The sequence below is a fragment of the Polypterus senegalus genome, chromosome 4 (assembly GCF_016835505.1).
Source record: "Polypterus senegalus isolate Bchr_013 chromosome 4, ASM1683550v1, whole genome shotgun sequence".
NCBI classification, from domain to species: Eukaryota; Metazoa; Chordata; class Cladistia; order Polypteriformes; family Polypteridae; genus Polypterus; species Polypterus senegalus.
This window is the reverse complement of record NC_053157.1, coordinates 57,577,868-57,866,225: the sequence shown is the minus strand read 5'-3', so window position 1 is coordinate 57,866,225 and position 288,358 is coordinate 57,577,868. Positions and strand designations below refer to the sequence as shown.

Sequence of the window (288,358 nt, the reverse complement as noted above, 5' to 3'; positions counted from 1 at the left end):
AATAGCCCAGAAGTTTCATTGACTTGATGCTATACTCGGATTAAAAAGTGTTCCTTTAATTCTTTTGAGCAGTATATTTTGATAAGATAACTGTCCAACTATGTCTTGTCAAGATTTTGATGAGTTTTCCATAAAACATGTAACTGTATTCAGGTTGCCTGGGTCAGTCAGACAGATGTAAACAATCCTCATATCTGGTGGTAAAACTCTTGTTTCTATTTAAATATGTGTTAAATTATTTTCCCTTTCCTTTCTCTCTTGCTGTGTTTTGAGTTGCCCATTAAGCACTGTGACTTTAAAATGCTTTTCACTGTGTCCATGGCTGCTGAAATGAGCCTCTACACTGGAACATCCCTATTATCATGCTTAACATGGAACCTGTGTAAATTCATTCTCCACTACAGTGGAGTGTTTCTCCAGTTTTTCCCACATAGAGTGCAGGGCTGGGACATTTCCTACACAGAATTAGGTAGACCACATTAGATGATCTGAAGGAAAACGATCCCTTTATGCATTGTTCTTCTCAGCAATGTGGTATAACTGCACAATCTGTATTATAATTATAAGCACACATTTTATATGTTTTCTGTAGACAAGGAGATGTACCATTATCTGTTCGTTCACTCAGGGAGCTTTGGACAATTAGTTGCTGCAGGCTTGGTGATTGTCTGTATGTAATTATATTCATTAGTATGTAATTATATTCATTATGAAAATGGAGGAGGTCCTTCTCACTGGAAGTCCAGACATGAAGATGTCATCTGTATAACGAAGATACAACAATGGTTTTAAGACGTATATTGACATAAAATCCTCCTCCAATTTCATCTTAATTAGGTTTGCATAGTGAGGTGCAAACCAACAGCCCATTGCAGTCCCCATTTGTTGCAAGTAGAAGTCCTGTACAAATGAGAATAAATTCTGTGTCAGAGTGAATTTAATTATTTGTATAACTACTTCCATGGGTAAATCATGTTGTTTTAGGTATGTTTCACATGCGAATATGCCATCATCATGGGGGATGTTTGTGTAAAGTGCCGCAACATCCATTGTGGCAAGTAAGGTTCCCTCAGGTATGGGGCTTATAGCAGACATTTTTTTAGGAAATCAGTGATGTCTTGGATGTAGCTGGTTGTAATTTGGACAAGGGATTTAAGGATGAGCTCCACCTATCCTGAAACATTTTCTATAAGTGAAACAGTTCATGAGACCTTCCCGAGTTTCATTCTTTGTGGACCTTAGGAAACATGTAAAAGTAACAATTTTGGGGTTTTCAGGAATTAAACTGGTTACATGATTCCTAATGTCAAGTTGAAAGCAATTTGCTATCCTTCTTGTAGAGATCTGTGGGGTCTTCCTGTAGTTTGTAATAATGCGTAGTATTGGACAATTGCCTTTGTGCCTCCTGTTTATAGTCAGATGTGTTTTGATAACTAAGGCACCCCCTTTGTTTGCTGGCTTAATAATGATTTTTGTAGAAGAAGTTTTAGTTTCTTCGTGCCAAGGAGGTGAAGCAACTCAGAAAAAATCAGTACTTTAAGTTCTGGGTCAGGTATTTCACAGGTTTGCTTCTTGGGTACTACTGGGACATCAAAGTCTAAACAGGTACCGTTTTGTTTTTTAAAGGCAGGCAATGCTGTGATTGTGTAAACGTTCTTCTTTAAGAAGATGTATATTTTTTACTTTACCTAACATTATTATTATTAATAATCTAACGTAATTTGTTTAAAAGCAATTTTTATTCAAAATTGTTATTAGGTATAATTAATTTTAGTTTTAGATAAAAGGATACAATTTTCAATCACAATCATTTCATCATCTTCATTTGCAGTGTACAATTTATTATTTTCCTCTGCTGCTTTTCTATTTCTATCAGCTGCTACAGAACTTGAGATTTCATCAAGGTTTGCTGTAGAAGCCTACTTGCCACATAGACAGTTCACTGAAAAACAAATCTCTTCATGTAATAAGGTGTTTTAAAAAGGGTACAAAGCAAAGAAGGAAGGGGTTCTGAGCTCATTAGAAAGCTGCAGGAGTGTTGGTAATGATTCCCCTGGCAACTGCCATACAAACATGCTAAATGTCTACAGCCAATGTGTGATAATGGCAGCCTGTAGTGCTGATTTTTTTTAGTAAGTAGTCACTTAAAAATTAGAAACATATTTTTCAAAGAGTATGAGATGATTTTAATACAAAGCAATTGGCATAATATTATTAAATATGGTAATATGGTATGGTCTGGAGTCATTAGTATTTATAATATTAATATAATATTGTATTTGATAATGTGCCTTCTGAAAAATATTCTCATAGACATAAATATTTAGGTTGAGCATTCCTAATCTAAAATGACTGGTACCAGAAGTATTTTGTATTATTTGCATATTTTGCATATTTGCATCATCTTAAAACACCTACAATCAATTCCTCCAGTCTGGGCACTTTAAATCGTCGGGGTTTCAGGGAAAGAACTAAAGAAAGAGACTGTGAGAAAATAAAAAAGCTAAAATTGCTGTTATCCATTCAGGATCTAAGTAGCACAAAGTAACTGGATCTTGATGATGAATTTGTGCATCATAATGAGAATGGCAACAGAAGAAACAGACACACATGTAGACCACTGCAGCTACTTGGCTCCACACGTTTGAGAAGTGCTTCTGCTTCCTACAATATCTTTCTGCCATTGACTATTGTATCACACTCTCTGGCACATCAGTAGTGAATAGAGTTTAGATAAGCATTGTGGTCTATGGATATACTGCTTGTTAAACTATTGCAGCTATGTTCCGGCATGGCATGCTGGCATTTCCAATTAGACCTTTCCAGTTCCTTTTCACTACCTTTTGACAGTCTTTGACACATTGTTAACTTCAAACGTCTATTTTACAATTCATATTTTCACGAAAATTCTTTCAACCTTACATCAACTCCTACACAATCATCGAAACTGTAGATCAGAGAGCACACACAACACCTGCAAAAACGTATTATTCATGTTTACCATTAGTCCATTGATGTCTTCATATGTAAATATATAATCTGATTTTACAGAATTGTTTTTGCATTGCTACAGGTTATGTTTATATTTAACACATGCAATGTGCCCTCTGCACACCCAACAAATATTTATATGTTTATGTATGTATTATTGTGATGAAGCAGGTCAGCTCCTTGCTCCTTCTTTTGTAATGGGAGCATCTTGAACCCAACACCGTCGGTACTGTAACCAAGAGAAGCATAACAGATGAGGACAAAACACACTTAGCAAGGGGATGGTGAAAAGTGCAAATGCTTTTATTATAAAAAAAATCCACAAAATAAGTGTCCCAAAGTACAATGCTCAAAAGGTTCGATAAATAAATAATTAATAAAGAAAAATGAACAGAGGTTAAAATCAATAAATAAAAAAAATCAGTTAAAAACTAGGTTAAAACAGCACAGTGCAACTCATTAAAAATCCGCAAGCCCTGGTGCCTTCCTATAAAACGGATGTCTCAACGGCTTATCCTATTCGGATCTCACAGCCCGGAGAGAAATCAACAAGCAGGTACAGACTCTCATCTCATTCAGCTTGTGTCCCCTGTCACCAATCCCACAGCATCCACAGGCAACCATCGAGCCTTGCTCCACCCAAACCACTGTCAATGCAGACTCCACCTGGCGTGGGCTTTCTATACTCCCACTACAGCAGTCTCATCAGCTACTCTCGGCAAAAGACCCCTGAACATGATAGTCACTTCTGCTCCCAAAACGCTCAACAAGAGCAACCCACAGCCCCCTCCTAAGCGATGGCCATTAACTCCGCCATTTCTCCTACCTGCTTCTTCTCCCCTCTTTTAATCAACACTCTCTTTTCTTCACTCTTTCCTTTTCCTTTACCCTCTTCCTTTTTTTTAACGAGCGCTCCCCTTTTATATGCTGGGGAGTTGTTGCAGGTGCGATCATCTGTTTGTCACCCTGAAATGATAATAAGGCAATCAGACTGCCCGCATGTGCCAGCAAGGCAACACATAGACAGCTGACCGCCTCACACCAAACAAAAACATCTTCACCCTTGCACCTGTTCCCACTCCCAGGCATGAGCTCATTCATTATTTATTTATTAAAACTGCCACTCTTTTTGAGCCACATTCCCGCTATACCACAATTATACATTTGACTTAGCAAGACTAGTGTGAATTATGCATTTGTGACATCACAGCATCTTGGATATATAGTACCAATGACAGCTTTTCATGGGTTTGTGTTTTGATGGCAAAGAGGAAATAACTCTGAAAAATACTCTTACCAGACTGTAAATCCTGATTGTTATGTTTCAGCCAGGATCTATTCCATGACTTAAGCATATTTTGTGTTATTTTCATTTCTGTTGTTTTTAAATTATTTTTCTTTTATTCTTTGAAATTTTGCAACTTTTGTTGACATTGCTTTGTTTAAATATTATTTAGTATTCACATTTTGAGCATATTTTTTTCATATTTATCAAAGTCTTCATGATGTTACTGCTGTTGTACTACCTCCATAGTGATATTGAGGGTTTTGTTGTAGTATTTGGCTCCTCATTATAAGTTGTGTTTGATTTTTTTTTTTTTCTGCTTCTGAGGTTAAATCCTAGTCTGATATTTGTTCATTTTATGGTATGTTCACTCTTGGTTTGTCCTTTTTGTGTCAGACGGCACAAACAACAATAAACGAGTTTTTAATTTATTTTTATTTTAAAAGTGAATGTTTTCAAATACAGAATTTCTTAAGACCATCCCTTATCATAACAGTAGTAGTACTACTAGTAATATAAGTCATAATAGTAGTCTTGTCATGTGTATAGAGTATCAGGAATTGTTACTCGCATGTCTGACCGATATTCAATGTGTTGCCATTCTCCAGCACCATGATTAACAAGAATAATTGTTTAGAAGTGTTTTTAAATTGACAATTCTAAATATAACATACTTACTTTATAAACTGCCTATCATATAAGTTATGTCCCTGGTGTAACAGCCTTAACAATTAAAGAGGTTACACTGAGCATTACAGAGACATGGCCAGTCCACTGCACAAAGGAAACTGATGTTACCCCTCACAACATGAACTATATGGTGGCTTGTTTTGTTACAGTCTAGCTGGTTAAATAACTTTTTTTGACTACTAAACATTTTTTTCTTCTTGGGTGACAGTGGATTAATAATCCACACAAAAAAAGTCATGGTCAAAAGTATTCTTTATAGGTCAAGACAAACAGAAAAACCCAATTCTTATCTAGTGGAACACTAAATATTTATTTTAAATAAAGCATATGAGTTATGAATGCTCCAGCTTCATAAACAGAAATGTTACTATATAGATCTTTTCTAAACACTAGCTTCAGTTTCTTTTAATCCCCCAAATAAATTGTTCCTGTAGGTATGCTATCTAAATTAAATGTTACTTTTTAAGAAACAGAAATTCATTTTTCTCTTCTAAGCCTAGGTTTTTCTTTTTGCCCAAAACACACCCAAGCTTCTGCATGTAATATACAACTGAGTTTCTTTGTGCTGTAAATTGTTTTCCTTTAACTGTAACTTAATGTCCTTTCTGTACACAAGGCTCTTTGCAATCAGACTGCCAGTTGTTACCTTGGTTATTTTCCTTGCCATATTCATATTTATATTTTAACCCTTTTTTCTACTGAACAGTTTAAAGCAGAATTTCCTGTTTCCTTCACTAAAGGCTTTTCATCCATTTAAAGACATATATGTGACTAAACCTTTTTCCTTTACTATTTCTTCTCCATAAACATTTTTCCATTATGTTACTTTAATGAAAATTGTTTCCCTTTTGTTTTTACATGGCAAAAGCAGAATCAGTATTCATTGTTTGTTAATGTAACAACAATACTTATTTGTATGGTACATTTTCATACATGAAAGAAGCTTAAACTGCTTTACAATAATAATAGCTAATTACAAAAGGAAAGTAAAAACTATAAAGCAGTTGTTTATAACAGTGGAGAATCATAAAGCCAGACTTAGTTAAAAACCATGGTCAGATGGTCAGGGAGGACAGGAAAATCAAAACTTGAGTTGGTGAGATGTTGGAGAAAATAAACCTGTGGGGTTCCAAGACCAAAAGACCCCCAGGTATTCTACAATCCATGAATAAATTGCCATTAACAGGATATTCTTTTGGAGCTATCTTCATATTCCAGGCATCTCAGGTGGCTGCAGCATATTTAGGCTAGTGGTCAGTGATACATTGCACTATTATAGACTACTAGAAAAAAAGAAAACACACAAAGGTAGCGATTAGCAACCAGATTATAAATCATCAAATAGAAATGAATTTAGGATCAATTTTCACCACCCTTCAGTATGAATGCTAGTGATGGTAATTTCGTAAGTGATGAAGACAGCCAGATTAAAGAAGTGGGTGGTTAGTACTTTTTTGAACTACACTGAGTCAGCACAGTTGAATAGCATCTCTAGTGGTAAAGAATTCAGGATTTGTGCTGCATAGAAACAGAAGGCTGCCTCACCAGTTCTTTTATGCTTCATTCTGAAAATTCCAAGCCAGCCAGTGTTAGAGGATTTAACACTGTACTCTACTGTACACTAATGTACTGTGTTATATGCCCAAATGAATGCTCAATGCTAAAGATATCCCTCTGAAATATAAACAAAAACAAAAAAGAAAACACAAAAGGATAAAGAAAACCAAAAAAAAGAACATGAACAACAATGCAAAAACATACTGAAAAAATTATTAATAATTTATTTCCAAATTGAAGATGAGCTGCTGCCACCCTTAGGTTCAAGTCTAAGTGGGTGTTGGGTAAACCTGCTGAATGCTCGGGGAACTGAGCTCAGTAATCTTATTTTCATAACCTAGACATGTCCTTTATTTTAAAACTTAAATTCAGGCTTCATATTTAAAAATGCTTGATTTTTCCAAGCAACCTAAAAACTAACTAATATAGTACAAGCTAATATAAGATGCTCATGAACATCTGCATACCCTTACCTAAGAAGTCAAACTTTATAATCTTCATTTATAAAATAATTTTCTTTTTAAGCAGCTATATATTTAATTAGTACACCCATAAATATCAACATTCGCCATTAGCATATACAGTGCATGCAGGTGCCATCTATTTGTTTATACAGATTAATATAGCTTTGGTCACACAACCGAGAATGGAATACACAGCTGGCTTCACTGTTGTGGGAGATGTTATGGATTGGTCTGTCTTTAACTGTTGCTGGGTATTAATGGAGCTCTCTATTTCAGCCCATGAGTGATTAATGAGATGAGAGAATAGAATACTCCACCTGCTGCAAATAGAAGGAAAACTGAATTAATGAGCTCATGAATTGACTTGTACTGTTTGAAAGAGTTTAGACTACCGACTAATCAGATGTTTGTTTACTGATGTGATACAATCCTGTTATTCAGAGATTAATTTTTCAAACCTTTATTTTTGTCTGAAGAGAATAATGAGGAATCAAAACAAGGCAATGCTTGTATATTGCAACGACATACCACAAGCAGCTCAAGATCCTCGATCCAATTTATCAAGTTTCTTTCACATTTCATTCTTTTCTTTAAAGCTAGTGTGGATCACCATTACTGACTCATGTGAGGGAAATAAAAGTAATAACTGAGCACTATCAAAACAACAGTAACTGAGAATCTCTGCTCAGTACATGTGGACTAATTTTGACAGTAATATATTGTCTAAGCGGTGGGGTATCTACCTAATTGTTCAAAGGAGGTATACTAATAGTTCCTTAAATAAAAGACAAACATCCCACTGCACCTGAATATTTAGCCAGTGATCTGTGTTCCTTTCATGTAAAGGTTAAATTTCTGTTTATGAAAAGCTTTCAGAACACTAAGACATGGTCTCACCACCACAGCAGTAACACCATCATACTTCAAACACATACAGGATGTTTAAAGGAAAAAGAGCAGGCGTTGACCTGTTATCCGTAAACATTTTTTAATGACAAACTATAGAAAGCTCTTCTCAAAAAGAGACCATGTCTGGGTCGCCAAATTCTGGTCATGCCATCTTTTACAATGTGTAAAAAAGTTTGAATTACCTTCAGCAGTTCAACATGAAAACTGAATCTTGCACACTAAACAGGAAAAGGTGTTGGACATGGAGTACTAAAGTTTACCTTTTGGGTGAAGCAGAAAAGATAGTAGTGCCACAGGTCTTAAAGTCCTACATCAGGTCTGGAACAACATTGAATATCTGCACAAAATAGGAATCAGGTGATTTTAGGGCTTGTTATATTTTCAGAGGTTTGGGTGCTGTATAACATTTTAATAATGCTGTTGAGTCTGGGAAAAATCAATATAATTACAATGTAGTACCATTTTCCTTTCTTCTCTCTGACACTGCAGAATCTAAGTTTTAGTTAATGTTGCACATCATGCGCAGGCTCTAACAGAGGCCACAGACTGAAAAGAACATCATTTACATATTTGGCCAGGCACTCTCATCATTCTTATAAAAACATACTACTTGATGCTGCAAAGACAAAATTAGCTAAAGGGAAACAGTGATAATCTATCCTGAATTAAGTCAAGTGTGTGAGAACAGGTTAGTGTCATTGCAGACTGATAAATAACATGTTTTGCAAAAGTAATGAGTTCAAAAGCATACACACCTAATGATAGAGAGCTTAACATGATAAACATTTCTTTTAATCTTGTTAAAGTAATTCATATTTATATAGTTTAAAATTCCTTGCACTGTACCTTCATATTTGATATTGGCCTAGTGAATACCTTTAAAATGGATGTCTGATAATTAGCAAAAAGTCAGAATCATGTCATACTTGAAAAGCATTACAGAATATCACAGCTAAAATCATCTAAGAGTATCTTGTTTTTCCATCCTGAATGATATCAAGAAAAGGGATGACTGTGACATAAAAAGGATAGGATCATTTATAAATAAAATGGGGTAGATTATGGTAGCAGGGTAAAAGTGTTTATGCAGAGGAAAGACAGAAATCTTAAAAGATGTGAAAGGTAAAGCAAGTGGAGCAAAGCAGAAAAGAAAGGTAAAGGACAGGGCAAATTAATTTCTTGAACGGAGAGTCCTAGGGATGGCAAAGAACAGTCAGTTAAAGCTGAAGTAGAATGTATGGAGATTGAGTCTAAAATGCCACATTTTCAGTATCGGTGAAGCAAGGACGAGACTGTCACAAGACAGTTGTTTTATCAATAAACTAAGATTATTTCAACATATTTATGTTGTATTTATGTACAACAACTGTTTATGTTAAGATCATGGTGACCTTTTATGGTGTTCTGTATATATAATTATGAATAGCTCACATAAAACAACAATTTTAGATATGTTAAAGGTAAGGATCTACTTTGTCATGTGTACATTGTACAATGAAATTCTTCATTAGGCATTTCTCATATTAACAATAAATTCAACAGCAGGAATAAAAAAGCTAATGCATGGATAAAAGATTGACAGAACTTGGTAAACCTAACATCTATTCTATTTTAATATATAGGCAGAGGATCATTTTACTTTGGTGTCACTCATCTGTCTTCTTGAATGCTGATGGTGAATAACTGTTAAGTTCTTTAGCATATTGTTTATGATAATTTGTTACCATTAATTTACAAATTGCAGTTATGATACTCAGTCATATGCACTCATTTGTAGTGTCACACATGCACGATTAGGAAGCAGTCAACAAGTCCTCAGGTGAGCAAAATAACAAATAAGAAGGGTTTGTTTCATGATACTAATGCCTCTCTCTGACCTTATAGAACTAAAGAAGACAATTGAACCAATTCACAGTATAAACAATAAGTCAGAGAACGAACCTTCCATCACTTCCTCATTCACTTCACTTCCGGCTCCTGGAGACGACATCACTTCCGGTCCCCCTCTGATGACGTCACTTCCATTTTCATCATTTCCTGCAGCCATTTTGTCTTCCCTATAAAAACCACCAGTTCACCATCTTTTGTTGTCTGATATTTGGATGTTTTTTTCATTTAATTGGACCAACCTTTGCTGTTAAGCAATATACAGGGCCATTCCCCAACACTTTTTGAATTGTTCTCGAATTGTTTATTACAGTAGGTAAATGTTGGGGATCTCTGTGTTATCTTACATCCAAACACCAGGGGCCTCATATATAAACGGTGCGTATGCACAAAAATGTTGTATACTCCCGTTTCCATGCTCACATCACAATGTATACAAACTAAACTTGTCATAATGCCACACACTATTTCACACCAGCTCAAACCCTGTCTTATGCAAGTTCTCCGCTCAGTTTTGGAAACTGGCGGCACCCAGCATCAAAGCAGTGCTATTGTTCCTGTGTGGTTTCCCTTTATTTTTTAGATTCACATCCTGGACGCTGCTTTATCAAATAACTGAAATTAACCGCATATTGTTTAGTAGTGTAAGGCATCTGATTGTAATCAACCCGTAACCATATAATGGTGCACAGAATGGCCAAACTATTCCATATACTATAGCTGCTTTAGCGTTGTCACTGTCAATGCACCACTCAGAGTATTTAACCCACTGTATCTGAGTGTGGAATCATAGTTGTACAGCAGATAATCAGATTATCAGGATATACTATCTAGCACATGTTGTTTCAGCCACGTGCACAGTCTATTTGAACTTCGCCGATATAGTTTAACTTGCACTGCATTTTTATCAATATTTAATTAATATTGTTTATATCTGTATGCTGCTGCTGGAATATGTGAATTTCCCCTTGGGGATTAATAAAGTATCTCTCTATCTATCTATCTAGTACGGCAAATGCTTCAGAGCCTTTCCTGTAGAGTCCTCGCACTTCAGAAACCGTTTCATCCCAAGAGTTCTAAACACACTCAATCATGCCTTCAAGTGTTCTTGGTAGAACTGTTTGTACTTATAAGTACAGTCACCTCACTGTAAACTTGCACTACAATATTGCACAATCTGAGCCACTTTATAAAGTGCGTATTTATGTATGATGACCACTGGCTTCTAAGTCGACTTAGATTTCCAAACGCTATCTCCTTGGAACTCTTGATATCATTTTTAAGATAAAATGCAGTAAAGCATGTTTATTACATTATACAGATAAGTTTTAAACTTCATTAAAATAATGTATATTGTTACTAATTAAACATGTGAGGACACAGTGAACAGCGGTAGCGACGAGCTGGTGCCCCATTCAGTGATTGTTCCTGCCTTGCGTGGTATGCTTGCTGGGATTGTCGCGACCCTGGATCGCTAAATAGATGGAATAATTAAACATGTACTATGAAGATATTTCAATGTTCCATAAAAGTTTTGAAGAATCAGTGTTCTAAGCTTACAGATGGCTTGGCATCTATTACAGAGCTGATCGTGTAGTGATTGGTTACTTGGAGAAAGAAAAGGAAGGACAGGAATTGGGGGTTAGCATGTCTGAGAGACATGCTTTAATTCCTATTATTATGAAAATCGCATCAAGTATACATCTTAATATTTAAATTGTTCAGAGAGCTGTAATATTATGAATGTAATATATTCTGTGTCCTGTTGGAAGAGAAAGCCCATTTAAGAAGCACGCAGTGATTCACACACGTAGACTGCATAGAAGAACATATACAATACGAAGCATTTAACCTGCTACTTTAGTTACGATGGGATTTGAGAAACTAGTAAATTAAACAATTTTAAGATGAAGTTTATGATGTTCTACTTTAATGACAAAATAAACTATGTAATTAAAGTGGAAATTTCGAGATTAAAGTTGACATTTGGACCTTTTTTTCAGCTATGTCCCTATTTTGTTTTTCTTTCCTCTGTACCCTAACACGCTTCCATATGACACTCAGACGGTGGGCTATGACGTGCTTTTTCACTGCAACTTTGATATCCACTTCTTATTTATTTTGGGCGCTTTGCAACTTTCTGAACTTGAACTTTCGAGTTTCTCTGCCACTCTGTTACTCGATCATCTTCCTTTTGTTGTTTATATCATCTCATAAACCAACAAATAGTATGTTTTTCCTTGCCTCCACTTGGTAATCGCTGAAATTCTTATTTTTCTCCTGTGTTTTTGCCATTTTCTATTCACAGAACACAAAACATAAGGGGCTATTTATAATGATTTGCATATTTAAAGAGTTATAATTCTGGGAGGAGTCTGGGAGGGGTGGCAGGCACGTGCATGAGCATTACCTTTCATTCAGACTGGGATTTGTGAAGCAGAAGAAAGTGGAAGTTGGCATGCGCACAGATTTATGCATCTGGATTTTTTTTGTGCATATGCACATTTCCGCTTTTGTTCGTATTCCATTTTATAGTGTGAATTTTACGCATGGAGTTATGCATAAGGCCCCAGGACTATGAAAAGATCTACTAAGCTCATAAATTGGTGACAGTCCATATTAAACAGCTTTCACTGTCTCTGTTTATGGTTTGAACATTGTGATAGACAATTTTTCAACTTACACGCTTTCTCTGATGTACACAAGTATATAGAGAGAAATATGTATTTAGGTATATAGAAAAAGGACAAAAACAAGCAAAACAAAACATAAATTTACACTTGTTTAGTTTTAACTTTTTTCTCTTATAGAAAAAGTCCCGTAACCTATGAATTCTGATCTTTCACTTACTAAAGATGGTTTGTTCTTTAGCTAGTTATTAAGTAGTCCCTACACTGTGATAACAATATTGATTTTAACATAATTAGTTAACCATTTCCCACAAACAGTGTGTGTGAGTGTATACGTGTGTAAAGCATAATTTCATAAGTGAAACATATAACAGCTAAAAACTTCACAAAAGGTTATTACCTTCAGTTGCAGTGATACTAAAAACCAGAACATATTAACTGGCTTTGTCCTAATTACTAGTTACATTTAATAGTTCTTTCAGTCAAAGTAGGTGTACTTATGGTTTGGTTCTTGTTGAGCCAGGGTGTAGTGGATGCTTTGTTCCAATCCTTTTGGGTTGACTTTCTCCAGAACACATAGAAAGTAATTCATACTTTTCCTCTCCTTTTTAAGAAGCTATTCTGCTTCTTAATTCTGGTTACACCTTGTGATTGTGGGTGGTACTACAATTGTCTTCAACGATTCACACACTGTGGTCCTCATTTTCTAGCTTAAAATTTATGTCTGCTTGGTTGTCAGTGTTTTGTCCACTCCTGCCTTTAGTAAAACAGAGCGGTGACTTTATGAGTGGTTTTCCTTGCTCATGCACTTTGCCTAGCTTAAGCCAGTTTTGGACTAGTTGCACTCTTATCTAACACCATTACAGAGAGTCTTCCAATTTTTCAGTCTAGCACCAGGTAGCCTTTCAGAGTAAAATGCAGCCACACTCCAGCCAACAGGAGTCCTGCTATGGAACAGAGTTACAGCCAGGTCAAGAGCACTGAGAATATAGAAAGCACAGATCTAGTGCATGTAATAGGTTCTAAAGAAAGGAGAGAATGTTTGCCAGTGGTTTCCTGGCTGCATTGTTTTCTACATCAATGTTGCCAGCCATTGAGTTATGGCTCTTTGTTCACTGACCTAGCATTTAAATGGTGCATTGTAGACCCATCTCTGGATGTCATTTTGCCTTATCTTATAAGATCCAGAAACTCCATTCAAAATAGGCCCTGTGAGGAGAGAAATGACACCTGAGCTGATGTTAAAAGGGTCTGGTAGCTACTTCTTAAGCAATTATCTTGTGCTCCAAAGTAAAGCAAAATTGTGTAATGTCAATCTATCCTATACATTCTAAATTATCAAAGTGTGTGTGTTTGGATCAGTTGGTGGTTATAAAACAAGTAGGTCAGTTCAGACTGCATAATCAATAAACATTTATTTGTTAATCTGAAGATAAGTCATTAATTTACAAATGTTTGGAGTGTTTCCTAAAAGCCATCGTAATTAAAGTAGTATATTAAGCTCTTCTTAACTTACATGCTCCCTGACCCACTATTCTATCACTAAGTAATTCTTAAACTGGCCTCCTTGTAGTGACAAACAGACATTAAATTCTCATCATTACAGTTCCCTGGTTTTATGTTGAAACTAGAGTTTTATCCCAAGCTTAGGTATGTTTATATATTTAATCTTTTTCTTGTTTTTTAAATAGTTTTTTTTTTAGTATTATTGATTTTGTTTGTGTTTCATATTTTATGTAGAATGTTTTGAAGAGGGGTGGCACGGTGGCGCAGTGGGTAGCGCTGCCGCCTTGCAGTTAGGAGACCCGAGTTTGCATGTTCTCCCCGTGTTAGGTGTATTGGTGATCCTAAATTGTCCCTAGTGTGTGCTTGGTGTGTGGGAGTGTGTGTGTGTGTGCCCTGTGCTGGGTTGGCACACTGCCCGGGGTTTGTTTCCTGCCTTGCGCCCTGGGATTGGCTCTGGCAGACTCCCGTGACCCTGTAGTTAGGATATAGCGGGTTGGATAATCGATGGATGGATGTTTTGATGAATATTATTTAGTTTATTGATAATTTTGTGTGTAGAAATGATGTTTGTTGTATAGTGCCTTGTTTCTTGCATTTTATATGTTGAGACAAGGGGGTGGGGCAAGCTGATGCTACATTTGGAGAACTGCCCACACTGCTATTTAAAAGAAGAGGCCAATAATATCAGCAGTTTATTCCTTTCTTTTGGTTTGTGCTTTATATTCTGAGTTTGGATTCCCTGATTTTAACCCCAGGATTTCAACTAAATGTATTGTTTCTGCTTTTTGATCTTTGGATTTATTCCCTATTTTGTCTTTGTTTTTTTTTTTTTGTGCCTTCTTTTGTTTTTTGTGCATTTCTTTTGAATCTTTCAAAAAATATTAAATGGCCTTTGATTTATTTTTGGGCCAGAGTTTTTTCACTGTTTTTCTTTTCTCCCTTTGAAGTCATTTTTTGTGTTTTTAAGATTTGCTCCAGTATATGTAGGCTGTAAGCCTGTATCTTGACTTTGGAGCCAGGCTGTCTGAGGTGGTGAACTTTTATGGCCTTTTATGTTCAAACCTGTGTGAATTGTCTGTCTGACTTGTGATTTTTCAAGCCTGCACCGTTTTTGTAGTTTGAAAGCTGGAAGGATCATAACATCTGGAAATTTTGAATTTATCCTTGACTAGCCATTCCCTGTGGCTTCACCCGCGTAGAAGTGAAACAGGACAGCAAGGAGGGCCCTGTCGGGCTCCTGACTCCTGACGTCACGTTTCCCCTTCCCCTTGGCTTGCAGCCTCCGCCTCAGATTAGCACGAATATATCGTTCTATATCATATAGAATGAGAGAAGTTGCAAAATCAACCAGAATGTTCAAGCAAATTCTACAAAAAAGTCTGATCTAAATCCGTTAAGTAGTTTTCTCATTCACTAGTTAAACAGATGTAAGATACGCCCCAAGGCTGGCGCATGATTAAGGAAGGCCCCAGCCCCCCTCCCCTCTGCCCGCTGCGTCTCTCTCTAGGATTCGCAGAAATAAATTGGTACCGCAAACAAACTATGATACATAGCGTGATGAGAGAGGCTGCAAAATTAACTGGAATGTTTAAGCAAATTATAGAAAAAAACCCGATCTAAATCCGTTAAGTTCTCTCGTGGAAAGTGTACAGACATACAGACAGAGAGACATTGGCTTTTATATATATAGAGACTAGATGATATCCTTTTCATGCATGCTTGTTGACACATGCCTAAACCCAAGATAGTGGCCTATGAACAATATGATTCAGCACACTAGCAAATCCACACTGCGGTGGATTGAAAATATATGTTTATGGAAAATTCTGTTCCACTGTCTTATCAGGTAGCATTGTATTTTCACCTCAGCTGTGTTGTGCTATTGAAAATTGAGGATGAGGAAGAAAGGATGGAGGTTGAAAATGTGATAATTCATGGTCTAAGAGCAGAGAGAATATACCAAGCTAGTGTGCAGGCTAGGTAGGTCATCGTCAGTACTGTTTTTGCATAATTATTTTGTTTTGTTCATTTGTTTGAAATAAATTTTTTGAGTTTCATTATACTTGAGTTATTCCCTGTATTCCTTCTCTGGGGAAAGAGCAATGTTGCTATCTGCACAGCTCTAGACTTGGCCCTGTTTTCCTTTTAATTCTGCCATTTTCTTTGACAAGACGTTTGTCTTCTCGTTTTATTTCACACATCAGTGCCTGACCTAGATTATGATGTGCAGGCACTGAATCTCTTCACCGTCTCATCCCACGTTTGTTTGTACTCATTATTGGAAAGGCTGCAACATACCTTAGTAGACAGCAATACTCTACTGTAAAATTCATCTAAAAGAACAAGCTTGTCCTTAAAAGGTGTTGTTTATCATGTCTTTAAAATGCATCTTAAAAACAATAGGTGTCCAATTTTGTGCCAGTTTATGCACTTTTGATTAACTGGTTTTTAAAATATGATGTCATTTTTACTTCACACTACTTTTCAGAATTTTATTTTATTCCAAACCGAAGTCCAAACATGTACCACATAATGAAGTTATTGGTTGGTTTTCAATTGGCTTGTGGTGCTTTTTCCCTAATGGATTTTAGGGGCTAGATTAACTAAGAAGTACTTTATACTTACTAGCATGTAGTACATTCTTTATGTACATAAAGTGTAATGTTGGTTATAAATCTGTGCAAAATCATATTTTTTGCAAACCTATGCTGGCTTTTTGTGGCTGGTAAGGGTTGGATGTAATTCTTTAGGAAGAGACCACTTCTTATACTCTACTGGTGGGATCCTGCATCATCCCAGGAACAACAAAAATATCCTCCAAACATATCTTCTCTGCAGTGGTAGCATGTAAGGTTTCTGGACTCTGTGAATAAGGGCAGTCTGCTCATAGGACGATTTGAAAGCTTCACAGTACAAAATAAAATGGTTAATTGTAATGAATAAATTACATCCAGTGGATCGGAGGAGTTGCTCTCCAATTTAGAATATTCTGAATTTCAGCATCAATTGTAAAGTTAATTCTCACTTGAGTATTAAATTCTGTAAACACAGTTTTAATTGGGGGGGTGAAAACAATGTTTATTTTGCTGGTTGAATTTTTAATCTTTTTTTTTTTCAATTTTATTATTAATTTATTATTTTAATAAATGTCTCCCATATTTACTGAGTTCAGCTGCATCGAGGAACTTTTTGGGTTTTTTTGACAGTGCTATTTAAAGTATATTGAAGGTGTATGTGTGTGCATGTAATTGTTTGTGACATTCTATGTGGAATCTATTTAAGAGCACACAGGCCTTCAATTCCAAATCTAATTGGAATTATACTTGTGTTTTTGTTTCTTTTTTATTGTCCTGTTTTATTTGTTTGTAGGTCATATTTCTATTCACATATCTAAGTTGAAAGTTGCTGTTTTAAGGGGAATTGCAGAGTATAGGGAATATATTTCCTCTAATGCAGTTAAACTTTGCAGTTTATGCAATTGTGAATGAGTTGTCTGACTTATTTTTTGATCAAACCAGCATGTGTTTGTATTTTTAAGTGTTTTATTTGTTTCCCCTTTTAATGTTATTTATGATTCATTTCCTTTTTCTTGCACCTTAAATTTATGGTTAGTGGACCACCAAGCCACACACAGCCACCCTAACCCAACACAGACAGACAGAATACACAAGTGCAGCACACGACACACTTTTATTTTCATGAGGAATCATTTTTCTACGCTCACCACAGCAGCACAGTAAAATTAAGCAAAAGACAAATAGATACTCTTAGATACTCTTAGTGCGGATGAACTGGACAAACCTCTGGCGCTATCAGAATTACTAGATGCTATAAAGTCACTTCAATGCAGAAAAGCAGCAGACCCTGATGTCTACCCTGCAGAATTTTATAAGAAATTCTCCGCTCAGCTAGCTCCCCTCCTATTAGCAACATTTACAGAAGCTAGAGACAATCAAACTCTTCCTCACACTTTTCGCCAAGCATTAATCACTGCCTTTCCTAAACAAAATAAGGATTTATTACAATGTACATCATACAGACCAATTTCACTTCTAAATAATGATGTTAAGATACTTTCAAAAATCATATCTAGAAGGATGGAGAAAGTGCTCCCTTCGGTAATATCACAAGATCAAACTGGATTTATCAGGGGTCGATACTTATCTTCCAATCTTCGACGCCTGTTTAATGTAATATACTCACCAACAAAGTCAAACACCCCAGAAATATTATTAACATTGGATGCAGAAAAACCATTTGACATGATTGAATGGAAATACCTTTTCACTACATTACAGAAATTTGGGTTTGGCCCGAACATTTGTGCATGGATCAAACTACTGTATACCAATCCAGAAGCTTCAGTTTGTATCAACAACATTTGTTTAGACTATTTTAAACTAGAACGAGGTACCAGACAGGGATGCCCCTTGTCACCGCTGCTATTTGCAATCGCCATTGAACCACTGGCGGTTCACTGTCGAAATGCTGATCAGATAAAGGGGATTATCAGAGAAGGACTGGAACAGAAAATTTCTCTATATGCAGATGATATGGTACTGTATATATCAGACCCACAAAATTCTGTGCCTGCAGTCTTAAAAGCACTTACAGAATTTCAAAAGATCTCTGGTCTCAGAATTAATCTGAATAAAAGTGTACTCTTTCCAGTGAATTCTCAAGCATATAATATTAGATTAGACACCCTACCTTTTATCATTGCAGAACAGTTTAAATACCTAGGGGTAAACATCACAAGTAAACATAAAGCTCTTTATCAACAAAATTTTGCTGTCTGCTTGGAAAAAATTAAGCAAGACTTGCATAGATGGTCAACCCTTCATTTCACTCTAGCTGGAAGAATTAACATTGTTAAGAGGAATATTCTTCCTAAGCTTCTTTTTTATTTCAAAACATTCCAATATACATTAATAAATATTTTTTAAGCAATTAGATTGAACATAAACCTAATTTATTTGGAATCTCAAAACATCCATGTTTCCAAAGAGCGACCCAAAAACCAAAGGCAGAAAGCCCTACCCAACTTTCAGTTTTATTACTGGGCAGCAAACATACAAGCTAGAAAAACCTGGACACAAATAGATGAACATACACAGGCCTGGTCCGCAATAGAAGTAAAATCCTGCAGTACTTCTTTATATTCCCTGCTTTGTGCCCCAATAAATGCAAGTTATCGGCAATATACTGAAAACCCAATTGTGCTTCACTCACTTAGAATATGGAACCAATGTAGAAAGCATTTTAAGATGGAGAAGTTTTTATCTGTGGCTCCTCTGGAAGAGAACCACCTCTTTCAACCTTCGCAAACATATGCTGTTTTTAGTATCTGGAAAAAATTTGGGATTAACTTGCTTAGAGATCTTTATATAGACAACATCTTTGCATCCTATGAACAATTACATTCCAAATTTAACATTCCAGCTACACATTTCTTTCACTATCTTCAAATTAGGAACTTTGCTAAACAGAACCTGCCCAATTTTCCTCATCTTACGCCCTTGTCCATGCTGGAAAAAATATTGCTCAGTTTCAAGGACTTAGACACCATCTCTGCAATATATAAAATTATTTTACAGTCCCTCCCATTCAAAGATCCAAGAGGACACTGGGAAAAAGATCTCTTAATCGATATATCTAAAAAGGAGTGGAAAATAGCAATGCAGAGAATTCACTCGAACTCCATATGCGCAAAGCATACAATTATTCAACTCAAAATTATATATCGGGCACATCTGTCTCGGCTAAAACTCTCCAAAATGTTTCCAGGGCAGGATCCAACCTGCGAACGCTGCAATCAAGTCCCAACCTCACTGGGTCACATGTTTTGGTCCTGCACTAAATTAACATCATTCTGGACCAACATTTTTAATTACCTTTCAGACAGCCTTGGTGTCACAATCCCTACTAACCCATTAACAGCTGTGTTTGTGGTTCTTCCAGATGGGTTTAAAGTGGAGAAGGACAAACAAACTGTGATGCATTCACTACACTTTTGACACGCAGCCTTATTTTTCTAAACTGGAAGAGTCCTCCAGAAACTCCAGAACTCTCCTCTTTTAAGTCAGAGGGAAACCGATGTTTTATACTATCTGAAATTGAAGAAAATCAAATACCCAGTTAGAGGATCTGTACAGATTTTTTTCAAAACATGGCAGGATCTAATCAATAATATTTTAGAATAAGCTTTTAAAGCACCAAGGAAGCAATTATTTCCGCATTTCTTTTTATTCTCCATTCATCTCCATTGCTTATCAAACTCATCAATTTAGGTATGTTTACAAGTCTTGAGTTTTACCCCATTGGTCATGCTCTCTCTTTCAGGGGTGGGGGTTGACTTGTACTCAATTTTTCTTTTTGTAAAAATTGATTGATTTGTATGGAATGATTAAAATAAAATTAATAATAAAAAAAAAAAAACAAAAGCACAAAAGCACTCTCCTTTTCTTCTCTCCCTCTCTCTGCCTCCACTCCTCTCTCAGCAAGCTTTGGCCATCTCCTCCTGACTCTTGCTCTTTGAATGGAGTGAGGCAACCCCTTTTTATGTTGCTCCTGGGACTGCTTCAGGTGGCTTATTAATGTTACCTGGAATCACTCCCAGATGTGATGGAAGTTCAAGCCAAGGCTGTGCAGCTACCCCCGGCTGCCTCCACAGAACTGAACAGGGCTGCACTAAACTCCAACTCCCAGCATGCCCTACAGGAATCCGTGGTGCCACAACTGCCCAGGAGAGCGACCTTCTAGAGTCTCAGGGGAGGCAGTGCCTCACAGATGCTCTCTCCCCTGGTCCTTCCATCCAGCTGGCATCCCGGCCTGATTAAGACAGCGCTTCCACGGATGGCCCCCATGGTGGCTCTCATCGCAGTGTCGCTCCGATCTTCGTATCCACACCCTGTGGACATGGAAGCAGCGCAGGAAGTCCTGGTCCGTCTCACACCCAACTGAGGTCGGCTCATCACTCTGTCCCCGTGGACAGCAGCCCTCCACCACGCATCAGCACACAGGCTCACGTGTTACACTGTTTAGAGACCCAGTCTTCCTTTTCCGGGTCTTCCTTCAACTCTGGGGTGCCACAGTCTGGGTCTCTCTATGGCATACAGGGAGACCCCGTGCTGTCTGTACCTTTTTTTACTTGCTTCAGACCATTGCCAGTATTTGAGGCAGGGTGCTCTGGCCACCAGCACATACAAGCTTGTCCCACTCGTGTGCTGTTTCTGCCCGCACCGCACAATCGGTCATCACAGACTGATCAACAGTCAGACACCCTGCTACTCGACTTCGTTCAGATCCCAGGTCAATTTGCTAGAGGTTCCGTATTTATTTACTCACCTGTACCGCTGCATCTATCATGGGTGGAGAGTCCCATGGCAAGCTTCTTCTTCATTTTCTCCAGCATCTCTACTGCCTGCCTCAGCAGACCGATCACCTATAAAAAAGAATGTACGGGTTAGAACACGATTTCCAGCTACCATAGAGCCGACGCCAATTTATATATTTTTCTTCTCTCTTTCTCCGCCTCCATGCCTCTCCCAGGAAGCTTTGTCCACCTCCTCCCGACTCTGGCACCTTGAATGGAGTGAGGCGGACCCCTTTTATGTTGCTCCTGGGAGTGCTCCAGGTGGCTCATTAGCATTACCTGGACTCACTCCCAGGTGTGATGGAAGTTCAAAGTAAGGCACTGCACAGAGGTGTGACCAGAACATCATGTGTGGGTGGGCATTTGGCTTGTCTGGGGGGCAAAAAATATCCATCCATCCATCCCCATTTTTGTAGGGGGGTCAAATAATAATAACAACATAGTTTTATATAACATATAAAAGCATAAATTGTGGCATAAATCATAACCTATTGTTCAATAAAATTAACAGAGGCAATGGAACTTGTATTATTTTCTGTGAACAAATATAGAACTACATATACAAGGTAAATATCAATAAAGTCAAATGTGTACAACATTTGAGAGCAAGAACAGAAACGTGGTGCATTGTAGTCATTAGGGAGGCTATAGGATATTAGTTTCCAATGTTTAACCTGAAAATTATCTACAGGACCGGTCTGCAGTTACTCTTGGAAAATTCTGAAATAAATTCATTCATGTCTAGATTTTCTGTGATGTTTTTCTCATGTGCCAGAATGACTAAATTTCTCTTCCTTGAATGCAGCATTGTTCGGCGGAGTGGAGTGAGAATGCAGTTCAAAATAGAGAAAGAGCTTTTGCATGCAGTTGAAGACACACCAATGATGAGTGCTGTGACATATAGCGAATGCAACATAGGGAAGGCCTCTTTGAAATGCTGAATGCATTTGCACGCTTCAGAGAGATTAGCATCAGCTGGCAGTTTATTGATCAACATTGCTTTTGCCACAGCAATTTCATTTTGCAAGCTCATGCTGTTTTGCTCTGTGCCTGCAAGTGCCTGAAGTGGTTTCAGGAGAGAATGATCTAGAAATAATTCTGATTTTGGCAGGAGAAGCGATGTGGCCCTCAATAATTCAACATTTCTCTGAGAGAATCTTGTCTCCATTTCCACAATAACCCTATCAAGAATGCTGAACAAAGCCCTTTTAAAAGTCTGATTAGCAGCAACTTGTTCACCATGCCCAAGCGTAGAAACGACAATACTATCATCAATCTGTGAATTAACTTTCCGTTTCCTTTTGAGCGAATTGGTAGGCCTACTTTCACACTGAGAGAAATGCTCCTTCCAGAATGAGACGCATCTCATCTCCTTCAGTGTGGCCAGTGAAGCTGTCACCACCTCCCCAGCAGTGCAAAAATCCACTGCATGTGCTTGTAGAATTGCATTGGCTGGTTTCAGCAAACCAAGCACATGAAGGAGGAACTTTCCTGTATTGAAGAAATTCTGCAATTTTAATTGGGTCAAAAGACCACATGCCTCTATGTAAATGTCAAAAGGGGTAGTGTCAGCCTCTGCTACCTATGAGAGAAGCCCCCTTATAGCTTCCTCATTGTTGACAATGGACTTTGTGACATCATAATGACTGGTCCATCATATTTCTAGAAGTCTTGCCAGTCTGGGTATATTGTATGTGTGTGAAACATAATGTCTGTGACAAAATGTGTTCAATGAATTTGACCAGTCAAAGAACTTCTTAGCCAGAGGTTCTGATTCCATTGCATGTATCACTGGTAAATGGAGGTGGTGGTTGTAGCAGTGTACATATGGAATATACTTACCAACTTTGTTTTGTAACAAAGCCTGGACACCACCCCTTGCCCCAGACATGACAGAGGTACCATCAAAACACTGACACACTAAATTGTCTGGGCTGTAACCTAACTCAGAGAGATGTGACAGAATTTGGTTACAAATATATTCAGCATCAAGCTGATTCAGTTGAATTAAGCCAATCAGGTTTTCTTCAGGGATGGAGTTCTGGACAAATCTAATCACTACAGAAAAATTCTCAATGTTACAGCGATCCCTGGTACCATCACTTTTAATGCAAAATCCTGGAGAGTCAGCTTTTTCATATTTGGTCCTGATATCTTTTACCACCATTTTGGCAAGGGTCTCAATTATTTCATTTTGAATTACATTGGATGTGTATTTTGCGTTGTCTGGGATGTATTTTACAATTGTTTGGCATCTTTTTTGCATGTGTAATCAAAGAACTTAAGGAAAGGTCCCTCCTCCCCACCTTCGTGATTGTGACCACGCAAAGCCAGTTCATTGACTGCAAGGAACTGAACGGCCTCTCCAATGCTTTTCACATAATATCTATTCTTTTGTATCTGGGTTGGACCCAGTAGTTGAACTATGCTTTCACCCGTCTCTGCCCAGCGCCGATACTCTTGCGATGCAGACATAGCTCTGACATGTGGGATACTAGACACGTGTTTGTGGAAGCCGCCACCGTCTTTTTCTAGAGCTTTTTTCCAATCAGTGTAGCCGTGTTTGGTGAATATGTCCTCGCGGTCCGAATTGGAAACACTAGATTTGCGGCAGGCAAATCAAAGGCTGGCATCATGGACAACAGAATATTCAAGCCATGGTCGAGAATGATACCAGCTTGCACTAAAACATCTGAGTGTCTTTCCGAATGCGCGCTTAGGATAATTAATTAAAATGGGCTGGAATGGGCTATCCATATTTAAGTCAGGCAGACTGGACTGTATATTTTGTTGAAGGCAGAGGTTTGGAGTACCTGACACGGGCACTGAGCTGGAGGATTGTGTAGGCTTATCTACATCTTTTGGAGTTTCAGTTCCCGACGTGGGAGTGCTGTGTTGCGTGTTGGTAGCAGCAGTGCTGGGCTCAACCGTGGAGCCAGCAGCTTGCGGAGGGACAGAGGTTGAAGATGTCTGCTTTTTAATAAGCCACCTATGCATAGCCTTTGGTGTTACCAACCAGAAAATAAAAGAAGAATGAAACGTATATGCTGTTTTAATTAAAGAATGCGGTCAACAGGTTCAAAACGTCTTGCAAAATGTGCGGTGAAGTGAACTGTGAATATCAAATGTTATTCTTCTTCAGAGTTTTCATTGGACAGACAGAGCATTTTGCAGGGTGGGCACGGCTTGTCTCTGTATTAATTGTCCTTTATTGTATTTTGGTCTTAACCTTTACTGTATTGCTTTATATGTCTGCGGTTGCCTTGCTCCCTGTGTTGGCTGGGATTGGCTCCAGCAGACCCCTTTGACCCTGTAGTTAGGATATAGCAGGTTGGATAATGGATGGATGGAAGCTTCATATGTATATCTCTTCTTTTGTTTTTATATTTTTATATCCATCCATCTATTATTTTCTGAGTCCATTTTATCTGTGACAGATTTGGATAAATTGATATATTCTGAGCTGGAAGAACTACGGCGTGTTTCAATTCAGTACTGTCAGGTCAGAGTTGCCTGCCTTTCTATGGATAGCACAATGTCTTTTCAAAAGCACATGTCATCATTTTGAATAAAGAATGTTTTATTTCAGTAAAATTAAGGTTCAGAGCAAAAATATGTGATTCATTAGTAATGAATAACTGTCTTACAAAAATAATCAGGAAATTACAATAAAATGAAAACATGAAAAAATGCATACACTTAAAAATTATCTGTGAAGATTTTTTTTTCAAGCATTAAACTTTTTTTTGGCTTAAACTATAAAAAGGCTAAAGTTTAATAGACATTTTTACCACTTTTTTCAAGGTGACACAGTAAAGCTCCTTCAGGACTGTCTTTCAATTCTTTTTGGATTGAAATTATGATGAAGTAATTTTTTTCAGAAATTGCCTGTGTCACTTGTGAAATCACTCTGTAATGTTCTCAAGTGGCTTTTGTTCCTCCTTGGGATAGTCACAGACACCTTGACAATGTCAGTTTTACAATTTTCAAAGTTGTACCTTACTGTCTAAAATGAAATGCATTGTCAGAGTGCACCATATTACTGCATTTTTACTAAGGTAATTTAAATATATATATAGTGCATCTTTTTATTTAGTGATTCAGAACATTTATGCTGGAGTTTAACTGAAATATTCAAATGACTATTTCAATAAAAAACAAATGCTTTTACAACGCTAGGTTATCTATTAATGCATAATTAGAATTTGACTTAGCCAGCACTATTGTAAGGTCTTCACTGTGATCATCACTGACATCATGTAACAATGTACAGCTTCATTTACTATAGCATAAAAAATACCTTTACAGTTATTAACCAACAAGTGACTGATACCTGACTAGAAAGACTATATAAAATGTTACTAATTTAAGCAAATAATCTCAAATAATGTGGCTGCAACATTAAAACCAAACCTGGTTTGAGTTTGCAATCAACTATGAATTTTCTGCCTCACTCCACACTGTCTTGTACAATATGGCCGTAGAGAGCTTGCACAACTCGGTACATCCACATAAAAAACAACAAGCGTTGACAAAGCTATCTTGAAGGCTTTTACTGGACGTACTTCGTTGTAAACTGAAATATATACAAAAGAAACATACAGGCATTTACATGTGTACAATCAAAGACAATAAAGAATGATTTACAAAGCAATACATAGCAGAAAGTGTACATTAAACAATAAAGTTTAAAAAGACACTTACAAGGCGAGTGATTTCCACGGTTGGATCAAGACGAAAAGAAGCGTGTAGACGGAGGTTCAAATTGCTGTGTACCACAACTAATCAGACACAGGGGTTAATATACCCTAAGGATACGTTTTGGACGTGACCGAAACAAGAGATAAAGGGGTGCCTACGTGAGACACATGGGGTATATTGTATTCAAATGTTTATTATGGGACCTATGTGCTTTACGTGAGTTTCATAGACATTTATAGTACACTGTGAGTGTGGGACATGACTGACTGGTGTGTTAAATGACAAGATGAAGGGGGAGCACAGTTCAACAAATAACAGTCTCAACTAACAAGATGTGGGGCAGAACAATGAATTTTACAGATGAATGTGCCAATTTATTCTTGAAAATGGGTCTACAAAATTCCACCAACAAATCCCTGATTGGTTCAAATTCTGTTTTTTACATGTTTTAATTTAGACTAAAGAGACATTTTTCATATCTTCAGGTCTGAGCAGCTTGGAAGCTATTATGTTATACCCAGGGTATGCTCCCTGGCTTATGTTTATTTTCTTTTTTATGCCTTCTTATTTATTTTAAAGTATTATTTTTCAAATGTCTATTGCAATTATGTATTTTGACAATATTGCTCTGTTTATTTATTATGTAGTATTCTAGGTATTGTGCTTTTGTTTTCTCTTATGTTTCTTGGCAGGAAAAATAAACAAAGCACCCTGTTAAAAAAAATAAGAAGAATGTTTGCTTTTAACATCGGCAGATTTCAAGATTATATTTTTGGTGCACTCAATTGATTGACCCTTTCTAATTTTTAGACTAAATTTTGAAAAATGTTTTCATATCTCTGCTAACAAAGAAACAACTGAGGTTTTCACACTGTAAAGAAGTTCTCTAGGGTCACACAAGCGAGATGGCCCCAGGCCCGAATGTATGAAGATTCTTTACTTGTTTGTATTTGGTTCCTCATGTGCCTGAGCACTTTTTGCTGTGGTCTGGTGTAGTTTGTTTTTTTTCTTTTATATTGTTTGGCGATCTTACATTGCCATGGGGCGTGTTTACGTAATGTGAAGGGAATGGAAACATGAGTCTATGTGTGCCATCATTTTTGCTACATTTTGAAGAATTTTATTTATTTGTGCTGAGTATCTTTACAGATTTGTTTTCATTTTTAGCTCAATTTTTATTTCTACCCACAACTCTGATAAGTGGCTTTGACAAGTGGAGCATCACTGTTTCTGTTAACAGTTTATCCTTTACACATTACATTGCAAAACATTTTGAAATACTTTCACTTTGGTGCAGAGACTTTCCCAGCATCCATGCCACGGGGTACCATATTTATTCACCATTGAGAGGAATTCCCACTAAAAGTTCCCCCAATTCAGAATTTTGTATGTTTTTAAACTTACTCCATGAAAACACCATCTGATAGGCCTCATCCTGATCTGCTTTGTTATTTATGTCTCCCTGGTAGACCTGGCACTTTGCTTTACATCTTCTAGCGTTGCTATTCTGTCTTTTTATTGGATCTGAAGATGACAAATGCTAGCCATAAATAGAGCTTCTCAGAGTTCCTTCACCTTCTAACTCTGCACAGTAAATTTGGGCACCTGTTTGTATAAACTAACTCCTGAGTTAATAATAAAAAAATGAAACTAAAACTACAGTGCAAAAAATGTTAAAAAAATGAACAACTTTGTAAAGAAAATATAGCACACAACAACAAAACATGCTCAAAAACTTGAAAAACAATTAGCATAAATAATAGCACAAATAAGAAAAAAATGCATAAAACTGCTTAAAAATAAAACAATGGAAAAGTCTGACAACTTCAACAAATATCAGACGAGTTATCGGTCACACCGTTATTCTAGAACAAAATAGCCTTTATGAAATCACAGGCAGATGCACATGACCACAGCCACCACTTTGTATATACAGTACATGCGCTCTAGAATGAATTCCTATAACAATAATTAAAATGATGAGTAGATGATATAAATACAGCAAATAGGTCAAAATGTAATCAACGGCCTGTATTACCTGACACTAACAAAGAAAGACTAACACAGAACCTACCAATCAAAGCCAAACAAACTACTTTGTCTTCCACACACCAGTTTCCTTTTGCTTGTCTTACTTACAGTACGTTTGCCTATACTGCACTGACCAAATTTCCCAGTTAAGTCTCAGCATGTTATTTCACCAACAAATCCTATATTTCCTTTTTGTTCATTCACAATTATACATTCAATTATCCCAATGTTTTGTCTTCCATCAAGGGACTGATTTTCCTTTATTCTATCATTCTCCCTAGCAATGTTTTGTGAATCTTTTGTTTTTTATTTCCATTCTTTTACAGCATTGTGATTCTTTTGTTCTCTTTAGGAAATATTTTGTACATACAGGCACTTACTGCAGATGTATGTGGGTGAATCAAATATTTGATTGTTAGATTTTTTTTTATCTGGTGAGTTCTGTGAACTATTCTTTTCACTTAGTACCATATAAGGTCCCCCTGTCTCTTTATCTAGCAAAGTACAAAATGTAATGCTTTATGTTAGAGGTTTCCTAGGTCCTTGTATTAGTCAGTTACCAGTGCATAAAGACCTTAACAAATGCTTGACTTTGTCTTAATAAAGCTTATTTCTGATTTGTAAGCTTTATTAAGACGTTACACTTGCTGTATTCAAAACGGCCTTAGCAAAAGCTTTGTGTGCTACACAGCATCAGTTAACTAATAGATAGACTACATCAAACCCTTATAGCCTCTGCTGTAAAGTGTTAACAGATAAAAACTTATGTTTTGGGTTATCTGTTTTGAATGGAGTTTGGGTAACCCGTTAGTTAAGCCATCTTAAAATCACAAGTTCACAACAATTCCAGACATGAAAACATTAGAAGATTAAAATCTTCACACGCAATTTATAAGCCCTGAAGACCAAAACCTTACTTTTTGTTTTAGTACAGCATGGATCCTCAATCATTGCCCCAGGTGAGAGCTACCTGCCTTTAAATATTCTGTTACTAAAAATGGAAAATAAAATTGCATTATTGCATTATTTTGTTGCTTATTCTTTGTTCATATCTGTGAGCATCTCACACATGCTTTATACCATATATAATAGTGACAGTGATGTTACGTCTTTGTGCATATACAATTGCATGGCTCTAACACCTATGGCATTGTTCTGTAGTATTAGCAGTTTTTCACCAGGAAGCATCAGCATGAGTCAGAAAAATAGCTCATTAATTTCCCAATGGACCATTTAGACAAGCTAGTGCAAGTCAGGAAACAGTAGAGATCATAAAGGACATATGATATATGTATAGCACAAAAGTAGGGGGTGCCAATGTAACTCATAACATTATTCTCTGGGCCACAACTCTACTACTGCACTTCAAAAACAACTTTTCCCAAATCAATTGGTGTTAACATTTAATGCTATAGCATCATGGGAACTCTGTCCATAATGCTATAACATCATGGGAAGCCTGTTATCAATGGCCAATGAAGAAAAAGAGGAATGTGACAGTTACAACAGTGGAAAAGCAACTATTATGTTTAGCATGCAGATGATCATTTATTTGTAAATTTGTGCATTTATTTTGTTTCATTGGAAGGGATTCAAAGATGGCTGCATACAGTTACAGTTGTGTGACATTGTGACAGCCATTTTCCTTACACAAAGAGGCCTGATTGTCATATCTTACAGTCCACTTTGGAAAATTCAGCTGTGCTCATTGTTACATTATTTGCTTCTTTTAATTGACTGTCGTGCACATTTGTGTATTCTATTTTGTTCTCTATTTCTTCCTAAGCTCAGTGGCACATTGTATTCATCAGGTGATATACAGTAAAGGAAGATTTGACTAATTTGTCTAACGCTTACCATACAGATGCAGTTAACTATACCCTAGCAGGACAATGCTAGTATAAGGGCTTTCAGGAATTTTTAGTACAATACACTGAAGAGTTGTTTGCCTCAGTAGTATATACAGTACAGGCCAAAGGTTTGGACACACCTCCTCATTCAATGTGTTTTCTTTATTTTCATGACCATTTACAGCACTCCATCACTCTCCTTCTTGGTCAAATAGCCCTTACACAGCCTGGAGGTGTGTTTGGGGTCATTGTCCTGTTGAAAAATAAATGATCGTCCAACTAACCTGACTTCTGCACAACACAACTGCTGGTCCCAACCCCATTGATAAAGCAAGAAATTCCACTAAATAACCCTGATAAGGCACACCTGTGAAGTGAAAACCATTTCAGGTGACTACCTGTTGAAGCTCATTGAGTGAATGCCCAGAGTGTGCAAAGCAGTAATCAGAGAAAAGGGTGGCTATTATGAAGAAACTAGAATATAAAACATGTTTTCAGTTATTTCACCTTTTTTTGTTAAGTACATAACTCCACATGTGTTCATTCATAGTTTTGATGCCTTCAGTGAGAATCTACCAATGTAAATGGTCATGAAAATAAAGAAAACACATTGAATGAGGAGGTGTGTCCAAACTTTTGGCCTGTACTGTACATTCTTCGGACCTTCTTTTAGGGTTACTGGAGTCAGTGCCTATCCCATCAGTATCAGGTATAAAAGAAATTAAACCTAGACAGAGTCACAGTCTATCACCTGGCTTACTAACACTCAAACACACACATTCACACTCGTAAAGTGCCAATTTAGCACCACTCATTAACCTTGATTGCACATCTTTGGGATGCAGAAAAAAACATTATTTAGTAAAAAACCTACATAAACAGAGAACATGGAAATACCACACAATGACTAGAAATGAGGATAAAACCTGGGACATTGGACCTTGCAGGCAACAATGTTGACCATATCTGTACATTTAAAATAATATATATTTAAATAGTTTACCAAAATCATTCAATGTTTTTAGATTAAAGCAGAATGATCAACCATGTCAGAAACAGCATTGAAAATTAAGAAAAAAACTAGAGAGCATTTCCAAAAATCTGTTTTTTAAAATTGTTAATTTACATCCATGAGAGGTGTTTCTGTGCTGTGATAAGTCTAGAATCCTGAGAGAAATGATACAAAAATATTACATTTCGTAACAGTACTGTAAAAAGAAAGCTTTGAGTTGTTTAAAATGGGTAAAATTACATGTTAAGTAGTGCAGTATAGCTCAGTTACAATGAGGTTAAACAGGTTCTTGTTACGTACTAGAAGTTGTTAAAAGTTAGGAGCTACAACTCCAGTAATACAGTATTTTAAAAAGCCTTACAATTAAAACATCTAAGAAACAGATAGATTAATGTCAGGGGCAGTCTGCAGCAGTTCCCTCATTAAAAGGTTTGCGGTGACAGAATCAAACCAGCAGTGGCAGCAGAAATCGAAAGTATAAAATTTTATTTTATTGATTCTTTCATTTCAAGAAAAAAGAACAAACTTTTTTTAGAAACAATTAGATAAAGCTTCAGGAAGAAGAGAAGGTTTTATAATATTTACTAGACATTAAACCCATTACAATAACGGGTGCTAGAACAGTATTGTATAAACATTAGTAGGAACAGTCTATATTAAATGGGAAGGGACCTTGACCTCGTTCTGTTTCTTGTCTTAATTTTTTTTTTGTCAAAAATATTTTCGCAGGGCGGCACGGTGGCGCAGTGGTAGCGCTGCTGCCAGATTAGGAGACCCGGGTTCACTTCCCGGGTCCTCCCTGCTTGGAGTTTGCATGTCTCCCCGTGTCTGCGTCGGTTTCCTCCCACAGTCCAAAGACATGCTGGTTAGTTGGATTGGTGATTCTAAATTGGGCTTGGTGTGTGTGTGTCCTGCGGTGGGTTGGCACCCTGCCCGGGATTGGTTCCTGCCTTGTTGGCTGGGATTGGCTCCAGCAGACCCCCGTGACCCTGTGTTCGGATTCAGCGGGTTGGAAAATGGATGGATGGAATATTTTTGCAAGAAGCCTAAAGTAAAATAATAATAAAAATAAAATAGAAATGTATATGACAACACAGTAAGTATAATTAATATTGTCTTAGTGTAAAACTTTGTAACAATCTGTAAGACACAATATCTGAAGAAGATATTTAGGAAAAAAATTCTATTTTTTTATCTCATGAAATGTTTCTATAAAATTTCATTACAGACAACATTTCCTGTAAATAAACTGAGTTTGGCAACAGTTTCCCTTGTTCAGGACCATCTACAACCTTGACAACAACATCTGAAAAACTTCTAACTCTTGATAATGCAACATATAACTGACCGTGGCTGAATACTGGTTCTGGCAAGTAAATGCCAGCTTTTTGTAAGGTTTGCTCTTCTGAGTTGTTCTCTTTTAGCGTTTTTCTGACGCTCATTTTCTTTTTCTTCAATCAATCTATTTGCTCGTATTTTTCTTTGTCTTTTAGCCTTTCTTTTGTTGATGTTTACTTGTTGAACTGACCGTTCTTCCAGGAGATGTTGCTTATATAGGATTTGATTGTTTGTTTCTTTTGTCCTACTTGACGTGTCCTTTTTTTTTTTGGGTGGCATGTCGTTAGTAGATATGTCCATAATATTTTTTTGTTTTAATACTTTATTTTACTCTGTAGCACTTTGAGATCATTCATATATATAATATATAAATAAAATTTATTATTATTATTATTAATATTTTCTCTTACAGTAATACTCTCTTGTATGTGGCTGTAATATGCGTCAGTGTATTGTGTGCCTTTAATTTTTTCTTGCAGTAATACTGGTTTATATTTCCACAAAATGCCTGTAATTTTCTCTGACAGGAATTCTGGCTTTGATGTCCGTAATATGACTTTAATTTTCTGTCACAACAGTAGGCAATCAGCAGAGTGTCCCAAGTAACTGATGTAATGTGTGGCATGCAGTTGATAATTGTGACTGTGTCGTCTCCCCAGCAAGTACTGTGTAGTTTCCCAGCAAGTATTTTAATCTGTGCTGGCGTGTAGCTGATTATTGTATGTATGGCGTCTCCCCAGCATTGGATTTTATGTGCGCGGCAGTGACTACCTAATCAGCTCTCTCCCCAGCAATGATATCTATTATTTGCTTATCATGCTCTGCCACGGATAGGCCATTCACTGTGTGCCCAGCTTCCAGTGTGTGTGCTTTATTTGCTTATCATGCGCAACCGCGGTTAGGCCATTCACTGTGTGCCCAGCTTCCAGTGTGTGTGTGTCCAAGGTGCCGTGCCGTCACCAGAAGACACACACGGACACCTGGACGCACACAGGGCTTTTATTAAAGAGGATGATAATACTAGAAAATTCAAAGAGGGTGGGTCTGGATAACCACCTGACTGGCATGTGATTACAATGATAAGCTGGCTACCTCAGCTTCAAAACCTTAGCATGGGCCAGAAACACACTCCTGCTGGGTCTCTTATAATCTTCATCATTTGATACAGCTACACTTCAAGCTACCATAGCAAAGGTCAAGAGCCACTTCAAGAGTTGCACTCCTGCTAGGATTTTTGGGTGGCACTCCACTCCCAGATAGTTACCTTTGAAAGGGCTGCACAAACAGTCTTAACAAAGGCCAAGACAAAAATCTACTACTGAACACCTATATCCCTTAGCTTCTAGAACGCTATCTCTGAAAGAGTTGAAGAAATAACAAGGAACTTGAATGAATACAGCTTTCTATATTACATTCATCACTTGGAGCAGATGATTTCAATAAACAAGGCAGTTTCGGTGAGATAATATTCAAATGTTAATGTAACCATTATTTATAGTTATTTGCAGAGAAACCAGGCATCAAACACTAGAAATCCAGAAGTAGAAGAAAGCATACAACCTGAATGATTTAAATCAAGGTTGGTCCAGCCAGCATTGCTTCAGTATGACCAAGAGAGAGATTTCCATGAAAAGAGTCCATTCTTAATCCACCCAAAGCATTCTTTAAAAGTATGTGTTATCATGACACGGCCTTTCTCCTCTTTTCAATTGGGGACATTTTCTTTTTGTAGGTGGTGCTGTGCTTTCATTAATTGGCAGCATGTTTCAGTGCATGGTCGGGACTACCTACGACCCCTCTCTTTCTCTTACCAAACACTGAATGTCACATTTAAGATATTAAAATGTATGTGTCATCTCTTTATCTTAAAAGCCATCTGCCTCTCTCACAAGCCGTATAGCAAATGCGTTAACCCATTAGAGGTGCTTTCTCTTATGCCTTGGCTGCTTTTAGTAAGTGATATCAGGCAAAAACCACAGAACTGAGAAATTTTCCTTGTTTTTTTTCTGTCAGAGAAGTTATTTAAAGCTAATTATGACATATAACTAACTTAATCAAGTTCCCAAGCTCATATATTACATTTTGTTACAAGTGTTTACACACTGGTTAGTTTATATAAGCTTAAGCTTATACATTCTAGTAAATAAATAACACCCACATTTTCGGTTGAATTTATTTCTGTTGAGTGTATGCTTTTTCCAGGCTTATTTCTGTTTGCATAAATATATCTGGAATTCAATGCACTGTTAAAACACATTGCTATTCCCATTCATTTTTTTAGCTGATATTTCAAAAAAAGAACACATCTAATACGTAATTTTCCTAGACTTTTCTCAACTTTGTCCCACAATGTTTTCTAAAATGTTACCTCTTTCACTGGACTCTTGCACCTTATCTTCATTGACAGCACCTCCTCAAATTAGTTTCAGCAGCTTTTCACTCACTAACTCAAGATCATCTGTTGACAGTATGATGCCTTATGAGTCATTAGTGTTACACCTAGATTTTGTTTCTCCTGACCTTCTGCTAAACTCATGTTTAAATACACACAATTAAAAATAATGATAGTTTTTTTCCCCTTATGAGCTCTGTAGCATACAGTAGTTATAGCCATGGAAGCTACATCTTATTTAAATAATAAAAACACCCAAACTAAATAGTGTGAGTCTTATTTAATGTTATACTCATAACATCAGGAAAAAGGCCTATAATAAGACCATAATATATAAAACAACCAATGCAGCAAAAAGGAATAAAAAAAGTTATGTGAGGCAGAACTGTAATTTAGGATAAGGTCACATGTTACAGTGTTTTGGGGTTTTTTTTCTATATAACTATTCACACCATGAACAGAGTGCATCCCGATGAGTAAAGGGGAGTGGGATACTAAATTAGGAAAAGACAACGCTTGTCTATGGAGACTAAGGCACCTGCTTAAAGGTACAGTGGTTGCCAGAGATTGGTGGATCTGAAGTAAAAGGCAGATGTTAAGCTCCTACTGCTTGAAAGTTACCAGGACAGGGAATGATAAACAGAAATACTTTGTCATGTCTGTAAAAACTGAATTACCCACATAAGATGAATTCATAGTGTAAGTGCTCAGCTGCTGAAATTGAGATAAGAAACATTTTTGTGCTTTCTATCATCCTGCAAGAGAAAAAGAAAATAAATAAATCTGAAATTAGTATTACAAAACTAAGCATGCTACTTCGTGATCAAAAGCAAATTTCCAAAAGTGAAATGGGGACAACATAAGTGCAATTGCTTTATTATTTAAATAAAGGAATAGCAAAACTACCTTCAAACACAACTGGACAAGTCTACCTTAGAAGACTCATTATACATGTGAGTTCTGTAGCATTTTCTGTAACACAATTTTAATAACAATTGTGCATTTTACAAGGTTTGGTCTTTTAACAAATTATGTGAAGTCTGACATAATTAGACATAGATGAAGGGCTCACTGCAAAAATCTTGGATGAGCTGTATATTATAATCAGACAAATTTGACACTTAATATTCATGAACATGGTTTGTTGCCAGTGTATATTTCAGGAATGTGCTGCCTCAAATTTTTGTTTTTAAAGTAGACTGCTGGAGAGCATGATAGATTATAGATCAAATGAAACCAATAAATTAGCAGATAGTCAAAAACAGAAATACGAGGTCAATATGTGGAACAAGTTTCATGGTTAAAAAGCATTAGGACTATGTTTGTTGTCATGAAATCAAACTAAAAACTTGCAAAAAAGGTTTTAAGAATATCCACAATCTTGGACAATAATCTACATACAGCTTTATATGTTTTTGCGCTGATGACATGAGGAGATTTCTCGGTCAACACCCCCAGCCACTGTTCTTGTGCCATAGCTACAATTTCATAAAATGGCAATGCCTACAAGAATATATAATTGCATCATGGTAATTTAAAATATAAATAGCAAAATAAAATCACAAGTACAAAACATTAAAGTATAAAATGAAAGTAAAAGTTAACTCACCACATTGAAAAACATAGTAGAAAATAAGAACATTTCCAGAAAAATTACAGAGCAGGCAAAAAATGAAATAAAAACAGTTGACATAACAGGGTAAGTGTCTTAACATTTTATAGAAAGGGGCATTCCCTTCCTGGTCTATGCAAAACAGGCATATTTGGCATACCACAGCAAAGAAAAAAAAGGCATTATTTATGACTGTTGTAATTGTTATGAATTTTATAATGTTTAGTTTGGATCAATGTCAGGGCAAATTCTTTTTACCTGCTATTTCTGCTGATTATGTCGAATTAAGTGGATTTTAATATAGTGACCTTAGGAAACATGTTCCTTTTGATTCAGTGTTTCTTTTTGACACTTCTGAGCTTTGCTTTACCTTAGTGTGCAACAAATTAGTATATGTGCCACAGTGTTATATTATCACCAACAGCTGGCAGAGAAACTAAATCCATTTGTGTCACTATAATGATTGTTATCAAAATTATTTGTGCGTAAGCTCTTTTACCATAATAAACCTCTAGATACACATAAACCTCTTGTTCTTGCATTATTTTTGAGAAACATTTCTCCATATAAGATTAAATATGATATAAGTAATCAAAAACTAGGAGACGTACATTTTCATTTAGAGGAATTGATTCAATGTCTGGAATGTCCCAGTCATCATTTTGACTTTTGACAAATCTTAAGACCTTTGCCCTTTCTCCGGTTTATTTTTCAATTTCCTATAGATCTAGGGAGATTCCTTTAAAGGTCCATATCCTATCAATTTGAAGAGAAAATTAGATAAATTAGATTTGTCCATCCATTTTTGAATTTCTGGTTCACTGGGTGTGAGAACTGTATCCTGACTGTATGAAGCTTAGATCAGCAACAATCCTGGTGAGGATGATGAGTTATTGCAGGCTGTACACATGCCCACAGACATACTGATTCATAGATGGTCAATTTAGAATCACTAGTCAAAGAAACTCACATATCTTTAGGATGTGGATCAAAAGATGAGCAACAGGAGAAACAACATCAGGGGATGGTAGCTGTCTGTGGAGTTGAGTGGTATTAGGGTTATTCATAGCTTCACTGTTACACCACTAAATATATTATTGAAAAGTGTCTTTAAGAAGGTGGTAATACACTCATACATTACAAAATGTGTCTTCACCAGATAAATGAATGATTTTTTTTTTGTATGGTTCGAATCAGAAATACTTTCTGATTTTAAGGATCTATCCCTGAATGTGGCAGTAACAGTTAAAGACTGAGTGACTTTCTGCTCAAGGGGAAAGTGTAAAATAAGGTTTAGACCACACTAATAAAATACATTTGAATATGCCAGTTATCAAATCATTGTGTAAAGTTTGTCATTAGCATTGAAACAGCAAAAATGTATAAATCTTCACTACTGGGTTTGCACAGGTTGTTAGATACCTTTATTGTCACTGTACAATACAATTAAATATCCTTGGGAGCAAGCCTATAAATGCCTGAAATAAAAGAATAGATAATAAGCTAAGTAAACATTAAACTATGAGAAGCACAGTTACTATTAACAGTTCCAAATAAACACAGAGTAAAAGTAAAGATAAACATGTAAGCAGGTGGCTGGGGTGGCGACCCGCCAGGGACGCCCAGGAGGACCAGAGGAGGGCTTGCACCTTCCCCAGACCATCTAGTGGCGACCACCTTGGTTCCTTTGGGGGCTTTGAATCTCCATCTTGTAGAGGCCCGTGGTCACCGCCACGGGGCGCCCCCATGCCTTTGGAGCCCTGGACCTTAGCACTTCCGCCACACCAGGAGGGGCTGGGGGGAAGAGGAGCAAGGACACCCGGAGTGCTTCCGGGGATACAGCCGGCATTTCCGCCACACGGGGAAGCACCTGGAGCACATCCGGGTGTGAATAAAAGTGGCCGCCTCCCTTCATTCGTGACTGGAGTCTGGAGAGAAGTGGAAGGACAAGGTCTCTAGAGGAGACAAGGAGGCGGCCTGAAGGAAAGAGGCAGTGTGAGGCCAGGACTTTGGGAAGTTTTGGGGGTTTGTGCACTTGTGACTGTAAATAGTAGTATTGTAAATAAACGTTTGGTGGTGTTAACAACATGTCTACCTGTCTGTGTCCGAGGCTTAGTCCACAATATATAAAATCCTAAGCTTGAAAGTGCAACAATTTTGTGCAACGATTTTATATGACATTTTTATGTCACTTTTTAAATTGGGCTTATTTTAAAACATACATATATATGTTTGGTGTCATTCTTTTCGGAATTTATCAAACTTTAATGTGATGTTGTTAGATTTTCAGATTCTTATTCTGTTTTTAAATTATAAACTAAAATATCAAGAAAGTTGTGGTTTTTATTTTTGATTGAGTAAACTTTCTTTCACAGGAACAAACTATTAAAAAAAATGATCTACTCATAACACCAATGTTTGTATTTAGGTGATTTAGTTAGCTGAAGGTCGAGATATGATGACCCAATGCATACCACTTTAGTTTCCATGTGATTTTTCCTGTTATTTAAATGAGTCATTGTTTAAGAAAAGTTTTTTTTATCTATAAGAATGTCAGTTAAAATGAATGGATCATTTTTTTAGTTTCTTATAAATACTCATTGAGCAAAGTGGACCTCAGTTTAACGGAAATACTCCAGTCGGTAAGAGAGTAAATATTTCATTCTCATTTCATGATTTTTACTCCGTTAAATAATAATTAATTTTTCTTTTACATATTTATAGAATTTTGTGATTTTGACTCCAATAAATAATAATGTTTCTTTTCTACATTTACAGATTTTACTAATGTTCTGGCCACAACTGGGGGTTGGGCACCGAAGGTGCCAGGGGGGCTTGCCCCCCTAGTTGATAAATAATAAACAAAGTCACAAATGAAATGTAATGATCATGAGTTCCACATGGGTCATGTACAGTATAAGTGTGTGACTATGTGTGGTTGATGCAGATATTCAGTTCAATTAGTGGTGGTTTCTGTTATAGGACTTGGCAGTGATCGCTGTGTATTTAATAGGCTAATTGCTTTGGGGTAAAAGCTGGTACTGCGAGCATGTAGGGCTCTCAAGCACCTGCCAAATGCCAGAGAAGTTAAAATGCTATGCTTGGGGTGGGTTGGATCTCTACAATTGTTCTTTGCTTTTCTGCTGCAGTGGGTATTGAAAATATATTCCAGTGATGGTAGCTGAGTGCCAGTAATTCTCTTAGCCGTGTTGATGATACGCTGGCGGGTCTTCCTGTTCTCAGAGGTGAGCCAGAGTACCACGCTGTAATGCAGTAAGTGATGACGGACTCTATGGTGCACCTGTAGAAGTTAACCAACAGCTGTTGTGGAAGTTCTGCTTACTTCAGGCTCCTCAGAAAGTGAAGCCTCTGAAGAACTTTCTTGTCCATTGCTGTCGTGTTTGTTGTCCATGAGTACAGGTTTTGGCTGGTGTGGACTTCCAGGAATCTGAAAATCTGGACTGTCTCCACCCTCTCGCTGCTAATGCTTATGGGGTAGTGACCACTGTAGTTCAGTCTCCTGAAGTCCAGAATCAGTTCCTTTGTTTTCTTGGAATTGAGTGCAAGGTTTGTTGTTTTTGCTCCAATACTCCAGATTGTTGACCTCTTCTGTATAGGCAGCTTCATCATTATTGAAGATAAGGCTTATCACGGTGGTGTTGTCTGCAATCTTTATTATGATGTTAGTATCATGAGTAGGTTTGCAGTCATTTGTAAAGAGGGAGTAAAAGAGAGGGCTCAGTATACAGCCCTGCTGTACCCTAATGTTTAGTGTTACTGATGAAGAGAAGTGCTTATCCTTGTGGTCTGTTAGTGAAAAAAATCTAGAATCCAGTTACATAGGTGTGAGATGAGAGTCAAGTTGTTTAGTTTGTTTATGGGGGATAGTGTTGCAGGCAGAGCTGCATTTTTGTGCAAACACAAACTAAGTCAAAATGCCACAAAGAAAAATGCATGAGGAAGACAAAGGGCACCTGAAAGAAAAAAAAAACATTAAATCTGATTTCTTTGTAGACAAAAATGGACAAATACTTTTAAATGCTAGAAATGATTATAAGGTAGCCAAAGCAGTGAAAAAGATGGACTGGGTGTCCTGAAAAAAATATAACAAAATTCAAGTGTTTCAGGTTACAGTATGGGTCACAAAAAATGGTGAAATTAGGAAATGACTATCTTCACAGTAATAGATATTCATACACTGCCTCTAAGGCCTGAAATCTTTGTATGCTTGTCACCATGGGTGAAGGCAGTGAAGTGTAGTGGTCAGTTGTCTGTTCATCAGCAACTCCGTGGGGCTCTTTCCTGCGGAAGAGTTTAGCATGGTGTGCTGAGCTAGTAAAAATCTGGCAAGCCATGTTTGCTGGTTAAAATTATGATTTTCGTTAGAACATCCGTTATCATCTGAACCATGCACTCTGCTTGTCCATTTGAGAATGGATCACAAGGGGCCGTTGTCACATGCCATATCCTGCTTATTTTAGTGAACTCTTGAAATTTATCAGATGTAAATGCTGTGCCATTGTCCGAGACAATAACATCAGGCAATCCATGTGTAGAGAAAATAAGGTGCAAGGTGTCAATGGCAACATTACCAGACATGGTACATGCAGAAGAAACTAACCTCTGGCTATTTGGATTGGGGGTCCATCAAAATAAAGAATGCCTTTCCTTGAAATAGTCCAGCTAAATCAATGTAGATCAAAGACCAAGCCTTAGCTTGCCTCCCATTACAACATGAAGTTCTGCCCATGATGGTGCATGCTGTAACTGCTGACATTATAGGATTTGTTATCTGTCCATCCATTCCTGGCTACTATACATAATTTCTCTCCAGAGCCTTCATTTGGAATATGCCAGGGTGGGAGTCATGAACTAGATTAAGTACATACTTCCATGCTAGAATAGTTGCTACAACAAGGCTACCCCAAAAAAAACACAACCCTTGTCAGGTGATAATTTATTACATTTATTTGCAAAAGATGTAAAATCAGTACCTGGGACTTCATTTGGCCATTCATGCAACAGCCAGCATAGCACACAAGGCAGACCTGGATCCTTCTAAGTAAGTGCAACAATTTGATTAGCATGCAAAAGTGCATTAGGCTCTGATTCCAAGAGCAGGACCTCAAAGGGAGGCGGGGTATCACCAACAAGGTATGCCAGAGGCCGAGATCACCCTATTGCATTTTCATTTAAAAATGCATACATTCGTCAACACTTTCAATGTTTGTCCAGGCTTTCCCATAACCCCTGAAAATGAAGACTTTTAAAAACACTCTCCAGAGATGTACTGTATACTGTATGTCATAAAACATAGCATTAATGTTTCAGTGTGGATGGAAACAAACGTGTTTTTTATAAAACAATAATCTAATCGCAATGTGATTGGTTCATGCTTATTTTGTGTCCCTTCCCTGACTGGATCCTGCTCATTATAACAGCTCATTTTCTGACTGTCTTCCTTCAAAGAAGAAAAACACTTACCAACAAAACGGGCGAAAAAGAGTTGCTTTCCATAGCACTTGTTGTGCTGTCTACTTGTATGCATTTAAATTGTGTTCTGTAAAGTCTGAATACATGCATAAAAAGAAAATTACTTACCAGTCGTTACAGTTTTGTGATGAATCTCATGGCCGGTAATGTTGCCATTGCAGTGAAAGTAACTTGGTTGACATCCTCTAATCAATAATTATTACTTAAACTTAATCTGTTTGGAAGCACATTCCTCAGCAAAATTAATAACAATGTGCTTAACTAACTGAATCAATGTAGAAAGTAGTCAAGCTCAATCTATTACAGAACAAAGAGAGACAAGAAAGCAAAATGCACTAAAGTGACAATATAAACACACTTTGTCTATTTATTTATTTATTGGGTTTTATAAATGCTCTTTGGTACAAGATGAGCTTTGATTGTTATGGAGTACTTATAATCAATCGAGAATGAACCTAGAGCTATCTACTTTCTTCTGTTATGTGCCACTTTAACATTTGCTTTGTTTTTATTTAATGTTTTCTTTAATTTTATTTAATGACAAGTTCTGTTACTTTCAACTGTAATCAGAGCATTAATATGCCAATGCACGCATTCTCCATTGTAGGCAAAAGACACCATAGTTCCAGAACAGTGGCCCTGTTTGGAAGAACACAGCTGTAAAAATTCAACAGTCTCAGGGATGTCTAAAGCTATGTCTTGTTGCAGGGAGTGGGTGCATTCTTAATCACTTTAGCCTTTTCGCGGGTAGGACTGATGCCCTCTATATCAACTCTGAACCTGAGAAACTCCACCTCAGTAGCTGCAAAAACACATTATTTTACTTTGGAGTCTAAGCCCAATATCTGAGATTCAACATACCTCTGCCTCCAAACGTGTCATGCTCCTCTGGAGTTTTCCCACTGATTAAAATGTCATCCAGGTGCAGCTGTACACATAGAATAACCTCCGCAGGGGACTGTACTTTCTCCGGTCCTGTTCAATCTATATACATGTGAATTTCCCCTTGGGATTAATAAAGTATCTATCTATCTATCTATCTATCTATCTATCTATCTATCTATCTATCTATCTATCTATCTATCTATAAAACTCTGGAAATTAGCAACAGCTGTAGAAACAACAAATCTTCTGCCACTGGGCATGGTATGTCCTCCTGTTTTGTGTTGTTACCAGTGCAGCTGAGGGTACATCAAGATCTAACTGCTGGTAGGCTTGTTTAAGGTCTAATTTAATGTAGAGAACAGCTCTGTGACAATTGCCAATCAGGGGCCCTAATGTATAACAGTGTGTGTAGAAGTCACAGTAAAACATGGTGTATGGACAAAAGTGGAAATTCAGATGCACAAAACTATACATAAGCCACCTTCCATCCACTCCACTCCATAAATCCTGGTCAGTGTGAAATGTAATGCATATGCACGTGCCTGCCGCCTCACCCCGACTCCTCTCAGAATTGAACCCCTTTAAATATGCAAATCAATATAAATAGCCCCTTACGTTCAGCAATTTGTGGAAAGACAATGGCAAAAGCATAGGGGGAAAAAAACTTCAGCGAATGAGAAGTGGAGGTCCTAATTAGTGGAAGCAAAGAAAAACGTACTTTTTGGTGGCTTAAGCAGTAGTATGAGCAACAAAAGGAAACTGATGGAATGACACTCAAAAGTTCAAGTTCAGAAAGTCGTACGGTGCTGATATAAAAAAAGAGGTGATCAGATGTCAAAGAAAATGCGAGTCATAGACCACTTTCATATGGAAGTGTATTAGGGCACAGAGTAAAGAAAAAAAACAGGGACACAGTGAAGAAAAAAAGGTGGAAATGTAAACTTTAATCTAGAAATTTCTACTATAATCTCATAGTTCATTTTGTTATTAAAGCAGAACTCATAAACTTCACATTAATATCAAAGTTTAATTTACTAGAGTTTCTCAGATCCCATCGTAACTAAAGTAGCATGTTAAATGCTTCGTATTCTATGTGTTCCGTGTGTGAATCATTATGTGCTTCTTATACAGTCTTTCTCTTTCGAAGACAGGAGCGCGCAGGCAATGATTGCCATGCAGAATACATTACATTCATGATATTACAGCTCTCTGAACATTTTAGAATACTAATATGTATGCTTGATATCATTTTCATGATGAAATGCATTAAAGCATTTATTAAACATGGGGGCACAGTGTCAGAGGGATAGCAAAGTGGTACAGGGGAGCCAGCTCTTTGTTACTGCTGTGCCACTACGCCCCCACATGTTCAATTATTAACAGTATACGTTATTTAAATGAAGTTAACAATTTATCTGCAAAATGTAATATACATACTTTAATGCATTCCATCATAAAAATGATGTCAAGTATACATTCTAGTATTCTAGCAGAAATCTAAATCAGCTTAGAAGCCAGTCATCATCATATGTAATATGCACTCTCTACTATTGAATTGAAATTAATTTGTCTATTTTCATTGTATGGTACAATCAGATTCAATATGCCATTCATCCATAAACTTACTTTCTTAATAATAAAAATAATAATAACAGAAAATTTTCTCTAGCAAGAAAAGTTTTGAACTTAAAAATTTTTCTTTCTGTGTGTGCCTTTAGTTAAATAATAAATAACACTTATTTACCAAAAGCACATTTTTGGTTTCTTTGTTATAAATCTGTTACCACACCCAATCCAAATTGGAGAATTCAAATTTCTCAGCAAGTGATTGGTAAATGAAAGAGTATCTTCATGTATACTTGGCTATGATTATCGTCTGTATATAAAATATTGCATCTTCACTGTTGTGATTTGTTAAAAAAATACATTTGTTGTACAGTCTGCTTTTGTGATCTTATCATATTAGCAAACAAAGACACTATTGTTACTGGTAAATAATTACTTTCTGCACTGAAATGCAAAGGATTTGAACACATATATGTTTTGTAAAATGAATGCTTATTTTAGAAGTGATTTAGGTAGGTAGAAGGGCATAGTTGTCAAGTGCAATAAGACTTCAGAATTGTATTCTCTGAGCAAAACCTCCTGAATTTGATCTGTGACTGTTTGAGAATGTTTTTTCCATGTTTTTGATGTTTTCACGCATTTATTCTCCTTCTTGTTTGCTTGTTGGTGGTCATGGCAGTGATGTCTGATTGCTGCTGCTGTTTGCTGATGTTTGCTTTCATTTAGTGTCAGAACTTTGAATTGTGCAGGAAAAGATTCACTTTCATTTTTTTGCTGTCAAAGGAAAAAAGAGAAACAAAATGTTCTAAAGAATTATTGTATACTTTACTGACAAATATAAGGTATATTTTTGGCAAAATGCACCCAGAAACCATGGCTTTAGTGCTTAACCTTATTTTGTTTTAACTTTGATATACTTTAACTATTACAAGGAAGCACTACAATATTTCAACTTTAAAGAAATTTCCTAGAAACATGCCTTGTTCTTGATTTTGAAAAATGTTGTTCATGCTGAAATGATTGTATTTATTTCCAGATATTTAATATTCAATCACTGAAGAACAGAATAAAAGGCTCAAAAAACTCTTTCAGAATTTAATTAGAAGACATTTTCCTGTTCCATCACATTATATTATTGAAATGAATTATTGTACCTTTTGGTATTTCAGGATTTTATTTGACCACAAGTTTGTACTTCTTTCAACCAATATTTTAGTGATCCATTATTCATTTTAAATTAATTTTCAATTTACTGTTGCACGAACAATGGGCATAGTGCAGTGAAACTGTGGGATACTTTAAGAAACTCTTGATAATAGCATTGAAAATATCTGTTGTGGATAGTGAACAGTGAATAGATTGGACTCAATAACTAGATCTAGATATGATAATTAAAATAAATAAAGAATTAGGAAAGATCAATGTAAAGTTATCGACTTTGTTTAATGTGAGCATAGAAATATTTAGCAGAACCCCAGAAGCATCCAGGAGTCCTGATAAGAAATTACTGCTCTGGATTTATTATTGTAATAAACAATTATATGTTTGTTAGATCTGCTGCTAAAAATGTTCATGTTGCTTTCTAATAACAGTAGTTTTCAGTAAAACTGTTGGCTTCTTCTTTTCTCAGTACCTGTTATGATTTTTACCAAACAGGAAAGCCAAATCCCCAGAAATGTCCCTTCCTGTTCCAAATTTTAATATTAACTATTAAAGATATAAAATCAAAATTCAACATGTAAGATTAAAAAGAAGCTACCACAATCAAACAGGAAATCCAAAAAGGAAAATCCAAGGAAAGTAAAAATACAAAACTAATAACAGATCAATAAAAATAAATCTCCTAAGAGAAAATCTAACAAAATGTTTACATAATTGTAACACAGAATTCCAAATGTTTTAATATAGAGTGCAAGGGGGTCAAATAGTCGTCTCATGACCTTTTGAACCTAAGGTCTTAATTCACTTTTTAAGGACCTAACTATATAAAAAAAATACACAACCAATGGCCACGGAACAGGGAAAAATGGAAACACTAACAAAAGAAAGTGAAGGCAAAGGTAAAAGATCAGTGAATAAACACACACACACAAAGCATAATTTAAAAGGTGAGGCACTGTTGCAACTCTAATAGTATCCTTCAATAGCACTGCCATTTTGATCAAGTTGCTGTGTTCCTTAGACAAAATCTGTCTTTTTGTAATAATTTTATTCCTTAATGTTCCCTCTGTAGTCGTTAATTAACTCTTTGAGGGCTGAATATTTTTTTCCAAAAAACATAGTTTCTGAAAAACAATCGTTTCACACAGAAATCAACATAAAATGTCTGTTGCTGCATGCAGCGGCTGCCAGTTTGCCAAGAATGGGCGTCAGGCTTGCTGCCAGGCTGCATGGCTGGGGCAGCAGCAGTCACGGTTGCAGTCCATTGCCATCTGGTTTCCACATCTTATCATTGTTAAGTGGCAGTCCTCCTGGCGAACATTGCCATAGACGTGTCAGCTCCATGATTAGCTGGGGACCAGTCAGCTGAAGCTGGAACCTCACATTCGTTTTTCGATCACTTGTATCAAAATCGGAGTCCGGCAAGTCATAGTCCTGTTCAGAGATAAAAGGCAAAACTTCATCCATGGAGTATTTTGCTTTACGCATTCGTTTTGATCTCTCGCCATTATGTCAGTGCCATTTTTGCTCTTGTTTGTGCCTTACTACTCACACGAGCACAGGAAATCTCGGTCAAACTAATGAAGCTAACTTTCCTTCTACCAACGAGAGTCCAACTAAATCATAACGGTTGGTTTTGTCACACTTTACAGTTGATTACCATCATCAACTCCTCCTTTTGACAAAAGTCGACATCAGCCCTGAAAGAGTTAAAGTTGGTAAGAGTTGCACTTAGGGTCAGTCAATTACTACATGCCTAGCCTACAGCCTATGCTTATTTTTATACTTTGCATAACTTTTATATCATACTAGATACTACATACTATCAGACCACTAATAGTTTGCTGTCCTGTTTCTTTCTATGCGACTGCTTGATCAAGTAGCAGCAGTGCACCAAATTGTTTTCTTATTTTAAGTAGAAAAGTACCTGCTCCTGACCATGGCAACTTTTTCTGGAAGATTTTGATTTGGTGCCAGGTTTAGATTTTTACTTGACACTCAGTTTTGGTTTTGTACTTGGATGTGATAAAAGATTTCTAGCTTTATTTCCTAACCACAGTTTTGCTCATCCTGTAATCTTGAACACAAACAGATAACACATGTGCACCACTGAACATCAGGGGAAAAAATATTGTTTTGTTTCTCTTTAATTTTTAAGGCTTTCCTTGCATAAAAACAATAAAAACAGTGGGTAGACACTTATCACTTCATACACATTCAGATCATTGCTTCACTATGCTATGCTTTTCATATCATATCTTTTGCATGCTTCCTTTAAGACTACAAAAAGTAGTAACTGGCAGTATAATTAAAATCACTTAAAAATATAAATCTGCTTCAATGCCTGTTCACTATATGTCATGGTAGAAGCTGAGAATAGAAACAGGATTCCTTTGGACTGTTAAAAAGTTGTAAGATAAATTCTCAAAATTTAAGGTACAAATTGTGTGACAATATAGTCAAAAAATAAGATAAGAAGTATTCAGTTTTGAATAGCGATTACTCAGTTACATCAATTTCTGTTCTCCCTCCCAACATCTGCCCTGCATGAATTATGCAGCAGCCCTGAGGAAGCTCACTGGAAGGCCAAGGACAATGATTTAAATATCTTTAATATCATACTACCGTTTTTTTTTTTTTTATTTTCTGGCCAGTTTGGTCATAACTCTTACTGCCTTGAATTAATGTTAATGACTTATACTGTATACCAAGAAAATTATAGAATACCAATTTTTGATTTATACCTCACAGAAAAGGATTGACCACAATATTTTTATCAACACAGCATTATATTAATGGACACAATATAACTCTGTTTACTCCAGTTTTCATCCTAAGGACTTGCACGTTTGATTAATTGGTGATTCTATATTGAGCCAATGTTAGTCTGGGTTTGTAGGCATATACACATGTAAGTGTGTGCTTATGCATGCATACGATACACTGCATGGACACACTTTCATTTGCACATAATTTGCACATCTCCTTAATAATTACACTATTTAGCAACTGCTTATAATGTTTGTTATTTTATCTTATGTAATTTATGTTACATGTATGTCATATTGTGTTCTATTATAAGCAGCTCCAAAGCTATTAAGATAATTTCTGTACATTAAGTACAGTGGAACCTCGATTATCCGTCAGGTGTCGGGACCGAGGCTGTGACGGATAAGAGAAAAGACAGATAACAGAACAGCTACTTTAAAATGATATACTGTGAAAAGTAATTTATTTACAAAACAAAATATAATATATATATTAAGAAAATAAATTATTTTAAATAATATTGTAATGACCAGTGCAATAAGGAAACACAACTCAGAGGTCTAGTGTATTCTATGTTTTACTTGGAGTGTTTGTTTTGTAATAAACGGTGTCCTGTCTTGTATTCCGTTATTTGGGTTAAAGAGCACACCGCCAATACAACAATCAGTTTATCTTCTGCCACTCACATTCCTTTTTTTCTCTATATAGCAAACACTTCTGCTTATTGCCTCCTGGTTCTGTGCTCAAAATTTCCTTCCGCCACACCTTCCTTTTTCTCCTAACTTCATGAAGAGTCATGTCAGCCCCTTACAGAACAGAAGTCCTTCACCCAGTCCCATTACTTACAACATTCATTACACACTTTCTGCTCCCCAATGGTACATCACAAGCTGCTTGCACATCACAATATATTAACAAAACATAATGTAACAGAATTTAAAAAGAAAATTACGACACAGGAGAACATTAACATTAATACCGAATAACCTTACCGTCACTGGTTTCCATTTTTAACACATTTTTCAATCTTGTCGTCATCACACTTTATATTGTTCACTGTTGTTCTTCCTACTCCATAAATTGAAGCATTACTTGCAGCACTTGTGCCGTTTTGTAAACGTTTAATAATTTCAGTTTTTTGTGACAATTCCAACACACAGCCATAACAACGTAGATTAGTTATAACAAAAGGGAAAACCTGCAAAATGCTATTAACACGTAGCTGATGCTGTGATTTCAAAATGCTACCTGAAATGTGGTGCTGGGGAAGATCACTACACGCTAGCATGAGGGAGAGTTGTTCCGATGTACACAGCTTTCAGCATATTGCATGGCAGTAGTAGTACAATAATCAGTAGGCACTGACATGCACATTTTTTTTTTCTTTTTTGGCCCTGACGGTTAAAAGAAACTGATGGTTAATCGAGTGATGGATAATCAAAGTTTTACTGTAATGGTGAATAAAAGTGATTCTTGAATGGGCTATGTGATGGACTATGTGTTTTTGGTTGGTTCCTTCTTACATTTGACAGTGTCAAGAGAGACATTAGAATCCCTGATCTCAAAATATTTTTTAATCTTACTTTTACATTCTTAGTTATTTTTGGCTTTGTGTGCGGTGTTAGAGGGCTTTCAGAATCCTTGGGATCCACTGCTTCCTCAAACCCTACTGTGGTCACAAAAGGAAGGACCTGTGCTTCCTGTCAAAGAACAGAAGCCTAAAAGGAACAGATGACATGTCCCTTTAATACTGTAACTAGTAGGGTTGAGGAGTACAAAGAATTTACAGAGGGAACACTGAGAGTAAGCTACTGGACTTGTTGGGGGGTATTTTGCCCCCTAAAAGTATTATTCTGGAATTGTAGGGATTTGCCTTTTACCTAGGACTTTTTCTATGCAGGCAGAGAAGGCCTGTCCTGGCTTGTAAAGCCTTCAGGGTGCCTCACACACATATGTTTGTTATTTCTGTTGATTTTGTTTATTATCGATTTTATTCTTAAATTTACTTTAGGCTGTTTAATTTAATTGTTAATTTACAGTAGGCTGTTTTCTTTTAATTTTTTTGAATTCCTATGAGGTTTAAGTATGTGTTGTACAAAATAAAAACATGAGGTTTTAGACCCCAAGGATTATTATTTTCTTGTTCATTTTTTAATTATGCAATATTTACAGAGTTTAATTTTGATGCCATCTTCTCACAATGCAGTGTCAAGGGTTGGCACAGTGATCTCCCAGAATCACCTGGGAGAATGTGATATGTGGCGTCATTTGGAGCGCTGGCATAAAGACCAATACTTTCCATTACAGAGTATCTGATACTAGGATTCCTGTGTTGGTGTACATTGTGTTATTATGCTTTGGTTATTCCTTTTCTACTGCTTTATTTTGCTTAGCACTTTCTTTAGCACTCCATTGACTGTGCGTAAATAGGTAATGGTGATGCACAGAAGTGCCTTTTACCACAATGAATGTAGGGTTTATAGGGTCATTCTCATCACATGTGCAGGGTACAGTGGAGTTCTTATTTGCATGTGCTGATCAACATGCAACACGTTGCCATACTGTATATACCTGTACTGTAAGGAACACAAATAAAAAATAAGACTATTTATTATGTATTTACTCCTTATAGGCTTTTTCACTTATGTCATGTACTTTTTTGTTCCACCTACTTATGTTACATCATAATTAAAAATCTGTTCATTCATATTCTTGTTGAAGAGAAATAGGTCACTGGCAATAGGCTGCAGGCCAAACATGTAGCCAAATGTGTTTTTTTGCTCTTTTTATACATTAATGTGCTACAGCACTTTATCAAATTTTCATTAATTACTCCACTAAGTGTAAACAAAACAGGTTTCTTTTATGCTTATACTGTACATGAATACATACATTTTTACAAGAAGTTGATTTTTAATAACAAGGAAAGATATGACTTAAAAAAATCAGTCAAAATTAATTTCAGATTTTGTAATATATTTGATGATGATAAAAGTTTATCTAATTTACTCTAATCGAATACAGTCATAATACAATGACACATTTAAAAAAAGAGTACAGGTTTTGACATCAGCTATTCATTTATACCTCAGTGAGTTACAGTGATACATGCAATGCTTATTATATGTGCTAAGATATTCAAAAGCAATAGTATAACTATTTCCATACCTTAATACAAAAACATGAGGTAACACCAACTGACTGTTCATATCAAACTCATTATTTTTACTTAGTCAAATACAATTAATGGCTTTTGATGACCATTCCTCTGGCAGACTGGATTTTCAGTTAATCCAATTGGAGTATTTGTCCTGTGTATAATAGGGTTCATAATAATTTTAAAGTCCAAGTAGTATACTGTCCACTGGTTGTCAGCACTGTTGTGGGTTAAGTTACAATACCTTTCCTTAACCAATTTTGAAAATTTCACATGTGAAATTATAATGAAATGATCTGTCTCAAGACAGTGAAGGTTTTTAATGATAAGGATCAGTAGATGAAATCTTGTCAATGAACAATAGATCAGAACCAAAAATCAAGTCAACAGTCATCAAGTTTAAATCGTTAACCAAAAATCAAGGTATCAAAAACAATAACAGAGTTCTAAAGCTAGGAAGTTAATTATCACCAAAAGATGTGCACACTACAACAGGGATTACCTGCAAACTCATATGAGAATATGGTCACTAGTTCTGATCTTTAAACCCATCCCATTAACAATGTCAAATGTCACTACCTCCATGACCATCCTCTCCAGCAACTGGGAGCTGTGTCTCTCCAGCAATAAGACTCACAAAATGATGGCACCCATACACAAGATTGTCAAAACAAGATTGTCTTGCAGCTTAATGCTATAAAATATTTAACTTTCTCAAAACATCTTGTAGGAGGAAATAAATGTTATTTTCACAATCCTTGTGTTTCAAAACCACAAAAAAGATGTATACTTAAAACAGTTCTGGGGACTCCTATAGCAAGCCACCATTTATAGATATCTTAAAATGCAATGCAGATATCTTAAACACGTTTTAAGATATTTCAAATATACAGTATATAAAGACGTGACCCTGTATTCGGATTCAGCGGGTTAGAAAATGGATGGATGGAGTATATAAAGATAATCCTGAAAGCATAATCTGTTCATTTTAAGATATCTGAAATGAATTTCATGTTATCCTTTAAGTGATAAGCCCATTTAGTTTTGTGCAATAGCAAATTTTGCATAAAGGCTTGCATATTATTTTGAGGTTTTCTATGCCCCTTTGCCATAAAGCAGAAGTAATTCCAGACATCACTCTGACTTTCCTCTTTCTCAAGCGTGCTAGTGAAGGCTTCGAAGCCACTGAAGTTGCCATAACATCTGTCAGTGGGTGAAAACGGGTCTGCAAAATGCTATTAATCAATACTTAGTGATATTTCAATATTTTTTAATCAATGGTCATTTTAAAATTTTAGCCTGACTGACACTAATTTACTCATTCATATACTTTTGTCTTAGGACCTGTCAGTGAATACTATCTTGCTTTAGGAAGGAGTGCACCAAGTACCTGTACGGTAGCCATTGCAATGATTTTTCTTTTCTACACTTCCTGATGTGCTTCTTAACTGCAAAAAAACTGGTGGTCAATGGACTAGGGCCTTCTTCTCTTTGAACTTTATCAAGGTAGTATTTCTGGAAAGTTCCTGCAAATCTCTAAATCAACTTTTTTGTCATTTAATAGGTGATTATGGTGCATGAAGCAGTAGTAGAAAAGAATGATTCTGGAATCTGGTGTTTCAATGAACAAAAATAAAATTATCTGTATGTGTAGAAGTCCATTCACCATATCAATTAGAGAAATCATGTTTTCTATAATTTCTTTACCAATATAGCCACCATCAACAGGTTGTATTTTGATTTTGTATTTGTTAGAGAACACATCTATCTGTAATTGTTTGAATAGGAAGGAGCTAGTACAGATGTCACCTGTCCCTGAGTGTACTAATGCATGTACATGAAGTCTTTGTGACACAAACATTAGACCTAAACATCTATTAGAGGTTTGGGGCTGGAAACAGTTGCTAATACTATAAATTCCCGCTAATGTTCCCAGTAAAATTTGGCAGTTATTAAACCAAATTGCTCTAGTCTCCATCCTTGCTTTCCTAAACTAATTACAAACCTGCCCAACTCCATGGGTGTGTCTGATTATTTCAGTTCAGGTGGGATTCTTGCTTGTACATATTTAATTTAGTTCTTTTCGTTTGAACACTCAGCTAAGGAATCACCTACTTTAAAGACCAGAATGATATCCTACTCCAACAATTCTTCAAACAAGCCATTCCTAAATGCAGAATTCAAAGCTACAGTAAGTCTGTTCACCTCAAGTGTGCTACATGTGTTTTAAAGGTTCTGGGGACTCCTATAGCAAGCCACCATTTATAGATATCTTATAAATATCTTATAGATATCTTATGTATTCCTCAGTCGATTTAGTGCCCTATCTGAGATTCAGTAACTTTCTGGATGTGACAGATTTCCTCTCCAGTACATTAAACACAGCTCATAACTCCAGGATGAAACTCTCTAGACTTATCACAGTAGGCATTGTTGGCATCTCAACCCAAGTTTCCCACACAAACAGCTTTCCTAATAGAAATGAGATGATAAATGCTATTTTTGTATTTTTCTCATGCAAAACTGCTAAGCTGAAATGCGAGTATTTATTTATATTGGTTGAAAAATTCACAAGACGATACCTGAATTTCTAAATTTGTAGTCATAATTTCAGATGTGTTATTATGTTTTTGCAAGTGTTTATTTCATTTTTATTGTTTGTTTTCATATTGGTCTGCATGAATGACAATCTGCATAGTGATTTTACCATGACAGACAGTTTATCCAAAGATTTAAAACCATTTTCTACTACAGTGGGATGCAAAAGTTTGGGCAACCTTGTTAATAGTCATTATTTTCCTGTATAAATCGTTGGTTGTTACGATAAAAATGTCAGTTAAATATATCATATAGGAGACACACAGTGATATTTGAGAAGTGAAATGAAGTTTATTGGATTTACAGAAAGTGTGCAATAATTGTTCAAACAAAATCAGGCAGGTGCATAAATTTGGGCACCGTTGTCATTTTATTGATTCCAAAACTTTTAGAACTAATTATTGGAACTCAAATTGGCTTGGTAAGCTCAGTGACCCCTGACCTACATACACAGGTGAATCCTATAATGAGAAAGAGTATTTAAGGGGGTCAATTGTAAGTTTCCTCCTCCTTTAATTTTCTCTGAAGAGTAGCAACATGGGGGTCACAAAACAACTCTCAAATGACCTGAAGACAAAGATTGTTCACCATCATGGTTTAGGGGAAGGATACAGAAAGCTGTCCCAGAGATTTAAGCTGTCTGTTTCCACACTTAGGAACATACTGAGGAAATGGAAGACCACAGGCTCAGTTCAAGTTAAGGCTCGAAGTGGCAGACCAAGAAAGATTTCGGATAGACAGAAGTGACGAATGGTGAGAACAGTCAGAGTCAACCCACAGACCAGCACCAAAGACCTACAACATCATCTTGCAGCAGATGGAGTCACTGTGCATCGTTCAACCATTCGAGCACTTTACACAAGGAGATGCTGTATGCGAGAATGATGCAGAGGAAGCCTTTCTCTGCCCACAGCACAAACAGAGCCGCTTGAGGTATGCTCAAGCACATTTGGACAAGCCAGCTTCATTTTGGAATAAGGTGCTGTGGACTGATGAAACTAAAATTGAGTTATTTGGGCATAACAAGGGGTGTTATGCATGGAGGAAAAAGAACACAGCATTCCAAGAAAAACACCTGCTACCTACAGTAAAATATGGTGGTGGTTCCATCATGCTGTGGGCTGTGTGGCCAGTGCAGGGACTGGGAATCTTGTCAAAGTTGAGGGACGCATGGATTCCACTCAGTATCAGCAGATTCTGGAGACCAATGTCCAGGAATCAGTGACAAAGCTGAAGCTGCGCCGGGGCTGGATGTTTCAACAAGACAACGACCCAAAACACTGCTCAAAATCCACTAAGGCATTCATGCAGAGGAACAAGTACAACGTTCTGGAATGGCCATCTCAGTCCCCAGACCTGAATATAATTGAAAATCTGTGGTGTGAGTTAAAGAGAGTTGTCCATGCTCAGAACCAATCAAACCTGAATGAACTAGAGATGTTTTGTAAAGAGGAATGGTCCAAAATACCTTCAACCACAATCCAGACTCTCATTGGAACCTACAGGAAGTGTTTCGAGGCTGTAATTTCTGCAAAAGGCGGATCTACTAAATATTGATTTCATTTCTTTTTTGTGGTGCCCAAATTTATGCACCTGCCTGATTTTGTTCGAACAATTATTGCACACTTTCTGTAAATCCAATAAACTTCATTTCACTTCTCAAATATCACTGTGTGTGTCTCCTATATGATATATTTAACTGACATTTTTTATTGTAACAACCAACGATTTATACAGGAAAATAATGACTATTAACAAGGTTGCCAAAACTTTTGCATCCCACTGTAAATGGTTAGAATTAACTAGCTAGTCTTTCCACTCATATATATTTTCTCATTGGTACTGTAAAAATAAATATATTCTGAGAGAATTACAATTACTCAAAGAGCCAACATAATTTAGAAATAAATAAACAGTTTTTCAGCAATTAAATGACTATTTAAATAAATTTAAATAAACATTCTATTCTTGATAAGTTTCAATCAGGTTTTACAAAAAAATATAGCAACTGCACTGGTTAAAGTAGTAAATGACTTGTGAGCATTCAATGCCACAGACAACAGTATTCGTATAAATCAGCTTAGTCAATGGGTGGGCCTCTCTGGCAGTGCCTTAAATTGGCTTCAGTCCTATTTAACAGGTAGAATTTTTTTGTTAGTCTTGGTTATTGGTGTACCACAGAGATATATTCTGGGCTCAGTGTTATTTTCAATCTAAATGCTCATTTTAGATCAAATTATATTGAAACACAAGGTGAACTACACAGTTTTGCAGATGGCACATAGCTTTATTTATCTATAGCATCTGATGACCCAGAAGCTCTCTGTCCTCTGATCCATTGTCTTACTTGCAATTCAGAATGAATGTGTAGTAATTTTCTCAAGCTAAACAAGGAATACATAGAAATCTTGTTTGTTAGCAAAAATGGAAACCGTGAGGATCTTAGAAATAAACTTCATCACTTGTCATTAAAAGTCAAGATGACGTTTTAGTGTAATCATGGACTCTAATCTAAACTTTAAATCATATATTTACCATATATTTGGACTGCATTTGTCCATTTAAGGAACATTGCCTAAGTTACACCTCTTATAACACTGCAAGATATTGAGAAATTAATTCATGGCTTTGTTTTTAGTTGACTAGATTATAATTGGTTGCAGTTAGTTCAGAATACAGCAGCAAGAATCTTAATCAGCAAAAGAAAATCTGAGCATATTTCACCCGTTTTAAGGTTACATTTCTACCCATCTTCAATAGGTAGAACAGTTGATAATAAATATTTTTGTCACATTTTCATTAAAAATGCAAATAAAAAATCAGATAAATATAAAATACCTGTACTCCAATAAGAAATCACATTACTTTTTTCATGGTCATTGGTTAATTTTGGAAATATATCTTCTTAGTAAATTAGTTACTGATTAGAATATGTCCCTGGGCCTCCCCACATTGATATAATTAATATAGACAATTATTGTTTGTTTTTTAGCCTTAAATACTAATTACTGCCAAAAGCATTTACTAAACGTATAAATTACTTAATTGCTGAAAAGCATTTATGACAATAAATTTAAACAGTTCTGTAGGAGGTATCATTTGATCATATTTTCCCCAGAAAATTAGTTCTTTTTTTTATTGCTCAAAGGATTCAATAACTTACATTTGTAGCATTACTCAATCTAAAATATTGTTGCTAAATATGACATGAGATATAATTATCCTTCAGAAATGAAAATGAATTTGTTAGTATGTATTGTTATTGCTGGGGAAAATGACTAAGATCAGAAGAATATGGGCCTGACAGAAATCTTGTTGTGCCTATGTATTAATGCAATGAACAGTTTTTCGCAGCTAATAACATTTCTGAAGACAATTATGTAGCCATCCTAGATAGATAGATAGATAGATAGATAGATAGATAGATAGATAGATAGATAGATAGATAGATAGATAGATAGATACTTTATTAATCCCAAGGGGAAATTCACATAATCCAGCAGCAGTATACTGATACAAAAAACAATATTAAATTAAAGATAATAAAAATGAAAAAAAATTACTCCCCCGGGTGGAATTGAAGAGTCGCATAGTGTGGGGGAGGAACGATCTCCTCAGTCTGTCAGTGGAGCAGGACAGTGACAAAAGTCTGTCACTGAAGCTACTCCTCTGCCTGGAGATGACACTGTTAAGTGGATGCAGTGGATTATTCATGATTGACAGGAGTTTGCTTAGTGCCCGTCGCTCTGCCACAGATGTTAAACTGTCCAACTTTAATCCTACAATGGAGCCTGCCTTCTTAACAAGTTTGTCCAGGCGTGAGGCGTCTTTCATCTTTATGCTGCCACCCCAGCACACCACGCGTAGAAGAGGGCACTCGCCACAACCGTCTGGTAGAACATCTGCAGCATCTTACTGCAGATGTTGAAGGATGCCAACCTTCTCAGAAAGTATAGTCTGCTCTGACCTTTCTTACATAGAGCATCAGTATTGGCAGTCCAGTCCAATTTGTCATCCAGCTGCACTCCCAGATATTTAAGGTCTGCACCCTCTGCACACAGTCACCTCTGATGATCACAGGGTCCATGAGGGGCCTGGGCCTCCTAAAATCCACCACCAGCTCCTTGGTCTTGCTGGTGTTAAGGTGTAAGTGGTTTGAGTCGCACCATTTAACAAAGTCTTTGATTAACTTTCTGTACTCCTCCTCCTGCCCACTCCTGATGCAGCCCACAATAGCAGTGTCATCAGCGAACTTTTGCACGTGGCAGGACTCGAGTCATATTGGAAGTCTGATGTATATAGATTGAACAGGACCGAGAAAGTACAGTCCCTGCGGCGCCCTGTATTGCTGCACACAATGTCAGACCTGCAGTTCCCAAGACGCACATATTGAGGTCTGTCTGTAAGATAGTCCACAATCCATGCCACAGGTGTGAATCTACTCCCATCTCAGTCAGCTTATCCCTAAGGAGCAGAGGTTGGATGGTGTTGAAGGCGCTAGAGAAATCCAAAAACATAATTCTTACAGCACCACTGCCTCTGTCCAGGTGGGAGAGGGATCGATGAAGCATATAGATGATGGCATCCTCCGCTCCCACCTTCTCCTGGTATGCGAACTGCAGAGGGTCGAGGGCGTGGCGGACCTGTGGCCTCAGGTGGTGAAGCAGCAGCCGCTCCATGGTCTTCATCAGATGTGACGTCAGAGCAACAGGCCGGAAGTCATTCAGCTCACTAGGACGTGATACCTTTGGGACAGGAGTGATACAAGATGTTTTCCAAAGCCTTGGGACTCTCCCCTGTTCCAGGCTCAGGTTGAAGATGCGCTGTAGAGGACTCCCCAGTTCCAACGCACAGGCCTTCAGCAATCGTGGCGATACACCATCTGGACCCGCTGCTTTGCTGGCACAAAGTCTTTTCAGCTCTCTGCTCACCTGGGCTGCTGTAATTGTGGGTGGGGATGTCTCACCTATGCTGGTATCAGCAGAAGGATGGTTGGAGGATGCAGTACTCGAGGTGAGAGTGGGTTACTGTGATCAAACCTATTAAAGAAGTTGTTCATTTGGTTTGCTCTCTCCACGCCTGTCTCGAGGGTGGCACCCGCTTCGAGCTGCAGCCAGTGATAATCTTCATCCCATCCCACACTTCCTTCATGCTGTTGTTCTGCAACTTCTGCTCCAGCTTTCTCCTGTACTGCTCTTTCGCCGCCCTGAGCTGGACTCGGAGTTCCTTCTGCACGCACTTGAGCTCATGCTTATCACCACCTTTAAAAGCCCTTTTCTTCTGGTTCAAAAGGCCCTTGATGTCACTTGTAATCCATGGCTTGTTGTTAGCATAGCAGCATACTGTTCTTACTGGAACTACAATGTCCATACAGAAGTTGATGTAATCAGTTGTGCATTCAACAGCCTCTTCAATGTTCTCACTATGTGACCCAAGCAATATATCCCAGTCTGTAGTTCCAAAGCAGTCTCTCAGAGCCTGCTCTGCCTCAGGGGACCACTTCCTGAATGAGCGTGTAGTTGTAGGTAGCGCCCTCACTCTTGGTTTGTATTGAGGCTGAAGCAGAACCAGGTTATGATCTGCTTTCCCAAACGCAGGCAGCGGTGTGGCTGTATGCGTCTTTAACGCTTGCATATAGTAGGTCAATAGTCCTGTTTCCCCGAGTGCTACAATCCACATACTGGGAGAAGGCAGGTAATGTTTTGTCCAGTGTTACATGGTTAGCGATTAGCACAAGAGCCTCAGGGTGCTGCGTTTGTAACTTAGCAACTTTAGAATGGATGATGTCACTCGCCATCTCCGCATTCGCTTGAGGGGGGATGTAAACAATAACAGCAATCACGTGTCCAAACTCTCTGGGCAAGTAATAGGGGCGCAGACTTACGGCCAACAGTTCGATGTCCCTGCAGCAAGTGGAGATTTTAACGTTTACATGTCCTGAGTTGCACCACTTTGTATTGACATAGAGAGCGAGTCCTCCTCCTTTCTTCTTTCCACAGGTACTTGCGTCTCTGTCCGCTCTAACTGTGCTAAACCCGGGTAGCTCCACGTTAGCATCTGGGATGATAGACGTTAGCCACGTTTCACTAAAACACAGCAAGCTGCATTCTCTGTAGGTTCTGACATTTTTCACCAGCACAGCCAGTTCGTCGATCTTATTTGGTAGTGAGTTTACATTTCCCAGGATCACAGAAGGCACCGACGGTTTATAACGCCATTTTCTCTCAAGTTGTCTTGATTTAATCTTATCTTTTATCTTTGCACCGGCTCGGCTGCCCCGATATCGTCTTCTTACCTCGTCAGGTAAATAAGGAACCACACCGCCATAAGCATTTCTTCTCAGTGCTTTAAGCTGACTACTTGAATAGGCGATTCCTGGAGTGTAAAAATCCATGTTAAATAGTCAAATAGTTAAAAGTGTCCAGGGAGCAATTCCACATAATGTACCAGCTAACTGATAACCTCTTACCTGTGTTACTATCTGTATTATACACCGCATATTGAACCCTAGGGATGTCCAATGACAGACTGCTTGCTGACCTGGGCAGTCTTTTAGTCCCAAACCTTTCATTCAAGACAGTTCTTCAACCAATGGAGAGATCCACCTCAGTATGCTCAAGTGCCCTTGAGAGATTGTAGCTAGACAAGGAATGGATAATCTAGTTTCTTGTCTGAAATTACACAAAGTCATTGATTTTTAAGCTTTTTCTTGTAAATTATTTTTATTTGCATTAAAGCCAATAACAACAGATAATATATATGGAGATAAATAACATCATACAATCTGGGTGCTTTAATTCTCCATTCTGTCTGAGCAGAAGTACTAAAGAAGTACTACGATGCTGATGATCATTCCACCCCCAGTTTTTAAAACAACCAATAGCATCATCTTTCTTTGTATATTTTGCAACTTTGTAGAATTTAAAAATTATAACATTGATTATCACTGCTATACTGACGACACCCAAATCTATCTTCCTTTAAAATCTGGAGACAAGGTGTCAATAACTTGTCTTTTTAAATACTTGATGGCTTCAAATTTTCTCTAACCAAATGAATCCAAGATGGATATTATTCTTTTTAGTTCTTCCAAATCTACCAGTATAACTGCAAAAAATCTGGGACCATTGACTCGATATATTAGGTCATATGTAAGAAATCTACTTGTGATCTTTGACTCCGAAATTAAATTTGACAAACAAATTTACAAATGTTGCTGTAAAGAACTGTTTTTTTCAACTTCCAGTTATTACTAAAGTTGAGCCTTTTTTATTGAATGACTTGCAAAAGCCTATTCATGCTTTTGTCTCCTCGTGCCTGGATTACTGCAATTCTCTTTGTGCTGGTTGTCTGTATCTCGCCTCCAGTTAGTTCTGGAGGTGGCTGCAAGGGTGTTGACTGGAACCAAAAAGAGGGACCATATCTCACCTGTGATGGCTTCCCTGCACTGGCTTCTGGTATAGTATACGGTGAATTTCAAGATTTTATTATTTGTGTATAAGGCACTGCATGGGTCTGTTCCTTCATATCTTGATGAGCTTCTTACCCCATATCTGCCTCCCATGGCTCTTAAGTCCTCAGAAAAGTTGTTATTTTGCATTCTATGGACACCTCAGAAGCTAATGGGTGACCATGCTTTTGCAGCATTGGCCCTGAGGCTTTGAAACACTTTACCTTATGAAATTAGGGCTTCTCCCTCAATTTATAGTTTTAAATCTAAACTGAAAGCATGTTCTTATTCACTCGCTTTTTGTCCAAAGTATGGGCTATATTCTTAAAATGTGTCTAGACTTATGTTCAAATGCTGTGTATAGCTTTTTAATTATTTACTTATTTGTATTTATGTTATTTTATTCATTTTTTCCTGTGAACTGAATTTTTACTGGATATATATATATATACAGTGATCCCTTGCTGTATCGCGCTTTGACTTTCGCGGTTTTGCTCTATCGCGGATTTTATATGTAAGCATATGTAAATGTATATTGCGGATTTTTCGCTGATTCTGGATTTCTATGGACAATGGGTCTTTTAATTTATGGTACATGCTTCCTCAGTTTGTTTGCCAAGTTGATTTCATACAAGGGACGCTATTGGCGGATGGCTTAGAAGCTACCCAATCAGAGCACGCATTACATATTAACTAAAACTCCTCAATGCTATAAGATATGCCTCCTGCGCGGTGTCTCTGCCTCTATCTCACCCTCTCTGACATTCTCTGCGCCTGACGGAGGGGGTGTGTGCTGAGGTGTTGTTTGCACAGAAGCTGTTTGCCTAGTGGATACGGACGCTCCTCTAAGAAATGCCGCTTTATCGAGGTGCGTCCAAAAGCTCACTTATTGATTTTTTGATTGTTTGCTTTAATCTCGCTCTCTCTCTCTCTGACGTTCTCTGCGCTTGACGGAGGAGATGTGAGCAGAGGGCTTTTGCACAGAGGCTGTTTGCTTAGAAGATAGGGACGCTCCTGTAAAAAATGCTGAAAGGCTACCTTCGCATTGATCCCTTCATTGCCGCTGCTTTATCGCGGTGCTTGCATACTTAAAAGCGCAACAGCCCTATTGATTTTTCATTGTTTACTTTACTCTCTTTCTCTGACATTCTCCGCTCCTTACGCGCACTTTGAAGAGGAAGATATGTTTGCATTCTTTTAATTGTGAGAAAGAACTGTCATCTCTGTCTTATCATGGAGCACAGTTTAAACTTTTGACTAAAGAGTGTTATTTCGTGTCTAGAGGGCTCTAATAATGTTAAAAAACGTATTTAGAAGGTCGTAAACAGGTTTTCTATGCTCTAACTGCGAAAATATTAGATTTATAAATAAAGAATCCTACTTCGTGGAAATTCATTTATCTGTCTGGAGCGGATTAACCATGATAAACAAGGGTTTACTGTATAACTGTGCAGAGAATATTTATAAACAGTGTGGGAGAGTTTCTAAGGGCTTAAAATATATAAAAATAATCATACAAACATATGGTTTCTACTTCGCGGATTTTCACATATCGCGGGGGTTCTGGAACGCAATCCCCGCGATCGAGGAGGGATTACTGTATTTTTTTTATTGTAAAGCACTGTGACCAAGCTGTAGTTGTGTTAAATGTGCTATATAAATAAAGCTAACTTGACTGAAAGTGTTACCCAATATTTATTTGTGTTGCACACTACATAGCATTCTATAACTTAACCCTAACTTTAAACAAGGAATACAATCATTCAAAACACTGTTAGGATTTTAATATAGAAAATGTATAATAGAAAGGTGATCAAAGGGAGAACAAAAATGTTTCGAATAAAGTGAAAGTGAACAAATTAAGGCATTTATGCTAGGTTTCACTATACAAGTTTGTCCATAAGTGCGAGAGCAGCCCATTTGCTCAATAGGCAAAATTACAGTGGCACAAGTGCCAAAAGCTTTTTCCACTCACATCTTTAAAATTCAACCTGGAGTTACTTCTGAGGCACTCCCATATGAAAATCACCTGACCTTTTAGATATGCTCCATGTCTTTTCTGCTCATCAGTACCCAAGGACAATTACTTAAGCACCACTGTTCCGAACAATTTCAAGGCTTACTACTCCCTACTGGCCATTTATCCACATTGGAACTTGGAGGAAATATCCACTTATCAGTGTTGGCTCCTATTTTGCAAACAAAATCCTTACTGGGCTTGTCTCCTGTTGTGTCACATTATACTGTATACTCTTAGTGAGGAACTGCTGAAGATGAAGTTGACCATATTGGAAAAAAGAGTATAAAGAATATAAGAAATTTGACAAAGAAGAACAAGCTGGTAACATACTCAAAATGAAGAACAATCATTTGAATGTAAGGTTGAATATTAGCTTGTGTGTTTTTGACAATGTTTAATGTATTGTTTTCTAATTACAGTAATTGCTGGTAATTGGAAATTTGGCAATAAGAAAAATGTTAAAGTGGTACCGTTTCTGACAAGGGTCAAATTAACTATGGACAATATAAAAGTTGTAATTCTTCTTAGTGTGCAAGCTTTTTTCCAATTAAAATAGATTACTAAAATCCAATATATAACCCTTTTCCAGAAATGTTTGTTTTTATATATTTTAGGCAGAATAATAAAATATTATGATTGGGTTAACCAAACAAGCTTGATGGGCTTTGTCAAATCTTTATATGTAATACGCTACCGTTGCTGTCCATTTTTCTGTCCAGGATTTTAAATTACCTGTAGCTTGCAAACCGTTTGACCAATTGACCTGAAATTTGGTACACATATACTACGTGACATCTACTATCTACTATCTTTTTTATTTTTATTTTATTGTAGAATCAGCTCTCGGCAGCAGTCAGCAGGGTGGCTGTGCGGTGCATGCTTATGGGAAACGTTCTCATCTCTACTATCTTCACTGCCACTTCCCCTACCTCTTCATATCTTAAATCATTCTTGAGGCAGATTAAAGACTTAAGTGTCAGCTTAAGTGAAAAATTAAGGAAAACGTACTAAGTAATTGCAACACAAACACTGACTTAACTCTTTCAAGGCTGACAATGGTAATCAACTGTAAACTGTGACAAAGCCAACCGTTATGTTCTAGTTGGACTCTCGTTGCTAGAAGGAATGTTAGCTTCATTGGTTTGACCGAGATTTCCTGCACTTGTGTCAGTAGTAAGGCACAAACAAGAGCAAAAATGGCACTGACATAATAGCGAGAGATCAAAGCAAAATACCCCATGGATGACGTTTTGCCTGTTATCTCAGAACTGGACTATGACTTGTCGGACTCCGATTTTGATACAAGTGATCGAAAATGAATGTGAGGTTCCAGCTTCAGCTGAATGGTCCCCAGCTAATCACGGTGCTGAACAGGTTCATGTAGCTGACATGCCTAGAGCAATGTTCGCCAGGAGGACTGCCACTTAACAATGATAAGAGGTAGAAACCAGATTGCAATGCCATGACCGCCGCCGCTGCTGCTGCCCCAGCCACACGAAGACAGCCTGGCAGCAAGCCTGCCGCGCATTCTTGGCAAAGTGTCAGCCACAGCATGTAGCAACAGACATTTTATATTGATTTCTGTGTGAAACTATTGTTTTTCAGAAACTATGTTTTTTGGAAAGAATATTCAGCCCCCAAAGAGTTAATCAGTTTTAACGTGAAAAGATACCAACGAAAGAAGTGAAGAAGCAGGCCACAAGGGTGGAGAAAAAAAGAGCTGCTCAGGAAGCATCAAGCGCATCAACCTCTGAGCAAATGAATGCTAAACGTACACAGAAAGAGGATGAAAACTATGAATGCTCAAGTCCAGTGTATGCACTGCACATTATCGTGCAGTGCGCAATTACTGGTTTATTAGATTTCTTATGTTCTTATTATGGTAAATTACTTGTTTTTCTTATGCATGTAAGAAAATACACATCATATGCAATAAATTTATGCTCTCTGGGGCAGAAAAATAGCTTGTTCCATTCTGAGATGCAAAAGTTTGATTTTAGACTATTAACAACAGATAATTTATTAAGGAAAGACATAGAGCTAAAAATTAAGCATCTTTGAGGTCAAAAGTAACATTTTTTTACCATTCAACACACTGATTTAAGGTTAGAACTAAAACAAATTAACTTGGATAAGCAAACGTAATGTGAATGAGCTGTTTTTTTATCATACAAGCTTTCCCAAACAATATATCAAAATGTTACTGTTTCATTTTTGCCATAATGAGTAGTTCACATTACCCCTCTTTCTAGATTTCCTTAGTGCTTAACAAACCTGAGTATCCATGCATTACATACAGCATATTCTCCTGTGCTTTTAACACCCATTGTGCATTACACACCCAAGCCTCCTTGGGCACTTTACATTACAAGTGCTTTTTGAACCCAATCTTTCATGTTAAGCACAGTTGTTACTTTGTTTAATCCCCAAATACTGTTATTTTACTTTGCTATTTTTTTCAATGAACAGTTTTTCTTTGTTTGTTTTAACAAAACTAAGATGCTAATTTAAGTAGTTGGGTTCATACTTATAACTACTTTTTTTATTTTAAATTAGGCTACCTGATGAAGATAAGGATCATTTGAAAGCTGTGTGTTTGCCATATGAAATGGCACTTGTGACCTCTTCTGTTGGAGTGTGTGTTAACAGTAACAGTGTTAACAGTTTGCACAGTAACTACACCTATGCTATATCAGATGACATCACCAACATGTGACTTCACAAGCACTAAAACATAACCAAAGCAAAAGCATTAAAACACATGGGAGAAATAACAAAAAAAATATCTGTTAAATAGCACCAGAGATTTGCTCTATTTCATCTGCAAATTGGCACTCCCAGTCCATCCAGTTAAAACTGTTTGCACAGAAATGAGGCAGTAAAGCAATGCTTGTCTCTTCTTGCTCTCACAGTCTCCTAATTTTAAATGGAACTCCTCAAAAGACGCAACCTTTTTATTCATTTGACAATAGATCATAATTATGCAATTCTTCTATCTAATTAGAATGGTGAATACATTTTCCAGTTACAGAAACAGTGGAAACAATGAACATTTAAAACCAATTACTTATTTATTGCCAATATCTACCTTGATCCATTCTTTAATTTGCATTATTACAATTAATGGTTCTTCAGTTGCTCTTTGAACAAAACTGCCTCCTAATCCATTACAGTACTTGTTGGCAATGACACTGTCATAAGCTCATATAAATGTACTGAACATACACAAAAAGAGGCAAAAGGCCCACTTTTAGGTAAATGCAAGATTCAACAACAACAACATTTATTTATATAGTACATTTTTATACAAATAATGTAGCTCAAAGTGCTTTACATGATGAAGAAAGAAAAAAAAAAGAAAATAAATAAGAATAAAAATAAGGGAACACTAATTAACATAGAGTAAAATTAATATATTAATATAGAAAATCGATGTGGTAAAAGAGGTTTTTATCAAATTTGAACTGAAAATAAAGTGATGATAGAAAAGTTAACTTAAATGACCTGTTTGCATTTTTTTTCTAATATGGATCACAGTATTTGCTGGTATTCTCTCTCTGGACACTTTGTAATGATTATTTTGGAACTGAATAAACTTCTCAGTATACAGTAGCACAATTTTTTTAGACATTGTTTTTTTGTGTAGTCATCTACTGTATATATATAATTCACTAAGGCAAGACGACCATGGAAAGCACGCTGGAAGGGGCGTGGATTCACTAAGCCGCCGACAAGTGAGACACCGATGGCGCACGCAGGAAGGAGCCACGCCCACCAACTTCAAGACCATTGGATACAACGACAACTCGCAGGGCCACGCCCACCAACTTGGACGCGACGACACAGAAAAAAATGACGTCATTTATGTTCGTCTGTCATAGAGGCCACATGCAGTGCTAGTCAGGTTAATGTCATGTACCTCCGAGCTACGTTGACTGTTCATAGAGGCATGTTTCTCGCGGAGGTGAATCGCCATATGCAGCGTGTGAAGCGGTTTGCGAGGGGTATCCCATGGGATCCTTAAAACAATCCTTTAAAACTGAGGTTAAAGCACAATGAAGGAATCAGTCTTTAAAAACCAATAAGCCCTGTGCCTCTGTTTCATTACCGTCTCACCTACTTCTCCAATACAGGCCCTGCAACAGTCGAGATGCTCTGTCAGCAGCTGACCTTCTCTGTGCCTGACCGGTTCACACAGAGGCAGCGCAAGAGAAAGCCGCGCCAGAGAAAGACAGAGGCACACACACAGGCAGCTGGTGGGTGGATCTCCGTGAGTTTCTCTTGCGAGCGGGCACATGAGCAGGCAGTGTGTATGCTTCGAGTGTGAGGGTGAATGCGACAGGACCATCTAGGAAAAATCATGTCACGGATGTGATTCGCTGTATGCAGTGTGTAAAACAGTTTGTCGCAGAATCGCTGTATGCGGCGTGTAGCCTACAACAGTTTGCGAGGGGTGTCCCTGTATCTTTCCAGAAGTGTTCAACCATCAATAAATAATTATGCGGCGTTTGTTATGCCGCGGGTTCACTATTGTCTTGTATTTTGCTCTCTCCGGAGTTCATCTTTTCATTCACTTACTGTTGTATTCTCACACCAGACAACCGTGTCTTTCCAGAAGTGTTTACCATTCAATAAATAATTATGCATGAGATCGAGCGTGGGTAAGCCGTTGAACCCCATTCGGGCTGCAAATGTGCGACTCATACGCTCCCACTGTTTTCGTCCCTACCCTTTGTACACACCCCCCTCCCACACGTTGACTGTTGATAGAGGCATGTTTCTCATGAAGGTGAATCGCCATATGCAGCGTGTAAAACTGTTTGCGAGGGGTATCCCATGGGATCCTTAAAACATTCCTTTACAACTCATGTTAAAACACAATGAAGTGACCAGTCTTTAAAAAACGAGTTTTCGGTTACGACACACAACCGCGTGCAGCATAGAAAAGTGTTTTACACGCTACATACAGCAATTCGCATCCGCGACAAACATGCGTCTTCTTAGATGCTCCTGCACTTTGTACACACCCACCTCGCTACCTGTGCCTCTGTTTCATTACCGTCTCACCTGCTTCACCAATGCAGGCCCTGCAACAGTCGAGACGCTCTCTCAGCATCTGAACTTCTCTGTGCCCGACCGGTTCACACAGAGGCACCACACGACACGGCAGGACTATCTAAGAAGAGGCATTTTTGTCGCGGATATGAATCGTTGTATGCAGCGTGTGAAACAGTTTCCGAGGGGTTTCCCATGGTCTTAGACCCATCGAAGAAAAATCATGTCGCAGCTTTGAGTCACTGAATGCAGTGTGTAAAACACTTTGTTTGTCGCAGATGTGAATCATTGTATGCGTCATGTAGAGCAGTTTGCGAGGGGTATTCCATTGTCTTACAGTTGGTGGGCAAGTCTCTGTTAGTTGCTGTTGTGAGCGGGCACATGACCACGCAGTGTGTGTGCTTCGAAAGCATGGGTGGACGCGACAGCACCATCTAAGAAGATTCACATTTGTCGCGGATGTGAATCGCTGTGTGCCGCGTGTACAACGCTGTATTGTATGTTACCCTCTCCAGAGTTATATCTTTTCATTCACCTACAGTTGTATACACAATGAAGTAAGCAGTCTTTAAAAACCGAGTTTCCGGTTATGGCGCACGAGCGCGTGACCATAGCAAACTGTTTTAAACGCTACATACAGCAATTTGCATCCACGACAAACATGCGTCTTCTTAGATGCTCCTGCACTTTGTACACACCCCCCTCCCACCTCGCTACTACCATGGTTGGGTGTCTTTGTGGATTATATATAGAAAGGCAGCCAAAACCGCACAGAGCAATGAAAAGTCTACGTCGTGAGTCACAGGTGCATCTGGACTGTACAAAGACAATGAGCGGGCAGTGCATACTGGACGAGAAATCAGCAGACTACCATGATGGAGGGAGCGGGGTGGATGTCCTTCTCCTCTCTTCCCGTTCCACCCTCCACGCCTGAGCGCCGCACGGACGATTGTGTGTTGGTTTGTTCCGTGCATTGTTACAATGTTGCTTTTCTTGCTGATTTATTACATTACCAATTTTTCAAATGTTAATTTTCTCCCTGTGCTTAAAAATCATTAAAAAAACGGCCTGATTATGCGGCGTATGGCTAGTTTCTCTATAATTCAGTGGACTTACTTTTAATAATGCACATGTGTCTCAGTGAAATTTTAGTGAAGGAAAACTTGTCTTCATTCATTTTTATTTTTTTCATATTCATTTAATTTTCAAGTAAGAGTCTTTACATTTTGGGATATGACCACAATTTTTCTTTGGCTGAGCAGAGAAGAAAAAACTCAGCATAAGGACTGAAATTCAGAGTCAGAATTGAAGAGCCAGTTTGGAAAGATCTTTCAGATGATAGATGGACAAAAAAAAAAAACTAACGTTACACCTAAATAAAGATTAGTACACCAAATATTCAAATATTTTAAATGGAGTAGAAAAAGAGTTTTGCTTACATTTAAAAAAATTATGCGAAAATGATGAAGGAAAATGCGAACAAGAATAAAGGTAAAAGGCAAGAGATGCAATAGAGAACCTCCAGCAAGCTTGAAGTGACAGATGATTAACTGCTGTCAATAGGCAAAGTGTGTGTGGCAATGGACAAGGCTGAGTTGTAGGCATCACACACATCCCAAATAAAGAGCAACAAATAGTTTGATTGGTTAATGCAAATTACCATACAAATATCTAATTACACCACAGACTATTCCACATGGGGTTATACTATTACATAATTTATCTATCCATTCATTTACTAATTCATATATATTAAGATTGCAAATAATTAAAATATTTATTTTTAAAATAAATATACTTTATACAAAACCAAGAAATTACACTAATGGCATTTAGAAAAAAAGTGATTGTTTTCATTGTCCAGTCTGCTGAATCACTACACTCATCAGATTTTTATAACCTGCATGTTTAGTACATCATGCATGTCATCAGTTCAGTTGTTTTGACTTTCCGTATTTCAGTATACACATTTAAATTTTATGAAATCTTCCTAACCCAATTACAAAGAATGTTTTATGGTGTCATTCATATATAATTATAAGACACAACTTTGAACATTGCTAATGAATGTTTGTGTCAAAATCCATTTGGAGAAGGGTCTGCTATAAACAAAAATAAGACCACAGCAATTAACCAGACACAGGCAAGATTATTATAAATACTAGTTACGCTACTTGTCTAAAATGGGTTGAGATATAAGTAATCAACCTAGACTTTGGTGTTAACATTTGCAATGTACCATCTCTTGGAATGCATTTCATTTGCAATTTAAAAGATGTCAGATCGCAAACATTTGTCATAATGAAATGCATCACTACAAATGTTTGTGATGCACCACCTGTTGAAATGACAAATGCATATGCCTCTGTTATATGACATTTGATATAGGATTCGTAAAGGAATTGTTAATGTTTGTTAATCTATCTCTCTATCTATCCTGAAGGTATGGATACTCTGTAATGACGTTTTTTCTATCTATCTATCTATCTATCTATCTATCTATCTATCTATCTATCTATCTATCTATCTATCTATCTATCTATCTAGTAAAAACTATTAATTATTAACCTGTTAATGAGATTAGCATTGTATTTTTGCTATTTGTTAATATAGACTTGATTTAATGAAATAAGTAAATACTATAAGCATATATTTTAGGATTGTTCTGGTCATTTTTATGCTACTTTCACATTTACTTTTTATTGGTTCTAAAAAATAATTTTTGCTAGAATATTTAAAAACAGTGCATGGAACACTTTAAAAAATGAGGCATGGAGTGTGATACAGGGCTGTGTAAAATTCTTAGGGGACCCAAGAAAAAGATATTTAAAGGTAATTATCTGGGCAGTGTTTATTTACTCATGAAAATGCTATATAATATTACAATAAATACAAATAAACATGAATGCATAGTAATAACAAATGATTGTTTTTTCCGGAAATGTATTGATGTCTTATAAACAACATGGGTTGTTCCTTAGGCCTCTCACTGAGGTACCCTTGCCATTCCATGCATTTATTGAACTTGCCCAACAGAACACCTAAATGACATTAATAAGGTAATAGCTATCTAAACAAGGTGTGCTAGTGGTGCAGCTTATCACATGTGTTTAACATGGCTGTGATAGATGGTAGCTACTAATGTTCAGTGAGTTGAAGCTTGGAAATGGTTAAGCTGATGCATTTTGACTAACATTAAATCATAATTTTGGATCAACCAAATTATTGGCAGTGAGCAATGGCACAACGAACTGTATGTTCAAGATAAGGTGATCAAGATGGCATATAGAAATTTAAAGAAACTGGGCAAATTGAAGACAGAAAATGCATATGAAGATCCATCAGTCTGCATCTGAAGAACAGCACTTAAAAATAATTTCCTTAAGGAACAAAATTAAATCAAATGACATTCTTGCTTAGCATCAAGCAGAATCTCTTGGTACCAAAGTATATACTCTTTGATCGTGCAGAAAAATTTTAACAGAAGTAGGGGATGTATTTCAATAAACCTCTCTCGCAGAAAGGCAACAAGTACAGAATGCAGTAAGTGAAAGATAGAATAGCAAATAGTTACAGATGAGTGGGTGGGTGATGAGTCTATATTTTAGTTTCACCTGCCAGATGCCAATATATGTGAAAAAGATTTGACAAGAAGTATATTGCTGCCTTGTTTGTAGCCTTCTATGAAGTACCGTGGTATGTGATCTCTATGGCAGCATGCTTTCTTACCATCCAATTTCTTCTTTTAGTTGGACTAGAACCTTACTTCCCAGGTTTAGTCTTTTTTGTATCAATGACAATTTTAAACTGATTATGGTAAATTATGTTAGATGGGAAGAATTCATTCTTTTCATTGTTCTGGTTATTTAGTTCGCCATTTAATAATAAGAAATAATGAACTAAACAGGAAAGTTTCAACTTTGACATACAGTGCAATTTTGTTAAACTGACACAAATATTCATTTTGAATTTGAGTTGATTTCTGAATTTCGAAATCTGAAACCCAATAAAAAACAGAGTATTTTGGAGATTCTAAACTTTTTTGGGTTGAAAATAAGGAATATTTCCCCCTAAAGCCCCAAGCAGACCTCCGTGTTTACTTGTGTTCTCTTCTGCAGTTGCATAATGCAATATAATCAATTCTCTTTATCTTGTTCAGTGCATTTTTGAAAAATATGACATATTTCATATTTTCCTTACTTAGACACACTGAAATGCACAACAATGCACGTTATTGTGCGCTGTGAGCGTTAAAGTTTTTTTTTTCTGTCTCTGATAGGCCTCTTTAGGAACGCAGTTATCAAGATCATACTACCAAAACACATCTTGCACTTCAACAAAATATCTACGTTTTTTCACTAGAGATCTTTTTTTAAGTCTTAAATGACAGACATGTGCATGTAAATGCTTCCATAGCGGAACTAAAAACCCTTTTTTCTCTAGTCAATTGCAAATTTCTTTATGAAGTGAAGGTTTGCGTGAATCTTTTCACTCATCACAATTAATAAGCACACAAGATGGGAACAATGCGGTAGCTGCCGTTTAGCATTTTGGATTATTTGCAATATTCTCTTATCTGCTTATCATTAACTATCAGTATTTGGATACAATAAAAGAGCAACTACTACAGGAAAAGTTGAATAAAAAGACTGAATTTGAGAATCGCTTGCGTAGAAGATCTGGTCAGAATCGATGAATTGATGACTGCTGAGGAATATAACCAGGTATTGAACCTCAAGAAAGCAAGTAACTGATAAATGCTTAATTTTGAAAATTCTGAGTTACAACCTCAAGGTTAGCAAACACAAAAAGATATAACATAAAGACTAGAGTCAGACATATGTGTATTTAGAGATGTGTGTTTTCTTTCATATTTATTTTCTGTGTATTTTTGCGCTATGATGTGCATGGGATTTTGCACTTTAATGTGCTAGTAAGCATGCGTCTACCTGTTATTTACATTAAATGCACATAGTTTGTTGAGCTGTATTGAGCACTTGCTTTACCAATAATGATGACCATCATGGCAATTACAATCCTGGCCAGAGTCAGACACACTATTTGCCAATTACAGGAGCAGAGAATATGCGCTTAAATATATGGTCACATAAATTCATTTTCCATTGTTGGTGTTTTGAAGTCCACTACCTTACTCACTAGTTGAAGCTCTAGAATTAACAGGCAGCAAAAGTTCACAGCACACAGCTTTGGACTTTCCACCATAGTGCCTCGAAGCATACACGTTGTACTCATCCCGACTTGAAGAAAGCAGGAAAAAAGCTGAAAAAATCCACCAAAATGACCATATGTGTGTTTTCAACGTGTCCACACTCATTTCAGTAGGTTTCTTCTGCATACAGACACATGATAAATGAGTCACATATCACATTTTTTTAAATCGATTTACATTTGTCCATTTTGATATTCCCTGTTTTTAATGTAAAATTTTAAACAGAGTACGTACTGCATTAAAACCATTATAAATTAATTGTCTAATAAGGATGATATTTACATTTCCTTGCAACTAAGGTGGACATTCATGGTTAATTATGTCCACCCAGAAGTTAGAAAGGAAATCTTTGCTAGGAAATCAATATAAAGCCCAGTAAACTCAAAAGCAACCTTTAAAGTAGTCATTGCTGCAAGCACCTTTATTTTTCCTTCCTTTTTACATTGATTTAAAAACAATTTTTTTTAAAGGGTCTGAGCTATGTTTTAAGATAATTTATCCAAAAATACATGCAAAATGTTTCAGACGTCAATGAGTTTCAGGCATTATTATTTTCACATACAAAGAAAGCTTGTCTGAGTCCTCATAGTGCATCATTATTCACTCCCTCTGTGCAATTTTTGCAATACATTTTCCTTTACTTATGTAACTAGGAACAAATAATCACATGTAATAGGTGAGACATAATAGAACAAAGTCTGGAACATATTTTCCATTGACAGAAAATATAAGTGTGTAAATAAACACATTTGATTGCTGTTGTTTCCTATTACATTTCTGCATTACTGTGAGAACTGTAAACTCCAAGCTGTTATTCTGGGCATTACTTTGCTGTGAGAATGAAACAAAACAGGTTGGTAGTTAATGTTGAAAGATACATATATATCTTTTTTTTCACAATTTAACAGTACACCTTCCAAAATTAAATTAAATACATTAAACTAACCTCTATTGCATTACATATTTTGGTATAATGGATATGTGAAAATTACGTTTTAAGATTAAGTTTTTTAATTAATTTTCATGAAAAGGGCAGCTATCTTACTAGTTCTGTTGTGACTTTAAATAACAGTGGGTTAAAAAATAGTTATTTAAGCTAGGGAGTTGGTACTGACACTTTCAAACTAGTTAGCAATCCTAGATAATTAATAAAACCTGGGGTAGGCTATTAAAGTTAAAATTATTTTTGAAAATCTTTATATTTAAACATATAGCCTTGATTTCATTTCTTTTCTTACAGTTGATTTGCTGCAACTCCAATTGCATGGTATAGGATCAGGGTAACTTCAAACAAATGGATACAAATATACAGGATAACACCAACAGTACTCATCATTCTTCAACAAACAAACTTAAAAACTTACAGTATATTAATCAAACAGAAGTCCCTTTTCCAAAAATTCAAATAAAGCAAAAGCACAGTGTGTAAGAGACTTTGAGTTTGAGATGCTAAGTTAATGAATCCCACTTCTTTCAAGGGATGTGCCTTAATGAACTGTGACAATAAACCTATCATATGGTTCTTTTAGTTGCTCTTATAAATTTGAGGCATGATTGCTGTCAACTGTTTCATTGCAAATGATCTGGTAGGAAGACCTTTAGAACTATTTTAGGAAGACTAATGAAAACACTTTCCTTCCTATTCCAACGGTGCACGAATCTTGCAAAGAACTTCAATTTTAACACAGACCATTTTAATTGTGGCATAAGCCAACCCTACACTAAGCTGGTTTCTGTTGTTGCTTTGATTACCATGTTAAGTTACTAATATACAGTACTTACATACTTGAATTTATGTGCATTCTCTAGATATGACTTATTTGGTCTGCTTTGACATCCTTGTGGATTTTCACATTCCTGGAACTACTTGTTTTGGGTGGGGTTGTTGTTGTACTCAGCAGTGTGGATTTATACCCTCGTGTGCCTGACTGGTAGTTGTGATCATCTCTTACTATATATTAGAAATTTTCCATGAATATTAACTGAGCTGTACTATTTCAGTCTTATTTGTATAAAACTCCTTTTTTATTTTCTTCATCATCAGGACTTGGTTATTATTTGACACCTGTGTACTACTTTGTATTAAATTAAACAAGGATTGAAGTGAAAGATGCATTTATTTTTGATGTTTCCAGTGCCTTCAATACCATCTCTGTTAAGGGGTAAGCTCAGGGTTAAGCAGGTGGATGAACCTCTGGTGTCCTGGATAATGGACAATCTGTCATACAAAACACAGTTTGTTAAAGTCTGTGTTTGTAATGTGCTGTAGATGTAAGATCACAAAGAACAGCCTTGCCACCTTTCCTGTTCATGCTGTTCACCTTGGACTATAAGTATCACACCAGGTCATGTCACTGATGATTCTGCACTAATTGGTGTGTATTGTCATGGGGTGTAAAGCTGAGTATAGAAATCATGTGGAGAGCTTTTTTTCTTGGTGCAAAGAGAATTGCCTACAATTTAACATCAGCAAAACCAAAGAGCTGGTTATTGACTTTGACCGCACCAAGGAGCTTCTACTCCCAGTCACAATTCATGGAGTGGATGTAGAGGTGCACTGCTACAAATTCTTGGGGTTCCAGATGAATGACAAGCTGGGCAGACCTTGTAACATGGAGGACCTATGAGTGCAGACTCAGTTTTCTAAAGGAGACTGCGTTCCTTTAATGTAGATAATGACATTCTTTACATGTTCTACCACTCTGATGGCCAGTGCAATTTTCTATGCTGTGGTGCGCTGGGCCAGTAACATCACTTCAAGAGAGGTGCATCAAAACATAAAGCTTATTAAGAAGGCAGGATTAGCTATGGGATGCACTCTTGACCAAATGCAGTTGGTAGTGAAGTAGAGAATGATGATAACAACTGATGGTCATTATGAACAATGCTGCACACCTGCTCTCTGATACACTAACATTGAGAACTTTTTACCCCTGAATTATTCAACAGAAGTGTGTCAAGGAATATTACTAGGGCTCCTTAATACCAATGGCAATATATCTTTGTAATGCCTTACTGTGACTGCCCTCATATCATTAGCTGTGTTATTTTTTTTTATTTTTTTGTAATTCTTTTGTGTGTTTTGTTTGTTATAATATTTACATTGATCTTGAGTTTTTGTAAAAGCTAAATTTCTCATTTTGATAGACACAGTATTGTCTACCTATCTATCTCTCTATTTAGCTATCCTTGAGTCAGGAAACTTGATATATCATAAAAACAAAAGTAATTTTTTTTTTTTTGCCACAGCTATCAGATTTCCAGGTGTTTTTTGAACTGGACAAAGATTAGAACGATTATACATAAAAGACAGATACTCATCGTCAAAACAGGCAAATGTCAAAAACCACCAGTTTAGTTGTAAAATACAAAGCTTCAGAACAACCAAAAAGGCTGCAAAGTCAAACTGGTAAAAGTACAGTATCAAGCAAATAAAAGGGCATCCACATAGTCAGAGGTGGGTAGTAATGAGTTACATTTACTCCATTACATTTACTTGAGTAACTTTTTAAAAAAATTGTACTTATATGAGTAGTTTTACTGCACCATACTTTTTACTTTTACTTGAGTACATTTGTGAAGAAGAAAAGCTACTATTACTCCGCTACATTGGGCAACACTTAACTCTTTACTTTTATCCATTTATGCATATTATATACGCTATATTTTACTCAGAGAGAAGTCACCAGTGGATCTACTGAATGACTGTTTCACCAATCAGACGTAGCAACAATAATCACAACTCCGTTTCACCAATGAGACGTAGCAACAATAATCACATGACTCTGTTTCACCAATCAGACGTAGCAACAATAATCACATGACTCCAATTCACTAATCAGACGTAGCCATGCAGTCACATGACCACACACAAACTTCCTGCGCCTGCAGCCTGTGAGAGACTTTTTAGTCATACACGGCTCCTGATCACTGCTAAATGGTCACAGCTTCACTGTAGGAACCTTGAGAGCCAACTCCTGCTGAAGCTTAAACATCACTTCACTGAATGAAGAACAAGCACGTTTTAACCAAACATGCACAGACAGTCATGGTAAAGTGAGACTTCTTGTACGTGCAGAAGCTGCCTTGTTCTAATGTTATTTTCTCCCAGCTGTGCTATTTGGAGGGCAAGTGAATATGCAGTATTATGCTGTCATTGTACAGTATATCTTGTCACTGTAATTAGTTTGCACTGTTCAAACATACATGTTACCTACTGTAGGTAATGGCTTCAAAAGCTTTGTTGTGAATAGCTGAGATTTGGAACTTCGTGTTATTTGTGCATCTTTATTTTGTAAAGATGTTATTTATTTTTACTCATTTTTTATTTTGTTTTTTGGATATAGCAGAATTTGCACATTATTTTATATTTTTGTCTGTCTTATTACATTTCTAAATAATATATAATTTATTATGATCAAATAGTTACTCAGTACTTGAGTAGCCTTTTCACCAAATACTTTTTTACTCTTACTTGAGTAATTTTTTGGATGACTACTTTTTACTTCTTCTTGAGTAATATTATTTTGAAGTAACGCTACTCTTACTTGAGTACAATTTTTGGCTACTCTACCCACCTCTGCACATAGTGCACAGTACAAAACACACTTGATCATTGTTTTAGATTCTTGCTTCAGAAGAAATACTTATTTTGATCTTTTATTTCTTTCTGTTTTTCCTTCTAAAAAGACAATGTTTATCTCTGACTTAGTCAGGATTCTGAAACAGGCTATTGGAGTAATTAGCTTTTATAAAATATAACCTGGTAAGCAGACATAATGGTGTGTCTGCTGCAACCACAGTAGAGGACATCACTGACTTATGAGGCAGTGTGCACGAAAAACCAATAAAAAAAGAACAAAACAAATATTAATAAACATGAAACAGTAAAAAAACAGATGAATGTGTCAAATGGCCACACACGATATCAGTAAAGGACATATGATACCAACAACATCCTTAAATCTTTCTCTATTAGTCATATTCTTCATCTGAAAAAGGCTTGTAAAGAAATGTTTTAGTCTAAGGTACATGTCATGGCCTCTTGTAGGAAGATGAAGAGGAGAAAAACAGAAGACATGATCTGCTAAGCTTATTGTATAGTTATTATATAATGTAATCATTTATTATTCACATATGACTTCAAAGTCCCATTTTCAGCAGCCATATTCCAGTGTCCTGCTAGTAAACTCTCTAGGTCTCATGTGTAAATGATAACTAGTCACTAATGAAACCTTTGTAAAAGTGTTAGGACAGCTGATACCTGTTATTCTATATAGTAAAGCAAGAAAGTTGCCATTCCTTTGTGTGCAAGGTACAGTACTGGTATCCCTAAAGTTCAACTTCCAGTTCAAAACAGGCAAAATGAAGCAACATTGTCAAGAAACACGTTAATTTATGGTTGCAAAATGATGATTATTCCACAAGATGGATTGCCAATAAATGGAAGACTTCATATGAAGGTGTTAATTAATTAGGTGTATTTCCATTCTTTTTTTGTTAGATTCATTTTTTTAATGTTTTGTTGTCTAAATTAAAAACATAAAAAATACATAGTGCTCTTGCGATTGCCTTGACAAAATAGCACACAGAGCACATCATTGACAAGATGGAAGAAGCATGAGTTAAAACAAGCTCCACAAAATTACTTAAATCCTGACAAGTGTATTTCATAATGTTTTTCTAAAACACAAGACTAGAAATGGAACCAGGCAGTCTTCAGATTTCAACATTAGGATCAATGCACTCCTTGTTTGTGTTTTGCTGCAAGTCTGAGACAAGGTAATATGATCTGATTCCAAAGAAATATATGGCTTATCTTATCATTGTTTACCATTTATTATACAAATTATAAACTTGCAAGAGTTTGCTATTTATTTCTATAAGATTATTTCTTTTTAGTTACAAAAATAGTTGATAATGATAGACCTACATACTAATGTGTGATTGCTACTCTAGAAAGATTTATTGTACCACTAACTGTGTAAGCCCGTGCTGTAAACTATTGCAACCATCAGAAAAAAAAAATGAAATGTAGAGATGTCAGGTAATTAAAAGGAACTACTCTGGGCATCTCTCTCCTAGAAGGTTTTGTTTTGCCAACGTGCTCACATTGCTTGTGTATTACCTTCGAGAAACAGTAATAGGGATACCGTTTTGCAGATGTGCTTGCCTGTTTCTTTTTCCTTGGAGGTGGAGCACTTACTCCAACTCCACTTCTCACTTCTGGGTCGAACAGACAGACACACACACTTCCATGTGTAGACGTTTATATATAAGACTAGGGGGCTCTGCCCCCTGCTCGCTTTGCTCTCCAACCCCCATGCGGGCACTACGTACTAGACACTTCATGGCCATGAAGCTCACATATGGGGAAGCGGATGTACAATTTAAACAGGTTGTTATTTTCATGGTGATTGTTACATATTCATAATAGACCTAACTATTTTACATTACAGTGAGTAATTAGACAACACAATGGATAACTGCCCATGAGTGAATATAATTTCTTTCTCTCTAATAAATAAACTGACTTTTTCGGGATTTTATAAGTTGATCTTCCACACGATCACCACCAACTGTTTCAGTATAGTCTATTGATACACATTTAACCAATTCGCCGTGTAACTGATCGCCATTTTTGATGTTAATTAATTTAACTTCATCGTTTCTCTGTGCTGTAAAATTTATAATAGCTGAGAGTGCAGGAACTGTGTCTGTCAAAAGCATTTACACGAATGAGAGGTGAGAATACCGTGTGTGTGGTTGAATATGGTTGAGAGGAGAACGTGACTTGAAAAAATCTCATGGCCAAAGTCTCATCTCACGGGACTTGAAAAAATCTCTTGAGAAAAGTCTTATCTCATCCCAGAATTTTTTTATATAATAGAGAGATATGACAATGAGTGGATTTAGACAATGGCAATACTTATGTTGGCTCAGTTTCCATCACTGTCTCATTGGGTGGGTGTGATTATTGCCTTTCCAAGTTTCAGACAAAATCAGAGTGTTTTAGACAGATACTTGTACAGATCTCACCCTGCTTTTACAACTATTTGACACTTTGTTGATGTGTTCTCCTTATACTTTGGGCTGTAGTTTCAGGTTTCCTTATAGTTTCCAAAGGGCAATCCAATTGTTACGATCTTAAATTGTGTAAGGAAAAGACCAGTGAACAATAGAATTCTTTTAGCTGAAATCTGAATGCATCTAGCAAACATTTTCCTTGTTAATTATGTTCAAATAGCAGAGAGGGCCCAAAATGTTCTCCAGCAGAATATGCTAAACATCGAAGTGAAGGGATTTGTAGCTGTTTAACTGCAGCATTGGAGAGCATATTGCAGCATTGAGGGCCCTTTTTGTTTATTCTGTTAAATATCTGACTTGGAAGTAAACAGGGATGGCTGGATTGGCACTTCAACATGTCTTCTGTGGAAATTGTCATTCCTTGGATGACCAAACTTTTTTTCATTAATAATTTTTATCTGCATGAAAGTGTTGAAGGAGAGACTAAAAAGTTGTTAGTAAATGAACATTTTACAATAACGCTTCCCAGTTTCTTACCATAGGGAGATTCTAGCCTGGTATTCTGATTCTGGTATGCCTGGCAGAAAGCGGTCAATTAACATCTTTCAGAGCTGTAGCTGAAATGAAGACCCATTGTGCCATTAACAGGATTAAAGCACAATTTTACATATTTTATAAGTGGTACTGTATTTAATATAATAATGATTACTTTGATTTTTGGGAAACAAATATCTATAAAAAATTAAATTTAACTGCACTTGATTTCCATGGAGATTAAACATGCAACCTATGAACATACTGTATAGGCTTGATCATGTTGTGCTTTAGACTTGGATGGTGGTTCAAGTGTTGCTAATGAGCTCAGTTCTGACCCTTCTTTGTGCTCTCAACCTAATTGTTGCAAGCCATTCAAAAAATATAGCAGAAGAAACAAACCTAACACTGGGTTTCTAACTGGAGATTATTCAAGCTTTGCACCCAGTGTTTCCAGAATAGGTTTTGATGCACAACAACAGAAGACATATCTAAAAACAGAGGAATTGATGGGACCTAGCTGGTATATTGGACATGTTGAGCATATTTGTAAATTTAAATTTGATTGTGTACTATATACATGACTTGTAGGATAGCTAGACAAAACAGTTCACTTATGACATTTAATTAATATTATTTGATTCCTTAGTCTTAATTTTACACAACAGTTTACACAATGGTAAGAACTGTCATCTTAGGCACTGTATAAAGTTTGTAACTTTCCAGCACAACATTGCTGTTTTTGGATGGATCATAAACAAGATTTGTATAGTGAAATATTAGTAATCCTATAAACAATTTAAACTTTCTTTCCACTTTTGTGTCATTAAGTACTTACATGGTTTAATTAGAGCGCACAGACAGCATCATTTACGCAATATACTGTACATACATCTTAAGCACTGCAAACCAACAGTGTATTTTTTTTTTACAAATGATATGAAGTTGTGTTTTCATGTGGAGGGCTTTCTTTGTAATTGCAAATTTTAACCATTTAGATTTTGTAGTGATATAGTTTGTACAAAACAGGGGAAAGGGCAAAAGGTAAAAGCAGAGAGAAAAAAGTTCAAGATAATTCTGAAACCAAATATATTTTGCCAAATTTTTATTTCAATTACACCATATTCTCCAAATTTAATTTTTTGTTTCCTAATGGCCTTTTATATTTTAAATAGTATATCCCTCTTCACGGCCGTGGCTTATCTATTGAACAAAAGTGAGACTTTTAATTTACCACACAGACTTCGAAAGAATATTTATCTGAAACATCACGGTTTTAATAAAAAGAATTTCATTTGGAATTATTTAACTGACAGGTTATATTTTCACATACAAAAAATGCAAAACTTCCCATTTTCACTATTGAGTGTATATTGCTTTAACAGTAATAACGTAAAAGTGAATTCCCATGTCAATGAAAAATATTTCAAAAGGAAGACAGATTCGTGTATTCGTTCAATCGTCTTTCCTAAGTGCTGGGAATTGAGGGGTTAACCAGTGCTCATTCAAGTTGTTAAAAACTGGAAACGGGAACAATCTTTAACCTGAATGCTACTTGGAGTAACATACATGCCAATTTAGCAGAAAATATAAAGCAATACATTTACTCAATAAATCTAATTTACCCTGTTTCTAAATTATTTCCTGTAAAATTGTACAAAAAGTCGTGGTAAAATGGACGAGAAAGTAGTTCAAATTGTAAAAAATGAAATAAGAGAAAATAATCCTCAGATTCAAGAAAGTTTCTGAGATCGTACCACATTTTTCTCTAATAGTACGTGAAAGTATTCAATAATTCTTCTTTCTTAAGCCACTTTTTCCAATGGCGACGCGAGGGGCGACAGTCTGTTTCTGCAGCCTTGACCTCAACGCAGGAGACAGACCTATCTCAGACGTCAGTCAACCGTATAGGATATTCTCACACAGAAAATAGCAATCACTAATACCTGGCCAATTACATTAACACCCTTGCGGAAGGAAACACATTTCCACCTTTACAGTGGTCGGGAAGAAATTTGAATCCAGGGCTGTGCAACCGCGGAGTCCACGGGGTTAGTAATTGGTATCCAACATGAACATACACAGTTAAAAACTATTATTAATACGCATTATATACCTTGTTCATTGTAAAATTTACAGTATACTTCATCTAACGGTTTTGGCATTTAGTAAACTTTTCTATGCAGATCATGCCCCTCCAGTTGTTTCGTCTTTAGTCAGGTGTCAAGGCGTTTATTATAACACACCCCATTTTGTGTTGGGTGTTGCTGAGAATTTTCTTTTCATAAAGAATACACAAGATGAGCATTCAAAACATGTCGCAATTAATTGCATTAGTTAAAAAGGAAACTCTCAATGTAATGCAAATGAATTATTTTCTAGTATGGGTATCAATACCTAAAAATATGAATCTCTTTCAATATTTCTATAATTGACCAATAAAAAAACAACCGCAGGTAGGCTACTCTAATACTTTACTGGGCTATTTTATCAATCTCATTTTAATCTGTTTAAGCCGTACTACATTATTAACTGAACTGCATCTCAGTTTGCGCCCTTTTATTAACATCCTGCTTTGGAACAAAATCATCCTTGCATCTTTTATGAATATTTTACCATTTCCTACTCATCTTCTCATCCTTCCAGTCAATAAGGACTTCAGCGGAAAAATAAATAAATAAATTATGCTGCTACTTTCTGCCGTCTGATAAGAAAAAAGCATGATTTTAACGTCGTGCCGTGCACATTATAAACGATGTATAAAAGTTTTAACGTAACAGTAGCCGGAGATCGGACGACACCTGCCATAACGATGTGTACATTTGATTCTTCTGTTGGCATGTACACATAAGTTATTACCTAATTTCTCAGACTTGTCGCCAACGTCACCAGTAGAACAATTTACTGGTTGATTAAATATCTGCGAATAATTCCTCTGCCTTCCAAAAAAGACTGAAAAAATGAGTTTAATATTTAAGTAGGCACTTGGCTTCAGATACCATGCTGGACTGTGTTCACCCGGTCGTGTGATTGGATATGGTGATAAAAGTGGGCGGGGTGAAAAGTGCTCATCCAATCCAGCTTTCCAAAAGCCTAGACTCTGCTCTCTCTCTTCCCCAGCAAACAGTGAAAATCACACTTGGGTCTGCAGACACAGATGTCATGTGAAAACGCACATGCTCGCTTTTTCGAACTGCCGAAGACTGTTAATAAATTCAGATTTTCCGCAACCTAAGCTCGCTGGAATGCTTTTACGTTGCAGTTAATATCCTCTGGCGTTGAGGTCGAAGTTATATCGAGGATCTGGTTTTTCCATTTTTTTCCCTTAATGTTTGCATATTCATGAGTGCTGTGCGAAGAGAGTCGCCACCATGCGAGGTAAGAACACAACTGTTTTTGACAGCTAATCCAAATCAGCGGTTTTGAAATATTGATATTTTTGCGTGCTTTGTATCGCATTTGAAAAACAGGTGGATAGTGTATGTGAATAGTGCTATGAACATTAAATAGAAAATGTCCTGTATTTGTTATTTTAATAGTTTTGATACAAAATGCAGGTAATTTTAAGCTTGATAAAAGGAAATGTTGAGTTTTCTGGCAAGATTAATTTGCCATACTGACAGGCGGAAATTTTGCTTGATATATATATATATATATATATATATATATATATATATATATATATATATATATATATATAATTCTACTAATAAAAACTAATAATATCAACTGTAGGCGTACTGCGATGAAGCAGAAAGTGAGCAATTGCATGCGAGGTTTGGACAGCACATATGTGTCCACGCGCACCATCATAAAACCCAGGGTTTACCTTGTAATTAAAATGTAATTACGGCTATACAGTAATTACTAACTTTCACCAGATTATTGGTAAACTAAGTTAAAATCTTTGCTGTACACTTGGAAGCGAACCTGTTCTTTCCTAATTGTATATGCTTGACGGAAAAATATTTTGTGTTATGCAGAGCGGTATTTCTACATTTTATTTCAGTTTTTGTTTATTTAGCTTTTATTGGAACTTTCCTTTCATATGCATTTTAAAAATTATATATTTTGACATTTTAGTTTGCTTCACCAAGTGCTTTAAATAAAAGCGTAAGATGAAAGACACTATACAAAATATCTTATCAAGGTTAAATGCTATATAGTCTGTTTGTAATAGTCAACTGACATTTACTAACAAAGTTTATGGAAAACAGCAACCATACATATTAACAAAACCTTTGATTTTTCAGTTTCGATGTGTCCTGGGCATTTTTTACCCGAATAAGGTGTCAGTATGTACTATCATGTGGTCCAGTGACCTACTTCAATCAGTCAATGAGCTACTCAGTCCTGAAGAGTCTTAAGAACCCGGTCAACAGCCCTAGACATTCAGAAAGAACGTATGTGCACAGCTCGTTTTGTCTTGTGGGTGAACTAAAGCCATTAAAAGGGTGCCAAAACCAGCTTGTAAAGCCGTGCGCGGAGCTAAAAATTGTCTCCAAAACTTCTGTAAGTGCTGAATCATTTGTAACTCTGATATTTAAGACAACAATTCTGCTTGTTTCAGTAAACAATGAATTACGTCTCGAAATATAGCTTTGGTTCATATGCATCCATAGTTTGTGCAGATATTTTGGAAATGTAACAGTATACTTTTTTTGAAAAGAATCATATATTCACAGACATTCTCTTTTTTGCACAAATTTCTGAACTTGAAAAATGAAACAAAACACTTTTAGGTTCCAAAATACCTTCAAGCTGTGGATGTACAGTATAGCCTAGCTGCTGTATCAGGCTACAGACGTGGTAACGCTGCATCTGCACATACAGCCAAAACAAGTAACTTTATATATTTGTGCTCCACATAATTAAGTGACGGGATGGGAGTTTTGTTTTACTTACTGTGAGCCGGCGTGAATTCGTGGTGAGCGTTTAATGGTTTTATGTTGCTGCTGAATAAACGAATTGAGCGTCAAGTTTTAAACGAAGTCTTTATATGCACCTGCCGTTTTCATTAGCTGGGAAAAAACGTTATTAGGGAGAGCGTCTGAAGTTATTCTGAGAAAGAACAATGTATAACTATTATATATTGAAGACAGTTATGTGCGCGGTGAAAAAAATTCTCCTGAAGCTGATACATTTACATCTTTTTATCGTTAATTCGCAAAGCTTAAACACTCCTTCCATAGCCTAATAAACAGATAGATGGAAACAGTCAGAAATAATGTATCCAACTTTGCATTCATTAAAAGATAAATTGCTTGAATAGGTCCGTTGACAGCAACTGTTAATGACGATTTTACTTTTTTCTTTTTTTTTCTGAAAATTATCTTATATAATTAGGGTGATGTTTGTTATCCTGGACAAGTCTTTCTGGTATAATAAAGTATTCATAGTTAAGTGTGCTTTATAATAAAATGATTATTTTCCGTTATAATGGAAACTGAAGGAAGCACTATAAAAACCAAACAAGAGGTCACACTTGATAAATCTTTATTATATTGCGTACTGCGTTGTCTTTTGCTCAAAAGCACAAGTTATGATTTAAAGTTTTTAAAGTTATTCAAGTGGAATTTAACGTCTGTTATATTAGAATAGAATGAGCGTGTGATAACTATGGGCTTTGCCTATTATAAATCAACATAAATATACGGCAATACAAATCAGGCGGCCCCCAGTGTTAGTATCAGAACCCATTTTTAAGCTTATCATTCAGATTTCAAGATTCAGGTTTATTTTTTTTAGAAATGGCCAATTATAACACTGCTGGACAATTTAATTACATTGAACACAACTAACAAATGTATTTTTTTATAATTGCATGACTTGATTCAAATGCATTTGCAGTATAAAATAAAACATTTCTAAAATTGGTCCCTTTACAGACATTTTAGAATGTTAACTTTTAAAAATTAAAAGCATAGTCACACCTTATAGATTTTTCTTTTAGTCAATTTTGTTAACACAGAATAGTGTTTCTTTTAAATTGGAAGTACTGTTTTATGCTGATGTCATGTTTATTATATATGTATGGATTGCAATGCTAGTAGCTCAAAAAAGTTTATTTCTTAAACACAAAAGTTAGCTATTACAAGTAAATATATTGTCAAACTGTGTCATAATTATTATCAAATAAAGAGTTTACAAACATACCCCCCCACACTCCACACCACTTTACCCCCCAAAGGTTGAGTGTGAACCATAGAGTTTAGTGAGGATGCAGTCATTTTCTTACACATATATTTTATATGTGCAGCATACGATTGACACTTTTTTGGTGATGTCACTTAGGTAAGTGGTGGTAGTGGTGCTTTTCAAGAGCAATGATAAAAAAATACTCATAGTCTCTTAACACCAAATGGGTTTTTCACTTATCAAAATGCATTTCACTGATGAGACTTTATGTAATCCCCGAGGGTCTGTCTATCCTGCTTCAGACCCAGCGATCTAGAAGCCATAATAAACATACAGATTATAGTACTGACATGCTTTGAGATCTCTTGTAGGAATCTGGTACTTGCTGTTAGTCTTTTGTTTTTTAAATAACACTAAATATTAAAAGCAGTTATGTATTCTTTGTGGTGTCACAGTAGTAATGCAAATCATTGCACCCCACTGTGATAGGTTTATCTTTTCCTTTTATTATCCGATGTAACTATTATGAAATCAGTTTTCTTTATTGAAAATGTTATAGTTTTTGTAAATATAAAATTTCCAAGCTTCATTTTTTGTTAATTTTTTCCAGTTAAATTTATTTAGCAAATAACTCTATATAGAATGAGTTGAAGTTTTGGAATGTAATATGATATAGAACTATAGAAAACACATTTTTAGAACCAATTGTCAAATTAATTTGACCCTTTTATGATTCGGAATGCATTGTTTTTAAGAAAATTATTCAATATAAGTTCATTTCTAAAAAAGCTAATTATTTTATTGGTAATTAAAGATTTAAATTAGGTGTTTTTTGATTAGTAGATAGATAGATAGATAGATAGATAGATAGATAGGTTCTTTATTAATCCCAAGGGGAAATTCACATACTCCAGCAGCAGCATACTGATAAAAAACAATATTAAATTAAAGAGTGATAAAAATGCAGGTAAAACAGACAATAACTTTGTATAATGTTAACGTTTACTCCCTCGGTTGGAACTGATTAAAGCGTATAAAACCAATTGTGAAGTGAGTTTTAATAACATTCAATATAAAGTAAATTTACCTATACTGAAGTTTGGTAGAAAAATAAAATAGTATGTGCCCTGTCTCCAGAACATTTAACCATTCATGAGAATTCTGGCAGAGCACTTTCAATAAATAGAGAGGGCCAGTAGATTATAATACAAAGGTTAAAATGTCAGACAGTGTGAAGACAGAAATATGAGAACTGCATTTAAGAATTTTAAGGGACATTTAGATGATGTTTAAGCCATATTAAGAGGGAGTAAAGTATATAACGCATCTGTTCTATTTTAATTCTTTTTTAAATGAAGTAAACATTTTATGAAAGAAAAACAGTGTGCTTTTATAAAGAAATGGTGTGACAATACACTTTTGAAAATATTGTCAGTGCCTGATGGACCTCATTATCTGTGTAGTCGGTTTTCACGCTTTTGCAACAACAGAAAAACAAAAAATATGAAGAAAACACACAGGATTAAGTAGGTTTATCCTACATTCAGTAAGGGTAACCACAATTTGTTTGCAGTTTCACTGTAGATTAATAATGTGACAAGTGTGCTTATTGATGTGTTGCATCACTAATTAAGATAACGAATCCATTTCCGCTGAGTTTTGAGCACATGTTGAGAACCTAATAATGTTACAATGCAGCAGTTCCCACAGTCTTAATGATTTGTAGAGTGAATTCATGAAAAACTAATCAATGAATAAAGGTCTTACTTGAATTGGAATAATGCCCTGAAATCTGTGGGGGTTATGCTACCAGAGTGCTAGGTCTCAAAGAGCTACTGCAGTGCTGTTGGACCAACCTTTCCACCTCTTTAGTGAGCAATACAGGCTGGAAGGGCTATTTGTCCTTTAAAAGTGCAGTAATTCCTCACACAACACTAAGTGTATAAGTGAAGAAGTAAAGGTGCCACATCCCAAGTGAAACAGATGCTCGTTTAAATTGCCTTTTTTGCAGGACAAGTCTTTCCCCACACTAACTAAGGCACAGAGCACTCCTTTGAACTCTCTCCAAGGACACCAACATTTTTCAGTATTAAGAGCTACCTTTCCTGGCGTTTTTTTTTTTTTTAAATGCCAGTTTGAGGCTGGTATGGTCACCTAATGGAAAACTTTGCATTTTGCAGTATATATTGTAACTTTAAAAATATTACATTTCTGATGTGTTTATAACATGTACACGAATTGCTAGTATTCAGTCCGTACAGCTATTAGAAGTACTGCCTTAAAGCTCCAAATATCAGGCTTCCGATCCTGGCATGATTGTTTGTTCTCCCTGCATTTGCATGGGATTCATCTGGATATTCTGGTTTTTAGCAACATCCCATGACATGTATTTTAGGTTGATTGGTGAATCTAAACTGGCCTTTTGTAACTAAGTGTGGGCTAGAAATGATGACGCTCAATGTTGGAATTGTTTTAGTCCTAGACCTAATGCACTGGGACAGACTCTTCATAAATGTGTTGTAAATGGAAAACTGGTGGATGTCGAGTTAGTGTTTTATAAAATATGAACAAATAAAAGTTCAACACCAATTGTTGTTTAGTTGTAGTAAATTAATAGTAAGAATTCAGGCAACCTTTTGGGAGGAAAACCATGTGCTATATCAGTAATTTTATATTTTTTAAAGTCTAAAGTCTTGTGTATGTGAAAAGGCACAGCTGCTGTTAATTACATTGTCTACCTAAAGCAAAACAGTGTAAAGCACCCTCAGTAAGGAAAGACTACACTGATGACAATGAAAACTAAGTAAAAGAGGGAAAAAGTGAAAGCATCATAATTTTACTTAAAAAGTGCCACATAAAATAGTAGGCTAGTGATGTGATATTTGAAATTATAATAATCATTTTTCAGTTGGTATATAAAATTTGCTTTCACTTTTAAAGCTGCCTTGGGTTTTTAATTTGGTGTTTGCCATCTGTCACTTCTAAATCACATTGTAGTCAAATATTATGATATATTTAGATTGTTATAAAAATAATCACAGTATGATGATAAACTCATGTTATATAATCTAGGGAAATCATATAATGAATCCTAAAATGAAACTGGGTTGTACCATTTCAGTTTATTTCTCCAAGCCATCGTTATCTGTGTCAGTACTGCTTAGTATAAACATTTTAACTGTCACCTGTTAGACTAAATGGAGGTTGGACGTATACTGCAGAGAGAATAAAATTTTGGTCTGATGCTTAATCAGGCCATAAGGCTGATCTGAAATACACGGCTTCCCCCTCTGGGCTGGGCAATCCATGCAATGTTTCAACACAATCCTTTTGTTCAGCATACGATTTGTCCGTTAACCGTATTAAACACACTTAAGATAGCATTCAGCACATGCTGTCAAACTGCCATTACCCCTTCTAACATATTGTAATCCCAGACTGATGTAATAAAAAGATTTATTATCTGGAGGTTATAAATTATCAGTATTAAATGATGTCTTTTAAGAAATGAAAACTTTCAAAAATGTACAGTTTTAACTAGGTGAATTTATCTAATCATTGCTACTTCATTTTTGACTCTGCTGTGCTTCCTCCTGTTTTTTGTGTAATGTGTTATCTGTGATTTTTTCAGGAAAGTATTTACAGGTAATATATCCATAAAGAAATTGTAAAGTTTTTTTTGGTTATGATTAGTTTAATATCTAAGTACAGTATGGGCATTTTTATACATTTTTCGGAATAAAAAGTTCTGGAAAATTAAATAAGCCCATCACATGTATCTGTTGTATGTGGAAAAACTTTGAAAGCATTATGTTCTTACACCTGGTGCTCTTGTCTGTCACTGTAGATTTCATCTTGTTTTTCACTTTTATGTATGCAACATTAGTGCAGTTGGTCATAATGATCAATTAGATATACTCCATAAGTATATCAATTTAATAACCAATGCAGACATGATTACTAGCTTAAAAATGTGTATTGAAAATAAAACAACATTCCCTAGCAGTAAAAGTATATGAAATGAACTTTCATATACATCATTATAATTAAACAATCATGCATAACCAACCTGCATTGTAGATAATCATCCAGTCTTAGTTTACTTTTACCACCTTTGGTCCAAATGTAGTTTAATAAAAATAAAACCTGCAAGTATTTTACAAATTCTATCGCAGATGTTATTAACACACACATATATATATACATTACTAATGTCATTTTATTCTCATCCCATGGGCTCACCACCTATGGGAGGGGCCAAGGAGGTCGGGTGCAGTGTGAGTTGGGTGGTGGCTGAAGGCGGGGTCCTTGGCGGTCCGATCCTCGGCTACAGAATCTGGCTTTTGGGACGTGGAATGTCACCTCTCTGAAGGGGAAGGAGCCTGAGCTGGTGCACGAGGTCAAGAGGTTCCGGCAAGAAATAGTCGGGCTCACCTTGACACACAGCTTGGACTCTTCAACCAATCTCCTTGAGAGGGGCTGGACTCTCTACCACTCTGAAATTGCTCCCGATGAGAGGTGCTGAGTGGATGTGGGCATACTTATTGCTCCCTGACTTGGAGCCGGCTCATTGGGTTTTACCCCAGTGGACAAGAGGGTAGCCTCCCTCCGCCTTCAGGTTGGGGCACGGGTCCTAACTGTTGTTTGTGCGTAGGCACCGAACAGCAGTTTGGAGTACTCACCTTTTTTGGAGTCCTTGGAGGGGGTGCTAGAGGGCATACCTTCTGGGGACTCCCTCATACTGCTGGGAGACTTCAATGCTCACGTGGGCAATGACAGTGAGACCTGGAAGGGCGTGATTGGGAGGAATGGCCTCCCCCGATCTGAACCCGAGCGGTGTTTTGTTATTGGACTTCTGTGCTCATCCACGGATTGTCCATTACGAACACCATGCTCAAGCATAGGGGTGTTCATATGTGCACTTGGCACCAGGACATGCCAGGCCTCAGTTCGATGATCGACTTTGTGATCATGCCGTCGGACCTGCGGACACATGTCTTGGCCACTTGAGTGAAGAGAGGGGTGGAGCTGTCAACCGATCACCACCTGGTGGTGAGTAGGCTTCGATGGTGGGGGAGGATGCCGGTCAGGCCTTGTAGGCCCAAACGTTTTGTGATGGTCTGCTGGGAACATCTGGCAGAGTCCCCTGTCAGAAGTAGCTTCGACTCCCATCTCCGGCGGAACTTCGACCACGTCCCGAGGGAGGTGGGGGACATTGATTCCGAATGGGCCATGTTCTGTGCCTCTATTGTTGAAGCAGCTGACCGGAGCTGTGGCCGTAAGGTGGTTGGTCCCTGTCGTGGCGGCAATCCCCGAACCCGTTGGTGGACACTGGCGGTGAGGGATGCCGTCAAGTTGAAGAAGGAGTCCTACAGAACTGCTGACTTCGACTTGGGACGTTGTGGGTCGGTTGGGGGAGTACTTTGAAGAACTCCTTAATCCCACTAACATGCCTTCCAATGAGGAAGCAGAGCCTGGGGACTTGGAGGTGGGCTCGCCCATCTCTGGGACTGAGGTCACCGAGGTGGTCAAAAAACTCCTTGGTGGCAGGGCCCCGGGGGTGGATGAGATACGCCCGGAATTCGTCAAGGCTCTGGATGTTATAGGACTGTCCTGGTTGACACGCCTTTGCAACATCGCATGGACATCGGGGACCGTGCCTCTGGATTGGCAGACCGGGGTGGTGGTCCCCCTCTTTAAGATGAGGGACCAGAGGGTGTGTTTCAACTACAGAGGGATCACACTCCTCAGCCTCCCTGAAAAAGTCTATTTGGGGGTCCTGGAGAGGAGGGTCCTTCAGATAGTCGAACCTCGGATTTAGGAGGAACCGTGTGGTTTTTGTCCTGGTCACGGAACAGTGGACCAGCTCTACACCCTTAGCAGGGTCCTGGAGGGTGCATGGGAGTTTGCCAAACCAGTCTACATGTGTTTTGTGGATTTGGAAAAGGCGTTCAACTGTGTCCTTCGGGGAATCCTGTGGGGGGTGCTCCGGGAGTATGGGGTACCGGACCCCCTCATAAGGGCTGTTCGGTCCCTGTACAACCGTTGTCAGAACTTGGTCTGCATTGCCGGCAGTAAGTCAAACCCGTTTCCAGTGAGAGTTGGACTCCGCCAGGGCTGTCGTTTGACACTGATTCTGTTCCTAACTATTATGGACAGAATTTCTAGGCGCAGCCAGGATGTTGAGGGGGTCCGGTTTGGTGGACTCAGGATTGAGTCACTGCTTTTTGCAGATGATGTTGTCTTGTTTGCTTCATCAGGCCGTGATCTTCAGCTCTCTCTGCATCGGTTCGCATCTGAGTGTGAAGCAGCTGGGATGGGAATCAGCACCTTCAAATCCGAGACCATGGTCCTCAGCCGGAATAGGGTGGAGTGCCCTCTCAGGGTTGGAAGCGAGGACTTTTTATCTTCTAAGTGGAATCTGCGTCTTTATGTTGAAGGTGGCATTTTACAAAAATGTCATGCTGCAATTGTCATAATCCATCTTACTGGATTGCCTTTAAGCTCTTAAGCACTAGACAGAATAAATGTACAGACAGTGTTGACAGGAATGGTTTCAGTAACAAATTTCATTTAACCGTCGATACCTGGACCACACTATAAGTAAAAATAAGGGATAAAATTGGAAAGGCAAACAACGTAACAAGGTTTCTCGGTCTGGGAATGCCAGGATCTTTAATGCTGAAGGGTGGGTTTGCCGAAAACCTAGGATTTGGAAGTTGCTTTCTGTGTAGATTTATAGCAGCTAACAAATAGGCTTGGATCAAGTGGTCAGGCAAATGTGATTGAACAACCAGAGATGGGGTGAGGGGTAGAAGACTGTGCATAACAGGGCAAGTAATGGTGACTGCATCAATCAAGTTGGGTGAGTAGCTGGTATACAGACAGATATTACATTGTGGTAGCTGCCCTTTTTTTGTTTTAACAGTGACAGACAAATGATGAAGAGAGAGTTACACAAAGCCAGATTGACATTGCTTCAGTTAGTACACAATAATATGATAAAAGCTGGTCACTCGAAAATATTCATTTACCTCAAAGAGACAAGAGGACCACTGGTTGCTGACAAAATTACTGTAATACATCTGGGTTTTTGGTGTCATGGGTTTCAGTCTGTTTTATTTCTGGTCTTTTTTCATTTCCTTTTATGGCAGCTTATACTTTTTCTAGATTTTTATTTTTCTTATTGCCTTTTTCATATTTTGATTCTGTTCTGTAATTTAGAGGAAGATAAACTTCTGAGAAGACTTTGGAGTTCAGTCATTTTTGTTTTGTTTACTGGACTTCGAGTTTGGTTTGTGTTTTGGCTTTAATAATTGATTTAACTGCTTCTTTCATTTTTTTGACCTCCGCTGGTATTGTGACTTTGATTCTTACCAGGTGAGGCATATTAATCAGTACCTGAAATAATAAGATCTGCATCACCAAGAATGGATTGGCATCATTCAATGAGTTGGAGCCACCAGGAGCAATACAGCCTCTCTTGAGCTGTGAAATAAAGCCTAACATTGACAACAAGAGCAGATACTCTTAAGAAACAAATAAGATTATCAGGAGACAATACTAAGGATTTTGACCAGAAAATGAACAGCAAGGGTATGGCAAGAACAATGTCAAAATAAAGGGGAGGGGTGCAGTGCCAGCTGGTAAAAACATTAAGGTGGGGGTACAGTTTTTGGGGGAACAAATTGAAGCAGCACTTATCTATTCTATAATGCCTTTCACATCTATCTATTATAAAATGCTTTCCAAATCTATTTATTATGTAGTGCCTTTCAATTCTTTCTATCTATCTATCTATCTATCTATCTATCTATCTATCTATCTATCTATCTATCTATCTATCTATCTATCTATCTATCTATCTATCTATCTATCTATCTATCTAGTCATTCCAAATACTCTCATGATCCTCATCATGCACATCTTGGCACATCTTGGCCTGTCCAGTACCAGACCCTTACAACAAATTCAGGCTAAAATGTATTATACACAATACTGCCCAATCTGATGCCAGTTTTCCCATTTCTACTGTAAAGGTTAGTCAGTGATATTCACAGTCCGCTTATTCTTCCCTTAACTTGCCCTATTGATGTGGAAAGGAACACATGCACCCCTCACCCAAATTTTATACTACACCTGCCTCTAAATTGTCCATTCCTCTGACAAGTTGCCCAGTTCTCCGTTCTGCCAAAACCCACACCATAATGTCCACATCCCCACTTCGGTACTCTTCCAATAACGTCCAAATTCTGTCTGTCCTATAACACATCCATAGCATAAGTCCAATCCAAATCTTATTCTGCCTCTGCTAAGGCCATTTCCCCTGTATTGCATAAATCCACATCATACAATCACTAATTCTCTGATTTTTCTGAAGTTCTGCATCCCAGTTTATCATTTACCACACCCATGGAGTCATTCCCACCCTAATTTTATTCTACACTTGCTGCCAGTCTCCAGTAATATGCAAGTTTGCCAGGCTTATCTTACCTGGGCACAAATTAACAATGTAAAATCCACAGACCATCACATCTTAAAATATAACTCTCCCCCAACCTGTCTTGCACTACACCCACAGGACAAGTCTAACCTAAATCTTATTATGCCTTTATGATCAGGATAACTATATTACCTTGAACATAAATGTTACCCTCCTTTCATTCAGGCCTGACAATTTCTCAGTTACTTTCTGATTAAATTGAGTTATTTCACTAAGCGTGCCGAAAAAAAATTAGCCTCATACCATTGTCTATATAAGTGTTTTCCACCCTTTTTTCTGCAGTGCCACACTTTTTGTAACCAAAATCAAGGCACACCATTATCTTACTAAGTACAAACACATATATATCTCATACACTTGCTCAACTTCCTGAAGGGAGGAGTACTGGAGAAGCCTTTGCAGACATGGCACTTTTATGCTGCTTGCATTTTTCAGAAAGGTGTTTTAGGTGTCATACCACAACGATTCAGCACTTTGAAACAGCAAACAGAGAAAACAAAAAAGGTATTACTTACACCACATCCAGTTACCCAACTCCTTTTGTAATAATAAGAGTGAAAAAAGTCAGTGTGTAAGCCCCTCCTTGATCACTTGCTTGCTATTGAATTCTTAGGTAAGGTCAGTCCAGTCCAAACTCATTCATCTTCTTTTTTTCTTTATGTGAATGATTTATAAATGGGTATTTCATTAAAAAGAAATAACTGCATCTCCTTAGATTTCTGAAGTTCTACTTGAAGTTGCCATCTCTGTAAAGTTGAGCTTGCACATCTGTAGTTACGTTAATGGTGGGTGTGAACTGTAAATCATTGACATGAACTTGAAACAGTGCGTTGATGAGTGTCCAATCACTTTAACTTAAAAAAACCTATAACAGTACTAATTTGCTGGCAATAAATGTGGGAGTGTCTGGGAAGCAGAAAGATGTGTCCCTGGAAAAATCTGAAAGCAACCAATTAAAGGGCAGCCCCAGGTCATCTGCTTGCCAAAAGATCAAGGACTTACATACACTTTCATTTGGCCGGTGCTCTTCACTCAGGAAATGTAGGTATTCTCACAGTCAGAACCATTTTTAATGGATGTTGACATGAGCTGATACCATGCACATTGTGCAAATAAACAAATTTATTTCATGATTATTTTATATTGCCTAATTAATTTAAGTAGAATTTTTTAAATATTTGCAGGAGGGGCTGTGCATTACAAACCAAAAGCTAAAAATCTTCAGAAGTCATGCCCAAATAAGTCAAAGAAAAGGGTTCTAGAACTAAAATATCCTTGGAAGCACCTTTTCCTTTTCTAACACTAAAGGAGAAAGGTAGAAGTTTTTTTTAAGAAAGAGATCCACTGCATAGATGTCAAAAGCTGTGTGCTGCCATCTTATAGACAGTATGCGGGGCCAGGATGACACAATATGTCATGTGACCTTGACATCACATGGCTGGCAACAAGCGTATTGAATCTAAACAATTTGGCCATGGCCAGCAAAAAAATGACACAAAATGTCAGAAACTATCCAAAATACAGAACATACTGATAAAATAATGTAAAAAGCGTTAAAACATTACAGTATATGTACACAAAAGGTACAACATAAGTATTAGAGCTTCCAAAAATGGGCTACGACAGACTTGTACTGCAGGAGTTACTCAGTGCTTAAAACCTGATCTTTATAAAATGGTGTTCATGACACCTTGTATAAATTAGTGAACATACGTATTTTCCAACTACATCTATTCATGGCAAAACATACCAAGGAGACATGCTGATGATTTCATCAACCCATGACACTCCAAATGACAAAACACAATAAATATAAAGGAGTTAGTAAATTCAAAAAACCAAAAAAAAAAAAAATAATAAAAATGGTAGAAATGGCACAAAACTTTGGCCACACTCTCCAGGATATTGGCATCTTTGTCAGCTGTGGTAGACAGTTTGGTGTCATTACTACAGCACTGGGCTTTCAACCTCCAGGTTACTGGTTCAGTCCTAATCTGATCTTGAGTGAATCACTTAAACCACTTGCCCTCCAGTAATACAAATTTGAGCAATTGTGGAGTCTCCTGATCTTGTGAATCAGGTAAAGGTGCTTGAAAATCATACTGTACAATGGTAAATGAACTTGGGTATTTTAAAATTAAATCTCACATTTTCAATACCTTTTATGTTTCATGCCCACCGTATGAAAGTGCAAGAATATTATATGAGTGAATCTGCTTGGTTTGCTGTAGGCATTGAAAATTGCATCCAAATTAAATGCTTCAGTTTTTGATTAAAGGAAACAAGGAATCTTTGCGATATGGTGCCAAGCATTTGCCATAAGCCTTCTTTCAAATCCCAGTTGTATGGTTATGTGCAGAGGCACCAGAATGGCCTGTGACTGATGGGGACCCTTAAAAATATTGAAACGTAATTTTATCAAATAACTTACTAGCAAGTTATTGAAAATACATTTAAAAGAATGCATTTACTTATGATTTAGAAAATAATGTTTTTCCAAAAGTAGCAATCTTTACACAATCTAGATTTCATTTCCTCCCCTCTCTTTCAGCCAAAATGATTCAGACCAGCCCTTATGAACTTCATTACTAGCACGGCAATCCACACACTTGCCAAGTTGCTAGCCGGTGTTTGATGCATTTTTGTTTGTTTTGTTGAAGCCAAATTTTGGTTTCCAGGAAAGAAAAGAATGGCAAAAAAAGAGAGAGAATAGAATGCAAAATTTAGACATCTAATTTTTCTCAAAAAAAGGCCAGTTTATTAACATTAGTCCATTCTCCATAAGTGTTGCAAATTAACTGGTTTACAGGATTGTTCAATCTAACCTGATAGCCAAAAGATGAAAAAATCCAATTAGAAGCCAATTCAAATAAGCCATACAGGTAAACAGTATGCTTATTATTAAATTGTCCACAAGGATTTAGGTGTATCTCAGTAAATAAAAAAATAACGCATTTAGTGTTAGACAGCTTTTCTTTCTTTTCTGTTAGACAGCTTTTCTTTCTTTTCTGTTAGACAGCTTTCCTGCATTTCTTTAAACTAACCACATTCTATACAGCTTGTGGTTTTCTTCACAATTCTGCTCAGTATCATCATCTCTGTATTATCCTTGGAAAACACTTGTATTTATTTTTACAAAATTTAAGTTGCTTTGAAAATGTCTGCTAAATGAAACTTATGTTGGGGACTGATCATTTACAGATCATTGCAATGCAGCATTTAGAATATTCAGTTATTTCATTTGTGAGACACAGATATAGGAATCATCTTGTTCATTTGGGTTACAGTTCCTCAATTTAGGTGAAAGAGATCATCGTCAGACCTCAAGGAGCTAGAAGCTACTAAGCTGGGAAAAAATAAAATAATGACTGCATTTAGCTTGTTTAAGCAATTCTCTGCGATTTTGTTCGAGCTTGACATGTGTATTACAAGCAGTGATATACATACACACATATTGTTTGTTTGATTTTGCCATTTAGTACACACAGAGTAAAGTGTTTTCATACATTAGAAGTCTGTGGTAGCCACACAATATTGTCATAAGCGTTTTATGCTTTGCAGACACACTTCAAGCAGAAAAAGTCAAAATATTAATGTAGCAAAGTGTGGTGCCATCTTATGTGGCTCGTAAGGATTTTGGCTTCTTTACTTGGCTGGTTTTATGGCTTTCTATCCTAAGAAGGACTTGTAGCTGTCAGTTCTAGACTGAAGACAAGACAGCTGTACAAATTTTCTCCTTTACGGCATGCACATACATGGGATTTGATAGTTCTTATATTTAAATAACAGTAACATGAAATTTGCTATTATTTTTTCCTCCTTTCTTTTGTTCTTGATGTTACAGCCATTAACATAGTAATAACATATACAAAAGTCTGAACAAAGTTGTAACACCTAGAATTGTCAATCTAACTTCAAACATATTCAAATATCTATTTATTTTTAGTTTGGATAGTCAAACATTTTCTTTTGGATAATTTAACAGCCCTAGTAAGTACAAGTATTAGCTAGAGCTATACCAATCAGTTTCCTACCATGTCTCCATGAGGTTAGGAAAGAATTTATTTTAAAGTAACTTCTGGAATCCCCTGTACAAATTCCCTTCACAGATTTTAATAACTCGATCATGTTACCTCTTAATCTCCATTTGATCAAACTGACAAGGTTAAGCTCTTTTAATCTCTCATTATAGCTCATACCTCTCAGACCCAGAATTAGCCTAGTTGCTCCTTTCTGGGCTTTCTCTAGCATTGTTATTCTTTTGTGTAATATTAAGAACTAATCTGCATGAAGTACTCCACCTGAGGCTGAACTAGTGCATTATATAACTTAAGGATAACTGCCTTTGACTTGCCCTTCCACACATTGTGATATACTGCATATCCTAACATCCTATTAGCTTTCCTGATCACCTCTGTACACTGTCATGATGCAGGTACCGATGAGTCCATTATGACTCTTCAACCCTCCTCATATGGTGTACTTCCAAGTTTCAGAAACCTATCGCTTCTTGTGTTTGAACCTATTTTGAACCCACTTACATACCATGTCTAGCATTCCTACTTGCTTTAGGCTGATCACTCACTTTTCAAGTGATACCTCATCAGACGTTTTCTAAAAATCAAGGTAAACAATATCATAGGCACCTCTCTTATAGTTGTGAATACGTGTGTGGTAGTTCTAAGGAGGAATAGGAATCGAGAAAAGAGGCATGGGGGTGTATGAGAGGCTGCGGGCAGCATGGGGAAGGGTTTGAAAGAGGACGAATAGGAATCGAGAAATGCCATGTCGGCAGCGTGTGGGTGGGAGCGGTTTTGTAGAGGAAGCAGGATGAACCGAGGAGCGGGGAAAGGGGTAGTCCGAAGGAGGAATAGGAATCGAGAAAAGTGGTGTGGGCATAGACATATATAGATAGACGCTGCATTTACTGTGTTGCCCAGTCGACACAATACGTCAGCGCGTCCGTCCTATTGCGAGTGGCAAAAGTGCCATTTAAACTAATACAGGTAGACGTGGAAACCGGGTTTTCTGATGAAAAACAGTAACATTTAAAACAGTATCGTTTACATACAACAGATTTTTGGCAAATCGTTTACATGCAATTATTTATATTCATTTATACACTAATAATGGCAATTATTAAATAATAATTATTATTATTATCTATACTAATAAAAGGCAAAGCCCTCACTCACTCACTCACTCACTCACTCACTGACTCATCACTAATTCTCCAACTTCCCGTGTAGGTAGAAGGCTGAAATTTGGCAGGCTCATTCCTTACAGCTTACTTACAAAAGTTGGGCAGGTTTCATTTCGAAATTCTACGCCTAATGGTCATAACTGGAAGGTATTTTTCTCCATTAACTGTAATGGAGTTGAGCTGCAATGACGTGGGGGGAGTTTCGTGTGACATCATCACGCCTCCCACGTAATCACGTGAACTGACTGTCAACGCAGTGCGTAGAAAACCAGGAAGACCTCCAAAAAGCGCTTAAGAAAACATGCATTATATAATTGAGAAGGCAGCGAAACAATAAGAAGCGAGCGAGTGACATATACTACCATATCCATGAGTGTTGCTACCTCGGAAAGAAAGCAAGGTGTAAACCTAAACTTTAAATTAAGTTCATAGACAGGCTACGCTGGCGTTTCACATGCCCACAGGAATGCGGGATACAAGTTTAATGAGAGGACGAGGATATAAGCGAGTTTTGATCACTTTGTAACTAAGTTAAAATTGCAGGTGAAGGGGTGAGCTTATGCAAATTCCGAGACTGTGTTTGTGGGGGATTGACAGTTAAGGCGGGTGGGGGAGTCACGTCATCATCACCCCTCCCATTTACCTCATTTTGCTCTGAGCTGAGCTCAGCTAACGCCGTCTTCGAAGCAACCGTCATACTGCCACCAAATACTCACAGAAAAATCCACAAGTTAATACACACTCTGTCTCTAGAGTTTCTTCACACTGAATCCTCCAGGCACTACTTAAAAAAGGTTACATTGACAATCGTGTTACGTTATTTTTAAAATCTTTCCTTTTCTTAGCACAAGCACAGCTGAGAAGCTTGATGCATGTGCTCCATAACGCGTTAAAAATAATGCATTTAATCACACTTTGCATTACAAGCAAAGGGAGCTTTGTCAATGCATGATTTCCTGGTACACCGATTACATTGATCAGCGCATCCCGATTCATTTTACCCTCGCACCACCTTAGTTTGAGAAGAAGTATGAAAAATATGAGGTTAACACAGAAAAACAGATCACCAATTCAAGCTTTATGAATAATCGATTCGCCATCAATAATTGTTTTGGTAAAGCCATCCTCCTTCCATTTTATAATTTTTCCGCCACTAGCCATGATTAAATGAGCGGTAAAAAGTAAGAGCAAAGCGAGGTGACTTATTTAGGCAGGAATATATATGACAGCAACACTCATGACAATGTCAATCATGTTACGTTATTATTAAAATGTTTCCTTTTCTTTTCATTACTTCTTTAACACACTACTTCTCGCTGCAGGTAGGTATTTTGCTATATATATAATATATGAATTACCTCCAAAAGGCTGAGACTTTTGATATCATGAGCGTGTGTACAAAACTGGGGTCTCCTGCCCAGCAAAAGTCGAGCAGCCAGCGTGCATAGCTGTGCCGGCCTTTGAGATGCTGACTGCGCTTCTGCCTTAAGTCAAAGTGAGCACTTTTAATTTTTTTCTTCCTCCCCCTGCGCTATAGCCCAGACAAGTGCAAACACGGGACCCCTTTTATACACCACGGCAAAATAATATTAAGGCGATTCACACTTTCTTTTGCACGTATCGATTATGAGGTCCTCAGCTCGGATTATGAAGATACGCACAGGAGTGGAGGACTGACAGTGCCATCACAGCCGATTAATGGCGGGGCGTCTCACCAGTCTACACAAGACCCACGCGACTGTCCCAAAAGGCGATCATAACGTCAGCGAACACATCTCTCTATACTATATAAAAGAAAAAGGCAACTTTCCTTTCTTTACACCTTTTTCCTTTTATCCCAAACCAAAGCCTTTCTCTCTTAACACTGCAGAGGACACAAAACTAATTTTCTTTAATTGCGGTAAGGCACATTACCAGAGGCACAAATTTGAGCGTTCACATAGAAAATGTAATTTCTATACCACAGCCGTCGTGTAGCGCCTTTCAAAAGGGATCTACTACCGAGAGATGATCCATATACATTTTAGCTGCTGTTAGTTACTTACCTGTTGTGTTACACAGTCTTTAAAATGTAGTTTACCCACAACCACTCCAGTAGTGCTCAATGTACCTCCATCCATCCATCCATTTTCTAACCCGCTGAATCCGAATACAGGGTCACGGGGGTCTGCTGGAGCCAATCCCAGCCAACACAGGGCACAAGGCAGGAACCAATCCTGGGCAGGGTGCCAACCCACCGCAGCTCAATGTACCTGTACTTCTTAAAACGTTAATGTTTTACTGTTTAATAACTTATAGACTATATTTTATTATTTTTCCCTTGCACTCAGTGACCAAAGCTATACACACACATATAGACACATACAAACATACACACAAGTATATGTATGTGTATATATGTGTATGTATGTACTGTATGTGTATATATATATATATACACACACACACACACACACACACACACACATACATACATACACACATATATAATTTGTGTGTGTGTATGTATGTATGTGTGTGTGTGTGTGTGTATATGACAGCAGCAATCCAAGCTGTGAGAAAACAGTAAAAAGGAGGCGTGTCAGGCGTCGTGGTACATTTTCTGATGCAGCTAGACGAAAATAACTTTGTGATGCTGCCACCAAATACACAAAACAATTACTTTGACAATCATGTTACATTATTTTTAAAATGTTTCCTTTTCTTTTTCATAACTTCTTTAACACATGACATCGCTGCGAAGCGCGGGTATTTTGATATATATATATATATATATATAGATAGATAGATAGATAGAGATATATATATATAGATAGATATGAGAACAACATATATATATAGAGTATATATATATATAGATAGATAGATAGATAGATAGATAGATAGATAGATATGAGAACAACACTCATATCAATGACAAAACAATTACATTAACAATCATGTTACGTTATTTTTAAAATTTTTCCTTTTCTTTTTCGTACCTTCTTTAACACACTACTTCTCCGCTGCGAAGCACGGGTATTCTGCTAGTTATTATTATATAATTCCTCCCATATAAGTAGCATTTCTCGGACTGTCTTCTTCCATCTCCGAAGCATTTCTAGATTTCATCCTGTTCTTACGCAACACAGTACTGAAGTATTGGTTAATGCCCGAGTCACCTCACGTATACACTAGATTACTATAATGCTATTCAATCTGGCATCCCACAAAAACATATCCATCGCTTACAACTTATTCAAAATTCTGCTGCCAGGATAATAAACTGCTCTTCTAAATCCCCTGAACTTGTTACACCTACTCTCTCTCAACTTCACTGGCTCCCTGTTAACTACAGAATACAATACTAAATACTGCTCTGAACATTTAAAGCTCTCCACGGCATCACTGATCTCCTACAGACTTGCACTCCTCTCACTCACTCAGATCCTCATCTGCAACTCTACTTTCTGTACCACACATCAGAGTAAGTGCTATGGGAGCTTGAGCGTCTCTCATAGCGCTCCTCAACTCGGGAATTCTCTTCGCTCTCATATACATCAGCTCAATTCAATAACACATTTTAAAACTGCCCTCAAAACTTATCTTTTCAAAATTGGCATACCAATTGTGAATTTTGCACAGTTATTGCCAGTTATCTTTGTTTGTTTGCTAATTATTGCTTTTTGATTTATCATTCTCTTGTTTTAATTTTACTAATGTTGTTCAATTTTATTGTAAGGTGACCTTGAGTGCTAAGATTATAAAACTGGATTTTCTAATGGCCAAATATAACCAAAACAATTGTTCAGCTCTACCTATGAAATGTAATCCCCCAGGATCTGGATTAGAGCGTACAGCGGTTTGCACAATCCCAAGCAGCACATGCGTGAGGCATCTTTATCCATTACTTCACTCCGCTCGCAATATGGCGGCGATGTTGACGTACGATGCTGCTGGTCATGCAGCGTCTAGTAATTCTATGTCTATGGGAATGGGGGTGTATGGGAGGCCGCAGGCAGTGTGGGGAAGGGTTTGGAAGAGGACGAATAGGAATTGAGAAATGCCGTGTCGGCTGCATGTGGGCGGGACTGGTTTTGAAGAGGAAGCAGGACAAACCAGAAGAGAAATATATATAAGAGATTACTTCCATTAATTTATCTGCAATGCATGTTAAGTTTACTGGCCTATAATTACTTAGATTAGCCTTTTTTTTACAACAGGATAATACCTTCTAGCTTGTAGTCTATACGAATTTCCCTAGTGTACAGAGATTTTCAAAAAATATGTGTCAAGGGTTATCTGTGACATGTCTGTTGATGCAAAAGACATTTCTGTCTGTTTTGCAAGGAAAATTAATTATGGCTGATTTGAGACACAATATCATGCTCACTATACTACATTAGCACATTCATTTAACAGTAATCACCCTATAATAATAATAATGAATTACTTCAAAAAGCAGAGGAGAATTGAAAAGCACTGAGTGAAACTGAAACAGACTTTAATAATGTGATTTGATTTCATTTTCACTGAAGGCCACATCTCAGCACTTCATTACCAGTTTAGTTTCATTCTGAAGTTTTTTCTCTGTGAAATTTGAATGTTTTTCCTGTATCCACATGGGTATTGCTTGGTTCCTTCAGCATTCTCCCACGGTTCAAACAGATGCAGTTAGGTTAACTGGAAACTCTGAATTGATCTGATGTGAGAAAGTGTGTGCAATTAGAAGAATGTGCCCTATGTTTCCTGGATTTCTTTCCAGGCTAATTCAATTCCTGTGCTTGACGCTACCCATTGCCCTGCATAGCCATTTAAACACAAAGTTGAGGTCTGTAAGAAAATGTACATTTAAACTAACCTATTATTTTAGGCACAGCTGCTTAGCAATTATGCGCTGAAACCGTATTCTACTTTGCACACTCATGGCTATTTACCTGGGTATACTGAAGCTGAGTTCTTCTGGGAATAGAAATATGAATTAAATGAAGGCAACATAAAGGTCAAGTTGAAGTTTTCTTTTTCTGTAAGTACTCATTTGACAGCACATGATAATGAATTCTTCAGAGCTCTGTTTATAGGTTGGATACTCTTTTTCATTCTACAGTACATTCACTTAGTGCTGAATTTCAGAGTTTGTTAGATTGACTTTTAATGAGGAGGAAAGGGTGAGGATTAATGTAGTGTTTAATCTTTTGTTATTCATCAGTATAAAAAATTCTGTGAAATATGGCTTTTACATTATCATATAAGATTTACTCTGCCACAATATACTGTATAAACCAATTAACTGTAATGTTTGTCAATTATTTTATTGTTTTTGTACTAAAGAACATCATGGATTTTTTAAAATTTGTCCATTAATAGAAGTTGCATCCTTGAGTCACTTGGCTGTTAAAAACTTAGTTCTATGAATTTGTCTTTTTCTTGCAATGGTTATTTAAATAATAAGATTGTTGTATCCATCTGTACTGCGTACAGTTCTTGAATATGATCAGGTTTGTTAATTCACACAGAAATGACAACCAGTGAAGCCGGTGTTTCATTCAGTATTTGAAATTTACCTATAATTACCATTTGTGACTGAAAGTTTGAAAATTTTATGTATCTAACAGTATCTAGTAGATTTATATTAAATTATTCTGCATAATTATATAGACTGTGAAATTTGAATTGTATGGTTTTTTGTAAATTGCTACTGTACCTACATGATGATAAGAGATCTACATGTATTAACATACAGAGCATACTTGTAAACATGCATGACTAAATATCCTCTTAAATGTATGTGTGTGTGCCTGAGCTGCAATTATCATTAAGATGAAACAATTATTTAATTTCTTCATCTATACCTTACCAATACTATTTTTAAAGCCTGCTGAATCCTGAGCAGTGCTGTGGGGTGCTGGAGCCTATCACAGCAAATAAAGGATACAAAGTAGGAACAATCCCTATATAGGGTGCCAGTCCATTTCAGGGTAAAAATATTTAGCCTGATCCACCTAACCTTCATTTCTTGAGATTGTGGGAGGAAACTGGAGCACACAGAGGAAACATGAACCCTGGTCTCCTTACTGCGAGGCAGCAGCTCAACCACTGCACCAATATGGAATCCTTTTCTTCTTCTAATGTCTGAAAATTCTAAAAACTAACAAGAAAGCTGAGGATTCGAAAGAAAACCTGTCAGAAGAAATAAATAAAACTAGCATGGAGTGCATTATGAAGGTCGACTGAAATTTTTCTAAATGAATATGCCGTACGTTGGAAGTGCAAAACTTTGAATCACCTGTTATGACATATGCAAGCGAAACATGAGCTATAAATATAAAGAATGCACAAAAACTGAAAGTTACTGAATGAGCTATGCTTGGTATTACTCACAGAAATAAAAGGCAAATTAATTGATTAGGTCAAAAGTCAAAACTGAGCATGCCACTGTCACCATTAAAAGAACAAAGTGGGACTGGGCAAGACATGTAATCAGAATTGTAGGTGAACAACAGAGATTTTAAGTTGGATTGCTACTAGTAAGAAGAGACCAAGGAGATAGCCAAGTTCAAGATGAGTGGTTGAGATAAGGAATTTTGTTGGAACAGCCTGGATGTTGAAGACTAAAACTTGTTTCTTGTGGGAAGAGCTATGGAATGTGCTTTTTCTAACAGTGGACAGTTGATAATTGCAAATGATGATGATGATGACAGTGGCAATGTTATTTGTTTAGAGTACTAATTGCTGCTATTTTTAATCATCTCATTCTCATTTTACACCTTTTACTGGTTAGAGTCTCAGTGATAGCAAACAGAGCAGGAGAGACACACACCTCCATCCTTTCAATACAACTCCTGTAACACTCTCCAGCTTGGGGAATCACAAGTACTACCATGTATTCTAATTCATATCATTCTTACAATGTATGCTGAGTCTGCCTGTTGGTTTCCTGCCATTGTACCTTGACTGACTAACCTTATCCATGAGCCATTCAGAAAACCAAGCAAAGCCACTACAACTATCTCCTCTAAGTAAGGCATAATGGTGGCTGACTGTTGAGCTTCTCTCAAATGCAGATAGGGAACTGTGCAATGTTGCTTGGGAATGTCTTTTGGTCACTGGTGTTTGCTTTACATTGGTGGTGTTTGAAATAGCAAATCCCCACGTAAAGTGCTTTGAGTGTCTTGAAAAGCGCAATATAAATAAAAAGGTTGTCTTCTCAAATAGGTGAAGTGGAAGTAGTTTCTCTCATAAACTGAATTTTTTGTATTATTGCTGTATTTACATCAATTATTGAGATAGAAACAGCCATACCCTAACTTTAGAACAAAGTAATTAAACTATTCTACTTGGGCAGCTATTGTTTCCACACATTTAAAGAGTAAGACCCATTTTTTTCTAGGCAGAACCAGAGTAAACAAGGCAAAGGCATTAATGCTAAAGTCTTCACTAAAAAAGGTTTTTGCTATCCTGTAACACTAATGAATAAACTGTAAAAATCAAAAAATGGACTCAGAACCTTGTATGCTGCCAATTTTTAAATGTTTATGTATTGCTCTTTGAAACAATCAAAATGGAATTAAATGGGAATTAAAGCAAAACCACAAAATAGTGATTAAAAATAATAACTATACTATTAAAAATTCAGATTCATAATCGATAGCCATTCTGGGCAAGTCATAGCATCAAGTGCAGATGACTGTAAATGCAGGGATATCCAGGCTGGAACCACCACAGACATTTGTTGGTATGTTATAATCAACCATGCAATCAACAATCAACCCTGAACTCTATGTAAACCACGAAACGGCAAAATCACTCAGGATGGGCCAAATGCAATTGCTAGAAAAATTGCTAATTCCTCTTTGTGGGGTCTCTTTTCTTATACTGGGATATGGGTTGGTACTGCCAATGGCAATGTGTTTTAGTTTAGTTTTTTTTTTTTTTGTCTCTGTGGCTTTAGCAGCACCTAGTCTTGCACCTCCCTGGTGATACTTTTATTCTGGTCAATGCATTATTAAAATGGCAGTGTTCCACAAAAATAACAAAATGCTGTCTTGGGTATTTTTCATAATCTATTTATGTTACCTGCATAGCATTTTTATCTTAGCTCTGACCTGAATTAGTATAACTTTCATTTTGAAGCTGTTGAGTTTATAAGTGTTAACAGATAATATTTGTCATAGAACACAGCAACTAGACACATTCAGTCTATTCTGTGCCTAGTAGTAGTAGTAGAGTACAGTGAATTTCTTACTATATACAACAAGTGAGCTAGCTTCAGTGAATCAGCTCTAGGATAAACTTCAGGGCCTTTATTGTTTTTGGCAGAGCTGTGAAAACAAATAGCCGCGAGTACCTGATTATATTGATTAGACTTTATAAACCTGTACAACAGCTGAGACCCCATTGACGCATTCATTCAGCTATGTGGCAGCATCTGCTTAGAACATCCACGTCACTACTGAAGAAGCTTTTTTTTTTTTACGTTTTTAACCAATCGGTCACTTACTCTTTTAAGCAGTTCTTAATTCTTAATGCCACCAAAAAAAAAAAAATTACAAAACATTTAATTTGAATTGGAGACTGTTTAAGGGAAGTCCTTCAGAAATAACAATCACTGTTTCCATCAAACCTATGTTATTTAAACCTGGCAAGCATTCTTCTCATCCATTTGAATTTTCCACATCCCTTTTCCAGCTCCAACACTGCTTCCACAGCCAGGCTATACTCCTTCTGCCAAAGTAAATTTCAAGCACTCCATTCAAGCCGAGTTTTTTTCCTTTAAACTGCAGTTGGCTGTCAAAAGCATTACTTACACCTTTATTATTCTGCTTAATGTATATCTTCTTCTTTTTTTTATGGATATTCAGTGATTTGCATTTTTCCTTTAAGTTATTTTTGTTTTTGATAGCTTTGTGAATCAATTTGTAATAGTGCTTAGTAGGAAAAGCACTATGTAAATTTTAAATAGTGCTAAATAAAATGAAGATTTGGCTGCTCGATAATAAATCATTGACCCACAGTGACACGTATCGATTATCTCTTTCATAGATAGGTTTCAGCCGCAGCAGATGGGCTTGCTGCAAATATTGTGGTGTGAAATATTAAAATAACAGACTTCTCATTGAGTTGTTCTTTTTTCGAGAGAAACTTTTTTAGAAAAAAGAACAGGTGTTATAGGATGAAATAATTGCTTTTAAAACATCACACATGATATATTTAAATATAAAAGAACTGGTAGACTGGTATCTGACATTGTCAGTGCATTCTCAGGTCACCCATTACTATCATGTCATTATTTAGTTACATTCCTTTTCTTTGTTCCTTTATTTTCCAATTTAAATATAGAACACCTAACAAAATAACATAACTTTTGAGACTCACTACAATGCAGGAGGTGCCATTAGTTCCGGTAGTATAAATATGTATTTATTTGTGTGTGTGTATCTAAATGTATGGGTATGTATATAAATATTGGTATTTCTTTTATCCCAAAAACATGTTAAGAACACTTTTGCTAGTGATTGGTAATTATCTCTTATTTGTCTATTAAATCCTGTAGCTTCTTGACTCATTTAGTCAACCTATGTCTTAACCTACTTGCATTAATGAAGAATTTTTATGAAATGCAGTGACCTGGAAGATACAGTCATATGAAAAAGTTTAGGAACCCCTCTTAATTCTTTGTATTTTTGTTTATTATTGGCTGAGCTTTCAAAGTAGCAACTTCCTTTTAATATATGACATGCCTTACGGAAACAGTAGTGTTTCAGCAGTGACAATAAGTTTATTGGATTAACAAAAAATATGCAATATGCATCATAACAAAATTAGAAAGGTGCATAAATTTGGGCACCCCAACAGAGATATTACATCAATACTTAGTTGAGCCTCCTTTTGCAAATATAACAGCCTCTAGACGCCTCCTATAGCCTTTAATGAGTGTCTGGATTTTGGATGGAGGTATTTTTGACCATTCTTCCATACAAAATCTCTCCAGTTCAGTCAAATTTGATGGCTGCTAAGCATGGACAGCCTGCTTCAAATCATCCCATAGATTTTCGATAATATTCAATTCTGGGGACTGTGACGGCCATTCCAGAACACTATACTGCTCCATCTCCATGAATGCCTTTATAGATTTCGAACTTTGTTTTGGGTCATTGTCTTGTTGGAATATCCAACTCTTGCGTAACTTCAACTTTGTGACTGATGCTTGAACATTATCCTGAAGAATTTGTTAATATTGGGTTGAATTCACCCGACCCTCGACTTTAACAAGGGCCCCAGTACATTAACTAGCCACACAGCCCCAGAGCATGATGGAACTTCCACCAAATTTGACAGTAGGTAGCAGGGGCCTCATGTATAACGCTGTGCGTAGAACTCGCACTATAACATGGCGTAAGCACAAAAGCCGAAATGTGCTTACGCACAGAAAAATCCAGATGCAGGAATCTGTGCGTACTCCAACTTCCACGTTCTTCCGCTACATAAATCCCGATCAGCGTGAAAACTAACGCTCGTGCACACATTATGTAACGCCCCTACTCCTCCCAGAATTACGCCTCTTTGAATATGCAAATCAATATAAATCGCCCTTAAGCCCAGCCTTCTGTGAAAAGACAATAGGAAAAGCACGGGGGAAAATATAAGAATTTCAGCGAATACCAAGTGGAGGCAAAGGAAAAACATACTATTTGTTCAAATAAACCGTGGTATAATCAACAAAAGGAAGTTGATCGAGTGACTTAGCGTGTTGGAGAAAGTTGAGAGCTCACATTCACAAAATCGCACAGTGCCGGAAATAAAAAAGAAGTTACATATCAAAGTCGCCGTGAAAAGCCGAGTTGTAGCCCACTGTCTGAGTGTCATATGAAAGTTTATTAGGGTACAGAGAAAAAAGGCACACAGTGGGGAAAAAGCACGAAATGTCAACTTCAATCTCGACATTTCCACTTTAATCACGTAGTTTATTTTGTCATTAAAGTAGAACATCATAAACTTCATCTTAAAATCGTTTAATTAACCAGTTTCTCAAATCACATCGTAATTAAAGTAGCATGTTAAATGCTTTGTTTTGTATTTGATCTTCTATGTGCCTATGTGTGAGAATCACTACTTGCTTCTTAAACCGGCTCTCTTCCTCCAACTGGACACAGAATCCATTACATTCGTGATATTACAGTTCTCTGAATAACTCAAACACTGAGATATATACGTGATATCATTTTCATGATGAAAGGAGTTAAAGCACGTTATTAAACATGTGTTTCACTTCGATGAAATAATTTATTGCAGCAGTACTCAGGGGCGGCTCTAGGCTTGTGGAGTTACTGGGTATTGGAAGAATCGGTGGCTCCTTCGCCCGCCCGTCAGTAAGGTAGCTTATGCACGGTGGATGGCCATGTCCGTTGCAGACACTGCTTATAGCCGCCTCGTGCTCATGACACAAGCATTTAACTTTTGCCGAAATTTGTTGCTGCGATTTTAGCTGTGTTGTTATTTTCTCTTTCTGATTTATATTCAATATATATTGGCGTAGCCGTCACTGCAGTCAATGCTTTTCTTTCCAAAAGTAACCGATCGCCACACAACCAGCTCTGTAATAGACGTTAAGCCATCTGTAAGCTTAGCGCCGATTCTTCAAAACGTGTGAAGAACATTGAAATATCTTTGTAGTACATGTTTAATTATTCTATCCTTAACGACACTCCCAGTGAAGAATATAGATTATTTAAATGAAGTTAAAGTTTTATCTGTATAATTTAATAAACATATTTTGCTGCATTTCATCTTAAAAATGATATTGTCATCATATGTAAATACGCGCTTTATAAAGTGGCTCAAGGTTGTGCGATATTATAACTTATAAGTACAAACAGTTCCACAAGGTGCAATTGATTGAGTGCATTTAAAGTTCTTGGGATGAAACTGTTTCTGAACCGCGAAGTCCGTACAGGAATTGCTTTAAAACGTTCTGCAGTGGCTGAGACAGCGTGTCCATGAAGCTGTATATAATTCTTTTTCCGATCAGCTGCTGCTGTGATTCACACTCAGATACAGTGATATAAATACTCCGAGTCGTGCAGTGAGAGTAATATGAAAAAAGATGATCAGCTGTGGCAACTCCTAACGGGAGGAGCTGAAAGAAGAAGAAGAAAAATAAGAAGAGGAAGGTGCAGTGAGAGTAACAACGCTAAATCAGTTATGGTATTTGGAATACTATGGCTGTTCCCTGGACCATTATATTGTTACAAGTTAATTACAATCAGATATATTACACTAATAAACAATATGCGGTTAGTTTCGGTGTATTTATAAAGCCGCATCATGAAAATAATGAGTAATCACACAGGAACAGTACCATTGCTTTGACACTGGGTGCCGCCAGTCTGCAAAACCGAGCGGAGAACTTGCGTACGACAAGGCATGAGGTACCGTGGAAAAGTGCGTGGCTTTACGCCAAGTGTAGGTTTTATACATCGCGATTTGAACGTGGAAAAGTTCTTACGCAACATTTCTGTGCGTACGCACCGTTTATACATGAGGCCCCAGGTGTTTTTCTTGGAATGCGGTGTTCTTTTTAGATAGACAGATAGATAGATAGATACATAGATAGACAGATAGATAGATAGATACTTTATTAATCCCAAGGGGAAATTCACAATTCCGCCATGCAAAGCGCTCTTTGTTATGACCAAATAACTCAATTTTTGCCTCATCAGTCCAAAGCAGTTTAAATGAACATTTGCATACAACAAGCGACTGTTTGTGGCGTGAGTGAGTGCACATACTGAGCGTGAGTGCCATACAGATGTTCTTTGTGCAAATTGCGCTGAATTGTGGAACGATGTACAGATACACCACCTGCAGCAATATGTTCTTGCAGGTCTTTGGAGGTGATCTGTGGGTTGTCTGTAACCATTCTCACAATCCTGCGCATATTCCACTCCTGTATTTTTCTTGGCCTGCCAGACCTGGGTTTAACAGCAACTGTGCCTGTGGCCTTCCATTTCCTGATTACATTCCTTACAGTTGAAACTGACAATTTAAACCTCTGAGATAGCTTTTTGTAGCCTTCCCCTAAACCATGATACTGAACAGTCTTTGTTTTTAGATCTTAGAGTTGCTTTGGGGATCCCATGCTGTCACTCTTCAGAGGAGTGTCAAAGGAAAGCACAACTTGCAATTGACCTCCTTAAATACCTTTTCTCATGATTTGACACACCAGTCTATGAAGTTCAAGGCTTAACGAGCTAATCCAACTAATTTGGTGTTGCAAGCAATCAGTACTGAGCAGTTACATGCATTCAAATCAGCAAAATTTTCTACTTAACAGTATCTGTAATAGATTCTAGTTACTCTTATTATGTGTTGTAATATTGTATACAATTTAATATAAGTTATTGGTCTCCTGCCTTATTTTTTATTTGCCTCAGTTTTACGTGTTTGAGACCTAATTGGAGGTTTCAGAGACTGGACTTTTTCTTAGCAGAATTTAGTGAACATCCAGAGGCAATCAACCCTGGCTGTAATGCTAATCCATCACAGGGTGTGCCTTTGGATCCTCTTTTCACTTCAACTGAGAGTCTTTGGGAGGTCTGGCATAAAGCCCACGGAGATATGGGGAGAACGTGAACGTTTCATGTTATTTGCTTCCAGACAGTTTCTTATTTACACAACTTGTTTAAAGCAGCTACTTATTCAACATTAAAAGCCAGTCAAAATATTTCTGCAGCATAACATGCATCACTAAAATGGGCCTTTTAATTTGAAAAAAAGAAGTCAGTTTTCCACATTTTATAGGTGATTGGATACAAAGGAGTTACATCAAATTGGACAAACTTAATTTTCAAAGTTTTGTGACAAGACTTTGTTAAATCGTAGTCCGGTTTTGCCCAGCTCAATGACAAACTTGGCACACTGTCATATCTAATGAGTAAGATGTACTCTGATGTTTAATGGGCACAGTAAAGCATTAGGTGATGTTGAGCAACCTTCATTTTCATGGCTTTGTAACAAGATAGGTACCTTTGTTATATCTGAGTTGGGTACATGGGTCAAATTGACGGGCAAAGTCCCATATCTGATGAATGGAATTAGATGTTTAACGGACACTGCAGAGGGTTAGGTGGCATTGGGCTACTCTAGTTTTGAGAAAAGATGCCTTTGTTAAGTTGCAATTGACCTTTGGGTACACGGGTCAAGTGGACTAGTAGATTTGTCATATTCTCATATATCTAATGAACAGATTTCAATGTGATAGTTGACTGGCATTATACAGGGTTGACCAACTCTAATTTTCAGAGAAGAGTGAACACCTTTATTAAAGTGCAGTTGAGTTTTGCTGTCCCAGTGCAGTTACATGGGTCAGACTGATGGGCAAACTTGGCAATGAAGAAAATTAACTGTGATGTTTAATTAACACTGTTATAGGCTAAATGGCATTGGGCCCTAGTTGTTACAGTTTTGAGAAAATGCAGATGCCTTTGTTACATTGCAGTTGAGTTTTGCACAGACCAATGTGAGCACCTAGCTCAAACTGACTTGCAAATTTGTCACATTCCCATTTTTAATGAGTAGGATTAACTTTGATGTTTAACAGGTGCTGTAGAGAGTTGTGTTGCATTTTGCCACTGTTATTTTCATAGCTTTGTTACAAGATTCCTTTCTTATGTTGCAGTTGAGATTTGCCTGGCCCAACTTGAGTTCATGGGTCAAATTGGCTGGCAAATGTGCCGTATCCAATGAATAGGTTTCACTGTGATGCTCAACTGCCATTGTAAAGGGTTAAATGACACTGGACCACCCTAATTTTAATAACCTTGTGACAAGATGGATGACTTTTTAAAATTCCAGTTGAGTGTTTCTTGTCCCTGCGGTGGGTTGGCACCCTGCCCAGGATTGGTTCCTGCCTTGTGCCCTGTGTTGGCTGGGATTGGCTCCAGCAGACCCCCGTGACCCTATTCGGATTCAGCGGGTTAGGAAATGGATGGATGGATGGATGTTTCTTGTCCCAACATGGTTACATGGGTCATACTGTCTGGCAATGTTGGCACATTGTTCTCTGATGAATGAGATTTATGTGATATTTAATTGGCATAAACAAAAGAAAACATCGGCTCCAGCTTCCCTGTGACTCTGCCTCTGCTCAGTAGGTTTAGAAATTGAATGGATGCATGGATAAATACGCAAATAAATTAATAAAATGAAAATAAACACAAGCATTGTCAAATGTAACACTAAAAAAATAACAACATGAAATGCAAGTATAAATAATTAAATGGGTCACAAAATATGCCTTTTGTTTCTTATTCCTTTATGTCAGTCAGTCATTTTCAAACCCGCTTAGTCCTGAATAGGATCACAGGGTCTGCCGGATCCTGTCCCAGCCAGCATAGGGAGCCAGTCCATCGCAGGGTGAACATACATACACGCACAATTTAGTACCGCCAAAGCATCTAACCTTTATTTCTTTGCACTCTGGGAAGAAACCCCCACAGACATGGGAAGAACTTGCAAACCCTCATATGTAATGTTATTTTGAATTTATTGTCATATTTCGCAGTTCTTTGATCTATTTTGCTTATTTATTTTTATCTTAAATATTCCTTCATTATAAGAGCGTAACATGATCCACACTCATTCATTAATTTTTCAGTACGTTCATAACAAAATTGTGAGCGTTAAAAAACTCACTTAAAAGCAGTGTTGTCACAAGAGGGCTGCTTCAGAAGTTTATATTGTGCAAAGCCCAATACGTCTGTTTTGTATGTACTCATATCCTCCCCAGGGGAGTGATGTTATAATTCTGTGCCTCCTGCCCCAACCCAAAATCTATGACCAAGAGTGCTAAAATCCAAAAGATGGGAACATTCTGCAACACCTTGCTCGCTCTCCTAATCTTGTATAACAAACATCTAGACACTTGGCTAAGACATTATGTAATGTTTAAAATGCACTGCAATTAATTTGTTAATTTCATGCTCTCACTCTTTATTGTTAATTGCATGTTGTCATTGTTTAATTAATTTCATTGTGTTGGTTTTATTTTGTTTTTTGCATTTTGCCCTTTGGAACCACTATAAGGGAGCTAAGTACGATCCATCCATCCATTTTCCAACCCGCTGAATCCGAACACAGGGTCACGGGGGTCTGCTGGAGCCAATCTCAGCCAACACAGGGCACAAGGCAGGAACCAATCCTGGGCAGGGTGCCAACCCACCGCAGGACACACACAAACAAACCCACACACCAAGTACGATCGCTGTCAAAAATAACTCCAGCATTCTACCTTTGTGGCACATGGGTAGTAACAAAAATCAACTGTTTCTTCCTCAATAGCGAATGTCTTGTGCGTCCAGTGACGTATTTTTGACAGTTTGTTGAGAATTATACTCGGAATTTTCAGAAGCAAGCGTATTTTTTAGGAGCAAGCTTTATTTTTGCCATCAATCTTACTCCATAATATTCCCACTTCATCAAAATTTGAAAACATCAGAATTTCTCTTGAATGTATTCACAAAATGTAATATGTATAATAACATACCTCTTGCTAAGGTAGTGTAGTGCATTAAGGCTACAAGTGCCAGGTTCAACAACTAGTTTGCTTTCTTTTTGTTTCCGTATGTGTTTCTTGCTTTCTTTTCACGTACAGAAGAAGTAAGTCTTAGGTTTATTGGGTAGTTTAAGGGTGAATTTGTGCGTCAGTGTGCTATACAATGGACAGTAGCCTCATGTTAAGGTTACTTTCTGCTGTTACATCTGTTGCTGCTGGGGTATCTTCCAGCTACTTCTGGCTGCAGGTTTTTGTTCCAACCCAGTTTCATATTTAGAAGCTAGTTATTGCTGTGAAAGCATATATTGCTCAAGCAGCATTATGTACTTCATTTTAGTTACATTTTTTTAAGATTCACATCCATTACACATAACTTTTTTGTAATGTACAGCTACATTCACTGTTTTAACTGTTTCCTGTTATATTATACCAGCTACCTATTAACAGTGAAATATAAATTGGTAAAGAATCCAGCAGTTAACCATCCAACTTGGTCTCATTTACACCTGTGTGTCTGTTCATCATGAAGTCTCTATTTAAAAAAATACTGAAGAAAAGTTCTTTAAAAAAGAACTGAAGGACTGAGAATGACTAGTCTGTACTGGGCATCATATCATTTCTGTGATATCCTCTGAAAGTAAAAATACAAATATGAACCTAAAGTGGCAGAATGAAAATACTAACAAGCCGTTAAATGAAATAACAAGTTCTACTATTGGCAACACTATGCTACTAATTAAGCAGCTCATTTGGGACAAAAGCCGGCACCCAGCACCTTTGGTTTGTTTAGTTATCTTGAGAATTGAAATGATATGCCATCTTAGGTATAGATTAAAGAAATTAATTAAGTTTGAAAATAGATTAATAGTATAACCTTCTAGTACACCTAAGATCTTTTCTTTAAGTGTAATGCTGTGTTTGATTTGTTTTAACTATTAATATTGCAATTGACGTATTCAAAAAGCATCCTTATATTTCTCACTTTGAAAAGTGCCACTGAAGCTATTGACATATACTTTTGCCCCAAGAGATTTACAAATTACCATAGATTGCTGCTATTTGCATATTAGTATATTTCTTACATTTGGGTTACAGACAAGTTAAGTGTCTAGCTCATGGTCACACTGTGAGCCAGGTGCAGGTTGAACAGGAAGCGTTGCTTTAAAGTCTATGCTCTAACCAGTGCTTGCTAACAAAACTTTTTTAATGTGGCATTTTTGAAAATTGGGATGCAAAGAAATTTTCTCAAAGTGTGACTCAAAACCTCTGAATTACAGTTATCTGTTAAACAATGCACAATTTGTCTTGAAATCATTCCCAGTTTTCAAGGCTTTACTATAATGTGTTTTTCAGAGACAGGTTTAAGTCAGGTAAGGTTTTGACAGATTCTGTCAAATTACATTTATTTTATTGTATATAGAATAGTATTGCTTTCTTTCTCACCATTGTAATCAATTCTATTATCATCAAACTTTGCCATGTAATAAAAAAGAGATAATATAAGTAACAAGGATGAGCAGGCTGCAAGCAGCAGAAGATTAAGACTATAAATGAATGCCTTGACTAACTGGACTAATTCTTTAGCACAATTTGCATTTTGGTCTTCTCACAAATAGATATTTAGCAGCTATGTCTCATTACTTACAGTATTACTATGTTTTTTTTTTATTTTCTTTGTATTAAACCAATACTTTTTCAAATTTTAAAAATTTTCCTACATAAAGTTGAACATTTCTGCTGAGAAGATGTCAGTGAAAATGATAAATAATTAATGAACACCAGTGTCTCGTTCATAAGAAGTTACTTGCCTTTAGTGAGTAAGTGATCTGGCCAAAACTGAGCAGAATAGTCCTCTTATTGCAAAAGTGGTTATATTTAAGAAAGTCAAAAATGGTTTCTTTTAAACCCTGGAAAAGATTATCAAGGACTAGAATCGTGCACCTAGTCAGACAGACTTCACGAAAATTAGTATCCTCTGTGCTTTATGACTATGCCTACTGTATACTGACTGTTTACTTATCAGCATAGAAACCTGTATTTTTTTGGGGTTTTTTTTGCAGTTAGTGAATTTTAAATCTGCAATGACATATCATGAGAAAAAAATGTAATCAATAAAAATACACAGAACATTCAAAACCTTGGAAAATATAATGTTTTAAATCTAACGACCTAGATATTGCACTTTGGGTAATCTTATACCATAATATAAATCAAAATTACGTTTCATATTATTATATCCATATTATCTATCTATCAATCGATTTTCTTTTCCACAACAGGAATACAGAGATATAGATAAATGCTGTAGATGGATACATACTACTTGTTTTGCTCCAAGGGGGAAAATAGCTTTTTTTACAGAAGCTCAAGAAATATTATAACAAACATCAGCAACAACCCCCCTAAAATACAAAGAACGACCTACAAAAAGAATAAAAGCATTTATGGTAAGAGATCAGTCACTGTTAGGCATTATAAACATATATAGCTATAGGTATGGAGGATTCCAGGAAGTGTTTCTTGACTCACTTTTGTTGAATAATTTGTTGGCTAAAGGTACTTAATGAAGTTTCTGTTTTATAATCACCACACCTCATTGCCATTTATTATATTGTACATTTGTCATACGTACATCAATTCCTGCCTTGCATCATTTACTGTTTAAATAAGTTCCAGCTCCATTATATACTGAATTTATATTATATTATAGTAGCACAGATATTAGTGGTGTTGCTTTACAGTTTGGAAAAATTCATCCTCAGCTTGGTCACTCTTTGGATGGATTTTGCACTTTCTCTCTGAACTAATATGTGATTCTTCTAGTAATGTATTGTTTTTGTTCCAGCAATGTACACGTTGCGTTAGTTGGCACATATTCTCTAAACAGCCCTGATGATATTTTTTATGTCTACAGTTGGTATCTGCTTTGCTGTTAGGCAAAGCCCTGGTTCCATGAAACCCTGCAAAATGTTGCCTGTCATCTCATCTCTTTTTCAAGCCTGCTTTATTAATTAATGAATTAATCCAATTCAGGGCAGCAGGGAGCTACAGCATATTCTGGCAGAACTGGGAACAGGCAGGAAACAGCCCAGAACAGGCTGGCAATCCAGTATTCTAATATAATATAATATAATATAATATAATATAATATAATATAATATAATCTTGTAAAGAATTCAAACTTAATTAGAAGCAGATTTGCTTGTTTTGGTTAAAACACTTTGATTTTAAAAATGAGAAAAACAGATATAGTGTTGCTTGAATGCATCAGAAGCATCCAGCTACCTGTATGTCCCTTCTGCTAACATATTTAAACTTTTGCAGTGATCAGGTAGCAACCAGTCAGCAGAACGTTTAATCATGGTTTGTGGTATCAGGTTTCTGCTTTGTCTTCATTTGATTGAGCTCTCTGCAGGTTGTTAGTAGCATATCTTACTTTCACTTTATAGTTTTCCATGAATTAGCTTTCTACTTGTGTGGTCAAATCACACCAAAGTGTGTGCTCCTGATAGGAATCTTTTTGCTTTTTAGTTATATAATATTAACAAGTAAGGGTATTGCTTGCACAGTGGCCACAACAAAAATGGAGTCCCCAATTGAAGATTTTTATTACATCAATCAAATCTGTTTAATATTTACATGACTTTACACTGCTATATTATAGAGTTGCTGAATGTATGCAAAGTAGAAGTGATTACAAGATATTGTAGAATTGCACTGATAGTCCAAAGTGATGTGATAAGAATACAATATGTAATTTGAATAAAAGTTTAATTCAATGGACACACTTTTTTGCAACAATAATAAAAGTAAAAGGCAAATAGACTTACCATGCAAAGCATCTCATAATGTACACACTACATCTAAAACACTTTGATTACAGATGAATTATGTTTTTTAATTTCTAAGTCTTCCTCATTTTAAGCTGTGCCTAAATATATTTTTCAAACTTCAAGGATAAGAAAAGATTGAGTTTGTATTTCTACCATTGTTAGTGTAACATGTTAATATACAGGTATGTACTGCTTACCTGTCAGTTATATTACCATGAATGTGAGCTTACCTTGCTTTTGGCCAGAAGGAAGCAATTCTGACCCCCTGGGTTATGAGCTGAAAAATCTCTGTTACTCAAAGTAATGTGGAGTATTCTGTATTCTCTTATGCTTTTGTTAACCCATTTCGAACTTCAAATAAATACGAGTTTATACTGACTATTGGTGAACTAACCAGATTGCAAATTACAGTATGAGGACTCTCGTCACTGTAGATAGTACTGCAGGGCAGACATGCAGTTCTTGAATGGTGGTTCTCAAAAACATTTTTAAAATTTAACTACAGGTTGGACAATGACTGACTGATTGACTGACTACAGTTTGTATTTCTATTGCACACAAATGCAAAAACACCAAGCATCAAATTGCATTATCTGCTTGCTGCTATAGTGGATTGTAATTTTTTTTTTTATTGTGTCATTTTGTAAGCTATGTAACTGACAGAAGAATTATCTATACATGTGTATATTCTGCTCTTGTAATGCTGCCAAGTCAGCTGTTTGACACCTTAGTAAAATTTGGACAGGGCAGGTCATGTCCATATTTATTTGGGCCAGGTTCATGTAGTAGCAACAGATAATGTCAAGACAGCAGAGTGTCAATGTAAAACAGCCAAACAGTGGGCTAATGTAATAGGATATCACTTAAAAAAAAACGCTACTTAGTGTATGAAAGAAATGTATGTATGAAAGATTACTTTTAAATGACATATTTAATTATAATTGAATTACTTGTTAAAAGCATGCATATCTGTCTATCTATCTGTCTGTCTTTCTGTCTATCTGTCTGCCTGCCTGACTGTCTATCTAGGTGTCTGTGAGGAAATTTACTCCTGAGCTGTACATTTTAACATTATTGGTTTATGTGACATTACTTGTTCCATTGAAGACTGCACATTATTTACTAAAGTCTCAAATAATAAAAGATAGTACATGGAAAGAACATGCTAGTGCCATGCAAATAGAGTTTGAGAACTGAATCCAGTGCACTAAAGCTGTGAGGCCACAGTGCTTATCACTATGCCACTATCTAATCCAGTTTCAAAAGAATTTAACATCTGCAAGGAAGGCAGAAGTACTATCCCATATTAACTAGAAACAAAAAGTCTTACTGGAGTAGTATGAAGAGTGAAAGGGAAAAGAACATTAATTAGCAAAGATCTGTGTGAGTTGAATTAGAAATTGATATCTTTGTTTTGACAGAATGTTACCTTGGCAAAAGAAACATGACCATATCCAAGAATAAAGCAGTCGTGTGTGGAAAAGGAGCTGCCAGATGTTAGAAAGATGGGATTTTTAAAGTCAACTCAAAAGCAGTCCCTTTTTTGAAATTCCATTATGCAGTTAGTATAATTTGAAGGATTATTAGGATGACACTGTTAACAGTTTTTGGTTATAGATACAGAGACCTGGGTTCAATTTCCACCAATTCACTATTTCTTTTGACATGTATTTTAGCTTATTAAGTGTTCTGTATAAGTACATCTGAGCATGTGTTTTGTATGTCAGTTTTTCCTTAAATAAATTGTCATCCCTTCCAGGGATTAAGGTTATTATAGTTAATGAAAACTAAAATCAAAACTGAAACTATTATTAAAAAAACATTTTTGTAAACTGAAATAAAACTAAAACTAAATGAAACTATTAAAGTAGCTAGAAAGACTAACTGAAATAAAATAATAATATATTAATATATATTTAGTTTTCATCTTTTGAATTAATGCCATTAGTCTTTAACAATTGTAACTTTTAACTGTAAAACAGAAAGTAATCCACCACATCCAGTGAACGGCTGCTGGTGACGGAGGGTAGTTGTTCACACATTATTTGTGGTGACAGATCAAGCTGAATACGAGAGCATAAAATGTGTGAAATACAAAACAATTTACTGTGCCGCCTTTCTTTGTGCTTGTTGTATATCAAGTTTTAATTCAAACACCTGAAATCAGAATGTGCTGGTCAACAAAACCTTTACCACATGGGCAGAAAAATCATGATTGCGTAACATTTCAGTTTATTTCTCAGGTCCATTCGTTTTGTTGACAATAATTCACCTGCCACTTTGCAAAGGAGAAATCCTTCTGAAAATAAAACATCATACAAGATAAGCATATTGTTACTGTCCAATCACTTTTGCTTTAAAAAAGTCGTTTAACAACGAAGTAATATAAACCTTCTAAAATTCCTGAGTTGGCAATGTCTCTACTGAACTACAGTTAGGTAGGTGAAGAGAGTCTGCCAACTGGTGAAAAACTAAACATACTAATGTGTTTTTGCATTTATTTTATATTTATTAATTTATCTTTTTTTAGTTTATTCACAGCTCAAAATGTTTTAAAATATTGCCCCCCCCCCCCTTTTTTCAAATGTTCTCTCTCTTTAAAAATAGATATATTCTTTTTGTTCTTAACATTAGCCATATCAAACATATTACATACCAGGGATTTTTCCTGCCTTACACCCAAACCTGCTGGGGTAGGCTTCAGTTTTCCTGCCATCCTGCTCTGGATAAACAGGTTTAGATAATATATGTATTGTTGCTAATTTCAAATGCTGTCTCTGTTGTTTTTTGCCTTTCCACACACCTATTACTCTCTTACTGTGCTCATTAAGGGTTTATTGTTCTTATGCATGGGCTATTCAAGTCTCACTGCCCCTAACCTTGACTCTAAATGCTTGTTTTCAAGCCTAAGAGCCCTGTTCTTCCTAAGCCCCTGTGATTTTCATGATCACGCCTGATTTCATGATAACACCTGATATCTTTTCAGGCTTGCAGGTGGCAAAATTCAGACTATAAATGGTATGTGCCCGAGATGGAATCAGAGATCAATATGGCTGGTAGAAAATAAAAAATCCCAATATGGGAGATTTTTGAATGCAATTGAGGCCATTCATTATAAGCAAATTGTCTTGGGAGTGAGATATGTTGTGTGGTATAAACATTTAGAGTACAATTCACCTAAATTTCATTAAAAATTGTCCCATCCTGGGCAATAACAGGAAAAGAAAAAAAAGTGGCAACAATCAGCACACATTTGTTCAGCACAAATGGCATAGAATTATATTTTAAAATATAATAAAAATATATAAAATTTTCATATTCAGTATCTGGTTTTGATTATGCATGTTTTAATCAGACAAAAACAAAACCAGATAGTAAACCATGTATTGTAGTAAGCTTCCACTAACATATCTAAATCCATTAAGTCTACAGTTCTGTCTGATTGTGATACAAAACTAAACTCCATAGTAGCTCTTTAACCATACCATCTCTATGTATATAAAATCAGGCGTCTGTCTGTATGTATGTAAGTCTGTCTGCCTTTCACGAGAGAACTACTTAACAGATTTAGATTGGGTTTTTTTCTATAATTTGCTTGAACATTCTGGTTGATTATGTGACTTCTCTCATTGCACTAAGCGTAGTTCACTTGCGGCAGCAAATTATTTGTGTGAATCCGAGAGAGAGGCTGTGAGTCAAGTAGAGGAGGAGGTGGGTCTTCACAACTAGGGAGCAGGGCCATCCTTACTCACACACCAGCCTCCGTTCGAATTGGTTTACCTCTCACCACATGTTGGAGCGTACCTTTCCTCTGCTTAGCTAGCGATACCTATTTGTTCAGGAGACATCATCATCTAGAGATTGTTAAGGAGTAACGTTTGATGTTTTTGAGAGAGAGATTACAGCTACGTGGGTTTTAGAGGGTAGCTGCTAATTGCAAGAGATATTATGGGCACATGGTCTTTTCCACACTTGCAGGACGCTCTCTCATCAGAGCTGAACACAATCAGATACAGTGGCAACGTTTGACATTGGAGCATAGCTACCTTCCGCTTGGCCAGTGATACCTTGCTGACTTTTTACTTTTTTGGCAAAGAGATCACAGCTACTTTCTCGCCCATGATAGCAAAGCCAAGAATATTGTATATGAAGAGGCCCTCGGATACAAAAGCTATCAATATAAATTCTTTTCAATGCCAATTTCACTACTACGCGGGTTGAGCCACAGGGAACAGCTAGTAATTCCTAAAACTAAAACTGAAAGTAGAAACAGATATAAAAATAAAATAGAAGTGTTTTTGTGAAATAAAAACTAAATTAAAACTAAAAGTACACGATGAAGGAAAACTAAAACTAAACTGAATTTCCAAGTAAGATCAGAAAAAAATATAGAAATAAAAGCTAATATAAAAAAAAGCAAAATTATAATAACCTTGCCAGGGATGTCATGAAATAAGGACATTGGAAAAATGGATACAGAAGGAATGGTAAATGTGAAAGGAAAAAATGGCACTATTGGGGCATATTAGAAAAGAAAGACTGGTGTACAACATAATCAAATGTATAGCATTTTTTTTCTTAGAATGCAGAATTTGTCTATGTGATATTTGCCAGGTTAAGCAAGTCTCTGATGAGCCTGAATATCCACACCTCACGCTGACTCACTAAGTGGCTGTGGGAGCTTGAACAAGTCAAGCTTAAGTAATAGACCTAGTGAGTGTAGGGCATTGCTGGTTTCTCCCTGAGACCAAAATTTTATGTCAAGTTTGTGAAAATCAAAGAAAGTTGACTTTTTCTTTAGTATCCATTGAATGTTTTAGACACACTTCAGCCCTTTAAGTCCTGATTTTGACAGTGTCACAGATTATACATAACTTGCATGATACCTAAGTCCATTACAGGACTGTGGAGAGTTTATCAACAATGTAAGCATGGCAGTTTGGAGTCAACAGTCAACCTAGCCTGCATGTGTTGTGAAGATGTGGCAGGAAAACTAGACAAAAGAAAACCAAACAAAACCCATGAGGACATTACGGTGTATACATACTCCAGACAGTAACAGTTTCAGTTGATTACATTTTGTAAACCTCATACAACTGACCGAAACAGAAGATGACAAATATTTAACTTAACATCTTTAACAAATTTCCTTAATATGTGATTCTCATGTTGCTGTTTAGTGAATGACTTGTTTAGGTAAAGTGTTGTATGTACTATAATCTATGGTACATTTATGCTGGTCTATAGATGAAATGTAGAGAATCACCTCTAATGTATTCTGATGAAACAGTTACTCCTACTAAACATTTTGTACTTAAGAGTTAAGTGTCTCTACTTTTTCCACTTTCAATTAAGTAAAAATGAAAGTGAACATTTTGCCACAGGCTTGCTCCAGAGGAATACTGTACACAGTGAAGTATTAATAGAAATAATCTCCTTCTGTCTATCAAAAGGGCAGGAGCTGGTGCACGGATCTAAATACTGTCAGGTCTCTTACATAACACTTAAATCGGATCTCATGAGCTGTTCATTCTGGCCTCTAAGCATTGTGAGGAAATTTGCCGGCTGGAGCTGTTTATTTGAACATATGACTGCAAATCTTCTGTTTCCTTTTATTCCTGCGCACAGAATGCTTTATTGTGCTGTGTCTGACTTTCTGGAATCAGAGACTGCCTTTGAGCACTAAAGGAACAAGTTATCCTCATAACAATCTAGAGCGTTTGTGCCTTTGGTCATAAAGATTTTTCAAATAAATAAATGGGCCCTGGCATTAATGTTGAGAATAGAATCACATTCACATCGTACTTTGTCCAAACTTGCCAAACAGTTTTCAATGAAAGTTTCAAGAACATTCCCAGTCTGTCATTTGCACCTCTCTTTCTTGCTTGTCTGTTCAAACAGACTATGAATAGAAACTGCCTGCCTTTAAAAATTAAAGAGCTGCTTGTCAGTGGGAATGCTCAGCTTACAGCTAAAAGCTTTTCTTCTGAAATGTCCCATAGATAATTATATTTTTTATCTACTTTAAAATGTATGAATGTAATCAAACTTATAAACCTTCTGATTTAAAAATGATATACAGTATATATATATATATATATATATATATATATATATATATATATATATATATATATATATTCATCATTTATTAAATGATGTCAATTTCCTACATATTCATGGCTAATATAGAGTGTCAAAATGCAAAATCTGTTTAGGGAAATTATGAGAATGCATTATATTATGTATATAATGCAAATTACCACAGCTATCCAAGCTGGTTAGCACATAACATGATGATTCGTATCTATTAAATCCCTTTGTACAACTGAACCTAATGTTTGAAGATCACCATCTGTTGTTTCAGGGATTTACAGAGTTTTTGTGAAAAGCCTTTAGGAGTTGATGTTTATTATATGAGCAGAGTTGCCAATAAATAAATAAAACTATCTGTCAAACGTTCTAGGCTTTTGAAGATTTTATGCTCAAGTCAGCTCAGCCGAAGTGAGGGAGATACAGGATAAAATGTGGTAGAACTGCACTAGATGTAGTGAAAAGTACAGTACATTAATATTTCAATCAAATATTTTTGCACGTATGTTATGTAGGAGCTGTGAAATGTGAATAATTGCAGAGACCTACTTTCACAAAAAAATATTTCTTCAGTAATACACTTCTTTAGAAAACATCTAAGTGTGCTCTTGATATATTTCATTGCCATGTCACAGTTGAAGTAAGCTGCTCTTAAATTGATCCTAATCTGACTTTATTCATAAAATTTTACTGGTGCTCTTATAATCAGGGCTCTGGTCTTTTTGAAATATTTGTGTCTTCTAAATTTTGTTGGAGCTGAGCTCATTTAATATCTGCTAAAATAAGGTTTGAAAATTCTTTGTTTTCTATGAAATGGCACTGAAATCATGGTGATGTAGTGAGTTGTATCCCTGCCACTCAGTTCCTAGGTTGGATTGTTATAATGTGGGATTTGCAGGTTCTGGCCATGATCAATTGTATTCTCTTCTTTATTGCACAGACAAGTACGACTGTGTTTTATATATATAAAAATATATACACCTATATATGGTCAAGCTTGGATCACAAAGATGTAGAGGAAACTAAAAAAGTGATCAGGTTTCCAAGGTACAAAATCTTTATTGCTGAACTGGCAGGTACAAATACAAGACCTTGTTCAGAAGGGGTTTGTCAACAGCAGAAAAGCACACAGGTTGCAGCTGTAAAACGTGGATGTCTAGCTCTCCTCTCCAGGTCAAAAGAACACAAATTCCTCATCAAGTGGGTTCAACAGCTCAGAAGAAGCAACTGGAGCAGATGCAGTTTGAGGGAATGAGGACAGGATGAGTGAGTCATTAGGTTGGCTGGGGCTCTGTCTTTTAAATGTTCCAAACCTCATGTGAGAAGCATGTTGCGTGGTAAACCTGCAAGCCTGTAGCTGATCCCGCAAAGGGGATGGGTAAGAGTATGTTTTTTTCTCATTGAAATACTATTTAAGAGGGAGTTTTTGAAGGGCATCTGTGTTTCTTTGCCACGAGTTTACTGTTTAACAGAGAGACAGCTCATAGTTAACAGTGTAAGAGTGTGCAGCTGACGGTGCTATGTGGGAGGAAAAATGAAGCAGGGGAACTACTCAACTGTACAAAAGTGACGGCTGCCACCATTAGGGGCAAATAAGTACTGGTGACGGCGGTCACAAAAAAAAAAGCGATCAGCCACAACATGAAAAAGAAATGACTAGTGAAGCTAATAACATTGATTATTCATTTCTCTGGCACCTGTCAAAGGGTGGTATATATTTGTCAGCAGGTGAACAGTCAGTTGTTGAAAGTAAATGTGTTGTAAACAGGAAAAATGGGGAAATGTAAGGATCTAAGCAACTTTGACAAGGGCCAAATTGTGATGGCTAAACAACTGGGTCAGAGCATTTCTAAAACGGCTGGTCTTGTGGGGTGTTTCCAGAATACAGTGCTTAGTACCTACCAAAAGTAGTCCAGGAAAGGACAACTGGTGAACTAGTGTCAGGGTTATGCTGATGCATATAGGGAGCAAAAGCTAGCCTGTCTGGTCCAATCATACAGAAGAACTACTGTAGCACAGACCATAAGAGAAATGTATCAGAACACACAGTGCACCACAGCTTCCTGCTGCATTGCCACCAACTGGTCAGAGTGCCCATGCTGTGTACAGCCGGGTTCATTTACATTGTTTAACTGGGGAAAAGATGACTGCAGGATTCAGTATGGAAAGAAGTCAAGCTGTTAGAGGCATTGCATTGCTATGGACAATGTTTTGCTGGGAAACCTTGGGTTCTGGCATTCATGTAGATGTTACTTTGACAAGTACCACCTACCTAAAGATTGTTGCATACCACATACACTCCTTCATTGCAATGGTATTCTCTGATGGAAGTGGTCTCATTCATTTGGATACTGTGCCCTAACACACTGACAAAGAGTTCATGATCCTGACTTGGCCTCTAAATTCTCCAGATCTCTGTCCCTTTGAGCATCTTTAGGATGTGCTGGAAATACAAGTTTGATCCGTGGAGGCCCCAACTCTCACCTCTCAAGGATCTGCTGCTAACATTTTGGTGCGAGATACCATAGGACACCTTCAGGGATCTTGTGGAGTCAATGCCATGAGCTGTTTTGGCAGCAAAAGGGACACCTACACAGTATTAGGAAGGTAAATTTCATGTTGTGGTTGATTGGTATACATACGCACACACACATATATTATATTAGTGCTGGGCAGCAATTAAACTTTTTAATTGTGATTAAATGTATGATTAATCGCAGACAATCACATTGTTATGCTCAAAATTCAGTAATGAACTCAAAAGTAGTGTATTGCGTGTATTTGGTTTGCAAACACTTTAAACAAATACCGGTAAGGTGCTTTTTAACAGTAGTATTCCCTTTACATAGTAGCAGTTAAAATATTTCTTGTAAATCTCAACTTAAACATTAATACAATCAAATCAAATATAAAACCAAGCTATTTGCCACTGCCAGGGCATTAATGTTTTATCTAGTTTGCTATAAAAAAAAAAACAAAAAAAAGTTATCCTCAGAGTCCAGAGTCACGATCACAGTATTATAGTAAGCACCTTCCGAGCAACAGCAAATTAACATTTCTATATCTGTTTTCTTTTTTATCTGAACAGATACCAGCAGAAACAATTTCTTTTATCAGAGAACAGCATAAACAGTCTATGTTCAGTTGCAACTCTTTAAGGGCTAATATTTTTTCCAAAAAACTCAGTTTTCTGAAAAGCGCACAAAGCAATGGTTTCACACATAAATCAACATAAAACATCTGTTGCTGCCTGTTTTCTGCAGCAGTGGCTTGACGGCCAGCAGGAAGGCATGGTGGGCTGGCTGGCTGAATGTCTTTGTGAGACAGGTGTGCGTGGGTGGCAGTTGCAGTGAGACACAATATGGCTTGTACCTCCTATCGCCATGCGTGTCTGTCCTCCCAGGCGAACGTTGCCAGAGGTGCATCAGCTACACGAACGTGTTAAGCAACATGATCAGCTGGAGATCGATCAGCTGATGCCGGTACCTCACTTTCATTTTCGACCTACATCTCCAAATCACTTGCATCAAGATCGGAGTCTGACAAATCAGAGTCCGATTTAGCGATAACACAAAAAAAGTTTTGCGTTGAGAATTGACTTTGGTATCTCTCCACATGCCATTTAAGAAGCTGTTTGCTGTTCGCTACTCATGCACGTGCAGGGAATCGAGGTCCAATCCACAAAGCTAACTTTCCTCCTAGCAGAAGAGTATCGAAAAGCGCTGTAACAAGAAGATTACTGATCTATATCAATCGCTAGCAAGACGGAGGCTTTCAAAATAATAATAATAACAAAAACTGCAGTAACGCGCAATAAAATAATTATTGCCGTTAATTAATGTTAACGCGTTAACTTGTCCAGCCCTAATATATTGTCAGAGACGGCTGGGGAGGCGACCCGGCCGGGATGCCCAGGAGGACCAGAGGAGGGCTTGCGCCTTCCTCAGACCATGTGGGGGCGACTGCCCTGGTTGCTTTGGGGACCACGGGTAGGGAGCTTGGAAGCTCAACCCTGTAGGGGCCCGTGGTCGCTGCCAGGGGGGCACCCCGCTGCCTTTGGAGCCCTGGACTTCGGCACTTCCGCCACACCTGGAAGTGCTGGGGGAAAGAAGACTGGGGACACCCGGAGTGCATCCAGGTGCGCAGCCAGCACTTCCACCACACAGGGGAGTGTCTGTGGAGGAGTGTCGGGAAGCACGTGGAGCCCATCCGGGCTTGCATAAAAGGGGTCGCCTCCCTCCATTCGATAGCTGGAGTTGGGTGGAAGAGGACAGAGCTTGGAGGAGAGGAGTGGAGGCGGACCAGAGAAGAGAAAGGCATTGTGAGAAGGCCTGGACTTAAAGGGGTGATTGGTGCTGCAGCACTGGGTTGTGTTCACTTTCTTGTTTATATATAGTGTAAATAAACGTGTGTGTGGTGAAACCATCATGTCTACCTGTCAGTGTCCAGGCTGTACCCCACAATATGTATATATACAGTATATGTATACAGTATACATATTTGTAGCTAGAATTCACAAAGTGAGAAAATGAGTCACATATCTTGAAGTAGTTTTTTTTTTTAAATCCTAAGCTTTCAACAACCTGCCAGGTGTCATCATCAGAGGAAATGATTAGACATACAGGAATTAAAGGCAATAGATGGCCGGTGAAGGATGGGGATGGAGGGGAGGTTACAAGGGGGTTGGGGGTGGATTAGTAAGGTTGAATTTGGAGGGTTTAGACAGTAATAGTCATAAAGACTTTTTTTACTTTCTCGTATACAAAGTATAGGTAAAGTATTGTAATCATCCAAAAATTCGACCTCGAGATTTTGATGAATTTCGACGTTTTAGACCTCCCTGAGTCTGATTTACTTTCTCATAGGGAAAGCATTGTAATCTTCCGAAAATTTGATTTCGAGATTTGGATGAGTCAGAAAATACCAATTTTTGGAATTATGTCAATGTGTGTATGTAAACACGATAACCTGAGTACACTTTCAGTTAGGTCAACCAAATTTTGCATACAAGTATTAGGTACAAAACGTAGATTTCTATCAAGTTATTGCCACTAATTGGAAGCGGTACTTTTTTATTCATTCATTCATTCATTCAACTTTACTTATAATAATTGTTCAATATCTTATTAATTTGATTTGATTTGTTGTTGGTGGTTCTTTAATGTACATAATATAAAAATATAATCATTGTGTTGCAGTTTGCTCCTCAAATATCCATCCCCATATCTGAGTATGCAAGAAATTCTAGGGGAGACCACTCCCGATTTTTATTATTTAGATGTTCGCAACACATATACAGGAACATCGCAATGCCATCAGAAGGAAAGATCCATGGTCATTGATTTATATACATATAAGTTCCACCGGACACTCAGTTAACTGGGACACTGCGAAAGTAAAATTCAAGGCCAACAGTAAGAATGCTAGAGAGCTAGCTGAATCATGGCTATTTAATGAAAACACCATTAACAGACACTTGGACTTGAACCCAGCATATGCAGGCTTAAAAAGAAGCACATCTGAATAATAAAAAAAGACTTTTTGACCAACACCTTCTAAACCCCACTACTAATCCACCCCAACCCCCTTATAAACACTATCCCCACACTTCACCAGTCTTATGTCCTGTATGTCTAATTATTTTCCTCTGATGATGACACCTGACAGGTTGTCAAAAGCTTATGAATAAAAAACTATTTTAAGATACGTGATTCATTTTCTCCCTTTGTGGATCTCTAGCTACAAATATGCAACCAGTAACACAGGCCTTCGCGTCTACAGTATACATAGCATATATACAGTATATACTGTACATACACACACACTGAATTTCTATAAAGTTACTTGAAAATATGAAAGTTACTTAAGACATTGAAACATATTTTTACCGTTTAGAGCAGGGGTGCCCAATGCGTCGATCGTGATCGGCCAGTAGATCACAAAGGTAGTGCAGGTAGATCGCGTTGCATTCAAAAAAAATTTTTTAAACGTTAGTCTATCATATATCTTCCCTATGGCATTTTCCACTTGATTGACATACAGGGCGGCAAGTCTGAGATCTCTTTTCTTCTTAAACACTGGTCATCTCGCACGCCCGATCAAATGCGTGAGCTACTGCAAAACTCCGGCTATGATCTACTTAGCCTTCCAATTTATATCAACTAAAGAAGGGATTTTAAAAAAAAATTGTTTGTGGAGAGTATGGGCTGGATATGGAATTGGAAGAGGATTTTTTTCTCTCACAATGTCACAATCAAAGTGCGTTTGTCTGATCTGTCAATCTATTATTGCTATTCCAAAGAAGGAAAATGTGGAAAGGCGCTTTCGAATTTACGAAACTGACTTCCTTCTGAAAAGCGATCTAAGAAAGAAAAAGGAGAGGGAATTAAAATCGCAGTTAATCGGACAGCCGTCATTTTTCACTCGGCTGAATTCAAAAGCACCTTGACTGCATTATCCGGCTCTACTTATTTATGCGAGTCAGCCTTTTCCCACATGAAGATTATTAAATCCAAATACTGTAGTAACCATAAATGTATTGAATTGTTATTGTGCCATAAAGGTTATTCAGTTATGCAAGGTACAACAACATATATTTTATGTATAAAGTATACTCAGTGTGTAGTATTTTTAATGTAGGTAGATCATTTCGACCTGGTCATTTTAAAAGTAGCTCACAAGCCGAAAAAGTGTGGGAACCCCTGGTTTAGAGTAAGATTCCACTGCTGCAAATCAGCCACAGTCTCCATGTCCTGCATCTTGATTTTTTCTTTATTTACCACACTGTCCCTGGAGCATTCTGTCTTCAAAGTGCTCCCAAGCAGTTTTTTAAAAATTTGTCCTTCTGAAATGTATTTTGTTGCCGAGTGGTTAAAACTTTACATTACTATGATATCAGCATCCAGACAAAATGAATTTGTTTTTATTATCTGCTTGTTTATTGCTATTTAGAGTAAACACAAAGAACACATATAAAGATTTGGGGTACTATATTAACCCTGTTCAAGTTGCCATGAATTGGGAAAAATATGGAAAGATATGAAAAAGCTAGATTCGGGTTTCATTGACGTACCCAATTCTAGGGTTGGTCCTCAAATGACACTACGTTGATTTTCAGGCAAGGTTTTTAATTCTGAAACCAGTGGAGTCAGGTACATAGGTAGTCCAGAGTAAACAAAATCAGTCTTCTTCCTGGTCATGGTCTTCCTGTCTGAGAAGGAAAATGGGCACAAGACTGTGTCAGATCTAAATGCTTGCCCTTTGTACCCCTTAAATTAGTTCCTGTAGAAAGTACATTTTATTATTTTTGGAAGCTAGTTATTAACAGTTTGTCTTTCATCATTCACATTATAGTCCATTTTATAAGCCTGTCAGAGGATCCCCACTTGACAAGTGTCATTTAAAAATGTTCACTCTTTTCAACTTCTGTAAATAACATATATTCCTTTATCAAGATTTAAAAATAAAATTATACACCTAAAGTACATAAAGTACACCATTAAATACCATGTAAAAGTTGAAAGGGTATACCAGAATCACAGAATAATATTAGATACAGTAATTAAATGAACAACCAACTTTTATTTTACAGTATATTGAGCAAGGGAAGATAAACACAGTACCCAGACAAACACACACACACACAAAGAAACAGGGAAAATGTGTGTCATTGGATTCACATCCAGCAATGTTCATATGTACTGTAGTTGGCCATCTGTCCATACTGATATCATGTGGATGTATTGTCTTAACTCTTGCCTGTTGCCAGCAAATGTATAGTACCACCACTGACATTAACATTTGAAGTCTTTTCTCAGTTTTTATTTTTTCACTTAATCACTTAACAGTGATTCTGGATGCATGTTGGGCATTGCATATATTGTATATCCAGTACAATAAAGAAGCACTTGTCCTCTTTCTGGTTTCTTCAGTTGTTGCAAATTGTAGACGCTGCATATTCCCAAAATGTAGTATTATTGTACATAAAGGGTATCTTTATTGAATATACAATGTTAACCAACATTAGCTGGCACTGTGTGGAAAAGTAAATGGTCAATTCTATGCAGTAGCTTGTTACACCACCCTTAGCTGCAGCGACTGCAACCAAACCAAACTCAATGTCAGTCTTTCACATCACTGCAGAGGAATTTTGAGCTAACTCATCCTTGCTGAATTGCTTTAATTTAGAAACATCAGTACATTGTTGAGCGTAAACTGCTTGGTTCAGGTCCTACTACAGCATTTCCATTTGGTTTAGGTATATATTTGGCTAGTCCAGTAAAAGCTTCAGCTGTGATGGATAAATGAACACTCACCTGTATAAATGTCCAAAGCAGTAAAGAATTCATGGTTCCTTCAGTTATGGCAAGTTGTCCAGGACCTGAGGCAGCAAAGTATGCTGGTGGTGTTAACTAACCATAAAAGGCAATCTGTGATCTGGACATCCACAAACCTGAAGCTTCTAACTGTCTGGACAGAGGAGCCATTAATGAGGAGTGAAGCATGACTGCCTCTGATCTTTCTGAAGTAAACAATGACCTTGTTTGTTTTGTTACCATTCAGGGAGAGGTTGTTGCTATGGCACCATACAGTCAGGTCTTTTACCTCCCTCCTATAAGCAGCCTCATCATTGTCACTAATGAAGCCAATCACAATTACATTGGAGTAATTTCTCTTACTGCCCAGTCTTGGGAAGATTCCCCACTATTGCAAGTGTTTTCATTTTAGAGATATATATATATATACTGTAAATGCTAACATTACTCAAAGTTATTGTCTGCTTTTTTATTTTTATTTTTTTCATTTTTATTACTATTTCATTTAATATTGTTTTTTTTGTATCAGTATACTGCAGCTGGTTTATGTAAATTTCCCCTTGGGATTAATAAAATATCTATCTATCTATCTATCTATCTATCTATCTATCTATCTATCTATCTATCTATCTATCTATCTATCTACTGTATATATATATATTTATATATATATATATTTTTCTGATTACATCAGGAATTTACTTCTATTGTGGCACTATGTGCTTATTTTATCTTTGTGGTGGCAACTTGACTATAATTTTAAGGGTCAAAATAAGTGAGCTTTGTATTTAGCAGGACTAGCTATGATCACATGTAGCTGTGTTCAGTGAGCTTACTCTAGTAATCCATATAATTGGTTTAATTAACTGGGGCAATTACTATTTCGTACAGTGCTAGATCAGGTTGGATAACTTTGTCCTTTAAATAAATGAATACAGTGTTATTTGTCAGTTGCTGTTTATCTAATAGTAAATATTGGTTGACGACTAAGGGCTCGTTTATACTACACACTCAGAACACACGCACACATCATGGCTGCCACGCATTTGCAGTATTCATTTGACGCATCCTGTGAGCATGTCTTTAGAAATTAACTCGACGCATGTGCAAGTTGCAGTACCATCAAAAAGTCGTGGCAGTGTGATAAAAGTCGGAACATGACGTCAAAGACTTTGTTTACTATGTACATGTGACAGAAAGCCTCTATGCGGATCCTAGTAGGATTGATGTTTGATGAATCGTTCAATGTGGTGAAGCAAAATGCCGACATACAGATGCATTTGTGGTGCTTTTATATTCAAGTGTCGTATATTCCTGATCGTAATGACACAATACATTTTAAAAGTCTCACATACCATCTTTTGTGCCGTCTTTTTTTTCTGGGTCTTCCTCCTGACCTGACAGCAGTAGCAAACATAATTACACAGAACACTTTAAATGCATGATATTCCATCTCTGCACTTTTAGAATCCTTAGATTTATACTTGATATCACCTTCATGATGAAATGCATTAAAGTATGCATGTTACATTTTACAGATAAATCCATCCATTATCCAACCTGCCATATCCTAACACAGGGTTGGGGGGTCTGCTGGAGCCAATCCCAGCCAATACAGGGCGCAAGGCTGGAACAAATCCCAGGCAGGGCACCAGTCCCACTGCAGAACACACACACACACTAGGGACAATTTAAAATCACCAATGCACCTAACCTGCATGTCTTTGGACTGTGGGAGGAAACCAGAGCACCCAGAGGAAACCCAGATAAAAACACGGGGAGAACATGCAAACTCCACGCAGGGAGGACTCGGGAAGCGAACCTAGGTTTCCTTACTGCGAGGCAGCAGTGCTACCGTGCCGCCCCTTACGGATAAATCGTTAATTTTATTTACATAATGAATACTGTTAATAATTACACACGTGGGGGTGACATGGTGGCGGAGTGGTAGCACTGCTGTCTCACAGGGAGTCACGTCGCTGGTATTCCCTGCCTGGAGTTTGTATGTTTTCATGCTGGGTTTCCACAGTGTGCTCCAGTTTCCTTTCAAAAATATGCAGATTTGGTGAAATTAAAATGACAGTAGAGTATGCGAGTGCTTGAATTCACCTTGTGATGAGCTGATGCCCCGTCTAGGGATTGTTTCTGCCTCGTGCCCAATGCTTGCTGGAATGGACACATCCCTGGATTGAAGGAATATAATGATTAAACATCCTTTTCAGAGATATTGTGGTAAGGTGTCATCGGAATTTAATGGGTGTTCCAGGCAATTCACAAAACAGTAAAGCCGAACCTGTTCTCACCGTGATAATATCTCGCATTGCCACCTGGTGGATTCTTCCAGATTTACGTAAAGTACGTGCACATGTATAAACAGTAAAATGCCTGCGTATCAGGAGTGTCATGCATGTGTCACATCGTGTGAAGTATAAACCTTGCCTAAGAAACGTTCAGTATTAAAGTTTGTAATAATAGAAGAAAAGAGGAAGGGCCAAATCTTTTTAACAAGTTATTTAATTTTAGACACCATCACAGTGAGCAATGAAGTGTTCAACATATTGAAGTTTTATTCTCAAATTGAGGGTTCTGTGCAGGGCAGTTAGACTAACTCTACAGTTGAGGTGATTTGGGCATGTAGAGCATATGGTTTTTGGGAGTGAACACATTTCTGCCTTGGATAGTTTACAGTATGGTCAGGCTTATAGCTCTAACCAAGAAAACTGGGTCTGAAAACCAAATAGCATTGTGTGTATATTTACATATTTTGGTACTACTCAACAGATAACAATGAAATGAATAGTTTTCTGGAACTGTTCATGCAGCATACATATATTTCTGAAAGAAACTGAAAACAGGGCTAGAACAGGCAGAAAAAGGAAAAGAAAGATGGTGCACGATTGGAAGATTGGGACTGAATATCAATGCTGTTCAGTTGTTAACAATATGCTGGCATACAATGTTTATACTGAAGTAATTCTATAAAGGCCTGCCTCAATTTCAGGCCTCATTAGTAACCAAAATAGTGATTCCTGAGCAAGGTCTCATAGCTTTATGATACAGTACTTATTTAAGTCTGTGATAAGTTAAAATAGTACTTAGTAATGCAAGTTCAAGTTTGTTGTCCTTTATACATAGCATATACTGTAATGTAGATCAGGCTTGTCAAACGGCCCGCATGACAGATCCTATAGCACTAAACTTACTTACTATCATTTGTGATTGAATCATTCTGCATCTTTGGCATTACTTATTGACTTTTCTTACTTCCACCCTCTGACAAAAGCGCTTTTTCCCATGGCATTATGGTACCAGAAATGTCATCTGCTAGTATAGTTGCAGCTGTGGCGTCAGCTGCTTGATACCCTAGGCATGACACTGCACCCCCTGACCAATTGAGCCTTGACCAGAGTTAATGAGCTGCAACTGAAGTGCTAGGCTGCAGCAGCCTGGCAGGCTACACTACTGGCTGGGCCACTGGGCAGAACTGACCATCACGAGTAGTAATAGCTTGCATATTTTCACATTTTTTTGCTCTAGTTTTATGCAATTTTGTGCTAGTATTGTAACGGACAGTTAGTGCGGACTACAGCTAAAGATCTTATTGCCTTATTTTACAATATAAACTTTGAAGTAAACTTAGTAAAGTAAAATTAGATTTTTGGAGGATTTGTTTTCCAACTTGAATTACTGAGCAATGAATTCAGTGAGCGTTTTCGTGATTTCAATTCACACGAACTGAACTTTGCGCTATTTACGTCACCATTCTCTTACAATGTTGAGAATGCACCAGAGAATATCCTAATGGAATTGATTGAACTGCAGTCAGATTCTATTCTGAAGGCAAAATACAACAAAGTTGGTGTGCCCAGGCTTGTATGCTTACCTGCCACCCTCGTATGTGTAGATCCGTAAGTTGGCATCAAGAGTACTGTCTATGTTTGGAAGCACTTACCTTTGTGAGCAATTGGTTTCGTTAATAAAAGCTACCAAAACCCCACATCGCTCAAGACTTACTGTCAAGCACCTTTCATCTGTCATAAAAGTTGCAGCTGCACAAGATTTCAAGCCTGATATTGACAAACTGGTTACTAACAAGAGATGGCGAGTGTCGGGACAAAAGAAATAAATCTCAGACTGTAAGACTCCTATATAAGGACCTAGCTAACAGGCTAAGGCTAATTGTACACTGTTGTACGGAGATTGTATGGAAATAAATTGCTTTTCTTTAAACTTTAAGTGTTACATTTTTTATAGTTTTCAGTATTGGAAAGAAAGCTACAGTAACTTTGTATAATAGTATAATAGTATTTGTTACAGTGCAGCCGCTGATGCACATATGGCAGTCGGCGGCCCACCAATGGTAGTGAGTTTGACATGCCTGATGTAGATAGTACAATGAAATTCTAAATTGCATGTCCCCTCAAAACATTTGACAATAATTTAATAAGCCCACACCTTCACAGTACCAACAACAAATACCCACACAAAAATACCTAGCAGGCAGCATATATATGTATTGTGTGCAACTACTCAACTACATAAAATTCACTCAGTTTTCAAATAATTTTTTATTTGAAGCTTATACCTTCACTACTCATGTCACAAGTTGCAAATTTTTCCTTTCCCTTCCACATCTCCTTCTGACTCCACTTCACTGAATGAGATGAAGAGGCTTTTTTATGATGAACTTGGGAGCACCTCTGGTGCCACAACTTTGCACAAAGGAAACCCCCTCAAGGCATAGCAATCATCCCTTGCAGCTACTCCTGGGGCACCCATGGGACCAAGTAGGCAGCTCAATTGGACTTCACTTCCCTCTCTACCGTTGGCATGTGTATATAGGTTTAGAGATACTGCCTCCTAGTGTAGAGAAGCATATAGTCCTGGAAAGTTGTCTCCCCCTGTCCTTAGACATATATAGTAGGGTTGTAAAAGTACACAGTATTGTCCGGTATCATTTGATATTAGGCTATTCATATTACACATGTTGTGAATAAAACAATACACAGTACAGAGTTGAGAAAATAAGTGCTGTTTGAATTACACAATGTGTATTAAAAATGTAAAAATGCAAATGCATAGCAGTTCCTTGCAGCAGTTCCATCTCTAAATAGTCCTTTTCCTCATTTTACATGATGTAGTAGGGAAAAAGTATGCACTGTGTTGCAGTGTACATTGTGTCATAGAAAACAGCAATATGTTTGGGAGCACTTTAGCTTATTTATAAGTTATGATGACCATTATGTAGTAGTTACTGTGTGCCAAGTATGTGAGACGAAGTTGGCATGCTCCAGTGCAAATAATACAAACATGTTGACTTCACCCTTCATTGTAAATTGATGAACTAGAATGAAACACAAAGCAACAAAGTAATGTCTCCACTCAGCATTTCAGCAGCTTTTCCTGGCTGATTTAATCCACTCTAAAGAAATCACTGTGGTAGTTAGGATGGTTATGAGATATAACCAAAAATGCTGCATTCAAGAACATGTTGCATGTGTTTAAACCATGTTACACCATTCAATCTCAGTATCATTTTAGTGCTACTATAATTCCTGAATTACACAAAAAGACAAAAGGTGAGCTTGAAAATGTATTATCCAAAGTGCTTGCTGCCATTCTGACTACAAATATTTTGATATCTAGAGTTACACAGAGGCATCTGGCTTTAACGTCACACTACCTTAAGGTAGTAATACAGTATAAATAAATAACCCTGTGCTTCAGACAGAGAAACTAGAGAGGAGGCACATATAACTGTTCTGTGATAACTGACAATTCCAAAAATATTAGGAATGCAATAAGGATTTCAGGTCTCTGGCCACAAGAATAATGTTGTGGAAATGACATGTATTAATCTAGCATCTCAGAAAGAATTGAAAGTATGCTCTCTCACCTCAGAAAATGAGTCAGGAAGTGTTATGATCTCACTTTTATAGTAGGTAAATCAACTACTTACCATCCCGGTTGGGTTGCTTCTCCATCCAGGTTTGTCCAGCCACTATTCTAGCCTCCCAGCTGTGTAAGGGTTTTTCCTCCATTGCTGCAGGGATCCCAGTCCCAGTGCACCAGCAGCCATGGTGCATCTCCATGCTGGTCACCTGACCAGGACAAGGAATGTTACACCTCACTACCAGACCAACAATTATACCGGCTTCTTGGCCAGGTAAGGGAGCAGGGTCCATCCATGCAGAAAAGTTGATCCATCAGTAACTATATATCTATACTAATAAAAGGCAAAGCCCTCACTCACTCGCTCACTCACTCACTCACTCACTCACTCACTCACTCACTCACTCACTCACTCACTCACTCACTCACTCACTCACTCACTCACTCATCACTAATTCTCCAACTTCCTGTGTAGGTAGAAGGCTGAAATTTGGCAGGCTTATTCCTTACAGCTTACTTACAAAAGTTAAGCAGGTTTCATTTCGAAATTCTACACGTAACGGTCATAACGGTCGATAACAGTCGACAACGTCCACCATGTTGAACTTTCTTATTTATGGCCCCATCTTCACGAAATTTGGTAGGTGGCTTCCCTGCGCTAACCGAAACCAATGTATGCGTACTTATTTCAGTGGTATGACGCCACTGTCGGCCGCCATATTGAACTTTCCAACGTCACTAATTCTCCAACTTCCGTGTAGGTAGAAGGCTGAAATTTGCCAGGCTCATTCCTTACAGCTTACTTACAAAAGTTAAGCAGGTTTCATTTCGAAATTCTACGCGTAACGGTAATAACGGTTGACAACATTCGCCATGTTGAACTTTCTTATTTATGGCCCCATCTTCACGAAATTTGGTAGGCGGCTTCCCTGCGCTAACCAAAACCGATGTACATACTTATTTCAGTGGTATGACGCCACTGTCGGCCGCCATATTGAACTTTCCAATGTCACTAATTCTCCAACTTCCCGTGTAGGTAGAAGGCTGAAATTTGGCAGGCTCATTCCTTACAGCTTACTAACAAAAGTTAAGCAGGTTTCATTTCGAAATTCTACGCGTAACTGTCATCATGGTTGACAACGTTCGCCATGTTGAACTTTCTTATTGATGGCCCCATCTTCACGAAATTTGGTGGGTGGCTTCCCTGCGCTAACCAAAACCGATGTACGTATTCATTTCAGTGGTATGATGCCACTGTCAGCCGCCATATTGAAGTTTCCAATGTCACTAATTCTCCAACTTCCCGTGTAGGTAGAAGGCTGAAATTTGGCAGGCTCATTCCTTACAGCTTACTTGCAAAAGTTAAGCAGGTTTCATTTCGAAATTCTATGCGTAACGGTCATAACGGTCAACAACGTTTGCCATGTTGAACTTTCTTATTCATGGCCCCATCTTCACGAAATTTGGTAGGTGGCTTCCCTGCGCTAACCGAAACCAATGTACGTACTTATTTCGGTGGTATGACGCCACTGTCAGCCGCCATATTGAATTTTCCAACATCACTAATTCTCCAACTTCCAGGGTAGGTAGAAGGCTGAAATTTGGTACTTATTTCGGTGGTATGATGCCACTGTCGGCCGCCATATTGAACTTTTCAACTGTCTTTGTTACCTATGGGCCAATCTTCAAGAAATTTGGTAAGCGGATTCGCTAACTGAATCCTACTTACGTACATATATACGTCCATAGCTTGCAGCTCGGTCACGTATGAGCGCCGTTGGGTCCCCATCCCAACGCCTCCCACGTTGTTGGCTGCCTGCCTATATAAGGCCGTCCGTCGCTCCAGTCTCTACATTCCCTTCCTTGCTTCGCCACGAGATTCACGTCTCCCTACTGATAACTATTTAACTTTTTATTTAATCCACGGCTTCTCTGCTGTTTTGTTTTTCATTTATTACGATTATAGTTATTGTTTAGGTATTTTAGACTTACAGTACATTGTTCAGGTGCCCATTTCCTTTATCATTCCAACCGTACCCCCATTAACATGTCTATCGAGGTGATCACCATCGATCAAAGAACTGTCACTTACCGAGTGGTTTCCATGCCCAGAGATGGCACCTGCCTTTTCCATTCTCTTTGTTACATATTGCACAGCCATATCAGGCTCACTCTTGATATCCGGAGGAACATTGTGTCTTATGTATTGAATGACTGGGACAGGTTCAAGATGTGGACTGATGACGGTACAGGAGATAATTATACTACACTGGAGCACTATAAGAGTGAAATGCTTAAGCCCTTCACCTATGAATCTGCATGTGAGTTGATGGCTGCTGCTGAATTGTTCAGTTGTGGCTTTCAAGTGTACCGAAATGGCCAAATATTTTACACCTTTCGACAACCGCCAATGCCTCTTAAACATCTTAGATTGACAGGTGACGATTTCAGTAGTGGACACTTTGATGTTTATGAATGTTTAAACTGTCAAAAGCTGGATGTGAAGTTATCAATGAAACCGGTTGTATACTTACAACGCTTGACAGATGCCGAATGTCTCTTCAACACAAGTCCTACAAATACTGTCGTAATTGAAACAAACCATGAAACTCAAACCAATTATGACAGCAGCAGCATTCTCTCACAATGTCACAATCAAAGTGCGTTTGTCTGATCTGTCAATCTATTATTGCTATTCCAAAGAAGGAAAATGTGGAAAGGCGCTTTCAATTCTGAAACTGACTTCCTTCTGAAAAGCGATCTGAGAAAGAAAAGGAGAGGAATTAAAATCGCAGTTAATCGGACAGCCGTCATTTTTCACTCGGCTGAATTCAAAAGCACCTTGACTGCATTATCCGGCTCTACTTATTTATGCGAGTCAGCCTTTTCCCACATGAAGATTATTAAATCCAAATACTGTAGTAACCATAAATGTATTGAATTGTTATTGTGCCATAAAGGTTATTCAGTTATGCAAGGTACAACAACATATATTTTATGTATAAAGTATACTCAGTGTGTAGTATTTTTAATGTAGGTAGATCATTTCGACCTGGTCATTTTAAAAGTAGCTCACAAGCCGAAAAAGTGTGGGAACCCCTGGTTTAGAGTAAGATTCCACTGCTGCAAATCAGCCACAGTCTCCATGTCCTGCATCTTGATTTTTTTCTTTATTTACCACACTGTCCCTGGAGCATTCTGTCTTCAAAGTGCTCCCAAGCAGTTTTTTAAAAATTTGTCCTTCTGAAATGTATTTTGTTGCCGAGTGGTTAAAACTTTACATTACTATGATATCAGCATCCAGACAAAATGAATTTGTTTTTATTATCTGCTTGTTTATTGCTATTTAGAGTAAACACAAAGAACACATATAAAGATTTGGGGTACTATATTAACCCTGTTCAAGTTGCCATGAATTGGGAAAAATATGGAAAGATATGAAAAAGCTAGATTCGGGTTTCATTGACGTACCCAATTCTAGGGTTGGTCCTCAAATGACACTACGTTGATTTTCAGGCAAGGTTTTTAATTCTGAAACCAGTGGAGTCAGGTACATAGGTAGTCCAGAGTAAACAAAATCAGTCTTCTTCCTGGTCATGGTCTTCCTGTCTGAGAAGGAAAATGGGCACAAGACTGTGTCAGATCTAAATGCTTGCCCTTTGTACCCCTTAAATTAGTTCCTGTAGAAAGTACATTTTATTATTTTTGGAAGCTAGTTATTAACAGTTTGTCTTTCATCATTCACATTATAGTCCATTTTATAAGCCTGTCAGAGGATCCCCACTTGACAAGTGTCATTTAAAATGTTCACTCTTTTCAACTTCTGTAAATAACATATATTCCTTTATCAAGATTTAAAAATAAAATTATACACCTAAAGTACATAAAGTACACCATTAAATACCATGTAAAAGTTGAAAGGGTATACCAGAATCACAGAATAATATTAGATACAGTAATTAAATGAACAACCAACTTTTATTTTACAGTATATTGAGCAAGGGAAGATAAACACAGTACCCAGACAAACACACACACACACAAAGAAACAGGGAAAATGTGTGTCATTGGATTCACATCCAGCAATGTTCATATGTACTGTAGTTGGCCATCTGTCCATACTGATATCATGTGGATGTATTGTCTTAACTCTTGCCTGTTGCCAGCAAATGTATAGTACCACCACTGACATTAACATTTGAAGTCTTTTCTCAGTTTTTATTTTTTCACTTAATCACTTAACAGTGATTCTGGATGCATGTTGGGCATTGCATATATTGTATATCCAGTACAATAAAGAAGCACTTGTCCTCTTTCTGGTTTCTTCAGTTGTTGCAAATTGTAGACGCTGCATATTCCCAAAATGTAGTATTATTGTACATAAAGGGTATCTTTATTGAATATACAATGTTAACCAACATTAGCTGGCACTGTGTGGAAAAGTAAATGGTCAATTCTATGCAGTAGCTTGTTACACCACCCTTAGCTGCAGCGACTGCAACCAAACCAAACTCAATGTCAGTCTTTCACATCACTGCAGAGGAATTTTGAGCTAACTCATCCTTGCTGAATTGCTTTAATTTAGAAACATCAGTACATTGTTGAGCGTAAACTGCTTGGTTCAGGTCCTACTACAGCATTTCCATTTGGTTTAGGTATATATTTGGCTAGTCCAGTAAAAGCTTCAGCTGTGATGGATAAATGAACACTCACCTGTATAAATGTCCAAAGCAGTAAAGAATTCAGGGTTCCTTCAGTTATGGCAAGTTGTCCAGGACCTGAGGCAGCAAAGTATGCTGGTGGTGTTAACTAACCATAAAAGGCAATCTGTGATCTGGACATCCACAAACCTGAAGCTTCTAACTGTCTGGACAGAGGAGCCATTAATGAGGAGTGAAGCATGACTGCCTCTGATCTTTCTGAAGTAAACAATGACCTTGTTTGTTTTGTTACCATTCAGGGAGAGGTTGTTGCTATGGCACCATACAGTCAGGTCTTTTACCTCCCTCCTATAAGCAGCCTCATCATTGTCACTAATGAAGCCAATCACAATTACATTGGAGTAATTTCTCTTACTGCCCAGTCTTGGGAAGATTCCCCACTATTGCAAGTGTTTTCATTTTAGAGATATATATATATATATACTGTAAATGCTAACATTACTCAAAGTTATTGTCTGCTTTTTTATTTTTATTTTTTTCATTTTTATTACTATTTCATTTAATATTGTTTTTTGTATCAGTATACTGCAGCTGGTTTATGTAAATTTCCCTTGGGATTAATAAAATATCTATCTATCTATCTATCTATCTATCTATCTATCTATCTATCTATCTATCTATCTATCTATCTATCTATCTATCTATCTACTGTATATATATATATTTATATATATATATATTTTTCTGATTACATCAGGAATTTACTTCTATTGTGGCACTATGTGCTTATTTTATCTTTGTGGTGGCAACTTGACTATAATTTTAAGGGTCAAAATAAGTGAGCTTTGTATTTAGCAGGACTAGCTATGATCACATGTAGCTGTGTTCAGTGAGCTTACTCTAGTAATCCATATAATTGGTTTAATTAACTGGGGCAATTACTATTTCGTACAGTGCTAGATCAGGTTGGATAACTTTGTCCTTTAAATAAATGAATACAGTGTTATTTGTCAGTTGCTGTTTATCTAATAGTAAATATTGGTTGATGACTAAGGGCTCGTTTATAACACACCAGAACACACGCACACATCATGGCTGCCACGCATTTGCAGTATTCATTTGACGCATCCTGTGAGCATGTCTTTAGAAATTAACTCGACGCATGTGCAAGTTGCAGTACCATCAAAAAGTCGTGGCAGTGTGATAAAAGTCGGAACATGACGTCAAAGACTTTGTTTACTATGTACATGTGACAGAAAGCCTCTATGCGGATCCTAGTAGGATTGATGTTTGATGAATCGTTCGATGTGGTGAAGCAAAATGCCGACATACAGATGCATTTGTGGTGCTTTTATATTCAAGTGTCGTATATTCCTGATCGTAATGACACAATACATTTTAAAAGTCTCACATACCATCTTTTGTGCCGTCTTTTTTTTCTGGGTCTTCCTCCTGACCTGACAGCAGTAGCAAACATAATTACACAGAACACTTTAAATGCATGATATTCCATCTCTGCACTTTTAGAATCCTTAGATTTATACTTGATATCACCTTCATGATGAAATGCATTAAAGTATGCATGTTACATTTTACAGATAAATCCATCCATTATCCAACCTGCCATATCCTAACACAGGGTTGGGGGGCTCTGCTGGAGCCAATCCCAGCCAATACAGGGCGCAAGGCTGGAACAAATCCCAGGCAGGGCACCAGTCCCACTGCAGAACACACACACACACTAGGGACAATTTAAAATCACCAATGCACCTAACCTGCATGTCTTTGGACTGTGGGAGGAAACCAGAGCACCCAGAGGAAACCCAGATAAAAACACGGGGAGAACATGCAAACTCCACGCAGGGAGGACTCGGGAAGCGAACCTAGGTTTCCTTACTGCGAGGCAGCAGTGCTACCGTGCCGCCCCTTACGGATAAATCGTTAATTTTATTTACATAATGAATACTGTTAATAATTACACACGTGGGGGTGACATGGTGGCGGAGTGGTAGCACTGCTGTCTCACAGGGAGTCACGTCGCTGGTATTCCCTGCCTGGAGTTTGTATGTTTTCATGCTGGGTTTCCACAGTGTGCTCCAGTTTCCTTTCAAAAATATGCAGATTTGGTGAAATTAAAATGACAGTAGTGTATGCGAGTGCTTGAATTCACCTTGTGATGAGCTGATGCCCGTCTAGGATTGTTTCTGCCTCGTGCCCAATGCTTGCTGGAATGGACACATCCCTGGATTGAAGGAATATAATGATTAAACATCCTTTTCAGAGATATTGTGGTAAGGTGTCATCGGAATTTAATGGGTGTTCCAGGCAATTCACAAAACAGTAAAGCCGAACCTGTTCTCACCGTGATAATATCTCGCATTGCCACCTGGTGGATTCTTCCAGATTTACGTAAAGTACGTGCACATGTATAAACAGTAAAATGCCTGCGTATCAGGAGTGTCATGCATGTGTCACATCGTGTGAAGTATAAACCTTGCCTAAGAAACGTTCAGTATTAAAGTTTGTAATAATAGAAGAAAAGAGGAAGGGCCAAATCTTTTTAACAAGTTATTTAATTTTAGACACCATCACAGTGAGCAATGAAGTGTTCAACATATTGAAGTTTTATTCTCAAATTGAGGGTTCTGTGCAGGGCAGTTAGACTAACTCTACAGTTGAGGTGATTTGGGCATGTAGAGCATATGGTTTTTGGGAGTGAACACATTTCTGCCTTGGATAGTTTACAGTATGGTCAGGCTTATAGCTCTAACCAAGAAAACTGGGTCTGAAAACCAAATAGCATTGTGTGTATATTTACATATTTTGGTACTACTCAACAGATAACAATGAAATGAATAGTTTTCTGGAACTGTTCATGCAGCATACATATATTTCTGAAAGAAACTGAAAACAGGGCTAGAACAGGCAGAAAAAGGAAAAGAAAGATGGTGCACGATTGGAAGATTGGGACTGAATATCAATGCTGTTCAGTTGTTAACAATATGCTGGCATACAATGTTTATACTGAAGTAATTCTATAAAGGCCTGCCTCAATTTCAGGCCTCATTAGTAACCAAAATAGTGATTCCTGAGCAAGGTCTCATAGCTTTATGATACAGTACTTATTTAAGTCTGTGATAAGTTAAAAATAGTACTTAGTAATGCAAGTTCAAGTTTGTTGTCCTTTATACATAGCATATACTGTAATGTAGATCAGGCTTGTCAAACGGCCCGCATGACAGATCCTATAGCACTAAACTTTACTATCATTTGTGATTGAATCATTCTGCATCTTTGGCATTACTTATTGACTTTTCTTACTTCCACCCTCTGACAAAAGCGCTTTTCCCATGGCATTATGGTACCAGAAATGTCATCTGCTAGTATAGTTGCAGCTGTGGCGTCAGCTGCTTGATACCCTAGGCATGACACTGCACCCCCTGACCAATTGAGCCTTGACCAGAGTTAATGAGCTGCAACTGAAGTGCTAGGCTGCAGCAGCCTGGCAGGCTACACTACTGGCTGGGCCACTGGGCAGAACTGACCATCACGAGTAGTAATAGCTTGCATATTTTCACATTTTTTTGCTCTAGTTTTATGCAATTTTGTGCTAGTATTGTAACGGACAGTTAGTGCGGACTACAGCTAAAGATCTTATTGCCTTATTTTACAATATAAACTTTGAAGTAAACTTAGTAAAGTAAAATTAGATTTTTGGAGGATTTGTTTTCCAACTTGAATTACTGAGCAATGAATTCAGTGAGCGTTTTCGTGATTTCAATTCACACGAACTGAACTTTGCGCTATTTACGTCACCATTCTCTTACAATGTTGAGAATGCACCAGAGAATATCCTAATGGAATTGATTGAACTGCAGTCAGATTCTATTCTGAAGGCAAAATACAACGAAGTTGGTGTGCCCAGGCTTGTATGCTTACCTGCCACCCTCGTATGTGTAGATCCGTAAGTTGGCATCAAGAGTACTGTCTATGTTTGGAAGCACTTACCTTTGTGAGCAATTGGTTTCGTTAATAAAAGCTACCAAAACCCCACATCGCTCAAGACTTACTGTCAAGCACCTTTCATCTGTCATAAAAGTTGCAGCTGCACAAGATTTCAAGCCTGATATTGACAAACTGGTTACTAACAAGAGATGGCGAGTGTCGGGACAAAAGAAATAAATCTCAGACTGTAAGACTCCTATATAAGGACCTAGCTAACAGGCTAAGGCTAATTGTACACTGTTGTACGGAGATTGTATGGAAATAAATTGCTTTTCTTTAAACTTTAAGTGTTACATTTTTTATAGTTTTCAGTATTGGAAAGAAAGCTACAGTAACTTTGTATAATAGTATAATAGTATTTGTTACAGTGCAGCCCGCTGATGCACATATGGCAGTCGAAGCGGCCCACCAATGGTAGTGAGTTTGACATGCCTGATGTAGATAGTACAATGAAATTCTAAATTGCATGTCCCCTCAAAACATTTGACAATAATTTAATAAGCCCACACCTTCACAGTACCAACAACAAATACCCACACAAAAATACCTAGCAGGCAGCATATATATGTATTGTGTGCAACTACTCAACTACATAAAATTCACTCAGTTTTCAAATAATTTTTTATTTGAAGCTTATACCTTCACTACTCATGTCACAAGTTGCAAATTTTTCCTTTCCCTTCCACATCTCCTTCTGACTCCACTTCACTGAATGAGATGAAGAGGCTTTTTTATGATGAACTTGGGAGCACCTCTGGTGCCACAACTTTGCACAAAGGAAACCCCCTCAAGGCATAGCAATCATCCCTTGCAGCTACTCCTGGGGCACCCATGGGACCAAGTAGGCAGCTCAATTGGACTTCACTTCCCTCTCTACCGTTGGCATGTGTATATAGGTTTAGAGATACTGCCTCCTAGTGTAGAGAAGCATATAGTCCTGGAAAGTTGTCTCCCCCTGTCCTTAGACATATATAGTAGGGTTGTAAAAGTACACAGTATTGTCCGGTATCATTTGATATTAGGCTATTCATATTACACATGTTGTGAATAAAACAATACACAGTACAGAGTTGAGAAAATAAGTGCTGTTTGAATTACACAATGTGTATTAAAAATGTAAAAATGCAAATGCATAGCAGTTCCTTGCAGCAGTTCCATCTCTAAATAGTCCTTTTCCTCATTTTACATGATGTAGTAGGGAAAAAGTATGCACTGTGTTGCAGTGTACATTGTGTCATAGAAAACAGCAATATGTTTGGGAGCACTTTAGCTTATTTATAAGTTATGATGACCATTATGTAGTAGTTACTGTGTGCCAAGTATGTGAGACGAAGTTGGCATGCTCCAGTGCAAATAATACAAACATGTTGACTTCACCCTTCATTGTAAATTGATGAACTAGAATGAAACACAAAGCAACAAAGTAATGTCTCCACTCAGCATTTCAGCAGCTTTTCCTGGCTGATTTAATCCACTCTAAAGAAATCACTGTGGTAGTTAGGATGGTTATGAGATATAACCAAAAATGCTGCATTCAAGAACATGTTGCATGTGTTTAAACCATGTTACACCATTCAATCTCAGTATCATTTTAGTGCTACTATAATTCCTGAATTACACAAAAAGACAAAAGGTGAGCTTGAAAATGTATTATCCAAAGTGCTTGCTGCCATTCTGACTACAAATATTTTGATATCTAGAGTTACACAGAGGCATCTGGCTTTAACGTCACACTACCTTAAGGTAGTAATACAGTATAAATAAATAACCCTGTGCTTCAGACAGAGAAACTAGAGAGGAGGCACATATAACTGTTCTGTGATAACTGACAATTCCAAAAATATTAGGAATGCAATAAGGATTTCAGGTCTCTGGCCACAAGAATAATGTTGTGGAAATGACATGTATTAATCTAGCATCTCAGAAAGAATTGAAAGTATGCTCTCTCACCTCAGAAAATGAGTCAGGAAGTGTTATGATCTCACTTTTATAGTAGGTAAATCAACTACTTACCATCCCGGTTGGGTTGCTTCTCTATCCAGGTTTGTCCAGCCACTATTCTAGCCTCCCAGCTGTGTAAGGGTTTTTCCTCCATTGCTGCAGGGATCCCAGTCCCAGTGCACCAGCAGCCATGGTGCATCTCCATGCTGGTCACCTGACCAGGACAAGGAATGTTACACCTCACTACCAGACCAACAATTATACCGGCTTCTTGGCCAGGTAAGGGAGCAGGGTCCATCCATGCAGAAAAGTTGATCCATCAGTAACTATATATCTATACTAATAAAAGGCAAAGCCCTCACTCACTCGCTCACTCACTCACTCACTCACTCACTCACTCACTCACTCACTCACTCACTCACTCACTCACTCACTCACTCACTCACTCACTCACTCACTCACTCATCACTAATTCTCCAACTTCCTGTGTAGGTAGAAGGCTGAAATTTGGCAGGCTTATTCCTTACAGCTTACTTACAAAAGTTAAGCAGGTTTCATTTCGAAATTCTACACGTAACGGTCATAACGGTCGATAACAGTCGACAACGTCCACCATGTTGAACTTTCTTATTTATGGCCCCATCTTCACGAAATTTGGTAGGTGGCTTCCCTGCGCTAACCGAAACCAATGTACGTACTTATTTCAGTGGTATGACGCCACTGTCGGCCGCCATATTGAACTTTCCAACGTCACTAATTCTCCAACTTCCCGTGTAGGTAGAAGGCTGAAATTTGCCAGGCTCATTCCTTACAGCTTACTTACAAAAGTTAAGCAGGTTTCATTTCGAAATTCTACGCGTAACGGTAATAACGGTTGACAACATTCGCCATGTTGAACTTTCTTATTTATGGCCCCATCTTCACGAAATTTGGTAGGCGGCTTCCCTGCGCTAACCAAAACCGATGTACATACTTATTTCAGTGGTATGACGCCACTGTCGGCCGCCATATTGAACTTTCCAATGTCACTAATTCTCCAACTTCCCGTGTAGGTAGAAGGCTGAAATTTGGCAGGCTCATTCCTTACAGCTTACTAACAAAAGTTAAGCAGGTTTCATTTCGAAATTCTACGCGTAACGGTCATCATGGTTGACAACGTTCGCCATGTTGAACTTTCTTATTGATGGCCCCATCTTCACGAAATTTGGTGGGTGGCTTCCCTGCGCTAACCAAAACCGATGTACGTATTCATTTCAGTGGTATGATGCCACTGTCAGCCGCCATATTGAAGTTTCCAATGTCACTAATTCTCCAACTTCCCGTAGGTAGAAGGCTGAAATTTGGCAGGCTCATTCCTTACAGCTTACTTGCAAAAGTTAAGCAGGTTTCATTTCGAAATTCTATGCGTAACGGTCATAACGGTCAACAACGTTTGCCATGTTGAACTTTCTTATTCATGGCCCCATCTTCACGAAATTTGGTAGGTGGCTTCCCTGCGCTAACCGAAACCAATGTACGTACTTATTTCGGTGGTATGACGCCACTGTCAGCCGCCATATTGAATTTTCCAACATCACTAATTCTCCAACTTCCAGGGTAGGTAGAAGGCTGAAATTTGGTACTTATTTCGGTGGTATGATGCCACTGTCGGCCGCCATATTGAACTTTTCAACTGTCTTTGTTACCTATGGGCCAATCTTCAAGAAATTTGGTAAGCGGATTCGCTAACTGAATCCTACTTACGTACATATATACGTCCATAGCTTGCAGCTCGGTCACCGTATGAGGCGCCGTTGGGTCCCCCATCCCAACGCCTCCCACGTTGTTGGCTGCCTGCCTATATAAGGCCGTCCGTCGCTCCAGTCTCTACATTCCCTTCCTTGCTTCGCCACGAGATTCACGTCTCCCTACTGATAACTATTTAACTTTTTATTTAATCCACGGCTTCTCTGCTGTTTTGTTTTTCATTTATTACGATTATAGTTATTGTTTAGGTATTTTAGACTTACAGTACATTGTTCAGGTGCCCATTTCCTTTATCATTCCAACCGTACCCCCATTAACATGTCTATCGAGGTGATCACCATCGATCAAAGAACTGTCACTTACCGAGTGGTTTCCATGCCCAGAGATGGCACCTGCCTTTTCCATTCTCTTTGTTACATATTGCACAGCCATATCAGGCTCACTCTTGATATCCGGAGGAACATTGTGTCTTATGTATTGAATGACTGGGACAGGTTCAAGATGTGGACTGATGACGGTACAGGAGATAATTATACTACACTGGAGCACTATAAGAGTGAAATGCTTAAGCCCTTCACCTATGAATCTGCATGTGAGTTGATGGCTGCTGCTGAATTGTTCAGTTGTGGCTTTCAAGTGTACCGAAATGGCCAAATATTTTACACCTTTCGACAACCGCCAATGCCTCTTAAACATCTTAGATTGACAGGTGACGATTTCAGTAGTGGACACTTTGATGTTTATGAATGTTTAAACTGTCAAAAGCTGGATGTGAAGTTATCAATGAAACCGGTTGTATACTTACAACGCTTGACAGATGCCGAATGTCTCTTCAACACAAGTCCTACAAATACTGTCGTAATTGAAACAAACCATGAAACTCAAACCAATTATGACAGCAGCAATCCAAGCTGTGAGATTTGAAGCAAGATTACTGTTCACATGGCCAACTGTACGTTGCATGCTCAAGAGTAAGCTTAGCGCACAGCTTGGTCATATTACAACCGGAGGGCCGAACTCGCAATGTGGTATACAAAGAGATCCTTAACAAATAATTATTGGTATATTTTCCCTCAGTTTAAAAAGGTTTCATTTTCTTCTTAATAAAAATTTTAAGGCACTACTTCGCTGCTAAGAAGCGCGGGTATTTTACTAGTATAATTATATATACTCACCTGCCACTTAATCTGTTCAACATCTTATTAATGTAAATATCTAATCAGCCAATTACATGGCAGCGACTATGCATTTAGGCATGTAGACTTTGTGAAGACAAGCATCAGAATGGGGAAGAAAGGTGATTTAAGTGACTGAATGTGGCATGGTTTTTGGTGCAAGAAAGGCTGGTCTGAATGTTTCAGAAACTGCTGATCTATTGGGATTTTCACACACAACCATCTCTAGGATTTACAGAGAATGGTCCAAAGAAGGGAAAGTGGCAGTTGTCAAGTGGTAATGCCATGTTGATGCCATAGGTCATAGGAGAATGGCCAGACTGGTTCAAACTGATAGAAAAGTAACAGTAACTCAAGTAACCACTCGTTACAACCAAGGTATGCAGAAGAGAATCTCAGAATGCAGAACATGTCAAACCTTGAAGCAGATGGGCTACAGCAGACCACACCAGGTGCCACACCTGTCAGCTAAGAACAGGCAACTGAGGCTACAATTTTCACAGGTTCACTAAAACTGGACAATAGAAGATTGGAAGAACGTTTCCTGGTTTGATGAGTCTCAATTTCTGCTGCAACATTTGGATGGTAGGGTCAGAATTTGGTGTCAACAACATGAAAGCATGGATCCATCCTGCCTTGTATCAATGGGTCATGCTTGTGGTGCTGGTGTAATGGTGTGGGGGATATTTTTTGGGCACACTTTGGGCCCCTAGCACCACTTTAGCATCGTTTAAATGCCCCAGCCTACCTGAGTATTGTTACTGACCATGTCCATCCTTTTATGACTGCAGTATGCCCATCTTCTGATGGCTACATCCAGCAGAAAATGCACCATATCACAAAGCTCAGGTTATTTCAAACTGGTTTCTTGAATATGACAGCGAGTTTAATGTACTTAAATTGTCTCCACAGTCACCAGATCTCAATATAGCAGAGCACCTTTGAGATGTGGTGGAAGAGGAGATTTACATTGTGGAGGTGCAGCCAAAAAATCTGCGCAACTGCATGATGCCATTATGTCAATATGGACCAAACTCCATGAGGAATGTTTCCAGCACCTTGTTGAATCTTTGCCACAAAGATTTATGGTAGTTCTGAAGGCAAAAGGAGGTCCAATCTAGGTGTTCCCAATACAGTGGCGTGTGAGCGTGTGTGTGTGTGTGTGTGTGTGTGTGTGTGTATGTATGTATATATATATGTATATATATATATATATATATATATATATATATATATATATATTTATACATTTAACTTTATAATTTGTTGTTGATAGAAACTCCCCCTGAATATACTGGTGTGAGTATCAGTGGTCCTGTACCATTTACCAGAATGAAGGAATGCAGGGTGGCTGAGATTTTTATTTAAACTGTTTAAGGAAACAAGCTAATACACTACTGATAGTGCAATATGCATCTCTTCTAGTAAACTGTACTTTACTTTTCAGTACTGACCGTCCTTGACACAAGTGTAGGTTCACATTAGAGGTAGGGGTGCTTCCTCTGTGAATTTTGCATGATCTTCTTTTATTATGCTGTTATTATTTCTTAGGCAAAGTGGTCACACTTTAAAAAGGCAAACCTTTATTAATATACCGTAAAAACTCACACACAAATTATTATGGGAACTACAAAGTAATTTTTGTTACACATGTTTATCTTCACTGTTTAAAATGAACATATTTGTTAAAGTACCAGCTCAAAAGAAAGCATGATGTCAGCTGTTGGTAACCATACGTTTCTAAACAATGCTCTTTAAAAGAGGCATTCTATGCACCTTAAATTGTCATAAAGAGAATTGGATATTTACTGCCAAAGAAGAACTGCCTTACTCACTGCATTCTTTCACAACAGCAAACAAGTTATTTTGCCTTTTTTTCTGAGGTGACAGATGGGTACTTCCCACTTACACTCATACGTGCCAGTTAACGTCACATAGATAATGGCTTGTGGTCTGTATTGTAGCACTTAATCCTAAAGAAGAGCAGGCTTTGAGTGGCTGTAGCTCTTCAGACTGTAATCACCATCCGACATATATGTCAGCCATGTCCTAAGTTTTAATATTTGTATCACACCTCACAATTTTGGCATAGTTAATGCATTCTTCCCATTTAATATGACAGCATTTCAGAAAGATGCCAGTGTTTTGTACACCAAACTGTTCAAGCAGTACTTTTGCACTTGTTGTAGACATGATCTGTTATGTGAAAAGGTATCCAATATTGAGTACTCAACAAAATCTTAGATAACAATTTATTTTATACATTAATGAAGACAAAGTGTTTCACAAGACTTAAACCATTATTTTGCCATTTTCTTGAGATATTGTTCTAATCTAGTACATTTTTCCTTTTTTAACTGCTTATCTCAGTTGTGTAACATGCAAATCAGGTAGCTGCTGTTTCACTCTTCTAGAAATTTTAAACCTTTGCATAATCCAGGTGAACATGGCATTAATTCATAAATGTGGCACTATAATGAGATACAGTCAGACAGTAAACCTTTATTTTGTGTAGCATCTTTCTACAATAAATGCCATCTCATGTCAATTAGAAAGAGATGTATTGTATGTGCTTTAGTTTACTTATTCACTGTACAGACAGCTTCAGTCAAATAGTTTGGTATTAAAACAGCAGCCTAAAGGCTAATATTTAAGATATCTACAATATTTTTGCAGTAGTGCTCATGAACTGAGATGAGACAGATGATATTTTTAATATATAAAACTCCTGTACTTTGACAGGCTAGTTCCTGCCTTGCTATTGTTGGTGGTATTACGTCTGGCTCCTCACGATCCTGAAATGGATTAAGTGACTTCAATGATTGATAAATCAAAGGTCCTACTTATTCCTTGTTTTTCTTGCCTGGCTATTTTTTTTCTGTGCCCTCATTGCATGAAAGGATTAAAACAGTAACAAAAACTGCATGTCTTGTGTAGTGTACGGTATAATCTGTTATTTGTGCTTATGTGTTTTTGAGTTCCAGTTGAGCAGAGATGTGCTGTATTCTTTCCTGGGATGTTGGTGAGCCTTCATTTTTCTGTGTCTTAGTCCAGCATGATGAATCACCTTTCATTGTTTTACAGGCACTCATTGCTTTAAGGGCTTGGTACACTACCCTAATCCTCAAAATCTTTTACTAAAAAAGTGTTTCTTAGGAGCTTATCTATAATCTTTCAATCTCTTATGCCTGACTTCCTTCATCCTCACAGGATTCTTGAGAACTGGTCTTCTGTATTGTGGTAGTTTTTTTTAACATACCTTTCCATTCCATGTGCACACTGCTTTATACATTTTAATTGCCATATTTGCATAAATGCATATTCATATTCATTTACCACTCAGTACAGTACATGATAATGACCTCATCCCCTCTCAATCAGCCAAAATGAATTTGACTCTTGATATATGAGAGGCATTTTATCTCACTCACGTATACTGAAGTTTTAAAAATGATGCTTAACTCATTGCAAACTAGATTAATTGTTTAAGGATTCTGATCAACTATAAAATATGCCTTATAATCCATCACTGCTTTAGTGTAAAGCAGGGAAAACTTTACAAGCAGTTACAAAACATTACAAACAGTTGTAGTACTAAAATGCATTGTGTTTTGCACTCCAAGAGATAGCACATCACAAACATTAACACTACTTTTACAAATCCCATACCAAATGGCATATAACAGGGACAGATGAATTGCATTTGTCATTCCAAAAGATGCTACACCACAAACATCTGTAGTAATGCATTTCATTATCACGAATGTTTTTGTGATGCGCCATCTGTAGGAATGACAAATGAAATGCGTTTTATTACTACATGCATTACAAAATACAGTCTAATACATGGTGCACTGCAATCATTAACGGTGAGGTCTGATCTGATTACTTAGATTTCAACCCATCTTAGACACATAGCACGACGAGTATAATAGAATGTGACATAAACACAGAGCATTTCTCAAAATCAGAGCAACCTATTCACTTAAGGTAAAGGACATAAAATTTGTTGCACTCCATTCTTGATCTCTTTTTGGGACCTGTATGCTTTAAAGCTTATTTCAGTAAAGTTTTTCCTTTTTGTCACATGGGAGCTAGCATTGATTTATTTAGTAGTTTACATTGTGAGTGCCACAGAGGACAGATGGGCAGCCTGGTTGGAAGATGGCATAACTTCTTGACAAGATGGAAGGTGCCATTGGATAGACTAGCAAAATCCAGAGTCCAGGAGCAGTTCCATCCCCCATACATTAGTTGGCAGTGGTCTGCTGGAGGAGTCCCAGCTTGGACACACTCCATAGGGGCTGCAAGAGGGCACTGTCGATGGGGGACTGCCCTGGCTCTCAAACAACCCAGAAGTGCTATCCAAAAGTCATGCCAGGTCACTGGAAACCGTTCCAGGTCCAGTATAAAAGGAGCCCACTGCCTTTCCTCTGGGAGTCACAGTCAGGACCCAGTGGGCAGCACTCAACTGGAGGCAGTAGAAGGGGAGTCATTGTTTCATGTGATTATTGGTTGTACGGTATTGTAAAAAGTGCTTGGTGGATTAAAATTCCATTATTTGAATCTGTGCTTGTATTGGCACTATTGGATCTGGGGTTGGGGGCCCCCTACTGATTACAGAATATACAGTAGATATAACACCATGAATTTGGTAGTATAAAATCACCCTTTTCTCCATATGTCTGAAATGCTGCTTGACAGAGGGTTGTTATTCACTGGTAGAAACAATATTAAATGTCTGTTTACTTGTTTACGAGCCCTTTTCAAGAAAATATAGTGTTATTTTTTTGCGTCATGTTATAGATCATTTTTAATTTTAACATATTTTAACATTTTTGCCATGACTTCATACTTATTATATATTTTGATTTGTTTCTATAAACAACAAAATATTATTAGAACGATATAAATGGAACTGTTCCCTTATGTAATGTTACATATGTAAGAATGTATGCTCCTCAATGTGTATTGCTTTTGTGTCCTCTAATTCACTGGTTTTGTATTGTGTTTATCAATTAACTGAAAGAGGCACCTATGAGGATAGCTGAACAAGAATAAACAGAAAATTACACATCTGCATCATAGAATACAAATCGCTGGCCTTTGTCTTGCAAAGAGAAATAAGTGGCATAATTAGACATGCGCCTAAACTTTGGTAACCACACTATTTAAGTGGCCATTGCAGTGTTGAACTACCTGCCCTTTTAGCTGTTTCTAATGTAAACCTCAAATTTAACAGCATTAGAATACTAAAACAGTTTGGATGAGAACTGGCCATTCAACCCCAAAACATATCAATCCCATTCACCTAATTTCTCTAAATACTTTGTTTTCCAATATGCATTGTTAATACAATATTTTTATTGTTATCACAGCATATTCAGACAGTGTTTAGTACTGCTATCTCACGGCTCTATGGATCTGACTTCAAATCCTAGTCATGTCAATAACTCTGAGGAGTTTGCAAATTTGTGTCTCTACATTGATTTCTTCTGGAGGCTGATGACTCTAAATGGGTTTTATCTTCAGTAAGTGTGTGTGTGTGTGTGTGTGTGCATGTAAGTATAAGTGGCATTCCATCTACGTTTGACTTTTCTCCTTTACCAATGTTGAACCTGGTGGAAACTGGACAAAGAGACTGATTCAACTCATCCTGTTCTTATTAAACACTCCATTGATCATCCCAGTGAACAGTACTTTAATTACAAATATGTGAAAGTAGCTAAGAATATTTTGCAACACATTTTTTAAATTGCTAGTAACTTATTATAAAATTCATTAAACATATTCATAGGGTAAGTAATATTTATCTGCTATGCTTCTCATGAGAAAATGACAAGAAAAGTGCATAACCTCGTCATCACTGCTAAATCACTTAATATTTCTTAGAAACCCAATAGTGACTAACAGTGTTTTTATTACTGTGTTACCTCCATATACATTTTTTCATTTGTCTGCATTAGCAATTCCTTTCTTGCCACATTAGCAGGCCATTGTTTAAAACACATCTCTGTATTTGAAGGCGAACTATGTATGCACTACGTTAAATATTTGAGGATACCCATGGTTGCAAAAAAATGTAGGGTTTTTTAGTTTGCACTTCCATTTTTTGTTTACTACTGATTGTTAACAGATTTTAAGACTCATTTATTAATTTATAAGAAGCTGCTATCCCAAACTCCACTGATGGAGATAGAAAAGGGTAGCTAAAAAAAGGTGTTGCAGAATATTTTGAGAAAAATGACTGGAAAATGATGGGAGAGAATAAGTTAAAAAATGGAAAATAAGGATCAAAATAAGCAAAGGAAGAAAAACAAAAATGTGTTGCCAAAATCAAAGGGGCAAGGCAAATATCAAGAGTCAAGTGCCAAGAGCCCAACATGTGTCACTGTGGCCTACGTATTTTAAAGGTAACTACCATTAATGAAGAAAGGATTTTTTGGATCCAGAAATAACATTAATGCACATTCACTGCCAAATGTATATGTGGCGCAATGTGATGTCAGATGCACAACAAAGCGATGTCACATAACCAATTCCAAGGTGACATGTAAATAATTGAAAACCAAAGAGTAAAAGCTATGACTTATTTAATTTCAATTCAAAATAAAAAAAAAATGTAAGAATTCAGTTCTAAATGTGGCAAAACTCTATTAGATGTAAAAATACACACATTGAATTTTGTGTATGCTGTAGTCAATATGTACTGTATAGTTAAAATTATACTGATTAATTGCAGGTTGTTCTAATTTTTGAAAGAATAGACCCTTTAATAAATTAAAGCTAAGTCATTCATGGTTTTATTATTGTTATAAATGTGCTATTCATTTGAGGTTTCAAGACTATTTGTTAAAAAAATAACCACTTAACATACAATTCATTTTCTCAGATTTGGTGTTTCAAATATGCAATTCAATTTTCATGCCAATACATATTTTTTCAAGTACAGTATAACTTAGTTTAACTTTTGTTGTTCACCTATGGCTGCCCTTTTGCCAGTTCTAAGTTTGACTGTCCATTTGCTGATACCATTTTCTGTTACTCTGCACTATTCCCTTTTACCTTTTTCTTTATTTACTTTTTTCACTTCTTTATAGTATATATAATCTAATCAAATAACAATGAGTGGTGAATTTGACAGGCATCATGTGATGCTTTGGTATCAATTTGTTATTTTAAATGGCCACAAGGCTGCTGACCAGTGGTGGTTATAATGCTCAGTCTGTACAAAACTAACATACCTTTATATAAAAGATGGAAAAACAGGGATCCCTAGTCTGACCTAGTCTAACAGTGAACCATCCCAATATTTCTTATTTAAAAAGAGTCAAACCTCAGTTCTTGCAGGAATTAAAAACTGTAATATTTAGATTCACTAGTTTAGGTGATGGTATCACAAATAACAAAATTAGTGTATTAATTCTCATTTATCCATATTTTTTTCTTTTTAGATATTACACTTATGAAGTACACTGCCTTATTTTAATCTATGTGTGTTTTGAAAAAGTGCTCTCTTTTAATTTAAAACAGTATTCAGTAGCAACTATAACTCACATAGTGGTTTCTAACACTTTTTCCCTCAAATGAATGTTGGGACAAGCTAGTAAACGTCTTGATTGTACATATAAAATTTATCTGTTTATTTAAAATGTTCTCCAAAGAGACCTAGTTTAGTAGGTCAGACCAAGGCAGTTTTCCCCAGATGTACTTTATAAAATAAATTATTACAATAAAATCATCTTTTTCTGCCAGAGGTCCTATCATGGAAAAAAACTTGTCTCTATCTTCAAAGAGGGAAGTTATGGAGCCCAGATGAGAATGCAGAATATTTCTTTATTTGCACAGAGTTATGCTCAAATGTCTCAGTCCAGGGAGTAATCAATCAATTAAACAATTCATCTGCTTTTATACTTTTTTCTGATTACATTACCTTATCTAATACATCACATCATCTGACTCTTAATATGCAGAACTTTATCATCTCCTCCAATCAACTAAAACCACCAGTAACTTCTGACTCATGTCAAATCTCCCATTATTCTGAACAGCCTTCATTAAAAGGGGTATTTTGTGGATAGTCCTATTGATCTTTGCACCGCATTGTTTAAGGTGGGGTGTTTAGTGGAATTTCCCATCAGTTTTACTCCACTTTTTGGAGGGGTGTTTGTTACTCATTTTCCAAATTCTAACCTTGGAAAATGATGTTAGTATCTCTCTAAGACAAGGTAGAGCCCTCAGGCACTTTCAACTTTAAGTTTAATTTAGATAGCCCTTGAGTTACATTCAGTCCTTTTCCTTGTGTTTAATACTTCATTCTTTTATGGCTTAGTATATACTGTATGCACTTGTGATAGAAAGCAATTATTTTATATTAGCTAAAAATTCCACAGTCCAAGCAGAGATTTGCATTAAATTATTTTTTTTTTATTATTTTTGAAATGATGTTGCTCACCCACAACCTCATATGTAGCTGAGATAACTTAAACAATTTAAATGCTTAACTTGATAAATAGTATGTAAATTATGACAGCTGTGCGATGATGGGTATGTATGCAATGTACATCATACCGTGTTTTTAATCATCTCTATAAAAGAATATTTCCAGCCTGGGGCACCACTAGAGATTTGGGCCCATTAAAAGCACATCATTTTGGGCCTCCTTCCGGACCAAACCAATACTGTACCCTGTGTATACTCCCCACCTCCATTTGAAGCTTTCAGTAACTTTACCTACTTCAGTAACTTTACCCATACTTACTAAGGCTGTCACATTATCCAAAAAAAAAAAAGATATGTACAAAGTATTGAAATTAAAAATAAATAAATATATAGATACTTTTGAACTTAGGTTAAGGATTCAAGGTGCTACTTGTTTATACACACTTTTATTACATCTAATTATAGTAACAATGACAGCAACATCAAAAACAAAAGCCAGGAGGAAAAAATAATAGCAATTTTCATCCAACTGCTATTTAAATATAAGAGCCATTAAAATCTCATACAAGTTCACTCTATAAAAAAAGCACCAGCACAACCATCTTCTCTTCAGTCTAGAACTGACAGCATGGTGAGCAAGTTCTTATTGGGATAGCAGGCATCGCACTTTGCTACATTGTGCTTATGACAATGTTGAGCGGATTCTGCAACCTCCAAATATAATGGGAGCTTGAAAACATCTTTCTCTGTGTGTGCTAAGTGACATGATCAAACAAAAAATATGTGCCCATGTGTATTACACACATCAAGCCCAAGTAAAATCTCCCAGCAGACTAAAGGTAGTCATTATCTTATTTTTCTCCTGCTAAGTGGCATTTTGCTGCTTGAGGCCAGAAAATGATCAGTTTCATATAAATTGTGGCAATATGACTCAGTTGAATAAGATGATGCCTTTTTTCGTGTCTCACAAATGAAGTAACTGAATACGCTAAATGCTTCATTGTAATGATCTGCAAATGTTGAGTCCTCCTGCTGTTTTATTTAGTAGATTTTTTCAATGCATTTAAATTCTGCACAATGAGTCGGTTTGTTTACCAGGAAAGTACAAGTTGATAAAGAGCAACCTTTTAAAGAAAATTACAAGATATACAGGATGCTTCCAGCTTAAAAAACATTCAGTAATTTTTAGCGCAGAATCCTGATTGAGTGCAAGCAGAGCCAGCAGTCGAAGAACAGCTGGTATTAACTAAGTAACTTTTTCAACTTTATAGATGCATCAAAATTTTAATAAACATGGCCTGAATATTTTAATTTTGCCTTATTGTTTTAGGTATTGTGTGTCAAGCCAGTGACCACCTAAGAAAGAGACTAATTACGTGACATCATGTATTGGTTGAACTACCTAAATATCCATTATTGACACATAGCTACATTTACATAGTGCTTTTCTACCTACTGAAAGTGCTTTACATAGACACCAAGAAACAGTGGAAATTTTGAAGCTTTATAATAATAAATGGAAAATCATAATTATAGCAGTTATGTTTAATTTGCAATAATGAGATTGTCTTAGCATAAACAACAGTCAGCAATCTCATGTTGAATCTGAATAGGATCAGGTGTAGAACAATACCTTTTAGGGTACTGAAACTCTGAGTGCTAATACTCTGAGTAAATTGTAGGTCAAAAAGTGGTATAGGAAATAAAAACTGTCCCAAACTTTATTGTAAAGGGGTGCAGCTATAAATTTTACTAAGATAAGAGAAGAACACACTAATCATTCAAAATTACGAAAAGGCTGATCATGCAATTGATGCGACAAACCGTTACTGCAAAATACAGCAGCTTTGAATAGCCTGTCTGGAATAACACAATTCCAAAATAAACAGCTATTCTTTTACAGTTAAATGTCAGCCTTTGCTTTCAAAACCTTTTCCAAATAAATCTGAATTTATTCAAATACTGACATTCGACCTGACCACCCCAATAATTACTATACAATATCAATGATGAAAGGAAGGAATTTGGCTTTGACAAAGCAAATGAAAATGCATCAAACACTGGCTATCAACTTATTAAGTGTGTAGGGATTGCTGTGCTAAATTTGAAGTTCATGAGGGCCAGCCTGAACCATTCTGGTTAAAAAAGAGGGAGGAAATGCAGTGTAGATTGTGTGTGGGTTTGCTGCTTTTGGCAAAAACCATTATTTTCTAAATCACGAGAAAATGTATTCTTTTAAATGTTTTTTTCAATAACTTGCTAATAAAAAATAAAAAAATTATGTTCCAATATTTTTGAGGGTCCCTGTCAGTCACTGGCCCTTGAAATCGTCCTCTTTCCCCCATCTAACAGCACCCCCGTTTCTAGCAAGCTAGCATAAAAATTATGTAACATCAACAATATACTTTATTGTAATTATTTATATTTATATAGTTTTATTTAATAATTTAGTTGTGGTCTGTAAATATACCTGAAACTTTGTAGGGCTTTATCCCCTGTGGAATTTCTGGACTAAAGCAGGACTTTATTTATATGGAGAAACATGCTTATTTATTTGGAGAATCCAGTCATATTGTAGGGTATTGCAATGCTTTTTTTTATTATTGTTTATTAGCAAATACTGTAACACATTCATTTGATGTAAAATAATACAGAATATCCCCTCAACCACAAGCTGGACGGGCTAAGAATTGTTATGTCATGTTGTAGTGCTGGGATCCTCAGTTACATTCCAGGAGGTCCGTAGTGGCAGGTTTTCCTTCCAACCAGTTTCATAATTAGAAGCCAGGCCCAACAGATTATAAAAATCTAGATATTTAATTATATGGCTTATTAGTACTTTCATTCTTCACAACAATTTTGTTTTCTGAGGACTTTATCTATATGTTTTGTGATCATTCCCTTCTCTCCCATCTATTCAAAACATTTCATTAACACAGATATTTTATGATGCATGTTCACAGGTTCAAATGGAAGCATGTTAGCTGGAGAGCTGGTGGTTCATTTGTCATTTGCACCTCATTATAAACTAATGGCTATTTAAGAAAACAGGCAAAAGTGAAAACCTAAATTCAGCTATTTAAAACTAAAATAGGCAATTAAGAGTTCTAAATTGTAACAAGTTAATTAAAACTAAGCACAAAACAAAAAGATTGCTTTATTTGTAAATAAACAGGTTTTAATTAAGAAACAGGTTAAAGGGAAAGCCTGCAGCAACTATGGACCTCAAGGATGTAATTGTGTACCCTTGTCCTGTAACACATGTTCTCAAACAGTCCCCAGGCAGTTGTTACTCAATTATATCAACTTCTTTTGTAAGTCACTTTGGATAAAAATGTCTGCTAAATAAATAAATGAAAATGTAATTGAAATTGAGTATTCCTGTTATAGTGTATGTATAACATGAAATATGGTATAGATAAAAAAGGATCTTTTAAAATGTACATTAAAAATGTTTTTTGTTCTTTGCTTGAAATTCTGAGAGTGATGTACTTCACTTGTTAATGAGGGTCTTCCTTGAATGCTTCCTTTGAATGGTTCTTAAAACCAGACAGATGTTGAATACAACTCAGGATGGCTCTTTGCTCCACTGAGAAGAAGAAGAATATGCACAGGCATTTCTCCATAGTTACTATAAATAGGACTAAGAGATTCTGAAAAGAAATTAACTGATGACTATATTTAATTGCCTTTTTGAAAATATTACTTGTATATCTTGTATCAATTAGTACTGTGTATACCACCACTATTTATTTTAGCAATTCCGTTCACACTCAGTGGGCAAAATAGCATCTGTTTTATTAATAACATAAAACCAATTAATAAAATCACATGAAAATAGCCAAACTATAAAAATAAAAAACATGATTTAATTTGGTGGGGCTTAAATGCCCAAGGCCTCTTCATAGAATCCACATACAGTCAGTCATCTTGTTTGTTCTGGTTTGTTTTTTTCTGCTTCAGTTAAATTTTGATTTAAAAGCAGGAGAAATTTTACAAATAAGAGAAGACCATTCAGCCCATAAGCCTTACTGGCTTAGTTGATATTCTGCATATCATGGAGACATGTATTTACATTTGTTAGGGAGTCTGCTTGAACCTTTTAACTTGGTTCTGAGATTTGGAAGGCTAGTTAGGGTGGACTGTTAGAACCATTAGAAATTTCAAGTGTGCAGCAAAGACACCGACATATACAGTGAATGGCAGAAAACTGTTTTGTGTTATAATACAATAATCTATACTAATAAAAGGCAAAGCCCTCACTCACTCACTCACTCATCACTAATTCTCCAACTTCCCGTATAGGTAGAAGGCTGAAATTTGGCAGGCTCATTCCTTACAGCTTACTTACAAAAGTTGGGCAGGTTTCATTTCGAAATTCTGCGCGTAATGGTCATAACTGGAACCTGTTTTCTCCATATACTGTAATGGACGTTAGCTCGATGGCCGTGGGGGGTGGAGCTGCATGTGACATCATCACGCCTCCCACGTAATCACGTGAACTGACTGTGACTGCAGTACGTAGAAAAGAAGGAAGAGCTCCCAAAGAGCGCTGAAGAAAAACGCCAAATACTTCATTCGCGAGATACAAGTTTAATGAGAAGACACTAGGTATAAACAAGACTTTGGATCACTTTGTAACGGAGTTAAAATTGCTGTAGCGAGAAACTTTTAAGTGCCGAGTCTTAGCTAACATTAAATAAAATCGTGGACATTGCAACATCACACAAGAGAGCAGCTCACGTGAACTGACTGAACGTAGTACGAGTGATCACTTCCATGCATCAAACCTGTTCAAAAAACGCATTACACAATTGACAAGGTGATGGCTTTATATGTCGTTCGTATATAAAACAGCGGAGAAGCTGTGTAAAGGCTGTTTCACAAAAAACCAGCGGAGCGTCTTATATGAGCAGGCAGTCAGCTAAAGAAGGGAATCAGTAAATACCTATAATCGTAATAAACGAACAAAAAATAACGTACAAGCCGCGGATTAAATAAAGGAAATGGATACCTGAACAGTAAAGTAAGTCTCGAATAGCTACACAATAACTATAAGAATCGCAATAAATGAACAATAAAACAGTACAGAACCGCGAAGCAAGGAGAAACGATGGCCTTATATGGCGTTCGTTTATAAAGCAGCAAAGAAGCTGTGTGAAGGCAGATACAAAAACAGCAGAGTGCCACACACTGAATGTATTCCTGGCATCACCGTTATACCCTCTGATCTCCCATTTCAATTCAAATGCCTCAAATTTCCAGTAAGGCTCTGCTTCGCGATGACAATTAATAAGTCTCAGGGACACACCCTACAAAAGGTTGCCATTGATTTGAGGCAACATTGCTTTCTTCCTGGACAAAACTATACGTTGCATTCTCAAAAGTAATCTCAGTGCACAGCTTGGTCATATTACAACCGGACTGCTGAACTGACAACGTGGTATACAAAGAGATTCTTAACAGATAGTTATTGGTATATTTTCCCTCAGTTTAAAAAGGTTTTCTTTTCTTCTTAATAAAAATTGAAATGCAGTTCTTCGTCGCTGCAAAGCACGGGGATTTTGCTATATACAGTATATATATATATATGTGTGTGCTTGTTGTGTGGGTGTGTTTGTGTGTGTCCTGCGGTGGGTTGGCCCCGGATATATGTAGATATATATGTATGTATGTATGTATGTATGTATGTATGTGTATCTATATATGTGGATATGTGTGTGTATATATGTATGTATGTATGTATGTATGTATGTGTATGTGTGTATATATATATGTATATTTATCTGTATGTATGTATATATGTGTGTATGTATGTATGTATATGTATGTGTGTATGTGTAGATATGTGTATGTATAGATATGTGTATATGTAGATATGTTTATATGTATATATGTATATGTATATATGACAGCAACACTCATAACAGTGACAAAAAATTACATTGACAATCATGTTACGTTATTTTTAAAATGTTTCCTTTTCTTTTTCATGCATGTGTATGTTTGTATATATATGTATATTTATTTGTATGTGTATATGTATATATGTATATGTGTGTGTGTATGTATGTGTGTATATGTATGTGTATATATATGTTGATATGTGTATATATGTATATATATGTATTTATGTGTGTGTGTGTGTGTGTAAATATATATATATATATATATATATATGACAGCAACACTCATAACAGTGACAAAACAATTACATTGACAATCATGTTACGTTATTTTTAAAATGTTTCCTTTTCTTTTTCATAACTTCTTTAACACACTACTTCTCCGCTGCGAAGCGCGGGTATTTTGCTAGTATGTGAAATAAAATGCTGTGTGGTGATTCGTCACTAAATTCGTATTCAGCCTGTTTATCTTGAATTTTGTTTTATGCCTACTGCATGTTAGGATAAAACTTCTTAGTTTGTAGTTAATTGATATAAAATTAAATCTTTCGACACTGATATTGCAACAAGAAAAATAATACAAATCTTAAATGTAAACGTTATTAGTATAAACATGTCTAAATCTGGATAAGTCTTTAACAACAAACAAGGAAAATATTAGCTCAAAACACACAAATTAACAATACTATATGTGGTAATAATGTTTAGTAACACTACAGTTAGGTAATCACATTGACATTATTTTGTAAATACACTGTAATGAGAAACTGTATAAAACATTATAAAAATATCAGGGTGTATGTTAATTTAAGCAATTGTCAAACTCAAAGTTCCACATAAGTAGATCTTAAAATAAAACCAGCTTCACAAATAAGCTTTGTTTTAAAAATTATATAACTTGTATTTAAATAATATGGCACCTTGACCATTTGTAACAGTGTGCCTGAGGCACACACTCAGAATTCTCCCACCAGAAGTGATCTTTAACCTTGAGCCATCAGAAGTGTTGTTTGAAATCTAGGCTGACCACCCAATAATGACCTCTACCAACACATAAAACAAATGCAGTATTGAATTTTACTGTATTTGACAGGGTTTTTGCACATATAGGATTTCATTCTTAGATGTGTATTCCTGATCCTTCTCTAACTGTTAAAGAGGAAAGAGTCCATAGATAGTTTGGCACTGGTGCTTCTTTGTAATGAGTGGTATATGGGCGAAGTTTGACATTTAGGGTGAATTGACCAGAAAACCATAAAAAAAATGCATTGTGTTTAGAGTCACAGCCATACTACTATATATTTGCATCATATCCCAAGTCACATATCATACTGTATGTTGTTCACAATACGACATATACTAAATCTCACATTAGCTCATTAAAAACTTTGAAGTTGTGAAAAAGTAAACTAGTGCTGTTAACAATATTTAAATAACAGAATTTTTTTTTTTAGTTTATCTACTTATTGTACCTGTGGCCGAATAAGTACAATATTTTCTTATTTTTTAAATAAGTTCGAAAATATATGCTTTTTGTAACATTTGTGTGTATTCTGTGATAAACTGTTTTGAAAGTTGGAGTGTTATAATTTTTTATTTACTTTATTGGAGGAACATTTTCATTTAATATTGATAGCACTATTTGTACAGGCAGCAGCTTCAGGCATAAGTTGCGGGTAAGCACAACTCTGTGTAATAGCTTGGACTGACAACTGATGATCTGTTTGCCAACAGGACTGTCTATCTGAAAATGTAAATAAGTAAAATACTGTTTACAAAATACGTAAGTTGAAATGACCTCTCTCAAGCTAAATGTGAAGCAGTAAACTAATCTGAAATTGATATCAGAAATGTTTCTCTGCTTGGTTTTAAGGATAAGCAACCTACCGGGGAGAGCTGCTTAGAGTAGGATGAACTTAATTATTGTATTAATTGATTATTAACTTATTTACATTACTGTAGCTGTAACCTTAAAAACTAATGAAAAATGAAAATTTTTATTGGCAATTCATTTTAGTATTGTAGTGCCTCAGTTAGGGTCAGGCCTCCCTGGCCACCACCTAAATTTTGCTCACGGAGTGGTCCAGTCCCACTTGTTTAAGTTAAAGGACATTGTGCTACCCTGAAATGGTTCAGCTTTTGTCAGGACTTACCCATTTAGCCTACTGCCTTTCATTACAAAGGGCACATGTAACTATATACAGCATAGTGAACATGATGGATGATAAATCATTAAATGTTTTTTACAATTTCAAATAAAATTCTATTACATAATTAAACAATTTTATATTATACTTTATTGTCATCATTCAGGGAGATACAATAGGGTGTAGTGATAAATGACATATACTGTATTATGAAATCTTGTACCTTTCAAGTAACAACATTGGCAAATGTTTGGTGTTTACATTTTTTGATGCCCTTTGGTTCTATAACTTAGTTATGATAATTTTCTTATATCCTGTATTTGTGATTGGACTATGGAGTGGTGTATTTTTTATTCAGTGTATTTTTTTTTTATCTTTTTGTTTGTATTTTTGTCAAGTCTGAACTGTTCATAGTGATATAATGTTGGGCAGTATTATTCTTTCATTCCTTCATTTGGCTGTATTTAATAAGGTTAAGTTTATTATAGACAGGGATTAGTTGAATTCTGTTTCAGATTTAAGATAATTTACCTAACACAGTTGATCTTCCTTAATTGACAGCATTCAAGTAAACTTAGGTTCTAGTGTATAAGTGATCCATCCATCCATCCACCAGGTTGACCGGATCTTCCAGGGCATGGTCACAGGGAAGCTGGAGCCTATCCCAGACAGGAGTAATCCCTGGATGGGCACCAGTTTATCACAGGGTGAACACACACTATGGCCAGTTCATCTAACCTGCATGTGTTTGCATGGTGGGGAGAAGCTGGAGCACCAGGACAAAACCTGCAACATGCAAACTCCAAGCAGGAAGCACCCAGAATGTGAGCCTTTGTCTCCTACTTGCTAGGCAACAGTGCTACCAATATGCCACTGTGTGTTATGTGATTCATGCACTTAAAAATTACTATAACAATAATAATCTAAAAAATCATGTTGTATTTAAAAAACAAAGACAACAATCCTGAGGAGAGAATTTAATTTTCAAAATAAAGCTGTCCATTTTTGAGCTATGTCCACATTGTCAACAGAAGTACAGCAAGAGGTAATTGTGAAACAGGTTTGTAAAGCAATTTGAGAAAAAAAGTTTATTTAATATTAAGATTTAGGGTTCTGATTGGATTATCTGTTTAACAGTCACCAGTTTAAAAAATGAAAATACAGCACTGGAGAGAAAAAGACAGTTGTTAGCAGTAGTTGGCTCTCGTCCCTGTCTTGTCTTCAAATGATAGTGGATTTTATTTCTGCTGATCTTTTATGTAATGATGAATGGAAGGTGGTGGTTGTCCATTTTCAGATACTGCAGACAGTCAACAAAAAAGACATATTTTCAGGGGCCTGTACAATAATAAAGTACTTCCCCAGAGGACCCCTAAAATCTATCCCTGTATTTGACACCAAATGAAATTTAAGAATGTTCTTCTATGTGCTACTTAATGAAAGAATGTAACTGTAGCATCTAACATAAATTTTAATTTTTTTGACACTGAAGTATATTTAGAAGGAGTAAATGTTGGTGGAAATATAGGAAACTCTGAGTTTGTTTTGATTTTTCTGAAAAGTTTATATGGGTGCATTCATCTGTAATTTTCCAGATTCTTCTTAGCTGTGGACATTTTTACTGTTCTTTATGAAAGGTCCAGTATTTCCTGTCATTTTAGTGTTAAAGCATTGTGTCATTTTCTGTATTACTATCATTTATTCTGCAGATTCATGAAGGCACCTGTTACTTACCCACCATCTGATAAAGAGTTACAAATGCTGCATTGATTACTCTGTAGTACGTACTGTAAAAATAATATTAATATTACTTTAAATAAACATAACATCATATATCTTAAGTCAGAGGTACATTCAGATTAATTTCTTTTATATACTAAGCCTGATATTTGGAGAAAGTAGACATAAATAGGCAAGCCCATTAACAAAACACATACTTAACCTTCATCACAGGGTTGTTTACTTTCAGAAACCAAACACAATATTGTGAAGTTGTTATCCTCTGGATATTCTGACAGTTTCTTAAAGGTGCTGCTGCTTCATGGATCCAGTGTCCTGAATTCAATTCCCACACCAGGACATTGGTGATGTGGAACAGTTTTCCTCCCAGATCCTGAAAGACGTTAGGTTATTTAGCGATTTTAATCTGGCCACTGTGTTACTTTGTAATAAAACTATCAGTCAGTAATTAATTAAGTAATTAAATTATCAATCACAAAGTTCAAACTTTCATAAAGATTTTAAGGCATCATGAACAATGCATATTTATCAGATGTGTTGTGACAGGAGTGTTTCGTCTGTTGTTGTTTTACCTATTATTACCAGAGGTTTTCTTAATAAAAAGATACAATAACTAGTTAATAAACTTAGAAGAATGATAAATTAGTAATAATATAAGTGTATTATTATGAAGTTTGTGAAACTTACCAGGAACATTTTCTGGGCTCATCTGCTCATGCCCTACAAGATTAACACACAAGCACAGATACACACACGTACACATAGTGAGCCTTGCCAGGCAAAGTCTTGAGTAGTGCCTATTGCCAGTCACTCCACAAAATTCCACATAGGATTCTGTACATAGGGACTCTCTATCACCAGTTCTAACAAACATGCAGGTGTCATCGCGGCACTCACAAAACTCATTTTGTTTATACGCCACTTACTACATCTCTCTTATTACTGACTCAGGTGATGCAGCAGTCCTTGTCCTCCTTGACCTGTCCGCTGCTTTTGACACCTTTGACCATGAAATATTGCTGATGCGACTTGAACATCTTGTTGGGATTAAAGAGGCTGCTCTTAACTGGTTCAGGTCATATTTAACTGGTAGACACTTTTCAGTGACTTTAAATTCCTCTTTTTCATCTACTGCTCCTCTCAAATATGGTGTTCCTCAGGGATCCATTTTGGGTCCTATTTTATTCTCTATATACCTTCACACTATTGGAGTGATTTTTAGGAAATTTAACATTTCTTTTCACTGATATGCTGATGATACTTAGGTGTATATTCCCCTCTGCAACAAATCAACTCCACAGCTGTCTGTCTGAACTAAGATCATGGATGGCTAATAATTTTCTTGATCTAAATCAAAATAAAACAGAGGTGCTTATAGTTATATAGCTAAAGCCCAAAGCCCAAATTGGTCTTGGACTTCTCGGCTCTTTCTCTGTCTTTTCCAAACCTCAATCTTGGTGTTACCTTTGATAGTAACCTCTCTTTTGAGAAACAAGTAAATTCTGTAGTCAAGAGTTGCTTTTTCCAACTTTGTCTATTAGGTAAGATAAAGCCTTTTTTATCTTCTAAAGATCTTGAGAAAGCTACTCATGCTTTAATTTTTTCTCGCCTTGATTATTGCAATTCGCTGTATTCTGGGATTAGCAAATCTCTGATACACAGGTTACAGCTGGTCCAAAATGCCGCCGCTTTCTGGTTGGGGCAAGGAAGTATGACTCTGTTTCTCCTATTTTAGCTTCTTTACACTGGCTGCCTGTCAGTTTTCGAATTGATTTTAAAATCTTGCTGCTAGTTTTTAAATCTTTACATGGGCTTGCTCCTGCCTATTTATCTGAACTGTGTGTTTTACACCAGCCATCCAGAGTGCTTAGATCTTCTGGTCTGTTGTCTCTTGTTGTCCCTTGTACCAAATGTAAAACCAAGGGGACAGGGCCTTTGCAGCTGCTGCCCCTCGCCTGTGGAACTCTTTACTTCATCATATAAAGGAGTCGTCTACAATTGAACTGTTCAAAACAAGATTAAAAACTCACTTCTTTTCACTTGCATTCAGTGACCTTCAGTAATACTGTTGGTTTCCTCTTTGTGATCATATAACATTATTTCTATTTATTATCTATCTTATTTTATGTTCATATATTTTATTACTATTTATGTTTTATTGTATATTGTTTTTGTTTTTTTCTTTTATTCTAGTATTGTAAAGCATTTTGGCTGCAGCATTACTATGTTGTTTTAAATGTGCTATATAAATAAATTGACATTGACATTACTTACTACTTGCTTTTACTGCAGTTGTTCTAATTATTGATGACCAACCTCAGTAGCCTTGATAAACCCTGTGAGCAAGAAAGTAGTGATCTAACTCACACTTGGTACCAATTTATTATTTCAATCACTCTACATAAACTACAAAGTATAGAAAATATAAGAGCAACATGGTATTTATTAACATATAACAATACCAAATAGATGTCCTGACTTGGCAGGAAAAAAGATAACTAGTTTCTTGAGTTATACCGAGAGATGTGTGCAAAAAGGCAAAAAAATTAAAATTAAAATACAACAAAACAACTGAAATCCTGATGAGTGGTTAAAATCATAGTTAATAATCAGTCGAAAACCAGGCAAGGCACAAAAAATAATTACAAAAAGAATTCATAACAATTTATAAGGTTTTATCCGCAGATCAGATAAGACTAAATGCAAAAGGCTGACATTTTATCCTGTCTGCTAATTAAATTAAGGTCATGATCACAGAGATCATGCCCCTAGAAATGTGGGACGAGACCCTGACAATGGTACACAAAAGTGGCTTCCATAACAGGAACAAGCAATAAGACCTCAAATTTCAACCTTAATCATGAACATAGGAGAACATATAACAGAAAACAATAGCAAAGTCTGGATATAAACTGTCTTAGAAAAGATTACTGAAAATCAGTGATGTCTAGGGGAGGATGTTGTTCTGGATGGCTTTTAATGTAGCGATTGGTGTTATTCATAGTTTACATTTTCTAACGTCCAGATGAAATGGTCACACATGTCTCGATCACACATGTAATTTTCTCTGTTGTGGTTCTGTCGTCATCATGTTTGGTCCTTCAGATGACCTATATTTATAGTAAAATGCACAAGTCAGGTTCTAGGGCATGTGACATTGTACACTTTAAATTGGCTATCTTGTCCTGGTAACAAATAACTCTGATCAAAGAGTTTGATCTTTCAAGTACCTCCTTACTTCTTCCTTTCTCAAGCTATAAACTAATTCTGTAATTCCTAGTCCTTCCATTCCCAAGTTATAAATAAAAATAAATTTAACAGGTCCTTCACTTATTTCCCATTCCCACATCATAAACTAACTGAAAAAGAAACTGATTTGAACAGATACCTAAATTATTGGTACAATACAGAAATAATATAAATTAAAGTCCTCTAAATCTAATTTATCCTGGTTTTGCTTCAGCAAATTAATTAAAATTCAATATAAACAGTCTGCAGTTCAAAAACTGAAGATTTTCCAGTCCTGGACACGTGGCATCTAGTCTAATTTTTGAGCAAATCAATACATTCTTGTATATATTTACTTTAATCTCTTGTTTACTGTTAAACTGCAGCTTAATACATTCAGCGTCAAAGAACAGTGAATTAAGTTTATTGGCTCATTTGTTTTTCATACCTTGTAACTGATAACAAATCATAATTTACATGCTGATTTCATTTTTACTGGCAATTAAGAGTGTGATTGCAGCTTGTGGGATATATGACACAAATATGCTGCTCACAGCAATAAAACAGGCAAATAGTAAAAAATATATAAAATAGTGAAGAGAAAAGGGGATAGAAAATGTCCAGAACCTGAGGAAGTACATAGAGGGTGAACAGATAGGAAGATCAGACACAGTAAGGGATTTACACAACCTCTTATAACCTTTCCACCTAGACAGAGTATATCCAAAAATTCATATTAAATGTGGCTGCATTATTTTAAAAAAATTTTGCATATGCTGTCTTTGTTCTTTTCAGACACTCTATGAAAAATGCTTGACTTTAAAACTTGACTTTCATAAAGTATGTTTTTATTGTCACAATTATCAATTTTGGTATCTACATAATTTGAAATAACCTACCCTTATGTTCTGTTGTACCTTCCATAGCAAACCTCAGAATGTGCCGTGAACTTGTAGTTATGATTAGGGTGAGGAATTACATGAGGAGGACATGAGGTTAGGAGCACGCACTGATACAGTGCATTGCCGCACCCACCACAAACCAACTCAGGATCCAGATTGGGACCCGAGTGCAGCCATGCTATGGGTGATACCTCAGCATCAAACTAGTTCAGATGGAGTGGAACAGTGTGAGTTTTTTTTTTTATGGTGGCTGGAGTGCCAATTCTACCACCAACTCCCAAGTTTTTCCCTGCAGCTTTGAGGGCCTACATGCAGGGATGGATGCAGATTAGCGTCATACCCAAGGAATTACAATTGCATTTAATTTGTAATTTGTTACTGAGTTTCTCCTGTAGCATTAGTTTTTATTATACATGCTGTTATTAGTAATTGCTATGTTTGCTGTTCTGTGTTATATACTGCATCACTTTATATAAAAACTTAAACATAATGAGGTACATATTCACCATAAAATAATTTTGTTATTAATGATTTTTTTCTTTTTATGAATCAATTCATGTAATTTGTATCAGTTGTAGACATTTTATGTGTATAGTTGTATTATCCTTTCCTTCTATCTTTAATTTTCCAAAAATATATGGATGCAAAAAGTGCACCTTATCATCTAATCAAAAAATCACTTGAGCAAATGAACATAGCTTTAATTGCTTAAATCAGCTAGGATGGCATTTAAAGACCCATCCAAGTGTGTTTGTGTGAGTGTGTAGTGTATGAATAAATACAATGATTTGGTTCCCAAAAAGCTACTGGGAATTTCCGCCAAAGCAGAGACAACATTCTGCTCATTGCATTAGCTCTGTTCTGATCATTTAGAGAATGTCATTTTTTTCCTGGAGAGATCAGGAGAGGGGTCAATAGGTATAAAACATCCAAAACTATAAGCACAGTGCCAAATGCAGCGTGGGGACCATCTGGGTTCAAACCTGCTATGCATGCTACCTTGTTCTTCTCAGCCATTAAGTGGACAAGAAAAACTAAGCAACATAGCCCACTGTGGTAAAAAATATATTTTTTTAGTTGAAAAACTTCTGCTAGCACTCATAATGTGGGATCAATCGTCTAATAGACTTTTTCCTTATCTCAGTTGCAGTATTTAAGTACTATGCATTATTGAATTGCACATATACATAGTATGTTTAGTATTTCTGACTTTATACAGTATTTTGTAACCAGCCATGCATTGTCAAAATATTTTATAGGTGTACAAAGTAAGAGTTATGCTTCATTTCATGTAAAAATTAGAATTTGTAAAAATTATTTTTTATATTAAATTTATATATATAATTGCATAATTATAAATACAGTTTGTTAAAAGTTTGTCACTGAATAATTAGAAATCCCTTAACTGATCCAACTGAAAATTTTATCACAGTTTTAGTCATGAAACTGTCAGATTTATATGCTAACTTGGAAATTTCAAAGTGTCTACTGTAAATCTATTTTAGAATATTAATTGTTCTGTCCATTTCCCTGAGCATTATATTTCAAACATTATGAGCTTTTAATTGTTAAAAGCTTCCTTTTGTTTGACTTTTTAAAATATTTGTTGAAATTTAAATTGTCTAATAAAGGAAAATCCTGCAGAATTAAAATTATAATAGTTTTCTGGCATATCTGCTAAGGTTTTTTTTTATTTATTTTTTCTAGGGGTGAGCACTGCAACCTCGTAATTTGTAATAGATGGAACCCATAACTGACTGGCCAATTATTCCCACACTAATCAAGTCCACCATTCTGTCCTAAACCATTCTGTTCGAGTCACGCTGCTGATACTGCAAAGCTCATTTAGTCACATATCCATTAAATTCTGCTCCCTTGTTGAGCAAACACTGAGAATATTGACAAACGCTGAGGAAATTGTATAAATGAACGCTTGAGGGGTTCAGCTGTGACTGTTGACAGGGCCCTGGGATTGGAGTGGTCCTCTATTGTGGAGAATTATTCTCATTCTCATCTTTTCAGGAGTGACCATTGTTGTTTGAATTGATGAGCACAGAATGTATCTGGTGCTCAAGCCAGTTAAGTTTTAGCTGCAATACCACATATTTTCTATAATCCACCTTTTATTAAGAGTAATTCCAAGTGTATTGTCTACCGATTCTTTTTTAACATATTTATAAAATGTGAAGTTAATGATTTAAAGTAACCTTGTTGCTAGCCTAGTAGGTTCAGTATCTTCAGCAATGTGTTCAGTCACTGTCAATAAAGCAGCTGCATATGCATTGATCCTTCAGTTGAGAATCTTGATAGCAACCTAACCGTAATATACATCAATTAATTATATTTTAAGATGGCCTGTGTTTATGCTAATTAAGATACTCTGAAAAATGAATGTGTAGTCTAGGTCATTTGGTGATTCTAACTTGGCCCAGTGTGAAGGAGTGTGGATATGTGCATTCATGTTTGCTTAGATGAGCTGACACCCTGTCCAGGGTCAGGACCTGCCTTTGGCTTCCAAGGCCTTACACGGTTCTGAGTACCTTAATAAAATGGATGAATAGATAATTTAAAAGTAATAATGAAGACAAAATTATGGCTTCCATAAAGACTCATGTAAATTTTTTTTTTATTGATTGTTTGTATTCATTTAGGTAGATAAAGTTTGAACTAAAAGCCTTTGTTTTTTAATAAACTTTTCATTGCTTACAGTTTCCTAAAGCACTTTCCACATACACCTCTTCAGTGTGGATATCCTTTCAGCTGTTGTCCAGGCAGGTGAAATGACTTCCTCATTGTCTCATGTTAAACCAGTGCTAAGGAGATAAGATTTCAAAAATGATGCCCCCACGTGACCATACTCAGTTATTTTTATTTTCTGGTATCAAAGTGAGAGCCTTTTATACATTTTAGTTGTAATGAATTGTTTCCTTTGTTTATAATAAAGTCTATAATTGATGTGTTTAATTCAGCTGTCTTTAGGGTAAACAAAACTTTGGAAACTGTTAAAAATGTTCTCTGTTCTCTTCAGTAGTTCATAATTAGTAAACTCTGGTCATAGTATAGTTAGAAAGGAAGGGTAAAACACACAAATAACATTCTTTGGAAAAATGGAAAATAGTGTTTTTATTGCTATGAATCGTCAACACTGTTATATTTATTTTTTCTTAATCCCTTACCTTTAATTTCATGTAAAGAGTGTCCTCTTGTGGCAATCTCTGGAATCACATGTGAAAAACCCTCAGATTTTAATCTTGTTATCCATGCATCAGACACAGCAAGACATGCTCTGCCAGAGATACTCTGTTCTTCATAGCTACTGTACTGTGTATTAAAGAAGTGCTGTGTGTAGCCTTTTAAATACAATTACCCCCAAAATAAGGAAGTAATTACTAATTTTTTATTTATATGTTATATATTTTTCAATATGAGAATTTTTTTCCATCCAAATATAGAAACACAGAATATACTAGGGGTCCTCAGGTTTAGTCCTGAAGGGCTGCAGCAGCTTCAGGTTTTTGTTTAAACCTAATTTCATAATTATTGTTGCTGAAACAATTACTGCTCAAGCAGCGGCATTATTTGTGCTTCGTTTTAGTGAACACACCCAAAAAGATTTCTACCCCTAAAATGCTTCTTTATGTCTTTCAAGGTGGCATTCACTGTTTTTTTTTTTTTTGCTTCCATTATCAGCTGCATAAGAGCATCATGAAGTGCCTGTTTTAATAAAATATTTTACAACAATGGAACAAGTATTTCTAAGCTGCTCCTTTCTGCAAGTCAATTGGATGATATTGTTGAAAAAGAAAAATCTACAATATTTGAATTATGTAAAATAGCAGGATAAAAGCCATAGAATTAAATAATAAGTTCTACGATTAGCTGTTGGCTTCTAATAATTGAGCACGGAGATGGGACAAAAACCTGCAGCTGCTAGGTTTTTCCTGGTTTGGATATACAGTAATATAAGCCATTATCTGGTCATCCAGCAGTAACATTCAGTTGGGTGTGTTCAGCATTGACAACTGCCTTGTGCCATCTATTAGAATGTATCTTTGTAATGCATGTAGCAATACAATAAGCTGCATTTTTCGTTCCAATATATAATGTGTCACAAAGCTTAGCACTACTGTTGATAAACCTATAACAAATGCCATATAACTGGGGCAACAAAGAAACTGACACTGTAATTTAATAAAGAATGACTTGTATAGAAAAAAAATATAGGAAATAAAAAACAATAATAGTGGGAGTCCTAATCTTATTCAAGTCTATTAAACATTCTGCTGGTGGTCTGCTCTCATTAATGTAGCAAAATAAGAACAGTGATAAATCATGCAAATAAACAACAGGCTCCATTAACAGCTTTAAAGCAGTTACACTGGCCTCCCAGGTGCCAGGTTTGAGACCCCCACACACATGCTATCGGTGTGAGAGTCAGTGGGCCTATCCCACATGATTTGGACACAAGACAAGAGCAATCTCTGGACAGGGTGCCAGCCTATCCCAGGGTGAACACACAAACACAAACATCAGGGGCCAGTTTAGCATAGCAAATCAATCCAACCTGAATGTCTTTGGACTGTGGGAAGAAACCCATGTGGACATGGGGAGATCATGCAAACTGCATGTGGGAAGCACCAGGGAGTTGAACTTCATCCTCCTTGTTCAAGACAACATTGTCACCATTCTGCTACCATGTCACCCCGTATTTCCTGTCTCTTTTTAGTCAAAACTTAATTTAGCAGGTTAAATTGTTGGTAGTAATTGCCAACTGTTAGAATTAAAAATGCAATTTATTTTATAAGTACATGTGACAAACATCTTGGAATGGGCATGTAGAAATGTATTCCTGATTGTAGTTACACTCTGTTGATTCAATTTCAAATAGACGATGCCTTTGCACATATTTTTAATTGATAAAGAAATGGTGCAAGATTTGTTTTTAAATTGGGCAAGCTAGTTAGTAAATAACAGCTTAAATAACCAAGACATCTACAAAGGTGTAATGAAAACGTAATTTAAAAATAATAAGCTATCTAAATGTAAAATACAGAAATGCTCGTTACATTTTAATATAGGTAGAAAGTCCAATTTTGTAATTTTTATACTGACACTGTAAAATGATACAAAGAACACAGATAAAGAGTTGAAGTACCACCCTAGTAACCCCGTATAATTTGAAAGGTCTGAGGGAATTAAACATGTACTTAGTTGCGGAGATGTCTTTACACATATGAGTCCAAAAGGGAACTGAAGAAGATAGGTGGTTTTCTGGGCTGTGAAGATATACAGCAGGAAGGATTGGGTCTAGGAGAACGGACATTGGAGATGACATCAGCGATTGAAAGGGCCACTAATCACCCGGTCTGCTGAGGGAGAAAGAGAAAAAGTATCAGAAAACTGTGCCATCCCTTGGTTTGGCAGGTAACTACATTCACTACAGCCCTTAACCTGCCTCCCATGCACATTACAATACCAAAATGAAAAAACTGGAAGCAGGGGTCTTCCAGACCTTTTAAACCATTGTTATAACATGTAACCTGCAAATAAATATAAAAGGAGAATTAAAAACATGATATACAGAGTGCACTCATCTTGTTTGTAAAGTATTTTATGGTCTTATTAAATTAAATGAAGAAGTAACCTCTCAATAAAAATTTGGGTGAAATGTAAGAACCATAAAATGTACAGACAGCTTCATATACTGATATTTTTGTCCTGAAAGCCAATATGCAAAAAATAAATTACATATCCACCTAAATAAAAGTTTATATGTGTGTCCATCTGGTTGCTGTGTCTCAGTCATTCTATAATAAAATGCATTGCGTTTGTCATTCCAACAGATGGTGTACCACAACTGCTACATTAAAAACACTTCCTTTACAAATCTCTTATCAAATGGCATGCAAAAGAGGCATACACATTGCATGGTACACTGTAAAAGTTAGTGCTGTGGTGTATGTTGATTGTTTAGATTTCAGCCCATCTTGACATGCAGCACAGCTAGTTTTAAATAATTATTCATTTTGTACTTTGTTATTTATTTTGTCAAACTAGTTTTAAATATCTTCACCATTTACTCCATATGTAAGTACACCATACTGTATTTAACAATAGAATTATCAAAGCCTACGAAAAAACTTGTAAACCTGGCCCACCATAAATCTGCTCGCACCTCTCCATCAGTGTCTTTTGTCTTGTAAATGTGTTGATAAGCCCAAGCAGCAAGCAGCCTACTATCCCATCCTCCCACTGCTGCAAAAAAGTGCAAACATCGCTCTCTCTGCTCCAGTCTGGTTTATCAGGGAACACATGTATTTTATGTGTGTTCCGTGTCTACAAAGATCTATGTAAGTGTAGGATGAGAGGAAATGCAAGAAGTTTTTAATTAGAACTTTTTTCATGTTTTAGTACTAATGACAAAATTTTGAAATGAAGTGTATAATGTGTGAAGACTAAAGTCCAAATATCAAATATAACAGAACAAGTGCACTTTTATCCAAAACTATAACTGAAGAAAAAGAAATTGGGTTGGTGTGGTTCATTATTGTGACTTCTTTGGTAGTACAGCAGTAAGAACTGCTGACTCCTATTTAAAAGGTTGCGGTTTCGAGCCTTCCTGCATCCCAAAAGTTTTGTGTAGTGAGCTGTTCTTATTATTGCTATTATACAATAAAAACATACGTTTGATTTGAGACTGTAACAGCCGGTGTAAATGTATGGTACTTGTAAAGGTTAGCCTTTTTTTTTAATTCAGTTTTATTCTCTCAGTCACGTTCACGCTCGCCCCGATCTGACACTGCTGTTTTCAAATAAAGACGTGCTATAACAGAAGTGAACTCAGATGAGGACGAGGGTTCTACATTGAAGAAAGAGAACAGAAGCCCTCCCCGCAAGAAATGTCCACTCACATATAAGAACAATGCATCTGCACCAGGCGTAAAGGCGAAAGATGGCATTGTTTGGATGCAGGATGAGGTCCGGAGTCATCCTGCCAGTCAGTCTTCCCCACACCTGGCCTTCAACGAAACAGCATGACTTACAGAGCTCGCCAACGTATCATGTAAAGTCCTGTTTGTGATGGTCTTTACATAAGAAACATTTATATGTTACCTATATAAAATCCAAATCAAAAGTTATTTACCTTGATTTATTTACTTATCTTCCTACAACGTAAAGTCACAAGTAGACTGCAGAGCTTCCTGTGCTTGATCGACAAAAGCATGCTCACAAATTACACATGTAATGCCACGAAAAATGCCTGCTGACACTTTAGTGCGTGAGTAATGGTACAAGAATACAGTCAGACTTCTTTTTTTGGACACGTACACAATGGGGAGGTGAGAATGGATTTAAGGTGGGCCAGGTTTACGAGTTTTTCCATTGGCTTTGGTAATTCTAGTGTTAAGTATCCTTAGGGAACTTGGAAATAATTTTCCGAAAGAATATTACAAGCACAAGTCATTTGTACATCTGGGATTTCTTAATTAGTATTGGATTCATTCATGTATTCTAAAATAATTACAATAATATCAAGATCTAATTAGGAAAATTATGTAAACATTTTTAAGTTCATCCAAATGCACACCCTTTTTTTAAATATTTCTACAGTGTTGTGTTGCCCTCTATTGAAGTATGTTCTTCATTGTGCCATTATGCATCAAACATCATGTAATATTGACTTTTAATAATTTTTTTATATAGGGTTGACCAAACGTTTGCAATTCTCATAAATGATCTGCAGCTGGCCCAAATTCAAAGATTTATAAAATTGTTTTAGATAGATAGATAGATAGATAGATAGATAGATAGATAGATAGGGGAAATTCACATAATCCAGCAGCAGTATACTGATACAAAAAGCAATATTAAATTAAAGAGTAATAAAAATGCATGTAAAAACAGACAATATCTTTGAATAATGTTAGCATTTACTCCCCCGGGTGGAATTGAAGAGTCGTATAGTGTGGGGGAGGAATGATCTCCTTAGTCTGTCAGTGGAGCAGGACAAGCTCCTCCTCTGCCTGGAGATGACACTGTTCAGTGGATGCAGTGAATTCTCCATGATTGACAGGTGTTTGCTTAGCGCCCGTCGCTCTGCTACAAATGTTAAACTGTCCAGCTTCATTCCTACAATAGAGCCTGCCTTCCTAACAAATTTGTCCAGGCGTGAGACATCCTTCTTCTTTATGCTGCCTCTCCAGCACACCACTGCGTAGAAGAGGGCACTCGCCACAACTGTCTGGTAGAACATCTGCAGCATCTTATTGTAGATGTTGAAGGACCTCAACCTTCTAAGGAAGTATAGTCGGCTCTGACCTTTCTTACACAGAGCATCAGTATTGGCAGTCCAGTCCAATTTGTCATCCACCTGCACTCCCAGGTATTTATAGGTCTGTATCCTCTGCACTCCTCTGATGATCATGGGGTCCATGAGGGGCCTTTTATGAGCCAAATTAGTATGAAAGTCTGTGTAGTATGAGTTGACTGATTGATTATGCTTAGTCATTTTTTGATAAAAGATTGTTTTTTAATTTTAAAGGCCCCTCTTTTGCAAATAACTGGCATTTGAAGTAACAAGTGCAGTGTAAAGAATGACATTGATAAGACATATACTTTTTACACATTTCCTCATCCTATGTTAACACACTACTAAGTGTGTATGACAAGCTGCACTTTATAGCGAACACGGTAAAGTTAACTGACACACAGTCATGAAGTGTATAGTTTTGAAATAAATTTAATTAGAATACCTGTAAATAGAAAAAAATCCCTAATGATAATAAGTGTTTTCAGGAAGCAGTTGGATAGATGGATGGAATAAGTCTCTGGGAGACCTATACCAATAATCAACTCATTTACTTTCTTAACTTTCATACCCTGTACAGCATTATAGTCTACTACTGGTCACATCAGAAGTGTAGCAATATGGTAAATACAGTAAAACAAAAACAAGCACATGAATAAATTTAGTATCCCTATTGAAGGTTTTATCTTTTTTCCTATTTGTTCTGCTAATGTGCATGTACACCCTATACGGTCAAAGAAAATGCATTACAACAGATATTTTTGTGACGATGCGGGTTCATTGCATGCTCCCATCTTCTGTCTGGGAGCCCTTGATCCCATCACCATCGATAATGTTACCGATGAGCTAAACAGTGAGGCAGCAACATAGCAAGGAGATGGTGTACAAAAGTGGCAAGTGCTTTTATTAGAAACAATCAACAAAAACAAGGTCCAAATAATTAAGTGCAGTGTCCAAAGTTCCAATAAATAAATAATCCATAAAATCAATTGTGAAACGTGGAGGTTAAAATCCATTAGAAAAAACAATCCTTTAAAACAATGAAGTTAAAACATAATGCAGGAAGCAATCCTTTAAAATAGTATTCAAAGCCCGGTGTCTTCTACCTGCGCCTCCCCTACTTCGCCCGTCTGGACTTCTCAATAGGGGAGTCGCCCTACATGCAGGTGACCTTCTCTGTGCCTGCTTCAGCTGTTTGGATTGCCTCACCAATCCCTGACTCCAGAAGGCTCCTCCGAACAGCGACTTGAGATTCCTCAACGACCAGGGCTCTCATGCTGGGGAAACCACGTCCCAAGTCCCGACTCCCGCTGCCTTCCACAGCCTTACGCGGGGAGTCATCCACCCTTCATCACTGGCCACTCCCACTCCATGATCACTCAGCAGGAGCAACCACTACTACTTCTCCCCCGGGTGTCGGCCCAATACCCAGGTTCACTGATTAGCTGCATGCGAGCACTCGCTCGCACCGGCTTTCTCTCTCACCACTACTTCCTGCTTTCTCCTGCAAACTCCGTTCATTTCTCCTTTCTTTTTTCCTTAGCTGACTCGTGCTTCTATATACAGTATCAAGAGGGCATGGCAGCTGTGGCAAATCAGCAGCCCCAGGAACAATCACGGATGTGGACAGTCTCTCACCTGTGCACTTAGGTGAGAAACGCCCACATTGTCAATCATCCTGAGAACCACTTCAGCCACACAACCACCACGCCCCCTCACCAAACCGCAAGCGCGGTGATTATTTATTTTAAAACTGGCCTTTGACAGGAGCTGTGGACCCGCTATACCATAGTTTTCCCCCTGAAATTTTCTTTACAGCAAATAAATCTAATGACAGTTACCATGTATTTTTTTGGATAATGTTTAAATGATAAAAAAAACAATTTCATTTGCATTTCCAATAAAAACTCCATCTTGCTTTCCTTGTGCTGGTTCAGTTTCCTTTTAAAGTGTATTGTATATGCTTAATTCTGCAAAAAATGCAAGCTCAATCCTGATCACTGTACTGAGAACTGTTACCTTTCCCAGATGGTTGATTATTGCTTTAGTTGTGATAGGCTTTGAATATATGGAATTTAAAAAAAAAAACTGATTTATCAGTATTTATGATTCATTGGTTTGCTGATTGTCTAGTTAATTATTTAAGTAATCAACCACTTACTAATTCATTGACTAAGCAATTAGACATTTTAAGTTAGGATTAGTAAACTAATTAATTACATAGTTAATTAACCAACTAAATGCATGTATTACTTATCCATGCATTATTGAAAGAATGTTAAACTGAACAACTTTTTAAAAGTTGGCACAGTATTCAAAAAAGTAAATTTCCAGATTTGCAGCCTGCACTCTTTTAACATACGGAAGCCAGGGAGCAAATGGTTCTCACACGATTGTGATGAATTAGCCACCTCAGTGTGGTCGAATGGGGACCATTATAACTGGAGACCACTGTCCCCCTATACCCTTCTTCTACTATCACAATCATTCATCTGCCTGATCTGTTTTTGTGGATTTTGGTGTTACATCTGTTTGTCTATTGGCTGAGGGTACATCAAAGTACACATCTTTCAATGCACGGTACTGAAGCCGATTTAAACTTAGAATGAAAGACTGTAGAAAGTGTTTGATGCATGTAGGGCAGTTGATTACTCCCTACAGTAGGAGTCAACACTGGATGCTTGTTACTAGTATTTAGTCATGCTATAAAGATGATTATCATTCAAAGCTGAATTTAAATTTATTTGAATTGCAGCCATGTTTTGATATAATTTCCTGAAAGCAGAATTGTTTTATCATGTTGTGGATTTAAATTTAAAGTCCTCTAACAAGAAACAGTAAAAGTTACTAATTACTAATAACAGTTATTAATTACTTTTACTCAAACATGTTGTACATAAGCCTTGAGTTTACTAGAAGCACATTGCCAACAATAGAAACTTAAATTTACATTTACATTTATTAGCTTAGGAGCCACTTTACAAAAGAGGTAAAGAGTAAAATTAGACAAGGGCCTAATAGGACCGGTAACAAAAGTTGTAATAACTCATACGTTTACAATCATAGATTACAATCACTAAAGCAATTAAACTTACAAAATCTATCTATCTATCTATCTATCTATCTATCTATCTATCTATCTATCTATCTATCTATCTATCTGTCTGTCTGTCTGTCTGTCTGTCTGTCTGTCTGTCTGTCTAAATGTCCTCAGTATTTTACTTATCATGCTTGTGCAAACCATAGTGCAGAAAGCATGAAAAACAGAGTGCTGTTTAGTGTTGCAAACTTAGAAAGCACATACAGGCTGTCAATGGTTTTAGCTCTTTCAAAGATCTAAGGCTTTGACTTGACAAAAAATGTAAGGCTGTGTAGTCAGTCAGGTCAGTTCACATTTGTTGCCACGTGTACAGAGTACAATGAAATTCTTATTGCAACACGCTGCCACTCTTACTTCATAGGTTATGAAAAATACAAGACAAAGTGCAATGAAAAAATAATTGTTTTCTATGGTCCATGGTTGAAGTATTTTTTTTATTTTCCTACAAACTTTTTTGTTTTTTGCAATCAGCACTTGAAGAAGATTACTTTTTTAAATGTTAGGAGATCTCTTAGTCCATTTTGCTGATGGCTGTTACAAGTTGTCTTAGTATGTCAGGCATTTCATTCTTAAATGATGACAGAATATTTACTTCAATTGTATGACCAAATCATTTTTACATGACTCATTGACCTGTCTGTAGACAATGATTTCTTGTTTCCGTTGTGAATTCACTTTCCATTATTTCCTACTTGAATTCATTGAGTGAATATTTCATGAATTAGCCAAAAGACGTTTGAGTGTTTACATTGTCGCTGAAATTACTGTATATTCTTACAAAGTATACATTTCACTCTAAAGAAATAATGAGATTGAAATCAAGTATGTATAAAATAATCACTTAGAGTTAGAGGTAGGATATGCAGTATAACATGGGTATCAAACTCAGATCGATGGAGGGCCACAGTGGCTGCAAGTTTTCATTAATGCCACTTTCCTAAAACAATAATTAACAAATTACTCTTAGTAATGGAGCAAATTCCTTTTGTGTTCATTTTTTAAGTTTTTTGTTTTTTAGAATTCAGAAATCAATACCCAAAAAATAACATACAAAGTGAGCCAACAGATGACCACCTAACTTATTCATATTTGTGTGCCCATCATACAATATGTGCTTTAATAAAATTTCGGAAAAGAAAAAGGTGAAGGTCTTAGAAATACTGTTCTGGATCATAAAACATGTTGATGGTGCTGTTAGAAAATAGAAAATCAAATGCATTGGAAACGTCTGCTGTGGCAGAATTAGAGCAAGACATAGATTTAAATAACGGATGTCTTTAACAGCAAGAAAAGGCTACTAATTAGAAAATTGATTGCAGCAAAATGGAGCCCCTCAGGAACTAAGCTTGAGAAGCCTGAGTTATCTGGACATCTGTTGGCTCACCTTGCATCTCATTATCGTTTGGCTGCTGGTTAAAGAAGAAGCAATTAAAGGTTGCAAATGTTGAAGATCAGGTTAGTTAACATTAAGCTAGATGTTTGATTAGCAATGATTATTGGTTACTAACTAAGACAGTGAAAACCTCCAGCCATAATGGCCCTTGACTTTAAAACTGTGCAGTAGAGAATATCTGAGTTTAGGGATGTAGCTCACTCCACTTTTCTGTATAGTTTTTATTTTGCTTTTAACTTCTGTTATTGTGTGTCCCATTGCATTTGCTCTAGCTGTATGTTTTGTTTCTGTTTTTGTCTTTAATTCTAGGAGTATTCGAGTTTATGTTTGTTCATGTAGATCATGTATTTTTAGGAATGAGCCATGGCTAAAACTGTTGGAAAAACTGTCTTCTTTCAGAATATGTAACTCAGTATCCAAAAGGGACATCTTCTGCTTGATATCACAATTTAAACCAATGGCTAAAGCTGTGGCCCTGAGTCCACTGGCATTAAACAGTCTCTGTAGTGTAGGTAACTGTGTGGCTACTTTTGTGGACCTTGTCATTGGTAACTCTTGGGTCTGGGGCAACTTTGTGCAAAGTACCCTAAATTATAATAAGTAGCTATAAGAGCATTTGTTAGTTTAGAAGTTATTGAAATTTAATTTCTAGAGACCTGTTAGAAAAATATCTTCAGTTTCAAAAAACACTTTGTAAATGTGAAGCTGTTTTGCTTTTCAAGAAACAAAATCACTGCAACTGGTATTTCAGTAGAAGAGGCAGCTCTGTATTTATTGTCAAGCCATGTGAATGTAAGGTGATACAGAAAAAAACTATTAAAGAAAATTATTTTATGCAAACTGAATGTAGAAAAAAGTTACTTCTACTCATATTTTCTGTGACAGATTTTATTACAAAAGTAAAAACTAAGCATCTTTTAACGACTTTGTAAACCATTGGAATGAATTCACTTTAACATTCTAAAATCTTTAGATGCCCTTACAGCTTAATACATTAAGCTTCAATGGGGTGCATACTTTATTCTAAATCATATGCAAGTATGAATGAATAATAATAAAGTGGGAGTATAATAATAAAAAAATACAAACAAGATCAAAGCATTTTTCTAGCCAGACTAAGGTGCTTTTAATGTCCCGGGATATCTGAATTGTTTTATCTTTTTAATTGTTTCATCTTAATTTCCATTCTCTTACAAGTTGCACCTCTTGAGAATTTCATGGATAGTTTCCACAACTCCAGAAAATTGTGTTTCTTCTTTCCTCACATATCTTAATTTTTCTTTGTTTTTGAGTAAAAACAAACAAAGGTTTTGATGAGATCAGGCCTTTTAGTCTAGCATAGTTTGTTAATCCCTATTTGCCTAATGTTTTAGATGGGATGATGTTTTACATGGGAAGTATAGTGTTTTATAGCTGAAGGGACATGATTTAAATAATACAATTTGTTCAATGTAGAATGGTGGGGAGTGCTGCTCAAACATGCATCCAATATTCTAGTGTTCAGTTCCTTAGTGGAGTTTATACATTTCACCCATGTATATTAGAGTTTTGTTTTTGCTACTCTGACTTTACGCATACATTCCCAAAGACATGCAAGTTAGGTCAGTTGGTGGCTCAGAATTAGTCCAGGGTAGATGCTGGAGGGTGAGTTGCCCCATCGATGCACTTACACCATGTCCAGAACTGTTTCCTGTATTCCATTCAGTGCTGCTGGAATAAACTCTGGCCCATAAATTGGATTGAGTGTGTTGCAGATCGATATGTGATTCGAGAATCTGCTGAACACTGGGTCAATATAACCCAGAGCTATTTAAGTAGTTTACTGTGATGGGCCTGTTTGCGACCCACAAAGCTCCATAGTGCCACTTTTACAGATGCAGGATTATACCAAATAAATAATGTTTCAAAATAAACATATATTATGATTTCAACAGTATCCCTGACTCACATTATCATATAAATAGAAAACAAAAATAACGTGCTTTCCAGCACCTCTGTTTTACATGAAGTAATTCTTAAACAAAACAAAAAAGATTTGAGCACTAGTCCATTAATGTGCCAGCATATCTCTACATGAAAGACAAAGTGGAACAGTTCTCTGTTCTAAATTAGACAACAACATGGACAATAGTAAGAATAACAGAAATAATGTTAAACCAGAGGGAGATTCAGGGATGCAAGGAAACTTCTGTTGTACTAGTGCTGATAACCAGATTGCACTGTGCTGAGTGGAGAGGAAAGTTTATTTAATTACTTATTTTTCCCTTTTAATAGTGTAGCGATTATGAAGAATAGGTTCTTATACTCAAGAGTACAATTTCAAATCAATTAGCTCAGTTCTTTGGCTTCATATCATTTACAGAACACAAGCTCAGCCTTGGAAAACAGGTTTGAAAAAGTAGGAATGAATGCAGATTTGCATCATAATAAGAAGCATTCATTTAGATGTGCAGGCTTTATCCCTTGGAAGTGTTTTCTGATTAAAGGACAAATTAAAAAACAAAAACTAAGGTACATAATTTCAGTTGAGTTACAGTATAATTTATGAATCTACATCTTTTAGGTGTAATTAGCCAAATTCCATAAATGTGTATTTCCCTTCCCTTAAACTCATTCACTGAGGGTTTTGTTTTCTTCTGGCTGTGTGTAGTAGCAGTACTGTAGCTGAATAGGTTCCCTTATTTTACCCTCTGTGCACTAGCATACTAAGATCTTTTAAACACTGTTTGTGAGCTTTACTTCTGTTATATACATACTACCTATATTAAAAAAAATACTTTTTTTTAATATTTAGTTCTTTCATTAATGTTTTTGTCAGTTCGAATTAAATTTCGCCAGACAATGAGGAGAGGAAGACAAAAACATTAACAATTTATAAAAGACACTTTAAGTTAATGTTTCATTTAATCTGAAACGTGTTTTTATCGTATTTATACATGGATCTGAATTAAAAGAGAGGGAGCAGCACAACAAGCTGTTTAATGGTCTGAAATTTACCTGTTAGATGAAACATAAAATTTTATCACAGAGTTCAATATATGTAGTAATAACTATAGAAGGAATATTTAGCTGCAACAAATTTCTCAATGTCTTTGAAACCTCATGTGGTAATTTTGAATAGAGAAGGATATAAATGTAAAGTTGGGGTGACACTGTCAGTTAGTGTTACTCCATCTCAAATCCATTTTCTTGGGTTTGAATCTTCTGCCTCTTCATGGTCTGTTTGGAGTGTGTGTTTTTCCTGTGTTTGCTTGAGGTGTGCATATTAGGTAAACTGGTGATTCCGAGTTGGTGCCTGCAAGTGTAAAAGTGGGCCCTGTGATGCCCTATTGCACTGTCCTAGGTAAGTTTCTCTCTTGTTCTTAGTGTTTCTCTTATAGACTCAGCCTCCCTGTGACTCTGAAATTGTTTAAGGAGGTTTGAGAATGTTATGCTATACATTATGACCAATTTCAGAAATGATAGACCCTTCGAAAAAAATTTGAGGCGCCAACCGTGTCATCCTGTTTAATTAACAGAAAGTTCAAAACAAAAGAAAATGTTCCTTAGGCATTATTGCCTTTGTCTCCGGGTTTCCAATAACAAAATTAAGGCTTGGCTTCAAGCCATGGATAAGGGTTGGTTTGCACGGGAGCTTCGTCTGGCAGGTTGCTCTTGTCACCAATAAAACCTCCTTCTGGGAAGCTGGGGTTCTTATGGTCGAGTACTCAGAAGGGGCAGAGTTAAGTTTCCTCACTGGGCGACTTCTCAGTGCAGCGGGGAGAGAAGGAGAAGACAAAATCAGCAATAGCATCCTCTCTCATTCCAGTGGGTTATTACATACCTCGACAGAGTACATAAGGAGATCCTCTGATGCGCGAGGCAGATATTAAAGTAAAGTATGCTTGTGTTGAAAATGTTTCTAACACAATGGCACAATTCTGTCATTCTTAAGCAAAATGTATTGTTATCTTCTGTAAATGTTATCAAAACTGTGTAGTGTACTGTATATATTTACTGTTCTGGATGCTGCATGTAGGCAACAGCCTTTTACAAAAACTCAGTGTTCTCTCTGGTTTTTTTTTTGTCACTGATAGTAGCCACTAGAAATTGTATAAATTAATTTTAATCTTACCAATGATATGCTAGAGTCATAGCAAACCCAAGTGATGGCTAGTGTCAACTGCCTTTCACTCAAGCTGTAAACTCAAGAGAAGTCACTGGGAGAGCAAAGAAGATTTGAAAACTACCTTACATCTGTAACACCTGGAAACATAATAGACATTAAGAAACTAAAAGGAGGCTTATTAAATATTCTGTATCTCCTAGCACCGCAGTCTCGGACACCAAAGCAGCTCCATTTCACCATACTGCTGAAGTTGTTCATCTGAAGATGGAAAGGGAGAAGAGCTTAATTAAGATTAAGACAGAAAGGATTCAGAACTGGTCTGTAATGGACAATGTTCTCAAATAAGATGAAAGAAATGTCTGATCTCACAGATTGTGACACTTACAGGTACTGTCTCATCTGTTTTAATGCTGGATGGATTAAATCTTTTTGAGTAGTCAGAAACCCAGTTCAGTATGGGAAAAATGAAGGGGGTCTGGTCATCTATGTGAATGAAAAATAGTGTAAAATGGTGTTTATCTATGTTATTTGACCAGGGAGATAAGTTATATCATCCTTTTTAATGTTTATATGCATACCTCTGTAAATGGGGACTCAGCAACAGAAATTTACACTTTTTTATCAACACTCTAATGATGAATCATTGTGACCCTGAAGTTATAATATGTGGTGACTTCAACCATGAAACTTTAAAAGGAAACATGATTAACACCCACCTGTTCGTGTCATGTTACATTCAAGGAAATAGCAAGCTGGACCTACTGTATTCAAATGTCAAATATGCCTTAAAATGTAAACCTATGGCACCTTTGGACAGATCTGACCACAATCTGATCCATCTAACTCACACTTATAAGCCCCTTGTCAGATGGCAACCTGTTACCACCAGGATACTGAGAAAGTGGACCCTGGAGGCTTAAATGGGCTCTGAATGATTGCCTCCAGAGGATAGACTGGAAAATTATGTGTAAGTCACACGGGGACAATATTGATGGACTCAGTCACTAGATTAGAGAATATATTAACTTCAGTGTCAGCAATATTGTGCCCTCAAAAAAGTTCTTTGAAATTCTGGTCCTGGTCTATATGAGTCTTCTTGTGAAAGACCACTTGGACCTAATGAAATTTTCCTACAGGACAAAGATTAAAGTGTGAGATACAATTACCTATCTGCGCTACAAGGCTTATTCCCATATAGATAAAGCTGGCAGCACTGTGAGGATTGTGTTTTTGATTTCTCCAGTACCTTCAGTACCATCTGGTCAGTCCTGCTAACCCTTAACTACTTGCGCTGGTGTATTTTGTATACCAATCTCAGTTATTTTTGTCCAATATTCTTTTACTTGAACCTACTGTCAGCATCTGCCATTCATCCTCAGCTTGATTCACTACAAGTATAGTGTCACTGAGGTTTCCCTGCAGTGTGCCCCCAGCTAGTTTTATGAGTAGATGCACAGTCGCAAGTATGGTGCATTTGGTACATAGTGTGGTTACTTGTATGACAACAACTGAGATGTTCTTCTTGCAATAATTTTGCCTGCAAAGAATATTCAACAGCTGAAGTGAAATTTGATACATGTGCAAATCCTGTAGTGGATGAAAGTGTGACCGGATGAGAATTAGATCAGGTTTATTTTCACATAGTCCTAGACTGTGTCATACTATTCAGTAATATGGTATTAAATTACATTAAAGACATGTACAATTTTAAATTTTTGCAATATTTTATATTACGACCTCACAGCGTACATATAAATAACCATTTTAACAATGGTGCATAAATGGTGCATAAAGTACACTGTGTGAGTACCTATGAGATGAGAAATGGTGTAGAGTAGTTAAGGGTTAAGGTGTAAGCTCAGAGATATGCAGGTGGATGAGCCTGTGGTGTCCGGGAAGATCTCAATTTTTAAGGCTCAAAGACTGTGCCTCTTATATGGCTGTGTCTCTTATATGGAAGTAACAGTCCTGTCTTCTTTTCTCTTAAACCTGTTAACCTGGTCTTGTCACTTGCAGAATTTCTCAGATGATTCTGCACTAATTGGGTGTATTGACCCAGGTGAATGAGACAAAATATAGGAGTCAAATGGTGAACTTTCTTTCTAGGTGCAAAGAGAATTTTCTGCAACTTAATATCAGCAACACTAACAAACTGATTACTAACTTTCTTCATACCAGACAGACTCTATATCTGGTCACTGCTCAGGGAGCAGAAGTAGAGGTTGTACACTCCTACAAGTACTTGGGGGTCCAAAGTAATCACAGACTGGACTGGTCTCATAACACAGAGGAACTATATACATCAGAAAGGGCAGAACAGATCAACATCACTTCAAGAGAGGCCCACTGCATCAACAAGCTAATTAACAATAGAATCCCTGAAGCCTACGAATAAAGTCATAATGCTGGGCCACCTTAAATTCCCTTGCATTTCTTCATCACCATCTTTGTTTTGCAAATGTGTCAATCAGCACAAGCCACAAGCAGCCTGCTATCCCATCCCCCACTGATGCATCTGAAGTTCTCCCAGCTCAAGTTTGTTTATCTAGGTGTGAGGTGTTTAGAATTGTATAGGGTGACTATTCATCCAACCATATATCCTAAATACTGGGCTACGGGGGTCTGCTGGAGCCAATCCCAGCCAACACAGGGCGCTAGGCAGGAAACAAACCCTGGGTAGGGTGCCAGCCCACCGCAGGACACACACACACACCAAGCACACACTAGGGACAATCGCCAATGCACCTAACCTGCATGTCTTTGGACTGTGGGAGGAAACCGGAGCACCTGGAGGAAACCCACACAGACACAAGGAGAACATGCAAACTCCACACAGGGAGGACCTGGGAAATGAACCCAGGTCTCCTAACTGCGAGGCAGTAGTGCTACCTACTGCTCCACCGTGCTGCCCATATCCATATGTGTGTTCCGTGTCTACAACAATCTGGGTAAATGTAGGATGACAGGAAATGTGAGATAATAAATATTGAACACATAACTAAAACAGAAACGTTTTTCATGTTATAGTAATAATGAGAAAATGACGTGAAGTGTATAATTTGTGAAGACTAAAGTCCAAATATCAAATAAACACTTTCACAAAAAGTATAACAAAACAAGTACACTTTTATTCAAGAATATAACCGAAGAAAAGGAAATGATTCAATTTACATGTTGCTGTCAATGAGTAAAAACAATCAACAGAAAGTCAACATGTGTGCTTGGCTGGTGCAGAGGTAAGAACTGCTGTGCTGCCTCGTAAGCAAACGATTGCAGGTTTGAGCCCAGGCATTACCCATTTTGAGTAATGAGCTTCTGATATTATTATTACTATAATATAATAAAAAAATACATTTGATTTGAGTCTGTAACACCTGGTGTTACATTTGGGCTTGGGTTTTTACTCATTGACAGCAGCATGTAAACTGAATAGAGATTAGCAGTAGTCTAGCCAAGAGAGAATAAGTCTGAACAAGGAAGTGAACAGCATAGATAGGTAAGGAATAGTAACATCCATCCATCCATTCATCCATTATCCAACCTTCCATATCCTAACTACAGGGTCACGGGGGTCTGCTGGAGCCAATCCCAGCCAACACAGGGTGCAAGGCAGGAAACAAATACCGGTCTGGGTGCCAGCCCACCGCAGGGAATAGCAACATATTGAGGATTTTTAAAGAAAGCTGCTGCAGAACTGAGAAATGAAGAAATGTGTTGAATTAAAATTATATCCAGTAGTGAGATGATGATGCTAGAAAAGTGAAGCCAAGTGAAAGAAGGAAATTGCTATAATAAAATAATGAAATATCACAAAGCAGAAGTAAGTACAGAAATTGTACTTTTGCTTTATCACTTCAAGTTTGACCTTTTGATCTTTCTTGTGCTTTCCCATCTATTGCGTTAACTTTTTTAAAGTCAGGATACTTAACATAATCTCGAGAAGAAAGCAATTAAATTGTTGTAGCAATCTGAATCTACCTTACCATGTGGATACACAAGTACATTTTGCTGAAGCCTACAAATCCAGCTTTTCCCCATTTGGTGGGCAGCCGCAAGGACAGTCTCTAAACATGTCATCAGCTATGAGAATGACTGAGTCAGTGATTGAGCATCACCAACATCTAGCCCCTCCCCAAGCCTCCAACCAAGTTCAGTTGAAGAAGGGTCTAACTATAGCTCGTGTATACAGGAGTCATTCTCGTTCAGTTCCACATGAGAAGCACACATTTGAAAATTCTACCTTTAAAACTGTGAAAATGTGGCTTTGTTGTGGTTGATTAAACAAACAGGTATACGCAAATTTACATAAAGTGGTTTTTCATAATTTGGGCAAAGACTTTATTTAATTAGCATTTCTAATGGAAGTGTTCTTAAAAAATATGCAACTAAGCCATAAGACTGAAGTCTGTCAATAATACAAATAGAAAATTTATATACTTTTTTTACAAAAAAATGTCAGTTTTCCGTTGTGTCCAGTTGGTAGAGACTTCGCCAGTACAACTTGTTACCATAGCTGCTGTTAATAGCATTTCAGTTTGATATTAACAGAGGATGAAGCAATCAAAATTTAATAGATTTTCTTTGTATGCTTTGGTAACAGTTTGCTTCTTTTGACGTTAAAATTGTTCAGCTTAAATGTTTAACTTCTAATCACATATTTCAAGCAGTTTCAGCTGTAGTTTTTCAAAATATAAAGAACTGTAAAGGATGAATAATATTACATAATCTATGTATTATGAAAATTGCATGTATTTGTCCCAGCATTAAATATTCAGAGAGACAGTCAGTATTTGGCCATGAAACTCAGTATTTAGTTATTTTATTTACACATGTGACATATTTCACACTTTTTTAAAATAAAGTTTACCTAGAAAATGTTATGGAATATAAGATTGAATTGTATGAGAAATGGTTTACCTTTGCTAATGTTATCAAATATGCTGGCTTAAATAAGAATTTTGCTGTGTTGAACTGAAAATTATTCCACATCTGGGGAAAAATAAAGAAACAAACATTCTGCTTAAAGTGGAAAATCTGACTGCAAAGCTTTCAACCACTTCAGAGCATGAACTTTTAAAGCCATGTATTTAAATTACATTATAATATTGAACTTCAGGAAGAATTATTGCTGAACATTGATAGCAAAGGCTCTTTTAATACTTACTTAAAAAATATTTTTACAGTAAAAGTATCAAAAGCAAACTTAAAAACAATTTTAACAAATGAGAGAAGATCTAGCACACTTTCATTTTATGTCCACCTGTGGTCACGTTAATTGGTTCACGTGAATTCAGAAAAGTTCATTGGACAGATGTTATTACCTACAGTATCAGAAAATAATCTATACTTGGCTCACCCGCCTAGTAATATATATATTCAATATGTAGATCAATTTGATATTTTGTACAAACTCATTAATTTGGTTATATTGCATTTGAGCTGTCTTACTTTAATAGTCGTAGTTTCTGTTATTTTTGTGATGAAATTTAAACTTTTTTTTCTATATTGAGGTCGCCCTTTTGAACCCCCCTGATATTTACTACGCGGTGAGGCATTTGTACTCCATCAACATTAATTATTTCCAGAGACATAATTTTGTATATTTTTCAGCGCATCACGCACAAAAGTAAGGGAACGATGGGAGCACCAGAACTCTGCTCACATCATGTCGCTTCGTACCACAAGCTGCAAGTAGTAAGTCTGTGATAAGTGGAATACCGCTACGCTTTCCACTCACAGGACGGAAGGACAATCCCGACCGCTTTTATATAGTAAGAAAGAAGAAGATATCGCAGTCTGGAGTAGAAAATCATCTGTTACCTGGAAAAAACGAAACTACAAATCCCATCGTGCATTGCAAAATGGATGGGGCATGTGTGAAACTCCATGCCTGCGTAGCACTCACGGGACGAAAGGACAATCTTGACCGCTTTTATATAGAAGGATCATAAACAACATGCAGTTGTCCACACAATTCTTTGATAGAATTGTGAGTGGGTTTCTAAAGGGAAAAGGTGTAAAATTAGTGTGTTGAAAGTTCCCAGTTTCCATATAACATGGGCACACTCAGACTCTTTTTAGAATCTGCACTTCTCAGAGACTTAGCAACTAGTTAAGAAGGAACTTTGTGAAAATAATCAAAGACTACCATATCAGGTGTACTTACCTTTCAGGCCAATGCACAAGGACACATGTAGAGAACTGCAATCTATGTTCTGTTTTTATCAGAGTGGAACTAAACAAAAAGGCTACATAATTATAAGTCTGAAGTTTGAAAGAAGGCAAGTGGTATTCATTGCATTGGTGAAATAAAGCCACATTTCTTTAGCCTAGAACTTAAAAAGTTACCTTTGACATTAGCTAAAAGCTCTTCACCTACTGTATCACAGATGACTTGTGTGTTAGTGGAATGTAACTGCTTATGGTTAGAACATTAGAACAATCTAGATGAGAACAAACCATTCAGCCCAACAAAGCTCACTAGTCCTATCCAGTTAATTTTTCCAATATAACATTAAGTCTACAGTAGTTTTGAAAGTCCCTAAAGACCTACTGTCTGCCACAATACATTGTAGTTTATTCCCTGTGTCTATGTTTCTTTGTGTGAAGAAAACTTCCTAATGTTTGTGCAACATTTACCATTAACAACTTTGTAGCTATGTCCCCATGTTCTTGATGAACTCATTTTAAAGTAATAGTCTCAATCCGCTGTACTAATTCACTTCATAATTTTAAACACTTCAATCACATCTAATGTGGCAGTATTATGTTGTTGGAATTTTCTACTTCTTAGAGAAAGGACTGAAGGGAGCAAGGTAATAGGCAAATCCATCCATCCATCCATCCATTTTCTGAAGGGTTGTGGGGAAGGTGGAGCCTATCTGGAAGAATTTTTTTTCCGACTGAAGTAAAAAGTTAGAGATTCTGCAAAGAATTACATCTGAATAAGTACTTAAAATAATTTCGTCTTTCCATCCATCAAAATACAACACCTGTTTGTCTAATACAGGGATGCAGGGTGTTAGTGTCTGTCGTGATAATATTAGATGCAACACAGTAACCAACCCTAGCAGTGACACCATTCGATTATAGGGTACACTCACTTATAATGGAAAATACAGTACATATTTCATTATAAAGTGGAATACCTTAAATGTATTGGCTCTGAAATTCAACAAAAATGTGTATTATACAGTATAACACCTAGAGTCTTACTTATTTGCCAAGCCATGTTGTGCTGATCTAATTAACAAGTATTAAAAGCATTCACTGTGTTCTCTAAAATCTGACATCTCCTTCTTGTACAGATTTTATATGATATTAGGCACCAGAGGTGCTGTACCACCTCAGAGTATGAATATACTGATTCACAGAGCAAAGCACCTTTTCTTAACTTTCACATTTTATGAAAATAAAAAGCTTGTATAAAAATAAAAAAATGTGTGATCTATTGTAGAATTCATAAAACATAAAGCAGAGATATAATAAACAACTTCTTAACAAAATATCAAATAGCTACATTAAAATAAATATGAATATTTATAGGACTATAATTTAGACTATTGTATTTTGAGTATGTCACCTGTCATGTTATAACAAGAACTAGACTTGTACAGTCTATACATCAAACTAATTTAACAAGTTGAAGTGTAACCTCATCATTTATTAAGCTGAGGTCTGCTTGTCACCATCTGCTGCCATGTTTCCTATGCATCTAGTGTTATTGATGTTTGTATCTATTTGCTGACGTCAATTTGTCATAGCCGTGGATCATTCTGCTTTTGTGGGAACTGACCCATGCCTGTTATACATCACGTATCAGCTTCTTCAGCTTTTTGTCATCTGTCTGCTACATCAGAACCATAATAAACAAATCATTGTTATTCACAATTTTCATGTAAATCTTGGTGCTCTCTCTGTACTTGAGGCATACTATAATTAACACTTTCTAGTGGCTTTTTTAAGCAATATGTCACCTAGCTGTCAGCATTATTGTACTGTATAGGTACATTGTTGGCTATGAAATTTCAGCTCCATCTGATTGTAACTATTTTTATTCAATCAGTCTGCAGCATGTGCTTAATAGTAAGGTGCATCCTGAACCGATTAGTGAGATTAAACAATAGTCAATGGCACAGTCATAGACCTATTATGTATTTGCCATGGTGTGCTTTCAAAACCCTTGTATTCAAAAGGCAAAGGTAAATGTCAAAAATTATATGCTGCTTTATGTATATGAAGAGTAATGTAAATGACCATTATTGTCTTGTGTTTAGAAATAGGACTAAATTAGCTTTATGGATAAACCTAAAGACAGAATTGTAAAATGCCATGTTGTGAGGTTTCTGTCTCATAATTTATACACATCCTTTGGTTTTTTGGTGCTTCTTTCATTCTTTACCTTATGAAGCTAGGCTTTTATAAATACATTCATTTCATTTATCACTATATGTAATATGACAGTTATACAATGTCATTTTTACAGAGTGCCTAATATGAAAATAATTGGAGATGAGATTTTTAGATTTCAAAGCGCTAACAACTGTTTTATCTCACAGATAAAAATAGACATGAAATTTATCAATAAAGTTTAAAAAGTACATCTATTAACTTAAAGAGACATATCACCTGAAGTATAAATGACACAAATAAAATACAATGTACAACACTGTGAACATTGAATGAGTGCTCTTAATCTGTGCTAAAAATATAAAACCTATTATATGATTCATTTCAAAAACGGAGCTGTGCTCATTATTGCTATTTGGTAACTAATTCAGAACTGTTCACTACTGAGAAGCTGACCCTGTTAAGTTAGGAAGAAATACTGTACGACTGTACTTGGACAGCTTGCATTCAAATCCCCAGCTTAACAAGATGGAACGTTCCATCTTCAACACTACTCTATTTTTAATCATATTAATGAGCTCCACTGATCATCAGCACAGCATTGGCTGTGAAGGAACAACTAAATGCTTCAGAGTTTTAGACAATTTATAGACATTTCATATTGGCATACTTGAAAGCTGGTCCAAAATGAAGACAGATGTTGTTGGTAAGTTGATGCATGCTATTTACTTTTTTTATTGACAAAAATAATATGAATAAGTTCCAGGGATGCAATATTCATGCTTTAAGTACTGCATATGGCATAGCATGCCTCATATGCTAATACAACTATAAACTCTCAAAATGGACTCACAGAGTCATCATGTTTTTAAAGGTACTTTTACTTAAAACTGTTCTAAGGAAAGGTAATAAACATATTGATTAGCAAATATTTATTATGAGTTAAGCTAATATTTAATTACTACTAAATATCTATGGTCATATTCAATTGTCAATCACTTTTACATAACAGCTTGTAAATTCATTTTTAACACTGCAATCCAGAAAGCATTTTGTTATTTTCAGAATACAGTACATGTTATTTCAGTCATCAGTCCATTTGCTTATATCACATTGTCCATGAACCCTACCCTGGCAGCATTATGCAGAGTAAGGACCAACCATGAATGGCATGCCAGTCCTTTACATTGTCCCACTATGACTGCAAATCAAAGTTCTTAGTCATCCTCACATGTGTTGATTCCAATCATTAGTCAAATTCAATACACATTAAACATTTCTCAGATACAAAATGCTCCATGGAAGTATATACATTCCCCTAACACCTGAGGTTGCTTCACAACTGCCAGCTCCGTTGCAAAGTGTTTGTCTGGGGAAATGTCATTTTTAAAATCGACCATTAGGTCCATGTACATTTTGTTGATTAAGTTACCTTGTCTTCTGTTGAATGCATTGTGAAAGGTTATATATAGTGTTTTTATTTATAGCCATTGTTATCATTTATTACCAACTAGCAAAATACCCACACTTCGCAGTGGCGAAGTACTGCCTTAAAATTTTTATTAAGAAGAAAATTAAACCTTTTTAAACTGAGGGAAAATATACCAATAATGATTTGTTAAGGATCTCTTTGTATACCATGTTGTCAGTTCAGCCCTCCGGTTGTAATATCACCAAGCTGTGCGCTGAGCTTACTCTTGAGCATGCAACGTAGAGTTGGCCATGTGAAAAGTAATCTTGCCTGAAATCTCACATCTTGGATTGCTGCTGTCATAATCGGTTTGAGTTTCATGGTTTGTTTCAATTACGAAAGTATTTGCAGGACTTGTGTTGAAGTAACATTCGGCATCTGTCAAGCATTGTAAGCATACAACCGGTTTTATCGATAACTTCACATCCAGCTTTTGAGAGTTTAAACATTCATAAACATCAAAGTGTCCACTACTGAAATCGTCACCTGTGAATCTAAGATGTTTAAGAGGCATTGGCAGTTGTCAAAAGGTGTAAAATATTTGGCCATTTCGGTACACTTGAAAGCAACAACCAAACAATTCAACGGCAGCCATCACCTCAGATGCAGAACCATAGATGAAGGGCTTAAGCATTTCACTCTTCTAGTGCTCCTGTGTAGTATAATTACCTCCTGTACCGTCATCAGTCCACACCTTGAACCTGTCCCAGTCATTCAATACATAAGACACAATGTTCCTCCAGATATCAAGAGTGAGCCTGATATGGCCGTGCAATATGTAACAAAGAGAATGGAAAAGGCAGGTGCCATCTCTGGGCATGGAAACCACTTGGTAAGTGACAGTTCTTTGATCGATGGTGATCACCTCGATAGACATGTTAATGGGGGTACGGTTGGAATGATAAAGGAAATGGGTACCTGAACAATGTAAAGTAAGTCTAAAATACCTACACAATAACTATAATCATAATAAATGAACAATAAAACAGCGGAGAAGCCGTGGATTAAATAAAAAGGCTGTAGTTATTAGCAGGGAGACGTGAATCCTGTGGCGAAGCAAGGAAGGGAATGTAGCGACCAGTGCGACGGACAGCCTTATATAGGCAGGCAGCCAACAACGTGGGAGGCATTGGGATGGGGGACCCAACGCCGCCTCACACGGTGACTGAGCTGCAGGCTATGGACGTATATATGTATGTAAGTAGGATTCAGTTAGTGTTGGGATCCCGCGTACCAAATTTCTTGAAGATGGGCCCATAAGTAACAAAGACCGTTGAAAAGTTCAATATGGCGGCCGACAGTGGCATCATACCACCGAAATTAGTACGTACATTGGTTTCGGTTAGCGCAGGGAAGCCGCCTACCAAATTCCGTGAAGATGGGGCCATAAATAAGAAAGTTCAACATGGCAGACGTTGTCGACCGTTATGCGTAGAATTTCGAAATGTGGAAAGTTCAATATGGCGGCCGACAGTGGTATCATACCACCGAAATAAGTACGTACATTGGTTTCGGTTAGCGCAGGGAAGCCGCCTACCAAATTTCGTGAAGATGGGGCCATATACGTTGTCGACGTGTTACGTGTAGAATTTCGAAATGAAACCTGCTTAACTTTTGTAAGTAAGCTGTAAGGAATAAGCCTGCCAAATTTCAGCCTTCTACCTACATGGGAAGTTGGAGAATTAGTGATGAGTCAGTCAGTGAGTCAGTGAGTGAGGGCTTTGCCTTTTATTAGTATAGATTAAACTCAGGATACACAAAGTAATCATTTTTTAAATATGATTTGGGTTTGTCTTGTTGAGAACAAGAACATTTTTTAACTTTAGAATCTCTTATTTCTTTAATAGTGATGCAACCAAGAACTTGTTCGCTAAAGTTTTAGTAACGTTAGTGTCCCACACTGGAGAAAAGCAGCAGCAACACACTCGGCTGCACGCAGTAACTTTTCCATTAGCTCATTTCCCTAAGCCACTTGGCTTTGTGCTCCTCAAAAAGGCAGACACTTACACGGTTCTGAAAGAAGACAATGTGCAGTGGATGTGTGATGCTTTGTTATTGTAATAAGAAACATGTGTTAGATGGCATCTCTGCCAGGATGGATGGTTCCTTACCTGGCCTGGAGGCTCTTTTAATGGAAGGCTATGAGTAGACAGGCATCCCAGCCAGTCAGTTAGTGCTACCTTACCTGGTCAGGAGGCCATTATAATTGCTGGACAGGAGCTTCTCCAGTACACTAGATGGCAACCTCCCTCTGGCATGCATCCTATTTGGACATCTGTAGGGCTGCATGGCAGTTGTAGTTTTGCTGGGCAGCACTGTTGGGGTACTCGGGTGCCGCTAGGGTAGCTGCTGGAGGCAAACTCTCATATCATGGGGAGGTTTCTCCAACCCAGAACTGTTTCTTGCATGCAATGTAATAGCACAGGAGGTTCTCCCAGGTCCAGTATAACGGAAGCTGTCCTGCTTCACCCGGGGAGTCAGAGTTGGGAGAATAGTCGGACAAGGCTCACCTGGGTGGAGTGGAGAAGGGCAAAGTCATATTGCCGGAGCTGTGAAGTGCATTAAGGTGTTTGTGACAGTATATCTCTAAATTGGCATCTGAGACTATGTATGTGCTATTGTGTCTGGGGTTTGAAGAACTGCAACAACCGTAGTGGTTCCAAGTTATGTATTTGTACAATATATTTTTAAATGGAAAACGACCAGAATGTTAATGATCAGATTAACTCATTGTTGACAGTTTATTTCAAGATCTGAGTATTAGTGTCTTACTGAATGTCTGGCTTGAATACATTTTTGTAGTTTTTTATTTATCTTCATTTTACTAGTTAATTGAAAATGTACAGTTAAGCTCTAGTATGCATTTCAGTAGCTTGTGATTTATATTTTACCTTAATTAATGAATTCTACTTTTGCTTTCCTAATTTGCTGCACGTGTTGTTCATCTGTCCAGTCATTTTTCCATTTTCTTCAGCCAGCTGCATCAGGCGCAAGACACAAGCCAATCCAGGATGGGTTGTCAGTCCATTTCTGGACACACTTGTGCAAACACCTAGACACCTTACATGTAGTTAGCATCAATGTGCATAATTTTTATCATTTGTCTTTTCCTCAGGATTGACTCCTTTTTATGAAATAGGAAATGTAGCTCAAAATATTTACATCAAGGGTATGGAATGTAGTTTTATTAACTAAAGACTTTAAGAAATCATTCCACAAACAAGTCCATGTTAAGTTAATTGATGATTCTAAATTTGCTCAGTGTGATTTTGGGTCTTTCCATGAATGGGCATTGTGATGGACCAGCGCCATGTTCCCTCGTGCTTTTGCAATAGAATGTGACCCACCCTTTGAGCCTGAATTGGATCAAGCAGGTTAAAAAAAATAAAAATAAGTCATGCTTACTTGATTTCATAACAAAAAAAAACTAAGCTTAACTTGGCCTGTGATTTAAGAACAGTGTATACCAGTGTTGATATCTGCTACTAAAATATTCCAAACTATGTTACATCCGTTACATTTTATTCATTCATTTTCCAAACTCACTTTTTCAGAGCAGGGTTGTAGAGACTTTTCTTTTTTGATAAAAAATCTTGGGTATGGTAATGTTCATTCATGTATTATGCAGTTACAGGTGAACATAAAAAATGTGGAAATTTATGTACTGTATAAACATGAAAGGCAAAATGTTGCTTTAATTATTTTAAAAAATGATATGTCAAAGTCTTCCACAAAACATTAAAATAATTGATCAAATCATGGTCTGTCTCATTTTAACAAGTTGCCATTCATTCTGAGCCAGCTCTTTGGAAATCTGTTGTAAAATCTGTATATGAAACACTGTATGCAGAAATCTGAAAGGGCTTACAGGCCTAATAGTTTAAAGTAGATTAATTGCAGAATGCTAGATGAGATAAGCCATTGCCAAGTATACAGAAGCATGAGTGCTAACAAATATGGCATTAGAAGCACACAATCTCTTTAAGGGAGGTGTGCAATATCAGCAAAAACTAAGAGAAAGCTGATGGCTTTTCATCACCAATAATTGCACTAGCCTGTACACTAAGCATCTGCAAAACTGCTGTAGTATAAAGTCAGGCTGAAAAAGTACAGTCAATGAAATAACTCTTGCATAACTATAAAATGTGCAAATCTGTGGAAAAAATACAAAGAACTTTGAAATGACTTGATTAATTTATGACTGTCACCTTTCAATCCTCCGATGTCTGTGTAGGTTTTCCTCCTGGTAAGCTTAGTTTTTCCTCCCACATCCATGAAGATATGCAGGTTTTAGTTTAACTGCCATTACTAAATCAGTCTCTATGTGAATGTGAACGTGGGTGTTAATGTGAATGGGTTCTTCGATGAACTGGCACCATGTTCAAGGTTTATTTCTACCTTGCATCCAGTGCTCCAAGCACCCCTGATTTGGATTAAGTGGAATTAAGAATGTTATGATTCAATTATTTCATTTTCTTGTAACACAGCTCACCACCTCCTACTTTGATTTTAATTCTTGTTTGGGTGGTTGAGTAATTAATGAACATAGGAAATTTCTCCAGTTGTGCAGTTACTGTGCCAACCAGTTCTATCACTTTGTCTTTATGTAATATGTCAGTCATCTCAGCCTTTAGCAAGTTTAACTTGGTGGATAAAACAACAGCTGTATCCAGTACCCAGTGTCTCTTCTACGTCAGCTCTTGGACAAGATCAGGTTCTTCATTTTTAGTGACGTCTTCCTTAGAACATACTATACTATCACTTACTAAAGAACATTAATTGAGAACTTAGTGCCTTATACCTTTCTGTCTATAAAATCTCCTGTAGCCTTTTCCCATATTTTGTGAAAATCTCAGAGTGCACCATATATGGTTTATTTAGTCAATTTGTGCTCCGGGATTCGAGAATTCCTTCTTTAGCTCACTTTTGTGAAAATCTGTCATATTACACCCTAGCAGCTTATTGTCTGTAAAAGTGTGTGTCTAGCAAGACTCTCTTCTTCCACAAAGAGAGACGAGACAGAGACTGATCTGTTATGAAGACTAAATTGAATTCCAAAAATCAAAGTAAAGAAATTCAAAGCACTAGGTCTTTAGCCAGAAAATCATTATTTAAAGTACATTCGCCACAGTAAATATTTTTTCCCACAAACTCAGACAACCGAGAAGTTTTGTCCTGACCCTGATACTTAATTATCACAGACATTACATACTACAAACTTTTGGTTATCTGAACTTGGCAATGGTATGGTAAACATAGCGAAATAGCATATCAATATATCAACTTTGCGGGAATGCGTTAACATCTTTAAGTAAGGGGAAAAAGGAAATCCAAAATAAAATGTAAAAAAAAGTAAAATAAAGTGTGAAGGAATTTAAAACAATTAGCTTTTTCTGGTGTATCTGCCACGTACCGGCAATCGCAGCTGCCTCTTCCCATCCCAAATGTGTAGAAGTTCTGTGCCTGAATGACCCCTTCCTCGCCTCACCTCATTACTTTCCTACTTCTATACTCTATCCTCATTCTATCCTATCCCTTCATTGAATCCTATGTTAGACTTTTTGATTTTTATTTTGATATTGATTTTTATTTTGATATGGTTATGCTTTTTCTGCATTGCAACCTCCATGCCTGAAAATGTAATAAATCCAGTATTTAAATGTTTATTCCTATCTGATTAATCTGCCACTTCCCAAACCTGTCACACTCTCCCTCTGTTACCCTCATCTTCACTTCCATCTGCCTAAGCAACTACCATATTCATCGCACTTAAGCATATACTGAATTATTCTCTTGATTCTCCATCCTTTGCTTTTGTTAAGTCCAATGACTTTCTGGGCACATCCACTTTGATTTATTTGCCGCAATTCTTGACTTCTACCTCTGTTTCTTACAGCTGCGCAATAACCATACCTGAAATATTGCTCATTCTAGTCTTGTGCACTACTTCCTTGCTTTTTCCTGGATCTTATTTTGTGGTCTCATAATGCTATATCCGTTCTTGCAGACTTGATGTTTCAGTTTATTTCCAGTTCTGGTGTCCTTTATGCTCTAGCCATTGCAAGTGCTTAGACCTTAGAGGCTTACAATTTCAGTGAAACATTTCTAATTGCTATCAACCATACAGTCATGCTATGTGATGATTATACATATTTTTGCAAACCCATAGGTCACAGTTGGTGAAACAAAGGCATTATAGTCATGAAAAAAATGTAGGATAACACTGTAAATTCTTGTCAACGTCTACAATTTTTTTCTGTTGCTTTCACCTTACGATTCCAAAATAACACCTGCCTACTATTTCTGTTTTAAACAAACACAAAGCGGGTTTAGCATTTATAACTGCTTATAATTTAATGATATTATAAAAAAAAGTCATGTTCAAAATGGTATGTGCCATAACCCTTGCTAAGTCATTCACTCTCTGGTGACATTTTCCTTACACCACCATACTATTCAAATTATGCAGTAACCGTGGCATACACCCATATTAGCAACTCAACACAGGACAAACATTCATGGACAGATTTTCTAAATGTAGGTATGCTGAGGCTGTTTATCACAATTTCAGGGTCAGTGCATTATCTTTTGGTTCACTGGTGCAATGTAGTTATAGTTATGGTGTGTGAATAGATGCTAAATATATCTCTTTATAGTGACTCACATCTATGGCTTACCCCCTCATGGACAGCAAAATGAAACTTCAGTATAACTGCTTTATAGCACCCTATATGTACCACTTACTTGCACGTAAGAAAGTGCCATTCAAAGCCTGGGTCACTTACGAAAGCAGGTAACCAAACTACTAGTACGTCTTTAAAGTGTCCTTTCTAGCCCCTAAACCCTGTTAGAATATGGCTGTCAACCACACTAGGTGCTCTTAACACTATTCTTTTACCCAACCAAATGATACAAGCTTGCTGTTGCAATAAAGCAAAATTAATAGAGCCACAGTAAACCCAATACAGTAGTAACAAAAAGTAAAAAAATGTATTTGAAAAGAATACAGATGATATGAGTTTCTTCAAGCCTGAGTACATAGCTGCTTAAAAAGGTTCTTCAATCTGCAGGGATCTTATATCTGCCAATATTTGTAGCAATGCAGACTTCTTGTTTGGGTGATGATGAAGATCTTTTCTACTTCTTCTTTTTCTTATATTTCTTCTATGCAGCATGTATCCAAAACATAAATTATCTTCATTGTGTAAGGTATGGGCAGCACGGTGGCGCAGTAATAGCGCTGCTGCCTCGTTGTAAAGAGACCTGGGTTCGCTTCCGGGGTTCTCCCTGCGTGGGGTTAGCATGTTCTCCCCGTGTTTGCGTAGGTTTCCTCTGGGTGCTCCGGTTTCCTCCCACAGTCCAAAGACATGCAGGTTAGGTGCTTTGGCGGTCCTAAATTGTCTCTAGTGTGTGCTTGGTGTGTGTGTGTGTGTGTGCTCTGCGGTGGGCTGGCGCAGTGCCCGGCGTTTGTTCCTGCCTTGTGCCCTGTGTTGGCTGGGATTGGCTCCAGCAGACACCTGTGACTCTGTGTTAGGATATAGCGGGATGGAAAATGACTGCCTGACTGTGTAAGATATTATGTTTACAGTGTCCAAGAAAAAGTAGTCCCTACTGACCAAGGAATGTAATATCCATTAGCATGACATTTACAAGGGCTCAATGTTTTTAAACTTCATAAGACCTTTTTTTTAACATGTATTCATATTAAATTCTTATTTATTTTCAATTTGTCATATTTTACTTTAAAATTTAAATATTTTATTTAGAATTTAAAATACTTTTTTGATTGTTTCATGTCATTATTTTGTAATCTGTATACTCTTCAAATTAAAAATATACCATTTTCCTAGTCAAATATCCCTGTTGCATAAAAATTTGATTCCCACTGTTGTTTTTTGACACAAAGAGCCTACATCATGCAAAATTCAAAATAAAGCGCATTAGCATTAGTGATGGACTATTTAGCATTTATAAAAAAATAATGTATTGTATAAAGCTAAAAGGCCCAGATTGACTCACTTACTGACTGACAAGAAATTCTTAGCCACTCTCAGACTACACAAGGAAAAACATTTTTTAGTAATGGACACCCACTTGGTCCAGCAGCTGTGGGTTATCTGTTGGTGAAGAAAGATTCACTGATCTTGAATTTGCTGATGATGCTGTGATCTTTGCAGTCAATAAAGGCTCTGATTGGGGCTCTCAAGAGACTGAGTGAGGTGTCTGAGTGTCTGGGTTTTAGAGAGTCCTGGATAAAAACCAGGCCTTAAATGACCTCTTGGGCACAGCCATCAGCAGTGTGTCTGTCTGTGGAGAGAGGGTTGACCACATCGAGAGGTTTACTTACCTCGGCAGCAACATTCGTGTCCATGGAGACTCGTCCTATGAAGTCAGTAGATGTATTGGGAGAGCATTCATGAGGTCAGTGGAAAGGTTTGTGTGGCACTTCTGACATCTTCTCAAAAAGATGAATGCCCAAGTGTTTAGAGTCCTGGTGCTTCCAGTTTTGTTATATGGTTGCGAGACATGGACACTATTCAGTGACCTGAGATGAAGTCTGGAGTCATTCAGTACTGTTTCTCTTCAGAGAATCCTTTGTGTCAATAGTCGATACCTTCATTGTGAGGAAGCGTCACTACTGCCATGTGGCGCTATTTGTTGAGGGTGATCTGGCTCAAAGAATCGTCTTGTTGAGGAGCCAAGCTGTTGGACCAGGCCAAAGGGACACCCATGTAACACCTGGCTGCAGCAGATAGATGGTCATTTCCAGAGGGTGGAACTGGACTGCGTTTCTGCCAAATGGGATCCCAAGCTGTTTCGTTGTGTGATGGGTGCAGCAACGTGCAGTACCAGTGCATGCTGCCCAACCTGACCTGTACACCCAGATGTATCCAACCTCGACAAAAATGTAATTTAATTTAAAAAAATTGGAGAACACCACAGTGATGTGTTGCATTTATTAGATGGAACCAGCAGTCTTACTGCTAGTGTGTGGTGGCTGCAGAAAAACAAAGTCTACTTCTGAATGTGATTTACCTCTTTATATGATAGAAATGACCAATTTAGGATCCAGACAGCTTTTTGTAACATTGAATCTTCATATTCAAACATATGATGACCCCTTTAACTAGATGAGGTAAATGAAATGCATTCTCATGATGGTAAAGGTGTGAAAGTAATAGGCATAATGTCTGTCTTGTATTGTGCTATGCAAGTCTAGTCCATGGCTGTTCCGGTGAGTGCATGAGGTAGTTGAATTCTCTGCTGTTTGCCAAATAATCTGTAGCTTTAATGGGCTTTATTTATCAATGACAGACATATTTTTAGTAAACAATAGAGATAAATACAGATGTAGTAATAGTAAAGATCTTCAAAAAACCGCTATTTGCCAACAGGGTGACAATGACAACAATCAGAAATAGGTTAAAATCAGTTTCAAAAACAGCTATTACATTTTGAGGAAACTCTCATTTTATGCTTTTATTGCAGCTCTGCATCCATATTAAATATACCAGCTGTGTATGATTATAATGTATAAAATTATTGTTCAAATAAATTAGATTGATGTTTCTTAGCAGCAGTTGTTTGAAATTGAGAAGAAGGGATGATAAATGTTTAATAGCACTGTCTGTGTCATGGGAAAATATCTCATAAATAAAGAAATTAACTGAAGCATCTGTAGTGTATTATTTACTTTAGTCAAAGAAGGAAAATTTAATAGACTATGAAATCACAAATGTCTGTCTAGTTAAAAGTGATGATGAGGTTTGATGATGACATTTGATCTGACTGCTGAGCCTATCAGTAATGTAAGAGGGGGAAATACTGTACACAGAATATACTATAAAAGTTGAAATAACCTCTCACAAGGTAAATTTGAAACAGTAAACTAATCTATGATTGAAGTCATACAGAATGTTTCTCTGTTTTTTTTTTCATTATTATTTGTCCTTTATACAAAGCGTCTTTCAATATCTGAGATTAAAGTAGGTACACATCTCTTTTGTTTCTCATGGTCACAAGGTAGCAGGATTTGAACCCAACATTTTACTACACTGCCAGCCTAAGACTAAGAATAAGCGATGCATTTTAAGGATAAGCGACATGCAAAAGAGTGTTGCTCAGGGCAGGATGGATTTGATTTTTGTATTCACTGATTATTAACATGTTTACATGAGATATGGTCTTAAAAAACTTTTGAGGAAAAAAAAAATATTTTATTTGAGGTTTCTTTTAGTTCTATAATGTGGGTCAGACAAAGGTACTCTATTAACTCTGTCCTCAAGTATGTGATTCATTATTAGTTTGAAAGAATTCTCAAAGATATACTTTACTGATGCCTTTGAGAATTTTGAAGACATGGATTAGTTTCCAACGCAGTCTTCTCAGCTCTTTTTGACACACCTTCTACTGCTTCTATTTTCTAGCATGATGACCAGAACTGCAAACAGTGCTCCAGATGTGGTCTCAGTAGTACAATACATTCTCTAAATACCACCCCTTGATGAACATTATCTACTAATTTATTTTTATCAAGTCTACTTAGTAAATGCACAGAATATCTAGCTTAACTTTATCCAAAGAAACAATACATTATACCAAAACAAGATGTGTTACCCTCAGAATCATAAAGAGGAACCTCATTTCAAAGTTTTTATTCATTACCTTGTTTTTTCCATGGTCACTCACACCTAATCTCTAGTGCATTTGTAAAAGTTTATATTTATTATAAAGAGTCTTGCAGCTTTACATGGTCATACCTAACAGCATAAAAGTATTGCAATTAAATCTACTTTGAACTTTTTTTGTGATGCTGTATTTTTTTAGCAACTACCTGGAGTTCTTTTTCCTGCAGTCCAAACATAATCTGCTACAGTAGGTTAAGTGACAATAATAACATCAAGTAGCTCAGTGTTCACGGCTAAGTAATTTGGCGTGTGGCCCGCATATTGACCAGCAACAGGTATTGGCCGAAGAAAATACACTTCTTTTTAATCAGTTTGCTTCGCATTTACTTATATTGCACTGCGGTGACTTTTAACAACTAATGTTCATTGCCTTATAGAAAAAACAAACTTCTTATATCTGGATTTGTATAGGAAGAGATCTGTTGTGAGTAATAGGAAATGATCAGCTTGGTGATTAGGCTCTGGACACTCTGTGGGGAGCTCTCTGTGGGTTCTCTCTTCAGGAACCGTTTTAAATCATTGACAAAAATTAAGCCACCAACAACAGAGCTTCTACCCCCAATATGTTGGAAGTATACTTTCAAAATTTTATCTACACCGAGATCAAACGTTTCAATAGAATCAGGTGAATCCCAGATTGCAATGCCTGTAGCATGTTCAAAACTATTAGGACATTGTGTTTTAGTATTAAGAGATTAATTACTTGAGTGGGTTTGTTCTGTGTTATTCAATAATACAAATTAGATCTGAATTAACAATACCAGCTATCAACATACCTTACCATCCACCGATCCACTTTCCCTAACTAGACCCATCAACTAAACCTGCATACCCAATCACCGACCCACCTGTCCTCTTTATATACTCAATTAATGCAATCTACCCTTACATGCAATCCACTTAGCCACCTATTAAAGCTTAACTTGCATTTTTTATCTGTACACACATCCACCTATTCACATGCATACTTATTGACTGATCGTTATCATAAAGTTGTACACATAACAGTTAAATATAAATATAGGACATAATTTTAGTTAAAATATGTTATAATGAAGACATAACTATTATAGCAAATACATAAAAAATCCTATATTTGTTCAGTATTAAGTAATTGTTATTGCATTAAATTAAGCAATTTTTGTGTTTCTATTCAGAAGCTAAGCCAACTATCTGGAACATGCCTAGTTCTACAGTTAAATATTACATTATTTAGAGAATTTCTGTGTGTCTGAATGGGTTTTCCTCGTGTACTCTGGTTTCCTTCTAGAACATACTTATTAGGTTGATATTTAACTGTAAAATGCTTCTGCTTTAGTGAATGTATGAGTAAGAGGCTTATGGTGGACTGGCAATGCTTCCATGGTTCATTTCTGTTTTGTGCCTAAATCTACAGAGGCAGAATTTTTGAATTCATAATCAAATAAATGTATTCACAAATAGATTAATGGAAGGATGGGTGTTTAGTGTGCTATTTAATTACAGTATGGCAAGGATCAATTCATTCAAATCTGTGCCGGATAGAAAGCAAAAATCACTCGCCATCGTCTCTCTTTCTAGATAGTTAGTCATCCATGCAGTACTATATGGTACATTTGTCATTCTAAAATACTTGGATTATTATTATTATAATTTCTCATGTTTATTGGGCATATTCCATTACATTCTCTCATGTACTTGATGAAAATTCAAAATGATAATTAATATTAATTAATGCACTTTAATTATTCAAAATTGTTCAACTTTACCAAAGTATGGCATACTATAGGTTAGTATAGGGTGGTAAACTACATTCCTGCCATTTCTGGAACCACATCTAGCAGTACAAGCCATTTAATTTTTATTTGTAGTGTCTTTCGCTACTACACTGCAATTGTACTATAATATACCTCACAAATTCTTTTTACAAAACAAATTTTATGATTTGTTTTGATGTGACTGTGTTTAAAATGCTCTGCAAATTAAGCATTTACAGTTTAAATTGTATGTATCTTAGAACTTCACAGAGTATGTTTTTTCCCAATATTTTTCAAAAATTAGGTTTAGTTTTTATTAGAATAATACTGAATTAAACTTCAAAAAATACATATTGCACATAAAATGTGCTGAATATACTAAACTCTGCTCACAAATAATTCACATGTTCAGTATAATGAATTTATTCTTGCTATAATGGATTGGGGGTGGCATGGTGGTGCATTGGTAGCATTTCTTCCCACAGTCCAAAGACGTGCAGTTTAGGTGCATTGGCGATCCTAAATTGTCCCTGGTGTGTGTGTGTGTGTGTGCCGTGCATTGGGCTGGTACCCTGCCCGGGGTTTGTGCCTGCCTTGCTGGCTGGGATTGGCTCCAGTAGACCCCCGTGACCCTGTGTTAGGATATAATGGGTTGGATAATGACTGACTGACTATGATGAATTGTGAATATATACAGTAGGCCATTTTAAAAAAGAATTATTCTGACCTCTGAATTTATATTCTGAGATGGCTACATTATAAAATAAAGAGAATTTAATATAAGCTAATTTAAGTTTTAGATATTCTTTCTTGCTTGTTAAATAACAAATCAAAGAAATAAAGATTGATTTACATGTAATTAAAATGGTGCAGTAGCACAGTACTTAGTGTAGCTGGGCACCATCTGTGTGAAGCATGATCTGACCGTGTCTGCAAAGTTTCTCCAAGTATTCTGCTTTTCCTTTCACATTCCCAAAGAGGAGCATGTTTGGTTAATTTTAACTGGCCCAATGTGAGTACTGCTGTTTTTGAATAATTGGGTCTTACAAAACAGACTGGCCTTATGCATGTGTAAGTTTGGTAGTGTGTGTTAAGTGGACTACTGACACGTCTAGACTTGGTGTATGCCATGTGTTTGAGATATCTGGGATCAGCTCCAGACTGCCATGACGCTGAAGGGGGTCTAAGAATGTGAGGTTATATTCAAAACAATCTTATACTGCAAAGAATTAATTAAGTTTTGCTGATATAATAATTAATGCCAGTAGTTATTGATAAGCCATTTTCATATAAACCTTTAATTATGTGTTACCTGCAGATGATTAAATTTTTTTTTTTCTTCATTTGGTAACCACTTGCTTAAAAGGTCCAATTTCTGTTTTGTTTTTAGCCCAAATTGAAGTGATACCATGCAAAATCTGTGGAGATAAGTCTTCTGGAATTCACTATGGTGTCATTACGTGTGAAGGTTGTAAGGTGGGTGTCTCCCTATGGGTTGCAGGGTGTTTTTAAAATATCAGATTTTTTTCATGATGTGGTTGACTTTGTTCATTTAGAAAGCAACTTAAGATCTCTATGTAGCAGAAGATAAAAGAAAAGTTAGACTTTGTCACCTTTGTGTTGAGTATCTTAATTATGAATTTCTAGGTAATTGAAATCCAGCATGTCAGTAGTGATTTCTAACATTTGCATGTCTGGAAAGAGCACTACAGTATAAACTACTAGGATAAGTTGGGTAGATGCCAACACAGTCAGTGCTACTAATACTAAATGCAAGTATTAATTAGTAGCTGTCCAACTAAAAATTAGGTGCATTTTTGTCATTCTGCAGCCCCTCTGTGGACATTTAAATATTAGTATCTCTCTATTATAAAAAAAATCCTGGAAAGGAAAAGCAGGGCCACGAGACGTGATCTTCTCGGAAGTTCTCGGAAGACACTTAAAAGACCCGCGAGACACAAACAATATCAAATAAGAGCACGGCCAGCAAAACACTCAGTCGTGTAAAGGCACATAGCACACACAGATCCTGTGCTCTCAGCACATATAAAACGTATAAGGACAATACGTTCTAGATGAAACGTCAACGACAAAGGAAAGAAGAAAGAGCAGCGTCGAGAAAAGAGACCCAAAAGCATTGGAGAGAAAAAAAGGCAGATAAGAGATTATGAAAACAATGGAATTCGGAAGGCTCAAACAATGCAGAGAAAGTTAAAGAATAGGAAAGCAGTAAAATTCGAAAGTATTGTAGTGTCCCAGCCAGGTTGAAGCTTTTTTTGTTTTAAAAAGACTGTTAGGTGCGATTGGGGGAGGGCGGAGTACAGCACGAAGACTGATAGCGGGGTATTGATTGATGTTGGAGAAAGTTGTGTTTGAGGTTACGAAGTTGGCGATTGTTCAAGTAAAACTTTTGTGACACTTTATTACGTCAATTGCTACAGTTTAATAAAAACACAGTAAAGATCGCATTAGCACAAACAAACGAAAATTAATTATCAGGACCAGGTGTAATTGAAAAAATAGCAGGACAAAGCGAAGTCAGAAATAAAAGGCAAAAAGCAGAAAACAAAGTCATTTCACCTTCGCATCATTCAATGCACAAAATGACACAATAATGGACCATACGATATGAGAATCTGTGGTCTCGCAACAGTTAAAGCAACGACAAGTTTAATTTGAAAGAAAACACAATTCGGTCTTGAAGAAAAGGTAATTCCAAATATTGTTTTTAATGAAGCTTTAAAGTGAAAGTGCAAATAATGAAATTGAAACAATTCCAAAGAAAAAAAAAGCTTTTAAAATTGTATATCCGATTACCCACGAGAGACACTTTAACTTGCTCCCAGCTCTTAAAACAATGCCAAGCGACAAGCAGAACACGCAGCTCGCAGCAGATGATCCGACCACTTCTCCTTGCGTGCGTTCAGCCACCCTAACCCCCCCTCTTCACAACACGAGCAGCAGAGACACGAAGTGGCAAAAAGGACAGCGGCTGTACAGGCTTTAAAATGATCGACGGTCAGCGCAATAGCAGCTGCCCCCCCTTCACAACGCGAGCAGCGTTATACGTCCTGCGAGAAAGAGATTTAACCATGCCCAGGGCTGGAAATAAAGGACAAGTATTGTTTTTACAACGTCACGCGACACAAAACAGTGAGCCCTCATTTAAAACAAGTCCACGAACATCTAAACCTAGCAGTTGTTGGACTGCTTTTGGCAGAACAGGCGGCTCGCCAGCAGCAGAAAGAAAGCAGATGATCCGACGGCATCTCCTTATCGTGCGTTCAGCCACCCCCCCTTCACAACACGAGCAGCGTTATATGTCCTGCGAGAAAGAGATTTAACCATGCCCAGGGCTGGAAATAAAGGACAAGTATTGTTTTTACAAAAGTTTTTAAAGTGAAAATAATGCATATGTAACAATTTCCATGAAAATAACAATCTCTTTAAATTGTATATCCGATATAACCAAACACGGGGGTGGGCAAGCGAAGCGAGCAGGGGGTGGAGCCCCCTAGTACTGGTATATTTAAATCTAATAAATACCCACTTTTTGCACTTCTTTATTTTTGCTTCCATGAATTTATTTAGCCAGGGCAACCAAAGGGATTCAAGACACATAGCTTATGAATCTAGTTTGAGTTGCTGTTGTATTTTCTTAATTTTTTATAACCTTATATGGACTCCAAATTTTTTTGGTTAACTACAAGATAGCAATCTCTTCACACCATTATATAGCATGCATAGATATCCATGGAGGTGTCACTCAGAGGAGTCACTCTTGATACTCTTGAAACTGTTGGGAAGAACTGGAGTTGCACATGAAATCCCACATTAGTAAAGGAAGAATATCCAAAATTCATTCAGGAAGCTTTACATAATGGCATGTTCATTTATGTCACATTCAAGTGAAATGTGATGCACCTAACATGAGAAGATAAACAATACCCTGTTAGAGAAGAGGTGACTCTCAGTTTCTTAATATGCAGTGTTAAAGAGCTGCACATATCTAGAATTTCTTGTTATTTCGAAGTTGTGCTCTGTCGCATTTTTCTTAGTCAATTACAATAAATATTAATAACTGAATAACATATTATAATAGACCCATTAAATAATTGTATGACTGCCTTCTTTAACAGTTCTGAGGTAAGTTGCCAAGGACAATATGTAATGATTTCCAATTTCCAGGTTCTTTCTGTTTATATTTGCTGTTTATTTTTAAGGGATTTTTTCGGCGCAGCCAGCAAAATAATGCCTCATATTCCTGCCCAAGGCAAAGAAATTGTTTAATTGATAGAACAAACAGAAACAGATGCCAACACTGCAGACTTCAAAAGTGTCTTGCCCTTGGAATGTCTCGAGATGGTAAGGTCATGCATACTAAACTATTTAAAAAAAGCATGTTCAGGAATACTTCTTACTGACTTGTAAGATGCTGGATAAGCAGATCAGATAATCTCTAAATTGAATGTTTACTTTGTGTTTCAGTGTATTGGTCAAAATAATTATGTAATTTATTAATGGTTAAAATTCACTGTAATAAAATATAAGGCAACATATTACTATGTTCTGAACACAGACTTATCATTATTGCCTGCACGAGTATTGACATTACATCTTTAGCCAATATTATTTAATATACAAATCATTATTTATATAGTGACTTTCTATAATGAACACCGTATCATAGTATTTTACAGATACAGGTACATAATACAACTGTTTTCACTCTTTTTTTTAAGTAGTTTGAGAACAGGAATGTAAGTGACTTGGCTAGGGACACATAGTGAGTGGGAGCATTCATTGAACCAGCAGGATCTGAGTTTACCCACTGAAAAGAACCAGCAAAATGTAGCTCATTTGATTAGGATTGTACAATCAAATATACTTTATATAGCTATTGTTGGTGCAGTGCTGTATTGTGGATAGTATTCTGTTTACAACAACATTTATTTCATTAGCACATTTTCGTACAAAAGATGTATCTTTAGTTGCTTTACGAGATGCCAAAGAAATCAATGAAAAAAAAAAAAGAAAAACAAATTAAATTATGTAATAATAATGAATAAATAACAAAAAATAAATTGATACAGACTTGTATATAATGGATATATAATTACTAGATAGGTATAGTTCTTTTATATAGTATTGTATTATACGACTCTAAAAATTAGTATGATGGTAACGTCAGATGCCCGGGAGGACAGAAAAAAATGAAAACACTCCACATAAGCTGGAGACAAAAACTAAATCTGCAGGTCAAAGGACCATCCACCCCCACTGGGCAATCTATGTAACATAAACATACTTAAGTCGTTCCTTGTCGTTTCAAGGCTTCATCCTAGAGGATTCAATGCAGTGGTCTCATGGACAACTGGGCCATCATTCTTCATTCGAGCATCACAATGTTTAATCAGGTAGTGTTAGCACAAAGCACCACCACAGAAAAAACAGAGAAGAACGCAGAGAAAAGTAGAGATTATTCATGATTTATGTTCACATGATGATGCCACATTAAATGGTAGTTTTATTCTATACAACACCACAATTAATTATAATTTAGAGGAAACATATTAAGAAATGTATTGAATGATTTTACCTTACAAAGAAATATCAATGTGCTGTTTTATTTGTTGTTGAACTTTATTTTTGCACTTCCCATGACAAAAACAAGCAATGCTGGTTAAAACTTGTGGGTAAACTAAGTACTTGTACCAGATACTCAAATAAAAGTGCAGGTTATTTCTAAAGGGCAAAGATACACTCATTTATAAGTTTAACATGAAGTGCCTGTCCATAGTTGGCATAAACCTAAGTCAAAGAAAATAAATTGAATGCAGGTGGAATATTTCTGTGCTATTCGAAACCAATGTACATTCGTTATATGGCATGCAATAGGAGCAATTAAATCAATTTGCAGGTAGCATGCAGCAGATAAGGAATTTTACTAAAATAGACATATTTAGTAAGAGAGAGACATGCACTTGTCTGCCATATCACATCAGCCTGCATCTGCTGTTAGTAGACAGATTGTAATAATAGGCAAACATAAAATTTCATTGTCTGTCTGACTAACTAGTGTAGTTTTCCAACCAAAAATTCTGTATATGTTTTTGATAAAGTTTTTATCTTTATATGTTAAACATCAAATGTTTCAGGGAGGATGTACTTTAGCTTGTGTTACTGCTAGTTGGAGTACTGAACACCTTTTATTATGAATATTGAGCAGACTTTATCATAGAATTTCATTAAGTTTGTGATAGGTTGTAACTGGTAATATGCTGTGCAATATTCATCAATTGTCTTAAAGAGCTTTACTGAGTCAAGAATATTAGTCACAGATAGTGAATAGAACCCCCAAGTTCTGATTTCACCTTTTAGAAATGCATTATCCAGAGAGGTAAAGTACAAATTAACAGGCCACATATAAGGTTCAAACATTCAGTTAAGGATGTCAGTTCAGGACCAGTGTGAAGAACAATGTAGACTGAGCCTGTGTACACATGCACCTTACTTTCAGAGTTCAGTCACATTGATCATAAGCATCATGATTATAAAGAGAACGGGTCACTACTGAGCAATCCAGTGGTTGAAAAGAGACAGCTGATAAAATGAGCCAAGAGAGTAATCTGAGTAACAAATGGGCTACACTTAGTCCACTAATGGCTGAGTATAAAAGCAATGTATTTGCTTGCCCTTTATGGCACAGTATTAAAATAATTTTAACTTTTATGCCACCCTCTGTTTTGGAAAATGGAGATGCAGAAAATAATAAAAGAGTTTTCAATAAAGCAAGACATGTTCACTGTAGTTGTCCACTTGCATTACCCTTACATGACATTTGATTAATACCATTCTTTATCACAGAATAACGTAATGCACACAATTTTTGAATTGAGTTAAAATATAATGGAGGTTTATTTAAGAAATTCTTTGTAAGAAATAATATTAAGTCTCCTTTTTCCTCTAGCACTCTTGACATCTCTTCTCTTTTTCTCTTGACATCAGATATTAACAAACTTTAGTTTACTTTGCTTTTGTAAATCCCTATCTTTTTTCAATTTGTGATTTTTTCAGCTTTTCCTTGCTTGCAAATTTGTTGAATTTGACACAGTGCCTCCTCAGCATTCACTCTCATTTTTACATGTGTCTGCTCTGCTTTTTGCTAATTGTAACTGATTGTATACAAATAATGGCAAAGCCCCCTACAGAAAAATACATTCAAAGAGAAAAAATAGATTTTAGTATAAATACATAGCAAAAACTAGAACTTATTTCAAAATGTCTTATAAAATTAATTATTCACCACATTACTATACAATAAATCTTGAAAGAGTCATCTAATTGGCTAAATAGTAAGAATGAAAGATTGACATTTTTATCATTTTTAATCATATTTTATTCCTATGTATCCATTCTATTGCATTCTTCTCCATCCGCATACCAAAGGCATCTGTGTTGGGTTAACTGCAGACTCTAGAGGACTCTAGTTCCATAAATATGAGTGTTGTGCCTGTTTCAGGGTTGGTTTCTGAGTTGTAACCAGTGCAGCTTAGGCACTGGCTATCCTGAACTCAATAAATAGGTTAGAAAATAGATAAATGAAATTAATATACCGTATTATTATTATTTTTTTTAATCTAGCTGTAAAGTTTGGTCGAATGTCCAAGAAACAACGGGACAGCCTGTATGCAGAAGTACAAAAACACCAGCAGAGACTACAGGAACAGAGACAGCAGCAAAATGGAGAGGCAGAAGCCCTTGCTCTTGTCTACACCAGCAGTATCAGTAATGGCCTCAGTAACCTCAATAATGAAATTGGAGGTACATACTCTAGCGGACATATAATTGACTTGCCAAAAACAGAAGGGGTCAATGCCTATTACAGTGTGGACTCTACGCAGCCTTCTCCAGATCAGTCAGGAATGGACATGGCTGGAATAAAGCAGATCAAACAGGAGCCAATTTATGATGTGACACCTGTTCCCAATTTGTTTACATGTGACTCTTTTCCAGAGGGTCAGCTTGCACCTGGGGTAACTTTGACAGAATTAGGTGAGTAGAATAGTTTCCTCATCAACAAAAGTTGTTTTCTATTAATATTCTGGTTTATTTTGATTTTCTTACTTTCTTCTATGTGATATTAATACTGTGTCATTTTAAGTATGTTTTTTACTGATCATAGATGCACAAAAATATTTTTTCCAGATAATACATACCATAGTATGTATAGCATAATAAGAAAGCTTTTAGGGCCATTACTAGAATATGCATTAAGGACTAACTGAATAGTTGTTTGCAGTAGTTTATTTCAGTTTTTTAAAATCAAAAAATTATCCACGTAAGCATGTTCAGGTTGCAGTGTATTAATGGTCTAGGAAGCAAATCAAAGAAATATTGCAGCACTTCTACGAGCACGTCATTTCTACTCAGGTATGTTGTTTTGTTGGATACAAACTTTTTTGCCCATAATGTTAAATCATTATGAATTGGGTTGTGTTTCATGATCAAATTACCTCACATTCAGAAGTTAAAAGGTGTAGATGAGAGCATTTGTATTTCAGTGACACCATGTAAAAGATGTATAAAGTATTATCTTTATCTACATGCAGACAATTTACAGAAACAATCAAAAAGGCTCATATAGATTACTGTAGGTTATATAGTGTATTCAGAAATCACTTTTTTTCCATTGTTATATATTGCAGTCTTTTGCAAAAATCATTTTAATTGATTTTTCCCTCATCCAGCAACAGTCAATACCCCAGAAAAACAGGATTTAAATATTTGCAAATGTATTAAAAATAAAAAATTGAAATATGACATTCTAACCATTACTTAGTACTTCATTGAAGCCAGCAATTTAAGCCTGGATTCTTTTTGTGTATGATGTGACAAGCTTCGTACCCCCAGATCTGGGGATTTTCTGACATTCTTATTTGTAGCACTCTGTCAGGTTGGATGCAGATCATCGATGGACAGCTATTTTCAGTCTGTTCTAAGATATTGGACTGGGTTCAAGTCCAGGCTCTGGCAGAACTACTCAAAGACATACTCAGAGTTGTTCCTACCCCACTGTGGTATTTTTTTTATTTCCTGTTGGAAAATGAACCTTCAGCCAGGTGTGAGCTTCAGGGTACTCTTGAGCAACCACTCATTAAGGATACCTCTGTACTTTGCAGTGTTCCACTTTCCCTTGACCGAGACTAACCTTCCAGTAACAGCCCCACATCTTTATGCTGCCACAAGAATGCTTCAGTTTTAGAATGGTATTGCGCACATGGTGAGCGGTGCCTGAATTCCAACAGACATTGTGCATAGTATTGAAGCCAAAACAATTCAATTTAGGTTTTATTATACCAGAAAATCTTGTTTCTCACAGTCTGAGAGTCCTCTAGGTACCATTTTACTAACTCCAACCAGGCTTTCATATGCCTTTTATTGAGGAGAGGCTACTACAGTATCTGGCCACTCTGCCATGAAGACCAGATCAAGTGTTGCAGTGATTGTTGTCCATCTGGAAATTTCTCCCATCTCCACACAGGTTCTCTAAAGTTCTGCCAGTGTGGCCATCAGGTTCTTCCTTGCCTTCCCTCCCTTACCAAGGCCCTTCTTCCCTGATAGTTCTTCTTCCGTGCTTTTATTTTTTTCCCACCTCGATTACTGCAACTCGCTGTATTCTGGGATTAACAGATCCCTGATACGCAGGTTACAGTTGGTCCAAAATGCTGCCACTCGCTTTCTGGTTGGGGCAAGAAAGCATGACTTTGTTTCTTCTATTTTAGCTTCTTTACACTGGCTGCCGGTTAGTTTTTGAATTGATTTTAAAATCTTGCTGCTAGTTTTTAAATCTTTACACAGGCTTGCTCCTGCCTATTTATCTGAATTGTGTGTTTTACACCAGCCATCTAGAGTGCTTAGATCTTCTGGTCAGTTGTCTCTTGTTGTCCCTCGTACCAAATGTAAAACCAAGGGGCACAGGGCCTTTGCAGCTGCTGTGCCTCGCCTGTGGAACTCTTTACTTCATCATATAAAGGAGTCATCTACAATTGAACCGTTCAAAACAAAATTAAAAACTAATTTCTAGTCACTTGCATTCCGTGACCTTCAGTAATACTGATTGTTTACTTTTTGTGATTATACAACATTAATTCTATTTATTATGTATCTTATTTTATGTTCATATATTTTATTTCTATTTATGTTTTTATGTAATTTGTTGTTTTTCTTTTATTCTATTATTGTAAAGCACTTTGGCCACAGCATTACTAAGTTGTTTTAAATGTGCTATATAAATAAATTGACATTGTCATTGACATTCACTGATTGCTCAATTTGGCTGAGTGGCCAGATACAGAAAGAGTCATAGCTGTTCCAAATGTCTTCTAGTAAAGAATTCTGAAGGCTACTGTGCTCTTGGCAACCTTCATTGCTTCATTATTTTTTGCAAACCTCTTCTCCAGGGGCGTCATCTATAAACAGTGCGTACGGACAAAAATGTTGCATACACCCGTTTCCACACTCACAACACGATGTATAAAAACTAAACTGGGCGTAAAGCCACTCACCTTTTCACGCCTGGTCAGTCCCTTGCATATGCAAGTTCTCTACTCGGTTTTGTAAACTGGCGGCACCCAGCATCAAAGCAGTGCTACTGTTCCTGTGTGGTTTCCCTTTATTTTTTTAGATTCACAACTTTATCAAATACAATGAAATTAACTGCATATCGTTTATTAGTTTAAGGCATCTGATTGTAATCAGCTTGGAACCATATAATGATGCACAGAATTGCCAAACTATTCCAAATACTATAGCTGCTTTAGTGTTGTTACTGTCAGTGCACCACTCAGAGTATTTAACCCACTGTATCTGAGTGTGGAATCACAGCTGTACAGCAGCTGATCAGAAAGCTCTACCACAGATTGTGTCAAGAGCTGGGAGAAATATCGGGATAAAGCTTCTAGCACACGCTGCCTCAACCATGTGTACAGTCTATTTAAAACTTCTCCCATTCGCCAAATGCTTCAGAGCCTTTCCTGTACGGAAATGCACTCAATCAGTCCATCAAGTACTCCCGGTAGAACTGTTTGTACTTATAAGCACAACTACCTCACTGTAAACTTGCATTACAGCTATAATATTGCACAACCAGAACCACTTATACTTTCATATTGTATATTTTTCACAGTTTTTTATCCTATTATTATTATTATTATTATTGTTGTTGTTGTTATTTTACCATTTAAAGGAAAATAAGTTTATAGAGGATTTGCATATTGAATCTCATTGTACCATGCAATAACAATAAAGGAATGCAATTCAGTTGAGAGCACGTATTTACAGATGATGGCGACTAGCTTCTAAGTCAATGTAGACTTCCACGCGCTATCTTCGTGGAGCTCTTGATATCATTTTAAAGAGGAAATGCATTAAAGTATATATATTACATTATACAGATACATTTTGAACTTCATTTAAATAATGTATATTGTTAATGATTAAATATGCAAGGACTTTGTGGCGTAGCGTCAGCGATGAGCTGGCATAATGTTCAGGGATTGTTCCTTCCTCGCGCTGTATGCTTACTGGGGCTGGCATGAACCTGCATGGCCAGATGAATGGAATGATTAAACGTGTACTTTAAAGATATTTCAATGTTCCTTAAAAGTCTAGAAGAATTGGCAACCTAAGGTTACAGAAGGCTTGACATTTATTAAAGAGCTGATTGTTTGGTGATTGGTTATTTGGAGAAAGAAAAGGAAGGACAGGAATTGGAAGTTAGTATGTTTGAAAGAGTCAGTACTGCTGCAGTAAATTATTTCATCGAGGGTCGCGGACGGGGCAGCAAGCATCTTGCGGGAGGCAGGAACAATCTCTGGAAGGGGTGCTAGCTCATCGCTACCACTGCGCCAATGTGCCTCAATGTTTTATACATGCTTTAATTTCTATCATCATGAAAATGATATCAAGTATACATCTTAGTATTTAAATTGTTCAGAGAGCTGTAACATCATGAATGTAATGTATTCTCTGTCCTATTGGCATAAGAGAAAGCCTGTTTAAAAAGCATGTGCTAATTCACACATGTAAAAGTACATAGAATACAAAGCATTTAACATGCTACTTTACTTTCAATGGCATTTGAGAAACTATTACATTAAACGATTTTAAGATGAAGTTTATGATGTTCTACTTTAATGACAAAATCAACTATGTGTTTAAAGTGGAACCTTCGACTTTTTTTTCCACACTGTGTCCCAGTTTATTTTTCTTTTCTCTGTACCCTAATACGTTTCCATATGACACTCAGACGGTGGGCTACAACTCACCTTTTCACGGCAACTTTGATATCTGACTACCTTGTTATTTATTTCGGGCACTGTGTGACTTTCTGAACTCTTTCACTCGATCAACTTCCTTTTGTTGTTTATATCACTGCTTAAAACAACAAATAGTATGTTTTACCTTGCCTCTACTTGGTATTCACTGAAATTCTTCTTTTTCCCCATGCTTTTGCCATTGTCTTTTCACAGAATACAAAGCGTAAGGGGCTATTTATATTGATTTGCATATTCAAAGAGGTGTAATTCTGGGAGGAGCCAGGGTGGAGCAACAGGCGCATGCACGAGCGTTACTTTTCACGCTGACCAGGATTTATGGAGTGGAAGAACATGGAAGTTGGCGTACGCACAGATTTATGCATCATGATTTTTTTGTGCGTACGCACATTTCTGCTTTTGTCCGTACGCCATGTTTTAGTATGAATTTTTTGCATGTCATTATGCATGAGGCCCCAGATCTGTGTCTCAACACAATACTTACTCTAGGTTTTGCAGTCAGTTTGTTCAGCCTCTTGGCATGGTTTTGGTTGTGATACACATCTTTAGCTGTGAGAACTTCTGTAGCTGGGTGTGTGCCTTTCCTGATCATGTACAATCAACTGAATTTACCATGGGGTGGACTCCAAACAAGGTGCAGAGACATCTCAACGATGACCAATAAAATGGGGTGCATCTGTACCAGATTGCAAGTGTGATCAGAAAGTGTTTGAACGCTTTTGTGAAAGTGATATTTCAGTTTTAAATTTTCAATACATTTACAAAAGTGTCCAAAATCTTGTTGCTTGATGTGGTATGAAATTAATCAAAATGATTTTAACATAAGGTTGCAACATAACAAAATGTGAAAAAAGTAACGGGATCTAAATACTTTCTAAATGCACTGTATATATGTGAAATACAAGTCAAGGGAGGTTATGTTTAAACTACTGTATATAACACACTACTGAGGCCTCAACTGGACTGTTGTGTACAGTTTTGTTCTCCATAATAAAAAAAGAAGTGCAAGAGAAACTCCAAAGATGAGAGACACGGCCGATTTGGGAATAATTAGATTTGAGGAAAGATTAAAGGAGTTCAACAATATCGGTTCAAGCAAACACAGATTAAGAGGCAACATGATGGAAGTGTTTAGAATTATAAAGGCAATTAGTACAGTGGAGCCCTGCAGTTTCTTTAAAATAAATTCTTCATCATGAACACAACAACACAAATGGAAACTTGCTAATAACAAATTTCACACAAATGTTACAAAGTTTTCCTTCACATGAAGAACTCTAGATATATGGAATAAATTACCAAGTAGTGTGGTAAAAAATAGAATTTGGGAACCTTTAAAAATTTGACTCAATGTTATTTTGGAGAATCTAGGAGAATAAAAAAAATGTTCTAAAATTCACACCATCCTGAATCATCCTGAGTGGTATCACTGTCAGACTAGGTTAACATTTAGATCTATTACAGTAAAATAGGCTCTGGCTACCTGAACTAGCAGGAGCTAAGACTAATGTACACAAAATTGTGCTAAAATCATCAGTAACAAATTCACATTGGACTGATTGTCATTAGCCTTTCAAATGATTAGAACGTAGATGAATCAGAAAACAATTTTTATTGCTGTGCTATTTAAAATAGCAGGCTGTGGTATTTCTTAATGCTACTTGAAAAGAAAAAAAATAAAATGAATGTTTGCCTGATTGACTGATTCACTCAGTAACTCACTCATCAGCATCATGTTAAACAAATTTGGTTTTAACAAAACGTAAATTTCAGTGTAACAAACGTATTTTTAGGTCAAAAATGGCTACCAAAGATAATAATGCGATGCAAAAAATACTTAATTCCACACCTGCTTTTTCAGCGCCAAATTTCTGGAACCCTGAAACAGGCCGTTTAAAAGAAACACACAGTCTGTTGCGAAATTTCCAGACTCGGGCAGTCTCAGCAACAGTGTTGGTGCGACATCATACACATAGCCGAGTGTGTACCTAGCATCCATGTGGGTAGTTGTGTGGTGTGTAGATACTGTACGTTTCAAGTTTCATAGCAGTTCTCAAAGTTTTCTTTGAGATTAACAAAAAAAGTGAGAAACAGCATCAGTTTACTCTGAAAGAAAATTAACAATCCTGGAAAAAATTGATTCCAGAATGAAGAAAAATTACGTGGTGAAAGCATTTGGAATCACACCTTCAGTGCTGTCAACAATTTTGAAGGACTGAAGAAAAATAGAAGACAAAGCTAAAGAACAGTTGTTGAGACCTGAATGAAAATAAATTAGAAGCTTTTCATGGTTGCAAGATTTGAGAGCATGTAATATCCTAATTACTGGACCAACATTACGGGAAAAGGCTTTAGAATTCACAAAAATGTTGAAAATCATTACTTTCAAGTGAGTGTTAGATGGCTTAACAGTTTAAAGAAGGCTATGGAATAACCTCCAAGGTGATTTGTGCAGAGGAAAACAGTACACCACAGGAACAAGTTATGGAATGGCATGCTGGTGAAATTAAGAAAATAGTGGCAGAATACAATAGTAACGGCATTTTCAGTGCTGATGAGACTGGATTATTTTATAAATTGCTTCTGCATTGTACCCTAACTGTTAAAGGAGAGCCATGCAAAAGAGGGAAGAAATCAAAACTTTGTTTAACCATCCTGTTTTACTGCAATGAATCTGGTAAAATAAAACTGAAACCAGTGATTATTGAAAGATATTCAAAACAACAATGTTGTAAGAATATACAGTCACTTTCCTGTGATTATCCAGCAAACCAACAAGCTTGGATGACACAAGGAATATTTAATGAATGGCTGAAGAATTTGAACACACAAAAGAGAAGACAAAGAAGAAAAATTCTTATTTTTATTGATAATTGTTTGTCACATAATTTAACATGCAAATTAGAACAAGTTAGAGTTGATTTTTTTCCACCAAACTGTACAGCAGTCCTGCAGCCTTTGGATCTCAGTATTGTTTGTGCTGTAAAAATGCATTACAGGAGTCAATATATTAAAATAATATTGTTGAACTTAGTTTCAGAAAACAACAAAAAAAAACTGATGTCTAAGAAGCTTGTGATATGATTTGCGTAGCTTGGTGGTCAATAAAAATATCAACAATTGTTAAATGCAGGAAGAAGGCCTCAATTATTGAAATCAATGATGAAATTTAGATGATGGGAACAGATCGGGCCAAAGAAGTGGAAATTGAAGTAAGAGAAATGTCTAGCTATATAGTTGCTGATGGGGCAAATTATGAGGAGTACATTGATGCAAATAATAACTTAATGATTATGAGTGAGCTAACTGAGAAGGACATTATTGAAAATTTACAGCCATCTGCATTGAATGTCTTAACTTTAGAAAGTGAGAAAGAGGATGATGAAAATAACATGACAACTATTGCAAAAGTTTTATGTTCTGAAGCAATGGATGGACTAAAAAAGAGAACACTGATGTCCCGGAAAGTGGTTCTGAAAAAAATATACGATGTAGAAAATGTGATCATAAATACTGCTAAAAAAGTTCTGTGCTGTCAAAAATGACTTCATTTTCTGTATTCATACCTGTATTTCTATATAAAAACGTGCATATAATGTCATTTTCATTCAGTGTTCATTCATACCTGTATTTCTATTTAAAAAAAAAAGTTACATTTAACGTCTCGTTTTCATTTTGTGTTCATTCCTGTATTTCTGTTTTTTAAAAAAGTTACTTCCAATGTCATTTTCATTCTGTGGACATGCCTTCTTCTATTAAAAAAAAGTTACATCCAACGTCTCATTTTCTTTCTATATTTTAACACCTGTATTTCTATAAAAAGGTGAATCTAACGTCTCATCTTCATATAAAATATTATTTGTCATTTAAGAAGTGCTGTTTATTTATACAGGTATTGTGTAGCTTGGATTACAGAGATGCATGAGAGACAGGAAGGTGAGCCCAGATTTCAAAGGAAAATATAGGTACTTTATTACTGTATAGAGAAAGCAGGTACAGTCTCAAGACTTCATTCAAAATAGTAGCTGCAAGGATCTGTGACATGGACAATCTTTCAGCTTTAGCTCCCATCTTCAGATTAGAAGAACACCAACCGCTCGGAATCACCACTGTGGCAGATTCGGCCTGTAGAAGAGAGATCTCAGAGCGGTTAAATGTTCTAACATTGTGCAACATTCACTTACGTGGTAAGCCCGATCATGCAAAAGACAACCAGTTACTTTGCCCTTTGGTTTACTGCTTACAGAATGGTTGGGTGTGCAGTCAGTGTCAAAAAATGGGGTAGATACAATACACAATAAATCACACAGTAATAATCTGCAATTCACATAACCTTAAAAATACTTCAAAATAAATTTCTTCTTGGCTTGGGCATGACTGGCCATTTTAATTTTAATAAAATGGGTCTTACAAAGCTATTCATTTATGACAAATGTTAGGAAATATCAGAAATGAAAGGAAAACTTTATTGCAAAGAGTGACCATTTTGGATATCAGGTGAATGTGAGGTGAAGGCACTTTGATGGTAAATTATAGGGTGACCAGATTTCCACACTGGAACACTTTTATAGCATGTATGCCCACACATAAAGCCAGTCCTTGTTTCTTTGGCTGCTTTATTTCATCATCATCAGAGAGGGATCAGGGCACAGAAAAACTAACACTTTCAGAGAGAAATGCACACAGTGCTTGAAGTGGAAACAAATCAATGTCAGTAATGTCTGTTGTTTTCTGCTCATTGTCGTTCTCACATTGCTGTCCAAATCTAACACATGTTCTTAATGCAGCTTTCCCTGTCTGAGTTTTGACTGTGCTATCATTAGTATATTACATGGGGTCGATGTTTGGTGGTATGGGGTTTTGTGCCCCTTGGAGTTTTGTAAATATATTCTAAGTATATTGTGCAGATTTGTGTGCCAGCAGAGCAATTATTAGATGGGTAACCTGTTAAAACCAAGACATTTTGATATTCTTTAGTTATTTATTGAGCAGCATGGTACTACATTCATATATAAATGGCCTTTTGTTTTCCGTGTTTGCATTTTATACTTTAACAGCTAGGAAAATCATTTAACCTATCTGTTACAAATTAAAACATCCAGAGGACTGAGGTGCTGATGCACCGCTTCTCTTCTGTTTACGCTAGGGAATCCATTCCTGGGCTCCACATTTTTCATTTCCGCATTCCCGGGAATGAAAGTGCTGTAATTCCTGGGAAACCGGGAATGGCCAAGCTTGCATGTATAGCGTGTAAAAGTGTAAAAATTAATCAAGAAATAACAGAGTTATACAGTAGTTGAAAATAATTAAGTGGCCCGGTTTTTTTGGCCCACGGTGTAGTGTGTTGCCGATTAATTCAGTCAACAACAGACCAGCAGCAGTCAGTCTCCCGGCTCTGACTTAAGACTGAGCACAGTGGACTGGGAGGAGTCTGCACTCTGCAGCTCACGAATGCTGGGACAGGGCAGACTACATTGACATCTGTCAGACAACAGCTTTGAACAGCAACTTGAAATTGTAATGCATCAGTCTGTTGCATATGCATTATCTGTGCCAAGAAACTTGCCATCACAGAAAGGTGACAAGAAACTGGATGCATCAGTAAAAGCTGAAATGGCAGTGTTTCAGAGCAATGGCAAGCGTGGGCATTGTTTAGATCAAGTGTATCAGTATCTGATGACTGTGCTGCCTACTTCAGTGGAGGCACAGCATGCTTTCTCAGCAGCTTACGTACTCTGCACGAAGGTGTGCGCTCACCTGGACGACCACACGCTGGACACGTTGTGCTTTCTACACTCTTATTACCACAGCTAACTCGATTGGTCGTGCCCAATTCGTCAGTTGCGATCGACCAGTAGATTGCAAAGGTAGTGCAGGTAGATCGCGTTGCATTCAAAAAAAAATTTTTTTAAAGGTTAGTCTATCATATATTCTCCCTATGGCATTTGCCACTTGATTGACATACAGGCTAGTCTGATCTCTTTTCTTCTAACACACTGGTCATCCACCACACACGATCAAACGCACGAACTACTGCAAAACTCCGGCTGTGATCTAGTTAGCCTTCCAATTTATATCGACTAAAGAGGGATTTAAAAAAAATTGTTTGGGAAGGGCATGGGCTGGATGTGGAATTGGAAGAGGATTTTTAGTTCTCACAATGTCACAATCGAAGTGCATTTGTCTGACATCCGATGTTCAGTCCCCGATGAGGGGTGCAGTGGAGTGTGTACGCCTGATGAGCCCAAAATAGGGCGCATACTTTTTGCATTATTTGACAGTTAACTATGTAACATTCTATGATCTGCTTCTCACAACTGAGAAGGCACCCATGACAGATGTTTGCAGACTCGCAGACCAACCACATGTGTTACCTGGTAGGTAAGCACCCATACAATCAGATTGTGATTCAGATTCCGAAAGCTATGTGTGTATATATATATATAACATTTTTAATGAAGGTAGATCATTTCGACCTGGTCATTTTAAAAGTAGCTTGCAAGCCGAAAAAGTGTGGGCACCCCTGAAGTAGATACATGTACTTATATGACAGCAAAAACTGCTTGTAGATATAGTGGGTACGGAAAGTATTCAGACCCCCTTCAATTTTTCACTCTTTGTTATATTGCAGCCATTTGCTAAAATCATTTAAATTAATTTTTTCCCTCATTAATGTACACACAGCACCCCATATTGACAGACAAAAAAAAGAATTTTGAAATTGTTGCAGATTTATTAAAAAAGAAAAACTGAAATATCACATGGTCCTAAGTATTCAGACCCTTTGCTCAGTATTTAGTAGAAGCACCCTTTTGAGCTAATACAGCCATGAGTCTTCTTGGGAAAGATGCAACAAGTTTTTCACACCTGGATTTGGGGATCCTCTGCCATTCCTCCTTGCAGATCCTCTCCAGTTCTGTCAGGTTGGATGGTAAACGTTGGTGGACAGCCATTTTTAGGTCTCTCCAGAGATGTTCAATTGGATTTAAGTCAGCGCTCTGGCTGGGCCATTCAAGAACAGTCACAGAGTTGTTGTGAAGCCACTCCTTCGTTATTTTAGCTGTGTGCTTAGGGTCATTGTCTTGTTGGAAGGTAAACCTTCGGTCCAGTCTGAGGTCCTTAGCACTCTGGAGAAGGTTTTTGTCAGGATATCCCTGTACTTGGCGCATTCATCTTTCCCTCGATTGCAACCAGTCGTTCTGGCCCTGCAGCTGAAAAACACCCCCACAGCATAATGCTGCCACCACCATGCTTCACTGTGGGGACTGTATTGGACAAGTGATGAGCAGTGCCTGGTTGTCTCCACACATACCGCTTAGAATTAAGGCCAAAAAGTTCTATCTTGGAGTTTGCTAAAAGACACCTGAAGGACTCTGAGATGGTGAGAAATAAGATTCTCTGGTCTGATAAGTCAGGTATAGTCAAATAAGTCAGACCAGAGAATCTTATTTCTCACCATCTCAGAGTCCTTCAGGTGTCTTTTAGCAAACTCCAAGATAGAACTTTTGGCCTTAATTCTAAGCGGTATGTGTGGAGACAACCAGGCACTGCTCATTACCTGTCCATTACAGTCCCCACAGTGAAGCATGACGGTGGCAGCATTATGCTGTGGGGGTGTTTTTCAGCTGCAGGGACAGAACGACTGGTTGCAATCGAGGGAAAGATGAATGCGCCAAGTACAGGGATATCCTGGACAAAAACCTTCTCCAGAGTGCTAAGGACCTCAGACTGGGCCGAAGGTTTACCTTCCAACAAGACAATGACCCTAAGCACACAGCTAAAATAACGAAGGAGTGGCTTCACAACAACTCTGTGACTGTTCTTGAATGGCCCAGCCAGAGCGCTGACTTAAATCCAATTGAGCATCTCTAGAGAGACCTAAAAATGGCTGTCCACCAACGTTTACCATCCAATCTGACAGAACTGGAGAGGATCTGCAAGGAGGAATGGCAGAGGATCCCCAAATCCAGGTGAGAAAAACTTGTTGAATCTTTCCCAAGAAGACTTATGGCTGTATTAGCTCAAAAGGGTGCTTCTACTAAATACTGAGCAAAAGGTCTGAATCCTTAGGACCATGTGATATTTCAGTTTTTCTTTTTTAATAAATCTGTAACAATTTCAAAAATTCTTTTTTTTTGTCTGTAAAACTGGGGTGCTGTGTGTACATTAATGAGGAAAAAAATTAATTTAAATGATTTTAGCAAATGGCTGCAATATAACAAAGAGTGAAAAATTGAAGGGGGTCTGAATACTTTCCGTACCCACTGTAAGGTTAGTCTTTTATTGGTATCAACATATTGCAGTAGTTTTATTAAAAATAAGTGTTGGTCGTTCTAATACCGTTCACATGTGAGATGCCCGTGCACTGTGTCATCCCCAGGATTCCCGAATTCCAAACCATCCAGGAATGGATTCCCTAGTTTACGCTCAACCTGCTGGGAAGACTTCATCAAGCAGAAAAATCTTGCTGATGTAGAGAACAGTCAATGACAGCAACTTCCTAACTGCGCACACAGTCCACTGGTGTTTCATTATCATGTATTTGGCTCCCTTTGCTATCAGTACTGTCTATCGGAGGTGAAAACCAGGAAATTATACAAAATATATAAGCTGGTCTAACTGTTGTAATGGTAAAATTGATACAGTGAACTAATTCATAGTTGAAGTCACACGAAATGTTTCTCTCTTTTAAGATAGCCAAGCTTGCATATTCACCAATGTTTGTCAACGGGAGATTTTTAAATTTTAAAGATGTATACTGCATGATCTATACAAGATATCTCAATGAAAGCTGAATTGTCACAACAAATTTCCTAGAACTAAGTGTGGCATGTTTCAACAAAATAGACATATAAAAAAAATATAGTATATATAAAATATATACATAGGGTGTCAAATTTTTTTCATGGGGACAGACAGTTGGACAAGCAGAGAGACAGGCATTGGCTATTGTTACAGGTGCTTCTTTTGGTTAGAATATTAATCTTGGTTCTCAATGGTGTTATTTTACTTTGCTGTGGATCCCCGCTAGTAGTTTGTCCCTTAATTGTGGTGACTCTGACCTGTGGGTCCATGTTAAAAACTCTTCTCAACCATTTCCACTCCTGGCAGAGTAATACCCCAAGCGGAATAGTTGTCTCACCCTGGTTTAAATTTGAAATGGTACCATATATTTCCAGAATCTCTGAAATCAATAAAGCATATTCAGTAATCAGAAAGATACATGGCATCTTACAGGAAAGGCAGTACTCGCCTCCAGATTACTTCCATCACGTCATGTTTAATGTTATCACTTTTGCCCTTTTTTTCTGGTCACATCTGGAGCAAATGCAGTAAGATAATGCATGCAGCTAACTTTTGTTATCACAAAAAAAAAATGCAGCTAATCTTTACATTTTTTTTTTTATTCATTTTATTGCATTCCATACAAATCAATCAAGTTTTACATAAAGAAAATTAAGAGAGAGAGCAAGCCAAACAGCATGAAATTTAAGACCTGTAAACATACCTAAATTAATAGATTCTCTGTGCTTTATGAGATTATTTTAAAATATTACTGATTAGATCCTGCCATGTTTTGAAAAAAGTCTGTACGGATCCTCTAACTGAGTATCTGATTTTTTCCAATTTCAAATAGTATAACACATCAGTTTCCCACTGACTTAAAAGAGGAGAGTTTGGGTTCTTCCAGTTTATCAGGATAAGTCTGCGTGCCAGAAGTGTAGTGAATGCAATCACAATTTGTTTGTCCTTCTCCACTTTAAGCCCATCTGGAAGAACACCAAACACAGCTGTTAATGGGTTAGGAGGGATTGTTAGTCCAAGGCTGTCTGAAAGGTAATTAAAAATTTTCGTCCAGAATGATGTTAATTTGGTGCAGGCCCAGAACATGTGACCCAGTGAGGCTGGAACTAGTTTGCAGCGTTCGCAGGTTGGATCATGCCCTGGAAACATTTTGGAGAGTTTTAGTCGAGACAGATGTGCTCGATATATAATTTTGAGTTGTATAATTGTATGCTTTGCGCATGTGGAGCCCGAGTGAATTCTCTGCATTGATACTTTCCACTCCTTTTCTGATATATTAATTGAGAGATCTTTTTCCTAGTGACCTCTTGGATCTTTGAAAGGGAGGGATTGTAAAATGATTTTATATATTGTAGAGATGGTGTCTAAGTCCTTGAGATTGAGCAATATTTTTTCCAGCATGGATGTGGGTGCAAGATGAGGAAAATCTGGGAGGTTCTGTTTAACAAAGTTCCTGATTTGAAGATAGTGAAAGAAATGTGTAGTTGGAATGTTAAATTTGGAATGTAATTGTTCATAGGATGCAAAGACGTTGTCTATATAAAGATCTCTAAGCAAGTTAATTCCAAATTTTTTCCAGATATTAAAAACTGCATATGTTTGCGAAGGTTGAAAGAGGTGGTTCTTTTGCAGGGGTGCCACAAATAGAAGCTTCTCCATCTTAAAATGCTTTCTACATTGGTTCCATATTCTAAGTGAGTGGAGCACAATTGGGTTATTAGTGTAGTGCCGATAACGTGTGTTTATTGGAGCACAGAGCAAGGAATACAAAGAAGTACTGCAGGATTTTATGTCTATTGCAGACCAAGACTGTGTATGATCTTCTATTTGTATCCAGGTTCTTATCGCCTGTATATCTGCTACCCAGTAATAAAACTGGAAGTTAGGTAGAGTCATGCCACCTTCTGCCTTTTGTCTTTGTAGGGTCGCTCTTTTGATGCGTGGATGTTTTGAATTCCAAATAAATGAGGTTATTGCTGAATCTAATTGCTTAAAGAAAGATGTATTAATGTATATTGGAATGTTTTGAAATAAAAAAGGAGCTTAGGAAAATATTCATCTTAACAGTGTTAATTCTTCCAGCTAGTGTGAGATGAAGGGTTGACCATCTGTGCAAGTCTTGCTTGATTTTTTCCATGTAGACGGCAAACATTAATCTTTAAATGTTTTAATGTGAATAAAGCAGCAAATTTTCAGTTTTTCTTTCCTATCTCCAAAAACACCAACTGAAAACTAATGTGCAAAATCAAGTAGGAAGGTGAGACTTTGTTCTGCCTATGAAAACAACAGAATATTGAGCAACAAAGGACTGGGAATAAAGCCAAAATTGTAACCTTTTAACACATAATTGATCCAAAGCTTGATATCAAAACTAAACCAAAACCATCTAAACCAAAACATTAACCAAAACTTCCATTCAAAATACCAGGGTCTAGCTCCACTGTAGTCCTTCAGTGCTACCAACCAGCACAGCAATGATTTCTTTTTTAATCCAGAAAATTGGAAAAAGCATGTAGTGCACCACCATTTTCAAATAGGATCCCAGAAGTGATGTAATAAAAGAATGTAATCATGTTAGTGCTAACATTCTTACATCATCTACTGTCAGAAATATGTTTTTGTGTTTAGTAATGGTGGTGTGGGGGCAGTCATGCTATGACCAGCCACCGCACTACAGCATGTAGGATGGTCCATGTGTATATATACTATATGATTGATGCCATGACATGCTGAGAGCCTCACTCTATAATGCAACAATGGAGACTCCTAACTGTGCATACATTATACCTGGCATGGCCAAATAAAGATTAAATTAAAGATAATTTTTTCCTTCTTTTTAATATATTCATGTATGTGATAGACAGATAGAAAACAAAGTGAGCTTCAAGTATGCATTGCTAAATAATCAGCAAATCTGAGGTATGCTATCCTTATTGAAGCAGAATTACTTATTGGAAAGCTTGGTCTACTGTCCACACAATTTAAGTAATGAGAAAACACACCTAAATTGTTCACATTTTTTCAAATATTCTGCCTTTCTTTAAAACATTTTTAACATCTATAAGCTCATTCTATCTAAAATCGCAGATACAAATATTTGATCTCACATCTTTCTAAAATCCCTTGTTGTTATTCATTGCTTATATTGCATTTTGTTGTCAAAAATAGGAGACACTTACAAAGTAAAATTTGCTTTTTTTCCTAATCCAGTGGATTTTCCATGACATTCTGTCTGACTTCGAATGTTGCTTACTATAGGCTAATGTATTCTCAATGTACTATAATTCTCATCCTTCAGCATGCCTTGGGGAGAGCACTTGTTTAGCTGGTCATAGCAACGGGTTATAAATGAAATTTATGTTTTGCGAAAGGAAGAGATAAACAAAAAAGAAAAAAGATTAGGAGTTTCAGGGGTGCCCTGTTTAATATCTAGGTTGAAAGATGAAGAAATAAAAATAAACCAGGTTTAGACAGGTTCAGGATATGAACTTACAAACCCTCAAGTCCTCAGAGTTTTTCTTAGGAAGAGATCTGGCCAAGGTGAACAAGGTCTTCATGTTTATTCTGAGCCTTTATAGTTGAGGAAGTGGAAGGGGTGGGGCTAGCATCATCAGAAGTGGAAATGACATCACTAGTTCCAAGGTTTTCTCCTCCATAAAGGAAATAGTGTTAGTGATTGTGTACACCCAAGAACTTCCCCATATTTTCAGACACAGACACACTCATGGGATTTGTCCTCTAGATCTAGGGCTTTTTGTTAGATTTGCTGGACTTCCAGAAGTGCAGACACCTTAGTGGATTTATGCTGATAAATCTAAAGCCAAACACCAAAATTTTGTGTCTTTCTCTGGCAAATTTCTTTATTTTATTAGATCTTTTTTGGGTTATGTTTGTCAGAAAGTTTCTTTTTTTTCATAAGTTTCTGTTCTCAAAAACATAAATGGGCCTCACATTTTCTATTTTGTTCACTAGGTGAATTACTAAAAAACATATAAATAGCTGAATAACATAATATAATGAAATTTTAGTTCCTTTTCCACCTTTAAGAAACATAATAATAATAATACCAATTTAATAGCATCAGATATTGAAAAAAAATACCATCTGGGAAGCACATACTGTATGGTTAAGTTTACCAGATGTTAGAATAATATGGTGGTAATAATGTGTTAAAAATGGAAAAGCAATTTTTTAAATGTCTCCTCCTAGAAGTAGGTTAAAGTTACAATACCTGCTCTACGTATATTCTATATCATTTTAATTGAGATATATATGTTCAATATTACATTTCGAACTGAATCTGCACAAATTAGGACTGTGTCTTGTCAATGACTAAATTGCATTTCTTTTCTGAGATTCTAATGGAAATGTTCCACTCATAATGTTGTTTTAAATCATCGACAGGTGCACGGTTTAAATAAGCTTTAAATAATAACTCGTATAGTTTCCTCCATAGGTATAATGGATTATGCTGGCCAGTTTTCTTTTAACAAAGCTTCTAACTTGCAAGTACCAAAAGTAGTTTGTTACTGGAAGATTATATTTGATGTGTAATTGTTCAATGGATGCATACACATTGTCAATGTGAAAGTTTCTAAAAGTCTGAAAACCAAGCAACATCCATTAAATAAATACAGCAGAGAGTAAAGATGTGGAGAACTTTTATGTATGGGAGCAACTGGCCTTATAGTGTCACTTACATTGGTGCAATATTTTGAAAGTATGATGTATCTCTGGATTGCCAGTAGTAATGGCAGATGCACAGAGCAAAGGAAACTGGAAAGGGTCTGAACACTTTTCTTTACATAGCTATCCTTGAATATGCAATTTTATGGCTGTCTAATTTGCTCAATCACAAAGCAAAGTACGTATACAGTATTTTTAACTCAGGTGGAAATATTCTAAGCTACTTGGTTTCATGCTCCACCCTTGTGTTAGGTCTTTGCAAAGCTCATTTCTGTATGTTTCCATTGTGCATTCTCAATTAACAGAATTAGACTAGAGTTTTTTAAAAAGCATTTGTCAATATATATACAGTCGAAACAATCTGATTTATAAGTGTATGTATGATCCAGGCAGATGTGATCAGTTATCGTTTATGGATAATGTATGTAACATTACATCAGTAAACATTCAAAGCTTTGAGTGGTAATTTTTGAGGAGCTACCAGTGTTAGAGGTTGCTGGAAGAATCTTCAACTGCCTGGGGTTTTGGGTGTCTAATGAAAATATATGTACTGTATCATGTGCAGTACTGTAATGTGTATAGGACTGACTGCCTAGTATATGCACATACATTTGCATCAGATCTGTGTAGCTATAGCAGCTTTTTATTGAACATTCAGAGTAAGCTTTTGCCATCCTCTTAAAAATTCTCCTTTAATGCTTAATAAATATATCACTTCTGCAATACTGGCTGTTATTTCAAATATTACAAACTGTTATGTTTCAGGAACAAAGTGTATCGAAAAAAACCTTCTGCTTACACATAATAGTGAAATCAGTTGAATACTCATCAGTTATTTAATGATAAGACATTAGACTAGGTAATGAGTAGAAAGGTTTTACATTTGTACAATATACTGTGGGTATTCCCTAAAGCAAATAAAATATCATAATGCCCAGCTACTCCAATTTAGGCTTGTGGTCACCTAAGGCCTTTCTTGGCAGAATTACAAGACTTACTCACACAAGACCCAGTACATTACACAATGGCAGTTTAGAGTTGCCAGTTTATCTGATCTGCATGTTTTTGGGGAAGTAAAAGAAAAATCCCAGCATACACACAGAGAATGTTCAGATTCTGCACAAAAAGGTACCATTTGCAAGATTCAAACCCATAATCCATGAGGCTGCAATGTGCATCTGTTAATGAAACGGACTGAAAAGATAACATTTCATAATCAAACAAATAAAGCAGGAGAAAATACATTAGATTTGCAAGCCCTGTCCAAAAAAATATGTTAACTAGAGATTTCAAAAACTAAAAAGAATAAATGCACCAGCTTTCCACTAGCAAATTTTTAACCTAAAAAATTTCAGAACTTTTGTTTTATCAATAATCATGTTTGTAATTTTCAGCTATTTTGGTTTTGGCCAAAATATAAAACTGAACTGTGGTTAGTCTCTAATGCAAAGCTAAGACGTTACAAATAAATAAAAGCAAAAGCGCCTTTTAAAAGCATGCAAAGACTGATTTTCATTCATTAACTAGCATCTTTTTATTTCCAGAAAATGTGTTTGTAATGTTGCTTTCAAGAAAGGCTCCAATTGGAAAATAAATAGATAATGTAAGTGACTATGTTTAAACTTTAAAATGTACAGTATTAAAGAGTAATTCAATTAATTTAAACTGAATAAAATTCAATAGTTATATTTCTGTTTGAATCCTACAAAACTAAACTTTTTTAAAAAATGGAATGCTTGAAAATATTCATACAGCACAACTGATTGTGCATTTTATCATTACTTGTGTATTAATTATACATACACATGATACATTTTCTTCTGCTTTTCTATATTTTTCCATCTTGATGTACTGGTGATATCAAAATTATACCACAAAGCACTTAACATTTTATGAGAAAGAATGAAATACCTATTAATGCAATGTCATTACTTTTCATGTGTTTTGTAGTTTTGCTTTGAATCATTTATGGGATTCTGTGACTTATTTATGTTTGTGACTTAGTTATGTTCCTTTTGTCCATTTGAAATAAATAGGATCTTAGATATTTTGAAACAAAAAATTAATCTTAAATTTATTAACATTGATGTTTCAGATAGATAATACACAAGGGTGGCACAATGATGGAGAGATTAGTGCCACTGCATTGCTGCTGTATGCAGCTGGATTTGGTTCCCAGTCAATTCAATGCCTGTCCGGAGTTTGTATGTTCTTCTCACGTTTGTATTCCACTTTCCTATATATATATATATATATATATATATATATATATATATATATACACTGCTCACAAAAATTAAAGGAACACTTTTTATTGGGCCTGGCATGAAATCAATTAAACCTGTCTGATAATTTTCTGGTTGGTTAAGCAGCTGAGGTCATTGTTAATCACTTTCAGCTGTATTGGTGTTCATGGACTTAACGACAGGTGCACTAAAGTGGCAACAATTAGAAAACCCTCAAAACAGGACTGGTTTTACATGTGGAGGTCATTTCAAGTTTCTCCCTCTTGATCTTTTTGGCTGGTTTTCCACTCGTGCTAGTTTTGGCTTGAGTAATTATCTCTACTGGTAGTATGAGGCAGTTCCTTAACCCTACAGAAGTTGCACAGGTTGTCCAACTTCTCCAGGATGGCACATCCACACGTGCTGCAGCAAGAAGGTTTAATGTGTCTCCCAGCACAATCTCCAGAACATGGAGGAGATTTCAGGAGACTGGCTGTTATTCTCGGAGAGCTGGACAGGGCCGTAGAAGGTCCTCAACCCATCAGCAGGACCGATACCTGCTCCTTTGTGCAAGGCGGAACAGGCTGAGCACTGCTCGTGCCCTACAGAATGACCTCCAGAGGGCCACTGGTGTGAATGTCTCTACCCAAACAATCAGGAACAGACTTCATGAAGATGGCCTGAGGGCCCGACGTCCTGTAGTGGGCCCTGTGCTCACTGCCCAGCACCGTGGAGCTCGACTGGCATTTGCTCAAGAACACCAGAATTGGCAAGTCCGCCACTGGCCTGTACTTTTACAGACGAGAGCAGGTTCACCCTGAGCAGCTGTGATAGACGTGAAAGAGTCTGGAGAAGACAAGGAGAATGATATGCTGCCTGCAATGTCGTTCAACATGACAGGTTTGGTGGTGGGTCAGTGATGGTCTGGGGAGGCATATCCATGGAGGGACGCACAGACATCTACTGCGTAGGAAATGGTGCTCTGACTGCCATAAGGTATCGAGATGAAATCCTTGAACCCATTGTCAGACCCTACGCTGGTGCAGTAGGTCCTGGTTTCCTCCTAATGCACGACAATGCCCGGCCTCATGTGGCAAGAGTATGCAGGCAGTACCTGGAGGATGAAGGAATTGAAACAATTGAATGGCCTTCACGATCCCCTGACTTAAACCCAATAGAACATCTGTGGGACATTATGTTTCGGTCCATTAGGCCGCCAGGTTGCTCCTCAGACTGTACAACAGCTCAGGGATGCCCTCATACAGATCTGGGAGGAAATGCCACAAGACACCATCCGTCGTCTCATTAGGAGCATGCCCTGACGTTGTCAAGCATGCATACAAGCTCGTGGGGGCCACACAAGATACTGAAAAGCATTTTGAGTAGCAGAAATTAAGTTTTTGAAAAATGGACTAGCCTGCCACATCTTCATTTCACTCTGATTTTAGGGTGTCAACACAATTGAGCCCTCTGTAGGCAGAAAACTTTTATTTCCATTAAAAGACTTGGCATCCTTTTGTTATTAAGACATTGCCCTGTCGTTATTTGTATAGATATCCAACTTCATATTGAGATCTGATGTATCTAATGTGTTTCTTTAAAGTGTTCCTTTAATTTTTGTGAGCCTTCCTTTATATATATATATATATGTGTGTGTGTGTGTGTTAGGTTAATTTGTATCTGTATAATAATCTGGCACAGTGTAGGTATGTGTGTGAGATGCTCTGTGATTGACTGGTATCCTATACAGAGCCAGTACCTTGCTATGTGCCTGATTTTAGTTTGAATAGGCTTCATCTCTCATGAGTCTGTAATGGAGAAAGTGGCTTACAAAATCAAAGTCAAAGTGAACTTTATTGTTATCTCAACCATATACAAGTATGCAGATAGACGAAATTGCGAAGCTCAGGGTCCACAGTGTAACAGCATGATGTGCAAATAATAAATTAAAAATAGAATTAAAATTTAAAATTTTTTTAAATTAAAAATTAAAACACAAACAAGACAAGACATTGTGCAAAGATAGGACAAAGAAGTAGCAGCAATATTGATGTGTAAGATATGTAATATAATAAATAAATAATAGATATAGATAATACAGAAATTATCAGTGTATGATAATAGTTGTTTAAGACATGTGTAAACAATGACAGGTCAGAATGTTTCACAGCAGAAGGATAAAGATTGACAAAATCCTTAAAGTATGAGATTTTCAGTTCTTTTCTACATGCACACTCATCTTTGCGGGACAGTGGTTTTCATGTATAAAAGTTCTGTTTTTAGTGGTGGTTGAGTCTGTGTGGAAGGTCCCAGGGGGCAGCCTGGTATTAAGGAGTCTAACAGCTTGGGGGTAAAAACTCTCCTGCAGCCTGGCAGATTTGGCTTTGATGCTGCGATATCTTCTCTTGGATGGCAGAAGTATGAAAAGTCCATGTGAGGGGTGTAAGGGGTCCTGCACAATGCTGCAGGCCTTGCGGACACTGCATTTGTAAAATAATGTCCTGTAGTGAAGGCAGAGGCACCCCAATAATGTTCTCTGCTGTCTTCACTTCATCCTTTGCAGGCGCTCGTGGTCGGATATGTTGCAGTTGCCATACCAGACAGTGATGCAGCTGGTCAGAACACTCTCAATGGTGCCTCTGTAGAACATGGTGAGGATGGAAGGGGAAGACGTGCTTGCTTCAGCCGCCTCAGGAAGTGTAGTCTCTGCTGGGCTTTCTTGATTAATGATGAGGTGTTATGTGTCCACGTAAGTTCCTCAGTTATGTGCACACCGAGGAACTTGGTACTCCTAACAATCTCCACATCTAAACTGTTGATGCTGAGTGGGATGTGGGCAGGACGTGATTTTCTGATGTCCACGATTTTCTCTTTTGTCTTGTCGACATTGAGAGTTAGATTGTTGTCTTCACACCATCCGGACAGCCGTTTCACCTCATTTCTGTATGCTCTTTCATCATCCCTGTTTATCAGTCCCAGCACCGTCGTATCATCCGCAAACTTGATGATGTGGTTAGTGTTGTGCATGGCTGTGCAGTCGTGAGTCAGCAGGGTGAACAGCAGTGGACTAAGCACACAGCCCTGTGGTGCTCCAGTGCTCAGTGTGATGATGCTGGAAGTGTTGTATCCCATCCGAACTGACTGGGGCCCTCTGTCAAGAAGTCCATGAAGGACTTGGAAGAGTAGACAGATAGTAAAGAGGTTACATTTTTTTACAACCAGATTCAAAACTGCAGATTGGTATTAAATAAAAATAAAACAGATAATAAAAGAGGGAAATGCTAGGGTAAATGCATATACATACCATCCATCCATGAACCTGCTTTATCCATTAGAGATTCACAGATGACAGATACCTATCCTGTCAGCATGTGGGGCAAAACAGGAAGTAATCTTTCACAGAAGTACAGAACATTCCAGAAAGCACGGTTGTGTGATTATTTACATCTCACTAGTACTGGGTCAGTTTTGTGCTGCTGTTTAGTGTGGGTGACAAAGTGTGCTCCTGTAATGTATTTCTTATAAATAAATGTTCTGAAGTCACTCTGCAAAGGGTCTGGTGTATATATATTCAATAAATCTATTGGAGGGCAGCAAATGAACTCTTCATTTTATTTCACCCATTCTGACTAGAAAAGACTTTCCTAAGCTTATTTAGACATACATAACAAATGCTACTTGTGAAGTAGTAAATCATCCAATAGAGTATGTAAAGTAACTAGGAAATCCTAAGTTTTTTCATATCAATAATTTGTTTCCTTTGTACTTCTTTTTCAAAGACGTACAGCTAGGTCACATATATACAGCCACATGCTTAAAGTCTGTACTAATATAATTATCTTAATTAAGGCTTTTTATGTTGTATTAGTGAAACATCTATGATATATATATAGTTAACCCCAACACCATGAACATTTATTTAGAAACAGTACAATAATATTTAATGTAGTTAGTCAAGGGCTGCATCAGTGTGCATCTGGAAAGAATAAAAAAAAAGTTAAAGGTTATTTTCCTGCTGAAAAGAAAAAGGTAACAGAGACAAGAATGTATATTTTATATATTTTTATTATATCCACTGTGGCAGAAATATAAAAAATGAATGCAAAGATACTGTAGTACTATACATTCTACAACAACAAAATACAGCAGACATGTATCTCACAGCATTACAATAATAATAAAACAACAATAATAAATATCAATTCAAAGATACAAAGTTTACTAAACAGATAAAGTAACACGTAGGAAATGACAGTAACTGATCTATATAGAGATCAGTAACAGATCAAGCTGATGTACTGTATTTGATTTCACAACTGAATGGCCCAAGGATAAAGCCAGAAGCCTTTTTCTGGCACAACATTGAACGCTATGGTGTCAGATGCTGGATGGAACTCAAACAGTCTGTTGCTTGTGTGCATGAAGTCCAAGGTAGTAGAAAGGACTTTCTTTCTGTGTCTCTTGTTATAAATGTATAGTATGGATTGGAGAGTGGCCCTGTTAATTAATAATATTCCTACACAGATTGGCTTTTGTTAAGTAAGAACTTTCCAGATTGTACTAAATCTCTTTGTTGTAAAGTGTTATACTTAAAACATTTCTGTTCATTTACATCATTTGCAGTTTTATATCAATGATCTTCAATGTTCTTTTACATGTGTGTCTTTTAAGGTGTGCCAGTAATCCAGTAAATAAGCTATTGTATTTTCCCTTTTTCTTAAAGAAGGAAACATTCTTGAGTATTAGTAGCTATTAATTTTATTTTACAGACCGAATTGCACAGAATATCATCAAGTCACATCTGGAGACGTGTCAGTATACTGTAGAAGAACTTCAACAGCTGGTATGGCAGACTCACAGTTATGAAGAAATTAAAATGTATCAAAATAAGGTACATTTCAGTACTTTTCTAATTACTTTGCCTTTTCACAGCAACAAGCTTAAGAAGATGTATGCATTTTAATAAACTGCTCAAAATGTTAAAGTTGTGCTGATTTTTGGGGTGTCAGTGTTAGGTAAGGATTTTTCTGTTATTACCTTTACATGACTGTTATTTTTATGACTTATTAACATTTACACTGCCTTATACATTCTTGAGTACCAAATTAAATTATATGTCTCATTTTTCAGCAAAATATACTATGATCAGGTTTTTGGATTATGTAAGAAAAATGAATTAATAAAATAAACTGTGACCTCAAAACATAGTTTCTCCATTCTCAGCTATTAAAACATAATTTTTGATTTACATACACATTTATATTAAATAAGACAATAGAACATAAATATTTACAATATTTTGATTAACAAATTGAAATTAAATAACTATATGAGGTTTTAACATAATTTATTTAAAAATTACTGCATGCTTGTAAATAATGATATTATCCTCCTTGGAATAATAGATTATTCTTTAGTAAACTTCTAAATTATATGGAGTTAATGTAGGGCTGCATCAGTGTGCAACTACAAAAGAAACAAAAGTTAAATATTATTTCCACACTGAGAAAGAAAAAATGTTAAAGACATGACAGTTTGGTTGTATAGCCCTCATCAAGTGTGCAAATGAAAAGGAAAGAGCAGGTAACAAATATAAAAGGGAACAAAGCCATGGCAGATGAAAAGAGAAAAGGTGATAGTAGGTGAGAAACGGCTGCCAATAGAGAAGATGAAAGGAGAGATTCAAAAGTTAGTCACTCATTTAAACCTGGAGAAACATGTAGTCTGAGGGTGAGAATGAACTTAATTTCTTCTGTTTTCCTTTAAGGAGTAAATTTAAAACCCTGTGGAAGAACATAAACAGAGATCAGTGTGGCAATGATCAAGGGATGTGACTTGTTAGTGATATAATTGCAAGTGGCAGCAATACCCTGGTATCTGTTCCCTCTGATAAATTTATTATTAAACAGCAGACCTCTTGCCTGTTTAAAAATCTTATCTGATGCATTTCTTATAGGAAGTGCTCAGCCAACTACATTACTGAAACAGAGTTGGCTAGCAGACCGGAGCACATTTTAGCCATTAAAATGAAAGACCTTATAAAACCTATTAAAGAACTCTTCACATCCCTTGATCATAGTCACACTGATATCTCTGTGTTCTTTCACAGGACTTTATAGATACTTTTCAAAGAAAAACAGAGCAAGCTAAGCTCATTCTCACCGTGGGATCACATATTTCTCCATACCTTAATGACCAACTAAGCCTTTAAACTCTCCCTTCTTCTTCTGTAGTGGCAGCTATTTCAAAGATACTTTAACCTTTTGTCCTTTTATCTGCCCGGGCTCTGGTCCCTCCTTTGCTTCCAATATATGTTACCTGCTCTTCTCTTTTTTGTTGTGCAACTGATGAAGGCTATACAGCCGAAATGTTGTGTCCATAACCTTATTTCCTTTTCTGCGTAAAAGTAACTTTTAACTTTTATTTTCCCTTCAAATAGATAGATATAGAAACCAGGGAATAATTTTGTGTCAAGGATTGCACATTCTCACCATGTCAGTGTTCATATACTGATGTTTCCTTCATAATCCAAAGGAGTGTGTTTACAAAACTGACATCTCTAAAATGGCCTAGTGTGAATGAGTATAAATATTTGCATTTTGTGCTCTTGAGCTCCAAGTTATTTAGTACGAGCCTGCAACTTTAGTTTAACATTTTGGAGAGCTACAGGGTAAAACACTCCGACACAATCTGAAACATTATTCTGCATAGCACAGTGATATTTAAATGCCTTACTAAAATAGGAGACTTCACTACATATACTTTACATATATTTCTGAAGGAAACAAGGTTTAAAGTTATGCAAATATTTTGCTTTTAAAGGAAGAACGGGAGATCTCAAAGTGAAGAGCAACAAAACACTTTATCATTTTAATGGATTATTTGTTCAATTTGCTTAGCTGAACTCTTATTACCACACCAGACCAATCTACCTTTTTACCCCGAATTTCTCTCTTTCTCTGTCTCTGTCTGTCTCAAATCAGCTCTCACTTCAGCCCACCAGAGAGCCTTTACCCCATCTCTTCTTCTTGGTATTTACACATAACAAAGAACAAGCATAAGAAATGGTAAAAATTTAAAGTCACCAGAACAGGCAGAAGTTTGAAAACTAAAATACCAAAATGAACATCAAAAAACAAAGTAAAAAAGTGTAATTTATCTTCTAAAATCTTTTCCCCATCTCACTAAGAAGAAAGGGCAAGTATTCATTTGATAAAAAGTCTTAAATCAAAAGCCATGTTGTTTTGCAGTACTATGCCGCTGTTTTTCACAGGTAGGACACAATGACACAATATGTTACGTGACCAGCAGTGGAAGGCAGAAACCATACAATAGACTGTTGAAAAAAGTGTTGCCAGAATAATGATAGCAAATCTAAATCTCTCTATTATAAAAAATATATATATATATTTGGTTATTAAATTATGGATGCCATATTTACTTTATATTACATTTCACAAATATATTTCATTCCATTGAAGGACCATGATATTACTATCAATTTTATTGCTTTCCAGTAGATTTATGATGACTTCGGGATGGGTTAACTAAATAGTAATTTATGCTTCTTCATAAAGAGGCTGATTAAGGATTTAGAGAAACAAACAAACAAAATGAAACAAACAAAAACGTATCTCATATTTTAGATATGGGCATCTTCAAGTTACTCATTAATTGCTAAGATTCATTGTTGTCAGGAAACACAGCCCTGATCTATGAACCCTAATAAGTAAATCAGATTTCACAAGTAAAGAGACAGGTAAAAAGTCCTAACACTGATCTGCTAACCTTTTGCTAGATAGATAGATAGATAGATAGATAGATAGATAGATAGATAGATAGATAGATAGAAGTTGGCAACTCACTATTCTAAATCATGATTGTTGTTTTTAAAATATGATTTCAAATCTTTGATGTCTGAAGGCGACACACCACTATCAATAATGTGGTAGCAACAGAGAATCATTGTTCAGTTAAAAGTAGAGTGTCTGTTGTGATTATAAAAACTCCATAAACCTCAATGTAGCCAAGCTTTACTGAAGTGTGTTTACCTTCAGCAATGCCCCTTTTCTGGCTGTGTGAGAATGCAATTCAGACTGAGAGACACCTTTTTTCATCTATATCACAAGATAGGAGGTATACCTGGGAGGTCTAAAAAAGGTATTATAGGTGCTAATAAGCAGTCTAACACGTTTGACGTCAAATATATTGTAAAGTGCGAAACAGATAGAGCACGGAAATCTCTTACTCCTTTAATAGTCAAACATTATTTCAGCAATATCTTATACTGGACTTTAGTCTCACAGCATATCACTCTCTAACATCCTCTTACTATTCCTAATATATGGTGCCGTTGGAGAAGTCATTTTTTCTTTTCTTCCACCTTTCAAGTTTTTAAGGCACTTTTTATTTTTTCCCATGCATGGAATAAAAACATTTTCAAGTAAAACAGAGCAACATATTAAAAATGGGGAAATGACGGTGAAATCTTTTAATCAATCCAAACCTTCACTTTTTTGCCTAAGAGGCTGCTTTTTTGTGTTCCAGACACTTTATACTCAGCAGAGAATTGTAGTATTTAGATTTTATAATTGGATTACCTTTTGTGCCTCCTGGTCTATCTCATAAATACCCAAACATGTAGAATTAATCATAAGTTTTCTTCCAGTTCTCAATTACCTGTACATGCTAGACTATACGGTTGTAGTGTATTTATTTAGATGTATTTAAATAGAAAAAGAGTAAAATTAAAAGTGCTATATCTTAAAGGATGCGTTTGTTATTTTATGAGTCAAAAACGTTTTTCTTTCACAGTCACTGGACATTTTGTTCTTAAGTGAAGCATTTGTTTATAAATTGCACATTCTTATCTGTTGCAATGCACTCTCAGTCATTTTTGTTGTGAGCTGGAAATACTGTAATCAATGCCCATTGACCCCTAGCTAAATTTGTTCTGTCACCAACTTTGGATTAGTGTCATTTTTTTTTTCATGATTTAGAAAATGAGCTGTTATTTATACACACACACACACACACACACACACACACACACACACACACCAATCTACATTTCTAGTCACACTAATTTAGATTTGATAAATCACCTAACCTGCCTGTCTTAGAAGGTATTCAAGGAAATCTCCTGCTCACTCATGGAGAGCACAGTGACAATGACTGTGCACTGGACTGAAACCCTTCGATGCTGAATTCATAAAGCAGTGTTTATACAGCACCAGGAGCTACTCATTCTTACAATATCCAGTTTAATAGTAATTAATATTTCTGTTCCTAAAAAAAGCATGATCATGCTGTTGTTTCTTATTTTTTAATAATTCTCTTTGACCTCTAAAAATTATTTACACCTTGTCTTAGGGGTTTTTCAATTCGGTGCTTGATTAGTTTTTAACAATATTGAAGATAAGTAGTGCTCTCCTACAATGACATTTTATTTTTCTCATTGGAACCAGCATTTTGGGATGTATTTGTAGTGGGATTAAATATGCTGTTGCTGGACAAGGCCAACCAGAAGTGTGCGCCATGTAACATATTTGAGTCAAGAGTATGAAGGTTGTTTAATGCACTTTGCTTATCCTTTATTGAATTCAACCCAAACCTTAAAACTTTAATTTCTTTGTTGTTTTGAAATATTTATGATATTTCTGCTTTTAGACTAGGATTTAAGACTTATGTTTTGGCTCTAGTTACACAAATGTTCATTGGTTTTCAAATTCCTGCTCTCTCTGTGTGACTAAAATGTTTGTCACATGTATTGGACTTTGGTTGTTTTTTGACTTCCCATTTATGATCCACCTCTTGTTGCCTTGAATATCCCCCAATTCCTTTTCTGACTAAATTCTACTGCTGTCGAATGCAGTCAGTACATATTGGATACAGCTCTACTTTGCACTTGCTTCACTTTCAGCTGCAGGCAAATGTGTGACCTGGATATTTGGAACTGTAGGAGGAAGTCAGAAACACTTTCTTTTCTTCTTGGGCTGCAAGAAAGCTGAGGCTATACTAAAGAGCTTCAAGCATATGCAAGGTTTTATGCTTATTTAAATGAAAACTCCAACAATGATGGGCACTGTGAGTAGGCAAGTTAGCAGGAATGTACTCTTATCTCAGAAAAAGTGCCAAGAATCTGTGTTAAAATGTATTGCTTCCAATTTCCTTTTGATTTTATAAATCATAAGTTCTCCACATAATGCAAAGGAATGTTTTGGAATGGAATATTTTTGTGGACAAGTTCCCTGTAGACCCCATTTTTCTTGCCTAGTAGTAGGTGAGAGGAGAAGACAGCCAAAGCAGTGAAGAAAGCCCCTCTCAATGGGTGTGGCAGAAGAGAGGAGAGAGTTGGGGTCAAGTAGCAAGTGTGATAACTTGACACAAGCTGGGGTTTGATCAGCCCTAGCTGGGTCACCAGGATGAGAGTGTATGATGTTGAAAGACCTGAAACACCCAATGATTCTAGGAACTTCACTAGTGATATTTCCGGTAGTATCTGGAGATGTACTTGAATACTAAACACCTAGAACAGACATTGTACTATTTTAAAATTGTGTAAAAATACTTAATTTTTAGAATACAATTTCCTGTTGCAATTTAATGTATATGGCACCAAGACTGTGACAAATAGCTTTTACTAAATAAAACCTGAACATATTTTTTAAGCATATAAAAAATAAAGAAAATATAAATGTGGGTAAGAGTAGACTGTTTATTGATAAAGGGTTGAGCAACAAAAAATCTTCCAGAAAACAGCCTAGTTTTAAGTGTCAGTTGTTTAGCCTTGCTGAAGTACTTTCTAGTTACTTTTTACATTTTATTACCCTCCACCCTCTGCACCCCATGATTTGGGTGGCTGGGTCTGATAGGCAGAGAAAGTTCACCTTTCCATATTCAGTTCTTTCTTGACTACTCAAATGATTATAGAGTTAAATATTTATTATGAACTTTTGAAAAGTCACAGACCTTATTATGTCATTTTGAATAAAAAAATAAAATTTGGATTATTTGTTTATGTGTTGCTTAGAGAAAATTCAGATCTTTGTGACTGAGTCACTGCTGAGAATAGTAAGATAAGCATGAATGTAGTATTGTCAAGTTGGCAACAGTATTTTTTATACTGATTGTTTTCTGGACTGCAGCATTTTGAACCTCTTGTTGTTGTGTTAAATCAGAAAATACTGTACATATGAAAATCTATAGACCAAGTGTTTTGTGTAACCCATTATAACGCCCAGTAAAAAACTGAACTACCCTATTTTTCAGACACGTGAAGTTCTATGGCAGCAGTGTGCTATTCAGCTTACTCATGCTATCCAATATGTGGTTGAATTTGCTAAGAGAATAACAGGTTTCATGGAACTATGTCAAAATGATCAGATCCTCCTCCTTAAATCAGGTAAGATCTAAGGGAAAGATTTAGTTAAATTGTTAAAGTAACAGATATTTATTGACAGAGCTAATATTTACACTTTTACATCTTTCCATTTATATATAATAATTTTCATTGACATATTTATTGAAAAATATTTTCTAATGTTTACTTTATTTCCCTTAGGCTGTCTTGAAGTTGTATTGGTAAGAATGTGCCGTGCCTTTAATCCGTTAAACAACACTGTACTCTTTGAAGGAAAATATGGAGGAATGCAGTTGTTTAAATCCTTAGGTAAGGTAATCTCAACCTTCTTCGTAACAGACATGAAAATCAAAATATTTTAAATTGTGTAAAAGTGAAATCTCTGTTAGCACATGCACAAATTGTAATATTTAATATTTTTGGATATGGCATGTCAATTAAACATTCTCGTGTATCCCAATTTAGGATTTTTCAATATCCTAACGTCCATTTATCCAAAAATGAAAAATGTATATTTTGTATTTTAATTTAAGATTGCTGTCCATTGTAATTCACAATTTCTGTCTTCTTCACCCATGCAATCAGTTTTGAACTGCAAACATTTTCTGAGCTGGTTCTGATGCAGACAGTAGAGACTATACTTGATGAGAAGATGTTTATAGTAGTTTATGTTAATCTTCAAAATGGAGTGTTTTTTATAAGCTTTATTGAATTATGTCACATTATGTGACCTCTGATAATGAGAATCCTCATTGAATGTGTGTGCCAAATTTGTATGGAATGTAGTATATTGTCATTTTCTAGCTGGAAAAGTTTTGAATTGTCAATATTTTGTAGTTAAAAAAATCCCAGTATTGAGAACTACATGTCTTGTGCATCACTACCAGTATAAAACAGGCATATAAGCAAGTATTGTTCCATACAGTATAGTTTATTATACACTGTAAATTTACTGTAAATATTGTAGTAAATATCAGTTACTAGCTGAAGTATGTTTTTCAAATGTTGACCTTTTGGCCATTGTTGGCTAAAATGCTAGTGTCTCATCTGACATCTGCACTACTTCTCTGATAACGATCGATTTCTGTATGCATCCTGCATGTGCCCAAAACATTAACATTTATATATGACTTACAAGCCAGATCTAATGTTATTTACCTATTTACCTTGAGTTATTTACTTACGTTACGAGGGTTTTACATCAGATCAAGAATGTACTTTTGCCATCACTGTACTTTGTATATGTACATGGGAAGCTCTGCACTCATGACTTTGATTTGAGTTTGCCTCTGTTATAGCGCATCTATGTGAAAACAGCAGTGTCAAATGTGGGGGATGGGGAGTTGGGATGTTGGAATCATGAATGCGGCTGAGAGAATAACAGAACAAAAAAAAACAAAGATAACCTTTACAAGTATCATAAATTACACCAGCTGTTACAGACTGGAATCAAATGTAAGTTTTTATTCTAAAATTGTAAGAATAAGAGCAGCTCAGTTCTCAAAGCAGACTCATTAGAGATCGAACCCGTGAAGCTTTAAATTGCCAGTCAATATCTGATACTGTTGCGCCACTGAAGCTGTCGTAGCAAATGTGTGTCAATGTCGCAGGTAAATGCGGGTTGTTTTTCTGTAGTTATATTTTTGAATAAAAGTGCATTTGTTCCGTTATATTTTTACCTTTTGTGAAAGTGTTTCTTTGATATTTGGAATTCAAGCTTCACACATGATATACTTCATGTCTACATTTTGTCAATTATTACCAAAAAATGAAAAACATTTTTGTTTTAACAATGTGTTTACTGTACATCGGTCATTGTAGACACGGAACACACATGAAATGTAAGTGTTCCAGATAACGATATAGTATTTCTAAAAGGTGTCATTTTGCTTGACTTCTCACTCTATACAACTCTAAGCAATTGACACACAGGTAAACAGACTTGAGCTGAGATAACTGTGCGGGGTGTGATAGTAGGCTGCTTGCTGTTTGCTTCTTATCCACACATTTAGAAGACAAAAGATGCTGATGGAGAGGTGCGAAGCGTTTTAAGGTGGGACGGATCTACGAGTTTTTTCGTAGGCTCTGTTAATTCTAGTGTTAAGCAAGTGTAACTCGCTGAAAGCGGCACAATAGGAAGGGGAATGGTCTTGCTGTGTTTGCATTTGCACTTCAATGCCTTGTACCTGTAAAATGAGAAAGCAGCCTCCTGCCAAGTTATTATTTTAGTGCCTTTCACTTTTCTTATTTGAATATTTTATGTTACAAATATTAATTAAAGTATATACTTTTTTTTTTTAGGTTCAGATGATCTAGTAAGTGCAGCCTTTGACTTTGCAAAAAGTCTTTGTTCTCTTCAGCTTACTGAAGAGGAAATTGCTTTGTTCTCAGCAGCAGTACTTATATCGCCAGGTAGGTTTTGTTCATACTGTGAAAAAATAATATTTTCTGAATGCATGAGAAAAATAATAACTGTTAAGAATTAGATATATGTAGAATATGTATTATAAATGAATGAATGAAAAATGTTTAATATTATGAAATTTAGAGCAACATTTTTTCAGAAAAATATGAGTTCTAGTTTAGTACCAGCTATAATTTATTGTCAAACGATTTTTTTTTCATTTTTATAAATTTATTAGGTTTTCAGTTTTATTATTTGTGCAATGATTGACATGTTACCGATTAAAGGTTCTAATTCAGAGGTGCGTTCCCTGGAAGAACAAGATAAGAAATGACATGGGTAAAGAACAAGTGAGTTTTAAGTGTTTAGAGGATTGTGTTGTTGGGCTCCACAGAGTCCATGTCAGAAAAGCAGACTGTCGATAACAAGAACATTGATCTCATGTATTTCATTTATCAAATATATTATGTAAGATATGTGAAAATGGGGTAGTGCAGTGGTAGCGCTGCTGCCTTGCAGTTAGGAGACCCGGGTTCACTTCCCGGGTCCTCCCTGCGTGGAGTTTGCATGTTCTCCCTGTGTCGTGTGGGTTTCCTCCCACTGTCCAAAGACATGCAGGTTAGGTGGATTGACGATTCTAAATTGGCCCGTTTGTGTGTGTCTTGAGGTGGGTTGGCACCCTGCCTGGGATTGGTTCCTGCCTTGTGCCCTCTGTTGGCTGGGATTGGCTCCAGCAGACCCCTGTGTTCAGATTCAGTGGGTTGGATGATGGATGGATATGTGCAAATGTAAAAGAAAAATTAATAATCAAATAACATGCAAAAAAGGAATTAAAATGTTGACTAATAATTAAAGTTACTTTAACCTGTTTAACCTAAAAATTATAAATGGGCTCAAAACGTGATGGGGTTTCTTTGTAGAAAAGACCAATGGTGAGCAGCAACAGGAAAAAAGCAACACTTCATAAAAGTTCAAACAATTTATATAGGAGGTGGCAAAAATTTAGGAAGTGCTGTTCTCCAAGGCTTGTGGAAGCCCCCAAGCACTTGCACAGGCACCTGGAATTTTAGTGCTGAGAACCCATTTTGACAGGTTATGGAATGGATTTAGGAGACTGTTAGTGTGATGAGCATTCCATCCACTGCACCTACAATGCCAGGTATGCCTGCAATGGCATGACAACCAATTTTAGTGTCATGCAGGACATTGTATTATATTTATTATTTACTTATTTGTCTGAGACATTTATCCAAGGCGACTTACATTTGACATAAAGTTGTTGCATTCCTTTAGCTTTTTTCATTTGGAACACAGGCATGTAAAAGGACTTGCTTGTGTTCACACAGTGTCAGTAGCAGCATCTGAGCCCACAACCTCATGGTTACATTGTTGCATGCATTGTGCAATAGTCACTGCACCCACAAATCTTTGCACAGCAGCCTTGATGAGGCCATGTGCATTGCTGATGGTCTGCAGAAATCTAACAGTGGCACAGAAATGGAGAGCTGTCAGAAGCAGCACAGTGGGACTGAGGTCAAAATTTCACTGTGTTCCAATTTGTCCTTCATCAACCCAAGGAGGGTTATTATTTCACCCCGAGCAGTCTGTCTTTCTCTATTTATTGCTGAGATGATCCAAGGGGTTTGTGTCCACCAACAAAAAAGCATTTAGACCTGTGACTTGCCTTCTTGTCTCAAATGGAACACTTCTGTTGACAGCAGTCATTGTCATTGCTGGTACTAAGGGGTAATTGATCTTCTGACTTCAAAGGATGTAACTGATCACAGAGCAAGTTTGATTAGCTAACTCTGATTGTCTACAGACATTAAAGCTACGAAGAACCCTTTATGCAATAATCTATATTCTATATTATCCATCCATTTATCCATTTTCCAAACATTATAATTTTATAGTTATATTGCAAAATCCACCTATTATTATTATTTTTATTATTGTAATTGTTATTACTCTGCTCAAATAAGATACTCAATGTTTTTTGTGATCTACTTAAGGCGACTGAGATAGACTCACAGTCAAAAATCCAAATAAAAAACATTAAAAATAACAACTGGGTCAGTTCAATTCTTAAATTACAACAATGATTAAGTACTTCTTTGTTTACAAAGGGTTTCAGGAAACATTTGCTAACTAGTGTTGCATACTTTTCTGGAAAACACACCCCTAGTTGATTTTTTTGTAAAGAAAGGTATTATTTAATATAACACAATAGTTATGCATTTTGTTTGCTTTGTGTAGATCGACCGTGGTTAATGGAACCAAGAAAAGTTCAGAAACTACAGGAAAAGATCTATTTTGCACTTCAGCATGTAATGCAAAAGAACCATCTGGATGATGACACCCTTACAAAAGTAGGTTTCCAGAGGCAAGTCCTAAGATCCAGTATAACATCTCAAAGGAGTTTTGGATATGACATTTGAACCTGAAAATTACACAAAGTTATAAACATGGGCTTAATTAGATTGAAAATTTGGTCATACATATGTATCTATGAGAACAAAAAATTATTTGAAGCCTATAATATTATTTTCAAACTTTTTAGTTAAACATTTTATTGTTAGGATTCAGTGAAAAAAATTACTTAATTGAATTGTGGACAGTGGTTCCATGTGAATTATTAGCTTTTACAGTGCCCTGTCCTTCTGCATTGTTCAACACATAAATATTAAGTTTCTTCAGTATAATTTATTCAAGTAAATTGTGTATATTTTGGCAATGTTATTCTTATATGAATGTGTAATGTTATTGTAACACTACAGTACTTTATTTCATTTGGTTTTAAAGGCTTGAAATTATAGACAATATATATGATTCTTACAACTTCAAAGCTCGGATTTATAAGGTTTACTTATACTTAGCCAAGTTGTAAGACTTTTCCCTTTTGTACAAGGGCTTTTACTAATCGCTTTCATTCACACTATACTATATAAAGGTGTGGGACTCACAAAGAACAATGTACAATGTTGTGATAAAGAGGAATTCCCTTATGCAAATTGCATAAATTCATGCAAATATGAGATTGTCTGCTAAGAAAAATGCCCCAGAAGATAACAAGAAAATGTATTTCCATACCGTATTTCCCTACAAAGCATGAAGCCCAAAGTGTCTTACAGGATATTAAAAAAATGGCAAGAATAAAAAAGAAATAAAGGTTGACTACCCCTAATCCAAAATGCCTAGGACCAGAAGTTTTTTAGGTTTTAGATATTTTCAGATTTTGAAATATTTGTATATACATAATGAGATATTTTGAGAACACCCTTTATCAATTAGGGAAGTACAGCCAAACCAGCTAAATTACAGCGCTTGCATATAATAAATCATATCATAGAGCCATTATTATAATGTGTGTTGACGTGACAAACATATTAAATCTAAAAGTGATGAACATGATATGTAAACTGTATTTTAGTTCCCTTTTAAGAGGGCCAACACTGCATATTTGCATGAAGAACTTTTCTGATTTTTCATCAGTTTATATACAGTAAGCACTTGTTGTCACTTCTCTGTGAAATGGCAACAGGTCAGGAGTAACTCAGCCAAACTCCATCATGTCTTCTGTGCTTGAAGTCATTAACTGCCGACAAGGTGCTACGTTCAGTTTCTGTATGCTTTAGGTGTACATACATAAAACATAACATGTTACAGTCTGGTTTTCCTAACATAACCAGAGTCTGTCATCATGGTTTGTTTAAACAATCAACACTGCGCCACTTTGATGGTTGTCAGCGATTCTTGAGGCCTCCTACCCTCCACCCAAAATGATCAGTGGCAATTCTCCAAGGATGATGTGCTGACAATCAGTGGTGATTCTCCTAGAGGGATCCCCACTCTGACAATCATCATGGCAGACACTAAGAAGGGATGCAAAAAAAATTTAAGAAACCCTGTTAATAGTATCCCTAAAAGCCTGCAAAAAATGTAATTCTCCCTGAAGACATGTCCTTATCACCATGCCAATTGCCCACCGATAAGCGCTTTTGTTTTGCAAGTGGATCCATTAGCGGCACTCAACCTACACTCAGCCATCCGCCATTCAGCCAGCTGAAGCAATCCCACAGCCAGAATGTTTACTTTCAGCTGAAGATTTTGTCTAGCAATTAGTTGTGCAGAATTATATAAGTAATTATGTATTGCTATTTGTCTACAACGATCTGTGTAAGATGTAGGATGACATAAAAAATTTGAGGCAAGAAATGTTGTACACATAGCTAAAACAGTAAGTTTTTGTATGTGTAAAGACTGAAGTCCAAATATCAAATAAACACTTTCACAAAAGGTATAACAAAACCAGCATGCTTTTAAGTAGGAGTAAAACTGAATTAAATGAAACCGTTCAAAGGATATGTTGCTGTGAATGTGTAAAGACGTTTACATGCATTTGCATGATATCTAACAATGCGGTACAATGGTAGTGCTGAATGGAAGAAACCCGACAGGCCCTAGAAAACCTCTCACAAAGGTGCAAAACGAGACTCAAAGGAAATGGCCTCCGATTGAACACCAAACAAAATGGAATACATGGAAAGCAGCATGCAGACCAACAGAACTATCCTGATCGATGGCCAGGACTTCAAGAAGGTCACCAGATTTAAATACCTTGGATCGCTCATCCACAGCGATGGAAATAGGTTGCCAAACTATCTCAAGGCAAAGATGTACTAAGCAGTTGTGTGCCCAATGGCCAAGTATGGGGCCGAATGTTGGCCAGCCTCCACCAAGCATGAGCAAGTGCTACACATCACATAGATGTGAATGCTGCAGTGGGTTCTCAGCCTAACCAGACATGACCATTTCATGAATGAGAACATTTGGAAGATCATGACTATGGTGCCGATCAACAAGAAGATGCGCAGTGCACGCCTCCAATGGTACGGCCACGTCATCTGCAACGATGAGAACTCCATGACCAAGACCAAAAACGCGCTGGCTCAACCAAATCCAGGAAGATACACGACAAGTCGACATTATCCCCAAAGATGCTCTCGATTGAAACAAGTGGCGAAAGTCCTGCTCAACAGCTGCACAAACGTGGGATAAAAGCTACAAATTAGAGGAGATGTGATGTTAGAGCTGCTGCCTCGCAGTAAGGATCGCATGGGTCCGCATCCCGAGCCCTCCCTACATGGAGCACTTTGACTAGTGAAAAAAGCTTTATATAAATGTAAAGAATTATTATTATTATTATTACATAATAATATAAACATACATTTCATTTGAGTTTGTAACATTCTGTGTAAAATTGTGGTACTTGTAAAACTTAGTGCTAAAAAGTGCTTATCAGTTCCGTTATAATTAACCTAACGTGGCATAAGCTCAATATAAGCACTATTAAAGTGTCACAAAAGTAAGAACAAAATAATACTAATAGTGTCACATCGGGCATAGAACAGAAAATAATCCCATTGAATGAATGAGAATAAAGGATATTTATTCCATTCTACTGAAATGCCACAGAGCACTTTGCAATGAAACACTTCATAAATGTGAAAAAGATTCCACCATTATGAGTATGCAAAAGACTGGGAATAACTGTGGGTGTGGGTGGTGTTTTGAGACCCTGGAACTACAATTACAGGGAACGGAATTCTTTGACAGTGTGCTTATGGCACGAGCAGGTGGCAAGTTGTCATGGTCTACAACATGCTTGCCCTGGCGGCAGTGAATGCATACATACTGTACACTGAGGGTCCACTGAGAAAAGAAAGGTGTTCTTGGCTTGTCTTGCAGAGGAACTTCATTCTTACTTCCTAGAAGAAAAGGTGATGGAAAAAGAAAAGAGGACACAACTTCAACAACAAGCTTCTGTTCCAAGACCTCCACCTCCCCTGGAAAGATAACAGTTCCAGGCACACTTTCACTATAATAGGAACCATAGTACAGAGCTGTGTGTACAGTGCAACAGGTACACCTGTCATAAATGTAAGATGGAGGATCCTAGGGAATGTTTAAGCTGTCAACATTTGAATTTGACAGTTATGTATATCGTGGGACTGTCCCCTCTGTACTATTCTTCCCTCTACATGTCCTGGTGGAGAGTGGCATTGGCATATGAGGACAGTCTGTGTAAATGCATGAGTTGTAAAACTTAAACAACAAATAATGTTTGTGTGCCATTATAATTACCTTGACGTCACATACTGTAAATGCGATTGTGACAACAATAAAAATTCACATTCAAGTGGTGATATTTTATATAACAAACATATGCATTTGATTTGTGTCTACAAGACATAAAATTTCTTATTTCATCATACATTTACACTGATTGTTGTAGACGCAGAACACACATGAAATGTATGTACAAATACTTCAATATTCAAATAATGATTTGTCATTACCTATATAATCCCTTACAGATCTTTGCTAGATAAAATCTTCAATGTAGACTTGAGCTGAAGGTGAAAATTCTGGCTGTGGGATGGCTTCAGCTGGTTAAATGGGGGATGTCTGAGTGCAGGTTGTTGCAGCTAACTGACACATTTGCAAAGCAAAGGCGGTTTTTGGTGGGTAGTTGGGGCAGTAATAAAGACACTGAAGGTTCTTTGAGTGCGTAAGGAATAATAATGTGTTCAGGGAGAACAAAATTTTGTAATTCTAGTTTAAAGCACCTTTGTGTGAGTATATTTTTGAGTGAATAAGTGTTCTTCCATAAGTCAGTCGAAAGTGCTTGAATTCTACATCATTGTGAGTTTATGGGTATACATCTAAAATGTATAGAAAACTATTACACACTGAGACAATTAATTGATACTGGCAGCTACAGCATTGCTTAATGTAAAAATACATTAATTTATTTGTTTGAAACCAATGTGTTAACTGTTTATTTTATTTGGGTTTTTTTTGGAATGTGAAAATATACAGATAATTTAGTGCATTTTAAAATAGACATTTCTCTGTTGTGTTTTCTACTAGAACCTGTTTAGTGGAGAGAGTCTAAAGAGGCAATGGTTAAACTATTCTAAGGAGAATCAATTCTTATTGAAATGTTTTGCTTTTGCTATAATCCTTCTAGTTCTTGAACAACTGATTTTATCAAACTGGCTGACGAATGCAGCAAAAACTGGAAACATTTATCAGAGAACCTTTGCCTGCATGAATTCATCTAAGGAGCACAAGCTTTACTGTATGAAATGGCTTGAGGAAAATTACCAGTTTTCTTTCATGAAAATAATTGATGGCCAGGCTTAAAAGGATATTAACAGAGAACCAAAAGTTCATTTTTGCTTCTGTTCAGTATCTGAGGGACCTGAGATATACATTTTATGAAAATAAGTCAAATTTCTAGCAATGGCAACATTTTCAGCTTAATTTGATATAAGAATGTGTAAGGTAAATACAAATCTTACGGTTTAAATTATGTTCAATGTTCAAAATGAAATCATATCTTTGATAGTCATCAGTGCCAAATATACATATATCACTAATAATAAGATGGTGAAGCATTGTGCTTTACTTCTTGATTAGTTACCTGATTGAAGCTGTCATAAACAGAATGTATTAAAAATGAGACATGACAAGCAGTGTCAGATACCCTCCTAGCTTCACTAGAGAGGTATGACTTTATTCTCAGTGATAGCTCAGGTCAAGGCTATGACAATAAGGTAACATTAGAAGACTACAGTAATGGGTCCAAGTTAACATACTGCATTTCTACACCTGTATTTTCTTTATACAGTGGAACCTCGGTTCACGAACGTCTCGGTTCACGTACAAATCGGTTTACGACCAAAAAGTTTGAAAAAACTTTTGCCTCTGTTCACGACCACACACTTGGTATATGAACAAGCCAGTTTCCCTTTCGGTTTGTACGTGTTCAGTCTCTCCTTGTGCATTTCCTGTGCAGCAAGCCAGCGAGAGAGAGCGCGACACACACACACAGGCCCGCGAGAGTGAGATACACACACACACAGGCGCACGAGAGAGAGACACACACAGGCTCACGAGAGAGAGACACACACACAGGCGCGTGAGAGAGAGACACACGCACACACGAGAGAGCTGGACACATAAGGTAGAGAATGCAGTAAAAAATTCTGTTTACAGCGATCGGTTCGTAGCGTGCATTGTTGTAATGTTACTTTTCTTGGTGTTTTATTAAATTATGGATTTTTCAAATGTTCATTTTTTCCCTGTGCTTAAAACTCATTAAAAAAATGTTTTTAGCGAGCGGTTTTTAGCGCTATAGCGCAAGCTATTGCAGTGTTAGTTTTCTCTGTTGTTCAAGGTTTTCTCAGTGTTATTCAATGTTTTTACATTTAGTTTACTATTACCCTGTTCATTTTATGGTATAACTATATTTGTGCTTAAAAATTAAAAAAATATATACATTTACATACAATTCGTACAGTCTGGAACAGATTAATTGTATTTACATTCAGTCCTATGGGGGAAATTGCTTTGGGTCAAGACCAAATCGGTTTACGACCGGGGTTTTGGAATGAATTATGGTCGTGAACTAAGGTTCCACTGTACTTCCGGATGTCATCATTTCAAATTATCCCTGTGTAACATAGAAGAAATATACCCTTAAATGTTACATTCTTTGGGATTAGTCAAAGATTTATACATACGAATATGGAACAGAAAAACAGTTGGGGCACTGTTTAATATCCAAGAAAAAAAAGACAACTTTTGCAAAAAAAAATTTAGTATCACTTTCACACACAATATGGCAGCTTTTTTGCAGATATCTGTCCTCTTTGAGTTCCAGGTCAAGAATGATGACTTCTTATACAGTCAGGTGGTTTTTATAGAGGCATATGTGGAAGAGGTAGGCTTATGGGCAGAAGCAGGTGTTACATTCAAACTCTTTCCCGTATTTTTAATCATTCCTATACACGTAATGCTCACCCTTCTCTTGCATGTCTGACAGCATATACAGTACACACTACAGTATTTCAAATGCCAATAAGAATATGGCAAATATTACATGCAAATGATTACACTCTTTCAGTGAAATTGCTATCTGATGCAAACTAGGAGTGCAGGATTTAAAGTGCCAGTGCATCTGTTACCAGTTAGGTACTTATTATGGACTGGCAAAATAGAAGTAGTGTGTTAAAGAAGTAATGAAAAAGAAAAGGAAACATTTTAAAAATAACGTAACATGATTGACAAAGTAATTGTTTTGTCACTGTTATGAGTGTTGCTGTCATATATATATGTATATATATACAGACACACACACATAAACATATATACATATACACATATACATATATACATATACATACATATCTACATATATACATATACAGTAATCCCTCGTTATATCGTGCTTCAACTTTCGCGGCTTCACTCTATCGCGGATTTTAAATGTAAGCATATCTAAATATATATCATAGATTTTTCGCTGGTTCGTGGATTTCTGCGGACAATGGGTCTTTTAATTTATGGTACATGCTTCCTCAGTTTGTTTGCCCAGTTGATTTCATACAAGGGACGCTATTGGCGGATGGCTTAGAAGCTACCCAATCAGAGCATGTATTACATATTAACTAAAACTCCTCAATGATATAAGATATGCTTCCCGCTCGGTGCTTGATTGTTTGCTTTTTTCTCTCTCTCACCCTCTCTGACATTCTCTGCGCCTGACGGAGGGGGTGTGAGCAGAGGGGCTCTTTGCACAGAGGGTGTTTGCTTAGAAGATACGGACGCTTCTCTAAAAAATGCTGCTTTATCGTGGTGCTTCGGCATACTTAAAAGCCCAAAAGCACGTATTGATTTTTTGATTGTTTGCTTTTCTCTCGCTCTCTTTCTCTCTCTCTCTGACATTCTCTGCTCCTGACACGCATTCTTTGAAGAGGAAGATATGTTTGCATTCTTTTAATTGTGAGAAAGAACTGTCATCTCTGTCTTGTCATGGAGCACAGTTTAAACTTTTGACTAAAGGGTGTTATTTCTTATTCTTTTGCATGTTTGTCACACAAAATGTTTCTGATCATCAAACACATTTAACCATTAGTCAAATATAACACAAGTAAACACAAAATGCAGTTTTTAAATGATGGTTTTTATTATTTAGGGAGAGAAAAAAATCCAAACCTACATGGCCCTTTGTGAAAAAGTAATTGCCCCCTGAACCTAATAACTGGTTGGGCCACCCTTAGCAGCAATAACTGCAATCAAGCGTTTACAATAACTTGCAATGAGTCTTTTACAGCACTCTGGAGGAATTTTGGCCCACTCATCTTTGCAGAATTGTTGTAATTCAGCTTTATTTGAGGGTTTTCTAGCATGAACCGCCTTTTTAAGGTCATGCCATAGCATCTCAATTGGATTCAGGTCAGGACTTTGACTAGGCCACTCCAAAGTCTTCATTTTGTTTTTCTTCAGCCAAGTCAAGTGGATTAGCTGGTGTGTTTTGGGTCATTGTCCTGTTGTAGCACCCAAGATCGCTTCAGCTTAAGTTGACGAACAGATGGCCGGACATTCTCCTTCAGGATTTTTTGGTAGACAGTAAAATTCATGGTTCCATCTATCACAGCAAGCCTTCCATGTCCTGAAGCAGCAAAACAACCCCAGACCATCACACTACCACCACCATATTTTACTGTTGGTATGATGTTCTTTTTCTGAAATGCTGTGTTCCTTTTACGCCAGATGTAACGGGACATTTGCCTTCCAAAAAGTTCAACTTTTGTCTCATCAGTCCACAAGGTATTTTCCCAAATGTCTTGGCAATCATTGAGATGTTTCTTAGCAAAATTGAGACGAGCCCTAATGTTCTTTTTGCTTAACAGTGGTTTGCGTCTTGGAAATCTGCCATGCAAGCCGTTTTTGCCCAGTCTCTTTCTTATGGTGGAGTCATGAACACTGACCTTAATTGAGGCAAGTGAGGCCTGCAGTTCTTTAGACGTTGTCCTGGGGTCTTTTGTGACCTCTCGGATGAGTCGTCTCTGCGCTCTTGGGGTAATTTTGGTCGGCCGGCCACTCCTGGGAAGATTCACCACTGTTCCATGTCTTTGCCATTTGTGGATAATGATTCTCACTGTGGTTCGCTGGAGTCCCAAAGCTTTAGAAATGACTTTATAACCTTTACCAGACTGATAGATCTCAATTACTTCTGTTCTCATTTGTTCCTGAATTTCTTTGGATCTTGGCATGATGTCTAGCTTTTGAGGTGCTTTTGGTCTACTTCTCTGTGTCAGGCAGCTCCTATTTAAGTGATTTCTTAATTGAAACAGGTGTGGCAGTAATCAGGCCTGGGGGTGGCTACGGAAATTGAACTCAGGTGTGATACACCACAGTTAGGTTATTTTTAACAAGGGGAATTACTTTTTCACACAGGGCCATGTAGGTTTGGATTTTTTCTCCCAAATAATAAAAACCATCATTTAAAAACTGCATTTTGTGTTTACTTGTGTTATATTTGACTAATGGTTAAATGTGTTTGATGATCAGAAACACAAATAGGTTTTCACACCACTGTACATACACACACACACATACATATACACACATACATACATACACACACATCTATGTATACACACATATACATACATATATACATACACACACACACATACATATATATATATATATACATCAAGGATTTGATCATTATTTCTTTCAATCAGGTTCGTATTTTGAGGATGTGTTGTGTTCAAGTTATATTCCGTGTTTGTCAACTGTGGTAGAGATAACAGGTTTCATTCATCGAAGTGTTCACTACCCAAATCGGTACTCGTGAATCTAAGATGTTCAACAGGCATTTCCGGTATTAAGTTGTAGATTTGCGTCCGAATATTTAGCGGTAGCGTGTCTATGAACTTAATTTAACCTTTCCCAGTCCTGCAAAGTCAGTTCACGTGAGCCACTCAGACTACATGCATCGAAGCTTCTCAGCTGTGCTTGTGCTATCTCGTGCGATCTCGCGATGTCCACGGCTTTATTTAATGTTAGCTCTGACCTGGCATACCAGCAATTTAAACTCCATTACAGCAATTTTAACTCTGTTACAAAGTGATCAAAAGTCTCGTTTAAACCCTGCGTCTTCTCATTAAACTTGTATCTCGCGAATATCGTATTCGTCGTGGGCATGACAAACGCCAGCGGAAGCCTGTCTATGAACTTAATTTAAACTTTAGGTTTACACCGTACTTTGTTTCCGAAGTAACTGCACTAATGAATATGCTTGTATGCGTCACTCGCTTCATATTCTTTTGCTGCCCTTTGTGTAATGCGTTTTTTGAACAGGTTTCATTCATCGAAGTGATCACTCGTACTGCGTTCACGGTCAGTTCACGTGAGCCGCTCTCTTGTGTGATCTTGTGATGTCCACGGCTTTATTTAATGTTAACTAAGACCTGGCACTTAAAGGTTTCTCGCTACAGCAATTTTAACTCCGTTACAAAGTGATCCAAGGTCTCGTTTATACCTCGTGTCTTCTCATTAAACTTGTATCTCGCGAATATCGTATTCGTCATAGGCATGACAAACGGCAGCAGGAGCGTGTCTATAAACTTAATTTAAACTTATGGTTAACACCGTGCTTTGTTTCCACAGTAGCTGCACTTATGAATATGCTTGTATGCGTCACTCGCTTCATATTCTTTTGCTGCCTTCTTAATTGTGTAATGCATTTTTTGCTTAGCGCTTTTTGGAGCTGTTGCTTTTTGTCTGCGTTTCTATTGTTTCTATTGGATTGCCACTGACGGACAGCCTTATATGGGCAGGCACTCAATTACGTGGGAGGCGGGACGATGAGGGACGCAACTCCCCCTCACACGGTGACCGAGCTGCAGGCTATGGCCGGTATATATGTACATAAGTAGGTTCCAGTTATGACCGTTACACGTAGAATTTCGAAATGAAACCTGCCTATCTTTTGTAAGTAAGCTGTAAGGAATGAGCCTGCCAAATTTCAGCCTTCTACCTACACGGGAAGTTAGAGAATTAGTGATGAGTCAGTGAGTCAGTCAGTCAGTAAGTCAGTCAGTCAGCCAGTGAGGGCTTTGCCTTTTATTAGTATAGATACATTGCTGTAGGTGTCAGAGAACTCTGAGGATTCAATTGTTTAGGTTGAGTCTGTGTCAAATTATGAGGCTGAAATTCTTTGATTAATTTTTACAGATGTTATCTGACATTACCTTTTATTCTTTTTAAATACCTACAATAAAGTTTTCAATTGGGGACCAGCAGCTCACTGTGGTCCTTTATCATATCCAAGGATTTAATAACTGACCCGACACATAAAGAACCCTAGATTTCCTTCCTCTGAAACTGCATGAACAGAGATTGCTAAAAAACTGGAATTGAACCAGAAATTCAGAGAACATCAAGTAAAGAATAAAAAAGACATTGTGCATTCTTCCAGAAAGTTTTTTTAAGTAATTTTTGATGTTTGTGTGCCAAGGGCTTACATGACTTTGCATACGGTTTCACTGTAATTTCTTTTCGATTATCTGAAATTATGAGAAATGATGGCTGAGGGCATAAGACAACATTGCATAAGAAAAAGCAACACACTGATAAATGAACACTCTTGAAACATCAGTGGATTTGAGATATTTAGAGAGCTTAGAATTATGCAAAAAATAATTCTTCCATATGCAGCCAGAGCACTTGAAGTCCTTTGATTTTTAAAATCCATGCAAGGAGGTTTTCCAACCACTGACTAACAATAGCAGTCACACAGGCCTCAGGGGAAGACATTTTTATCAACTGGAAATTATTCAAAATTATATGTGGGAAATTATATCAGAAGAAAAAATGTGGATCTGCAGCACTGTCAGGTGAGGATATTGCATAAAAATGGATTATCAAGACTTAATCTGCCAGTTTGCCCCAAAAAAGGTAAGGCAACCAATATTTGGTCCCTTACGACATAGTGAGGTTATTATTTGCACTTAAAACTGATCAAGTTGTTTTTGTCTTGTACATTGGCAAACATTTTTGTTAATTATTTGAAAAGCTGATTAGCAATTGTTAGTTTACTATTACGGAGTTGGTTCACACACTTCCGTACTAATGACTGGACATGGTAGTGGCTGCTGGGGTCAATGACAGGCTTTCACCTAGTCCTCCTCCACCCAGGCCAACCATGCTAATAGTATTTCATTTGGAGCTGTTGCTGCCATCCTTTCCTCCTTTCATTGTCAGGATACATGGAATTATAATCTTAGGTGTTATTCTAAGGTGATTGTGACTGGATCTGGCTTGATCCCCAAGAGACAATCAAACAATGATTTGGGAAGGTTGGATTCAATATCATGAAGTGTTAGTAAAAGACAGAGAATTAATTCAATAGATTTTTACAGAAATTTTGATTTAAAGTATTCTGTGATTTGTGTTTTATGTGACTCGTCTGCCCTAACTAGTGTATTCAACCAAATAGTTGTATAAAGCGGACAGTGACACGTGACAGCTACATGCTCTGTAGCTCTTTTTTTTTTTACATATTATGCCTTTTGTCTTAGACCAATGGCTATGCATTAGTAAAAATTGACTGTCTCATTTGGCTTTTCACTGCTGTGTTTTGATTTGGTATGATGCTCTTTGCATTTACTGAATACAGTGACTGTCAAGGATTCTGCAACAATAATACACCAACTTCTCACTGGCCTGAATTTGCATTCATAGGCAACACCTACTGTATGGGTGGGGCATATGGACAGCTGCCCCATAATCCTAAAGTTGGGTGGCAATTCAGAAGCAGTGCTAGAGAAAGATCATAATGCTGAAAATGAGTTGAAAAATTAGTCCATACACCAAAGTGCTGCCTGAAGTGATTACCTCCACGCTTCACCCCACCTGCCAGCCCTGTTTACCCATGATTCATGATTTCTGTTTACTGTACCTTTAGCAACACATTCAAATATGATGCCTTATACCCGCAGAAATAGGCACTGACCTTGTGTGGGACATTGTGTAGTTTATGAACAAAGATAACTAGAGCAGGTGAGAACAACAAAATGTTTCTGATAGAAAAACTTCAAAAGTGCATCTTTATTAAAATTAAGTTCAAGTACAGTAAAGTCCTGTTCAAATGCAGTCATAAATAAATAAATACGTGCAATAGGTAGATAGATACATAGATACTTTATTAATCCCAAGGGGAAATTCACATACTCCAGCAGCAGCATACTGATAAAAAACAATATTAAATTAAAGAGTGATAAAAATGCAGACAAAAGGTAAAACAGAAAATAACTTTGTATAATGTTAACGTTTACCCCCCTTGGGGTGGAAATGAAGATTCGCATAGTGTGGGGGATGAATGATCTCCTCAGTCTGTCAGTGGAGCAGGACAGTGACAGCAGTCTGTCTCTGAAGCTGCTCCTCTGTCTGGAGATGATCCTGTTCAGTGGATGCAGTGGATTCTCCATGATTGACAGGAGCCTGCTCAGTGCCCAGCGCTCTGCAACAGATGTCAAACTGTCCAGCTCCGTGCTTACAATAGAGACTGCCTTCCTCACCAGTTTGTCAAGGCATGAGGCATCTTTCTTCTTTATGCTGTCACCCCAGCACACCACCGCGTAGAAGAAGGCACTCGCCACAACTGTCTGATAGAACATCTGCAGCATCTTATTGCAGATGTTGAAGGACACCAGTCTTCTAAGGAAGTATAGTTGGCTCTGTCCTTTCTTGCACAGAGCATCAGTATTGGCAGTCCAGTCCAATTTACCATCCAGCTGCACTCCCAGGTATTTATAGGTCTGCACCCTCTGCATACAGTCACCTCGGATAATCACTGGGTCCAGGAGGGGCCTGGGCCTCCTAAAATCCACCGCCAGCTCCTTGGTTTTGCTGGTGTTCAGGTGTAAGTGGTTTGATTCGCACCATTTAACAAAGTCCTGGATTAGGTTCCCATACTCCTCCTCCTGCCCACTCCTGATGCAGCCCACGATAGCAGTGTCGTCAGCGAACATTTGCACATGGCAGGTCTCCGAGATCTACTCCTATCTCTGTCAGCTTGTCCCTAAGGAGCAGAGGCTAGATGGATTTGACAGCCTAGAGAGGTCAAGAAACATAATTCTTACAGCACCACTGCTTCTGTCCAAGTGGGAGAGGGATCGGTGTAGCATATAGATGATGGCATCCTCCGCTCCCACTATGCGAACTGCAGAGGGTCGAGGGCGTGGCAGACCTGTGGCCTCAGGAGGTGAAGCAGCAGCCGCTCCATGGTCTTCATCACATGTGACGTCAGAGCGACAGGCTGGAAGTCATTCAGCTCACTAGGATGTGATACCTTTTGGGACTGGGGTGATGCAAGATGTTTTCCAAAACTTCGGGACTCTTTGGGACCACAGGTCTTCAGAAGACGTGGCGATACTCCATCTGGACCAACTGCTTTGCTGGCACGAAGTCTCCTCAGCTCTCTGCTCACCTGGGCTGCTGTAATTGTGGGTTGGGATGTCTCTCCTATGCTGGTATCAGCAGAAGGATGGGTGGAGGGTGCAGTACTCAGAGGTGAGAGTGGGTTACTGTGGTCAAACCTGTTAAAGAAGTTCTTCATTTAGTTTGCTTTCTCTACGTCTCTCTCGATGGTGGCACCCCGGTTCGAGCTTCAGCCAGTGATGTTCTTCATCCCATCCCACACTTCCTTCATGCTGTTATTCTGCAACTTCTGCTCCAGCTTTCTCCTGTACTGCTCCTTCGCTGCCCTGAGCTGGACTTGGAATTCTTTCTGCACGCGCTTGAGCTCATGCTGATCACCGCCTTTAAAAGCCCTTTTCTTCTGGTTCAAAAGGCCCTTGATGTCACTTGTAATCCATGGCTTGTTGTTAGCTTAGCAGCATACTGTTCTTACTGCAAATACAATGTCCATACAGAAGTTGATGTAGTCAGTAGTGCAGTCAACAACCTCCTCAATGTTCTCACTATATGATCCCTGCAGGATATCCCAGTCCATAGTTCCAAAGCAGTCTCTCAGAGCCTGCTCTGCCTTAGGGGACCACTTCCTGAATGAGTGTGTGGTTGTAGGTAGCTCCCTCACTCTTGGTTTGTAGTGAGGCTGAAGCAGGACCAGCTTATGATCTGCTTTCCCAAAGCGCAGGCAGCAGGGTGGCGCTGTATGCGTCTTTAACGTTTGCATACAGTAGGTCGATAGTCCTATTTCCCCGGGTGTTACAATCCAAATACTGGGAGAAGGCAGGTAATATTTTGTCCTGCGTCACATGGTTAAAGTCTCCAGCAATTAGCGCAAGCGCCTCAGGGTGCTGTGTTTGTAACTTAGCAACTGTGGAATGGATGATGTCATCCGCTGTCTCCACGTCCGCCCGAGGAGGGATGCATACAATAACAACAATGACGTGTCCAAACTCTCTGGGCAAGTAATTTGGACACAGACAGTTTGATGTCCCTGCAGCAAGTGGAGATTTTAACGTTTACGTGTCCAGAGTTGCACCACCTTGTATTTACATAGAGAGCGAGTCCTCCTTCTTTCCGCTTCCCACAGGTATTTGCGTCTCTGTCCGTTCTAACTGTGCTAAAACCGGGTAGTTCCATGTTAGCATTTGGGATGGTAGTTGTTAGCCACGTTTCACAGAACACAACAAACTGCATTCTCTGTAGGTTCTGACATTTTTCACTAGCGCGGCCAGTTCGGCGATTTTATTTGGTAGTGAGTTCACATTTCCCAGGATCACAGAAGGCACCGAAGGCTTATGCTAGTTTCTCGCAAGCTGCTTCGCTTTTACCTTAATTGGCCTCTGCTGCCACGATACCGCCTTCTTACCTCGTCAGGTAAATAGGGAACCATACCGGTGCGGGCATTTGTTCTCAGCGCTTTAAGTTGACTACTTGAATAGACGAGTCTCTGTGTGTAAAAATCCATGTCCAAGTAGTAAAAAAGTAGTAAAAAATGTCCAGGGAATGAGTCCACATAAAAGAAAGTGATAGGAGTGATCTGTAAAATAGGGTAAAATAGAGAAAAGGGTAGAAAAATACACGGAGCTGCTGGAAAACCCTGCCACTTGCGCCAGCACCTGAGTCACTAGAATAAAAATAGTTCATAGGAATGCTCAGTGAATAGTTAAAACAGGGTTAAAAAGTCATTCCATCATCATCAATATTCTAAAGCTCTCGTCTTCTCTGCTCTCTGTAATACTCGACAGACATGACACTCCCCAGAACACAGTCTACTTGGTTATCTCTCTCACTTTTTCTCCCTGCCACCTCCTTCAGTACTCACAGTGAGTTATAGCAAGAGCAGCTCTCCCTCTGTGCCACCTCCTTCAGTACCCACACCATGTACACAAGCCCTCAATATCCTTTGTTCTTTCCATCAGCTGGCTTTACTCTTCTCTGGAGCGGTATTCCTTGCTCTCCAGAGACTTGCGCATGACCGACCCTGATATCCGAGCTTTCTTCTGTTCTTTGTTTCTTTCTGGGGAGCTGTCTCTCTCATGCACTTTTCAGAACAATTCCTTCTGCACATACTTACAAGCCCCTTCTCCCAAAGCACAATCCCTTTTATAGTGTAGTGCAGGCACTACGGTACTTGCCATACAGAGCTGCTAATGAGAGGCTGCTGTCCTGCTCTCTCAATCGCATGTGCAAGCTTAGTTAGCCAGTTCGCCCTTTGAGCCCTCCATGGCTGCACATTTTTCAGTCCTTACCTCACCTACACTACTAACATGAGTAGAACCCTTCACTAAAAAAATTATGACACAGAGTGCCTCAATAATATATATAAAGAAGGGAATCTCATCAAATAAGTGCACAATCTGAGAGTTTTTTCCAGCAAGAAACCAACTATGGAGAACTTTTTTTATCATGCTATGAGTGAATGTCCAAAGTGTAGTCAATTAAGACATAGGTGGTGGTGAAAAGGTAGGTAGATATTTGTGAATTTTTAACACAAGTTTGAATGTAAATTCATTTGAGAGATACTTATACTTTGAATTAAGTTAGCTTTTAGCAATTTATTCAAAGCCTACAGTTAATGTCCTATTGCAGTTTTTTATTTTATTTTAATGTGTCTGTGCCTGTTTGAGGATGATTATTGTTATTCATTTCATCATTATCATTTTTATTGTTGTTACTGTTGGATCATAATCTATGTTATATCCTGTAATTATATACCCCACCCCCTGTTTATTATGATCTTTCAAAATTCTTGAATGGTCAGAAAGGTAGCAGAATTCAATTTTCATATCTGAAGTTAATATGATAAATGATAAATGCAAGGCTTTTTAGGATATATGAACGTGCACTAAAACTCATTCAAGGCTAATTTAGAGTCACCAGTCATCCTATAATGTGTGTTTTTGAAATGTGGGAATAAACCAAAGTGCAGAGCGAAATAGCATTCAGATCTGGAAAGAATGTACAAACTTCACACAGGTAACTGACCGTGCACATGGTACAAAATTAGCTTTGCCCTTATGATTAATAGCTAAATGTTAATGACTACAAAATGACACACTTTGAACTCATTTTTTAAATAGGCTCAATATTAATAATTGATTTTGTGTATTTATTCATGTTTTGCAGCTGATCTCCAGGATTCCAACCTTATCTGCACTTTGCAATCTACACACAGAGGAACTCCAGGCATTCAAGCAGTTACATCCTGAAACAGTGAATATGCTTTTTCCTCCACTGTACAAAGAACTGTTTAATCCAGACTCTGCAACAGGTCCTAAGTAAAACATACCTGTCAGAATGCAATATTTAAAAAAAAAAAAAAAAAGCAATCTGTGAATGAAGACCATAAGCAATCACTACTGCAACATTAGGAATGTCCCTCACTTCTGGCAAAGTCATTCACCGATACAGTTTAAAGAATGTAAATATGCGCCTATGACAAGGGGCTCTAAAGAACTGACCAGAAATGTACAGACTTAGAACAATGTATTGTTGGGGTAAGGGTTTTAATTTTTATTTTTTAAGTTTATCTGAATTGTAATATGGGAGTGTGGGGGGCTTATTGTTTTTTTGAAAAAGACAAAAAAAAACTATTGTAGATATACAGTATATATATATATATATATATATATATATATATATATATATATATATATAAAAATAGCACAGTCAAACATTACAGTATTAAATCAAAAATATTTCATAGCTTAGGTGTAATTTAAATAAATTAGCCAAGATGGACAATTGTTTTTGTTTTTTTATATTTAGTTTTAAGTGTATAAAGTTGTAAATTTTAAACCAGTTTTGTAAAGACTTTGTTGATATATTTGGAAACAAAATAATTAGGTGGTTTAACATTTTAATAAAGTGTTGTATGGATTTTTTTTATTATTATTTTATTTTTATGGAAGGCATTACATGTTTTGCTAGGGGACAATGAAACAGTAAATTATTAAAAGCTCAGATTTTCAATATGAAGATATATTTTTGTGAAAGAATAAGACTAACCTACTTGCTTTGTTTAGCTTTGGTAGCTACATTGTCAATGTTCAGACTCCTGTAAAAGAAAAGTTACTTACTGTAAAAGCTTACAAAGAGGAGTCTGTAAATACCAGGTCAGAAGGATTTCCAGCCTCATGAATGCACTATAAATATGGCACTAGACTACTGGATATGTCTAAGGCTTTTCCTTTAACTTCTTTCTTCAAAGTTAAAGGCTTTTGCACATTTGGCCATCTAAAGACTGACCAATAACAGCAATAATAACTATGCGATTCTCATTTCAAATAAATAATAGAGGATGGCATATAAACAGGGTTTTCTCTTTGTAGTTTTTTCTACTTGGATTGTTATGTAGCAGGTAATAATCAAATGGTATCCATTGAAGATACATACAAACATGTATAAATTGTTCATGCCAGGCCCCTATTCAGTTTTAACAGTAAACTGTAGACCTACAGTGTTAACAGCAGACAAATCAGTTTAAAGACATCTCCATGTCATATGTTTCTCAAAGACATAAGGATTGACTTCTTTAATAAGAGAACAATTCTCTAATCTTTAAAATGCAAAAAGTAATGATAATAATGTCTGTATCTAAAAAGCACCACTTAACTGACTCATGTGTTGCCCAACTAGCCTTTAGTCCTTGTGAAGGCTAACTGGTGCCTGCTGTCCCTGAAAATTCATTGCTTTATTTCCTCTCTAAATTTATACATTACAGTTTTTTCCAAATGAGCCTTCTACTGACTGTCCTTCCTATGATTCTGATTTGGCACAATAAGGTAACCATTCATGCTCTACAGCAGTGTCCAGTCCTAATTGTGGGGTTCCAAGAGTCTGCTGGTTTTCTTAACAATCATTTGTGCTTTTCATCATGACCCTTTCAGTAAATCCTCTGTGACTAAGCTGTTATGAATGATAAATTGAAACACCACCACTTAAAAAAAGTGTCTATGAAGAACAGCACTGGCTTGTATGTGCAAAAAACAAAGTTAGAAAAAGTAAGAAGAAGAATAGAAACACATTGTTGCTGTTGGGCCTTCATTGGAGCTTCCTTAAAGTAAAATAAGCACATCAGCTTTCTCCAGTTTAGGGACTCACTTGCTTTAATGCTTGGCCACTGAAACAGCATCCTTCTACAGCATGGAGTTCAGTTGTTCTCATCTGCTTACTCTGCATGCTCAATTAATACAAGATTTCACTTTAATATCTTTTTCTTTACTTCCCCACACAGTTATTTTAGGGATCATCTTCACTTCAAGCTTCATTTTTAAACTAATTTCCCATAAGCACCATTTCTCCACAAATGTACTTTTTAAAGAGTGAAAGCAGATCCACACATAATATTTATTTAGTCGGTGACCTCTCATGTTTAATTTCATTCATTCTATTAAACTACCAACATTTAATCAGCTTTAAAGTGCATTCAAGAGGATTGTTTGTGGGTCACACAGTAAGTAAGCTTGTCGACCATCTCAAAACTTATAGACTGTGGGTTAACTGTATGAACAAACTGATTGGAAGGAAAACCAGCACTTAAAACAGAGACTGCCAACTCTGGAATTAAAAGTTGTTATACCCCCAGCAAAATATCAACTTCAAGTGCTTTTAAACTTGGATTGTTAGGGCAACAGAAAAAAGTCAAATGAAAAAGCAACAATTTTGAAGGCACACAAATATGAGAGTAGCAAGGCATTCCACTGCAAATGATGTATTTCAGAGGCAATAGTTTTAATATTTTTTAATTTATTTTATGAAGCAAATTTGTGATAGACAATCATATAGAATGTGTAATGTTTCTCTGGGTTTCACGTGTTTGTTGGAAAACTTTGTTTTCTTTTGAAATGTGATATAAATAAACCTTTTGACCATTAATAATAACTGGGCTTTCTTGATGTTATATCAGTATATATTTGTTTACCCTTTTGCTTCATAATATTGTCATTGAAACTCAGGGTACATTGTACTTATAATGTCACCCCATATTTTGTATGTCATAATTTTATTCATTATTTACCACTTCCTAATGGATGAACTGGTTTTACAGGCATTTGTATTCCCACATACCATTAGAGCTTTTCTCTCTTTACCATTCTTACTCTGAGCAATAATTTTTTGGCGAAATGAAAAATGTTAATGTCTGTAATTACTTGATGATTTTCTTTTTTAAGTACTGTTTACATTTGACTGGCATCCAGTCCAGTGCTAATCTCTTATTTGATCCAGTAATGGAGAAAGTAGGTCTGGGAAAGAGAGGAATACTGTATTTGCAATTGTTTTCCTAAATATATACACACATATATATATATATATATATATATATATATATATATATATATATATATATATATATATATATATATATATATAAACTGTTTCAAATCTGGAAAGGACAGAGCAATGTAAAGTCCAAACACACATTAGTTTCTTCCCTCAGATTTCTTATTTGTATGCACACTCTTAAAAATAAGGGTGCCGGAATGGTTCTTCATAGCAGTGCCATAGAAGAACTATCTTTGGTTTCCAAAAGATCCAACCACATGAACCTTTATTTATTTAGATCCATAACAGGCTCCATACAGTTAATAGCATTGGTAACAAATGTATGAAATGCCAGAGGTTTATGATTTTAAAGGACTCTTGCTGCATACAATAATCTGTTAGTGTCCTGCTAGGGCTACACTACCATATATTTCAGTTTTTTTCCACATATTAAGACATTTTTCAAAGTACAAAGAACCAATTTCATTAGCAAAGAACCCATCCCAGAATGGAGTGGTGATTTGTCAAGCAATAGTTCAGTGAAGAACCACACAACCCAGTAAAGAACAATAAAATACTATTAAAAAATCAGGCCTCCTGCATTTATTAGATAGCAGCCTATTTGAAAATATAATGAATTCCTATTAATGATGATATTGATTAGCATGTACACAACTGTGTTTTTCTTGGTTAGAGTTCCTTTTATACAGTTAAAACAAAAATATAGTGTGAAAAAAGAAATAATTTTGCATGGCTATTCCTTTGGATAATTTGTCTATAAATGAAATATTGAACGTATTGCTGATGAAAATGTTGACATATTCCTTCATTAGTTGTCACATGAAGACTTAGCTTTGAATGAAACTGTTTACTTATATTCAGCATTAATTTGAGTGCATGGTAGTTAAGTAATATAAACAGTATGTATTATTTTGAATTCCATACTTATCAGAATCATATGTTATTCTTTTTTGCTGATTTTTTTAAATAGTCAGCAATGGTATACTTTAAGAAGTCTGTTATCATGTAAGTATATGCACCAGATATACTGGTATACCAAAAAAGTTGATGGCTATAAGATAAACATATTGCCTTAAAATTATGCTGAACTAGATCTTTTTCGTTAAATGCACACTATATTGGCCCAAAATTACTCTATAGATACAATTTTAAATATTTCAATGAAGTCATAAAAACACAACTGTTTGCAAAGAAACTTTTCTAAGGTAAAGTACTATTTTTTATCCTTTGTTGTTTTCACTTGACAAATAGAACCACATATAGAAAGAAAGTAAAGATTTTCATCATTCCTGTGCTGCGTGTCTCACCCCATAGTGATGCTGCTTAGTCCAATAAAAGAGCCAGTATGTCCACAGTATGTCCACATGAATAATTCTTCACAAATAAAACAGACCAGGCCCTGCTCTGTGAGACTGTCCTTTTTTCCGTTATATAAAGTTGAACTCTGAAGCCACCATTTCTCCACACATGCAGATATTTCAGTGTAGTGTATTGACACCTTTTATTGGCAAACTAAAAAGATTACAATATGCAAGCATTTGAGGCAACTCGGGCCCCTTTTTCAGGCAAGATGCAATCAAATAAAAATATAACAAATATACAATGTTCTCTGTGATAGACCCTTTGTTAAATAAAACTTCATGTTGAAATTTGTTTTACATATTCCTGCAGCGACATATAACGTTTTAATCTTCCATTTTGTCTTCTGTAATTGCTTGTGCACCCATTCTGGTCTCTTACTCCTGTCATCTTCCTTGGCTTTGTTCTTCACGTCTCCACCTATATATCATTCCAGATTTTTTTCTCAGGCACATTCCAGCTGATCAGCAGCCAAAATGCTGTGTTTCTAACTATCTTTGCAAATTTTAGAGTGGAAATAAACCTTATCTATTTTTTTTTTTCATTTCATTTTGACTTGGCGACTCTAAATTGTCCTTAGTGTGTGTTTGGTGTGTGTGTCTTCGATGAACTGCCGCCCTGTCCAGGGTTTGTTCCTACCTTGCACCCTATGCTAGGTGGGTCAAGCTCCAGTACTCCCTGTGACCCTGGGCTAGATTAAGCAGGTTCGAAAATAATACAGTCCTTCATTAATTCCATATGTAGAATGTATTTATTTGATTGCTATAGAAACAATTAAGTTACTAAAGAATTCAAAATATCCTTTCTGTTTTAGTGTAAAATTTAGAACTTTGAATTTAAATTTAAATTTGAAACTTATGAGTTCACTTGAAAAGTTTACCGGCTCAATGTGGATTAAGTCATTTTGTTTTATTTCTGCAGCTTTTATCAACAACTATGCTTTAATACAGATAAGCTATACCCTTAAACATCACAGAAAATCCAGCTTGATCTTGTACCAGTTGTAAACATATTCCAGTCTCTCAGATAGCTGCCATTAGTTTTTATAAATTGGATGCATGATTTTTATATATTATTTTAACAGTTCAAATTTATGTTAGTCATTCTTTTCTTTACATTTTTAAATGCAGGAAATAAGAAAATGTTAATGCCTGACTTATGCATGCAGGTTTATCTGAAGGTGATGAGCCCCTGGGTTTAAATGTCACCTGCGCTGGAGACTAAAAATGAAAGCTGCAGCTTTTTAGTATCGTCTGTCCATGGCTAAAAAGTGATAGATTTGCACTGGCAAGGGATTTGTGTGTTTTTCTTTCAAGTGGACTTAAATTAATCACAAATGCAACATTATCTTAAGGAGATTTTTCATGACATTTTGAAAACTACAATTCTGCAGCAAAATGCATATCCTCAAAATAAAAGAAACAAATGCAAAAGCTGGTTGGGCTGTCAGCACAGACCTTGTTAGGTGTCTCCTAAGGCAGACTTTCTATTTTTCATTTTGGAACAACCCTCTTATGCAAAATGGAGGTGCAATTTCAACAATATTTATGCTCATGCATGGTCTCTCATGCAAAAAATAAAAAGGTGCATCCCAGTTGAGTAGTTTAACCAGTAGGAGGCACCAATGAGCACTATAAGCTTTCAAACAGAAATAAACAGCACAGTCCTGGGTTTAAACACAAGATCTTCTTATTTTATAATAACTCCAGAAATCTCCAAATTCTTTTTTACAGTTGTACCATACAATAATCGTTTTCTTTCCTCCCCTCAAAGCCTCGTCCATACTTCTCCTGACTCTGACTGGCCACGCAGGAACCTCAGCTTCTTTTTTGTCAGACCTGGTACTTCTGGGGCAACAGCATTGCCCACTGGAAGAGCTACCAGTCCAGGCGGAAGCCCTTTAAAGTGGTTATAATGATCCCCTGCAGCTCCCCCTGGCGGCATCTAAGAACCCCAACAGAGCTGTTCCATGGGACTGCAATTCCCACCCTGCATTGTAGATCTTCTTATTGGTGTTTCAGGCGGGGGAGAATATGACCCTCTGTTCTTCCATTGTGGCCTCCTTTCCTGGCCAGAAACCAATTCCCAGCTTGGTCGGGACAACCTCCCATCTAACACAGCTTTCACAGGAGCTAGTAAGAAATTGGATTTTATTATATTATTATGTCTATATTTCAAGTAAGGAAATTTGTTTCTTGTGTGCAAATCTTCTTACAATTAAATGTAAGATAATAAAAATCTGCTAAACAAGAATCATATTAAATTGAGGAATTGAAAATAAAAGTTTTTTTTGTAAAAATAACTTTAAGAATTTTAGATGAAGGGTACTTTCATATCCAGGCAGAGTGAAATAAAACATTAGGCAAAGGATGCAACAATTTCAGATGTTACCTGATTTTTAGTTTTGAATGAAATGAATCACAATTATTTGTTCAACAACTAAAGGCAGTGTCACCCCCTTCCTTTTTCTATCTTCATTGTGGAAGTTTTTGACACTTCGTCATGTTATAACAAACATTGAAAAGACAATGAAGGAATAAGTTCTCAATATAAATGTTCAGCTTTATTCAGTCTCGGCCTACTCACAGTTCACAATGCAAGTACTGTACACCATCTATGTGCCATGTCATGTACTGAGTGTCAAGGGCCAAGTGTCCCAGGACTGTTCATATATGACATTTCAGCAATAATTAAATAATTATGTTTTATATTGCTGTTCTTTAATATAGTATAATTATGCTTCTGTTGCATTAAAGACAAGCACATTGTGGCTGCACACTTGTTAGCTTCCTTCTCAGAAGCAATACATTGTACAGCATTGAGTTGACCCCTTGATGTTAAATTAACCAGGACTTACACACACTTACTATATTTACAACACAAAGCATTTTGTCTACTTCAACTGCAATACAGAAGTAGCAAAAGAAATGCTTTGTGGTGTAGATAAAATGCTGCGATAGTGTCCAGAAAGACATGAGGATTCATTCAAAGAGTGTATCCACTTCAAAGAAGTCAAGGAAGTGAAAACAGGCAACAGTGAGGTAGAGCAGAAGCTGAACTGCGTCTAGAAAAGGCTGATCAATGGTAGGCGCAAACGACAGCAAACATGACAAAAGCATATAGGAAAACTAGAATCAAAAAGGAAAACAAAATTGCAAAATAGAAAGAAAAAGAAAGAGAAAAGGCAAAACTAGAAAGGACCCCTCAGATATGCGAGCATACTTTGACTTGACTGATTGTCAAGGGACTACAGTAGCTAAGTTCTAGTTACCTCCTCAGTCCATTGACTGGTGTCTCTACACTAGAATGGCGTGTGGGATTATTCTCTGCCAGACTGGTTTTCCATATCAGCTTCATTCATGCCTTGCACCTGTTGCTATTGGATTATTTCCCATTTCCTTGTATTCATTACTGTACGAAAGTGGCTATAGAAAATGGAGGTATGTTTCATCTTCGCCTTATTAAATGTATTAACACATTGTTAGTGCGGTCCTTTCTTTGTTTTTGTAAAAGAATTATCGATTGTAGGATCACACGTTAACTGTAAGTGTTCAGAATTTACTCCTAATTTACAATTTTAAAGTAAAATCAAAAAGCCAAAGAAAGAAAATAACATACTCCTGCAAAATGGCAGCTTAAATCTGCCTGCGTTTAATCAGATTTGATGCAACATCGGTGCAGCTCAGCATGGCACAGTGATGGTTTCATTCAAGAGCAAAGTCTTTCCATGCTAACTTTTATTTGATCAGTATCACTGGGAGCTGGAAGCCTTTCTGCAAAACAAAAAAGTAAGTAACATAAAAATCAACGAAACAAATGTAAAACAGCAAGTCGTGTCTCTTTTGGATGATTTTTCATCTTAACAGCTTACAATTGTGACTTAAACATAAAGCTGAAAAAGTAGATGTGTCAGTGGAGTGTCACAGAACATTTTAAGTAGATTTTTCTTATTACTTTAGAAAACTTTGCTTTTCTTGTCATTGAATCTTATTTACCAAGTGCAAGTGGTGGCTCTGCGCTGGTATCTGGAAGGTTGCCAGTTCAAATCCTGTTACTGCCAAAAGGGATCCTACTCTATTGGGCCCTTGAGCAAGGTCTTGGGCTGCTGTACAATGGCTGACCCTGTGCTCTGACCCCCAAAGTGTCATGTGAAAAGACAATTTCCCCTTGGGGATTAACAAAGTATATCAAATAAAATATACTAGAGCTTCTTCATTATTGCATCTTTTGTTATTACCTGATTGTAACATACAGTTCCCATTGACTTGAAAAGTCATCCTTTGTATTATTAACATTAATGAAGAAGATCTTGACTAAATACTTATTACATTTTTATTTTTTCTAGTTCTGGTAATTTATCTCAGTGTGTCTCCATACTTCCTTATAATTTACCAGAAATAAAATGGGCAGCTCAGCTAAAAGAAATTCAGTAATATTCTGAAATCAAGTAATATTCTTGTTAACATGAGCCAGTATTTCTCTTTATCTACACAGTGTTGCTTTTTATGATAACAAATCCCCATTATTGTCTAAAACAAAGCCGTTAGGCATGCGAAGCCCAACTATTTTTAATAAAAGTTTGCTGCATGTATATCTGAGCCAGGTCCCGAATGGTGGCCCGGCATGGTGTAGTTCACTTTTCTGTGTATTAACAGGCTTTTCTTTTTGCTTTGCCTTTTTCTTGAAACTGCCAAGATCGTCCAGGTTTTACATTTGCCATTAACAATTCAGTGCTTCATGCTCACAATACCTCATAAAAATCGGCAGACAAATATGATATGTGCTACAGATATCACATTCCATAAACTAAAAATAATATTCTTGCTTCAGTAAGCTTTACTTCTGTTTATTTCAATTATTTTCATATTCCTTTTGTATGTTCCTGAATTCATTTCTGCTTTTTCCAGTACTTTGTAATTCAGATCTGTTTTGATGCAATGAGACATTTCATTGCAGTGAAAATCATCTGTCTTAGCAAATTAGCTATAATAGCTTTGTTTTATTTATTTTATGTTTCTTATTTAAATCTATATATGCAGCACAATCTATACAAAGTCCGAGATCTTAGAGGAAAGAATTTCAGCAGTGTTTTAAGTTTCAGGAGACTTTTAGTTTGTAAAATCTTTTCTACAATAACAATTGTTATGAGTCTGAGCTGGATGCTCAGATTTATAATAGTGTTATTTAGAAATATCCATCTCATTTGATTATCTTAGTATTCATGCTACATGTCTGTCTGTGTGTTCTTGTTTTGTGTGCTTTGGAATTCAGACCTGCTGGATTTACATCTTTGGAATTTAAAGGATTTCTTCAACTGTTCCTGCAGGTTACCGGTATCTGTCGGTTGTGTTGTATGTCTGTTTGTGGTCCATCAAATCACACCAAAAGTAGTTTTTTTTTTTTTTAAATCAGTTTGGTCTTATGTCATTCCAGATGCCTTTAGTTTGAAAGAACAAAACACAAATAGTTGTTAAAATTTCGATCTTGTATCTAAGTGCTTTATGGATTACTTTTTTACAGTGTGTGCAAAGACATTAATCTCAACAGTTACAAAATATCAAAATGTTGTTATGTATCCAAGTTTGATTTGAATCCAGAAGTTTGGCAGTTGGCTAACAAATAAGTAAGAAAGCTGGGTTCTTTTTAAACCCAAATCCTAAAATTCTAAATGTTGCTTGTCTTTATTATATATCCATACCCTTAAATAAAAACAGCATTTAAAGACATGAACAATGACAACATATTCATACATGTCTAGTATGTAAACAGAAAGCATAAAGATATTTTCTCTCTAAATAATTCTGATTTTTTTTGTTAATTATGGTAAC

General features: G+C 36.8%; 1 protein-coding gene across 1 annotated transcript; it reads left to right on the top strand.

Moving 5' to 3' along the window:
- Positions 1-84,317: 84,317 nt before the first annotated feature.
- rorb (RAR-related orphan receptor B) lies at positions 84,318-278,437 on the top strand. The gene is made up of 10 exons (XM_039750713.1): positions 84,318-84,552; positions 218,119-218,204; positions 220,952-221,093; positions 224,373-224,783; positions 249,552-249,673; positions 256,054-256,186; positions 256,346-256,453; positions 258,446-258,556; positions 260,805-260,917; positions 278,013-278,437. Exons 1-10 carry the CDS (start codon positions 84,546-84,548, stop codon positions 278,166-278,168), a joined length of 1,389 nt encoding a protein of 462 aa, XP_039606647.1. The 5' UTR covers positions 84,318-84,545; the 3' UTR covers positions 278,169-278,437.
- Positions 278,438-288,358: the final 9,921 nt, after the last annotated feature.

Excerpts from the sequence above, each read along its gene's own strand:
- rorb (XM_039750713.1), top strand. Across the intron at positions 218,205-220,951 it reads TTACGTGTGAAGGTTGTAAG|GGATTTTTTCGGCGCAGCCA; the intron begins GTGGGTGTCTCC and ends TTTATTTTTAAG. Across the intron at positions 221,094-224,372 it reads CCTTGGAATGTCTCGAGATG|CTGTAAAGTTTGGTCGAATG; the intron begins GTAAGGTCATGC and ends TTTTTAATCTAG.